Source organism: Anomaloglossus baeobatrachus, chromosome 1, assembly GCF_048569485.1.
Source record: "Anomaloglossus baeobatrachus isolate aAnoBae1 chromosome 1, aAnoBae1.hap1, whole genome shotgun sequence".
Classification (NCBI taxonomy): domain Eukaryota; kingdom Metazoa; phylum Chordata; class Amphibia; order Anura; family Aromobatidae; genus Anomaloglossus; species Anomaloglossus baeobatrachus.
The window spans coordinates 21974561-22262918 of record NC_134353.1 but is presented as its reverse complement, the minus strand read 5'-3'; the positions used below and the strand labels follow the sequence as shown (position 1 = coordinate 22262918).

The 288358-nt window shown below is 46.1% G+C and overlaps 1 protein-coding gene across 1 annotated transcript; it reads left to right on the top strand.

Moving 5' to 3' along the window:
- Positions 1-88745: 88745 nt before the first annotated feature.
- Positions 88746-218423, top strand: LOC142305824 (vomeronasal type-2 receptor 26-like). Its single transcript, XM_075346935.1, has 5 exons — positions 88746-88888; positions 90167-90458; positions 174868-175893; positions 209604-209751; positions 217516-218423. The coding sequence occupies exons 1-5, from the start codon at positions 88746-88748 to the stop codon at positions 218421-218423; spliced, it is 2517 nt and encodes an 838-aa protein (XP_075203050.1).
- Positions 218424-288358: the final 69935 nt, after the last annotated feature.

Below are 288358 nucleotides of genomic sequence, written 5' to 3'. Positions count from 1 at the left end.
TTGGTAACCCGATATTTATCCTGGTTACGTGTGCAGGGAGCCGACACTTCCCCGCTCGGCTCCGCCCCCTCCTGCACTCGGAATGTACACACACACACACTCTCACTCACCTGTCCCCAGTCATGCAGTCCCCGACACTGACGTCCTCAGCGCCACATGGCCCCGTTAGGCTCCACCCACTTCGCACTCCACCACCCGCACACATGGCCCCGCTAGGCTCCACCCACTTCGCACTCCGCCGCCCACACACATGGCCTCGCTAGGCTTCAACCACTTTGCACTCCGCCGCCCGCACACATGGCCCCGCTTAGCTCCACCCACTTTGCACTCCACCGCCCGCACACATAGCCCCGCTTAGCTCCACCCACCTCGCACTGCGCACACTTTACCCCACCTAGCTCCAACCACCTCGCACTCCAAACACATTACCCCGCTTAGCTCCACCCACCTCACACTCCGCACACATTATCCCGCTCGGCTTCCCTGCGTGATGGAGTCCCGCCATCCCGCTGTCAGCGCTGTCACTGTCCTCCATGGCCGCCGCTTCACATCTGCTCTCGCTGCGGAGCCGAGACTGTGACTAGCGGTGACGTCACAGGCTCTCACGATACTTGGCTGTGAAGTCTGCGGGCATAGAAGTGAGTGACAGCTCTGCGGTCAGCAGTGCAGGAGATCGTCACCGCAGGTAATGTACCTCCTCCTGACAGCAGCACTTGTCATGCCCTGCAGTGACCTGGGCTAATAGAAGAAAGAAGAATTCAGCTTCCGGAGTCCAGGCTTGACAAAGAACGCAGGCAGCGTTCGAAACGTGTAGCCTTACGCCGCATATAGGCTCCCTATTCTTGTCCTTGTCATCACATTAATTGTTACGTCCTTTAATGAAATTTTGCTGTTTTACTACTACTCCGGAAGCTGGATTCTTCTTTCTTCTATTAGACCCTTGCACTGCTAGAGTGTTATCCTTGCATGCCACACTTTGCCCCAGTTGAGCTGGATCACCTTTTTTCTTCTCAGTGACCTGGGCTGACCTATTGATGTTAGCTCAGGTCACTGATTGCTCTCCCAGCCAATATGGAACATTCTGTTCTTCATTGACTGGGACATTGTTTATCTTAGAGATCGTCATGGGAACCCCTTGGATTACACCAGACCTGGATTTGTTTTTCTTTCTAATAAATTGGTGAAAGAGGGAATGTGTTGAGGAGTGTTTTTTCAAATAAAAATTTTGTCGTTTATTTTTTTTTTTATTACCAACTGGGTTGGTGATGTCGGGTATCTGATAGACGCCTCACATCACCAATCCCAGGGCTTGATGCCAGGTGACATTACACATCTGGTATTAACCCCATATATTACCCCATTTGCCATCGCACCAGGGCACGGGATGAGCTGGGGCGAAGCACCAGGATTGGCGCATCTAATGGATGTGCCACTTCTGGGGCGGCTGCGGCCTGCTATTTTTAAGCTGGGGAGAGTCCAATAACCATGAACCTCCCTAGTCTGAGAATATCAGACCCCAGCTGTCCGCTTTACCTTGGCTGGTGATCCAATAGAGGGGGACCCCATGTGTTTTTTTTTTTTAATTATTTTATTTAATTTAAAATAACAGTGTGGGGTGCCCTCAGTTTTGGATTACCAACCAAGGTGAAGCTGCCAGCTATGGTCTGCAGGCTGCAGCCATCTGCTTTACCTTAGCTGGTTATCAAAAATAGGGGGAACCCCACGTCATTTTTTTTTTTTTAATTTATTTATTTTTTTGTAAATACAAGGCTAAGCACCCCTTAGTGCCACATGAAAGGTACCAAAGGGTGCAAAATTACAAAATGCAGGAGAATAGGACATTATCTGTCTTTCTGCCATTATAATGATAGAAAAGACTGATATGAAGTGTACAAGCACAGGAAAATCAACAGAGCACTCTACGCTGTGAAAAGCAGTAGAAAATGGCACTGGAGTGAACATGTGACTGCCTCATGTAGGTTGAAGCTATGGATCCTGGGTAAATTTATGTATTTTCCCTCCTTCAGTTTTTTTGCAGTACGCAAAAAAAACGGAAGGCACATGGATGACAATTGGATGACATACGGACCGTATACGGAAAGGAAACGGATGCCACATGGATACACCTGTGAAAAATAATGGACCATTTTTTGTGGACCGCAAAAACGGATCGGCCGTGTGAATGTAGCCTTATTGTTATCTGCCGTTTATAAAGAGCAGGCAGAAATAAGTGAATAGTGCCCCCCAGCGTCAGAAAATCTCCGGGGTTTCAGGGGTAGCTGAGACCCTGGAGATCATGATTCAGGCCGGTTTTTCCGATCCCCGCTCACGTGATCACCGGTATACACCATATACCAATGATCACGTTACGGTAAATGACAGCGCCGGTAAAAAATTATTTATCTCCCATCTGGCATGAATAAATATGTCAGATGGGAGATAAATCTCCTCCCCAGTCCCCTCCGGTCCCCCAGAGTCGCCAAAGTACCCCCCTCTGACCACTTCCCAGAAATCCAAGATGGCCGCGTACACAGCAGCACGCCGGCTGCATTCACCCTACTCCTCTGATTTCTGTCGCATGTGCCATGACACATGCAACAGAAAACTCTTCCCCAGGCCCTGCCAGGTCCCCCCCTATAACCCCACTGGTGTTCCCCGGTGTCCCACGGTACCTGTGCAGCGTTGATCCTCCGCGGCCCTCTCCTTCACAATAGACGCTGCCGCATGCACAGAGCGGCTGTCAGCTCAGCTTCCTGTGTTCAGACACAGTAAATGGTGGTAACCATGCATCTGTAAGCTACTGCAATGCCCTGCTCATGAGGTAAGGAACATAGTTGATCAGGAGAGCTATACTACATTTCCAAAAGGAGGTATTTGATTTTTTAGTTGCCCTGCTGAACGACTACCAAACATGAGAATCCGTTATACACCACAAGAAAACATGTCTAAATAGCGAGCTCTGTTGTTTAGTATTCATTCAGCAGGATAACTCGACTTAAAGGGGTATTCCATCTCCAAGATCCTATCCCCAATACTGTATTTAGTAGTTGGAATAGCAATAATAACAGCAAATACCAATATTTGGAAATGTGGAATAGCTCTCCCGATTAGGCATGCCCTTACCTCATGAGCAGGGCATTGCAGCTTTGGTAGCAACAGTTATGACATGGACTCTGCTGCTGTGGCTGTGGACCCGGGGAGACTGGGTGCAGATTCATTGCACCCACACTCCTCACATGGAGGGTCTGCACTCCCACAATATGGGGGATACGTTCCCTTAACGTGTCCCCCATTTTCATAGTCATCGTGGGACCCCCTTATTTTTTTTCCTTACAATAAATTGGTGAAAGAGGGAATGTTTGGGGGAGTGTTTTTTCAAATAATTTTTTTTGTCTATTTTTTTTGTTAGTACTGGCAGTTTGTGATGTCAGGTATCTGATAGATGCCATGACATCACAAACTGCTGGGCTTGATGTCAGGTGACCTCACAGCTAGTATCAACCCCATTTATTATCCCATTTGCCACCGCACCAGGGCACGGGATGAGCTGGGGTGAAGCGCCAGGATTGGCGCATCTAGTGGATGCACCACTTCTGGGGCGCCTGCGGCCTGCTATTTTTAGGCTGTGAAGTGCCAATAACTATGGACCTTCCTACCCTGAGAATACCAGACCACAGCTGTGTGCTTTACCTTGGCTGGTGATCCAATATTGGGGGGACCCTACTTTTTTTTTTGTAATTATTAATATTTATAAAATAGTTATAAAAAAAGAGCCTGGGGTGACCTCCACATTGGATCCCCAACCACGGTATAGCTGCCAGCTGTGGTTTTCAGGCTACAGCCATCTGCTTTACCCTAGCTGGCTATCAAAAATGGGGGGACCCAACGTTATTTTTTTTTTAACAATTTTTTTAAGTAAAAAAAAATAATGGCCCTCCCTTCATTTTGATTGCAAGATAAGGTAATACCAGGCAGATGGGGTGGCAACCCGTAGCTGTCTGCCTTCTCTGCGCTGAGAATCAAAAATACCGCGAAGCGCTATGTCATTTTTTTTAAAGGTTTATTTTCACAGCACTATGATGTCAGGCAATCAAAATACAGGGAAGCCCTTTTTGTTTTTAGTTATTTAAATAAATAATTAAAAAAATATATATGGGCTCCCGCTGCATTTTTTGTATTGCTAGCTAAGGGTAATCCGAGCAGCTACTGACTGCTAACCCCCACTGCTTGGTGTTACCTTCACTGGCAATGGAAAATCCAGGGAAGCATTTTTTATTTTTTTTGCCAAAAAACTACAAAAAAAATGATGTGAGCTTCGCTATATCTCTGTATGCTAGCCAGGTAGAGCAGGCAGCTACGGGCTGCCCCCAACCCCCAGCTGCCTATTTGTACCTGGCTGGGAACTAAAACTATAGGGAAGCCCTTTTTTTTCATTATTTCATGAATTTCATGAAATAATTAAAAAAAAAAAACCACGTGGGTTTTGCCACATTTTTGTGTCCAGCCGGGTACAACTAGGCAGCTGGGGATTGGAATCCACAGCACAGGTTAGCCCGAGGTTTCTGGGCGCCTCTGCTGCGAATTGCAGTCCGCAGCCGCCCCAGAAAATGGTGCATTCATAGAAGCGCCATCATCTGGCGCTGTATCCAACTCTTCCATCAGCCCTGGTGATGGTGGCTTGCTGGGTAATAAGGGTTAATACTAGTTTTGTTTTACTAGCTTGTATTAAGCCAGAGATTCTTAGTGTCAGGCAAGTTTGACCCTGCCATTAAGAATCTCCAATAAAGGGTTAAAAAAAAGACACCACACAGAGAAAAAATATTTTAATAGAAATAAATACACAGACACACTTAGAGACTCCATGTTTATTAATCTCTCTCACCCCTCCACAATCTTGGTCTTCTGTCTTCTTTCTCCTTTAACCCATGCTGCTCTGCTACATTAGGCTGCACAGGGGAGAAAGACGATGCTGCCTCGTGCAGAAATCACTCAGTGAGAGTGACCACGGGCTGCCGGCTGTGAGCGATGAGTCCACTGCTCACAGCCGGGTTTCCATAGCAACAGAGCTCCGATCACATGATTCCCGATGCTGCTATTCACCAGCTGTGACAGACAGTCCTCGCATGTGGGCTGACTCTGTAAAGAGCGCCCCATGCAGGACAGGGAGGCGTCCGTGTGCCAGAGCATGTCCCCAGTATACGGAGATACACAAACCATCACTGCATACTGGAGAGATGCACTGACAGGACCTATTACAGGACATGACATCTAGCCATGTGACCAGTCTGTAGCCAATGAGATAATAGACACGTGACTGGTCACATGGCTATTATTTTGACGTCACGATAGGTCCTGCATCACTGCTGGTTCCCGTAGAACGCAGCGATTACTAATGGAAAAGCTGTGGGAGACAGAGTGCAGGACGCATCGCGGGCACCGGTAAGTGTTATGGCAATGTTTATTAACTGTATGTGTACATTTATAATGTGTTTTATGTGTTTGTGATTGTCTCCCATTGTTTTAAATGGGGTTCGAGCGGTTCGTCGAACCGGTTCGCCGAATCAAACTCGAACGCGGCCTCCGTTCGATGAACCAAACTCGAGCCGAACCGCGGCCGGTTTGCTCATCTCTACTCTGGAGAAAAATAATCAATTACGGAAAACAGAACTCCGGCACACTACCCCAAATAAAGTAAGTACTCAAAATATGTCTTCAATCAGTTCATTTATTTATTTCAATAATTTGATAGAAACATTTTTTTGACCCATGTGAGACACTGAGCATGCAATATGTTTCTCAATACAGCATAAAATCTCCACTTACACCTCCCTCACAGTCCACCGGTCGGTCATGAACACCTTACTCCACCCTCTCTCAGCAGAGTAACCAGCCCTCCGTCCCTCAGTTTTGATCACACAAAAGATCATTTTCTCCCACACATGCCAAAGCAAAGAGATTGAACTTCACCATATCTAAACTGTTGGCCACGGAAATGCTACCTTTTCGCTTGGTAGATATAGACTGTTTCTAAAAACAGATAGTCGTCGCAGTTCCCAGTACCAGTTGCTCAGTCGGCATTACTTCTCTAATAAAGCCGTGATTGCGCTACACTCTAATGTCACATAAAAGTTATAGTCCTTACACGTGACTATTCAAACTTGAATTATACCAAGCACCATATCAATATGAGTATTTATTCAATATCACGAGGACAAAGAAAAGGGTACACTTGCTAATTAATAAAATTTATTTTTATTAATTGATTAAAATATTCCACTTCACATAATGAACATAAAAAACAAAGGATCCAGTATATGATCCTCAAGGACTCAGGTTAGCTTGAATAATTATTTGACAATTGCCACCACCATTTATAAACTGTGCATTCAATAATTATCACACAACAGTTATCAGTGAATTGATTGTGTAATTGAAGTGATAAATATATAATGCTGACCAAACATTCATCCTAACCATTACAAAAACCATACTGGATGGAAAAACATAGCCACGCACTAGTGACTCACCATTCAATTCCCATCTTGTTAAGCAAAACTAATAGCCATCTGTAGTTATATTAGTAATTAGAAGGATGTATGAAAGATTTGGTAAACAAATTATTCCTTAGTATCTGATTGTTAAATGCTATTCATTTATACTTGAGCTATAATAATATTCATTATCAATTAACATAATATAGCGTTGCTGGTAAACCAACTAATCACTATTTGTAACTATTTGTAATATCTCTTCGTGCAACCAATTGCTTATAAGTTAATCACAGTTAAATAAAGGGTAAGAATAGCCAGTAATGCCTACCACAATTCAGGACCGGGAACTGAACCTAGAGTGCCGAAAATCACAGGAATTATGCCGAACGCGCGTTTCCACCTTCTTCTTCAGGGGACATGAAGGGAATGTGAAAGGGTTTCCTTATATAGGGGGATGTAATCCACTAAGTATAAACACCTTCCCTAATGAAAGCTGCTCCACGTAGTGGCACATAGAACACCAAAGCAAGAGCTAATAGCTTATTCCTGTTCCCAGTCCATGGAACGCAGGCCTTTGGTCAGCGTCATGGCAAACAGTGCCACTGGTCTGACGTATGCGCGCATGCACACCACTGTGCCGTACTGCAGGAAAGAGCGCTCTGGCTATCTATGCGCACAGTGAATGTGAGCTGTGTTGTATTTAACAAGAATGGAAAGGGGACACTAACCTGCTACTGGTATCAAAATACAACATTACACAGTTATTAATTCATTATAAATTGTCAATGGTTAAATCCTTTGACTTTTTGTCATAATCATCAAGCAATGAACAGATCCTAGTTACCCTCAAAAATTGACCCTTCAGAAAAACTTTTATCACGGCCACAGAGTGGAGACTGTTCCACTCCAATAAATTGTTACTAACTTTTGGCTTTCTGTATATTGTGGTGATTAGCCTCTCCACTTCAACAGTTTGGATAAATAGATCAAAGAAGGAGAGCTCTGCAGCATTTATAGATGATTTTATTGGCAGGCCTATCTTGTTGCTATTAAGACACCCCACAAACTGGCTAAAGGTGTCTATCATTCCTGTCCATAAAATAAAAACATCATCTATAAAGATTAGCCACAAAGCTATCCCAGATGTATATTTCTCCATAACATCACTAAACACCATGGTTTCCTCCCACCAGCCCAGGAAGAGATTTGCATATGTAGGAGCACAAGGGCTCCCCATATCAGTTCCCCTGAGCTGGTGGAAGTACTTACCATCAAAAATAAATAAAATAATTGTGCTGCAGGACAAACTCAACCAAATCCAGAACAGATACATTATGTTTTTTGACATGTGTACCTCTGGCATTCAGATAGCATTTAATTGCTATACATCCTGCCTCATGAGGGATGGAAATGTATAAGACTTTATTGTTGAGAATGGCCTACAATGAATTAGAGCCTAATACTAAATCCTCTAGTCTCCCCAAGACTAGAGTTGATCGATGTTCGAGGTTGGCCAATTTCATGTTCGAGTGATTTTGGGGGGTGCTCGAGATCGAACTCGAGCTGTTTGCTAAAAGCTCGACAGTTTGAGTAAGGTTCGAGAATGGTTCGATCACCATAAACGTGGCTTTTCACAGTAAGGCTATGTGCACATGTTGCTATCTGCATGCGCCCTGCGTCCCCAGCACAATCCCTCTCCCTTTCCTACTCACCGATCACGGGCGCTTTGCTCCAATTCTGACACAAATCTGCGGCGTCTTTTCCTCTTTAGAAAATGGCTGCCGCTTCATTAGTAAATTAGTTATTCCGTGCTTTCCCCGACCACCGGCGCCTATGATTGGTTGCAGTCAGACACGTCCTCAAGCTGAGTGACAGCTGTCTCACTGCAACAAATCACAGCTGCCAGCGGGCGGGTCTATATCGTGCAGTAAAATAAATAATAAAAAAAAAAAATGCGGTTCCCCCATATATACCAGCCAGGATAAAGCCGCACGGCTGGAGGCTGGTATTGTCAGGATGGAGAGCGCCATGGTATGTGGAGCCATCCAGCCTAACAATATCACCCAGCAGCTGCTCGGAATATCCGCATGCATTAGATGCGACAGTCCTGGGGGACTCTACCCAGCTCATCCCAAAAAAAGGGCTTCCTTTTATTTTTGGTTCCCAGCCGGGTACAAATAGGCAGCTGGGGGTTGGGGGCAGCCGGTAAGTGCCTGCTGTACCTGGCTAGCATACAAAAACATGGTGAACCCCACATAATTTTTTGGCGGGGCAAAAAACTCCTGCATACAGTCCTGGATGGATTATGCTGAGCCTTGTAGTTCTGCAGCTGCTGTCTGTCTCTATTTAGGAGAGCAGACAGCTGCTGCAGAACGACAAGGCTCAGCATGCTCCATTCACTAGTGTATGCAGGAGAACAGACAGCAGCTGCAGAACTACAAGGCTCAGCATACTCCATCCAGGACTGTATGTAGGCGTTTTTTGCCCTCCAAAAAAATGACGTGGGCTTCGCCATGTTTTTGTATGCTAGCCAGGTACAGCAGGCACCTACGAGCTGCCTCCAACCCCCAGCTGCCTATTTGTACCCGGCTGAGAACCAAAAATATAGGGAAGCCCGTTTCTTTTAATTATTTCACTTATTTCTTGAAATAATTAAAAAACAAATGACGTAGGTTTAGCCATATTTTTATGTCCAGCCAGGTACAACTAGGCAGCTGGGGATTGGCATCTGCAGCACAGGTTAGCCCGAGGTTTCTGGGTGCCTCTGCTGCGAATTGCAATCCGCAGCCACCCCAGAAAAAGGCGCATTCATAGAAGCACCATCATCTGGCGCTGTATGCAACTCTTCCAACAGCCCTGGTGACGGTGGCTTGCTGGGTAATAAGGGTTAATACTGGCTTTGTTTTACTAGCTAGTATTAAGCCAGAGATTCTTAATGTCAGGCAAGTTTGACCCAGCCATTAAGAATCTCCAATAAAGGGTTAAAAAAAGACACCACACAGAGAAAAAATACTTTAATAGAAATAAATACACAGACACATTAGAGACTCCATGTTTATTACTCCCTCTTATCCCTCCACGATCCAGCTCTTCTGTCTTCTTTCTCCTTCAACACATGCAGCTCTGCTCCATCAGCAGCGCTGCATAGGTAGAAGGCGGTGCTATTCCCCGTGCAGTGTTCTAACTCCTTGAGTGAGAAGGAGCTGCTGCTTGTGAGCGGTGACGTCACCACTGACAGGCGCGTTGCTATAGCAACGGTGATCTCCGTTATTGACAGGCTGTGGCAGACGGTTTATAACGGAACAGGGAAACAGATTGGGAACCCGACCGCGTGCCAGAGCATGTCCCCGGTACACGGCGATAAACAATCAATCACCGCGTACTGGAGAGATGAACTTGCAGGTTCTACATGATGCGTCATAGTCATGTGACCAGTCTGTAGCCAATGAGATAACAGACACGTGACTTGTCACATGGTTATTTTGACGTCACGATAGGTCCTGTCATCACTGCTGGCAGTGCTGGTTACCGGGTGGACGCAGCGATCATCGGATGGAATAGCGACAGGAGACAGAGTGCAGGACGGATTGCGGGCACCGGTAAGTGTTATGGCAATGTTTATTAACTGTATGTGTACATTTATAATGTGTTTTTATGTGTTTGTGATTGCCTCCCATTGTTTCCTATGGGGTTCGAGCGGTTTGTCGAACCGGTTCACCGAACCGAACTCGACCGCAACCCTCGTTTGGCGAACCAAGCTTGAGCCAAACCGCGACCGGTTCGCTCATCTCTATTTATTATGTACTAATGCTTTTTGAATCATAAACTTGTCCCCAATTAGGTATATTATATGTAATAAAAAGTAATATATGGTAGCATCAAATAAGGTCTGGGTGACAAGTCTAAGAGCAGTTGGTATATAAAAGATTATGTGTCCCAATATTAGTATAATGTCCTTAAATGAGAAAAAATCCCTGTTTTTTTGTAATGCAATGTGTCCCATATTAAAAGGAGCTAAGTTCCTAAAGCAATGGCAGAGGTAGAAAGGTTGCAGGCATGTGGATTAAAGACTCACCCTATTGGTAAGGTAATATGGCATACAGTGGTTCTCCTGTGGTGAATGTGTACCGCCCACGCCACCACCACCGGCCACCACCGTCTGCCTCCTTGCCAGAGGTGATTGGGCTCCAACCCAGACACCTGGTGTAGACTATGGCAGGCCTGGACACAGGTCTGCCCTTGAACTTGACTCCACTTCACTCCACTGTCAAAGCTCAACTCTAACTGCTGTCTTTCCCGCCTCCGGGCCTGTGAAGTCCTCAGTGGGCGGAGTCAACCACCTGGCCCCTCCCCCTAGTGTGAACATCAAACTCGGGGGGAGGTGACAAGGGTTTTGTAGTTTGGCTGCTGTCACCTTACTAAGGGGGGGGTTGTTGTGTGTGCAAGGGCCTACCTGTGACAACCTGGCTAGTCCAGGCTGTCACATTCCCCCTTGGTTTAATGCAGACCATCAGCGGGCTCTCCGTCCACCATCGGATTATTTGTTGCTTTGCAACTGGAAAAGATTTAAAACAGGTTAAAAGTATAATAACTTTTGTATAAACTTCAAGGATATTTTAAAATCTTCCCTTACGGGAGGCACATTCTTAAACGTTACAAACATAACATTTTTATTAATGCGGGAACGGGACCAAGTTCTTCTGTTTGCCCACCCAAACAAACCTAGCCTTGATGCTGCCCCTAAGAAACGGGCAGCACCCCTTTTCCCCAGTCCAAGAATGGGCCCAGGTTTTGTATACGGGACGGGTGCAGGATTTCACACCTGTTTGTCTCTCAGAGGCTCCATGTCCAGGGGACCCCTGATCCGGAGGGTCGCCAATGGTTGCAGTGGTGACGGGACCTCGGCCATCACCTTCCCGCAGGCCCATCCTCTAATCTGTCTCTCCGGAGGTTGTGAAACGGGACAAGCCGGTCAAGGGAATATTTACAAACCCAATCGTTTTTGGGGTGGCCTGCAAGTTCTCAACCTTGTCTTTTTGTTAAAACGGGGCAAAAACAAAGTCCCAACGGGCAGTATGGTCCCAATGGAGACTGTGTTCAACTTTGCAGCCGGGATCCGCGGCCTTTACTCAGCATCTTCATTTTCTTCTGCTCTGGGGCATGGGATTTCATCCTTTGAGGCAGACACTACCTCATCCTCAAATAGCTCCAGAACACAGCAAGCGCTGCGGGAGAGGGCCATCCGGTATCCATTCCCGCCACACCGCGGGATGTAAGTAGCCTCCATGTCGACAGTACCAGTGGCCTCGTCTTCTGAGACTGGCTCCGTGTCGGCCTCTAAGCCAGTATCATCTGACTTCAGGCGGCTGATGGCGGGATTTCGTGGACCGGGTCCTATCTCCATCTTGGCTGGGGCTAACGCCCTCTCGGCAGAAGGTGGGTCATCGCCAGCTGTCGCACGGGGGGTCGCTACTGGTACTTCCAAGTCTGCCGCTCCTTCAGCCCATGCGGGGGCTCCGACTTTTTGCTGGCCGGCGGTCTCTCTAGCATCTGCGCCCTCGCGGAGCAGCATTGCGGACTCTGTTACCGATACCGGTGGCAGCAGGCTGAGCAGAGAAACAGCGGCAGCCGACATGGGCGATGGGGAAGGCCGTATAGGGGCCGGCGGCAGGCCGGGTCCCTCAGCCGCACCGGCGGTCCCTCAGGGACATAGGGACAGGGGTCACCTACCAGCTCCTCTAAGATGATCTCCACTCCATGCGCCCGCGCGACCGCAGCCAGCTCTTCCATTTCAGCTGTCTATTGCTCCAGCAAGAGACGCACTTGGGCTCGATTGCGGCAGCACAACAGTGTCATCTTCAGCCATGCCACTTTTCCAGGCGCGGGCTCCGGAAACTGTCTCTCCGGACGGGGCGGACATGTTGCACTATCGGGGTCCAGGAACACAATAGGTGGCAGAGTCCTGGAGTCCCTGCCCTTTATCCCTTCGTTCACATGGGGCAGAATCTTCACCCGCCCCCCTTGGTCTTTTCGGGGCACTCTGTTTGCTTTCTGCACCGCTCTGCTCTCGGGGCGGTGCTCTACTTTCGCGCCCTTTCTGCTTGGAGAAGACGGCTTGCTTAGGTGGGAAACTTCGCGCCACAGGAAGGTGACAAGATGGCTGATTCTGCAATTTTTCAACTGGGACTCTGCTGACGATATCTTCAAGGCGCACTTCCACAGGTAAGTGGATGGGTTCAATCCTGTTCGTGACGCCAGAAGAGTCGATGTGTACCACCCCGGGGATCGGCCGGCTGCCAAGCCGCTCAGATCCGTGCTCGTCGGTGGGTGGCTTGAGCTCCTCACGGACCCGGAGGTCACGTCGCTTTGAAAGGGGATTTGGCGCTACACATAGGGACTTCGGTGGGGAGGTCCACGGCCAGGGCCGCGATGTTTGGTAGGGGAGTTTAAGTTCATGACGCCACCCACGGGTTCTGGTGAATGGATGGACACCACCGCTGCCGTTGACTAGGCCTCCCGGGAACGGTGTTGTGTAGCTTGATGTTGACCCCTCCGTGGGTAGGTGAATGATGGTCCCGGGTGCCCGAGGGAGGTGCTGAGGTGAGGGGATGGTTACAAGCTGGGAGTCGGTGCGGTGCGGCGCGGTGCACAGCCCGAAGGCACTGTTGGACTTACTATGACAAATACGCTAGAGTCTCTGGTAAACCAAACAAATGGTAAATGGTGCCCACAGCCGGCTGCAGTTTTCCCCTTAGCAGGTTGGTGGTTTCCGCCTTTCTCCTGCACCTCACTATGTAGAAACCATGACTCTTATGCCTAAGCAACGGTAGTCTGCTCCCCGGCTTGGTATGTGCAAGGAGAGCCATTTTTGCCCGCAGACGCTGGCCCCTTTGGTCTCTATGCCTGGGCAGTGGCATTACCCCTATAGTTGGGCTGTTGTCTTCAGTCGGGTCTTAGGTGGGATAGGTCCTTAAGTCCAGTCCTCAATCAGTTAACTTGACTCAGCCCTGTTGGTTCTGGGCCTCGTACTGGGTCTGAGTACCCTTCTTTGTGCTCTGGTTTCCAATCAGTTTCCCGGTTCGGTACCAGCGGGCCACCGCCCGTCCCCGGTCCCTACGGTTCCACCAGCTGTAATCCCAGCTCCTGCAGGCGACCATTACCGTCTGCCTCCTTTCCAGAAGTGACTGGGCTCCAACCCAGACACCTGGTGTAGACTATGGCAGGCCTGGACACAGGTCTGCCCTTGAACTTGACTCCACTTCACTCAACTGTCAAAGCTCAACTCTAACTGCTGTCTTTCCCGCCTCCGGGCCTGTGAAGTCCTCGGTGGGTGTAGCCAACCACCTGGCTCCGCCCCCCTGGTATGAACATCAAACCCGGAGGGAGGTGACAAGGGTTTTGTAGTTTGGCTGCTGTCACCTTACTAGGGGGGGTGGTTGTTGTGTGTGCAAGGGCCTTCCTGTGACAATCTGGCTAGTCCAGGGCGTCACAAATGCCTAAGGATTCTGCTGATAACAAAGATAGAGTGATGAATCCCAGTAAAAGCAGTGACTCAGCTGTGTTGGATAAACCGTGGGACTTACCCTCATCCAGGACGTGCAGTGGTGATGTGGGTGAATGCTGGAAAGCTAATAGAGCTATTTATTGTGTTAAGTGTAGAGTTGAGCGCAGTTCACGGTTCGAGGTTCTCCAGTTCGCGGCTCGAGTGATTTTGGGGGCTGTTCTAGATCGAACTAGAACTCGAGCCTTTTGCTAAAGCTCGATAGTTCTAGATACGTTCGAGAACGGTTCTAGCAGCAAAAAGACAAGCTAATTACTAGCTGGCTTTCCGCTGTAATAGTGTAAGTCACTCTGTGACTCACACTATTATGAAATTTCAGCGTATAGTGTGCGGGAGCAGCACATTCAGATCACTGCTGTTTGGATAATGGCGATCGCCATTTTTTTTCTTTTTTCCTTGTCTTCCTTACCTAAGCGCGCGCGTGTAGTGGGGCGGGCCAGCATGTCAGCCAATCCCAGACACACACACAGTGGACTTTTAGCCAGAGAAGCAATGGCATGTGTGATAGGATGTCCATGTCACATGTCCATGCATTATAAAAACGGACATTTTCCTCCAGCACACCATTATCTGCCTTCTGCGTCTTGGTGTCAGTCACCGCTGGCGTAGCTCCTGTCTCCGATACTGCTGTGTACGCTCTATACACAGCGCTATACAGAATAGGGATTCTATTAGTCCTTTTAAGGGCTAATACCGGCAGGGTCAGAGCCATAGGTGACAGTCAGGTCCGTGAAAACAGATTTTAACAGCTACACAAGATGACAGCGTCTGTGTAGCTAAGGTCAGGGATTTCCTCGCTGCATTTCCCCATTAGGAGGGATAGAAAGGGAGGCTTCCTTTCCTCTATCCAGACCCACAACCCTGCCACTGTACCCTCCTGCCCTTTGCACACTCAAGCTCATTGTTACTAAGCCATTATACTAGCAAACACTGAGTAAACTTAGTGGCATCCTAAAAGTGGCTGTTGGACTTCCATTAGTGTCCCACTGGTGCAAATCTATGTGCAGCACCTCTGCATTGCACACTCAAACTCATTGTTACTAAGCCATTATAATAGCAAAAACTGCTGCAACTTAGTGCCATCCAAAAAGTGGCTGTTGTACTCCATTTGTGCCCCACAGGTGCCAAGCTATTTACAGCACCTCTGCATGACACCCTCCTGCTCTGTTTTTAAAAGCTATAATAATAGCAAAAAATGCTGCAACTTAGTGGCATACAAAAAGTGGCTGTTGTACTCCATTTGTGTCCCACTGGTGCCAAGCTATTTACAGCACCTCTGCATGACATCCTCCTGCTCTGTTTTTAAAAGCTATAATAATAGCTAAAAATGCTGCCATTTAGTGGCATCCAAAAAGTGGCTGTTGTACTCCATTTGTGCCCCACTGGTGCCAAGCTATTTGCAGCACCTCTGCATTACACCCTCCTGCTCATTTAGCTACTCTACTTTTATAGCAAATTGATGGAAATCCTTGCTGCATTTCATCATTAGGAGGAATAAAAAGTGAGGCTTCTCTTACTGTCCTGGTACCCACAGAACATGGCCACTGTACTCACCTGCCCACTTTTGCCACGCTATTTTATTTGCCCAAAGAGCTGACTCTTTTTCTACCATCATAAAATTGTCTGGAATACTAAGTTATTGTTCCTTTGCTGCCAAGCAAGGTACAACACATGTGCATTCTACACTCCTTTCCATTTGTGGAACGTAATTATTAACTTCAGGTAGTCCAGCCAATCTGTGACAAAGGTGCAGGCGTGGATATAATGTAGCCTGCATCCAATGGTGGTTCTCTCGATGTCTTACAGCTCAACAATAACATGTTTGCACTTACAAAACAAGTGACGACCTGCCAATCACACTCCCGCTTACGTGTAATGGGGTGGAAGTTCAGTGTGAAAAAGCATGTGTGACTGCTGTCCCCACAGTCACAGAGGATGAAGAGCATGCAGATGCACGTGATGGGGCAGGCGGTGGTTGCACAGCCCCGCTAGGCCACATTGTAGCACAGTGAAATTCTCATTGCGACATATGCTTCATTTTAAGTCTTGTATTTGGTGTGATCCCCAGTATGCAGCAAAACTACGCAACATGAAAAGTACTGTATGCAGTTGGGTTCATAAATGATTGTTTCACTTTCTGAAAACAAACAATAAGAACCATGCATTATATTGAAATAATAGAACAATCTATTCAGTTGCCTACTGCTTGGTAAGTCCTCTGTGTAGCAGCAGTAATTGTGTGTGTGTGTGTGTGTGTGTGTCTGTATGTGTGTGCGCGCGAAGAAAACTTACTAGTGGCGCATCACAAGAGCTTCCCAGTTATCTACCTAAACATAGACAAAACACATCACCCATCCTGAATACCCTTGTTAGATGAAGCCTCACAGATATGGCAGATGATAGCAGTGTGAATGCAAACCACACAGCTCTGCAACACAGTCATGCAAATCTTGTAAAGCAACATTCAATGCAAACGTGTCGCTGTCCCTCTATGATTTAAACTGTACGTGACAATTTGACAGTGCAGAGGCAGTAAGTGTGATTGTCTATATAGTCATCCTACTCAGAACAGATATGTGTTTTCATAATAAAACACAGTGTTGCATGCACGCATTACTGTCTGGGCACAGCCTACCGTACCCGGGTAATGTGATGTCCAGTTGCCATAAATACAGACTTTACGCTCCTATCATGGTTAACAGTATAGACAGCACCGGAAGAATGTTGGTCTGTGGCACAGGATGCTGCTCACTGGCGTTACGGTACTCCTCATCAAACTCCACAATGACTCCCCTCACAATTGAACGAAGTGTTTCCTAAGTTGCTCCTTCCTATGTGCCGATTTTCCCCAGCCGCAGCCTAACTCCACTGTTTCGCCAACTGAGCATACTCTGCCTGACTGTGTCATTGCTGAGGCAAAGTCTTAATTTGAGCTACAACGCATGCTCGTTTGGACTGTGCCTGAGTCATTCTGCGACCTGCGGCTCAACACACCTACACAGGGCCCTGGTGCTTGACTCACTCTCGGGAGGCCACTAAAACTAACTGCACCCAACATCAGCCCCAGGTGTCCCCTTACACTGCAGTGGCGGTCCCCACTGACCGCAATACTGAGAGTGGCATCACGAAAATACATATCAAGAAGCAACCTAAGTGTGACCAGACTCTTCCTCCACGTGGAGTCCCTGAAGGTAATGCACCAACACAACACCTGTGGGGCTTCACACTGACTGAGAAATGCCTCTTTGCACAGGTACTTGCACTCCATGCCGGGTCTAAGTCCTGTGTTGTGCCTAGACAGCATGCTGAAGCGGATAGTCTTTTTTTCAGAAACTGTATTTCATGCTACTGAGCATGCTCAGGCACTTACTGCATCAGAGGCTAGGTCGGGTAGTGAACTCTTTGGCCCTGCCCCTGATGTGGGGGGCCCATATAGACCACAGGGAATCAGGTGTCCTGACAATTTGGCCCGGCTACTCCCAACAGGCTTGCAGAGGGCCGCCCCTATGACTTGTCACCTCATTGTTGTTGGTCAGACGATGACTGTTGAGGTGTTTTGGTTGTGGAAGCCATGAGGTCATCATTCAAGTGGCGGTTCAAAATAGGATGCTAGTTATGCCACTCATGACGTGTCCCTCTGCTTTTGTCTCCAGGAGGTGCATTGTGGTCCACCCTGGTTTGGGACGGACCCAGGTTATAAAAGGGGCTGGAGCCAAGAAGAAGGTGCCCAGTCTTCTATTATGCTCCGAAAGAGCACACCTCCATGTGTTGAACCCATTGCGGCTTTGGGCCAGAGGTAGGCAGGGATAGGTCATCGATGCAGGCCGCCACCACAGTTGGTAACGCAGAACATTTAAGAACAGCTCCTGTCCTACCAGTCCTGCTAGTGCAGCCCAGTGGCATAAACAGGCCTGCTACTGCTGATGCGCCTGCTGTCCACAGGTGTGTCCCCTACGCGCACGGACTGCGAAACCAATGGCCCCTGTGTTGTTAACAGGGAGTTCCGGGGCTGGGTGGTCGTCTGGACCCTGTCACGCTAACAGGGCTCCAAGTCTCCAGATCCGAGTTGCGTCTAACTCAGTTCAGGCTACTATTTGTTTGAGAGTCAACCTGCTCTGTATCCTCCACCTAACCTTCCAGTTGCCAACCTCTTCTTTTCCATCTATGAGCACGGTGGACACCGAATGGCGTTTGGGATATCTACCTTTCCCTTTCTTTTCTTCTTAATATTTTTGATATAGCGGTAACATAGTATGTACCACCTTATCCAAATCTGCCAGTCCCACCATACCAGATGTTGTTTCTTCAGCAAATGTTAATGTTGCTTAACCACCAAACCCACGGACACAAACTTTTTTACCCTTTCCAATACACCTGTTCCCCTTTCCACCAGCATCTGTCCTTTTTCAACTCAGTTTGTATATGACCAAAAATACAACTCTGCAGAGACACTGTACTCAACGCCGTCTCAGCACAGCAGCCAGCCCTCGGTCCCTCAGATGTGGACAAGTAAGACCATTTCCTCCTATCGATGAAAATGCGTTGAGATTCACTCTGTGCAGCACTGGTGTTTAGTGGAAAAGCAGATGTAAGATTGCGTACCACCTTCTGCTGATACTCCTGCATACATGCGTCCCTTTCTATGGCAGGAATTATTTCGCAAAAGTTTGTGTTGTACCGGGGATCTAACAGTGTGGCAACCCAGTAGTCAGCATGACTTGTAATTCGTACAATCCGAGGGTCATGTATAGGTAGTGCAGCAAGAAGACGCTCATGTGTCTTGAGCATCCAGGAGGACAAAGTCCTTGGTGTGTTGGTGGCGGAGAGGTGAGAATCATGCCTCCTTCCTCTGCCCTCTCCCCACAACCTCGCACAACCAAAATGTGAGCAAGCTCTCACTAATCTGCTGAGTCTTCCATGCCCATCGCCAGTTCGTCCTCTATTTCTTCCTGGGCTCCTGCACCTTCCTCATCTGTTTTGCTGATACTATGCTCCCTTGATAATCCCTCTCCCCCACCGTACCATGACTGCTGACAAGGTGCCGCTGAACGTCTGGACCTTGTAGATCTTGTTATCCCTTCTGCATATGACTCCTCCAGTACTTCCTCCCTTCCTCTTGGACCAACACCTGACTCCGAATAATACTTACAATGTGTTCCATCATGTAGATGACCAGAATTGTCACGCCGAGAATGTTATCGCCAGTGTTAAACATCTGCGTCGATATTTGTAAACTGTGTGGAACAGTGCGTATGTCCTTGATCTGACACCACTCCAGCAGCGTGATCTGCACCACCTCTGGATCAAGTTAGCCCAGGGTATACGTCATAATAACGTATTGCAGCAGGGCTCTGCGGTGCTGCCACAGACGCTGCAACATGTGCAGATTCAAATTCCTGCGTGTCGGAACATCGCATTTCTGACGTTTAACCCCCAGACCTTAAGACCTCAGGAGTGATGAAAGTTGTTGAGCTACTGGGTGCGAACGATGGAAGTGAGCACATAGCAAGCGTGCCCGCTGTACAAGGCCATGTAGGCCGGGATGTTGTTTTAAAAATTGCCGGAGAATCAGATTAAACACGTGAGCCATACAAGTCACATGTGTCACATGGGCCTGACGAAGGCACACTGCCATGTTTGCATCATTGCCGCACACATCTGTTAAGTCACCACCGTAGTCCGCTACGTCAATTTGTACTCCTGTCGCAAGGTAACAACGTGTTCCTTTCGTGCATAGTGCTGATGATGGGAGAGGAGTCGACGCCAGCGGTGCAGGTGGACGCAGGTTATGCTCACCCATTGGGATGCGTTACCTTGACAGATGCAGAACCACAGGCTGAATGCAGGTAATGGGTATCTCACAGATCAAGTACCATCATTCAGCTACAACCAATGGGAAGACACAACACCCTTTTTTAGGCCCCTTGTGTCTGAAGACGAGAGTTGAGTGCGGTTCGCGGTTCGAGGTTCTCCAGTTCGGCTCGAGTGATTTTGGGGGCTGTTCTAGAAGCTTGATAGTTCTAGATACGTTCGAGAACAGTTCTAGCAGCAAAAAGACAAGCTAATTACTAGGTGGTTTTCCGCTGTAATAGTGTAAGTCACTCTGTGACTCACACTATTATGAAATTTCAGTGTATAGTGTGCGGGAACAGCGCATTCAGATCACTGCTGTATGGATAAGATCGCCATTTTTTTTTTTCCTTGTCTTCCTTCCCTAAGCGCGCGCGTGTAGTGGGGCGGGCCAGCATGTCTGCCAATCCCAGACACACACACAGCTAAGTGGACTTTTAGCCAGAGAAGCAATGGCATGTGTAATAGGATGTCCATGTCACATGTCCATGCATTATAAAAACGGACATTTTCCTCCAGCACGCCATTATCTGCCTTCTGCGTCTTGGTGTCAGTCACTGCTGGCGCAGCTCCTATCTCCGATACTGCTGTGTATGCTCTATACACAGCGCTGTACAGAATAGGGATAGAAGTTTCTATTAGTCCTTTTAAGGGCTAATACCGGCAGGGTCAGAGCCATAGGTGACAGTCAGGGCCGTGAAAACAGATTTTAACAGCTACACAAGATGACAGCGTCTGTGTAGCTAAGGTCAGGGATTTCCTCTCTGCATTTCCCCATTAGGAGGGATAGAAAGGGAGACTTCCTTTCCTGTACCCAGACCCACAACCCTGCCACTGTACCCTCCTGCCCTTTGCACACTCAAACTCATTGTTACTAAGCCATTATACTAGCAAAAACTGAGGAAACTTAGTGGCATCCTAAATGTGGCTGTTGGACTTCTGTATTGTCCCACTAGTGCAAAGATATTTGCAGCACGTCTGCCTGCATTGCACACTCAAACTCATTGTTACTAAGCCATTATACTAGCAAACACTGAGGAAACTTAGTGGCATCCTAAACGTGGCTGTTGGACTTCTGTATTGTCCCACTAGTGCAAAGATATTTGCAGCACGTCTGCCTGCATTGCACACTCAAACTCATTGTTACTAAGCCATTATACTAGCAAACTATGCTGCCAGTTTAAGGGCCGTAGTTGCATTGTCAGGGATAATTATTGTTGTTTATTCTGCTGTTAATAAAGCTAGACCACTGCTGAAATCTACACCACCTCTCAATTTTTACTACCACATTTTAAGTGCACAATCTTGTCGCAATCAAAATGAGTGGCAAAATGACAGATGCTGGTGGAAAGGGAAAGAGGCGTGTTAGAAAAGGAAAAAAGGGTTTATCAGTGGGGAAGGTGGCAAAGCTCCATTAACATCTGCTGAAGATAGACCATCTTCCAGCAAAAGTAAGATGTCTACTACTTACTGTGGACAATCCGATGTGCTCCCTTTTTTACAGACACGAACAACTGGAGCAAAGGTAGATGATGGCCACAAAAGGAAAATGCTTGAATGGATCTCAAGTGGTCCAACAAGTGCCCCCTCCGCCACCTCAGCTACCGCATCCAAAAAACACCAGTCCTCTGAGTTGTCAGCCCAATCACACGTGCATTCTCCCAGCTCTGAAGTCTCCATCCGCCCTGCACAGTATGGTGGAACTGAGATGGCTGAGTCTGCAGAGCTGTTCAGTCACACTATAGCCTGGGAATCAGAGGTCTGCTCCCAAGCTACAGTGAGTACAGAACAGGAAATGGTCTGCAGTGATGCCCAGAACCTTTGTGACTCTGATTCAGGCCGTGAGGACCAAGTTTCTGAGCATAATGTTGACCCTTATTCACAAACTGAAACACCTGTTGTAATTGACAATGAGGAACATACTGATGACGATGAGACGCAGATACCAGATTGGGATGATAACTTAAATATTCGGTCAGGGCAAGAAGAGGCTCGGTCTGAGGGTGAGGAGAGTGCAAACACAACAATTGATGAGGAAGTTCTAGATCCCACCTACTGTTAACCCACAGTCAGGCACTCGAGGAGGTCAACAGAGGCGGTGGAGGAGGATGCAACCGACAACGAAGTTACCTTGCGCCTTCCTGGACACAGTCGGAGCACTGGTAGCACATCTACAACTGCATCCTCAGCCACCACTCTGCCTCTGAGCACTAGTCGGGAGGGCTCAGCAGGTCGCATGCCCTCTAAGCCTTGCCTAGCCTGGTCCTTTTTTGATATAGCAAAAGATCGCGCAAATTATGTGATGTGTAAAATTTGTCGTGATTCTGTTAGTAGAGGGCAAAACCTCAGCAGTTTGACAACTTCTTCCATGAATCGTCACATGAATAAATATCATATGTCCCAGTGGGAAGCTCACCGTGCTGCAATGCGGCCTAGCGGAGCAAACCATCCACCGCCTGCCCCTTCCAGTGCATCCGCGCGCTCTTCATCTTCAAGGACTGTGGGGACAGCTGTCACACCTGATTTTCCATGCACAACTTCCACCACTGTAACCGCAACAGGCACTTTGCTTGGTAGGTCGTCAGTTGGTTTGGAAGGGGAAACAAGTACGTGTGTACAGCTCTCTCAGACATCGATAGCACCAACGTTGGATGAAGGCAACATCATGTCTCCGCCTGCACTTTCCTCACAAAGATGCATTTTTCCAGGGACACCCTACTCAACACCGTCTACACACAGCAGCCAGATCTCTGTCCCTCAGATGTGGACAAATAAAAGGCCATTTCCTGCGACCCATGACAAAGCTAAGAGGTTGACTTTATCCCTCTGTAAGCTCTTGGCTACCGAAATGCTGCCTTTCCGCCTGGTGAACACACAGGATTTTAGAGACCTTATGTCTGTCGCTGTGCCCCAGTACCAGATGCCCTGTCGCCACTACTTCTCGAAGAAAGGTGTGCCCGCGCTACACCAGCATGTCGCACACAACATCACCGCTTCCTTGAGAAACTCTGTGTGTCAATGGGTGCATTTCACCACCAATACTTGGACCAGTAAGCAGGGACAGGGACGTTACATGTCGCTGACTGGGCACTGGGTAACTATGGTGATAGATGGTGAAGGGTCTGCTGCACAAGTCTTGCCGTCCCCACGACTTGTGTGTCAATCCTCTGTCTGTCCAAGTTCTGCCACTGCTTCTGCCTCCTCCACCTCATCTGGGTCCTCCACCTCCGCCCCAAGCCTGCCTGGTCAGGCCACCAGCGGTCTCACTGCGCAGAAGAAATCACGCACCCCTCATTACTATGCTGGCAGCAGAGCGCAACGGCATCAGGTGGTCTTTAGCTTGACATGTCTGGAAATAGGAGTCACTAAGCGGCTGAGTTGTGGGCAGCTCTGGAGACTGAGTTTAATAAATGGTTGTCTCCACTCAACCTGCAGCCTGGTAAGGCCGTGTGCGACAATGCTGCAAACCTGGGTGCGGCCCTTCACCTGGGCAAGGTGACACACGTGCCTTGTATGGCTTACGTGTTGAACCTTGTTGTCCAGTAATTTTTGACACACTATCCCGGCCTAGATGGCCTTCTGACCAGGGCACGAAAACTGTCTGCTCAATTCCGCCGTTCAACCACCGCAGCTGAGCGACTTGCATCGCTCCAGAAGTCTTTCAGCCTGCCGGTTCATCGCCTGAAATGCGATGTGGCGACATGCTGGAATTCGACTCTCCACATGTTACAGTGACTGTGGCAGCACCGCCGAGCCCTGGTGCAATACGTCATGACGTATAGCCTGGGCCAACGAGATGCAGAGGTGGGGCAGATCACCCTGATGGAGTGGTCTCAGATCAAGGACCTATGCACCCTTCTGCACAGTTTCGACATGGCGATGAATATGTTTAGCGCTGACAATGCCATTATCAGCATGACAATTCCAGTCATTTACATGCTGGAGCACACGCTAAACACTATTCGGAGTCAGGGGTTGGGACAACAGGAAGGGGAGGAACTACAGGAGGATTCATATGCGCAAGACACAACAACATCACCAAGGTCCAGACGTTCATCATCACCAACGCGGCAGGCATGGGACCATGGGGGACAGGGATCAACAAGGGCGCATGGTAGCAGGCGAAATGTTGAGGAAGGTGCAGGAGAACATGAAGAAATGGAGGACGAACTGTCCATGAACATGGAAGACTCAGCGGATGAGGGAGACCTTGGTCAAATTTCAGTTGAAAGAGGTTGGGGGGAGATGTCAGAGGAAGAAAGAACGGTTAGCACCTCTATGCCACAAACACAGCGTGGACTTGGTCTGCATGGCTGCGCATGACACATGAGTGCCTTCTTGCTGCACTACCTCCAAAATGACCCTCGTATTGTCAAAATTAGAAGTGATAATGACTACTGGCTTGCCACACTATTAGATCCCCGGTACAAGTCCAAATTTTGTGACATAATTCCAGCCATAGAAAGGGACGCACGTATGCAGGAGTATCAGCAGAAGCTGTTACTCGATCTTAGCTCGGCTTTTCCACCAAACAACCGTGCAGGTGCAGGGAGTGAATCTTCCAGTTGTAACTTGACAAACATTGGACGGTCTCGTCATCTTCAACAGTCTACCCGTACCAGTAGCACCGTACCTGGTGCTGGTAACAGCAATTTTATTGAATCTTTTCATAATTTTTTTAGACCCTCCTTTGCAAGGCCACCAGAGACAACAAGTCTGACACATAGTCAATGGCTGGAGAGGATGATACAGGAGTATCTCCAAATGAACATCGATGCCATGACTTTGCAAATGGAGCCTTGCTCATTTTAGGCTTCAAATCTTGCAAAATGGCCAGAGCTCTCCAGTTACGCCTTGGAGATTTTGTCGTGTCCAGCTGCCAGCGTTGTCTCTGAACGTGTCTTTAGTACTGCTGGGTGTGTGCTGACAGATAAGCGCACGCGTCTGTCCAGTGACAATGTGGACAGACTAACGTTCATCAAAATGAACAAGTCATGGATCCACAAGGAATTTACTACCCCTGGGGAGAGTAAATGCTTGTGGATTTGGAATGTGCTTGATGCAAATCAAAACATCCTGTTTTCAACTAGGGCACAAGTGCTGCCACTGATATGGTGTCGGTGTGGCCAAATTTTTGGAAAAAAAGGGAGACTCCGCTTGGAGTAACCCTTGCTTGCTGTGTTTTTTAAAAGGAGCCAAGATGAACAAGTCATGGTTCAGCAAAGACTTTGCTACCTACCCCAGGGTCATCCTGGGAACGGTTAAGTATGGCGTATTTTTGAATGAGCTTGATGCAAATCTACCTGTGAAGTGTACAACTGGGGCACAAGTGCTGCCACTGAAGGGGTGTCTGTGTGGCCCAATTTTTGTAAAAAAGGGAGACTCTGTTTGGAGTAACCCTTGCTTGAAGTGTTTTTAAAAAGGAGCCAAGATGAACAAGTCATGGTTCAGCAAAGACCTTGCTACCTACCCCGGTGTCATCCTGGGGACAGTTAAGTATGGCGTATTTTTGAATGTGCTTGATGCAAATCTACCTGTGAAGTATACAACTGGGGCACAAGTGCTGCCACTGAATGGGTGGGTGTGTGTGGGGTTCAATTTTTGGAAAAAAGGGAGACTCCGCTTGGAGTAACCCTTGCTTACATTGTTTTTTAAAAGGAGCCAAGATGAACAAGTCATGGTTCAGCAAAGACTTTGCTACCTACCCCAGTGTCATCCTGGGGATGGTTAAGTATGGCGTATTTTTGAATGTGCTTGATGCAAATCTAGCTGTGAAGTGTACAACTGGGGCACAAGTGCTGCCACTGAATGGGTGGGTGTGTGTGGGGTCCAATTTTTGGAAAAAAAAGGAGACTCCGCTTGGAGTAACCCTTGCTTGCTGTGTTTTTTAAAAGGAGCCAAGAAGAACAGAGCTGGGATCAGCAAAGACTTTGCTACCTACCCCGGGGTCATCCTGGGGACGGTTAAGTATGGCGTATTTTTGAATGTGCTTGATGCAAATCTAGCTGTGAAGTGTACAACTAGGGCACAAGTGCTGCCACTGAAGGGGTGAGTGTCTGTGTGGCCCAATTTTTGGAAAAAAGGGAGACTCCGCTTGGAGTAACCCTTGCTTACATTGTTTTTAAAAATGATCCAAGATGCACAGAGCTGGAATCAGGAAAGACTTTATCTACCTACCCCGGGGTCATCCTGGGGACGGTTAAGTATGGCATATTTTGGAATGTGCTTGATGCAAATCTAGCTGTGAAGTGTACAACTGGGGCACAAGTGCTGCCACTGAAGGGTTGGGTGTGTGTGTGTGTGGCCCAATTTTTGGAAAAAAGTGAGAACTCCGCTTGGAGTAACCTTGTGGTGTTTTACATGATTTTAGAAGGGCGTGCCATGCCTATATCTGTGTCTCCTCCTCTTTTTCCTTGTCCTGCTCCTTTGTTTTCGCATGAGTATATGTCCTTGTCACTTTCCCATGTGTTTTTGTTGTGTTGTGAGTTGTTTGTCACCTTTTGGACACCTTTGAGGGTGTTTTCTAGGTGTTTTTATGTGTTTGTGATTGCCGGCCATTGTTTCCTATGCGGTTCGAGTTCGGTTCGTCGAATGTTCGCCGAACTGAACTCGAACGAGACCTCCGTTCGACAAACCGAACTCGAGCCGAACTCACGGCCGGTTTGCTCATCTCTACTGAAGACCACTGCCAGACATAGCTATAAACCTCTGGTTACTGTTACCCCCAGTTTAGTTTTATGAGTTTGTGTGCTTGTTACCTGACTACTTTTCCTGCTTGCTGTTTAGGTACCTCATTGGCCGATTTGCATTTCACCTCTGCTTGTTTTCTGATTAAGTCCTGTCCCTCCCATTCTGTTCCTCTTCTTCAATTAATGTTTTGACCCTGCATGACTACTATTCTCTGGAACTGTAGCCTTCCACAGGTATTGATCAACTTGGGCCCTGTGTCATTCAACATCACTGTATAGGGATTAAAGGGTTTCAGGGTTCTGGGGGTCCAGCTTGGTGAGTGGGTTCCCTCTAGCCTATCCTTTACAGCCCGTCTGAGTGTGTCAATCCAGGAAGGCGTTACACCGTGCCCTCGACAGAAGGACATGTAGGGCGGGATAGTGTTTTAAAAATTGCTGGAGATTCAATTACAAGGAAGGGTAGCCTGACCACACAGGGTTTGGGCTGAGGTGCAGGAACAACACGAGGTTGATGAGGCAGAAGCAGTGGAGGAACTTGTACATACAGAGGAAGGATGTAAACACACAACTCGTGGGGACGGAAAGACTTGTACAGCAGACACTTCTCCATCTATCACCATAGTTACCCAGTGCCCAGTCAGCGACATGTAACGCTCCTGTCCATGCTTACTGTTCCAAGTATCTGTGGTGAAATGCACCCTGTTACACACAGAGTTTCTCAAGGAAGCGGTGATGTTGTGAGCGACCTTCTGTGGTAGCCCTGGCACCAATTTCTTGGAGAAGGAGTGGCAAATGGCCATCGGCTCTTGGGGCACTGCAATGGGCATAAGTCTTGAAAATCCTCGGTGACCAAAGGGTGTAAAGGCAGCCTTTCTGTAGCTAACAAGTTTGAGATGCTGAAACTAAACCTCTTAGGCATGTCATGCACTTCGAAAATCATGTAAAAAACAGCGAGGGGACTCCAACCACAGTCTCTCTCGTTACCACTAATTGGGCCACAAACACCCCACTTGACTGGCATCAGTTGATGTCCCTTTTCAAAATGAAACAGATGCTTTGCATGAAGCACTCTCAAAAATCCGCGTGCCTTTCGCCTTCCCTGGATGACCCAGGGGAAGAAAAGTCCTCTGAGAGCCATGACTTGTTCATCTTGGTTCTTTTAGAAACACAGCGAGGGGACTCCAACCACAGTCTCCCTCATTGCCACTAATTGGGCCACACACACCCCACTTGACTGGCATCAGTTGACCCCCCTTTTGAAAAAGAAAAAGATGCTTTGCATGAAGCACTCTCAAAAATACGCGTGCCTTTCGCCTCCCGTGGCTGACCCAGGGGAAGAAAAGTCCTCTGAGAGCCATGTCCACATTGTTAGTGGACAGACACGTGTGCTTATCTGCCAGCAGACCCCCAGCAGCACTGAAGACAGGTTCCGAGAGAACGCTGGCTACAGGACACGACAAGATCCCCAAGGCGTACGTGGCAAGCTCAGGCAATTTATCCAGATTGGAAGCCTAAAATGAGCAGGGCTCAAGTTGCACAGTAATGGCATCGATGTTTCCTTGCATATACTCATGTATCTGTGTCTCCTCCTCTTTTTCCTTGTCCAGCTCTTTTGTTTTCACATGAGTATATGTCCTTGTCACTTTCCCATGTGTTTGTGTTGTGTTGTGAGTTGTTTGTTACCTGTTGGACACCTTTGAGGGTGTTTTCTAGGTGTTTTTATGTGTTTGTGATTGCCTGCCATTGTTTCCTATGCGGTTCGAGTTCGGTTCGCCGAACCGAACTCGAACGAGACGCCCGTTCGGCGAACCGAACTCGAGCCGAACCGTGACCGGTTCGCTCATCTCTAGTTAAATGTGCACTTCCTGGTTTAGCTAACGCATGCGCGGTGGTGATTTCAGTGCCTGGCTAAAATGTATGGTCTCTGCTCTGGTGTAGTTGATCCACACATGCGCAGTGTGTGATAAGCTGTAGATCGTGTTTTCACTGCTTTTACCAGTGCCAGGAAAGAGGGGACAGGAAGTGATGAGCACAGGGATCAAGGTGAAGTATTTTAGGTCATCTGCAAGAAGAGAAAAAAGATGTTAAATGATTTTTAGAATGGTAAACAACATATCATAAAAATAGCAGTAGATATGTGTATACATACATTAAGCTATATGTACACATGCAATTGATATAAGCATGGACATGTAATATTGTATTTTACATTGTAAAAAGGATCTCTAAAAATCAACAACGGTCAATTATGTTATTGCAATCACCTTCCAATAATACAAGGGAGCTATTCAACATATGATAAAGACACAATTAGAAAGTTTCATATTCCCTATTCAGTCTATTAGGTTCCATTGTTTTCAGTGTATGTATCCAATAGGATTCGCGTTCCCTGAGACGCTGAATCCTATCACCGCCCCTCCTGCTCATGGTCACCTGTTCTGTTACCTGAATTCTTAATTGTGAGATATTGTGTCCCTGTTGTAGAAAGTGCGCTGGAATTGGTAATAACGTCATCTTGCAGCGAATAGTAGATTTATGTTTGCTAATACGGTCTTGGATATGTTGGGTGGTCTCTCTAATATATGCGAGACCGCAGGGACATTTGATAAGATAGATGACGAAGGAGGAGTCACAAGTAAAGAAGTTAGGGATTTGGTAAACCTGTCCTGTTCGAGGGTCAGTGAATGTACTGCCCTTGGTCATATTGGAACACTAGTTACAGTGGAGACAAGGAAAATTGCCTTTTCGTGTTGTGCACAGAGTGCGTTGTTGCGGTGTCTTTTTACTAGAGCCTATGTCTGCCCGTATAAGATGGTCTCGCAAATTTTGTGACCGCTTGTGGCAAAAGAGTGGCGGCTTCTGAAATTCATTGATGTTGGGGTAGGCCATTTTTAATAAGGACCAATGCTTACTAATGGTACCTTTTAACTAATTGGTTAAACGGGTGATATGTGCTCACAAAAGGTAGTCATGATGTGTGCACTGACTGTTGTCTGGAAGGAGGTATTGAACTAGCTATGTTGGTGGGATAACCCCTGTCGATAAATTTCTATGTCATCTCCAAGTGTCGTTCCTTCCGTCTGTCGATGTCTGAAACAATTCTCTCTACACGCTAGTGTTGTGACCCGGGTAGTGAAGTTTTTATATGTCTCAGATGACTACTAGTGTAATGTAATAAACTATTTTTATCCGTAGGTTTTATGTAAAGATCAGTCCAAATTTTTCCTTCATTGGTAATGTGAACCATTGTATCAAGGAAGTTAATCTTTTTCTGATGGAAATTAAGTGTAAACGTAAGGCCTGGTAGTGAGTTATTGATGTCTGTAACAAAGACCTCTAGAGTAGTAACATTGCCTTCCCAAATTACAAAAATATCATCAATGAATCTCTTTCATAATTTCGCAAATTTAAAGACTGAATGGGTCCAAATGTAGGTGTGCTCAAAATACGCCATGAAAATGTTAGCATATGGGGGCGTTACATTTGAACCCATTGCTGTCTCCTTCCGCTGTAGAAAAAAATGTTCCTCAAGTAAGAAAAAAATCTTTTCCAATACTATATGCAAAAGGTCAAGACAAAAAGTTTTTTAATCGCTGGTAAGATGATCCTGTTTGTCAAAAAACCACTGGACGGCCTCTATACCATTTTGATGATCAATACTGGTATAGAGGCTATTCACGTCCATAGTCACAAGAAAGCTGCCAGGGGTAATGTGTGATAGTGACCTCAATAATGTAAGGAAATCACCAGTATCCTTCAAATAGGATGAATCTGTGGAATTAGAGGGGTAAGTATCCTTTCCAGCGTTATTGACAATTGTTGTGAATGTTAGTTATGTTTTGGCTGCTGGAAGGCTCCCTCTGGTGGCCAGGAAGGGTTTGGACAGAGACCAGGTGTGTTGTGCAGTGGGTGTTTCCTTTGCTAACTCTCTGCTTATTTAAGTCTTGGTCTGATTGCAGGCTGTTGCCGGATGTCAGTTGTTCTTTGTATCTCCAGCCTGCTTAATCCTGCTCTACATCACATCCACTCCAGATAAGTGCTTGCTCTTTATTTATTGTCTGGTTCTTTTGCTTATCTGGGTTTGTCATTTGTTGTGGTTGGTTTCAGTTTATTTCCTTCCAGGGATTTTCCCCCTCAGGGGATTGTTGAGGAACTCCCTGCAGTTCTGTGTGGAGTATTGCTCCTTTGGGTCCATGTGTTTGTGGCTTGTTGAATTACTTATAATTCTTGTTTTCTGTTCATTGGTATGACAAGGGCACCTGGTATAGGACGGAGTTCAGATTGTGCGATCTGAGGGCCTTTTTGTACTATCAGGAAGTTGGTATTTTGCAGGGTTTTTCTCTGGCTACCATCAGTCCCTTTCCTGTCCTTTCCTATTTTAGTCAATGGGGGCCTCACCTTTTGCTAATCCTGTCATCTACCTGTGTATTGTGTTTTTCCTATATCACCGCAGTCTTTGAATGTGGGGGGCTTGCTATTCTTGTCTATTTTCTGAGGCAGAGAGTTATTCATCTTTCCTACCTTTAAGATAGTTAGTTCTCCGGCTGGGTTCGCGGTGCACAGGATGTTAGTTCACCCCTCGGCTACTTCTAGTTGTGATGGTTAGTAAGGGGATGGCGGCCAGATTAGTTGCCAATGCTCTTGTCACCTTTTGCCAATGATTTGTGGTGATCTTCCATGGTTCCGGATCATAACAGTACATCCGGCCAAACAAATTTAAAGGGTACTCTTAAGAAGGAAAAAAAAAAAAAAGAAAAAAAAAAAGCTGCTGAGAATTTTTTTTTTTGTGTGTTTTTCCTCTTCTTCTTTGGGTTCTGTGGAAGATTTCTTTTGTCTAGCATGGAGGAATTGGGGGAGTGTGTTGCTCATCTTGATGCTAAGGTTCGTCGTATAGAGTCTTATCTTGCAGACTCCCCTTGCAGAGCCTAAAATTCCCGTTCCTGAATTTTTTTCGGGAGATAGGTCGAGATGTTTGAGCTTCAAAAATAATTGTAAATTATTTTTTGACCTGCGCCCTAAGTCCTCAGGGAATCCCGTACAGCAGGTTAAGATTGTCATCTCTTTGCTGCGTGGTGACCCTCAGGACAGGGCCTTCTCTTTAGCGTCTGATGATCCGATTCTCAATGATGTGGACTCCTTTTTTAAGGCCTTGGGATTATTATATGACGAACCCAATATTGTGGACCAAGCAGAAAAGGTCTTGTTGTCCTTAACTCAGGGTTTGGGTTCTGCAGAAACGTTTTGTCAGAAATTTCGTAAAAGGGCGGTCCTTACCAAATGGAATGATGATGCGCTTGCGGCTCTTTTTCGCAAGGGTATTGCGGATGCTATTAAGGATGTAATGGTAGGATTTCCCGTACCTTCTGGTCTTGATGCCTCTATGACCTTGGCCATTCAGATTGATAGGCGTTTACGTGAGCGCAGGAAGATACCTGCTGGTTTTGTGCCTGTGGAACAGCCTTTGGAGCCTATGGAGTGTGATAGGGTCCTTTCTAATGCTAGTCGGCAGGGGTTCAGATGGAAGAATAGACTGTGCTTCTATTGTGGAGACGCTTCTCATAACATCTCTGTCTGGCCTAAATGAGAAAGGAGATTGGCTACTTCTGTTACTGTGGGTTCTTTGCAACCAAAGTTTCTTTTGTCTGTCACATTGATTTGCTCATTGTCTTCCTTTTCTGCATTTGCCTTTGTGGATTCGGGGGCAGCGCTCAATTTGATGGATTTTGGGTTTGCTAGGGATTGTGGTTTTCCCATGGTTCCTTTGCAAACTCCTATTCCTTTAAGGGGCATTGATGCTACCCCTTTGGCAGAACATAAACCCCAATTTTGGACCCAGGTGCCTATGAGAGTTGCACCAGCACATCAGGAAACTTGTACATTTTTAGTATTGCATAATCTACAGGATAACTTGGTACTGGGATTTCCGTGGTTGCAGACCCGTAATCTGGTTCTTGACTGGAGATCCTTGTCGGTAGTTAGTTGGGGTTGTCAAGGTTTGCATCAGGACCTTTCCGTGTCGTCCATGTCTGCTCAGGCAGTTGATGTTCCGGCTTTCTTGTCTGATTTCCGTGATGTATTTAATGACCAGGAATCTGATTCTCTGCCCCCACACCGGGACTGTGACTGTGCCATTGAGTTGGTGCCCGGTTGTAAATTTCCCAAGGGGCGGATTTTCAACTTGTCTGTGCCCGAACATGATGCCATGCGGTCATACATCAGAGAATGATTGGAGAAGGGGCACATTCGGCCCTCATCTTCTCCTTTGGGTGCTGGCTTCTTCTTTGTTGCTAAGAAAGATGGTTCATTGAGGCCTTGTATTGATTACCGTCTTCTTAATAAAATTACAGTCAAATATCAGTACCCTTTGTTTCTGATGTCTGATCTGTTCTCTAGAGTGCAGAGTGCGAAATGGTTTACGAAACTGGATCTCAAGGGTGCGTATAAACTCATCCGTATTAAGGAGGGTGATGAATGGAAGACGGCTTTTAATACTCCTGAGGGGCATTTTGAGTACCTAGAGATGCCTTTTGGGCTCACTAATGCACCCTCCGTCTTCCAGGCCTTCATGAATGATATTTTTCGGGACCTTATTGGTAAATTTTTGATTGTGTATTTGGATGACATCTTGATTTTTTCTGATGATTGGGACTCTCATGTGGGACAAGTACGGGAGGTTTTTCAGATACTTAAGGATAATGCACTGTACGTTAAGGGGTCAAAGTGCCTCTTTGGGGTGCAAAGGATTTCCTTTTTGGGCTTCATCCTGTCTCCCTCCGCTATTGAGATGGACCCGGTTAAGGTTCACTCTATTTACGACTGGGTGCAACCGACTTCTCTAAAATCCCTGCAGTGATTTTTGGGGTTTGCTAATTTTTACCGTAAATTTATAGTCAATTTTTCTGCCATTGTCAAACCTCTAACAGATTTGACAAAGAAGGGAGCTGATGCTGAGCATTGGACCCCTGAGGCTATTGTGGCCTCCAGGAGCTTAAAAGGCGATTCACTTCTGCCCCAGTTCTGCAGCAACCTGATGTGTCTCGCCCATTTCAAGTTGAGATCGATGCCTCAGAGATCGGAGCAGGTGCTGTTCTGTCTCAACGAGACGCTACTTCGGGTAAACTTAAGCCCTGTTCCTTTTTCTCTCGGATGTTTGCTCCTTCTGAACGGAATTATGATGTGGGGAACCGGGAATTATTGGCTATGAAGTGGGCATTTGAAGAGTGGAGGCATTGGTTGGAGGGGGCTAGGCATCAAGTTGTTGTGCTTACGGACCACAAGAATCTCATCTATCTGGAATCGGCCAAGAGGTTGAATCCTCGGCAGGCCAGGTGGGCTTTGTTTTTTACCCGGTTTAATTTTGTGGTCTCTTTTTTGCCGGGCACCAAGAATGTTAAGGCCGATGCCCTTTCCAGGAGTTTCTGCGCTGACTCTTTGGAGGTTGTCGAACTGTCTACTATCCTGAATGATGGTGTAGTTTTCTCGGCTATTTCGCCTGATCTGCGGTTGGCACTGGCGGAATTTCAGGGGGATAAACCTGAGAGATGTCCTACAGGGAAACTGTTTGTCCCAGACCAATGGAGAGACCGAGTTGTCTCTGAGGTTCATTGCTCTGTTTTGGCGGGTCATCCTGGCATTTTTGGTACTCGGGATCTTGTGAGACGCTCTTTTTGGTAGCCTTCCCTGTCCCGATATGTCCGTCGTTTTGTGCAGTCGTGTGGAGTTTGTTCTAGGTCCAAGCCCTGTTGTTCACGTTCTAGTGGGCTATTATTGCCTTTGCCTGTACCTAAGAAACCTTGGACGCACATCTCTATGGATTTTATTTCAGAGCTTCCCGTCTCTCAGAAAATGACTGTGATTTGGGTGATCTGTGACAGATTCTCCAAGATGGTCCACTTGGTTCCCCTATCTAAGTTGCCGTATTCATCAAAGTTGGTGCCTTTGTTTTTGCAACATGTTGTCCGTTTGCATGGTATTCCCGAAAACATTGTTTCTGACAGAGGGGTGCAGTTTGTATCCAGGTTTTGGAGGATTTTTTGCTCCAAATTGGGTGTTCAGCTGTCTTTCTCCTCGGCATTTCATCCTCAGACCAACAGTCAGACTGAAAGGGCTAACCAGACCGTGGAGACCTATTTACGGTGTTTTGTTTCTGCGGATCAGGATGACTGGGTTTTGTTTTTGCCTTTGGCTGAATTTGCCCTTAACAATAGAGCTAGCTCTACCACGTTGGTATCCCCCTTTTTCTGCAATTTTGGGTATCACCCTAGGTTCCTCTCAGGGCAGCTTGAGGCGTCTGACTGTCCGGGGGTGGATTCGGTGGTCGACAGAATGCAGCAGATTTGGGGGCAGGTAGTGGATAAATTGTTTCAGTCCCAAGAAACTGCCCAAAAGTTTGCCAACCGGCGTCGGACTGTTGGTCCCCGGTTTAAAGTAGGGGACATGGTGTGGTTGTCCTCTAAAAATATTCCTATGAGAGTTCCGTCTCCTAAATTTAAGCCCAGATTTATTGGACCTTATAAGATTTCGGAGATTATTAATCCTGTATCTTTCCGTTTGACTCTGCCCGCGTCATTTAAGATTCACAATGTCTTCCATAAGTCCTTGTTGAAGAAACATGTGGAGCCGGCAGTTCCTGCAGCAGCGCCTCCTGACCCTGTTTTGGTACAAGGGGATCTGGAGTATGAGGTTGAAAAAATTCTGGATTCCCGTCGCAGTAGGCGTCAGCTTCAGTACCTTGTAAAATGGAAGGGTTATGGGCAGGAGGATAACTCTTGGGTTGTGGCTTCTCACATTCATGTGGACAGGTTGGTTCGCGCCTTCCATCATGCTCATCCCGATTGACCCGGTGGCGTGTGTGAGGGTTCGGTGACCCCTCCTCAAGGGGGGGGTACTGTTGTGAATGTTAGTTATGTCTTGGCTGCTGGGAGGCTCCCTCTGGTGGCCAGGAAGGGTTTGGACAGAGACCAGGTGGGTTGTGCAGTGGGTGTTTCCTTTCCTAACTCTCTGCTTATTTAAGTCCTGGTCTGATTGCAGGCTGTTGCCGGATGTCAGTTGTTCTTTGTATCTCCAGCCTGCTTAATCCTGCTCTACATCACATCCACTCCAGATAAGTTCTTGCTCTTTATTTATTGCCTGGTTCTTTTGCTTATCTGGGTTTGTCATTTGTTGTGGTTGGTTTCAGTTTATTTCCTTCCAGGGATTTTCCCCCTCAGTAGATTGTTGAGGAACTCCCTGTAGTTCTGTGTGGAGTATTGCTCCTTTGGGTCCATGTGTTTGTGGCTTGTTGAATTACTTATAATTCTTGTTTTCTGTTCATTGGTATGACAAGAGCACCTGGTATAGGACGGAGTTCAGATCGAGCAATCTGAGGGCCTTTTTGTACTATCAGGAAGTTGGTATTTTGCAGGGTTTTTCTCTGGCTACCATCAGTCCCTTTCCTGTCCTTTCCTATTTTAGTCAACGGGGGCCTCACCTTTTGTTAGTCCTGTCATCTACCTGTGTATTGTGTTTTTCCTATATCACCGCAGTCTTTGAATGTGGGGGGCTTGCTATTCTTGTCTATTTTCTGAGGCAGAGAGTTATTCATCTTGCCTACCTTTAGGATAGTTAGTTCTCCGGCTGGGTTCGCGGTGCACAGGATGTTAGTTCACCCCTCGGCTACTTCTAGTTGTGTTGGTTAGTAAGGGGATGGCGGCCAGTTTAGTTGCCAAGGCTCTTGTCACCTTTTTGCCAATGATTTGTGGTGATCTTCCATGGTTCCGGATCATAACAGACAATGGTGACAAAAGTGATTCTGTGGATGCCATTATTGGCCTACCAGATGGTTTTTGCAGGTTTCTATGGATCTTTGGCAATGTATAAAAAAACGGTATAACCAGATGTGTTTTGATCAAATATTCGGATAATTTTTGATCAATGGTGCCTCTATCCCTATGGTGGTCAATAGTGTTGAGTATCAAATCTCTAATACTGGGGGACGGGTCTCTTGGGATGGGCAAGTAGGTATAATTATCTTCCAATTGGCTAAGAATTGCTGTCCTGTAGTATGATTTATCCATGACAACTATAGCCCCGCATTTATCAGCCGGTTTTATAATGATCTTTTTATTTTCATTAAGACTCCGTAATGCCCTACTCTCCTCTGCATTAAGGTTGTGCTTCAAATGTATGGACCCTCTATCAATATCTAATAGAATTTTTTCAAGGTCGGTTTTCACCAGTGTTATATAGGTCTCAACTGGATGGTAATGCTTTGGGGGGTTGAAGGAACTCGGGATTAAAGATGAGTCACCCTCTGGAGGCTCGAGTTCGGTTTGGTTCGTTGAACGGAGGCTACATTAGAGTTCGGTTTGGCGAACTGTTCGACGAACCTCTCCAACTCCATTGAAACCAATAGGAGGCAATCACAAACACATAAAAACACATATAAAACACCTTCAAAGGTGTCCAAAAGGTGACAAACAACTCCCAAGACAACACAAACACATGGGAAAGTGACAAGGACAAATACTCCGGCAAAAACAAAACAGCTGAACGAGAAAAAAAAGGACGAGGCACAGATATAGGCATGGCATGCCCTTCTAAAATCATGTAAAACACAGCAAGCGGACTCCAAGCAGAGTCTCCCTTTTTTCCAAAAATTGGGCCCCACAGACACCACTTCAGTGGCAGCACTTGTGCCCCAGTTGCAAACTGGACAGGTTGATTTAAATCAAGCACATTCAAAAATACACCAGCCTTAACTGTCCCCAGGATGACACCGGGGTAGGTAGCAAAGTCTTTGCTGAACCATGACTTGTTCATCTTGGCTCATTTTTAAAAACACGGCAAGGGAACTCCAAGCGTAGTCTCCCTTTTATCCAAAAATTGGGCCCCACAGACACCACTTCAGTGGCAGCACTTGTGTACCGGTTGCATCAAGCACATTCAAAAATATGCCAGCCTTATCTGTCCCCAGGATGACACCGGGGTAGGTAGCAAAGTCTTTGCTGAACCATGACTTGTTCATCTTGGCACATTTTTAAAAACACCGCAAGGGGACTCCAAGCAGAGCTTCCCTTTTTTCAAAAAATTGGGCCACACAGACACCACTTCAGTGGCAGCACTTGTGCCCCAGTTGCAAACTGGACAAATTGATTTGCATCAAGCACATTCAAAAATGTGCCAGCCTTAACTGTCGCCAGGATGACACTGGGGTAGTAAAGTCCTTGCAGATCCATGACTTGTTCATCTTGATGAACGTTAGTCTGTCCACATTGTCACTGGACAGATGCGTGAGCTTATCTGTCAGCACACACCCAGCAGCAATGAAGACACGTTCAGAGACAACGTTATCTGTGGGACACGACAAGATCTCAAAGGCGTAAGTGGCGAACTCAGGCCATTTTTCAAGATTTGAAGCCCAAAATGAGTAAGGCTCCAGTTGCAAAGTCATGGCATCGATGTTTATTTGAAGATATTCCTGTATCATCCTTTCCAGCCATTGACTGTGTCAGACTTCTTGTCTCTTGTGGCCTTGCATTGGATGGTCTAAAAAAATTATGAAACGATTCCATAAAATTGCTAGTACCAACACCAGATATGGTGTTGCTGGTATGGGTTGACTGATAATGACGACACTCTGTGCACCACTGGCGTTTGGTGGAAAAGCCGAGCTAAGATTGAGTAACAGCTTCTGCTGATACTCCTGCATACGTGCGTCCCTTTCTATGGCTGGAATTATTTCACCAAATTTGGACTTCTACTTGGGATCTAATAGTGTGGCAACCCAGTAGTCATCATCACTTCTAATTTTGACTAACCGAGGGTCATATTGGAGGCAGTGCAGCAAGAAGACGCTCATGTGTCTTGCGCATCCATGCGGACCACGTCCTCACTGTGTTTGTGGCGTAGAGGTGATAACCGTGCTTTCTTTCGCTGACATCTCCCCACATTCTCGTTCAACTGAAATTTGACCAAGGTCTCCCTCATCTACTGAGTCTTCCATGTCCATCGAGAGTTAGTCCTCCATTTCTTCTCCTGCACCTTCCTCAACATTTTGGCTGCTGCCATGCGCCCTTGTTAATCCCTCTTCCCCACCGTCCCATGCCTTCCGCCTTGGTGATGATGAACGTCTAAACCTTGTAGATGTTGGTATCCCTTGCGCATATGAATCCTCCTGTACTTCCTCCCCTTCCTCTTGTCCCACCCTCTGACTCCGAATAGTGTTTAGCGTGTGCTTCAGCATGTAAATGACTGGAATTGTCATGCTGATAATGGCATTGTCAGCGCTAAACATATTCGTCGCCATGTCGAAACTGTGCAGAAGGGTGCATAGGTCCTTGATCTGAGACCACTCCATCAGCGTGATGGACCACTCCACCATTGCATCTCGTTGGCCCAGGCTATATGTCATAACGTATTGCACCAGGGCTCGGCGGTGCTGCTACAGTCGCTGCAACATGTGGAAAGTCAAATTCCAGCGTGTCGGCACATCGCATTTCGATGAAATGGCAGGCCGAAAGACTTCTGGAGCGATGCAAGTCAGTCAGCTGCGGCGGTTGAATGGCGGAAGTGAGCAGAGAGTGACCGTGCCCTGTGCAGAAGCCCTTCTAGGCCGGGATAGTGGGTTAAAAATTGCTGGACAACAAGGTTCAACACGTGAGCCATACAAGGCACATGTGTCACCTTGCCCGAAGGGCCGCACCCAAGTTTGCAGCATTGTCGCACACGGCCTTCCCTGGCTGCAGGTTGAGTGGAGACAACCATTTACGAAACTCGCTCACAAGAGCTGACCACAACTCCTCCGCTGTGTGACTCTTATTTCCAAGACATTTTAAGGTAAAGAACGCCTGATGCCGTTGAGCTCTGCTGCCAGAATAATAATGAGGTGTGCGGGATTCCTTGTGCGCAGTAACAACGCGGGTCGCCTGACCAGGAAGGCTTGGGGCGGAGGTGCAGGACCCAGACGAGGTTGAGGAGGCAGAAGCAGTGGAGGAACTTCGACATACAGAGGATTGACGCACAAGTCTTGGGGATGGCAAGACTTGTTCAGCAGACCCTTCTCCATCTATCACCATAGTTACCCAGTGCCCAGTCAGTGACATGTAACGTCCATGTCCATGCTTACTGGTCCAAGTATCGGTGGTGAAATGCACCCGTTCACACACAGAGTTTCTCAAGGAAGCGGTGATGTTGTGTGCGACAGGGATCTTATTTCTGCTCAGGGTGAACTGACCTCCCCCTCTTCTCCGCTTTGTACTTTGTACATTTTTTAAATGTTTTTATGCACGTTTTTGATACATTAATAAAGGTTGTGTTTTTTATTAGTATATATTGGAGTGCATCTGTTTCATGTGCAGTAGCTTTTCTCGTTTTCAGTCAGCAACATGTAACGCCCCTGTCCATGCTTACTGGTCCAAGAATCGGTGGTGAAATGCACCCGGTCACACACAGAGTTTCGCAAGGAAGCGGTGATGTTGTGTGCGACATGCTGGAAAAGCAGTGGCGAATGGGCTTCTAGTACTGGGGCACTGCGACGGACATAAGGTCTCTTAAATCCTCTGTGTCCACCAGGTGGAAAGGCAACATTTCGGTAGCCAAGAGCTTACAGAGGGATAAAGTCAACCTCTTAGCTTTGTCATGGCTAGGAGGAAATGGCCTTTTATTTGTCCACATCTGAGGGACAGAGATCTGGCTGCTATGTGGAGAAGGTGGTGAGTAGGGTGTCCCTGGAAAACTGCAGGTCTGTGAGGAAAGTGCAGGCGGAGACATGATGTTGCCTTCCTCCAAAGTTGGTGCTCTCGAGGTCTGAGAGAGCTCTACACCAGCGCTTGTTTCCCATTCCAAACCAACTGACGACCTACCAAGCAAACTGCCTCTTGTGGTTAAAGTGGTGGAAGGTCTGCGTGGAAAAACAGGTGTGACAGCTGTCCCCACAGTCATACAAGATGAAGAGCGCGCGGAGGAACTTTAAGAGGCAGACGGTGTTTTGCCTTTTCTGCTAGGCTGCATTGCAGCACGGTGAGCTTCCCACTGGGACTTATGCTTGTTATTCATGTGACGATTCATGGAAGAAGTTGTCAAACAGGTGAGTTTTTGGCCTCTACTTATAGATTGCGACCAATTTTACAGATCACATGATTTGGGAGATCCTTTGCAAGGTCAAAAAAGGACCAGGCTAGGCAAGGCTTAGAGGCCATGCGACCTGCAGAGCCACCCGACTTGTGCTCAGAGGCAGAGTTGTGGCTGAGGATGAATTTGTAGACGTGCTTCCAGTACTCCGACTGTGTCCAGGAAGGCGCAAAGTAACTTCGCCATCAGTTGCATCCTCCACCGCCCCTGGTGACCTCCTTGAGTGCATGACTGTGGGTTGACAGTAAGTGGGATCTAGAACTTCATCATCAATTGTTGTTTTTACGCTACCCTCGCCCTCAGACCTAAACTTGTCCTGCCCTGACTGAATATTTAAGTTGTCATCCCAATCAGGTATCTGCGTCTCATAGTCATCAGTATGTTCCTCATTGTCTCCACCAACAGTGTTACAGTTTGGGAATGAGGGTCTACATTATGCTCAGAAACTTGATAATCAGGGCCAGAATCTGAGTCACTAAGCTTCAGGGCATCACTGCAGACCATTTCTTGGTCTGTACTCACTGTAGCTTGGGAGTAGACCTCTGATTTCCAGGCTATAGTGTGACTGAACAGCTCTGCAGACTCAGCCATCTCTGTTACACCATACCCTGCAGGGTGGGTGGAGACTTGAGAGCTGGGAGAAAGCAAGTGCGATTGGGATGACAACTCAGAGGACTGTTGTTTTTTGGATGTTGAAGTTGAGGTGGAGGAGAGGGCACTTGTTGGAGCACTTGAGATCAATTCAAGCATGTTCTTTTTTTGTGCATCATCTACCTTTGTTACAGTTGTTCTGGTCCGTAAAAAAGGTAGCACATTGGATTGTCCACGGAAAGAAGTAGACATCTTAATTTTGCTGGAAGATGGCCTATCTTCAGCAGATGTTAATGTAGCTTTCCCACCTTCCCCATGGACACAATCTTTTTTTCCTTTTCCAACACGCCTGTTCCCCTTTCCACCAATATCTGTCCTTTTGACACTCATTTTGTTAGCAACAAGATTGGCCACTTAAAATGTGGATGCAAAAATTGAGAGTTGGTGTAGATTGCGAAGGTGGTCTAGCTTTATTCACAGCTGAACAACCAGCACTGACTATCACAGACAATTTTTGTATGCCCCTAACAGTGGCAGCACAGTTTGCAATTAGAATTGCGTATGAAAAATGGACAGGTGTGTACAATGCAGAGGTGGCCTAGCTTTATAGACAGCTGAAAAACCAACACTGACTATCACAGACAATTTTTGTATGCCTGTTATGATCCGGAACCATGGAAGACCACCATAAATCACTGGTAAAAGATGACGAGAGCATTGGCAACTAATCTGGCCGCCATCCCCTTACTAACCATCACAACTAGAAGTGGCTGAGGGGTGAACTAACATCCTGTGCACCGCGAACCCAGCCGGAGAACTAGCTATCCTAAAGGAAGGAAAGATGAATAACTTTCTGCCTCAAAAAATAGATAAAGAATAGCAAGCCCCCCACATTCAAAGACTACGGTGATATAGGAAAACACAATACACAGATGATAGGATTAGCAAAAGGTGAGGCCCTACTGACTAAATAGGACAGGACAGGAAAGGGACTGATGGTGGCCAGAGAAAAACCCTGCAAAAATCCAACAACCTGATAGTACATAAAAGCCCTCAGATCACTAGATCTGAACACCGTCCTATACCAGGCGCTCTTGTCATACCAATGAGCAGAAAGCAGGAATCATTACAAATTCAAGAAGCAAACACATGGACTTATAGGAGCAATACTTCAAACATAGATGCAGGGAGCTTCCCAACTGAGCAACACAGAGGGAAGATCCCTGCATGCAAATAAACTGAAAACAACCACAGCAAATGACAAACTTAGATAAGAGCAAAAAGCACCAAGCAACAAATAAAGAGCAAAGCAATTATCTGAGGTAGATGTGGTCTGGAGCAGGCTGAAGCAGGCTAGTGAACAAAGAACAACTGACATCCAGCATAGCCTGCTATCAGACCAGGGATTAAATAGACAGAGCGTTAGCAATGGAAACGCCCATTGCTCAACACACCTGGTCTCTGGCCAAACCATTCCTGGCCACAAGAGGGAGCCTCAAAGCAGCCAAAGCATAACTGCCATTCACAACAGTACCCCCCCCTTGAGGAGGGGTCACAGAACCCTCACCAACGCCACCGGGTCGCTCAGGATGAGCATGATGGAAGGTGCGAACCTACCTGTCCGCATGAATGTCAGAAGCCACAACCCAAGATTTATCCTCCTGCCCATAACCCTTCCATTTCACAAACTACTGAAGCTGTCGCCTACTGCGACGGGAATCCAGAATGTTTTCAACCTCATACTCCAGAACCCCTTGTACCAAAACAGGGTCAGGAGGCGCTGCTACAGGAACCGTTGGCTCCACATGTTTCTTCAACAAGGACTTATGGAAGACATTGTGAATCTTAAATGACACAGGCAGAGTCAAACGGAAAGATACAGGGTTGATAATCTCCGAAATCTTATAAGGTCCAATAAATCTGGGCTTAAATTTAGGAGATGGAACTCTCATAGGAATATTTTTAGAGGACAACCACACCATGTCCCCCACATTAAACCGGGGACCAACAGTCCGATGGCGATGGCAAACTTTGGGCAGTTTCTTGGGACTGAAACAATTTATCCACTACCTGTCCCCAAATCTGCTGCATTCTGTGTGCTACTGAATCCACCCCTGGACAGTCAGACGCCTCAAGCTGCCCCAAGAGGAACCTGGGGTGATACCCAAAATTGCAGAAAAAGGGGGACACTATTGTGATAGAGCTAGCTCTATTGTTAAGGGCAAATTTAGCCAAAGGCAAAAACGAAACCCAGTTATCCTGATCCGCAGGACCAAAACACCGTAAATAGGTCTCCAGTGTCTGGTTAGCCCTTGCAGTCTGACCGTTGGTCTGAGGATGAAACGCCGAGGAGAAAGACAGCTGAACACTAGTGATGAGCGAGTACTAAAAAGCTCGGGTGCTCGAAGCTCGGGCCGAGCCACCCAAGATACTCGTGTACTCGGCCCGAGCACCGAGCCCAATGTTATCCTATGGGAGTCCCGAGTATTTTTGTGAAATGACCACCGGCAGCATGTAGAAACCCTAAAAATGGCACAAAAGTCTCCGAAGAGTGCTCAAATGACATGGCAACAGCATGGGGAAGACCCCTTGAAGCATTTATCACTCAAAAGTCACAGCTGTGAACAATTTTGTCCGCGTTTTACGCCATTTTTACGGACTCACCAGAAAACCTTCCAAAATGACACCAAAATGATTTTTCATGGCGGAAATGTTAAGGGCACATACCCAATAGTGAGATAGAGCTAATGTATGTTACTTTTTGAGATCAATACATGAAAGATTTTACGTAAAACATTGTGTGGCACTCCGATGTCCCTGAGAAGAGACGTACATAAAGGCCTCTGAGTCTAATGTGCCCATTTTGAGGAACTGAGTCTTTGTAGTATTTTCCTTTGCCAGGGCAGTCCAAAATTGTGAGGTTCACCAATGCCCCTGCATACAGACGTGCATGATGGCCTGTAAACCTGAAGTGTCCATTGTCAGGAAGTGGGTGTATTATAGTATAGCCCTTAGGCAGGGCAGCCAAAAATTGGGAGGCTCCACGTTGTCCCTGGATAGAGACGTGCATGAGGGCCTGTAAACCTGAAGTGCCCATTGTAAGGAAGTGGGTCTATTGTAGTATAGCCCTTTGGCAGGGCCGCCAAAAATTGGGAGGCTCCACGTTGTCCCTGGATAGAGACGTGCATGAGGGCCTCAAAACATTAAGTGTCCATTGTCAGGAAGTGGATGTATTATAGTATAGCCCTTAGGCAGGGCAGCCAAAAATTGGGAGGCTCCACGTTGTCCCTGGATAGAGACGTGCATGAGGGCCTGTAAACCTGAAGTGCCCATTGGAAGGAAGTGGGTCTTTTGTAGTATAGCCCTTTGGCAGGGCAGCCAAAAATTGGGAGGCTCCACGTTGTCCCTGGATAGAGACGTGCATGAGGGCCTCAAAACATTAAGTGTCCATTGTCAGGAAGTGGGTGTATTATAGTATAGCCCTTAGGCAGGGCAGCCAAAAATTGGGAGGCTCCACGTTGTCCCTGGATAGAGACGTGCATGAGGGCCTGTAAACCTGAAGTGCCCATTGGAAGGAAGTGGGTCTTTTGTAGTATAGCCCTTTGGCAGGGCAGCCAAAAATTGGGAGGCTCCACGTTGTCCCTGGATAGAGACGTGCATGAGGGCCTCAAAACATTAAGTGTCCATTGTCAGGAAGTGGGTGTATTATAGTATAGCCCTTAGGCAGGGCAGCCAAAAATTGGGAGGCTCCACGTTGTCCCTGGATAGAGATGTGCATGAGGGCCTGTAAACCTGAAGTGCCTATTGGAAGGAAGTGGGTCTTTTGTAGTATAGCCCTTTGGCAGGGCAGCCAAAAATTGGGAGGCTCCACGTTGTCCCTGCATAGAGACGTGCATGAGGGCCTCAAAACATTGTTCCCATTGCAAAGGAGCGGGTCTCCTGTCGTTGTAATGTCCATTCTGCAAAGAATGGGCGAAAAAATTTACCACTGGGGGTATACCTGAAACAAAGGCCTAACTCTTGTAACGGTCATCATGGTGGCGCATGAGGAGAAGGAGGAGCAGTCCAGCGATTATCCAAAGTCCAGAAATGTGTACCCATGGGTGACTGGAGGTACATGGCAAATTCCCGTTACAAACTTTAAATTCTGCTCTCATTTGCTGGTGGTGTGGTGAAGTCTGGCCCAATCCAACCCTTGTTGATCTTGATCAGAGTCAGCCTGTCAGCATTTTCAGTTGACAGGCGGGTGCGTTTATCTGTAATGATTCCACCTGCGGCACTAAAAACACGCTCTGACAAAACGCTAGCAGCAGGGCAGGCCAGGACTTCCAAGGCGTAGAGAGCCAATTCATGCCACGTGTCCACCTTGGATACCCAATAATTGTAAGGCACAGAGGAATGTCGGAGTACAGTTGTTCGATCTGCAAGGTACTCCTTGAGCATCTGGGCAAACTTAGGATTTCTTGTGGCACTACCCCGCACCTCAGGGGCTGTGGTACGTGAGGGGCTGAGAAAACTGTCCCACATCTTAAAGACTGTTCCCCTACCTCTGGTGGATTGGACTTGTGCCTCTCTCGGCTGTACGCCTTGGTTGTCCACTGATTCCTGACCTATGCCGCTAGCGTTTTGTGAGGGGAATGCTTTGCCTACTTCCGTGACTATGGCCTTCCGGAACTGCTGCATTTTGGTTGACCTCTCCGCCTCGGGAATAAGAGACATAAAGTTATCCTTGTAGCGTGGGTCTAACAGTGTTACCAACCAGTAATGATTGTCGGCCAAGATGTTCTTAACGCGAGGGTCACGAGACAGGCAGCTTACCATAAAGTCAGCCATGTGCGCCAGACTCTTAACAGCCAGGACTTCAGTAGCCTGACCAACACGTTGACTGAACATGCTGTCCTCCTCCTCCTCCTCCTCCTCCTCATCTACCCTGTCCTCTGGCCAGCCACGCTGAACTGAGGATATGACTGGTGTGCATGTCATATCCTCAATTTGGCCGGAGATTTGCTCCATGTCTTCATCCTCCTCCTCATCATAGTCCTCCACTGCACGTTGTGATGAGACGAGGCTGGGCTGTGTGTTATCACCCACACCCACTACTGTTTCTGGCTGCAACTCATCGCGCTCCGCCTGCAATGCATCATGTTTGGTTTTGAGCAGAGACCGTTTTAGAAGGCAGAGTAGCGGTATGGTGACGCTAATAATGGCGTCATCACCACTCACCATCTTGGTGGAGTCCTCAAAGTTTTGGAGGATGGTACATAGGTCGGACATCCATCTCCACTCCTCAGGTGTTATGTGTGGAGTTTGACCCATTTCCCGACGGCTTAGGTGATGCAGGTACTCAACAACTGCCCTCTTCTGCTCACATATCCTGACCAACATGTGCAGAGTTGAATTCCAACGCGTGGGGACATCACACACCAGTCTGTGAGCCGGAAGATGCAAACTGCGCAAACTGCGCTGAAAGCCGGCAAGGCCGGCTGAAGCAGTAGGTGACTTTCGAAAATGTGCAGACAGGCGGCGAACTTTTACCAGCAGATCAGACAGCTCTGGGTATGACTTTAGAAACCGCTGAACCACGAGGTTGAGCACATGGGCCACGCATGGAACATGTGTCAGCTGGCCTCGCCTCAAAGCCGCCACCAGGTTCCGGCCATTGTCACACACGACCTTTCCTGGCTTTAGGTTCAGAGGTGTGAGCCAGTGATCTGCCTGCTGTTTCAGAGCTGTCCACAGCTTTTCTGCATTGTGGGGTTTGTCACCTATGCAGATTAGCTTCAGCACAGCCTGTTGCCGCTTCGCCGAGGCAGTGCTGCAGTGCTTCTAGCTTGGGACTGGTGTGGAGGGTACAGTGGATGAGGATGCGAAGGAGGAGGAGGAGGCTGAAGAGCATGACATTCCGGAGCTGTAGAGTGTGGGTGAAACACTGACTGAGGTAGGGCCTGCAAACCTTGGTGTGGGAAGGACGTGTTCCGTCCCTCGCTCAGACTGGGTCCCAGCTTCCACAATATTAACCCAGTGTGCCGTCAACGAGATGTAGCGGCCTTGCCCACAAGCACTTGTCCACGTGTCTGTGGTTAGGTGGACTTTGGGTGAAACAGCGTTGTTCAGGGCACGTGTGATGTTTTGTGACACGTGGTTATGCAACGCGGGGACGGCACACCGGGAGAAATAGTGGCGGCTGGGGACCGAGTAACGTGGGACAGCTGCCGCCATCAGGTCGCGGAATGCTTCTGTCTCCACCAGCCTAAAAGGCAACATTTCCAGCGCAAGCAGTCGCGACATGTTAGCATTTAGAACTGTGGCATGTGGGGTGTTGGCAGTGTATTTGCGCCTGCGTTCAAAGGTTTGCTGAATGGATAACTGAACGCTGCGCTGGGACAAGGACGTGCTAGATGATGGTGTTATTTCTGCGTAGGCAACTGCAGGTGCAGGACCGGAGGAGGCTTGTTCGTAGGCAGCATGGACAGGGGATTGGCTCGCATGCACAACCAGCGAAGACGTAGCAGTGACATCAGCAAGCACTGCTCCTCGACTCTGTTGTACTTCCCACAAAGTCGGGTGCTTGACTGACATGTGCCTGATCATGCTGGTGGTGGTCAGGCTGCTAGTTTTGGTACCCCTGCTGATGCTGGCACGGCAGGTGTTGCAAATGGCCTTTTTAGAATCATCTGGATCCAACTTAAAAAACTGCCAGACTCGGGAAGACCTAACATTTGTACAGGCACCTTGTGTCGTGTTGTTGTTCCGGGGAACGGTTGCCTGACTTCTGCCTGGAACCACCACCCTGCTTCTTACTGCCTGTTGGGATGCTACGCCTCCCTCCCCCTGTGCACTGCTGTCCTCGCTCTGCATATCCTCCTGCCAGGTTGGGTCAGTTACTGGATCATCCACCACGTCGTCTTCCTCTTCCGCACCCTGCTCCTTCTCCTGACTTCCTGACAATTGTGTCTCATCATCGTCCACCCCTTGTTGAGATACGTTGCCAACTTCGTGAGAACGTGGCTGCTCAAATATTTGGCCATCTGTACATACGATCTCCTCATGACCCACTTCAACATGAGCTGGCGACAGGCCAGAATGTGCGAATGGAAACGTGAACAGCTCTTCCGAGTGTCCAAGTGTGGGATCAGTAATGTCCGAAGACGTGTACTCAGCCTTGTGGTAGGAAGGAGGATCAGGTTCTGAAATGTGCGGTGCAGTATCACGGCTACTGACACTTGACCGTGTGGAAGACAGAGTGTTTGTGGTGGTGCCAATCTGACTGGAAGCATTATCCGCTATCCAACTAACAACCTGTTGACACTGGTCTTGGTTCAAGAGCGGTATACTGCTGCGGTCCCCAAGAATTTGGGACAGGACGTGCGAGCGACTAGATGTGGCCCTTTGTTGTGGCAAAATTAGAGCTTGCCCACGACCTCGGCCTCTGCCTGCACCACCATCACGTCCACTTCCTTGTTCCTTGCCAACGCCCTTGCGCATTTTGCAATGCTGTGCTGACGTGTATTCACTAGACTTAGTTATATCAAAGTTTGTGCAAATCGTGCACCTGTACGCTGCCACCGACAGGCACACACGTGCAGTTTTTAAATGCAAGCACGGACGCACTAAGAACCTAACACAGGTTTTAGGAGCAAAAATTAATGACGAGAACTCTGACACTATCAGCCACTGCTGACTGACGTGTATTATACACTACACTTGTGCGTTATATAATAGTTTGGTAAAAACGCACACAAGTGCACCTGTACGCTGCCACCGACAGGCACACACGTGCGGTTTTTAAATGCAAGCACGGACGCACTAAGAACCTAACACAGGTTTTAGGAGCAAAAATTAATGACGAGAACTCTGACACTATCAGCCACTGCTGACTGACGTGTATTATACACTACACTTGTGCGTTATATAATAGTTTGGTAAAAACGCACACAAGTGCACCTGTACGCTGCCACCGACAGGCACACACGTGCGGTTTTTAAATGCAAGCACGGACGCACTAAGAACCTAACACAGGTTTTAGGAGCAAAAATTAATGACGAGAACTCTGACACTATCAGCCACTGCTGACTGACGTGTATTATACACTACACTTGTGCGTTATATAATAGTTTGGTAAAAACGCACACAAGTGCACCTGTCCGCTGCCACCGACAGGCACACACGTGCGGTTTTTAAATGCAAGCACGGACGCACTAACAACCTAACAGGTTTTTAGGAGCGACAATTGCTGAGAAGTCTGACACTATCAGGACTGTTTTAGACTGTGTACACCAGCCCCAGATATGATGAAGGCTGGTATACGGTCACCACTAGGAATGGCTATATACCCTGCCTGCCTGCCTGCCTGCCTGTATACTGCTACAATAGTCCTGACAAGGACTCTTTTGGTCACTAGCCTGTATTCCAACCTGGCTATACCCTGCCTGTATACAGCAACAATAGTCCTGAGAAGGACTCTGCTACTGTACTCCGACCTGGCTATACCCTGCCTGCCTGTATACAACTAGAATAGTCCTGAGAAGGATTTTTGGTCACACTGTTTGCAGCCCTGCTACGGAAATAGCTATAAAGGGCCGCAAACCTTTCCCTGAAGCAGCGACCCTCTCCCTGCACTGACTGTCTGGATAGCTGTGAGCAGAGCACAGCGCGCCCGCCGGTATAAAGGCTCGGTCACGCTGTGCAGGCCGGCCAATCACTGCAATTCCACAACTAACAGGGCTGTGGCATTGCAGTGGTCTGCCAGCCAATCCCTGCATGAGGGCTGGCTCTCAAAAGAGCGCCAACATGCAGGGATGAAGACCACGAGTACAGCACGAGTATCGCGAGATTACTCGGTCCCCGCCGAGTAGACCGAGTACAGTGATACTCGTGCGAGTACCGAGTAGTAACAAGCATGCTCGCTCATCACTACTGAACACCCAATTTGGAACAAAAAATCCTCAAAAACCTGGAAACAAACTGCACCCCTCTGTCAGAAACAATGTTTTCGGGAATATCATGTAAACGAACAACAGGTTGGAAAAACAAAGGCACCAACTCTGATGAAGACGGCAACTTAGATAGGGGAACCAAGTGGACCATCTTGGAGAATCTATCACAGACCACCCAAATCACAGTCATTTTCTGAGAGACGGGAAGCTCTGAAAAAAAATCCATAGAGATGTGCGTCCAAGGTTTCTTAGGTACCGGCAAAGGCAATAAAAGCCCACTAGAACGTGAACATCAGGGCTTGGACCTAGAACAAACTCCACACGACTGCACAAAACGACGGACATCCCGGGACAGGGAAGGCCACCAAAAAGAGCGTCTCACAAGATCCCGAGTACCAAAAATGCCATGATGACATGCCAAAACAGAGCAATGAACCTCAGAAACAACTCTGTCTCTCCATTGGTCCAGGACAAACAGTTTCCCCGCAGGACATCTCTCAGGTTAATCCCCCTGAAATTCCCTCAGTGCCAACCGAAGAACAGGCGAAATGGCCAAGAAAACTACACCATCATTCAGGATAGTAGACGGTTCGACAACCTCCAAAGAGTCAGCACAGAAACTCCTGGAAAGGGCATCGGCCTTAACATTCTTGGTGCCTGGCAAAAAAGAGACCACAAAATTAAACTGGGTAAAAAACAAAGCCCACCTGGCCTGCCGAGGATTCAACCTCTTGGCAGATTCCAGATAGGTAAGATTCTTGTGGTCCGTAAGCACCACAACTTGATGTCTAGCCCCCTCCAACCAATGTCTCCACTCTTCAAATGCCCACTTCATAGCCAATAATTCCCGGTTCCCCACATCATAATTCCGTTCAGAAGGAGCAAACTTCCGAGAGAAAAAGGCACAGGGCTTAAGTTTACCTGAAGTAGCGTCTCGTTGATACAGAACAGCTCCAGCTCCGATCTCTGAGGCATCGATCTCAACCTGAAATGGGCGAGACATATCAGGTTGCTGCAGGACTGGGGCAGAAGTGAATCATGGTTAAGCTCCTGGAAGGCCACAATTGCCTCTGGGGTCCTATGCTCAGAATCAGCTCCTTTCTTGGTCAAATCTGTCAGAGGTTTGACAATGGCAAAAAAATTGGCTATAAATTTACGATAAAAATTAGCAAACCCCAAAAACTGCTGAAGGGATTTTAGAGAAGTTGGTTGCACCCAGTCGTAAATAGCCTGAACCTTAACCGGGTCCATTTCGATAGCGGAGGGAGACCAGATGAAGCCCAAAAAGGAAATCCCTTACACCCCAAAGAGGCACTTTGACCCCTTAACATACAGTGCATGATCCTTAAGTATCTGAAAAACAGCCCGTACTTGTCCCACATGAGAGTCCCAATCATCAGAAAAAATCAAGATGTCATCCAAATAGACAATCAAAAATTTACCAATAAGGTCCCGAAAAATATCATTCATGAAGGCCTGGAAGACGGAGGGTGCATTAGTGAGCCCAAAAGGCATCACTAGGTACTCAAAATGCCCCTCAGGAGTATTGAAAGCCGTCTTCCATTCATCACCCTCCTTAATACGGATGAGATTATATGCACCCTTGAGATTTAGTTTCGTAAACCATTTGGCACTCTTTACTCTAGAAAAAAGATCAGACATCAGAGGCAAAGGGTACTGATATTTGATGGTAATTTTATTAAGAAGACGGTAATCAATACAAGGCCTCAACGACCCATCTTTCTTAGCAACAAAGAAAAAGCCAGCACCCAAAGGAGAAGATGAGGGCCTAATGTGCCCCTTCTCCAATGATTCCCTGATGTATGACCGCATGGCATCATGTTCGGGCACAGACAAGTTGAAAATCCTCCCCTTGGGAAATTTACAACCCAGCACCAGCTCAATGGCACAGTCACAGTCCCGGTGTGGGGGCAGAGAATCAGATTCCTGGTCATTAAATACATCACGGAAATCAGACAAGAAGGCCAGAACATCAACTGCCTCAACAGACGTGGACGACACGGAAAGGTCCTGATTCACACCTTGACAACCCCAACTAACTACCGACAAGGATCTCCAGTCAAGAACTGGATTATCGGTCTGCAACCACGGAAATCCCAGTACCAAGGTATCCTGTAGATTATGCAATACTAAAAATGTACAAGTTTCCTGATGCGCTGGTGCAACTCTCATAGGCACCTGGGTCCAAAATTGGGGTTTATTTTCTGCCAAAGGGGTAGCATCAATGCCCCTTAAAGGAATAGGAGTTTGCAAAGGAACCATGGGGAAACCACAATCCCTAGCAAACCCAAAATCCATCAAACCGAGCGCTGCCCCTGAGTCCACAAAGGCAAATGCGGAAAATGAAGACAATGAGCAAATCAATGTGACAGACAAAAGAAACTTTGGTTGCAAAGAACTCACAGTAACAGAAGTAGCCAATCTCCTTTCACGTTTAGGGCTGACAGAGATATTATGAGAAGCGTCTCCACAATAGAAGCACAGTCTATTCTTCCATCTGAACCCCTGCCGACTAGCATTAGAGAGGACCCTATCACACTCCATAGGCTCCAAAGGCTGTTCCACAGGCACAAAGCCAGCAGGTATCTTCCTGAACTCACGCAACCGCCTAACAATCTGAATGGCCAAGGTCATAGAGGCATCAAGACCAGAAGGGACGGGGAAGCCCACCATTACATCCTTCACTGTATCAGCAATACCCTTGCGAAAAAGAGCCGCAAGCGCGTCATCATTCCATTTGGTAAGGACCGCCCACTTTCGAAACTTCTGACAAAAAGTTTCAGCAGAATCCAAACCCCGAGTTAAGGACAACAAGGCCTTTTCTGCTTGGTCCACAATATTGGGTTTGTCATATAATAAACTCAAGCCCTGAAAAAAGGAGTCCACATAACTGAGAATCACATCATCAGACGCTAAAGAGAAGGCCCAGTCCTGAGGGTCACCACGCAGTAAGGAGATGACAATCTTAACCTGCTGTACGGGATTCCCTGAGGACTTAGGGCGAAGGTCAAACAATAATTTACAATTATTTTTGAAACTCAAAAATCTCGACCTATCTCCCGAAAAAAATTCAGGAACAGGAATCTTAGGCTCTGCAAGGGGAGTCTGTGCAAGATGAGACTCATTATAATGAACCTTAGCAGCAAGATGAGCAACACGCTCACCCAATTCATCCATGCTACAAAAACGAAATCTTCCACGGAAACCAAAGAAGAAGAGGAAAAACACAAAGAAAAAAAATAATAATTCTCAGCAGACTTTATTTTTTTTATTTTTTTTTCCTTCTTAAGAGTACCCTTTAAATTTGGTGGCCGGATGTACTGTTAGGATCCGGAACCATGGAAGACCACCATAAATCACTGGTAAAAGGTGACAAGAGCATTGGCAACTAATCTGGCCGCCATCCCCTTACTAACGATCATAACTAGAAGTAGCCGAGGGGTGAACTAACATCCTGTGCACCGCGAGCCCAGCCGGAGAACTAGCTATCCTAAAGGAAGGACAGATGAATAACTTTCTGCCTCAGAAAATAGATAAAGTATAGCAAGCCCCCCACATTCAAAGACTGCGGTGATATAGGAAAACACAATACACAGATAGATGATAAAATTAGAAAAAGGTGAGGCCCTACTGACTAAATAGGACAGGACAGGAAAGGGACTGATGGTGGCCAGAGAAAAACCCTGCAAAAATCCAACAACCTGATAGTACATAAAAGCCCTCAGATCACTAGATCTGAACTCCGTCCTATACCAGGCGCTCTTGTCATACCAATGAACAGAAAGCAGGAATCATTACAAATTCAAGAAGTAAACACATGGACTTATAGGAGCAATACTGCAAACATAGCTGCAGGGAGCTTCCCAAGTGAGCAGCTGCATGCAAAGAAACTGAAAACAATCACAGCAAATGACAAACTCAGATAAGAGCAAAAAGCACCAAGCAACAAATAAAGAGCAAAGCACTTATCTGAGGTAGATGTGGTCTGGAGCAGGCTGAAGCAGGCTGGTGAACAAAGAACAACTGACATCCGGCATAGCCTGCTATCAGACCAGGGATTAAATAGGCAGAGCTTTAGCAATGGAAACGCCCATTGCTCAGCACACCTGGTCTCTGTCCAAACCATCCCTGGCCACAAGAGGGAGCCTCACAGCAGCCAAAGCATAACTGACATTCACAAGATATGCCCCTAAATGAGGCAGAGAAAAAGGAGAAGAAGGCAACCGCACATGAATCAAATGCACACCGATAGTATAAAATATATAATTTGCCTTTATTGTATATCAATATTTAAAACCATTTAAAACCAGAGATACAAAAGTGAACATGCAAACAAGAGGTGAGGTCGGTTCACCCTGGGCAACTAATAAAAATAACAGCATTACATAGGAGATGGTAAAGATAAATACATAAATAACCAAAATTTAGATGCTGTAAATGATGCCAAATAGAAATGCTGAAATGTACCCAATGTTTGATCTGGACCCACACAAGCAGCAACAACGTCTCTTAGATGAACGTCTGTAACATATTCCTATAGATATACAGTCATAAAGAGGGAAAGGGTTACCTACAAATGCATTGGATATAACGATTATATAGAAGGACAATCACAGGACATAAGAATAAATTCCTGATCTTAAATATCCTAAGCATGTACATAAACCATTGATGCTGCTATATGCCTCCCCCATCTCTTTGGTGTGGTAGGCACTTTCTTTGGAGCAGCACACTGTGCTATTTGACACAGGTTTTGTCTCAGCATTAATATATATAATTGCTGAGTTTACACTGTGTATTGTTACTGTACACATCTGACTGTGAGTTTTTGTCCTTCTATATAATCGTTATATCCAATGCATTTGTAGGTAACCCTTTCCCTCTTTATGACTGTATATCTTATAGGGATATGTTACAGACGTTCATCTAAGAGACGTTGTTGCTGCTTGTGTGGGTCCAGATCAAACATTGGGTACATTTCAGCATTTCTATTTGGCATCATTTACAGCATCTAAATTTTGGTTATTTATGTATTTATCTTTACCATCTCCTATGTAATGCTGTTATTTTTATTAGTTGCCCAGGGTGAACCGACCTCACCTCTTGTTTGCATGTTCACTTTTGTATCTCTGGTTTTAAATGGTTTTAAATATTGATATACAATAAAGGCAAATTATATATTTTATACTATCGGTGTGCATTTGATTCATGTGCGGTTGCCTTCTTCTCCTTTTTCTCATCATAATTTACCGCACCAGATAGCACCCCCTTGATACCCTAATTATATTAATATGTGGGTGCGCTCCTTTTGTTTTTCTTATTGATGCTCCTAAATGAGGCAGCACAGTTTGCAATTAGAATTGTGTATCAAAAATGGACAGGTGTGTACAATGCAGAGATGGTCTAGCTTTATAGACAGCTGAAGAACAAACACTGACTATCACAGACAAATTTTGTATGCCCCTAACAGTGGCAGCACAGTTTGCAATTAGAATTGCGTATCAAAAATGGACAGGTGTGTACAGTGCCCGGGTTCTATGGGTACCAAGACAGGAAAGGAAAACTAAGTTGCTATTCCAGACACTTTTAGGATGGCAGAAAAAGTGTCAGCTCTTTGGGAAATAAAATTGCGTGGAAAAAGTGGGCAGGTGGGTACAGTGCCCGGGTTCTGTGGGTCAGTGGACAGGAAAGGAATAGTAACTTAGTATTCCAGACACTTTTAGGATGGCAGCAAAAGTGTCAGCTCTTTGGGCAAATAAAATTGCGTGGCAAAAGTGGGCAGGTGGGTACAGTGGCCGTGTTCTGTGGGTACCAGGGCAGGAAAGGAGGCCTCACTTTCTATCCCTCCTAATAATAAAATGCAGCAAGGATTTCCCTGAGCTGAGGTACACAGACGCTGTTATCTAAAGCTATACACAGCGTTTGCACGGACCTGCCTAGCAGCTATGGCTATGAACGCCTTGAAATCAGCCCTGAAAAGGGCTGAAATAACCATCAGTCCCTAATCCTTAAAACGCTGTGTAGCTGGCCCTATGTCTATAGCGCACACAGCAGGATTGGCAGCAGCACACGCACAAAGGATATATTGGCAGCGACAGGGGAAATGGCCGTATTTTATAAGGCAAGGATACTGTATGTGACATTCACAGCCTATGACACATGTCCTTGCTTGTCTGGCAAAAATGCACTTATCTGTGTGTGTGTCTGTGATTGGCTGACACCCTGTCACGCCCCACTGCACGCGCGCTTAGGAAAAAAAAAAAAATGGCGATCGGCATCCTCTCAGCTGTGCACCACAGATCTAAACCGCGTCACCTTCGCACACTATACGCTGAAATTTGATAATAGCGTGAATCACAGTGACTAGCTAGACTTTTTGGTGATCGAACCGTTCTCGAATGTAACTTGAATTGTCGAGCTTTTAGCAAAAAGCGCGCGTTCGCATTCGATCTCGAGCACCCCCAAAAATCACTGGAACATGAAATTGGCGAACCTCGAACTTTGCTGAACTCTACTCGGGATCGTAAGGTCGAGAGATATTAAAGCAAATTTATGTGCTTTAGGTGATGGTAAAATATCATCTGAAGTCCCGTCCAGACCACTAAAGTGTGCTTTCAATCTCAATAATCTGTAAAATCTATTCAGCTCCTGATCTAACTGGAAAGAAAGCCATGGACCCCATAGGGGGGAGGGGCGACATGACCAGAGGGAAGGGAGGGAGTGAGGGGTTAATAAAGTTATAATGAGGGGCATTATGGGAAGGTATAGGGGATTGGTGGAAAGGATCCCTGTAGAGGAGGGGGGGGGGGGGGAGTATAAAAGCGATGAGGGAGGGTCTTACCTCCCCTTTTGGACTCCAGACGGCGACAGATTGAGAGACCCAGGACCAGGACCACAAGGACCAGCATGGCGGACCTCCAGGAGCTGGATCGGCTGATTAGAGCGGCGATGGCGGTGCACGGGGCCCAGGCAGTGCAATCCCACGTCAGAGCTGCCTGTGTGTCCCCGTCGGCACCTGCCCCTCGCTCCCCCTCTAGACGCGGGCGGCGTTCGAGGCCCCCGCTCAGGTACTCTCCGGGCGCAGGGGGGGCGAGGAGGCCCAGTGAGAGCCCCCCTCGGGACCCTCCGCGGCGGGGCGGGTGGCAGCAGCTTCCAGCGTCTGCCCCGGCCGCCGGGAGGAATCTCCGACGCGGCCGCGACGGCCGAGAAGGGGGCGTGGCCAGCCCGGGGCCTTCTTCCTGTCTCAGGCCTCGGGCTGGAGTGCAGAGCCCAGCGGCGTCTCCCGGCCGGGAGCGAGCCCGGCGATGGAATGAGGCCAGCGGTGGCCTGAATGGAGGCGGGCCCGGCCTGGGGCCTACTTCCGGTCCCAGGCCGCGGGCTCGAGTGAACAGGCTGGCGGCAGCCCGGGGACCGGGCCGTGCCCAGCGTGAACTGGAGGCACGGAGAGGGGGCGTGTCCAGCCTGGGGCCTGCTCTGGACGCCGGGCCCCCGGCGGCGGGGCACGTCCCGGCGGCTGCTTCTGACCAGGAGCGGGCCCGGCTTGTGATGGAGGCCAGCAGTACCCCCCGGGGACGTTGGGGGGGCCGGGCGCAGGCAGCAAGCAGGGGGACCGGTGTGGGCAGGCGCCACCCGGATACCTGCACGGCTGCGGAGGAGAGGAGGGACGGTGGGACCCCCGCAGGGCGCGCCAGGTCCCTCAGATCATCAGCTCTGCGCCCGGCGGACGCGGTCTCCCTCGGGGGGGGGAGGACCCAGCGGGAGGTCTCGGTCGGAGGCCCGGGGGGGGGGAGAACCGGCGGTGGGGAGCCCCCTGAGCTCGGGGAGAGGCTCCTCCAGGAAGAGGACTCGGTCGGCGGCGGCCCAGGGGACAGGACGGTCTTGTGGGCTGTCGCCGCAAAGAAAGCAGCAGACGCCCACCGCCAGTGCCCACGCGGCTGCCCAGGAGGGTGGCTGTGGTGGAGGGGGCGCATCGGCTGCGTCCTCTGGAGCTGGGACGGTGGAGGACGGCTACAGCGAAGAGGAAGAAGGAGCCTTCAGGTCGGGGGACGAATTAGAGGAGCCGATGGCGGACGACATCGCAGTATCGAATTCCGTCTCCGCGTCACGGTCGGGTGAGCTAGCCGTGGATTCGGCATTGCTTGCGGCGCGGGGTGCGGGTGCTGGGGAGGTGGCTGCGGGCACGGCAGCGCCAGAGGGGTCAGTTTTGCTTAGTCAGTTGCTGGGGTTGTTGCAGGGTTTAGCGCGAGCGCCGGCGGCGGCGGCGGCCTGGACAGGGTCGGCGGTGGATGGCGCGGCGGCGGCGAGCGGCGAGAAGGTGCCGGTGGGGGCGGGTGTAGGTAGCGGAGTAGTGGAGCCTGCAGGCGATAAAGCGGGAGAAAAGGAGAAGGAGAAGGAAGATGAGGTGGTGAGGCTGGATGATAGGGCTAAGAGCGAGTTGTATGTGTGCTTTGAGGGACCGCTAGGGGCGCACCTCAAAAAAGAGGTGAGGGAAAAAATTTGGAAAGGGGAGTATGTGGAGATATTTTCCCTGCTGCCCCTGGAAAAATTTAACTTAGACAAGGTGAAGCCGAGCGATTCCAAGAAGGAAAAGGAGGAGGAAGAAAAACGCCGTTATAGGCTCATTCCTCGTTCCTTTTCCAATTGGTTGCAGGCGTTCGCAATTTTGGCTAGCATGGTAGGGGAAAAGGAGCCGGAGCACTGCTCGGCTCTATTCGGCTATATGGATGCAATCGGGGAGGCGTATCGTACGTACGGGGGTTTGGCATGGCTGCGGTATGATGAGCAGTTTAGGCAGCGGAAGGCGTTGCGGCCCGGCATGCGGTGGGACCATAAGGACATTTCCTTATGGATGCGCTTGATGGCGGCCCCGACCTAGCCCTTTCGTGGCGGTGCCAGAGGCACGGGAGCCGGGCCCTCGGGGATCCAGAAAAAGGGATTGTGCTGGCAATTTGACGAAGGCCAGTGCAAATTTGGCGCAGCGTGTAGGTTCAAGCATGAGTGCTCCGGCTGCGGGGGGGGACATAGTTTGTCCAAATGCTTTAAGAAAGGGAGAGGCAAGGCTGGGGACGGGTCTGGAAAAAGGGAGGACGCCGGTGAAAATAGAGGCGATGGCGCCGTTTTTAAGTAGGTACCCGGACGGGGCAGCGGCGTCGCTTTTGCGGTTTGGTTTTTTGTACGGTTTTCGGATTCCGTCGGCGGTTGAGGCATTGCCTCCGGTTTGTCGCAACTTACGGTCGGCAAGGGACCACCCTATGGTTGTGGGTGAGAAGTTGGGTAAAGAGGTTGAGCTGGGCAGGATGGGGGGCCCATTTGAGATCCCTCCGTGCAGTAATTTGGTGGTGTCCCCGCTGGGGGTGGTGCCAAAGAAGGAGCCGAATAAATTTCGGCTCATTCATCATCTTTCATTTCCGGAGGGGTCGTCTGTGAATGACGGCATTGCGTCGGAATTGTCGGCGGTGTACTACGTCTCGTTCGACAAAGCGTTGGACTTGGTACGGGCGGCAGGATGCGGTGCATTGATGGCAAAGGCGGATGTAGAATCGGCGTTTCGTTTGTTGCCGGTGCATCCAGAGAGTCAGCACCTTCTGGGTTGCTGGTGGAACGGGAAGTTTTATGTTGATCGTTGTTTGCCCATGGGCTGCTCGATTTCTTGTTCATATTTTGAGGCTTTTAGCTCCTTTGTTGAGTGGGTGGTGCGGGACGTGTCCGGCTTGTCGTCCATTATTCATTATTTGGATGATTTTCTGTGTGTTGGTCCGGCGGGTTCCATGGTTTGCGCTGGTTTGTTGTTCGCCTTGCAGAGAGTGGCGGATCGGTTCGGGATCCCTTTGGCGCAGGAAAAAACGGAGGGGCCGGCGCCGGTTATGCGGTTCCTGGGGATTGAAATCGACTCGCTGGCCATGGAATGTAGGTTGCCAGAGGACAAGATTGTGGATTTGCGGAGTGCGGTTGCAGCAATGCTGGCAGCAAAAAAAGTGCGGCTTAAGGTGGTACAGTCTTTGCTTGGAAAGCTGAATTTTGCATGCAGGATTATGCCGATGGGGCGTGTTTTCGCCAGGAGGTTGGCGGCAGCTACGGCAGGCGTACGGTCATCGGCGCATTTTGTGCGGGTCACGCGGGAGATCAAGGCAGACTTGTTGGTTTGGGACGTCTTCTTGCGACATTTTAACGGCCGCACTTTGTGGTTGAAGAAGGTGGTGCCCAATGATGCTCTGGAACTATATACGGATGCGGCCGGGTCGGCGGGTTTCGGCGCCATTTTTCAGGGTCATTGGTGTGTGGGAAGGTGGCCTGAGGATTGGCGACAGGGTGGCCTTGTCAAAAATCTGGCCCTGCTCGAGTTGTTTCCAATAGTGGTGGCGGTGGAGTTGTGGGGGTCGCAATTTTCGGGACGTAAGGTGTGCTTCCATTGCGATAATCAGGCAGTTGTACATGCAATCAACAGCTTGTCAGCAAAATCTGGACCTGTAGTGGCATATTTGCGGCATTTGGTGCTCAAGTGTTTGTTGTGGAATATTCATGTGGTTGCAAAACATGTGCCGGAGGTGGATAACGGGGTGGCTGACGCTTTATCTCGTTTTCAGTTCCACAGGTTTCGGGAGTTACTGCCGGGGGCGGACGAGGTCGGAGCGGTGTGCCCAGAGGAATTGTGGAGCCTGGTGAGGCAGTGATTGCGGGTTTGATTAGGAATTCGGTGACTGAGGTGACTTGGTGCCGTTATGCTAAGGTGTGGGTTGAGTGGCAGGCAGTGCTGGGTGAGATGTTTGGTAACGGGCGAGCGGATTATTTACTGGCGCTCTTGGCATTGGTGAGTGAGGATTTTAGGGCTGGGAGGTCAGCGTCGGCGATTAGGGTGGCGGCCGTGGCCTTCTGGTTAAAGGTTAGGGGTGAGCAGGACGTTTCAAGGGACTTTCGGGTACGGCAAGCCTTGAAAGGTTTTCGGAAAGGGGTGAAGGTGCGGGACACTAGGCGGCCCATTTCGTTGGACTTGTTACGGCGTTTGGTGGATGGTTTGCAGGGCATTTGTGTCTCAGCGTATGAGACGGTGTTGTTTAAAACTGCTTTCGTGTTGGCTTTTTTCGGGGCTTTTCGGATAGGAGAATTGGTGAGCCCGTCAAGGGTGATTGGGGGTGGTTTGCTATTCGAGGATGTGTCGGTAGTGGGAAGGAGAGTGGAGTGTCGGCTTCGGCGGTCCAAGATGGACCAGATGGGTCGGGGCAGGTTGGTAGTGTTGTATGCGGTGCAAGGGGATGGCTTGTGCCCGGTGCAGGTGGTGAGTCAGTTTTGTGGTCTGCGGGGCGGTCTTCCGGGCCCGCTGCTACGTCACGAGGACGGGGCTTGGTTGTCTCGTTATCAGTTTGTGGCAGTGCTGAGGAGTTGTTTGCGCTGGGCGGGTGAGCGCCCAGAGGATTACGGGTCCCATTCGTTCAGGATTGGGGCGGCTACCGAGGCTTCTCGTTGGGGTCTTGGAGATGACATGGTGAGACGGATTGGTCGGTGGAAGTCCTCTCGTTTTCGTGGTTATGTGCGCCCGCAGTTATTATCTCGTTGAGGGCTCTGGTGGGGAGTTGTTTGTTCTGCCGTTAGGTTTTGTTGTTCTTTGTGGCAATCTGGAATGCTGGTGTTGTTGTTAAAATTGTTTCCTTTATTGTAGGAGTGTGTCTGATCTGGATCCTGGGGCACTCGTTCGTTTTTTGGGGGGCCCGTCGGGCCGACGCTCGCCCGAATGGTCGGCAGTTGGGTCTGGACAGGTCGCTGGCATCGGTCAAGTGGATTGGAGTGCGGGGCATGGAATGGAGCAGGGTCGTGCCGGAATTCGAGTACTATTGCAGGATGGACAGACCCCCGAACGTGTTGGTTTTGCACATGGGGGGTAATGACCTGGGTTCGCGGGCATCCCGCGATCTGATTCGGGACATTAAGATCGACCTACTGCGGTTATGGGCAAGGTATCCGGGCCTGATAGTGGTGTGGTCGGATATTGTGGCCAGATTATGGTGGAGGGGGGCCCGGTCGGTTGAGAAGATTAATCGCGCCCGGGCACAAGTGAACAGGGTGGTTGCGCGTTTCGTGCGGAGAAACGGCGGCGTGGTGGTGAGGCATGTGGACCTGGAATCGGCGAAGTGGCAGTTTCGGAGAGGTGATGGGGTTCATCTTAATGACATTGGTTCTGATTTATGGGCCCTGGGTTTGCGGGATGGTGTGGAGCAAGCCTTGGGCGTGTGGCGGGTCCAGGCCACGTAAGGTGTCACGTGTCCTGTCCTGTGGCGGGGGTAGGTCTGGTCCAGAAGCGGTTGGAAGGGATTTGTAGCTGGACCGAGAGGCACTGTCTTGGTATGGTGTCTCTGGGTTCCGGGAAATTGCAGGCACGGGGTTCTGCAAAGTTTGGGGGGTATTAATCCGTGGGGTGATTAATACCTCATCTCTGGGTCGGAGTGTTGCGGCCAGGGATATTGGTGTAGGAAAGGGTTTCTGGACCAGGCCTACATAGGGTTTCATGTACCGTTTATTATTATGTGTTACCTATTATTGTGTGTTTGGGGTCGCCCGTTGGACGGCGCCCCCTTTGTGGTAGTATGTTAATAATAGGTAATAAAGGCTGCTGTGGCCAATTTGTTTAACCAAGTCGCATGCAGTCGGTGTATTATTTTTAGGTTAAGTTTTAAGGGGGTATAGTAACCATCACGACCGGAAATCCTTCCTCAGTGGTCAAGAAAGCCATGGACCCCATAGGGGGGAGGGGCGACATGACCAGAGGGAAGGGAGGGAGTGAGGGGTTAATAAAGTTATAATGAGGGGCATTATGGGAAGGTATAGGGGATTGGTGGAAAGGATCCCTGTAGAGGAGGGGGGGGGGAGTATAAAAGCGATGAGGGAGGGTCTTACCTCCCCTTTTGGACTCCGGACGGCGACAGATTCCCGCCCACCCTCCCCTTTTTTGTGTTTGTGAGTTTGTTTAACTATGTTCAAAAAAAAAAAAAAAAAAACAAGAAGACAACAAGGAATTGTTATAAAAGGGATGTATGTTTTGTCGCAGCAGCGGGGGTAGGTCTGGTCCAGAAGCGGTTGGAAGGGATTTGTAGCTGGACCGAGAGGCACTGTCTTGGTATGGTGTCTCTGGGTTCCGGGAAATTGCAGGCACGGGGTTCTGCAAAGTTTGGGGGGTATTAATCCGTGGGGTGATTAATACCTCATCTCTGGGTCGGAGTGTTGCGGCCAGGGATATTGGTGTAGGAAAGGGTTTCTGGACCGGGCCTACATAGGGTTTCATGTACCGTTTATTATTATGTGTTACCTATTATTGTGTGTTTGGGGTCGCCCGTTGGACGGCGCCCCCTTTGTGGTAGTATGTTAATAATAGGTAATAAAGGCTGCTGTGGCCAATTTGTTTAACCAAGTCGCATGCAGTCGGTGTATTATTTTTAGGTTAAGTTTTAAGGGGGTATAGTAACCATCACGACCGGAAATCCTTCCTCAGTGGTCATGTGTTGAAGCTGGGTGTGGGACAGAATGAAAGTCCTTTTTTTAAAACCTGGATCTCTGTGGGATGTAAATGTTGGGAGTAGAGATGAGCCACCCCCAAATGGCTCGAGTTCAGTTTGTTTCATCAAACGTAGGTCGCGTTCGAGTTCGGTTTGGCGAGCCGTTCGACGAACCTCTCGTGCCCCATTGAAAGCAATAGCAGGAAAACACAAACACATAAAAACACATTATAAATGTACACATACAGTTAATAAACATTGCCATAACACTTACCTGTCCCCGCGATGCATCCAGCACTCTGTCTCCTGCCGCTTTTCCTTTTCCCAATAATCGCTGCGTCCTCCCAGTAACTAGCACTGATGATAGGACCAATCGTGACGTCAAAATAGCATGTGACCAGTCACGTGTCTATTATCTCATTCGCTACAGACTGGTCACATGGCTAGACATCATGCTAGGTCCTGTCATTGCACTCTCTGGTACGCGGTAATCGTTCCAGCATCTCCGTATACCGGCGAAATGCTCTGGCACATGGTCGACTCCCGTTCTGCTTCCCCGTTCCGTTATTCACCAGCTGCCACAGACGGTCAATAACGGAGCTCACCGTTGCTATAGCAAAGCGCCTGTCAGCGGTGACGTCATTGCTTACAGCCAGCAGCTTCTACTCACTCACAGAGTGAAAAGACTGCACAGGAACAGCAGCGTCTTTCTCCCATGCAGTGCTGTCTGATATAGCAGGGCTGCCTGTGTTGAAGGAGAAAGAATACAGAAGACCATGGATCGTGGAGGGATGAGAGGGAGTAATAAACATGGAGTCTCTAAGTGTGTCTGTGTATTTATTTCTATTAAAGCATTTTTTTTTCTGTGTGGTGTCTTTTTTTAACCCTTTATTGGAGATTCTTAATGGCTGGGTCAAACTTGCCTGACATTAAGAATCTCTGGCTTAATACTAGCTAGTAAAACAAAGCTAGTATTAACTCATTATTACCCAGCAAGCCACTCGGCTTCAGGGCTGCTGGAAGAGTTGGATACAGCGCCAGATGATGGCGCTTCTATGAAAGCGCCATTTTCTGGGGTGGCTGCGAATTGCAATTCGCAGCAGAAGGGCCCAGAAAGCTCAGTACTTGTGCTTCGGATTCCAATTTCCAGCTACCTAGTTGTACCTGGCTGAACACAAAAATATGGCGAAGCCCACGTCATTTGTTTTTTAATTATTTCATGAAATTAGTGAAATAATTTAAAAAAAATGGGTTTTCCTATATTTTTGGTTCCCAGCCGGGTACAAATAGGTAGCTGGGGGTTGGGGGCAGCCCGTAGGTGCCTTCTGTACCTGGCTAGCATACAAAAACATGGCGAAGCCCGCGTCATTTTTTTGGTGGGCAAAAAACTCCTGCATACAGTCCTGGATGGAGTATGCTGAGCCTTGTAGTTCTGCAGCTGCTGTCAGCTCTCCTGCATACACTAGTGAATGGAGCATGCTGAGCCTTGTCCTTCTGCAGTTGCTGTCTGCTCTCCTCCATAAAGACAGACAGCAGCTGCAGCACTACAAGGCTCAGCATACTCCATCCAGGACTGTATGCAGAAGGTTTTTGCCCCCTAAAAAAATGATGTGGGCTTCACCATGTTTTTCTATGCTAGCCAGGTAAAGCAGGCAGCTACGGGCTCCCCCCAATCCCCAGCTGCCTATTTGTACCCGGCTGAGAACCAAAAATATAGGGAAGCCCGTTTTTTAATTTTTTCACTTATTTCATGAAATAATTAAAAAATAAATGACGTGGGCGTCGCCATATTTTTGTGTCCAGCCAGGTTCAGCTAGGCAGGTGGGGATTGGAATCCACAGCACAGGTTGGCCTGAGCTGTCTGGGCCCCTCTGCTGCAAATTGCAGTCCGCAGCCACCCCAGAAAATGGCGCTTTCATAGAAGCGCCATCTTCTGAAGCTGTATCCAACTCTTCCAGCTGCCCTGGTGACGGGTGGCTCGCTGGGTAATAATGGGGTTGGGGATAGCTGTATATTATCAACTGGCCCTAAGCCCGAAATTCATGGTGTCACGCCAATATTTGAAATGGCCACCATGAATTTCTAGTACCGATAACAAAACCACAACACAGAAAAATATTTTTATTATAAATAAAACACAACACAATTAGTGACTCCATCTTTATTGACATAAAGAACCCACCTCCGCAGTAATCCTGGGTCAAGGGTCTCACGCCGTCCAATCCGGATCCAATATCATCTGATTGGTTTGCTGGAAGGCAAAGCGATCAGATGATGTGTCAGGTTCAAGGGTCTGAATCACATGACACAGCAGCTGATTGTATAAACGGCTTTTATACAATCAGCTGATGCATCAGTGCAAAAAAAAAAACTACACAATTCAGTGCAGACTCCTGTTCGACGGCATCAGCTGATAGTTTAGCTGGCCGGGCGGTAAGAAGCCAGTAAGAAGCCGGCCACACCGTTCGACTTATATTGTCTGCTGATTCCGTCAGGTGACCGCATCAGCTAATCACCGCCAGGTCTGAGAAAGAGAGAGAGAGAGAAAGAAGAGAGATAGAAGAGAGAGGAGAAAGAGAGAGGAGAGAGTAGAGAGAGGAGAAAGAGAGAGGAGAGAGAAGAGAGAGAGAAAGAAAGAGAGAGAGAAAGAAGAGAGAGAAAGGAGAGAAAGAAGAGAAAAAGGAGAGGGAGAAAGAAAGAGAAAGAAGAGAGGGAAAGAGAGAAAGAAGAGAGCGAGAAACAGAAAGAAGAGAGAAAAAGGAGAGAAGGAAGAGAGAGAAGAGAAAGGAGAGAGAGAAAGGAGAGAGAGAGAGGGAGAGTGAGAAAGGAGAGAGAGAAAGAAGAGAGAGAAAAAAGAGAGAGAAAGAGAAAAAGAAGAGAGAGAGAAAAGAGAGAGAGAGAGAAAGGAGAGAGAGAAAGAGAGGAGAGAGCAATGCAGCCTCATTCCGTGAACTGCTCCGATTTTAGAGGTGTATCCCGTGGCCCACAGCTGATGTCCGACTCCTCCTCTCAGTGCATAATTAAATTATAATTATAAATATATTATAAATATATTATAAACATAATTTAAAATTAAAATTAAAAAAAAAAAAGCTCTTTCGCAGGACTAGAACTCGCAACCTAATGCATTTTAGGTGAGCGCTCTATCCACTCAGCTACTGACTCTATTGATAAAGATAGGCAGTAATTTGAGAGAGAGAGGGTGTTTTTTTGTCTTTTATTCCAAATAAAGGATTTTTCGCTGTGTGTGTTTCTTTACTTTAACTTACAGGTTAATCATGGAAGGTATCTCGGGGAGACGTCTGGCATGATTAAACTCATTATTATACCGATTGCCACCGCACCAGGGCAATACGGGATGAGCTGGGTGGAGTCCCGGGACTGTTGCATCTAATGGATGCGGCAATTCTGGGCGGCTGCTGGGTGATATTGTTAGGGTGGTGGGCTCCCCATAATGGGGTGCTCTCCATCCTGACAATACCAGCCTCCAGCCGTGTGGCTTTATTCTGGCTGGTATCAAATATGGGGGAACCGCATTTTTTTTTTTATTTATTATTTATTTATTTTACTGCACGATATAGACCCGCCCACTGGCGGCTGTAATTGGTTGCAGTGAGACAGCTGTCACTCATCGTGGGGGCATGTATAACTGCAACCAATCATAGGCGCAGGTGGGTGGGGAAAGCACGGAATACCTGATTGAATAATGAAGCGGCAGCCATTTTCTTAAGAGGAAAAGACGCCACAGATTTCTGACAGCCGTGCAGCGAGACACCCGTGATCGGTGAGTAGGAAAGAGAGAGGGATTGTGCTGGGGACACAGGACGCATGCAGAACATAGCCTTACTGTAAAAAGCCACGTTTTTGTTGATCGAAGCGTTCTCGAACCTAACTCGAACTGTCGAGCTTTTAGCAAAAAGCTCGAGTTCGAGCTCGAGCTCAAACACCTCCCAAAATCACTCGAGCATGAAATTGGCGAACCTCGAACATCGGACATCGTTCAACTCTACTGTAGATCTGGACTTTGGCTTTGGGGTTAATCAATGTGTGGTTGGGGTATTGAGCAGCCTGCCTGCAGATATTCTCCTAGGAAATGATGTGGGAGATCTACAATGCCGATTTGTGGGTGCAGAAAACTGTTTGGGAGAAGGAGGACACAAATAGAAACTTGTCCTTCCAACCCTACCTCTGTACAAGGGGCTATCCACAGCTAAGCAATATGGACTTAAGTGAGATGGCCAGAGGTCTGTGTAGACTCCATGGCATGCTCACTTTTTCTGAAGGAGGGAGAGGTTGTGATTGTGGGATATGCTGTACTGTGTATCATGTGTAGGTTCCTATTTTACGCTTGGTTCACTGTCCATTATTTGTACTTATTGTGTGTACATTGTATTGTCTGTACGTAATTACCCCCTGTTGTGTTCCTGTCCCTAAAGGTGGTGTCACACACAGCGCAACGACAACGACGTCGCTGCTACGTCACCATTTTCTGTGACGTTGCAGCGACGTCCCGTCGCTGTCGCTGTGTGAGACATCCAGCAACGAGCTGGCCCCTGCTGTGAGGTCGCCGCTCGTTGCTGAATATCCAGCTTCATTTTTTGGTCGTCGCTCCCCCGCTGTGACGCACAGATCGCTGTGTGTGACAGCGAGAGAGTGACGAAATGAAGCGAGTAGGGAGCAGGAGCCGGCATCTGGCAGCTGCGGTAAGCTGTAACCAAGGTAAACATCGGGTAACCAAGGTGGTTACTCGATATTTACCTTCGTTACCAGCCTCCGCAGCTCTCTCGCTGCCAGCGCCGGCTCCTGCTCACTGCACATGTAGCTGCAGTACACATCTTGTAATTAACCCGATGTGTACTGTAGCTAGGAGAGCAAGGAGCCAGCGCTAAGCAGTGTGCGTGGCTCCCTGCTCTCTGCACTGTGACATGTAGCTGCCGTTCACATCGGGTTAATTAACCCGATGTGTACTGTAGCTAGGAGAGCAAGGAGCCAGCGCTCAGTGTGCGCGGCTCCCTGCTCTCTGCACATGTTGCTGCACAGCGACGCGTGTCGTTATGATCGCTGATTCGGCTGCTGTGTTTGACAGCTAAGCAGCGATCATAACAGCGACTTACAAGGTCGCTGCTACGTCACAGAAAATGGTGACGTAACAGCGACGTCGTTGTCGCTGTCGTTTAGTGTGACCCCAGCTTTAGTCTGAAGAAGGGGGCTTGGGATCCACCTACTGTAAACTTTCTGCTTACCTGGGGGAAGAAGCATTCTGTTTGAGAACTTCAAGAGTGAAGCAGGAAGATTGAACCTCTGAGGGAAAAGCTGCGGCTCCCAAAGAGACCTAGAAATGTATTGCTTATTGGATTATATTCATATTTCTAGGCTAATTTTACCCTCTGTATGGTGGATTATGTTATGGATCATTTGATTTGCTTGGAATAAATGCTCTTTGGATTGTACAGCCAACTCTCGCTCTGTTGATTGTGTGATATGGGAGAAGGACCCCGTTACAGTCGGACCCAACGGTGGCCTGTGGTGACTGAGAAAAAGGCTGAAATGGATGGAAAAGGCTGAAACAATATGGGCACAGCCAGTAAAAGGTGCCTGACATCATTTCTGGTCTCTTAGAATAACGTGCTCAGAGCAGCACGCGGCATTTACGTAGTCGCCAGAACAGCTCTCAAACCAAAGTAGAAGATTTAAAATTAATAAGAAACAGTTTGTAGTGCCTAATCACTGTAATAAAATGTCAAATCAAGCCCCAAACTCCAAAAAACCCACTTCATCTTATGTTCACACGTTTCGTTTTTTTACATTTTTCCTTGTTTTTCTGATTAGAAAGGGCTGTAACTTATCCATTATATTGGTGTCTGTCTCACACACCTTTTTTTTGGACATATTTGACAGGACTTTAAAAGGTCAGCTACAACATGCCCGTTGGGATGTTGGACTTGCCCTCCTCCTTTATCAATACCATCAGCTCCAGTGGCTCTCTATTCAAATGTAGAAAGGGCCACTGGCTGTCCTCAAGTCTCAGACTTCTTAGGGCCTTCAGATGGGCCCTGAACATACATTGGTGAGGGACGGCAGTCATTTGTAGTTTTCTGTGTCCCCTTTATCATTAGTGTGAAAGTTGGAATACGTACTTCATAACACTTTACAGTGCTATTGCCAATGTGGCCATTTGGGTGTTGGCCTTTCCTCCTCCTCTTCCACCAACACCACCGGCTCCAGTGGCCTTCTATTCAAATTCTATTCAAATGATTCACTAATGTCTGTTTTATGGACAACTGAACCGCACACTGGGACATCAAAGCTGATGTCATTGATAATGATTGCATATGGCCAAAAGCAGGTTGGGAGCAGTGTTAGGGTGAACTCTTAACCAGAGATAACTTGCTGCCTACTACCTGGCTTAATTGTTGTTGACCAAGTGCATGCGTAAAGAATTCACGCCAGACACAGTTGGATGGGAAATCTCTTCTTGATCACAGTAAAAATGGCAGCCAAAAAGAGCAGTATAAAGCATGTGTCCTCTCATATAGGCTAGAGGCGTACACAAGTTCTGATATGTCCATTTAATGGGATAGTTCATGGGCTAGCCAATGGGGAGATCCATGTTGCTGTTGATGGGCGGGTCTGACTTCAGTGAATGACTCCATGGTGTCATCTGATCTGTGGGTTGGTCTTCTTGCTTGGCTAGTGGGTCTTTTACTTATATGGTGGTCTTCGTACATCTGGACATTCCCTGTATTCCAAGCAAGGTGTGGAAAACAGGAAATGGCAGCCATCCTTAAATCTGTGTCATGTATATGATCTGAAACCTGAATTATGTAAGGCAAATCAACATATTTCTACAATTCCTCAACAGCAGGAGGCATCATTGCCTGCTTCCTGGACCACAGTTTGTGAAGCATGCAGCACCGTGGAAGTGGCATTTGTTTCACTCTGGAACTCAGGCTTTAGTCCACTAGCTAACACTGAATATTTAAAAAAAATTCAGTTTCCCCAGGGGGGAAAACTGAAAGTACTCCCAACAGCTTTTTTTTTAAAAAAAATTGGTAGGATTTGCTAAAGGGCATATCATGCCAAGGAGTTTAATACATTCACTTTCCCCAGGGGATAATGGTTCAAACACCAAGGAGCACTGAATCAGAAGGTACTACCAACAGCTTTTTTTTAAAAATTGGTAGGATAAGTAACAGGGCATAACATGCCAAAGAGCTAAAAAGAAGGGAATTTTGTTTACTTACCGTAAATTCCTTTTCTTCTAGCTCCTATTGGGAGACCCAGACAATTGGGTGTATAGCTTCTGCCTCCGGAGGCCACACAAAGTATTACACTGAAAAAGTGTAACCCCTCCCCTCTGCTATACACCCTCCCGTGGATCACGGGCTCCTCAGTTTTGGTGCAAAAGCAGGAAGGAGGAAACTTATAAATTGGTCTGGGGTAAATTCAATCCGAAGGATGTTCGGAGAACTGAAACCATAACCAAAGAACAATTCAACATGAACAACATGTGTACACAAAAGAACAACCAGCCCGAAGGGAACAGGGGCGGGTGCTGGGTCTCCCAATAGGAGCTAGAAGAAAAGGAATTTACGGTAAGTAAACAAAATTCCCTTCTTCTTTGTCGCTCCATTGGGAGACCCAGACAATTGGGACGTCCAAAAGCAGTCCCTGGGTGGGTAAAAGAATACCTCAATAAAAGAGAGCCGAAAACGACCCCTTCCTACAGGTGGGCAATCGCCGCCTGAAGGACTCGCCTACCTAGACTGGCATCTGCCAAAGCATAGGTATGCACTTGATAGTGTTTTGTGAAGGTGTGCAGACTAGACCAGTTAGCTGCCTGACACACCTGCTGAGCCTTAGCCCGGTGTCGCAATGCCCAGGACGCACCCATGGCTCTGGTAGAATGGGCTTTCAGCCACGAAGGAAGAGGAAGCCCCGAAGAACGGTAGGCTTCAAGAATCGGTTCCTTGATCCACCGAGCCAAAGTTGACTTGGAAGCCTGCGAACCCTTACACTGGCCAGCGACCAGGACAAAGAGCGCATCTGAACGGCGCAGGGGCGCCGTGCGAGACACGTAGAGCCGGAGTGCTCTCACTAGATCTAATGAATGCAAATCCTTTTCACACTGGTGAACTCGATGAGGGCAAAATGACGGTAAGGAGATATCCTGATTGAGATGAAAAGGAGACACCACCTTAGGGAGAAACTCCGGGAAAGGACGCAGAACCACCTTATCCTGGTGAAAAACCAGGAAAGGGGATTTGCATGACAGCGCTGCAAGCTCCGACACTCTTCGGAGTGAGGTAATTGCCACAAGAAATGCCAAGTTCTGCGAAAGACGTGATAAAGAGACCCCTCAGCGGCTCAAAAGGTGGTTTTTGAAGAGCCATTAGCACCCTGTTAAGGTCCCAGGGTTCCAGCGGACGCTTGTAGGGTGGAACTATGTGGCAAACTCCCTGCAGGAACGTGCGGACCTGCGGAAGCCTTGCCAGGCGCTTTTGAAAAAATACTGAGAGCGCCGATACTTGTCCCTTGAGAGAGCCGAGTGACAAACCCTTGTCCATTCCGGATTGAAGGAATGAAAGAAAAATGGGTAAGGCAAAAGGCCAGGGAGTAAAACCCTTATCAGAGCACCAGGACAAGAAGATCCGCCACGACCTGTAATAGATCTTGGCGGACATTGGTTTCCTGGCCTGTCTCATAGTGGCAATGACATCCTGAGATAAACCCGACGACGCTAGGAGCCAGGACTCAATGGCCACACAGTCAGGTTGAGGGCCGCAGAATTCAGATGGAAAAACGGCCCTTGTGACAGCAGGTCTGTGCGGTCTGGAAGCGCCCACGGCTGACCAACCGTGAGATGCCACAGATCCGGGTACCACGACCGCCTCGGCCAATCTGGAGCGACGAGAATGGCGCGACGACAGTCGGATCTGATCTTGCGTAACACTCTGGGCAACATCGCCAGAGGAGGAAACACATAAGGGAGTCGAAACTGCGACCAATCCTGAACTAACGCGTCCGCCGCCAGAGCTCTGTGATCTTGAGACCGTGCCATGAAGGCCGGGACCTTGTTGTTGTGCCGTGACGCCATGAGATCGACGTCCGGCGTTCCCCAGCGGCGACAGATCTCTCGAAACACGTCTGGGTGAAGAGACCATTCCCCCGCATTCATGCCCTGACGACTGAGAAAATCTGCTTCCCAGTTTTCTACGCCCGGGATGTGAACTGCAGAGATGGTGGAGGCTGTGGCTTCCGCCCACAGCAGAATCCGCCGGACTTCCTGGAAGGCTTGACGGCTGCGCGTGCCGCCCTGGTGGTTGATGTACGCGACCGCCGTGGCGTTGTCCGACTGTATGCGGATCTGCCTGCCCTCCAGCCACCGATGGAATGACTTTAGGGCTAGATACACTGCCCTTATCTCCAGAACATTGATCTGAAGGTAAGACTCTATTGGAGTCCAGGTTCCCTGAGCCCTGTGGTGGAGAAAAACCGCCCCCCACCCTGACAGGCTCGCGTCCGTCGTGACCACAGCCCAGGATGTGGGCAGGAAGGATTTTCCCTGCGATAGAGAAGTGGGAAGAAGCCACCACTGAAGAGAGGTTTTGGCTGCAAGGGAAAGAGAGACGTTCCTGTCGAGGGAAGTCGACCTCCTGTCCCATTTGCGGAGAATGTCCCATTGGAGTGGGCGCAGATGGAACTGCGCGAAGGGCACTGCCTCCATTGCTGCCACCATCTTCCCCAGGAAGTGCATGAGGCGCCTCAAGGGGTGTGACTGACCCCGAAGAAGAGATTGCACCCCTGTCTGCAGCGAAAACTGTTTGTCCAGCGGTAGCTTGACTACCGCTGAGTGAGTATGAAACTCCATCCCGAGGTAAGTCAGTGATTGGGTCGGTGTCAACTTGGACTTTGGGAAGTTGATGAGCCACCCGAACTGCTGGAGAGTCGCCAGAGCGACGGTCAGGCTGTGTTGACACGCCACCCGGGAGGGTGCCCTGACTAGGAGATCGTCTAAGTAAGGGATCACCGAGTGGCCCTGAGAGTGTAGGACCGCCACAACGGATGCCATGACCTTGGTGAAGACCCGTGGGGCTGTCGCCAGGCCGAAAGGCAGTGCCACGAACTGAAGGTGTTCGTCCCCGATGGCGAAACGCAGGAAGCGTTGATGTTCGGGTGCGATCGGCACATGGAGATAAGCATCCTTGATGTCGATTGATGCTAGGAAGTCTCCTTGTGACATCGAAGCGATGACCGAGCGGAGAGATTCCATCCGAAACCTTCTGGTGCTCACATGCCTGTTGAGCAGTTTGAGGTCCAGAACGGGACGGAATGATCCGTCCTTCTTTGGCACCACGAACAAGTTGGAGTAGAAGCCGTGACCATGTTCCTGAGGGGGAACGGGAATCACCACTCCTTCTGTCTTCAGAACGCCCACAGCCTGAAAAAGTGCGCCGGCCCGAGATGGGGGCGGAGATGTTCTGAAGAAACGAGTCGGAGGACGAGAGCTGAACTCTATCCTGTAACCGTGAGACAGAATGTCTCTCACCCATCGGTCTTGGACATGTGGCCACCAGGCGTCGCAAAAGCGGGAGAGCCTGCCACCGACCGTGGACGCGGTTCGGGGAGGCCGAAAGCCATGAGGAGGCCGCCTTGGAGGCAGTGCCTCCGGCGGTTTTTTGGGGGCGTGACTTAGACCGCCACGCATAGGAGTTCCTCTGGCCTTTCTCTGGCCTGTTGGATGAGGAGGATTGGGACTTGGCTGAGGGCCGAAAGTACCGAAACCTCGGTTGTATTTTCCATTGCTGAGGTCTCTTCGGTTTGGACTGGGGTAAGGACGAGTCCTTTCCCTTGGATTCCTTAATAATTTCATCCAATCGTTCGCCAAACAATCGGTCGCCAGAAAATGGCAAACCGGTTAAGAACTTCTTGGAAGCAGAGTCTGCCTTCCATTCGCGTAGCCACATGGCCCTGCGGACTGCCACCGAATTAGCGGATGCTACCGCTGTACGGCTAGCAGAGTCCAGGACAGCGTTCATGGCATAGGACGAAAAAGCCGACGCCTGAGAAGTCAAAGACGCAACTTGCGGAGCAGAGGTACGTGTGACCGCATTAATCTCAGACAGATAAGCTGAGATAGCTTGGAGTGCCCACACGGCTGCAAAGGCCGGGGCAAAAGACGCGCCTGTGGCTTCATAGATGGATTTCACCAGGAGCTCTATCTGCCTGTCAGTGGCATCCTTGAGCGATGAGCCATCTGCAACTGATACTACAGATCTAGCTGCCAGTCTAGAGACTGGAGGATCCACCTTGGGACATTGAGCCCAACCCTTAACTACGTCAGAGGGGAAGGGGTAACGTGTGTCATTAAGGCGCTTAGTAAAGCGCTTGTCCGGAAATGCTCTGTGCTTCTGGACAGCATCTCTGAAGTTAGAGTGATCGAAAAACGCACTCCGTGTACGTTTGGGAAACCTAAACTGGTGTTTCTCCTGCTGCGAAGCCGACTCCTCTATAGGTGGAGGTGGGGGAGAAAGATCTAGCACCTGGTTGATGGACGATATAAGATCATTTACTAAGGCGTCCCCCTCAGGTGTATCAAGATTGAGGGCAACGTCAGGGTCAGAGCCCTGAGCTGCGACGTCCGCCTCGTCCTCCAGAGAGTCCTCAAGCTGAGACCCCGAGCAGCGTGAGGAAGTCGGGGAAGATTCCCAGCGAGCCCGCTTAGCCGGCCTGGGACTGTGGTCCGTGCAGGAGTCCTCCACGTGAGACCTAGGGGCCACCCCGGGAGCACGCTGCGGCGCAGACCGAGAGGGGCCTGGAGGCGATGATCCAACAGTGCCCGGGGCCTGTCTAAGGACCGGTCTGGACTGCAAGGCTTCTAGTAGCTTGGCAGACCATTTGTCCATAGACTGAGCCATGGATTGTGAAAGCAACTCAGAGTTTCTCAGCAAAAACTGCAAACTCTGTCCCTGCCGCCTGGACAGTGGAAGCAGGAGGGTCTGCCTGAGCCGAGGGGCCCACTAGTGACCGAGGCTCCGGCTGAGCAAGTGCAACAGGGGTCGAGCATTGCTCACAGTGAGGGTAGGTGGAACCCGCAGGTAACATAGCCCCACAAGAGGTACAGGTTGCAAAAAAACCCTTTGCCTTAGCGCCCTTGTTCCTTGTGGACGACATGCTGTTGTCTCCTAGGAGACTGATCACTGAGGGTATATAGCCAAAAGTAAACAACCCGGCCGAACAGAGAAAATATATACATATATATATATATATATATACTCCGGCACCCTAGGGGGACCAGCACCGGGTGACCGGTGTGGCTTACCGACCGCCCAAAGCGGAGTGTGTGTCCACCAGATTCCCTGCCTTAGGTCTCCCAGAGCTGCAGAGCTCGTTCCTGAAAATCCTCCAACGGCAGAATGTGTGTAAAAATGGCTGCCGGAGCTCTCAGGGGAGGAGGGAGCCGTGGGCGGCGACTAGTAAAGTGCGGGAATCTGGGGCCCCACAGTGATCAGTGAGGGGGGGGGAGGAAACATAAAGTATGCTCCAGCCCTCACTGCCGACGTCAGGTCGACCGTCCCGCCCTTACACCTGACTGGCAGGCCCGAGGGCGGGAGTTATGGTACTAGGCCGCAATGAAGCCGGGGACTAAATTTAATACCGCGGCCGACAAACAGGCTCGGTCGGCGCGGAAGTCCCGGTCTTCACAAACCAGCAGCTGCTGCAGCGTCTGTGAAACAAGCGCTCCATGCACAGTCCCCATGGGGACACAGAGTACCTTTAGATGCAGGGCCCTGTCCCTGAGGATACATAGACTCCTGTCCGGTAGATTCCCACAGGGGTTGCGGAGGGAGCCCGGTCCCAGTAAATGGATGACCGGTCAGGATCCCACTTCTCCCAGAGCCTCTTTGGGATGGTGAAGGAAAACGGCATGTGGCTCCAGCCTCTGTACCCGCAATGGGTACCTCAACCTTAACAGCACCGCCGACGTAGTGGGGTGAGAAGGGAGCATGCCGGGGGCCCTGTGGGGGCCCTCTTTTCTTCCAACCGATAAAATCAGCAGCTGCTGCTGACTAAAATGGGAATGCATGAGTGGATGTGTGCCTCCTTCCACACAAAGCATAAAACTGAGGAGCCCGTGATCCACGGGAGGGTGTATAGGCAGAGGGGAGGGGTTACACTTTTTCAGTGTAATACTTTGTGTGGCCTCCGGAGGCAGAAGCTATACACCCAATTGTCTGGGTCTCCCAATGGAGCGACAAAGAAAATTCTGATTCCGGAGGGGTCCATGTGTAACATACCGTAGAGCACAGCATCAATAAAGAACACAAATAGAGACTGCATGACCAATTCTTCTAGACCGTGAAACCTCGACAGTGGTTGTGTCAGTGCATAATGTACAAAGGCTTGAAAAATATTGCCCTGGGTGATTGGGCCGAACAATTAAATCGCAGCAGCATAACAAGTTAGATTAGTCATGCGGTATGACTAGATGATAGAAGACAAAATAGTCTTGAATGAGAAACAATGGAACTTATTAGAAATTATGAAATACAAATTTTGGGGCTACACCTATTAATGAGTTTTGTTAACAGGCGGCCTGAGATACTCTGGGGCAATCCATGTATGGTTCATTTTGATCATCATCAAATTGTCTGCACTTTCCGTGGATAGTCTTGTGTGACTGTTACTATTGACCCTGCTGAGCTGAAAACACGTTCAGACAACACAATTGCAGCAGAGCAAGCTACAACTTCCAAAGCGTATAAGGCGAAGCCTGGCCAAGTGTTAAGCTTGGAAACCCAATAGTTAAAGGAAACTGTAGACTCTGAAAGCACGCTAAAATGGTCAACTACATAGTCCCTCACCATCTTACTTAAGTGTTCCCTCCTTGTCATAGTTCCCCCAACCGGTATCTGATTCGAAGTTGACGGTTTATGGAAAATGGACCAGTTTTGGTATAGTAGTTGCTCCTACTATGTGTAGCCCTCTGTTGTAATCCTGTTGTGTGAGATGACACACTACTGCTGACACTAGCATGATCTGATGGTAATTGTTTCATCAACTGCTCCACTACAGCCCTCTTTAATGTTTCCGTAGTACAATCCTTATCTGCCTCCACAAGTAGCAAAGCAAATCTGTCTTTGTAGCGTGGGTCAAGGAAGGTATAAACCAGTATTTGTTGTCTGCCAAAATGTGGACTAGCCGACAGACATGAGAAAGGCAGTGTGACATGAACTGTGCCAAGTGTCCCAGAGTCCGAACGTGAAACCTTTGTGTGTCACTGCTAAGAAAACATTCTTTCTCCCTTACCTCCTCATCTTCTCAATCTGTCTTTTCTCCTCCTGCTCCTCCTCAGGCCGTCCATGCTGGACAGCCCTGAAGCTTGGGTTGTCAATTTCTTGGTTACCAACTTCAAAGCATTGCTGTTCTTCATCATCCTCCTCATCCTCATCCACAAGATGCTAACCAAAGGTAGCCTGAGCCTGCTGGGAGAGGTTGTGCAGATTACTAACAACCATTGTGAAGTCTGGATCCACAGACACCTTGGATGCATTAACACTTTGGTCAGTCAGACCATCCAGAGAGTGTTTCTATAAACAAATCACTGGAATGGTAATGCTGGTAAGAGCATCATCAGTGCTCACAATGTTGGTACAGTAATCAAAATTCTCTAGGACCTTACAAATGTCTGCAATCCACACCCACTCTGCAGTACTTATGTTTGGCAGCTGTGTCTGATGGGCATCTTCCAAGTGGAATTGGGATACTGCCCTCTGCTGCTCATGGATCCTGGCCAACATATGATAGGTTGAATTCCATCTCGTAGAGAAGTCACATATTAGTCTGTGATGAGGCAAGTGTAAGCGCTGCTGCAGCACTGCCAGGCCAGCAAAAGAGGGAGATAACTTGCGGAAATGGGTGCTAATACGTCATACCTTTGTAAGTAGGTCTGGTATCCCAGGGTATTTTTTGAGAAAGTGCTTAACTACTAAATTTACAACGTGGGCCATACAAGGAACGTGTACAAGCTTTAAAGCCGCCACCAGATTATGACCATAATCTCACACTATCATCCCTGGACGGAGGTCCAACGATGCAAGTCACTCAAATGTCTGCTCAGTTATTGCTTTCAAAAGCTCAGGTGCCGTGTGTGGTTTTTCACCATTACAGATGAGCTTCAGTAGAGCGTGTTGCCGCTTATCTGAGGCAGTGCTGCAAAGATCTCAGCTGGGGAATGATGTTGATAGTTGGACACCGGCAGATGTTGAGTAGGATGCACAGGAGCCAGATGAAGAGTAGTAGGAGGAGTTAGATGTTTCTGTTTAGGAGGCTACTTAAACTGTGATTGAAGTGTGGCCCGCTATTCTGGGTGTGGATATTATATTGGATGTTGCCGGCTCAGACTCTTTACCAGTCGCCACCAGGTTCACCCAGTGTGCCGTCAGTGAGATGTAGCATCCCTGTCCCCTTCCGCTTGTCCATGTGTCTTTGGTTAAGTGGACCTTCCCTGTTATGGAATTGGTGAGAGCCCATTTGATGTTTACGGACACGTGATTGTGAAGCGCGGGAACAGCACAACAAGCAAAATAGTGGCGGCCAGGCACAGAGTACCGATGTTCTAACACCGCCAAAAGGTCGCGGAAAGAATTTTCCCACAAGCCAATACGGCAACATCTCAAGTGCTATTAATCGTGCAATGTGTGTAGTTATGGTTTCTGCCCTTGGGTGCATAACTGGGTATTTTCGCTTCTTTTCGAAGGTCTGTGGTATGGACAACAGAACGGAATGCTGGGACACCGAAGCGAATGTGGGCGATGATGATTGAGTGTGGCCAACATCAGGTTTGGAGAAGGAGGTATCAGCGCCACCTTCTTGCATACCAGTTTGGGAAGCAGGCAGGCCAGGAGAAGTGTCAGTGTTTTGAGTCTGGAAATCATGTTTTTTACCTAGAGCTGTCAACCACCTAGTGGTGTGCTTGGCTAACATATGGTTTGTCATGCTGGAGGTGCCCAAGCTGGAAGTATTTCTTCTTGTGCTAAGCTTGGTCTGACAGATTTGACAAATGGCAACTGTATGATACAAAGGACTCTTATAAAAAAAACTCCCACACAATTGCAGCATGGACCATTGGACTCTGAGATTGCACAGGTGGTGCACAGACCTTTGAACTCTAAGATGGCACAGGTGGTGCACGGACCTTTGGACTCTGAGATGGCACAGGTGGTGGTGTCATGTGCACAGTTGGTTGACCTCTGGCAGTTGTCGAAACTCTATCTCTTACAGCCTTTTTGCGCACTTTGGGCACGTGGTCCTCTGCACTGCTGCTCTTTTGTCACCCAGGGAATGGGTTTCTTGGTCTCGGGAAATATCTATATATGGGTATGTCACTTCTGGTGGCCGTTACCTGTTTCTGTAAATGGGGGGTATTTACAGGGGATAAAAGTTATTGTCATGTGACCCCACGTGCGGGTTTGGTGTTAGGGATCGGAACCGCCGCTGCTGAATATGGGTACTCCCAGAGCTGTGGGTAACTGCAGCAATAGTGTTGGGCCCTCCGCAGGTAGGGCAATGTCTGGGAGATGGGGTAGTGCAGCAATAATGGAGACCACACTGGGTTGACTTTAACAGTCTCTATTCACATGGATTCTCGGCTTGCCTGTTCCGGTAACAGGAGTATCAGTGCCAATGTAGTGAAACAGGTTGCTCTGTCCCCGGCACTCTTTTGTTAGTTGAGTTCCCATAGCTTGAAGCGTTTGGGGGCCTCGACTGTCCCTTTTGGGGTACAATCTTTTTTTTTCTCCGTACGGCGTGCAGTGCAGACCCTTTGGGGAGGTAAGTGTCTGAACCCCGATCCTAGTTTACTGCTGATGCTCCTGGATTATTTGGTTCGGTGAAGTCTGTGAAGGTGTCTACACCGTGCAGGTATTTATCAAATCATTTGAAACTTGACATTTGATCTAGGGCCCTGTGCCCCGTTTATGCTCCGGTCCCAGCGGTATCTCCTGTACCTGTGCTGGCGACCTCTCTCCCGTGCCCCTGGGGTCACCATTACACGGACCCAGTGCAGGTACGTCCGCACACTTCTCCGTGCGCTCTCAGAGTCTTGACTGCAGACTGACTAACTCCTCCCAGGAGGAGAGTGGAGAGTTAACTAGGATTCGATTCATGTTTAGGTGGTCAATGGCACGGTTACTCCAGGTCCAAGGGGATAGGTCCTGCATCCCCGAGAGTGTACAGTTCCTTGTAGTGCCCTGATATGTTAAGGGGCGCTACACTCTCGCAATCCATGCCACCTGTCCATGTTGGATCAATCACCTCATAATCGACCAGGTTTCATGTCTTTCTTCTGGGTGCTCAAAGATCTGTACATCACTGTACACCATGGCCCCACCTGCGTTGCTGGTGTTGCGCAGTGAGAGGCAAGAAAGGTCAAAGAGTCCCGTAAACAGTTCCACAGAGTAACCTACTTTGGGGTCATATGTTTCCTTAGAATACTGATGTTGTGAGGAAGGAGGACCAGGCTGAGGATTCGATGGCTTGGGCTACTCAAGTCTCTGTGTGGACCCTTGGGATTTTCTACTCGACAAGTAACTGGAGGAATTTTCTACTAGCCATCTCATTACCTGTTCGCACTGTTCAGGGCGCAAGAGTGGTTTCCCATGTGGAACAGAAAATTGGGATAGGAAGGTTGAGGTAGATAAAGCAGGAATCTTTTTCTCTGGCTTGGTCACACTGCTTGGGCGATCATCACTGTCACTTCCACCCCGTCCACGTCCCTTACTGCCTCTTTTTCCCATTGTTTGAGTTTGATCATTTGAAGGTGAACACTGTAACGTGACCTTTTGTACAGGCAGTGGAAAGACACTGATGCCGGGTTTGTAAACTTCTGGTAATAGTTTCCCACAATAGTTGTTTCTGTAAGTCTAAAAAACGCAAGGTACGTTTATTGAACAAAGTACCACTTGAAGGAGTCGACAAAGATATTGTAAATGTCTTTCAACCCTAAAAGAAAACAGGGTTTTACATCACTTTTATTTTAGTATTGTTTTTTGGCACTCAGACTGTGTTTTAGTAGCAGCAGGCCACTATCTAGGTTTTGTAAGATATGAAGCAAACACCAGGATGGTAGGTTGGTGCTATTACGGTATTTGGCTTCAGGAAGAAGTAAAACTATTGACACCAACTATTATTAAAATTTTGTAACATTGACACTGTGTTTTAGAATGAGCAGGACACTATGTAGGTTCTGTAAGATATGAAGACGCCACCACGAGGATGCTAGGTTGGTGCTATGAAGGTATTTGGCTTCAGGCAGACATAGAGCCACTGACACCAAGTATTAATTAAAAATTTGGTAAGACTGACACTGTGTTTTTCTAGCAGCAGGCCAGTATGTAGGTTCTGTAAGATATTAAGTCACCACCAGGATGCTATATATTATGGTATTTTGCTTCAGACAGAACTACAGGCCATGACAGTATTTTTTTTTTCGTTTTTAAACTTGCACTATTTTATTTTTAGCAGTAGGGTGCTATGGAGTTTATGTACGCTACGAAGGCAACACAAGGACGCAACTGTGCTGCTATGAATTGAGATGGTGGCTGACAGGCAGTACACTACACCTGAACCCGTTGTTTTGTCAATTTTGGGACCTTTTTTAGGAAGTTGCAATATTTATACCTAGTAGAAGAGACATAAGGGAAATAGAAGTGCTGGGTTGTTGATTTAATTAGTAGCAGATGTCAGGACAGCTTTAAATCTCTCCCTGCCTGTGAAAAAGCTCTCACTATATCAGACACTGCACTAACAGACCATATGCAGTATTACAAAGAGGATTTTTTTTCTGGTTTAAAGATGGATTGCTCTCACCTAACAAAGCACTGCACTAACACTGGCCCTATAGCTGGGTCTACATTCACAGATATGCAGCCTGGCAATTTATGTAGCTGCTAGCAGCTACTGACTACTGGATTCAGTCCTTAGAAGGACTATTTAGGAGTTTGCATCAGGAACGCTATCACTACAAGGCATTGCAGTGTCACTGGCACTATAGCTGGTTCTGCATTCACAGATTTGCAGCCTGGCGATTTATGGAGCTGCTAGCAGCTACTGGACACGGTCTTCAGCCCTTGCAAGGACTATTTATTAGTTGTATCTAAGAACGCTCTCCCGCTCACAATACAGTCTATCTACACCGCCAGATCCCTATGACTGTGTTGCGGGCGGGGGCTGCTGCCACTGTTGGGGCCGCTCGGATCCGGGATCGCTGCTGCGGCTCGAGTGGTGACCGGACCCGGCCTCGCACGGCCGTCCATCCTCCCAACCATCGGATGGAGATATTTACAGGGGGTTTGATGTGTCAGTGACTCCACCCGTGGGTTGCGGCGAGATGAGGTGACACCGCCTCTGCCTGGTGATGGGACGCCCGGGGCTGATGGAGTGGGGCAGCAAGATGGGATCCCCTCCACAGGTAGGGGAGGTGTAGTCCCAAGGCCCGGTATCGGTATACAGGAGTAATGGCTGCTGGAGGGGTCACGCCGGGTTGGACCGGGGATCAATGGTGTACTCACAGTTCAGTAATCACACACAAGTCTGGTGGTAAACCAAGTTGCCAGTGACCGGCCGCCTTTAGGTGGGTGTATTCGGGTCCCACACCCGGGTGTAGTAAACAGGGGTCCCTTCCTCCTGCACACTGTGTTTCTGTCTTCTCTGGGACAACTCCATATGGAACGGGGAAGTCCACTCCCGGTACCGTGTATGTTGGGAGCTGTGGCCCGCGAAATCTGACCCGTGGGATTCTGTGGGCTCTGACGGACACGCTATCCCCCACATTGGGCTTCCATTTCGCTCTTTGGGCTTCTATAGAACAAGGCCTGAAACCTCGTCCTCTGCTGGTTGATTAAAAAGGGGCATGCAACCTTCCTCGTCCTAGGGTCCAGCCACGTCGTCTGTGCACGGCCTCAGGACCGAATTCCCGCTGTCGGCAGCGGAGGGCTACAACCCTGCCCCGGTCCACTTTATGTCTCCCGCGACCGGATCTCCGTCGCCTGTGGCCCTGTTCACTGTCTGCCACCTAGCCAGTTAGTCCAGGGGCCCCTACCTCTGACTCCACTTCTCTGTCTGCACTTGACTACTTCCCTTTGGTGGTAACAAGGAGGGTGGACCACTTTTGTGACTACCTAGCTTTGCCAGGGTGTCATACTCCCCCTTGGTTGAATACAGCCCATCCTCCGGCTGTCCGGCCACTGACGTTTATTTTACTGCTTCTGCAATTAGAAAATGTAACAAACATAACATTGGAAAACTTTGGTAAAACTTTTCATCCCATAAGGGAGGCGCATCACGTAAACGTTGCAATATACAAATGAACATCACCTCCTTCTTCCCTTTCGCCTGCCACCCAAAACACCTGAACCCACTCTCGGTGCCACCGCTAGTCAAAGGTGTCACACCGTCCCGAGTTCCTGTAGGTGTCCAGAGTGTCTGGGTAAAATTCCCTTACCTGCCAGTCCACTCCAAGAGTTTCATGGTCCGGAACCCTTGGCCTGGAGGTTAGCCACCAGTTTTATTGATGAGAAAGCCACGGAGACACCATCACATGTTTCTCAACGCTGGCAGGAAACTAGCCAGGTCTTTCACCGGGAAGGAACAACCACGGGAAGGGCAGTCTCCAATCAAGGAGACCACCTATACCAAACACGGTATCCATCCACAGACAGCCGTTTCGGGGTATTTGCCCCTTATCAGTGTGGAGTAGGAATCTGGCTAGTGGGGGCAATGCCTAGTAAAAGACTACTTAAGCAAGCATTGTTGACCTTAGGGAGATCAACATATCCACTGCGGAGACACCATCACGTGTTTCTCAACGCAGTGATTCTAGAGCAAAGCCCCCTGGGAAGTATGCAAATGAGAAAGCCGCGGAGACACCATCACATGTTTCTCAACGCTGGCAGGAAACTAGCCAGGTCTTTCACCGGGAAGGAACAACCACGGGAAGGGCAGTCTCCAATCAAGGAGACCTCCTATCCTTGATTGGAGACTGTCCTTCCCGTGGTTGTTCCTTCCCGGTGAAAGACCTGGCTAGTTTCCTGCCAGCGTTGAGAAACATGTGATGGTGTCTCCGCGGCTTTCTCATTTGCATACTTCCCAGGGGGCTTTGCTCTAGAATCACTGTGATGGTGTCTCCGCAGTGGATATGTTGATCTCCCTAAGGTCAACAATGCTTGCTTAAGTATTCTTTTACTAGGCATTGCCCCCACTAGCCAGATTCCTACTCCACACTGATGAGGGGTAAATACCCCGAAATGGCTGTCTGTGGATGGTTACCATGTTTGGTATAGGTGGTCTCCTTGATTGGAGACTGCCCTTCCCGTGGTTGTTCCTTCCCGGTGAAAGACCTGGCTAGTTTCCTGCCAGCGTTGAGAAACATGTGATGGTGTCTCCGCGGCTTTCTCATTTGCATACTTCCCAGGGGGCTTTGCTCTAGAATCACTGCGTTGAGAAACACGTGATGGTGTCTCCGCAGTGGATATGTTGATCTCCCTAAGGTCAACAATGCTTGGTTAACCAGTTTTATTGATGACTGGGCCTCGGCCGACTCTACCGCAGGCCTTTCTTCCAACCAACATCTCCAGAGGCTTTACAGTCCTGGTGGTGGGGCAACAAGAAGGTAGACGGGGTTACTTACCAGGCCCAAGAAATTTTTTGAGTGGTTTCACCAGTCCTGAAGCCATGGTCCATGATTAACTTTAAACTGGAGGGAACATGTGAACTGTTTAAGGATAGCCAGAATCAGGTACCTACTCCTTTTCTATCACGCAATCAGGGGTGAGAGTGGAGGCCGGTACTATCTTTCCCACTACCAGGGTATACTGATCACCATCCCAGGCGTACCAGCTCCACTCCCCACCCTGGTGACAACATATATTTATTATTTATGGTCCCGCACTTCTCTTAGGGTGCTCTTCTTCCGGTGGGCTTGGGCAGCCACATCTGCCCTTTTCTTCTCCCGAGTGGCAACCTCTCTGCGGGATTGCCGTCGTTGTCGCTCCCAACATGGGGCATGGTTTCCATGTTCCCCTTCCCGCTAAGGAACCAGGCCCTCTGAGATGCCCTCGGTGCCGGCGACGCCGGCCTATCACATTGCCATGGGCACCATTGATCAGTGGTCTGCTCCGCCTCTCTGCAGGTACATTCCGGCTGCTCCACAGCCGGGACATGATATTTGGGAGCGGCTGGCGCCACAGCTAGGGTAACCTTCCGGTCGGGTGCCACCTCCGTTGTGGCCGGGCAGACTGACGGAGCCGACGTTATCACCGTTGCGGCCGGGCGGACTGCAGGAGCCGACGACATCACTGGTGCGGCCGGACTCAGGGCCGGGGAAGACGTCATCAGGGTTGCGCCCTGGCTCAGGGCCGGGACGGGTGCCGGATCGGTGGTACAAGCGAGGCCCAAGGTCCCTGATGTTGAGTCCTCCTCTGCAGACAAGACGGGTTCCGCTACCGCAGATTGGGATAGCGGGCCGATCGGGGCACTGGCCGCGGACACGGGTGGCAAGGGAGGTGACGTGGCGGATGGGGGCAGGCCGGACCCCTCAGTCAGGACGGCTGGTTCCTGGGGAACATAGGGGCATCGGTCACTGCTTACCCGCTCCTCTGAGGCCATCTCCATCTTGCGCGCCCGGATAGATGCAGGCCCTTCATCTCGGTCATCCACCTTGTCAGGATAAAGTGAGCCTGGGCCTGGATCCTTTGGCACATCTTCTCCTGTGCTCCTCAATCCAGTTGGCGGTTCCGGGAATGGAACTCTCCGCACGCTGGTTGCCGGACTGCTAAGACATCTTGCTGCATTGGTGTCCAGGAACGGATTTCTGCAGAGTCCTGGTGTCCCTACTCTTTATCCTCTCGGGCAACATGCCGCTCCGTCCTCTCCTCCCCCTTTGGTGTTTGACAGTAGTCTCGCAGGACCCACAGGCCTTTTCAACTTCCTGCTTTTGGGAGTCACCGGGTTCCACACGCGTTCTTAGGAGGCGGGTCTTCAACTTTGCGCTTTTTCCGGGGAAGAAGATGATGGTGTTGTTGTTTTTGGTGCCAAAGATGGCGGGCAAGTTGGCGGCAGTTAAAAATTTTTGCAACAGTTCACGGTCTACAGTTCGTAAGAAGGCGCACGTCATCCAAGTATATAGATGGGGTAGGAATCCTGTTCGTGACGCCAGGTTCGTGTTGTTGCGGGTGGGGGCCTCTGCCACGTCTTGGGCCGCTCAGATCCCGGATCGCTGCTGTGGCTCGAGTGGTGACCAGACCCGGCCTCACAACCGTCGGAAGGGGATAATTACATGGAGTTTGATGTGTCTGTGACGCCACCTGTGGGTTGCGGTGAGAGGTGGTGATAACGCCGCTGCCTGGTGATGGGACGCCTGGGGTTGATGGAGCGGGACAGCAAGATGGGATCCCCTCCACGGGTAGGGGAGGTGTAGTCCCGGGGCCCAGTTTCGGTACATGGGAGTAATGGCTGCTGGAGGGGGCACGCCGGGTTTAAGCGGGGATCAATGATGTACTCACAGTTCAGTAATCACACACAAGTCCAGTGGTAAACCATGTTGCCAGTGACGGGCTGCCTTTGGATGGGTGTATTCGGGTCCCACACCTGGGTGTAGTAAACAGGAATCCCTTCCTCCTGCACTTTGTGTTTCTGTCTTCTCTGGGACAACTTAGTATGGAACGGGGAAGTCCACTCCCGGTACTGTGTATGTTGGGAGCTGTGGCCTGCGAGATCTGACCCTCAGGATTTCTGTGGGTTCTGACGGACACCCTATCCCCCACGTTGGGCTTCCGTTTCGCTCTTTGGGCTTCTGGAAAACAAGGCCTGAAACCTCATCCTCTGCTGGTTGATTAACAAAGGGCATGCAACCTTCCTCGTCCTAGAGTCCAGGCATCCTGTCTGTGCACGGCCTCCGGACCGGATTCCCGCTGTCGGCATCAGCGGGGTACAACCCTGCCCCGGTCCACTTTTTAGGTCTCCCGTGACCGGATCTCCATTGCCTGTGGCTCTGTTCACTGTCTGCCACCTAGCCAAGTACTCCAGGGGCCCCTACCCCTGACATCACTTCTCTGCCTGCACTTAACTACTGTCAGCACTCAACTCTACAGCTGAACTAGACTCAGACCTTGACTTAACTCCTCAACTGAACTGTTGTGTTCCTGCCCCTGACACCTCAGGACCCCTAGTTGGGCATTCTCATCTACCTGATCCCACCCACTAGTTTGTCCTTATTATCATGAGGGGGTAGCTAGGTTTTTATGGCTGTGTGTTGTACCTGCGTGTGGGTTTTTGGTGGTAACAAGGAGGGTGGACTACTTTTGTGACTACCTGGTTTTGCCAGGGTGTCACAACTGCATGTTCACAAAATGGCTGCTGGCTTATATAGCTTCTATGACGCTGTGCGGTCAAGCCAATCACAGTAACACCACAACAAAGATGGCTGCGGCGTTACTGTGAGGAAAAGCAACATCATAAGTTTTCATTGGCTGGAAAACCGGCACCAGGAAGTCTGAAATGAAAATATCGGAGTGGATACAGTTTTATTCGTCAGCTAGCCAATACCTCGAATACACCATTATCTGTCGGATACCAAATATTGGCGACTACATTCGCTCATCACTATTCTTAACTTTAAAGTTTATTTAGTTCAACAAAATCTGTTTTACATGTGTGGTAGCAGGTACAGATCTGCATACATTCTCTTCATAACATTTCTGATATTGTTCAACATAGTCTCTCAAATTCAATTCTCTTCAAAACACATTGCCTTCTACTTTCAGTTCATCATCTAGGAAGGAACTTCATTACAAATGCAGGGATAGAAACTCTGTTCCTAAATTCCAATTCTGGTAACTTTAGCTCTTCTTGTGGAAGTGCTAGCCTTTGTGGATAAGAGGGGGGTAAGAGAGTCTCCATACAGTATCTCTAGGGAAGTGCAGTGTCCTACAATCCGACATTCCATCAATCCACCAGTCATGTCACTGGAATTCACACTCAAGGACTCTCCTCCTACTTTCATTGAACTCCGTTCAGTTGAATCTGGTGCTAGATTGCCGGACTGTTCTATTGCTGGACATGGCCACACATCAGTCCAGCAATGTGGCATGGGTTTATTCAGGTGAGTTCACTGAGGGCATTGTGAAATCCAGTAGTCACCCTGACTACCAGATTGTCAGACTGCTGTGCTGCTGTGTCCAGCAATCCGACAGTCCGGCAAAGCGGCAGTCACACTGAGTACCATGGCAACGTGGCTGTGAACTCTGGTGACCTGACTGATGTCACTGCTTCTCACAGTCAGATCCCTTGCTGCCATAAGTGTCTCCCAAGAGCAGTAGTTTCGTGGTTTCAGTCACTGCAGCTTTTGGATGTAGCATAGCTGGCATAATCATGGATATCTATCTTCCGGATTATGTTGGACCTTTGAGGGTGTATTAGGGGTTCATAAATTGGTGAAAGAGGATGTGTTATTATTATTATTTAAATTAAAGGATTTTTTGTGTTTATTTTTTTCTGTTTACAGGATTGGTAATGGAGGGGTCTTATAAACACCTCTCTATTCCCAATCTAGGGCTTCTTGGTAGCTGTGATTTTTGATAAATCACAGCTGACATCAAAGCCATATGTTAGCCCAATTGTCACCACATCGCAGCAATTGAGATGAGCTGGGTAAAACGACCACAATTTGCACATCTAATGAGCAGCTATTTTTTATTCTGGGAAGGGGTTTAATAACCATGAACCTTCCCAGCCTCAGAATATCAGTCTCGAGCTGTCAGCTTTATCTGCTCTGGTTATCAAAAATTGGCAGGAGCCCATGTTATTTTTTTATTATTTATATAAATAATTAAAAAAAAACATTATGGGAGAGCTTCTATTTTTGATAACCAGCCAAGATAAAGCATGGAGCTCGGGGCTGCAGCCTCCAGAGGTCTACTTTACCTGTGGTAGTTATCACAAATAGGCAAGGGACCGCACATCAAAGTGGCGTAATATCCTGACAACATTGTTCTTAGAAGGGATCTGTGTTTCAGAGATGCATACAGGCATGTTCCGCAGACTGTTTCTGTTACAATTTAGCACTTTTGCATCCATTTCTACATTTTTACAGCCCTGCCAGACATCATAGGAAGGTCCGCCGGGAAATTATTCGAGTTTCCAATTGACTTGCATTAGATTTGTTTTTCGTGACAAATACACGAATGGTTCGAAATATTTGAGACAAATAATCAGAACCCAAATATTTCACTATTAGCCCATCACTTTTCATAGCACCTTTAGAAATATATTTACTTAGAAAATTGGAGACATGTTCAATACCAAGTTCACCCAAAGTAGATAGATATACATATTTAAACATTTATGTATTTATTTTTTTATTTATTTATCTTTTTTACAGACAATACTATCTGCCAATAGCACTTTATCTGATTTTTCTCCTTGCCATCGAAAATGCAAACAAGAATCCTGACATTTTACCCAATATTACCCTGGGGTATCATGTTTACGACTCATGCGCAGATGGACGACTGGCAGTAAACGATGTTTTATATTTCCTGTCTGGACCGGGTAAGGTGATACCTAATTACTCTTGTATGGGCCATGACCGGCTGGTAGGCATCATTGGAGATCGTTACTCGTCCACCACTATTCCAGCAGCACAGATCCTTGGATTCTATGGATATCCTCAGGTACTGAATACTTTAGACATTGTTATTTAATACAATTCTTTATTGATGGCAGAGAATTTTCACCTCTGCTCAATACTCAAACTAGTATCTGGTTACTCGGGCGTCATGCTCAACTTCCCACTCCTCATGTTTTGCTGCTTTTTTCAGCCTCAAAACAAGCGGGAATTGGCTAGTAGCATAACTGACTAGCCAGCAACAACACGTCATCAGGTCTATATAAGATGAGGTCACACGACGCTTGGCCCCCTCAACCCTGAAAACAGTGTGGAGAGAGCAGCTGCAGGAGGGATAGGTTAGAATTAGAGGCATTAAGGCAGGGATTAATGCCTTACAAGGTAAACATAGAAAGGTTAAAGCTCACCAGTTAGTTGTTTAATTCAAAGCTGGATGGAGACTCCTAGACGGTGCTCGGTGGACAAGGGAGGCTGCAATTGTGAAGCCCGGGGCTGCGGCGGTCACATCAGAGACTTCAGGGACTTTGCTCCTCCAGGGACGCCGCAGGGACTTCATGTGTTAGGAATTTTCTGGCAACCGGTATGTGGGATTTATATACATGGGAATCGGTTTGCGATAAGGGTAGTGACCGCCACTGCAATTTAATGAGTTCCTGGGGCTGATGGTGTCTGCAGTCTGGTGGTATGGCCTCCCGAGAGTGAAGCCGGCCCTAGGGGCTCGGGTGTAAGTGTGTAGAACTATAGGTCGCAGAATAACGCAGAGTCCAGAATGTCTTTAAGCTTGTTTACTCACGTTCAGCTGGTTTTGTGAGGTAACCCGGGCGATACTAAGATAGACCAGAGAGAACCAGGTATCCTTCAGGCTGGTATAGGGGTGACTGTAAGCTCACCTTCCTAGCACTTCTTGTTTCAGATAACCCCTGACTTGAAGTATATGGGATTCATCCAGGGAAGTCGCAACTGCCTTTTCTCCCCTTTGTTTCCCGTTTGCTGGCTGCGTGGACCAAGTAGAGATGGCTCCTTGCCCTATCTCACTTATGGGCCCCCTCATTGCTGCGGATGCTGCGGTCTCTGTGTTGGTTGGTGAAGCACCTGGATTGCCCTCACCGACAGGTTTTAGCAGACCACTAAATGAATGTCTGGCTCTAGGGGCTTGTCCCCCGTGTGTACCTGGTCAACCAGAAGTCCCTGTACTCAACCACCTCGCTTCTTCCTGAGGTGTCTTTCAGGCTGACTGTGTGGCAACCAAACTCCCCTGCAAACAGCCACTACACTTGCAGGGTCTGACTAGTGTGTCCGCTCTCTTGCGTCTCCACTTCAGACTGGCTTCCTCCAGCTCCTCTTTCTAACTGCCTCTGCAACAACTAACTTCCAGCTTCTCCACTGCACCACTAGCTGAGATGTGAAGGCCATGCCCCCTCCTGGATCTGCCCAGGGGACCCCTCTAAGGTGTCTGTGAGACCTGGTCGCTGTGTGTCTGTGCGTACACACCCTACTCAGTCTTTAGGATTACCTGTTTGCACTCACCCAGCATGGGTGCAGTACTCAGTGGTGCCTGACAAGGTCAGGAGCGCCACACAATCAATCAAAACAGGGAGGAAATCCAGCACAGTAATGTCCATGAATTCAAAAATTTGAGGCAGATTAAAAAGTCATCTTTATTCCTTAATAATTAAAAAACATGGTGAGTATAAAAACTATGATTTACGCATTTCAGATGCTCAGTCCTTAGTCATAATGATAAGGAGAATACAGACAAAAGGAAATAAATAGCCTGTGAAAAGAGCTAAGAAAGGAAATGACACAATCAATACAAATTAGATATCCAAATTTGAGTAACGTTGACTATGCAGCAAAAAAAACCAACATTTTCTCTCCCCCTTTTTTTTCCCTTTCTTTTTCTTCTCTCTTATCTCCTTTTGTATCCAGGAAAGGAAAAAGCTTTGGCAGCAATATATCTCCTTCTGACCACACTAAAAAAATAAAAAAAAACCCACACACCACAATTGGTTATCATTAGTGATGAGCGAATGTATTCGCCACTATTCGGTATCCGACGGATAATGGGGTATCCGAGGTATCCGCTATCCGACGGCTAATATGGTATTTGCTCCGGTACTTTCCTTTTCATTTCTGCCTTCCTGGCGCCATTTTCCAGCCAATGAACACATCAGATGTTGCTTGCCCTCACAGTAACGCCGCAGTCATCTTTGTTGCAGTGTTACTATGATTGGCTTGGCCGCACGGCGCCATAGGGGCTATATGCGCCAGCGGCCATTATGGTCAGTCGGTCTCTCCCTCTTTCTTTCTTAAGCCAGCTTCACACTTGCGATTAACTCTCACGAGTGCAATGCGAGAAAATCTCGCATTATACTTGGACCCATGTTAATCAATGAGGCAGCTCCCATCTGCTATTTTTTTCTCAGTCCAAATCGGACTGAGAAAAAAATCGCAGCATTCTGCGTTTTGGTGAGTTTCTCGCACGAGTCTCTTCAATGCAAGTCTATGGGTGCGTGAAAAAAAAAGGATGTCACACGGACGGCACATACACCATCCTAGTGACATGCGTTTTTCTTAATACATTTTACACATGTAGCAGAGAACACTGTAATTGCTCCTGTACATAACAGTACATAAATAGCAGCTGCTGAGGGTAAAAACTGATTGCACACTGACAGCACACTGACAGCACACTGTTGAAATGTGAACAGAAATCGACCAACTTTCTAGCATGAGAATCGGACCGATTTTACACTCGCAAGTGTGATTCCAGCCTTACTCACCGATCTCAGGTGCTGCACGGCTCTCACACTGTGGCGGGTTCTCCAGCTTTTGAAATTCCGGCCGCACAATAATCCATCTCGTATTCCCTGATTTCCCCGCCCACCGGCGCCTATTATTGGTTGCAGTCAGACACTTCCCCATGCTAAGCGACAGCTGTCTTACTGCAACCAATCACAGCCGCCAGTGGGTTGGTCTGTATTGTGTAGTAAAATAAATAAATACATAAATAAATAAATAATGTAAAACCATGACGTGCGGTCCCCCCCAAATGATACCCAGCCGAGGTAAGCACACTGAAGCGGGCCGGTATTCTCAGGCTGTGTAGGGCGAGGGCCATGGTTATGGCCCCCCCTCTCACAGCCAAGAATATCAGCCCGCTGCTGCCTCGAGAATGTCGCATCTAACCCTCTTTCACCACTTTATTAACCCCCCAAATATCCAGGTCTGACATAATCCACACTAGGCGACGTCTGTGAGCGAGTGCTCAATGCAGCCTCATTCCGTGAACTGCTCCGATTTTAGAGGTGTGTCCTGCGGCTCACAGCTGATGTCCGGCTCCTCCACTCAGTGCATAATTATAATAAATTATAATTATAAATAAATAATAATTATAAATAATTTAAATTCTTTACTGGGACGGCCAGGACTCAAACTCGTGAACTAATTCTCCTTAGGCAGCAGCTCTACCCATTGAGCTGCTACTGCCTGTAATGAAAAGCATAGGAAGATTTGGTAATCTTGACCTCTGTATTGCAGCAGAGGAACCAGAAGCAGATTATTCAGCTACAAAGATGAGAGAGAGAGAGAAAGATGAGAGAGAGAGATGAGAGAGAGAGATGAGAGAGAGAGAAGATAGATGAGAGTGAGGATGAGAGAGTGAGGACGAGAGAGAGAGGACGAGAGAGAGAGGACGAGAGAGAGGACGAGAGAGAGATGACGAGAGAGAGGATGAGAGAGAGAGAGGATGAGAGAGAGAGGATGAGAAAGATATGAGAGAGAAAGATATGAGAGAGATGAGGGAGAGGATGAGAGAGGGAGAGGATGAGAGAGGGAGAGGATGAGAGAGGGAGAGGATGAGAGAGAGAGAGAAAGAAAGAAACAGCTACGACAGAATGGTGAATAAAAGCGGCAGAACACTGCTGAACCTGTGGCGGAGGTTGGGGTTATATATATATAGTGAATGGGTGCATCAGGGGGGACTCATTAGGCAGATTTACACTGAACTCCCACATGGGCAGCAGTGTGGTGGATTATGCAATAACAGACATGGACCCAGCAAAAATAAATGCCTTCATAGTCACCCCTAAAACTCACCTGTCAGACTACAACCAGACACTGCTGTTCATGAGATCCACGGACAAGCAACACACAGATAAGCCCGACCTGACCGGTCTCCACAACCGGCCACCATCCTACAAATGGCCTAAACAGTTATCCACTGAATACACCAACATGAGCAACAGAACTGAGATCCAAGAGCTACTTGTAAATTTCAACACAAGATGCTATACATCAAACCAACAAGGAGTCAACCGGGCAGTGAATGACTTTAACAACATCCTATATACCATGGCAGAGCTAGCAGGCGTCAGAAAGACAAACCCCAAGAAACCTACAAATAAACAAGGCTAAAAATGGTTCGACAAAGAATGCAACTCACTACGCAAATCCCTAAGGGAAAACACAGAGACCCCAACAACAGGGACCTAAGAGCGGCTCATGACACCCTACAGAGGCAATACAAGCGCATTCTCAAGGATAAAAAATAGAGGCACATCTCCCAAGAACTACAGAAACTTGAAGACTCCCTCCAGGATAACTCATTCTGGAAAACCTGGAGTCATATCGGACAAAGTCCAAGCATAGCACCCTCCACATCCAAAATGGCAACATCTGGCACAGCTACTTCAAAGGCCTCTACAAGAATATACCAGAAGAAAACCTATCCCCAGAACGGGAGCACCTAACCACTAAACTCAGGGAAATGGAGGAGACAATTAAAGACTTCAAAAATCCTCTGGACATACCAATCAGTGTGCTGGAAATAAAAGACAAAATCAAAGTTCCTGAAACTTCTGGAGAGCGGAATACGTGGCAGAACCTACGACGTGATCAAAAGCTCATACACTGAGAACTGATGCAACGTGAAGGTGAAGGGAAAGAGGACGGCCTTTTACCGGCAGAGCCGCGGGGTAAGACAGGGCTGCAGCCTGAACCCAACTCTATTCAATATCTACATAAATGGACTGGCCTCAGCCCTGGAATCCTCTCCTGCCCCAGATCTCAGCCTGCATGACCGAGAGGTATAGATCCTGCTGTACACAGATGACCTCCTGCTGCTTTCCCCATCCAAGAAAGGCCTCCAAGATAGCCTGGCTGTGCTAGAAACATTCAGCACCACCTGGGCTTTGCCCATCAACCAAAAGAAGACCAAGGTCATGGTGTTTCAGAAGAGGAATTATAACTAAACCTCCACTCCCTCCCTCACACTAAATGGTGCCGCGCTGGAGAAGACCAGCAGCTATACCTACCTCGGTCTGGAGCTAAGCCAAACCGGCAGCCTCAAGCAAGCAGCAGAGACCCTGAAAGGGAAAGCGTGCAGAACCTTTCATTCTATCAGAATACAATTGTACCACCTCAAACCACCGGTGAGAGTCTGGCTCAAGATATTCGACAGCATCATCACACCTATACTGCTGTATGGCAGCGAGGTATGGGGCCCAGTGACCAATCCAGACCAAAGTGGGATTCCAGTCCAACCAAAGTCTTCCATCTGGAGTTCTGCAAATATCTCCTCCAAGTCCATCGCAGCACCTCAAACATAGCCTGTCAGGCAGAGCTGGGCCGATTCCCCTTATGGTTATGTATACACAAAAGGGCGCTATCACACCAGGAGCACATACAGAACAGCAACCCCAGCTCCTACCATCAAAAAGCCCTGCTGAGCCAGAGCCCAGAGCAAGCCAGGAACCCCGGCAGCCAGTCCAGCCAAAGTCAGCAACACACCCAGACAAAAGACCAAATAAAAGAGATCTCAGAGAGCTGCAAGATGCAATACATAGAGGACTGGAAGAGTGAATTAGAGAACTCCCAGAAACTCACCATCTACCGGTCACTGCGGAGGGACTACACTCTGGCCCCATATCTGGAAAGGTTACGCCACCCCAAAGACAGGCAGACCCTGAGCCTGTACAGATTGAGTGCCCACAGCCTAAAGGTGGAAACAGGGCGGCACTGACAGACATACAAGCCATGGGAGAACAGACTGTGCCAGCTCTGCCTGCAGGGGGCTCTGGAGGATGAGGCGCATTTCCTGCTGCACTGTAACAAATACTCAGCAGTGAGGGCCTCCCACTTCCAGAAATTTACCACCCATACCCCGGACTTTCCATCCATGGACAAGGAGAAGAAATTCTGCATCCTATTGGGGGAAGAGGAATCAATGGTGAAGATCACCACCCAATATGTCTCCACTTGTCATAAGCTGAGGGGTACTTACGACCTCCAAATGGACTATCATTCCCCAAATTGTGGCCCCAACACCCCATCTCCACATCCCTAGCCCACTCCCCTGTCTCATTTCATTTCTTGCTTTGGCAATACTGATTGTATTTTGGTCCTGTTAATAAAGCCTATTTGATGTGATTTGATGAGTGAGAGAGGGAGAGGGAGAGAGGATGAGAGGGAGAGAGGATGAGAGAGAGAGAGAGGATGAGAGAGAGAGAGAGGATGAGAGAGAGAAAGAGGAGAGAGAGAGAGAGAGAGGATGAGAGAGAGAGGATGAGAGAGAGGATGAGAGAGAGAGGATGAGAGAGGGGGAATGAGATAGAGAGAGAGAGGATGAGATAGAGATGAGATAGAGAGAGGGATTATGAGAGAGAGGATGAGAGAGAGAGGATGAGATAGAGAGAGAGGATGAGAAAGAGAAGAGAGAGAGAGAGAAAGAGGAGAGTGAGAGATGAGTGAGAGATGAGAGAGATGAGAGAAAGAGATGAGAGAGAGATGAGGGAGAGAGAGCGAGATGAGAGAGAGAGAAATGAGAGATAGATTAGAGAGAGAGATGAGAGAGAGAGTGAAAGAGAGATGAGAGAGAGATAGATAATGGATAGATAAAAATGGATGGATGGATAGATAGATAGACATGCAGACCGATGTCATACACATATATAATGTTTCCCCCCTGCATATTCTAAGCTGGCACCCATTAGTGACTTTCATGTGGGTGCCTAACCTTGTATTTAGCCAAAAAAATAAAAAATAAAAAAATGCGACATGGGGTCCCCCCATTTTTGATAGCCAGCTAGGGTAAAGCAGATGACTGCTGCCTATAGACCACAGATGGCATCTTTACCTTGGTTGGGGATCCAATTTGGAGGGACCCCAGGCTCTTTTTTATAATTATTTATAAATAAATAATATAAAAAAAAAATGGGGTTCCCCCAAATTGGTTCACTAGTCAAGGTAAAGTGGACAGCTGTGGTCTGGTATTATAAGGGTGGGAAGGTCCATAGTTATTGACCCTTCCCAGCCTTAAAATAGCAGGCTGCAGCCACCCCAGAAGTGGCGAATCCATTATATGTGCCAATCCTTGCACTTGACCCCAGCTCATCCCATTGCCCTGATGCGGTGGCAAATGGGGTAATAAATGGGCTTGATATGCGGCGCCCCTGACCTGGTCAGGCACCACTGAGTACTGCACCCATTCTGGGACAGTGTTACCAGGTAATCCAAAGGGCCAGAATGAGGTGTGTACGCACAGACACATAGCAACCAGTTCCCCCACACCATTAGGTGGGACCCTTGGGTAGTCTCCGGAGGAGGCTAGCCTTCAATTCTTATCAATGGGTGTAGTGGAGGGGCTGGGAGCTAAAATGCAGAGGTTGTCAGGAAAGGAGTGGAGCGAGCCAGTCTGGTAGTGGAGCACGGCGGTTGCTACAGGATACGCGCGTGGCCACTAGTCAGACCCTGCGCGGTGTAGTGACAGTTGGTGAGGGAGAACAGTCACCTGGTAGTCAGAGTAAAGAGGTGCTCTGGTGACTAGGCATGTACGGGGAACAGGTCCCTAGAGCAGACTTCGGTGTTAACTACCTGCTAAACCTGCCGGAGAGGGGAACTACAGGTACCTCACCAACCATACAGAGTCCGAGCCTCAGCAGCAACGCAGGGACCCATAAGGAGACAGAGCTGTAAGCCATCTCACCTGGTCCACGCTGCTGGCAAACAGGCCAAATACAGGGGAGAAAAGGCAGTTGCGACTCCCTGGATAGACCCTCATGGTACTTCAAGTCAGGGGGTGATCCGAACACAGAAGTGCTAGGAAGGCGAGCAAACTGGTTACCCTCAGACTGGCCCAAAAGAGCCCCTGGTTCTTACCTGGTTAATCAAAGCATCGCCCGGGTCAGCTCACAGCAAGATCAAAGTGAGTAAAAAGCAGTTGAAAGACTTTTATACTCAGCCTGACTTATTCCGGGATCTGCTACTCTTCTCACCCGAGCTCCTGGGGCCTGCCTCACTCACGGGAGGCTATATCACCCGGCTACAGACCCCATCAGCTCCAGATGCTCGTAAAACCTGCAGCGGCGGTCATCCGCATCCCTGACCGCAAATCGTGAGTGGGGTCACGACACATATACAAAACTGACAGTACCTGTTACCATACTAAAGAAGCCCTGTGGCGTCCCCGAAGGATCATCACCCCTGGGGTGACTCAGCTTCTCTTTTGGTGTCACGAACAGGATGCTGGACTAGACCCGTTCAGACAGGTGACAGTGTGCCTTGGCGGTCCGACTGAAAAATTTGAACTGCCGCCATTTTCTTTGCCACCGTTGAAAAGTGCATCATCAAAAAAGCTGCACCGCGTGCAGAAAAAGTAACCGCCCAAGGAGAGGAGTGACAGTCCCAGAATTCCAGGAGTGCTCTGACCCCACGAGAGGAGGAGGTGACCTGCAGAGGAACTCTGAGAGAAGATGGACACCGTGAGTACTACTACCCCCAGCCAGGGCACCACAGCCTAAGCGATGCCTGGCCCCAGCGCAGTGAGCGCAGCAGCGCCTAGCTCCAGTGTGGTAGCCGCAGCCGCACCAGCCGAAATCTCCCCAATCATGCCGATCTCCTTACCGTACATCCCAGGAGACAGAGTTTTTCCGGGACCTGCTACTCTTCTCACCCGAGCCCCTGGGGCCTGCCTCATTCACGGGAGGCTATATCACCCAGCTGCAGACCCCATGAGCCCCATATGCTCGTAAAACCTGCAGCGGCAGTCATCCACATCCCTGACCGCAAACCGTGAGTGGCGTCATGACACATATACAAAACTGACAGTACCTGTTGCCATACTAAAGAAGCCGTGTGGCGTCCCCGAATAGGATCATCACCCCTGGGGCGAGACAGATACCAAATGTGTAATCTCACCTGACATCAAGCCCAGCAGTTGGTGATGTCACGGTGTCTATCAGATACCCGACATCACCAACTGTTAGCAATAAAAGTAGAAAAAAATAGACGACAAAAAAAGAAAAATATTTGACAAAATACTCCCCAAAACATTCCCTCTTTCACCAATTTTTTGTAAAGAAAAACTAAATTTCCTGTAATCCATTTTGGAAGTCCCACAATGACTCTTGACCTTCTAGAATATGGGGGGCACGCTTAGGGAACGTGTCCCCCATTTTCTAAAGTGCAGACCCTCCATGTGATGTGTATGGGTGCAAAGAATCTGCACCCGCACTCCCCGGGTCACAGCAGCAGAGTGCGTGCAGCTCCACAGCCGTTCTCAGTGAACACAGGAAGCTGAGCTGAGCTGACAGCCGCGCTGTGTGCATGTGAATACTGTGTATTGTGAAGGAGGATGGACACGGGGGATCAGCGCTGCAAAAAGGTAAAAACAGTGGGGGATCACCGGAAGACACCAGGTGGGGACTTAGCTTTTCCCGGGGAGTAGTTTTCTGTCGCATGTGTCATGGCAGAAATCAGAGGAAGAGGGAGAATGCAGGCAGCGCGTTAGTGTGCGTCACCTTGGATGAATCGGGAGGGGGCAGAAATGAAGTGACTCACCTTCTACAGGCTGTGCCCATACTGTTGCTGCCTTTTCCCATCCATTATAGCATTTTCCTCAGTCACCGCAGGTCACCCATGGGTCCAACATAACATTATTCAAGTTTCCCATAGACTTGCATTGGGCGTCGGATATTCGCGAATACTCGAATAGCTGCGAGGTATTCGGTGGATATTCGGCAGAGCGAATAATAGGGTATTCGATCATCCCTAGTTATCATTGACTGGTTCTTTTAAGTGTGGCAGAAGAGAATGCGGTCTGTGTCCTTTCATGACCAATGAGAATTTTGTTTTGTCCACAACAACAAATAAGATTTTAAAAAATGTTGTGTTTTTGAATTGCAGTGATTTTTTTTTAATTTACATTATTACTTGCGGGGAATGCCATCTTCAGTATGCTGGCTGTACCAGCCGTCCGTTACGTACCCATATTGCTGAACATCTTTGATATCCGTAACCCCAATGCTAGAAATCTTTCTGTAGCCTCATATCATTTTTTGCAGGTCCACCATGGTGATGTAAAAAAATGTAAGGTACATGCTTTGAAACATACTAATCTAATAATATGGGGGGAGATCTCTTACAGATGTTACATCAACAAGAAGCTTTTACTATTTTGTGCATTAATATTAGACATCCCAGAGGCTTAAACAAACAAATTGATCTCTGGTACATTTATTTGAGTTGAAGGAGATAAGAGACAAGAAAAAGAAAGGAAAAAAAAAAAAAAGGGAGATTTTTTTTTTTTTTGCTGCATAGTCAATGTTATGCAAATTTGAGTATCTAATTGTATTGATTGTGTCATTTACCTTCGTAGCATTTTTCACAGGCTATTTATTTCCTTTTGCTTGTCTTCTCCTTATGATTATGACTAAGGACTGAGCGTCTGAAACGCGTAAATCATAGGAGTTTTTATATTCACCATGTTTTTCAATTATTAAGGAATAAAGATGTCTTTTTAATCTTCCTCAATTTTTTTTTGATCTATGGACATTTTCGTGCTGGATTTACTCTCTATTAATGCCTTACAGTCCTTGCTGCTGCATGCTAAAGCCAAAAGTCTCTTGTCAGAGTTACATATTTTTTACTCGCTATTAATCCCACTGCAGCATTCAGTGTATGGATAGCTGCTGGAGGAGGGAAAGGCTAGGATTACAGGCTTATAGGCTGTTGTAATGGGTGCGCACTAGTGATCAGCGATCCCACAGAAACAGCACAGGAAAAAAAAATTGGGAACTTGGAGCTGAACTTAAACATGAACCACGAACCCTATAGAAGTCAATGGGGATGAGACGTTTGGGGCTGCAAAATGGCCACAGTAAGTGCTAGGGGACTGACAAATAAAACTAAATTGTGGTAAGAGTAGGATAGTTATGCATATCTTGTTTCCCGGTGTTTCCTGTAGAATAATGCTGCAGTCAGACTCTTTTCTGGGCCGCTAATTATGGTTCATGAATATTCACTGCTTCCCCATCCACCCTCTTTGATTGGTTACAGTCGGTTTGCTGTATAGTAGTGTAAAAAGAAAGAAATATTTTTTTTAAAATGACGTATGATTGCCAGAACGGGTAAAACTACAGCGTCAGGTGGCAGCCCCCACCTGTGAGCTTTACGGTTCATGGATAACAAAATAGAAGGGAAAAAAAGCCTTAAGGTCCCCCAATTTTTGATATCCAGCCACAATAAAGCAGACATGTGAGGGCTGATATTATCATAATGGGAAGCTCCATGGTTATTGTCCCTCCCAGCCTAAAAACATCAGTCTGCAGTTGCCAAGAATTTTTGCATCCATTAGATGTGACAATGACATGCTTTATCCAGCTCATCCCGATTGCCCTGGTGTGGTATCAATAGGGGTAATATAAGGGGTTAATGACAGCCGTGATTTAACAGCAGCCATCAAGCCCTAGATTAGTAATGTGACGTGTCTATGAAACCCCCATTACTAACCCAGCACATAAATAAAAAACAAATACTGAAAACATATTTTATTTGAAATGTAATAAAAAAAACCTCTTTCACTCCTTTATTAAACTGAAAAACAGCCTTGTAGATCTTACGTAATCCATATGACATTCCATGATGATCACAGTACTGCTACATTCAGAGCCTGGAGAGAGAGAAAACATGCCCGCTCTCTGCAGGCTCTAAGAATCACTGACTGCTGACGGGGATCTGACTCTGAGCAGGTGACATTACTCAGTAGGTCACATCCGAGCTCCCCTGCTCCTTGCAGTAAAAATGCTGCTTGATTAAAGGAATTTTTTTAGGTTTTATTTCTTTTCAAAGAATAAAATAGGTTTAAGTCAGCTCATTAGTCCTTTAAAGCGGGCTTTACACGTTACGATATATCTAACGAGATGTCGGCGGGGTCACGTCGTAAGTGATGCACATCCAGCATCGTTAGTGATATCGTAGCGTGTGACAGCTATGAACGAGCAGAAATACTCACCTTCTTGTTCATCGTTGACACGTCGCTCATTTTCTAAAAATCGAACGCCCGGTTGTTCATTTTTCCCGAGGCAGCACACATCGCTCCGTGTGAGACAACGGGAACGATGAACTGCATCTTACCTGCGGCCACCGGCAATGCGGAAGAAAGGAGGTGGGCGGGATGTTTACGTCCCACTCATCTCCGCCCCTCCACTTCTATTGGTTGGTCGCTGTGTGACATCGCTGTGACGCCGAACGTCCCTCCCCCTTCAGGAAGTGGATGTTCGCTACTCACAGCGAGGCCATTTGGAAGGTAAGTACGTGTGACGGGGGGTTACAGGATTGTGTGACACGGCCAAGAAATTGCCCGTGCTGCACAAACGATGGGGGCGGGTACGATCGCAAATGCGATTGCACGACATATTGAAATGTGTAGAGCAGGCTTTAGAAGAGTAGCCGTCACGGATTCAGTGAGACTCCAGCACAAGTACTATAAGGAAAATTCTCCAGCGTCCGCTCTTCTAAAATCGATTTTATTCCAAAATTCTTTTAAAAAGATGTACAATCACTGGTGCATGAAGGATAAAAACAAATTCATGTCACAATCATCCCCAAGATGCCTGAAGTCTGTGTACACACAGACATGTTTCGGACATGCGTCATTCCTCGATGTGTGTAACTAAACAACTGATCCAGGCATCTTATAATCAAATAGCAACACCTGCACCTGCACCAGGAATAAAGGCAGGGAATCGATTCCACCCACCACAAACTGCCACTGACACATAGAATTACAATTTTACTCTTATCGCCCCTCAGGTATTGTCAAACAATTAATATTAAAACAATTAACTAAGCATAGTCAATTATAGACATAATTCATATCATATCTGATATTCATACCATTGGGTGATTTTGTATTAAGCAAATTAATCCACCATGTTTCTCGGCCCAACAACAGCCTCCTGAGATTTCCACCTCTCCTTGCGGGGTTAACTTTTTCTATACCCTGAATGGAACAGGGTATAGAAGGTCTCAGTTATGTAATTATATCAATTTGGTTGACAGTGGTCATGAAACCAAACAACAGTAAACATCATCAATCCCCATAGGGGAATAACATATATTGGATTTAAATGGAATGGTCTCACCCATCTATGAAGTGTAGTCAGCAATGTTCAGGTGCAGTTCTGGTGGTCCATACAGGAGCACCTTAGGCCTCAGGGTCCCTCCTATACAGCACAGGATCTCACCCTATTCACCCAAAGACTTCTGTCCTGACAAGGAAAGACCACAGCACTCCCTGTAACCTGACCTGACCTTCACTAATCCTCTGTGTCTCTTCCCAACATGTTTCCTTCTTTACCAAGATTCATCAGGGGAATATTCACAGGGCCACAGACAAACACATTCCATCTGTCATCTGGCAGTAATTCTGAAAAATGAGAAACCTCACTAACAAGTAGAGATGAGCGAACCAGCCGTGGTTCGGCTCGAGTTCGGTTCGTCGAACGGAGGTCTCGTTCGAGTTCAGTTCGGCGAACGTTCGATGAACCGAACTCGAACCAATAGGATATAATGGGAGGCAATCACAAACACATAAAAACGCATTATAAATGTACACATACAGTTAATAAACATTGCCATAACACTTACCGGTCCCTGCGATCCCTCCTGCACTCTGTCTTTTGCCGCTATTCCATCCGATGATCGCTGAATCCTTCCGGTGACCAGCACTGCCAGCAGTGATGCAAGACCTATCGTGACGTCAAAATAGCCATGTGACCAGTCACGTGGCTATTATCTCTTTGGCTACAGACTGGTCACATGACTATGACGCGTCATGTAGGACCTGTCATTGCACTCTCTGGTACACGGTGCACATTTGTGTATCACCGTGTACCGGCGACATGCTCTAGCACACGGTCGACTCCCCATTCCGTTAGGGACCGGCTGACACAGCTGGTCATTAACGGAGATCACCGTTGCCATAGCAACGCAGTTAGCGGTGACGTCACCACTAACCGCGGCTCCGGGAATCACATGATCGGAGCCCTGTTGCTATGGTAACGCGTCTGTAACCGCCAGCAGCACTGATCTCTTACAGAGTGAAGGCTGCACGCTTCTTCCCGTGCAGCCTTCACGGAGTGAAGGCTGCACGGGAAGCAGCGTCTTCCCTCATGCAGCAGTGATGGAGCAGAGCTGCATTTGTTGAACGAGAAAGACAGAAGACCATGGATCTTGGAGGGCTTACAGGGGGTAATAAAGATGGAGTCTCTAATGTGTCTGTGTATTTATTTCTATTAAAGTATTTTTTCTCTGTGTGGTGTCTTTTTTTTAACCCTTTATTGGAGATTCTTAATGGCCGGGTCAAACGTGCCTGACATTAAGAATCTCTGGCTTAATACTGGCTAGTAAAACAAAGCCAGTATTAACTCATGATTACCCAACAAGCCACCCGGCTCCAGGGCTGTTGGAAGAGTTGGATACAGCGCCAGATGATGGCGCTTCTATGAGAGCGCCATTTTCTGGGGCGGCTGCGGACTGCAATTCGCAGCAGAGGCGCCCAGAAACCTCGGGCTAACCTGTGCTGCGTATTCCAATCCCCCGCTGCCTAGTTGTACCTGGCTGGACACAAAAATGGGGCGAAGCCCACGTCATTTGTTTTTTAATTATTTCATGAAATAAGTGAAATAATTAAAAAAAACGGGCTTCCCTATATTTTTGGTTCCCAGCCGGGTACAAATAGGCAACTGGGGGTTGGAGGCAGCCCGTGGCTGCCTGCTGTACCTGGCTAGCATACAAAAATATGGCGAAGCCCACGTCATTTTTTTGGTGGGCAAAAAGTTTCTGCATACAGTCCTGAATGGAGTATGCTGAGCCTTGTAGTTCTGCAGCTGCTGTCTGCTCTTCTCCAGACAGACAGCAGCTGCAGAACTACAAGGCTCAGCATACTCCATCCAGGACTGTATGAAGAAGTTTTTTGCCCCCTGAAAAAATTATGTGGGCTTCGCCATATTTTTGTATGCTAGCCAGGTACAGCAGGCAGGTACGGCTGCCCCCAACCCCCAGTTGCCTATTTGTACCCGGCTGGGAACCAAAAATAAAGGGAAGCCCTTTTTTTATTATTTCATGAATTTCATGAAATAATTAGAAAACAAATGACGTAGGCTTCGCCCCATTTTTGTGTCCAGCCAGGTACAACTAGGCAGCTGGGGATTGGAATCCGCAGCACAGGTTGGCCTGAGCTTTCTTGGCCCCACTGCTGCGAATTGCAGTCTGCAACTGCCTCAGAAAATGGCACTTTCATAGAAGCGCCGTCTTCTGGCGCTGTATCCAACTCTTCCAGCACCTGCTATACCTGGCTAGCATACAAAAATATGGCGAAGCTCACGTCCTTTTTTTGTAGTGTTTTGGCAAAAAAAGTAAAAAAATGCTTTCCTGGATTTTCCATTGCCAGTGAAGGTAACACCAAGCAGTGGGGGTTAGCAGCCAGTAGCTGCTTGGATTACCCTTAGCTAGCAATACAAAAAATGCAGCGGGAGCCCATATAAATTTTTTTTAATTATTTATTTAAATAACTAACAACAAAATTAGCTTCCCTGTATTTTGACTGCTGGACATCGCAGTGCTGTAAAAATAAATCTTTAAAAAAAATGACGTAGCGCTCCGCGGTATTTTTGATTCTCAGCGCAGATAAAGCAGACAGCTAGGGGTTGCCACCCCAATCTGCCTGCTGTTACCTTGGTTGGCAATCAAAATACAGGGAAGCTCATTAATTTTTTCTATTTAAAAAATAGTTAAAAAAAAAATGACGTTGGCTCCCCCCCATTTTTGATAGCCAGCTAGGGTAAAGCAGATGGCTGTAGCCTGAAAACCACAGCTGGCAGCTTTACCGTGGTTGGGGATCCAATGTGGAGGTCCCCCCAGGCTCTTTTTTTATAATTATTTTATAAATATTAATAATTACACAAAAAAAGTAGGGTCCCCCCCAAATTGGATCACCAGCCAAGGTAAAGCGGACAGCTGTGGTCTGGTGGGAAGGTCCATAGTTATTGGGCCTTCACAGCCTAAAAATAGCAGGCCGCAGGCACCCCAGACGTGGCGCATCCACTAGATGCGCCAATCCTGGTGCTTCACCCCATTTCATCCCGTGCCCTGGTGCAGTGGCAAACGGGGTAATAAATCGGGTTGATACTAGCTGTAAAGTCACCTGAGATCAAGCCCAGCAGTTTGTGATGTCATGACGTCTATTAGATACCCAACATCATAAACTGTCAGTACTAACAAAAAAAAATCGACAAAAGAAATTTATTTGAAAAAACAGTCCCCAAAACATTTCCTCTTTCACCAATTTATTGTAAGAAAAAAAATAAAGGGGTCCCACGATGACTCTGGACCGTCTAGAATATGGGGGGGAGACACTCAGGGAACGTATCCCCCATCTTCTATAAATGCAGACCCTTCATGTGAGGAGTGTGGGTGCAATGAATCTGCACTCACTCTCCCCGGGTCCACAGCAGCAGAGTCCATGTCGTAATGGTTGCTACCAAAGCTGCAATGCCCTGCTCATGAGGTAAGGGCATGCCTAATCAGGAGAACTATTCTACATTTCCAAATATTGGTATTTGCTGATATTATTGCTATTCCACCTACTATATATTGGGGATAGGATCTTGGAGATGGAATACCCCTTTAAGTCCAGTTATCCAGCTGAATGAATACTAAACAACAGAGCTCGCTATTTAGATGTGTTTTCTTGAGGCGTATAACGGACTCTCATGTTTGGTAGTCGTTCAGCAGGGAAACTATAAAAGCAAATCCCTCCATTTGGAAATGTAGTATATAGCTCTCCTGATCAATTATGTTCCTTACCTCATGAGCAGGGCATTGCAGTAATAATAATAATTTATTCATTTATATAGCGTTATTAATTCCATAGCGCTGTATGTCTTTGCACTGTGGGAGGAAACCGGAGTACCTGGAGGAAACCCATGCAAACACGGGGAGAACATACAAACTCCTTGCAGATGGTGCCCTTGGTGAGAATTGAACCCAGGACCTCAGCGCTGCAAGACTGCAGTGCTAACCACTGAGCCACCGTTCCGCCCATTTAGTTTACAGATGCATAACCACCACTCACTGTGTCTGAACACAGGAAGCTGAGCTGACACCGCTCTGTGCATGCGGCAGCGTCTATTGTGAAGGAGAGGGCTGTGGGGGGATCAACGCTGCACAGGTACCGTGGGACACCGGGGAACACCAGTGGGGTTATAGGGGGTGACCTGGCAGGGCCTGGGGAGGAGTTTTCTGTCACATGTGTCATGGCACATGCGACAGAAATCAGAGGAGTAGGGTGAATGCGGCCGGCGCGCTGCTGTGCGCGCGGCCATCTTGGATTTCTGGGAGGGCATCAGGGGGGGCACTTTGGCGACACCGGGGGACCGGAGGGGACCGGGGAGGAGATTTATCATGTTTGTTCATGCCAGATGGGAGATAAATAATTTTTTACCGGCGCTGTCATTTAAGGTAACGTGATCATCGGTATGCGGTGTATACCTGTGATCACGTGAGCGGGGACCGGAAAAACCGTCCTGAATCATGATCTCCAGGGTCTCAGCTAGCCCTGAAACCCCGGAGATTTTCTGACGCCGGGGGGCGTTATTCACTTATTTCTGCCTGCTGTTTATAAACGGCAGATCAGAATAAGGCTACATTCACACGACCGATCCATTTTTGTGGTCTGCAAAAAACAGTCCGTTTTTTTTCACGGGTGCATCCGTGTGGCATCCGTTTCCATTCCGTAGACGATCCATATGTCATCTGTTTGTCATCCGTGTGCCTTCCGTTTTTTTTGTGTACTGCAAAAAAACTGAAGGAGGGTAAATGCATAAATTTACCCAGGATCCTTAGCTTCAACCTACATGAGGCGGTCACATGTTCACTCCAGTGCCATTTTCTACTGCTTTTCACAGCGTAGAGCGCTTTGGTGATTTTCCTGTGCTTGTACACTTCATATAAGTCTTTTCTGTCATTATAATGGCAGAAAGACACATAATGTCCCACTCTCCTGGATTTTGTAATTTTGCACCCTTTGGTGCCTTTCATGTGGCACTAAGGGGTGCTTAGCTTTGTATTTAGCCAAAAAATGAAAAAAAAAATGACGTAGGGTTCCCCCTATTTTTGTAACCAGCTAGGGTAAAGCAGACGGCTGCAGCCTGCAGACCACAGCTGGCAACCTCACCTTGGCTGGTAATCCAAAACTGAGGGCACCCCACGCTGTTATTTTAAATTAAATAAATAATAAAAAAAAAAACACGTAGGGGTCCCCCTAAAATTGGATCACCAGCCAGGGTAAAGCAGACAGCTGGGGTCTGATATTCTCAGACTAGGGAGGTCCATGGTTATTGGACTCTCCCCAGCCTAAAAATTGCAGGCTGCAGCCGCCCCAGAAGTGGCGCATCCATTAGATGTGCCAATCCTGGTGCTTCGCCCCAGCTAATCCCGTGCCCTGGTGCGGTGGCAAACGGGGTAATATATGGGGTTAATACCAGATGTGTAATGTCACCTGGCATCAAGCCCTGGGGTTGGTGAGGTCAGGCGTCTATCAGATACCCGACATCACCAACCCTGTCAGTAATAAAAAAAAATAGACGACAAACACATTTTTATTTGAAAAAACACTCCCCAATACATTCCCTTTTTAACTAATTTATTAGAAAGAAAAACAAATCCAGGTCTGGTGTAATCCAATGGGGTTGCCATGACGATCCACACTGTCCCAGTCAATGAAGAGCAGGATGTTCCCCACTGGCTGGGAGAGCAGTGCAGTGACCTGAGCTAACATCAATGGGTCAGCCCAGGTCACTGCAGGGGATGACAAGTGCTGCTGTCAGCGAGGTACATTACCTGCGCTGATCTCCTGCACTGCTGACAGCACCTGTCACTGGGTACAATGACCGCCGCCTTCACAGCCAAGTATCGCCAGAGGCCCATGACGTCACCGCTAGTCAGTCTTGGGTCGGAAGCGAGAGAAGGTGATGTGACAAGCGGCGGCCATGGAGGACAGTGACAGCGCTGAGGTCGGGACTTCATCACCGCAGGTAAGCCGAGCGGGACCATGTGTGCAGAGTGCCAGGAGGACATCAGTGTCGTGGACTGCATGGCTGGACACGTGTGTGTGTGTGTGTGTGTGTGTGTGTGTGTGTGTGAGTGTGTGTGTACATGCCGCGTGCAGGAGGGGGCGGAGTGAGCTGAGCGGGGAAGTGTGGGCTTCCTGCACGTAACTAGGATAAACACCGGGTTACTAACCAAAGCGCTTTGCTTGGATACCCGATGTTTATCTTGGTTACCAGCTTCTGGCAGGCTGCCAGCGATGGCTCCTGCACACTGTAGCTGTAAAAATCCCTGCTTTTTGCTGCTAGAACTATTCTCGAATGTATCTAGAACTATCGAGCTTTAGCAAAAAGCTCGAGTTCTAGTTCGATCTAGAACAGCCTCCAAAATCACTCGAGCCGTGAACTGGAGAACCTCGAACCGCGAACTACGCTCAACTCTACTAACACGTTCCCATCCCCTTATATAGCCTCATCTACTAGATTACCAACAACACATGTGAATGAGCGCTCACCTGACCACAAAATTTGCCTGTAGTGTTTGATATGCTGAAATGGGCCATATGTGCACCGCCATCATGTCCACATGTCTCATAGTGTGTGACACGCACGCTGGAACGTAGATTGTGTATGGAAATAGACTGATGAAGTTGATCCTCCATTGACCGATGCATGTGTATAATGGTGACTACATAGGCCAGAGAAAATCGATCCTATATCTGTCTCACGCAGGCGCACTATAATACTCGCTGTGCGCATCAATATGATGACCGCATCCCACATAGGCGATTATTGTTATATATATATATATTTATATATATATATATATATATATATATATATACACTGTATTTTTCGGACTATAAGACGCACCGGACTATAAGACGCACCCTGGTTTTAGAGGAGGAAAATAGGAAAATAAAACGTTAAGCAAAAAAATGTGGTCATGACACACTGTTATGGGGCGATGATCTGCTGCTGACACGGTTATAGGGGTAATGTCCCCAAATTCTCTACTAAGGTACCGCATCCTGGTAATGATCCTCCTGCCTTGTATATGATCTTGCTATAAACCTCCATCCTGCTCATATACCCCCATCCTGCTTATATACCAGCATCCTGCTCATATTCCCCCATCCTATTCATATACCCCATCCTGTTCATATACCCCCATCCTGTTCATATACCCCCCATCCTGTTCATATACCCCCCATCCATCCTGCTCATATACCCCCATCCTGTTTATATACCCCCATCCTGTTAATATACCCCTATCCTGTTCATATACCCCCATCCTGTTCATATACATCCCATCCCTCCTGCTCATATACTCCCATCCTGTTCATATACCCCCATCCTGTTCATATACCCCCATCCTGTTCATATACCCCCATCCTGTTCATATACCCCCATCCTGTTCATACAGTCAGGGCCAGAAAAATTTGGACAGTGACACAAGTTTTGTTATTTTAGCTGTTTACAAAAACATGTTCAGAAATACAATTCTATATATAATATGGGCTGAAAGTGCACACTCCCAGCTGCAATATGAGAGTTTTCACATCCAAATCGGAGAAAGGGTTTAGGAATCATAGCTCTGTAATGCATAGCCACCTCTTTTTCAAGGGACCAAAAGTAATTGGACAAGGGACTCTAAGGGCTGCAATTAACTCTGAAGGCGTCTCCCTCGTTAACCTGTAATCAATGAAGTAGTTAAAAGGTCTGGGGTTGATTACAGGTGTGTGGTTTTGCATTTGGAAGCTGTTGCTGTGACCAGACAACATGCGGTCTAAGGAGCTCTCAATTGAGGTGAAGCAGAACATCCTGAGGCTGAAAAAAAAGAAAAAATCAATCAGAGAGATAGCAGACATGCTTGGAGTAGCAAAATCAACAGTCGGGTACATTCTGAGAAAAAAGGAATTGACTGGTGAGCTTGGGAACTCAAAAAGGCCTGGGCGTCCACGGATGACAACAGTGGTGGATGATCGCCGCATACTTACTTTGGTGAAGAAGAACCCATTCACAACATCAACTGAAGTCCAGAACACTCTCAGTAAAGTAGGTGTATCTGTCTCTAAGTCAACAGTAAAGAGAAGACTCCATGAAAGTAAATACAAAGGGTTCACATCTAGATGCAAACCATTCATTAATTCCAAAAATAGACAGGCCAGAGTTAAATTTGCTGAAAAACACCTCATGAAGCCAGCTCAGTTCTGGAAAAGTATTCTATGGACAGATGAGACAAAGATCAACCTGTACCAGAATGATGGGAAGAAAAAAGTTTGGATAAGAAAGGGAACGGCACATGATCCAAGGCACACCACATCCTCTGTAAAACATGGTGGAGGCAACGTGATGGCATGGGCATGCATGACTTTCAATGGCACTGGGTCACTTGTGTTTATTGATGACATAACAGCAGACAAGAGTAGCCGGATGAATTCTGAAGTGTACCGGGATATACTTTCAGCCCAGATTCAGCCAAATGCCGCAAAGTTGATCGGACGGCGCTTCATAGTACAGATGGACAATGACCCCAAGCATACAGCCATAGCTACCCAGGAGTTCATGAGTGCAAAAAAGTGGAACATTCTGCAATGGCCAAGTCAATCACCAGATCTTAACCCAATTGAGCATGCATTTCACTTGCTCAAATCCAGACTTAAGACGGAAAGACCCACAAACAAGCAAGACCTGAAGGCTGCGGCTGTAAAGGCCTGGCAAAGCATTAAGAAGGAGGAAACCCAGCGTTTGGTGATGTCCATGGGTTCCAGACTTAAGGCAGTGATTGCCTCCAAAGGATTCGCAACAAAATATTGAAAATAAAAATATTTTCTTTGGGTTTGGTTTATTTGTCCAATTACTTTTGACCTCCTAAAATGTGGAGTGTTTGTAAAGAAATGTGACAATTCCTACAATTTCTATCAGATATTTTTGTTCAAACCTTCAAATTAAATGTTACAATCTGCACTTGAATTCTGTTGTAGAGGTTTCATTTCAAATCCAATGTGGTGGCATGCAGAGCCCAACTCGCGAAAATTGTGTCACTGTCCAAATATTTCTGGACCTAACTGTATACCCCCCATCCATCCTGCTCATATACTCCCATCCTACTATATGCCCCCATCGTGCTCATATACCATCCTGATATATGGCCTGTATCCTATAGCACAGAGAAAAAAAAAAACGTTTATACTCACCTTTTCCTCACTCCCTGCAGCCGATCATCTTCCTCTCTGCATCACTGACCTGTGTGTGTGTGTGTGTGGGTGGAGCCGTTCCCCTGCAGCACACAATGTCTTCCTGTCTGTGCCGATCAGCTGACCGGCACAGATCCCCTGACCGGCACAGACAGGAAGACATCGCGTGGTGCAGGGGGACGGCTCCACACATGGTTATGGGTGAGTGTACTGATTCACTGCACCCCGCGCTGATGATGACGAGCGGGGGGCAGTGAATACAGCCGCACATGATCACTCCAAGCTGTAATTGCCAGGGGTGATCATGTGGACCGGCTCTTTACTATGCGCGCGTCCCCGCTCGTCCTCCCGCCCACCTGTCAGCGCCGGCTTCTGCGCTGAGAGATGGGCGTGCATATGTAATGAGCGGGCACACGTGATCACAGCAGGCTGCTATAGCCTGCTCGTGCCCCCGATGACCCGCTTCACCGCAGCACCTCATTCCCCGCAGCCACAGTCAGACCATAAGACGCACTCCCAACTTTCCCCCAACATTTGGGGGGAAAAAAAGTGCGTCTTATGGTCCGAAAAATATGGTATATATTGCTTATGGTTTATTAAATGGTGTAGTGTGATTATATATGTCACACACTTATGGGTGATTTACACAGTATTAAAATTCTTATTTTGTTGACTTTTCTTATAGTTGAGTCATTTCCACAGTAGGCACAGTCTGCCAGGTCAACTGGGGTCTCCTTGTGACTTAGCATGCATTTGTTTCTCTCTATGGTAGCCATTGTTATCAGTACTTGAGTTTGGCATGATTCAATGTCAGTATTTTTCTCCTTTTTGATGTTATATTTTCCTGAAAAACACTTATAATTAGCTTTAGCTCCTAGAATTTTCATCACAACCACCAGAAACAATTTTATCAGTACTGCAATTACCAATATACAAAAGCTCTTTGGATCCAATGTATTATCCGGTATTATTCGAGTTATTCGTCCACCCACACCTTTGAGCAAATTTAATGGATTTAACCTTAAGAGCCATGAAGGAAAATGTAGATCATCCAATCCATTAGCCTTTTTATACTCTGCTTCATTTTTTCTGCTTGGACTATGTCATGTGTAACCAGCATGAGTCCTTCAGGGTTAATAAAATGACAACATGGAGGTCCTACCACCTGACAAAAGCCTCCACCAGATGCAATGAGATAGTCAAGCACCATTGAATGTTGATTAGTTTTAACAATGAGCTGTTTTGTATAAGCTAATTCTATGTTTAATGCATCAAATAGGAGATCAGTTACATTATCAAAAATGTCTCCCAACTCTTGAATCATTTCTCATTATTCGAAACATTAGTCCCAGTGAGCCTGTTATAGGTAAAGGTGCAGACGTTTATTTTGCTTTTCGCTTAGTTCTAGAGTCTGCATCTTTCACCATTTTGGATCCATTAATTCACTCTCTGGAATGGGGGCAACAAAATAAGCATAGTTTTTGCTGCAATAGGCGCATGTGAACAAATCCAACAATTTAAGAGATTTCGAGCTTTTACTATTTAATCATGATACATCACAAACTTATCCCATTGCTTGGATATCCCACCCCACTGCTGATCCTTCTGTTCAATTACTTATTTCTGTTGTATTACTGCTTTCTCCCATGGTTTAAGTACATTTTCACCTTTTGTTACTAAAGGGAAAGTATAATATACAAATAGAATCGATACACAATGCTTCAATAATATCATTCTTTCAGTCTTTGTGGAACTTCTTGCAGTGGGAAGCATGGACTTTTACTGAGGTTGGTGTAGTAAGTTGGACTTGGTGTGGATCCAAGCTTTTCCTCACATGTTTCCGGATTGTCACCCAGTCCCCCAGACTTTAGAGAGTGTGTGCCTACCAGATTGGAAAGATCTGGAATGGAACTGAAAACACTTGTTTAGTACACTATTTAAGCAATCATTTATAAAAATTGCACATGCCTGATTGCTGTATCCTACTGAATCTGAAGTATGTTTTCTTAGAAAAAAAAAAAGCACTAAAGGCCACTTTACGCGCTGCGATATCTGTACCGATATCGCTAGCGTGAGTACCTGCCCCCATCGGTTGTGCGACACGGGCAAATCGCTGCCCGTTGCGCACAACATCGCCCAGACCCGTCACACTACTTACCTGCCCTGCGACGTCGCTGTGATCGGCGAAACGCCTCCTTTCTAAGAGGGCAGTTCGTTCAGTGTCACAGCGACGTCACAGCTGCGTCATTGAACCGCCGTCCAATAGAAGCGGAGGGGCGGAGATGAGCAGGACGAACATCCCGCCCACCTCCTTCCTTCCGCATTGCGGGCGGGAGGCAGGTAAGGAGAGGTTCCTCGTTCCTGTGGTGTCACATGTACTGATGTGTGCTGCCGAAGGAACGAGGAACAACTTCGTTACTGCTGCAGCAACGATATTAGAGAATGGACCCCCATGTCACCGATGAATGATTTTGTACATTTTTGCAACGATGCAAAATCGCTCACAGGTGTCACACGCAACGACATCGCTAAAGCGACCGGATGTGCGTCACAAATTCCTTGATCCCAACGAGATCGCTTGAGTGATGTCACTGCGTGTAAAGCGGCCTTTGGTCTATAACTTGCCAGTTTCCACTTTTTATCTTTTGTAAATATTTTCTACATACTATTTCCATCATGTGCTTTTCAGCAATAATGTACCATTTTCTGCACTGGATTGTCTCTGACCAAATTTGGAAAGAAATTCATAGAACACACACAAACTTGCATAAAACCTGCTCCTGGTATACCTCTATAATCAATCTGCAGTCTCTGAAATGGGTAGAGCCAATGCGGGGTATGTCTCTACAGACTCTTTACAGTTTTTCTTCTTACATTATTTTGGGCATGTGTATTACAAGTCTGGGTGAATCTGGCCATCCGGTACTAATCCCTGGTTTCACCCGTACTTTGTCTTTTAAGACACACACTGATATCTATTTTTCACAGAGAAATCCTTGTTAATCCATGGGTTACCTGGACTACCAATGAGAAGAGAGCTTATGGCACAGAAAGCTCACCGCCCTCTATCCACAGAACTTCCTAAGTCAGCTGGTTTCCCGCATCTTACACTCCACTCCTTGTTGAATTGCTTTTACCTGTAGGGATTAAAGAACACAAGGAGTGGCAGGTGTCATGGATGTGACAGGTGCCACCAAGGTGGTCCATACAGGGAAAGGTGGAAAACTTTCAACTCTAGGCCTGTTGATTGTGTCTCTGTTGACTGCAACTGTGCAAGCATCTCCTTTGGCTTCATTGTCATCAGCTCAGGCCTAGATTTTATGTTCATTGTACCTGGCTTATTTACCAACAGGAAAGCAACACAGGAGAGCCTCCATCCAGGCTCATATGCATTCCATAGTTTTTCATTTGACATTCGAAAAAAAATCTACAACCTACATATTTGACCATCTTACCCAGTTCTGTCCTACCCATTCAGAGAGGGCCTTCTCACTGTGTCCTGTACCGATATAGGAGAGGAGGGCGTGGTCTAAATTTTAAATAACTCATGTTGTGTAAACTGTAGCATATCAAGTGCAGAATTAATCAACATCTTATACCTTCTGAAAAACTAAGAAATATGCATTTGATCATTCTAATAAATTTATCTCTGACCATAATATAATTAGTGGACATTTGTACTTTATATGATTAAACAAACTGAACAAATAACATATTCCTATTCTAGTTAGCAGACATTTTTCATAGTAACTGTTGCAGGGGAAGGGCTACTATACTACTGGAGTATATAATGGATGACCTCCTTTCTAGTGATAAGCGAGCATGCTTGCCATTACTCGGTGCTTGCACAAGTATCTCAGTGCTTGGTATACTTGGCGAGCTCCGAGTACCTGCGAGATGCTCAGGCAGATTCTCAGCTTCCCCTCCCTGCATGTTGATGCTCTTTACAGAGTCCGCCCACATACAGGGATTGGCTGTCATACACTGTACTGCCACAGTTGGTTGTGGCATTACAGTGATTGGCTGGTCGCACAGCGTCATCAGTTCTATATGACACCTGACGGCGCTGTGCTCGGCAGTGTAATCCACAGTCAGCTAGTGTGGGAGGAGGTGCTGCTGAGCCAGGGACAGATTTGGTGGGACCTGTCTGCATACTCCCATCTGATCACTCCAGGAGCCGAAAGAAAGAGGAAGAGAGAGAGAGATTTCTTTAATATTCATATTCACTTGTCTGCAGACTCCCGTCCGATCGCTACAGGACCTGTAGGTAATCAGCTGATGCGGTCACCTGACTGCATTAGCTGATTACTGATGGCTCTTGGAGAGATCGGACGGGAGTCTGCAGACAAGTAAGTATAGTTTATTATTTTCTACTGATGCATCAGCTGATTGTATAAACAGCTTTTAAAGAATCAGCTTATGTGTCATGGGATTCAGGTCCTTTAACTTGACACATCATCTGATCGCATTACCTTCCTTCTGGCAAACCGATCAGATAATATTGGATCCGGATTTGGATATCGCGGGACCCTCGACCCAGGGCTACAGTGGAGGGGGGAGGGTTCTTTAGTTCAATAAAGTTTGAGTCACTAATTGTGTTGTTTTATTTCTAATAAAAATATTTTTCTCTGTGTTGTGATTTTTTTATCTTTACTAGAAATTCATGGTGACCATGTCTAATATTGGTGTGACACCTTGAATTTCAGGCTTAAGGCGAGCTGATAATACACAACTGGCCATAACCCCATTATTACCCAGCGACCCACCCGGAACCGGGGCTGCTGGAATAGTTGGGTACAGCGCCAATAGATGGCGCTTCTATGAAACCGCCATTTTCTGGGGTGGCTGCGGACTGTAATTCGTAGCAGGGGGGCCCAGAAAGCTTGGGCCAACATGTACTGCGGATTCCAGTGCCCAGCTGCCTAGTTGTACCTGGCTGAACACAAAAATTGGGCGAAGCCCACATATTTTTATTTTTAATCATTTTATGAAATTCATGAAATAATTAAAAAAGGGCTTCCCTATATGTTTGGTTCCCAGCTGGGTACAAACAGGCAGCTGGGGATTGGGGGCAGCCTGTAGCTGCCTGCTGTACCTGGCTACCATACAAAAATATGGCAAAGCCAATGTCATTTTTTTTTTTCTTACTTTTGTGGAAAAAAACTTAAAAAAGGCTTCCCTGGATTTTCCATTGCCAGTGAAGGTAACACCAAGCAGTTGGGGTTAGCAGCTTGGGTTACCCTTAGCAATAGAAAATGCAGCGGTAGCGCACGCAATTTTTTTTACCCCTAACCCTTGGGTTAGAGTTATGTGTTTAGGTTTTTATTTTTTTTATTTTTTAGTGATTTAAAAAAAAAAAATTGACATAGGCTTTACCATATTATTGTATGCCAGCCAGGTACAGCACGAAGCTACGGGCTGCCCCCAACCCCCAGCTGCCTATTTGTACCCAGCTGGAAATGGAAAATATAGGGAATCCCTTTTTTTAATTATTTAATGAATTTCATTAAATAATTAAAAAAAAACTATGTGTGCTTCGCCCAATTTTTGTGTCCAGCAACTAGGCAGCTGAGGACATGAATCCGCAGTACAGGGTGGCCCAAACTTTCTCGGTCCCCCCGCTGCAAAATGCAATCTGCAGCCACCCTAGAAAATGGCGCTTTCATAGAAGGGCCATCTTCTGGTACTGAACCAACTCCTCAGTGGACCTGGTGCCGGGTTGCTCGCTGAATAATAATGGAGTTGGGGCTAGCTATGTATTATCAGATGGCCCTAAGCCCGAAATTCATGGTGTCACGTCAATATTAGACATGGCCACCATGAATTTCTAGTAAAGATAAAAAAATCACAACACAGAGAAAAATATTTTTATTGGAAATAAAACACAATTAGTGACTCCATCTTTATTGAACTAAAGAACCCTCCCCCCTCCGCCATAGTCATGGGTCGAGGGTAGAGATGAGCGGTGTTCGAAGTGAACCATTCGCCAATTTCAAATTCGAGTTGTTTTGGGCGGTGTTCGAGTCGTTCGACGAACTCGAACGATTTGCTTCATGTTCGACCGTTCGAGTTACCGTTCGATAACGGTTCGATCAATAAAAGTGTAGCTAGTTACTATCTGGCTTTTCACTCTAATACTGTTAGTCATTGTTACTAATGATATTATAAAAATTCAGCCTAAAGTGTGCGGGGGGATGGGGTTTAGATCAGTGCTGCTGAGTGCTGAAAGAATGGCGATCGCCTTTTTTTTTTTTAGTCAGTGACGTACCTCACCTGTCAAGAAAGCTAAACAACCTCTGCATTCTACACCACCTCTCCATTTCTGCTACGCAATTTTAACTGCAAAAAGTTCAGGCAATTCTTTGGGGCACAGTATGAGTGTCTGTGATAGTCAGTGACGTACCTCAGCTGTAAAGAAAGCTACACCACCTCTGCATTCTACACCATCTCTCCATTTCTGCTACACTATTTTTAACTGCAGGTAGTCCAGCCAATCTATGAGGAAGCTGCAGGCATAGATATTATGTTGCCTTCATCCAAAGGTGGTGCTCTCGATGTCTGAGAGCGCTCAACACCAGCAGCTGTTTCCACTTCCAAAACAACTGACGACCTGCCAGTCACACTGTCTGTTGTGGCTAAAGAGGTGGAAGGTCTGCGTCCAAAAACATGTGTGACTGCTGTACCCACAGTCACAGAGGATGAAGAGCATGCAGATGCACTTGATGGGGCAGACGGTGGTGCCCCGCCCCGCTAGGCTGCATTGTAGCACAGTGACCTTCCCACTGCAATGCTTCATTTAAAGTTGTGTACAGGGTGGGCTCCCCAATATACAGCAAAGCCATGCACCAGGAAAAGGACTCTAGGCAGTTGGGTTAATAAATGATTGTTTACCTTTACCAAAACAAACAATAACAACCATGCATAAAACAGAAAGAATAGAACAATCTATTCACATGTCCAAAAGCCTTCACCCCTATGCTGCACCACTCGTAATGGCGATTTATACCCCCTTCTCACCAACCTTTGCCTAACAAAGGGACTGTCTAAACAGTCGCCTAATACCTGGTAATCCCTCGGCATAGCAGGAGTAATTGTGTGTGTGTGTGTGTGTGTGCGTGCGATCATGACCTACCAGTGGTGCAGCGCAAAACCTTGCAACTTATCTACCTAAACATAGACAAACCATTAATCCCCCTGAATACCCTTGTTTGCTGAAGCCTCACAGATAAAGCAGATGATAAAAGTGGTAAGGCAAACCACACAGCTCAGCAACACAGTCCTGGAAATCTTGTAAAGCAACAGTCAATGCAAACATGTATCGCTGTCCCTCTAGGATTTTAACTGTAACTGACAAACTGACAGAGCAGAGGCAGCAAGTATTATTGTCTATATAGTTGGCCTAAGCAGAACTGGTATGTGTTTTGTTACCAAACAACGTGTTGCGTGCACACAGTCCTGGATGGCCCAGCCTACCATACACGGGTACTGTGGTGTCCAGCTGCCATAAATACAGACTTGACGATCCTCTCACGGTAATCAGTATAGCCAACAACTGAAGAATAGTGGTCTCCGGCACAGGATGCTGCTCACACGCGTTACGGTCCTCCTCACCAAACTCCAACATGAGTCTTCCACAATCCACCTATGTGTTTCTGCGGTTGCTCCTTACTGATAGGCACACCTTTCGCTTTTCCGTCAGCTCACATACAGAACCTCCTCTGGTCTCCAAGTCCACAGCCGAAGACCGTTTTTCTGTTGCTATAGTGACCAAACAGTCAAAGGCATATGCAAAACAGCGGCCCCTTGTGGGTAGTCAGCAAAAATGTATACAATGAACGACAAATAAGCATCTTGCATTCACAGTGGATGAAGGTCATCAATACACCCTCACCATATCACTTCATATCCATGTGACGGTTCATGGATGAAGTATTCAAGCTAGTAAATTTTTGGCCTCTACTTACAGATTGGTGACGAATCTTACAGATGACATGAGTTGGGTGATCCTTTACAATGTCAAAAAAGGCCCAGGCTAGGCAAGGCTTACAGCCCATGAGACATGCAGAGTGTTATGCTCACCAAGGAGCGGCGAGGGTCCGCAGGTGGACCCACTGGACCGTGCACCGGACTCCCCTGAGAAGGCGACCAGCAGCAAACCCCTATACAGGGACTGTGCGGTTCCTCCTCAAAGGGCCTAGATGCACGGCAGCCAGGAACCAGTAGTAGGAGTCTCTGTAAGGCAAGGTGTAGCACAGGTGTGACATCCGCAGCCTGTAGAGCACGGTTATGGCACCGGAGAGGTTCACAGCAGGTGGTGTCCACAGTATGTACGGCACTGATGACGTCCACGGCAGGTATGGCACGGTGGCGTCCACTGTAGGTATGACCGGTGACATCCACAGCGGAAATGGTACAGATGGCACTACGGTGAGACAGAGGATTAGCAACAGGTAGAAGATGCACGGATACAAACAATAGTTCTCAAGGGCCTGGACACTAGTAATGCACTAGCAGGAGCATTGCTCGGGCGCCTACTGCCAGGGTAGGCGAACTTTAATACACATATGGTAACAGGTGACCTCTGAGGTCACTGCCAGATAATGGAGCGCTACCACTTTAATCAAGGGGCGTGGCCTCGCGCGCAGCCTAGAATCACTCACTGCAGATCTGTGTGTGGCCGGGCGACAGGAAGAGGCTGCAGCAGCCCCTGGAGCAGGACGCCCGACCCGGGAGTGAGCAGGACGCACAGCAGGAGCCGGACGGACCAGGAGCAGAGCCTGCAGAGCCATGGAACTGGTAAGAGGAGGGACGTCGCTGCCGGAGGCTGGGACCGGGAGTGCATGTGGGGGCCATGCTGGGGCTGGGCAGATGTGAGGGAGAGCTCCCCCCTCGGGATCTGGCGGGACCAGGCACTACAGTAGCCCCCCTGAAGCCCCCTTCTCCGCAGGAAGCTCCGGAGGAGACGAGGAGCATCAATGTTCTCCGCAGGTACCCACGTCCTTTCCTCAGGACCGAACCCCTTCCAGTCCACTAGATAGTAGGTTTTACCTCGGACCTCCTTAGCTGCAAGGATAATTTTTACCTCGTAGACGTCGTCATCACAGACAGGAGGAGGTGAAGTACCAGGATCACTGTGGAAACGGCTCAGGACTAGAGTTGAGCGCGGTTCGCGGTTCGAGGTTCTCCAGTTCTAGGCTCGAGTGATTTTGGGGCCTGTTCTAGATCGAACTAGAACTCGAGCTTTTTGCAAAAGCTCGATAGTTCTAGAAACGTTCGAGAACGGTTCTAGCAGCAAAAAACCAGCTAATTCCTAGCTGGCTTTCCGCTGTAATAGTGTAAGTCACTCTGTGACTCACACTATTATGACATTTCAGTGTATAGTGTGCGTGATCAGCGCCTTCAGATCACTGCTGTTTGTATAATGGCGATCGCCATTTTTTTTTTTTTTTCCTTGTCTTCCTTCCCTAAGCGCGCGCGTCTTGTGGGGCGGGCCAGCATGTCAGCCAATCCCAGACACACACACAGCTAAGTGGACTTTTAGCCAGAGAAGCAACGGCATGTGTGATAGGATGTCCATGTCACATGTCCCTGCATTATAAAAACGAGTATCTGCCCGTCCGGACACCATTATCTCTTCTGCGTCCTTAGTGTCAGACATCACTGGCAGCACGTCTGCCTGCATTGCACACTCAAACTCTTTTTTAACTAAGCCATTATACTAGCAAACAGTCAGTGTACCTAGTGGCATCCTAAACGTGGCTATTGTACTTTTGTCTAGTCACACTAGTGGAAAGATATTTGCAGCACGTCTGCCTGCATTGCACACTCAAACTCTTTTTAACTAAGCCATTATACTAGCAAACAGTCAGTGTACCTAGTGGCATCCTAAACGTGGCTATTGTACTTTTGTCTAGTCACACTAGTGCAAAGATATTTGCAGCACGTCTGCCTGCATTGCACACTCAAACTCTTTTTAACTAAGCCATTATACTAGCAAACAGTCAGTGTACCTAGTGGCATCCTAAACGTGGCTATTGGACTTTTGTGTAGTCACACTAGTGGAAAGATATTTGCAGCACGTCTGCCTGCATTGCACACTCAAACTCTTTTTAACTAAGCCATTATACTAGCAAACAGTCAGTGTACCTAGTGGCATCCTAAACGTGGCTATTGTACTTTTGTCTAGTCACACTAGTGCAAAGATATTTGCAGCACGTCTGCCTGCATTGCACACTCAAACTCTTTTTAACTAAGCCATTATACTAGCAAACAGTCAGTGTACCTAGTGGCATCCTAAACGTGGCTATTGTACTTTTGTCTAGTCACACTAGTGCAAAGATATTTGCAGCACGTCTGCCTGCATTGCACACTCAAACTCTTTTTAACTAAGCCATTATACTAGCAAACAGTCAGTGTACCTAGTGGCATCCTAAACGTGGCTATTGTACTTTTGTCTAGTCACACTAGTGGAAAGATATTTGCAGCACGTCTGCCTGCATTGCACACTCAAACTCTTTTTAACTAAGCCATTATACTAGCAAACAGTCAGTGTACCTAGTGGCATCCTAAACGTGGCTATTGGACTTTTGTGTAGTCACACTAGTGGAAAGATATTTGCAGCACGTCTGCCTGCATTGCACACTCAAACTCTTTTTAACTAAGCCATTATACTAGCAAACAGTCAGTGTACCTAGTGGCATCCTAAACGTGGCTATTGTACTTTTGTCTAGTCACACTAGTGGAAAGATATTTGCAGCACGTCTGCCTGCATTGCACACTCAAACTCTTTTTAACTAAGCCATTATACTAGCAAACAGTCAGTGTACCTAGTGGCATCCTAAACGTGGCTATTGGACTTTTGTGTAGTCACACTAGTGGAAAGATATTTGCAGCACGTCTGCCTGCATTGCACACTCAAACTCTTTTTAACTAAGCCATTATACTAGCAAACAGTCAGTGTACCTAGTGGCATCCTAAACGTGGCTATTGTACTTTTGTCTAGTCACACTAGTGGAAAGATATTTGCAGCACGTCTGCCTGCATTGCACACTCAAACTCTTTTTAACTAAGCCATTATACTAGCAAACAGTCAGTGTACCTAGTGGCATCCTAAACGTGGCTATTGGACTTTTGTGTAGTCACACTAGTGGAAAGATATTTGCAGCACGTCTGCCTGCATTGCACACTCAAACTCTTTTTAACTAAGCCATTATACTAGCAAACAGTCAGTGTACCTAGTGGCATCCTAAACGTGGCTATTGGACTTTTGTGTAGTCACACTAGTGGAAAGATATTTGCAGCACGTCTGCCTGCATTGCACACTCAAACTCTTTTTAACTAAGCCATTATACTAGCAAACAGTCAGTGTACCTAGTGGCATCCTAAACGTGGCTATTGGACTTTTGTGTAGTCACACTAGTGGAAAGATATTTGCAGCACGTCTGCCTGCATTGCACACTCAAACTCATTGTTACTAATACATTATAATACCAAAAATTGAGTAAACTTAGTGGCATACAAGAAGTGGCTGTTGTACTCCATTAATGCCCCACTGGTGCAAATCTATGTGCAGCACCTCTGCATGACACCCTCCTGCTCTGTTTTTAATAGGCTATAATGATAGCAAAAAATACTGCCATTTAGTGGCATCATAGAACTGGCTGTTGTATTCCATTAGTGCCCCACTGGTGCCAAGCTATTTCTAGCACCTCTGCATGACACCCTCCTGCTCTGTTTTTAATAAGCTATAATTATAGCAAAAAATACTGCCACTTTGTGGTATACAAAAAATGCCTTTAGGACTCCTTTATTGTGCCACTTGTGCCAAGCAATTTCAAGCACCTCTGCATTCTACACTCATGCCCATTTTGCTATGCTAATTTTATAGCAAACTCAGGGAATTCCTTGCTGCATTTGATCATTACGAGGGATAGAAAGTGAAGCTTCTTTTACTGTCCTGGTACCCACAGAACACGGCCACTGTACCCATCTGTCCACTTTTGCCACGCTATTTAATTTGCACAAAGAGCTGACTCTTTTTCTGCCTTCCTAAAATTGTCTGTAATACTAAGTTAGTGTTCCTTTGCTGCCAAGCAAGGTACAACACATGTGCATTCTACACTCCTTTCCATTTCTGGAATGCAATTATTAACTGCAGGTAATCCAGGCAATCTGTGACGAAGGTGCAGGTGTGGATATAATGTAGCCTGCATCCAATGATGGTTCTCTCGATGTCTGACAGCTCAACAATACCTTCTGTTTCCACTTCCAAAACAAGTGATGACCTGCCAATCACACTCCCTGTTGCGGGTTAAGGAGTGGAAGTTCAGTGTGAAAAACCATGTGTGACTGCTGTCCCCACAGTCACAGAGGATGAAGAGCTCGCAGATGCACTTGATGGGGCAGGCGGTGGTTGCACAGGCACGCTAGTCCGCATTGTAGCACAGTGAAATTCACATTGCGACTTATGCTTCATTTTAAGTCGTGTACAGGGTGGGCTCCCCAGTATGCAGCAAAACCAGGCAAAAGGAAAAGGACTCTAGCCAGTTGGGTTGATAAATGATTGTTTAACTTTACCAAAACAAACAATAAGAACCATGCATACAATTAAAATAATTGAACAATCTATTCTGTTGCCTACTACCTGCTAATCCCTCTGTGTAGCAGTAATTGTGTGTTTGTGCGTGTGTGTGTGTGTGTGCGTGCGAACACGACTTACCAGTGGCGCATCACAAGAGCTTCCAAGTTATCTACCTAAACATAGACAAAACACATTACCCCCCCTGAATACCCTTGTTAGCTGAAGCCTCACAGATAATGCAGATGATAACAGTGTGAATGCAAACCACACAGCTCTGCAACACAGTCATGGAAATCTTGAAAAGCAACAGTCAATGCAAACATGTGTTGCTGTCCCTCTATGATTTAAACTGTACGTGACAATTTGACAGTGCAGAGGCAGCAAGTCTTATTGTCTATATAGTCGGCCTACCCAGAACAGATATGTGTTTTGCTAATAAAACAAAGTGTTTTGTGCCCGCATTATTGTCTGGGCACAGCCTACCGTACCCGGGTACTGTGATGTCCAGTTGCCAGAAATACAGACTTTACGCTCCTCTCACGGTAAACAGTATAGACAGCACTGTAAGAATGTTGGTCTGTGGCACAGGATGCTGCTCACTGACGTTACAGTGCTCATCATCAAAGTACAACACAACTCCCCTCACAATTGAACAAAGTGTTTCCGCGGTGGCTCCTTGCTGTAACACACACCTTTAGCTTTTCATTCTGTTCATAGACAGCATCTCCAAGTCCACCCCCGAAGAGCAATTTTCTATTGCTATAGTGACCAAAGGCAGATCCAAAAAAACAGCAGCCCCTTGTGTGTAGTCTGCAACAATGCATGCAATGAACGGCAAATAAGCATATTGCGTTGACAGTTGCTAAAGCTGAGCAATACACCTTCACGCTGTCAATTCATATCCATGTGATACTTCATGGAGGAAGTACTCAAAAGTGTGAGTTTTTGCCTTCTACTTACAGATTGTTGACAAATCTTACAGATTCCATGACTGGGTGATCCTTTGCGATGTCCAAAAATTCACAGGCTAGGAAAGGCTTACAGCCCATGCGACCTGCATAGCCAACACGACATCTGCTCAGAGTCAAAGTTGTGGTCCAGGATTCAGTTGTTGACGTGCTTCCAGTACTTTGTCTCTGGCCAGGAAGACGCAACGTAACCTCGTCGTCAGTAGCATCCTCCTCCACCTCCTCTGCTGACCTCATCGACTGGCTGACTTTGGTTTGACAGTAAGTGTTGTCTCCAACCTCATCAATAACCCTGTGTGTTTTCATTCCCCTCGTCCTGAGTCCTCCGAAACAACCTCTTCCTGCCCTGACCGAATAGTAAAGTTGTCCTTCCAATCAGGTATCTGTGCTCCTCATCATGTTCCCCATTGTCTCCACCAGGAGGATTTACTATTTGGAAATGAGGGTGTAGATTAGGCTCAGCACCTTCTTCATCAGGGCCTGGATCCCAGTCACAAAGCTTCAGGCTATCTGCGCAGATCATTTCCCCTGTCTCATGGAACTCGCTACCTCAACACGTTAGATTATCTGCTACACACGCAAGCTTCAAACTGAATCTGAAAACTCATCTGTTCAGAAATGACTATAACCTTCAATGACACCACACCATACGTACTTGACGCTCAACCTAAACAACTCCTACTGTCTCCTCCCAAAAATCCTTTAGAATGTAATCCCGCAAGGGCAGGGCCCTCTTCCCTCTGTACCAGTCTGTCTATAGTTACTTGTATATGTATTCTGTATGTAACCCCCTTCTCATGTACAGCACCATGGAATCAATGGTGCTCTATAAATCAATAATGATAAAAATAATAATAACTTCCTTGTCTGTACTCATTGCAGCTTTGGAGCAGACCTCTGATTCCCAGGCTATAGTGCGACTGAACAGCTATGCAAACTCAACCATCTCTGTCATCCCATACTCAGCAGGGCTGGTGGAAACCTGAGAGCTGTTAGGAAGCAAGTGCGATTGGATTGACACCACAGAGGAATGGAGTATTTGGGATCTTGAAATTGGGGTGGAGGAGAGGCCACTTTATGGAGCAATTCAGATCCATTGAAGCAGCTGCTGATTTGGCCTCATCTACATTTGTTAGCGATGGTCGTGTCCATGAAAAAAGGGATCATATCAGATTATCCATGGGAAGAAGTACACCTGTTCTTTTGGATGTTATTTGTTGTTACAAAACGGTGACGCCTTAAACGCAAGCAGGCTGCTGCGGTTTCAGTTGCGCCCAGGCATCAGCTGCCATTTAGGCCTGTGCCTCGGGTTGTCCAGCTGGCTGCTTTCTCCTCCACGTGTAAGTGTGGAGAGGCAGCTAGTGCGCATGCGTGTGACGAATTACCCCAGCTGCAGCCTAACTCCAGTGTTTCGCCTAGTGAGTATGCTCAGCCTGACTGTGCCATTCCTGAGGCTAAGTCTTCATTTCGGGCTACAGCGCATGCTCCCACACTTAGTGCGAAAAGCCTCTTTGCACAGGTACTTGCACTCCGTGACGGGTCTAAGTCCTGTGTTGTGCATAGACACCATGCTAAAGCTGATAGTCTTTTTTCAGAGACTGTATTTCATGCAACTGACTATGGTCAGGCACTTACTGCATCAGAAACTAGGTCCGGTAATGAACTCTTTGGCCCTGCCCGTGATGTGGGGGGCCCATTTAGACCACAGGGCATCAGGTGTCCTGACGATGTGGCCAGGCCACTCCCAAATGGCTTGCAGAGGCCCGCCCCTATGACTTGTCACCTCATTATTGATGGTCAGACGATGACTGGTGAGGTGTTTGGGTCATGACAGCCATGAGGTCATCATTGAAGTTGCGGTTCCAAATAGGACGCTAGTTATGCCACTCATGACGTGTCACTCTGCTTTTGTCTCCAGGAGGTGCATTGTGGTCCACCCTGGTTTAGGGCGGACCCAGGTTATAGAAGGTGCTGGAGACAACAAGGAGGTGCGCAGTCTTCTATTATGCTCCGAAAGAGCACACCTCCATGTGTTGAACCCATTGTGGCTTTAGGCCAGAGGTAGGCAGGGATAGGGCGTTGATGCAGGCCGCCACCACAGTTGGTAACGCAGAACGGTTAAGACCAGCTCCTGTCCTACAAGTCCTGCTTGTGCAGCCCAGTGGCATTAACAGGCCTGCTGCTGCTGATGCGCCTGCTGTTCACAGGTGTGGCCCCAATGCACACGGTCAGCATACTGAATGGCCCCTGTGATGTTAACAGGGAGTTCCTGGGCTGGGTGGGCGTGTGGACCCTGTGACGCTAACAGGGCTCCCAGTCTCAAGATCCGAGTGGCGTCTAACTTGGTTCAGGCTACTATTAGTTTCATAGCCACACAGCTCTGTATCCTCCACCGAACCTTCCAGTTGCCAACCTCTCCTTTTCCATCTGGGAGCACGGTGGACACTGACTGCTGATGGGGATATATACCTTTCTCTTTCTTTTCTTATTAATTTTCGTTATATAGCGGTAACATAGTATATACCACCTTATCCAAATCTGCCAGTCCCACCGTAACAGATGGTGTTTCTTCATCAAATGTTACTTTTGCTTAACCACCAAACCCACGGACCAAAACTTTTTTCCCCTTTCCAACACACCTGTTCCCCTTTTCTCCCGCATCTGTCCTTTTTCAACTCATTTTGTATATGACCAAAAGTGCAACTCTGCAGGGACACCGTACTCAATGGCATCTCAGCACAACAGCCACCCCTCGGTCCCTCAGATGTGGACAAGTAAAAGACCATTTCCTCCTATCCATGACAAACCGTTGAGATTCACTCTGTGCAGCACTGGTGTTTAGTGGAAAAGCAGATCGAAGATTGCGTAACACCTTCTGAAGATACTCCTGTACACGTGCGTCCCTTTATATGGCAGGAATTATTTCGCCAAATTTTGTCTTGTACTGGGGATCTAACAGTGTGGCAACCCAGTAGTTAGCATTACTTCGAATTCGTACAATCCGAGGGTCATGTTGTAGGTAGTGCAGCAAGAAGACGCTCATGTGTCTTGTGCATCCAGGAGGACCAAGTCCTTGGTGTGTTGGTGGCAGAGAGGTGAGAATCGTGCCTCCTTCCTCTGCCCTCTCCCCCCAACCTCGCACAACCGAAATGTGAGCAAGCTCTCACTCATCTGCTGAGTCTTCCATGCCCATTGCAAGTTCGTCCTCCATTTCTTCATGGCTCCTGCACCTTCCTCAACAATTTTTGCTGATACTATGCGCCCTTGTTAATCCCTATCCCCCACCATAACTGCTGCCTAGGTGCCGCTTACCGTATGGACCTTGTAGATCTTATTATCCCTTCTGCATATGACTCCTCCTGTACTTCCTCACCTTCCTCTTGGACCAATACCTGACTCCCAATAATGCTTACAGTGTGCTCCATCATGTAGGTGACCAGAATTGTCACGCTGAGAATGGCATTGCCAGTGCTAAACATCTTCATCGACATTTGGAAACTGTGTAGAAGGGTGCATAGGTCCTTGATCTGACACCACTCCAGCAGCGTGATCTGCACCACCTCTGGATCAAGTTAGCCCAGGGTATACGTCATACCGTATTTCAGCAGGGCTCTGCGGTGCTGCCACACACGCTGCAACATGTGCAGATTCCAATTCCTGCGTGTCGGAACATCGCATTTCCGCCGTTTAACTGCCAGACCCTAAGACTTCCGGAGCGATGAAAGTTGTTGAGCTGCTGGGTGCGAAGGATGAAAGTGACCACATAGCAGCGTGCCTGCTGCACAAGGCCATGTAGGCCGGGATGGTATTTTAAAAATTGCTGGAGAATCAGATTCAACACGTGAGCCATACAAGGCCCGTGTGTCACATTGCCATGACGAAGGGCCGCAGAAAGGTTTGCATCATTGCCGCACACGGCTTTTAAGTCACCAACGTAGTCCACTCAATCAATTTGTACTCTGGTCCCAATGGGAAGACACCACACCCTTTTTTAGGCCCCTCCTGTCTGCAGACCACTGCCAGACAAAGCTATGAACCTCTTGTTACTGTTACCCCCAGTTCAGTTTTATGAGTTTGTGTGCTTGTTACCTGACTACGTTTTCTGCTTGCTGTTTATGTACCTCGTTGGCCGATCCGCATTTCACCTCTGCTTGTTTTCTGATTAAGTCCTGGCCATCCCATTCTGTTCCTCTTCCTCAATTAATGTTTTTGAACCTGCATGACTACTATTCTCTGGAGCTGCAGCCTTCCACAGGTATTGATCAACGTGGGCCCTGTGTAATTCCAAATCACTGTATAGGGGTTAAAGGGTTTCAGGGTTCTGGGTGTCCAGCTTGGTGAGTGGCTTGCCTCTAGCCTATCCTTTACAGCCCATCTGAGTGTGTCGATCCAGGCAGGCGTTACACCGTGCCCTCTGCAGAAGGCCATGTAGGCAGGGATAGTGTTTTAAAAATTGCTGGACAACCAGGTTCAACACGTGAGCCATACAAGGCACGTGTGTCACATTGCCCTGAAGAAGGGTTGCAGACTGGTTGGCATCATTGTCGCACCCGACCTTCCCTGACTGCTGGTTGACTGTAGACAACCATTGATGAAACTCGGTCTCACTCTCCAGAGCTAACTGTCCACAATTCCTCAGCGGTGTCTCACATTTCCCCTACATTTGAAAGTAAACATTTGACCGCATGATGGCCTTGAGCTCTGCTGCCAGCATAGTAAGGAGGTGTGTGGGATTCCTTGGGCGCAGTTACAAGGAAGGGTGGCCTGACCACACAGGGTTTGGGCCGAGGTGGAGGACCCACACGAGGTTGAGGAGGCAGAAGCAGTGGAGGAACTTGTACATACAGAGGAAGGATTGACACACAAGTCGTGGGGACGGCAAGACTTGTACAGCAAACCCTTCTCCATCTCTCACCATAGTTACCCAGTGCCCAGTCAGCAACATGTAACTCCCCTGTCCATGCTTACTGGTCCAAGTATCTGTGTTGAAATGCACCCTGTCACACACAGAGTTTCTCAAGGAATCGGTGAGGTTGTGTGGGACCTACTGTGGTAGCGCGGGCACGCCTTTCTTGGAGAAGGAGTGACGACTGGCCATCGGCTCTTGGGGCACTGCAATGGGCATAAGGTCTCGAAAATCCTCGGTCTCAAAAGGGTGTAAAGGCAGCCTTTCTGTTGCCAACAAGTTGCAGATGATGAAACTCAACCTCTTAGGCATGTTATGCCCTTCGAAAATCATGTAAAACATAGCGAGGGGACTCCAACCACAGTCTCCCTCGTTTCCACTAATTGGGCCACACACACCCCACTTGACTGGCATCAGTTGACCCCCATTTTCAAGATGAAAAAGATGCTTTGCATGAAGCACTCTCAAAAATACGCGTGCCTTTGCCGTCTCCTGGCTGAGCCAGGGGAAGAAAACTCCTCTGAGAGCCATGAGTTGTTCATCTTGGTTCTTTTAGAAACACAGCGAGGGGACTCCAACCACAGTCTCCCTCGTTTCCACTAATTGGGCCACACACACCCCACTTGACTGGCATCAGTTGACCCCCATTTTCAAGATGAAAAAGATGCTTTGCATGAAGCACTCTCAAAAATACGCGTGCCTTTCCCGTCCCCTGGCTGAGCCAGGGGAAGAAAACTCCTCTGAGGGCCATGACTTGTTCATCTTGGTTCTTTTAGAAACACAGCGAGGGGACTCCAACCACAGTCTCCCTCGTTTCCACTAATTGGGCCACACACACCCCACTTGACTGGCATCAGTTGACCCCCATTTTCAAGATGAAAAAGATGCTTTGCATGAAGCACTCTCAAAAATACGCGTGCCTTTGCCGTCCCCTGGCTGACCCAGGGGAAGAAAAGTCCTCTGAGAGCCATGACTTGTTCATCTTGGTTCTTTTAGAAACACAGCGAGGGGACTCCAACCACAGTCTCCCTCGTTTCCACTAATTGGGCCACACACACCCCACTTGACTGGCATCAGTTGACCCCCATTTTCAAGATGAAAAAGATGCTTTGCATGAAGCACTCTCAAAAATACGCGTGCCTTTCCCGTCCCCTGGCTGACCCAGAGGAAGAAAAGTCCTCTGAGAGCCATGACTTGTTCATCTTGGTTCTTTTAGAAACACAGCGAGGGGACTCCAACCACAGTCTCCCTCGTTTCCACTAATTGGGCCACACACACCCCACTTGACTGGCATCAGTTGACCCCCATTTTCAAGATGAAAAAGATGCTTTGCATGAAGCACTCTCAAAAATACGCGTGCCTTTGCCGTCCCCTGGCTGAGCCAGGGGAAGAAAAGTCCTCTGATAGCCATGTCCACATTGTCAGTGGACAGACGCGTGTGCTTATCTGCCAGCAGACCCCCAGCAGCACTGAAGACAGGTTCCGAGAGAACGCTGGCTGCAGGACACGACAAGATCCCCAAGGCATACGTGGCGAGCTCAGGCAATTTATCCAGATTGGAAGCCTAAAACGAGCAGGGCTCAAGTTGCACAATAATGGAATCGATGTTTCCTTGCATATACTCATATATCTGTGTGTCCTCCTCTTTTTCCTTGTCCAGCTGTTTTTTTTTCGCATGAGTATATGTCCTTGTCACTTTCCCATGTGTTTGTGTTGTGTTGTGAGTTGTTTGTCACCTTTTGGACACCTTTGAGGGTGTTTTCTAGGTGTTTTTATGTGTTTGTGATTGCCTGCCATTGTTTCCTATGCAGTTCAAGTTCGGTTCTTCGAACGTTCGACGAGCCGAACTCGAACGGGACCTCCGTTCGGCGAACCGACCTCGAGCCGAACCGGGACCGGTTCGCTCATCTCTATTCAGGACCACCGGCTTGAGGAGGGACACATGGAAGGAGTTCGGAATGTGAAGTGTAGACGGCAGCTTCAACTTGTAGGACACCTCATTGATCCATTGGAGCACTTCAAAGGGACAAATAAAGTGGGGACCCAGCTTGTAATACGGCATCTTCAGGCGGATGTATTTGGTTGAGAGCCAGACTTTATCTCCGGGTTGAAAGAAAGGAGCATCCAGACGTTTCTTGTCTGCGTGTTTCTTCATGCGGACAGAGGAAAGTTCCAGAGCCGACTTGGTCTCAGCCCAGATGGCAGAGAAGGACCTCATGAGGTCATCAGCTGCAGGGTTGCCTGAAGAACATGTCACAGGACACGGCACTTTGGGTCGCTGTCCATAAACCACCTGGAACGGAAATTTAGCAGAGGACTCACTTTCATGATTGTTGTAGGAGAACTCGGCCCATGGAAGCAGTTTGACCCAGTTGCTGTGATGTTCGTCCACGAAGCGGCGAAGATAGTTAGTCAGGACTTGATTAATATGTTCCACTTGCCCATTAGACTGAGGGTGTTAGGCAGAAGAAAAATCCAATTCCACATCCATCATCTTGCAGACTGCTCTCCAAAACCGAGCGGTGAACTGGACCCCTCTGTCGGACACGATATGGAGAGGCAAGCCGTGAAGCCGGAAAATGTGTTAAATGAATAGTTCAGCAAGACCTGGAGCGGACGGTAACCCGGTGAGTGGTGTGAAGTGGGCCATCTTGGAGAACCTATCCACCACCACCCAGATGACTGTGCAGCCAGACGATTTTGGCAGGTCTGTGATGAAATTCATGCCGATATGTTGCCATGGAGTGGATGGTATGGGTAAAGGAAGCAAAGGGCCGGCTCGAAGAGTCTTCGGGACCTTGTTCCGGGCACAGGAGGAACAGGATGAGACGAAGTCCTGGATGTCTTGTCATAGCCCTGGCCACCAGTAATACCGGGATATCAGTTGCAGAGATTTCCTTTGACCCACGTGACCTGCTATGCTGGAAGAGTGTCCCCACCGGAGTACACATTCTCTATCGAACTCAGCAACAAACGTTTTACCGGGAGGAAGGTGGTGCATGTCTACTGGTGCCGCTGTTGGGGATGAGAATTGAGTAGCCAGAAATACTTAATTCAGTCATTTCATAGACTCAGGTATATAGTTTAGTAAGATGTAAACCAACACACATATCTATGCATGTCTTTGTTCTCTTTTACTCCTTTACTAATACGTTTATATAGGTATATTGCATATTCAGTATATTCTCCCTTAAAACTATATATATATATATATAAATATATATATATTTATATATATATATCTCAGCACATGTATTCTCAAAGATGGCTGCCGTACCCTGTTTGCACCCGAGACAGATGGTCAAAAGAAATTCGTGGAGTCTGGACTGTCCAATCAAAGAGAGGATATGCAGATCCTATACGTCATGAAGCCCCGACCTACGATACTTGATTGGACTAAAACTTTTGTTTACACCCCTTTTACTTCGTGGTCTAGCTGTCCAAGAATAAAGATTTCAGTCTTGCCTCAGCTTTTGTCGTGAGAGGAAGAGTCATAATTGATTCAATTATTATTCTTTTTCGACGCGCACACACGATATTTTAATTAGAAACAGCGGTCAGATCAAAAAAAGGGATCACTTGTGTCCCGCGTCCCTAACAGTTGGAGGCACTGCTGAGATCACCGTAAAAAAGATTGGCCGAATCTCTCTCTCGGATCCAGGAGGTAGTTTCCAATACCCACAGACTGCCGACTGAGCTGATTACTGAAAAATCGCAGGTACGTGTCATATGTAATGTATATGATGATTAACCTGCGATTCGACGGTCTGTGGTGAATGGTTTGATCTCTGACCTGAGAGCCGGGTTGACGTTGTATACCCTAACGTGGCTATCTTTTGCCGGTGGTCTAGAACAAAGGAAAACAAACTGCACACCCATAGGTGTCGAGTAAGGGTTAAAAGGATCTGACCATCTGTCTTTATTGCTGAGTTGTGAACGGGTTTTTAGTTCTCAGAGTTGATTGTCTGTGGTTGTTGGAAAAGAGGGGGGGTCAGTCCCCCACTGGCTGCTTAAATAGGGACAGACCGGGGGTCTTGAAACTGCGCAGCTCTACGTCCCTGCATTTCTTTACTGAGGACAAAGAAAGCAAAGGAGGGGGGGAGCAGGAGCCCACAGACGCAGCTACATTCCTTCGCTGAGAACAAAAGAAAGCAGGAAGAAAGGAAGAAGGGGGGTCATGCGCCCAGCAGAGAGGCAGAGGGAGAGGAAAAGGAGCCTAGGGATGCAGCTGCTGTCTTTGTTCTGTGAAAAAGAATGGGGGTCAGCTACCCACTGCCCTTACATTGAGAAAGCAGGAAGGAGGGGGAAAGAAAGGAGGGGTCGATTACCTACTGCTGTAGTATATGTGTGTATATGTATATGCATATATATATATATATATATATATATATATATACATATATATATGTATGTGTATATATATAAATGTATGTGTATATATATATATATATATATATATATATATATATATATAAATATATATATATATGTATATATATACATATATCAACTAGCTGGCTTATGCGTTTTTCAGTATATTTACAATTGTTTGTTTTTGAACAGAAGTATGAGAACTAGCGATTCCCCTGTGTTGCGGATGACACATCCACTGTTTATTAAATATGAGATATTAATTATTAAAATGTTGAATAGATAATAAACGAGGAGGGAAGGGTTCAGTTAACTTAAAGTGGAATTAGCGTGTTCCCCTGCGTTTTAGACGCGAGTCCCTGTCCATGTATTGGACGAGGAGGGAAAGGATCTCATTTTAGTTAAGTTAAAGGTGTCGGAATTAGCGTATTCTCCTGCGTTTTAGACGCGCGTCACTGTTTGCGTTCGATATGCAAACGAGGCGAGAAAGAATTCCGGTTGGAGCTGGCCGGTCCAATTAGAGCACTTTGTATACTCTCTGTTCAAGAGGAAATGTGTTTTTTTTTTTAGTATGAGCTGAGAACGCTGTCACCCTAGTTACAAAAAAAAGGCGGGAAACAGTATACAAAAAGATTGTGAGGATTTGTGTAAAGTAGTTGGACTACCACTAGATGGCAGGCTGCAGCCCATGTAGGGAAGACCATATTATTTCCAGTGAGAGTATACTGGAGGACAAAGACCCCATTCACTGTGTATTGCTGTTTGTAGAATCACTAAATGTCTTTCTCTAGCTGTGCCTCATTGTTCTTCTCTAGAAGTCATTATATCTGGTATTAATCAAGTCTCTCTTTTTATGTTGTAATGCAAATTGGTTTACAGGCACTAAAAGTAACACCCCTGGTTTACTACATAGTTTCCACCTAGCTTCAGCCACTCCCAGTACACCCAGGGAGTCACAACATGGATGCTACACCCGGAAGTCAGGTGCCTGGAACTTCCTCTGGCAGCCGTCTTGCTACACCCACTGATGGCAGTACACCTCATAAGCCACACCCCTTATAATGGCTCTTTGTTCAAAGCTCTCTACCCATCCCCGGTGGGAGGTGTTCTCTGGTATATATAACTAACACATTTGAATAAGTATAAAACAGTATATTTGTTTACTCAGCTATCACATAAATGCAAGTCAAAGATAAGTAAGTGAAACTTTTACAGAATTGATGAATAGAAAGATATCTGTTCACATAAAATCAATTGGTATTTTAGAAGTCCTGCAGCATTATATCATAAAATAAAATACAGGAAGTTAAATATATATCTTTGTACTGTGTTAGTTAATTTAAAACAAAAATTGTAAACGACTTACCCCCACTGATGTCAAAATGTATCAAATCCATTTGTAAAAAGAAATAAGGAAAAATGTATAATGCATCCAATGTAGATGTGGGAAATGGATGTGTTCACTGCTACGTCTTTGTTCTAACAAAGGATGAGTTTTTTTTTTTCTTCTTCCTCTCTCGCTTTTAAGAGATAAGGATGGAATGTGTCTTTCCCCAATAGTGATGTAAGTTTGGTTTAACCCTTAGGGGTACTTTGCACACAGAGATAAATCTGCGGCAGATCTGTGGTTGCAGTGAAATTGTGGACAATCAGTGCCAGGTTTGTGGCTGTGTACAAATGGAATAATATGTCCACAATTTCACTGCAACCACAGATCTGCCAAAGATTTATCTGTGTGTGCAAAGTAGCCCTTAGAGTTCAGGATTTCCCATTTTTAGTTTACTTCTTATACCTGAATAGGGAATATTAGATTTCATGGGATGTGCGATTTAATTTCTGTGTTGTTTTGTTTTTTAATGGCGATTTATTTGAACAATATATTTTTATTTTGTGACTCTATCACCTTTTCTGTTTTTACGATTATTTCTAAACAATTTATATATTTTTGCAGGTTAGTCGCCCAGTCACAGCTGTCATTTAATCATGTCTCAGTTATTTCTATTATGAAAGGTTTTTCTTTTCTTTATGGATACAGTGTTTATCGTAAGGTTTTAACCCCTTCAGCCCCCAGCCTGTTTTCACCTTAAAGACCCGGCCATTTTTTGCAATTCTGACCAGTGTCACTTTGACAGGTTATAACTATGGAACACTTCAACGGATCCTGGCGATTCTGAGATTGTTTTTTCGTGACATATTGTACTTCATGTCAGTGGTAAATTTAGGCCGATATGTTTTGCGTTTATTTGTGAAAATTTCGGAAATTTAGCGAAAATTTTGAAAATTTTGCAATTTTCAAAATTTGAAATTTTATGCCCATAAATCTGAGAGATATGTCACACAAAACAGTTACTAAATAACATTTCCCACATGTCTACTTTACACCAGCGCAATTTTTGAAAAAAAAAAAATTTCCGTTAGGAAATTAGAAGGGTTCAAAGTTCATCACCAATTTCTCATTTTTCCAACAAAATTTACAAAAAAAAATTGTTTAGGTACCACATCACATTTGGAGTGATTTGAGAAACCTAGGCGACAGAAAATACCCAAAAGTGACCCAATTCTAAAATCTGCACCCCTCACTCTGCTCAAAACCACATCCAAGAAGTTTATTAACCCTTTAGGAGCTTCACAGCAACCAAAGCAATGTAGACGAAAAAATGAAAATTTTACTTTTTTAACACAAAAATGTTACTTTAGCCATAAAAATTAGTATTTTCACAAGGGTATCAGGAAAAATGCATCATAAAATGTATCGTGCATTTTCTCCTGAGTACGCAGATACCCCATATGTGGTGGTAATCAAATGTTTGGGCACACAGCAGGACTCGGAAGGCAAGGAGCGCCATTTGAATTTTTGAGTGCAAAATTAGCTGCACTCATTAGCGGACGCCATGTCGGGTTTGAAGACTCCCCGAGGTGCCTAAACAATGGAGCTCCCCCACAAATGACCCCATTTTGGAAACTAGAGCCCTCAAATATTTTTTCTAGATGTTTGATGTGCACTTTGAACCCCTGGGGGCTTCACAGAAGTTTATAACGTTGAGCCGTGAAAAGAAAAAAAAAAATTTTTACCACAAAACTGTTGCTTCAACCAGGTAGCTTTTTTTATCACAAGGGTATCAGGAAAAAATGCACCATAAAATTTATGGTGCATTTTCTCCTGAGTACGCAGATACCCCATATGTGGTGGAAATCAAATGTTTGGGCGCACGGCAGGACTCGGAAGGCAAGGAGCGCCATTTCACAGCAAAATTGGTTGGAATTATTAGCGGACGCCATGTTTCATTTGGAGACCCCCCTGAAGTGCCTAAACAATGGAGCTACCCCACAATTGACCCCATTTTGGAAACTAGACCCCTCATGGAATTTATCTAGCTGTTTAGTGAGCACTTTGAACCCCTGGAGGCTTCACAAACGTTTGTAATGTTCAGCCGTGAAAATATTTTATTCTTTTTTTTACCACAAAATTGTTTTTTCAAACAGGTAGCTTTTTTTCCACAAGGGTATCGAAAAAAAATGCACCATAAAATGTATTGTGCAATTTCTCCTGAGTACGACGATACCTCATATGTGGTGGAAATCAATTGTTTGGGCGTACGGCGGGGCTCAGAAGAGAAGGAGCGCCATTTCACAGTAAAATTGATTGGAATTATTAGCAGACGCCATGTTTCATTTGGAGACCCCCTGAGGTGCCTAAACAATGGAGCTCCCCCACATGTGATCCCATTTTGGAAACTAGACCCCCCCATACAAAAAAAATTAGTTTGGCGAAATAAAAAATACAGACATCAGTAAAAAAAAAAAAAAAAAAGAGCGCCTGCCACTAAGACCAGTGCCAAACGTGAGAGCAATGCACGAGTCTCGCATCGCATCATCCACTGCAGTCTGGAAGCGAGCAACTGCGCTGGATAATGCGATGCGAGAGGGCGGGGTGGCAGATGAGAAAAGGGCGCAGCGGATGGAAGATGGGAAAGGGCGCAGCGGATGGAGGAGCAGCAGAGGATGGGAAAGGGCGCAGCGGATGGATGATGGGAAATGGCGCAGCGGATGGATGGGAAATGACGTAGCGGATGGAGGAGCGGCAGAGGATGGGAAAGGGCGCAGCGGATGGATGATGGGAAATGGCGCAGCGGATGGAGGAGCGGCAGAGGATGGGAAAGGGCGCAGCGGATGGATGATGGGAAATGGCGCAGCGGATGGATGGGAAATGGCGCAGCGGATGGAGGAGCGGCAGAGGATGGGAAAGGGCGCAGCGGATGGATGATGGGAAATGGCGCAGCGGATGGATGGGAAATGGCGCAGCGGATGGATGGGAAATGGCGCAGTGGATGGAGGAGCGGCAGAGGATGGGGGGGGTGAGATGGGGATACCTACCTTACAGGATTGATCTAGGCAGCAGGATCACAGCAGACAGAAGAGGCAGCAGATGAAGGAGGCAACAGATCGAGGAGGGTGAGAGGGGGCAGTAGATGGAAAATGGGAGAGAGCAGGCAGCAGATCGGGCAGGGGGGCAGAGTCTGATGCGAGAGAGAGATGGCACATGTAGGGGAAGGGAGGGGGGCTTGCAGCACATGTAGGGGGAGGGAGGGGGGCTTGCAGCACATGTAGGGGGAGGGAGGGGGGCTTGCAGCACATGTAGGGGGAGGGAGGGGGGCTTGCAGCACATGTAGGGGGAGGGAGGGGGGCTTGCAGCACATGTAGGGGGAGGGTGGCTTGCAGCACATGTGCTGCAAGCCAGCCACCCTCCCCCCACATGTGCTGCAAGCCAGCCACCCTCCCCCCACATGTGCTGCAAGCCAGCCACCCTCCCCCCACATGTGCTGCAAGCCAGCCACCCTCCCCCCACGTGGGGGGAGGGTGGCTTGCAGCACATGGAGGGATAGGTGGTGTGGCGATGGAGAAGGGGCAGCCGATGAAGGAGGCGGCGGCCGCCGCCGATCGGGGGCAGCAGCCGCCGCCGATCGGGGGCAGCAGCGGCTGAAAAAGGTGGGTGCGACGGCGGCGGGGACAGTGGCGAGCATGGCGGCGGGGACGGAGGTGGATCGGGAGCGGCTGCGGGGACAGCGGTGGAGCGAGAGCATGGCGGCGGAGACAGCGGTGCAGCGGGAGCATGGCGGCGGGGACGGCGGTGGATCGGGAGCGGCGGCGGGGAAGGCAGTGGAGCGGGAGCATGGCGGCGGAGACAGCGGTGCAGCGGGAGCATGGCGGCAGGGACGGCCGTGGATCGGGAGCGGCGGCGGGGACAGCGGTGCAGCGGGAGCATGGCGGCGGAGACAGCGGTGCAGCGGGAGCATGGCGGCGGGGACGGCGGTGGATCGGGAGCGGCGGCGGGGACAGCGGTGGAGCGGGAGCATGGCGGCGGAGACAGCGGTGCAGCGGGAGCATGGCGGCGGGGACGGCGGTGGATCGGGAGCGGCGGCGGGGACAGCGGTGGAGCGGGAGCATGGCGGCGGAGACAGCGGTGCAGCGGGAGCATGGCGGCGGGGACGGCGGTGGATCGGGAGCGGCGGCGGGGACAGCGGTGCAGCGGGAGCATGGCGGCGGAGACAGTGGTGCAGCGGGAGCATGGCGGCGGGGACGGCGGTGGATCGGGAGTGGCGGCGGGGACAGCGGTGGAGCGGGAGCATGGCGGCGGGGACGGCAGTGCAGCGGGAGCATGGCGGCGGGGACAGCGGTGAAGCGGCAGCAGCGGCGGGGCGATCGGAGACAGTGGCGGTGAAGCGGGAGCAGCAGCGGGGAGAGCGGTGAAGCGGGAGCAGCGGCGGGGCGATCGGGGACAGGGGCGGGCGGCGGGGCGATCGGGGACAGGGGCGGGCGGCGGGGGACAACAACTTACCGCTCTCCTCGGCTTCTAGGGACGATCACAGGCCGCAGATCCACATTGATTGGAGAGAGCGGTCACAAGACTGGTCTCTCCAATCAGAGCTGGGGGCGGGTGAAGCATCGATCACCCAGCTCCAGCCAATGGCCAGTGCTACAGCAGCACTGATCAGGGCTGGATTTCAATGTTCCAGCCATTTTCAATGGCTGGAACATTACAGTGGCTGTAATTGGCTGAGCGGCGTTCGTCAGCCAATCACAGCCTCTGTAGGTTCGGGGAGGAGGCACCACCCCTCCTGAGGTCAGGCAGAGGTCCCCTCCTTCCCGAATCTACCGTTTAAGTAAATAAATTTCACTCCCCGGGGCTCCGGGACCGCGATTTCGCCATGACGTACTGAGTACGTCATGGGTCGTTTAGCACCATGTCACCATGACGTACTCAGTACGTCCAAGGTCGTTAAGGGGTTAAAATTCCACAGCAATGTATATTGTTGTAAGATATAGGTTATTTTCAGTGTTTGTTCATTTTTAGTTTTAGTATGTAGCTAATTTATTACCTGCTGTTTTATTTTTCTTTTAGGGAATACCAGTATAAAAAACTCTGAATTTTGCCACATTGGTAAATAAACAATTAAACAAGGGGGGACAAGGTAATAATTATATTCTCCAGTCTCTTCGGGGGCGCAGCAGGCAAATTAGATAGGTTTTGAAGCTGACCCTTCCCCTGCAGGTTATGTTTATTTGTTTATTTATTAGTATTTTCAGTCATGTTAAGTATAGATGACCTCTAACTGTATTATGGCCAGTTAAAGTTATAAGAATGATCTAATGTATATTTTTTTAGTTTTTGTTTTTATAGATAGAACAAGATGGTGGTCAATTCTGCACTGGATATGCTGCGGTTTGCACAACATGAGGTAGTCTAAATTCGACCACTCCCTCCCCTCCTATTGATACAGGAGGCAGTGACGTATTAAATGCCCTCTCTAGATGGGTAGAACAGGAGTGTGTAAGAGTTTTTAGAGGTGTTTGTAGGTTGTAGATTTTTTCCTGTTGTCAAATGAGCTAGGTATGCTGAAGAGAAAGTCTAGATCTGAACTGATGGAATTGGATGGAGATCCCCGAACAGGTGCAGCTGACAAAGAAGCAGTGAACGGGCCTAGAGTTGAGAGTCTTTCACCAATACCGACCATGCCTCGGTGACACCTGTCACATCGTTAGTGACTTCTGTTACTCCTTGTGTTCTTAAATCCCTACAGGAACAAGCAAATCAACAAGGAATGGAGTGTGACATGCAGGGAGCCAGCTGACTGAGGAAGGTCTGTGGACAAAGGGTGGTAAGCTTTCTCTGCCATGAGAGCTCTTCTTAATGATGGCCCAGGTAACATCTGTGAAAGCTAGACAGATTAATGCCAAGGTGGGGGGTATAATATAGTGTATTTAAAACTGTCACTATATATAAATATATTAAATACACCCCAACTCCAATAAATAGGCTATTCATATAAATATTAAACCGACAAGAAAAAACAGCCAAAAAACAATAAAAATATATATATATTCCTTTATTAATAATATAATTAAAACAACAGTTTATATGCAAGGTTAATGATGACAGGAGGAACCCACAACACAGAACAATTGTATAAAATATAAATAAGAAATGTAATATATGATTCATTTAATGAAATGTATTTACATTTGTTTGCTTCCACATTGCACTTTTATATAGTCCAATTTTGACTAAGCATTGTGGATTTACCCCAGGTGGTTACGTTGATGCCCCTTGCATGTGACCTCACATGGAATTGTCTGCCATAGTATTATCAACTATAGTGCACTTTTCACTATTATACACTTTATTATTACTGTTGTGCACTTTATGTATAATTTATAGCATTTGCTTTTTATATATGTATATTTATTTATTCTGTGGCAGTTTTCCATTTGTGCTCACCTGCTTTGGGCTCTTGCTACCATCTGGTTGGCCTTTTCATGTAATTACATTTCTTATTTATATTTTATACAATTGAACTGTGTTGTGGGTTCCTCCTGTCATCATTAACCTTGCATATAAACTGTTGTTTTAATTATATTGTTAATAAAGGAATATATATATTTTTATTGGTTTTTGGCTGTTTATTCTTGTCGGTTTAACATCTGTGAAAGACAATTGTCAGTGTGTGCTTTGGTGATGCCAGGGTTGAGTACCCAGGTGGGCAGATTCACCCAGTCTTGTAAGACATGTGCGTAAAACGAAGTGAGGAGGAGAATTGTAAAGAATCCGTAGAAACACCCTGCACCTGCTCTACACATTTTTTAGAGACTGCAGACTGATTATTGATGTATATCATGAGCACGTTGTATGCAAGTCTGTGCGTGTTGTTTAGATTTCTCTCCAGGTTTGGTCAGAGGCATTCCAGTGCAGAAAACGACACTATTGTTGAGAAGCACATAAAGGTGGTATGTAAAAAAAAAAAAAAATGTGTTTACAAAAAGTGTATATTTTATAGAAAAGTGGAAACTAGTAAATCGTGTATAAAATGTATATGTTTTGTTTTCTTTTTGTAATAAACAGGTCTTTATGTAAGATGTTTTTTGGTTTAACACAGGCATGTACAATTATTATATAATTGACTGAATAGTGTGATAAACGGGTGTATTTTCCAATTCCAGATCTTAAATCAGAGCTATTAGCATACGGTCTGCAGTCAGGAGACTGATTGATCCTAAACGACAAGCGAGAAAGAGTCATGAGTCAACACTAGAGGAGCCGATCCAACCGCAGAAAAATCTATAGATCCACGCCTCGCATTGCAGAAGGGTTGATCCACCAGAGCTGCACTGAGCGTTCTGCTCATACTTATCCTTTTCAGAAAACCCTGTACAGTTTCAGACCATTATTGCCAGAACAGTTAGAAGAGAGGGCTTAGAGAACCTTGGGACATGGGAAAGTCCAACTACAAAGGGTGGGGACTCGCCTAGGAGTCCTTGGTCTCAAACCGGTGAAGAAAACCCCTTTCCCCTTTCCGCCCATGCCTCACCGTTCAGATAGGCAGGTTTTTCAACAGATCTTTCTGCCTCTCTTCCTAAGGGAACACAGAACCCTTAGAATTCAGAAATGGCAGAAGTAAGTCTTTAAAGCGGACTGTTGGGGATGAGAATTGAGTACCCAGAAATACTTAATTCAGTCATTTCATAGACTCAGGTATATAGTTTAGTAAGATGTAAACTAACACACATATCTATGCATGACTTTGTTCTCTTTTACTCTTTTACTAATACGTTTATATAGGTATATTGCATATTCAGTATATTCTCCCTTAAAACTATATATATATATGTGTATATATATATATATATATATGTATATATATATATATATATATATATATATATATATATGAGCACATGTATTCTCAAGGATGGCAGCCGTATCCTGTTTGCACCCGAGACAGATGGACAAAAGAAATTCCTGGAGTCTGGACTGTCCAATCAAAGAGAGGATATGCAGATCCTATACATCATGAAGCCCCGACCTACGATAATTGATTGGACTAAAAGATTTGTTTACACCCCTTTTACTTTTTGCTAAAGCTCGATAGTTCTAGATACGTTCGAGAACGGTTCTAGCAGCAATAAGAGAAGCTAATTACTAGCTGGCTTTCCGCTGTAATAGTGTAAGTCACTCTGTAACTCATTCTTACTAAGCCATTATACTAGCAAACACTGAGGAAACTTAGTGGCATCCTAAACGTGGCTGTTGGACTTCTGTATTGTCCCACTAGTGCAAAGATATTTGCAGCACGTCTGCCTGCATTGCACACTCAAACTCATTTGTTACTAAGCCATTGTACTAGCAAACACTGAGGAAACTTAGTGGCATCCTAAACGTGGCTGTTGGACTTCTGTATTGTCCCACTAGTGCAAAGATATTTGCAGCATGTCTGCCTGCATTGCACACTCAAACTCATTGTTACTAAGCCATTATACTAGCAAACACTGAGGAAACTTAGTGGCATCCTAAAAGTTGGACTTTCATTAGTGCCCCACTGGTGCCAAGCTATTTCTAGCACCTCTGCATGACACCCTCCTGCTTTGTTTTTAATAAGCTATAATGATAGCAAAAAATGCTGCCATTTAGTGGCATACAAGAAGTGGCTGTTGTACTCCATTAGTGCCCCACTGGTGCCAAGCTATTTCTAGCACCTCTGCATGACACCCTCCTGCTCTGTTTTTAATAAGCTATAATAATAGCAAAAAATGCTGCCATTTAGTGGCATCCTAAAAGTGGCTGTTGGACTTCATTATTGTCCCACTAGTGCAAAGATATTTGCTGCACGTCTGCCTGCATTGCACACTCAAACTCATTGTTACTAAGCCATTATAATACCAAACACTGAGTAAACTTAGTGGCATCCTAAAAGTGGCTGTTGGACTTCATTAGTGTCCCACTGGTGCAAAGCTATTTCTAGCACCTCTGCATGACACGCTCTTGCTCTGTTTTTAATAAGCTATAATGATAGCAAAAAAATGCTGCCATTTAGTGGCATACAAGAAGTGGCTGTTGTACTCCATTAGTGCCCCACTGGTGCCAAGCTATTTCTAGCACCTTTGCATGACACCTTCCTGCTCTGTTTTTAATAAGCTATAATAATAGCAAAAAATGCTGCCATTTAGTGGCATACAAGAACTGGCTGTTGTATTCCATTATTGTCCCACTGGTGCAAAGCTATTTCTAGCACCTCTGCAAGACACGCTCCTGCTCTGTTTTTAATAAGCTATAATGATAGCAAAAAATGCTGCCATTTAGTGGCATACAAGAACTGGCTGTTGTATTCCATTATAGTCCCACTGGTGCCAAGCTATTTCTAGCACCTTTGCATGACACCCTCCTGCTCTGTTTTTAATAAGCTATAATAATAGCAAAAAATGCTGCCATTTAGTGTCATACAAGAACTGGCTGTTGTATTCCATTATTGTCCCACTGGTGCCAAGCTATTTCTAGCACCTCTGCATGACACCCTCCTGCTCTGTTTTTAATAAGCTATAATAATAGCAAAAAATGCTGCCATTTAGTGGCATACAATAACTGGCTGTTGTATTCCATTATTGTCCCACTGGTGCCAAGCTATTTCTAGCACATCTGCATGACACCCTCCTGCTCTGTTTTTAATAAGCTATAATAATAGCAAAAAATGCTGCCATTTAGTGGCATACAAGAAGTGACTGTTGGACTTCTATTAGTGTCCCACTGGTGCAAATCTATTTGCAGCACCTCTGCATGACACCCTCATGCACTTTTGCTATGCTAATGTTATAGCAAACTCAGGGAATTCCTTGCTGCATTTGATCATTCGGAGGGATAGAAAGTGAGGCTTCCTTTACTGTCCTGGTACCTACAGAACACGGCCACTGTACCCACCTGTCCACTTTTGCTACGCTATTTAATTTGCCCAAAGAGCTGACTCTTTTTCTGCCTTCCTAAAATTGTCTGTAATACTAAGTTAGTGTTCCTTTGCTGCCAAGCAAGGTACAACACATGTGCATTCTATACTCCTTTCCATTTCTGGAATGCAATTATTAAACGCAGGTAGTCCAGTCAATCTGTGACGAAGGTGCAGGCGTGGATATAATGTAGCCTGCATCCAATGTTGGTTTTCTCGATGTCTGACAGCTCAACAATACCATCTGTTTCCACTTCCAAAACAAGTGATGACCTGCCAATCACACTCCCTGTTGCATGTAAAGGGGTGGAAGTTCAGTGTGAAAAACCATGTGAGACTGCTGTCCCCACAGTCACAGAGGATGAAGAGCACGCAGATACACTTGATGGGGCAGGCGGTGGTTGCACAGGCACGCTAGGCCGCATTGTAGCACAGTGAAATTCACATTGCGACTTATGCTTCATTTTAAGTCGAGTACAGGGTGGGCTCCCCAGTATGCAGCAAAACCAGGCAACAGGAAAAGGACTCTAGTCAGTTGGGTTGATAAATGATTGTTTAACTTTACCAAAACAAACAATAAGAACCATGCATACAATTTAAATAATTGAACAATCTATTCTGTTGCCTACTACCTGCTAATCCCTCTGCGTAGCAGTAATTGTGGGTTTGTGCGTGTGTGTGTGTGTGTGTGTGTGCGTGCAAACACGACTTACCAGTGGCGCATCACAAGAGCTTCCCAGTTACCTACGTAAACATAGACAAAACACATTACCCCCCCTGAATACCCTTGTTAGCTGAAGCCTCACAGATAAGGCAGATGATAGCAGTGTGAATGCAAACCACACAGCTCTGCAACACAGTCATGGAAATCTTGAAAATCAACAGTCAATGCAAACATGTGTCGCTGTCCCTCTATGACTTAAACTGTACGTGACAATTTGACAGTGCAGAGGCAGCAAGTCTTATTGTCTATAAATAGTCAGCCTACCCAAAACAGATATGTGTTTTGCTAATAAAACAAAGTGTTGCGTGCCCGCATTATTGTCTGGGCACAGCCTACTGTACCCGGGTACTGTGATGTCCAGTTGCCAGAAATACAGACTTTACGCTCCTCTCACGGTAAGCAGTATAGACAGCACTGTAAGAATGTTGGTCTGTGGCACAGGATGCTGCTCACTGGCGTTTCGGTACTCCTCACCAAACTCCAAAATGACTCCCCTCACAATTGAACGAAGTGTTTCCGTGGTGGCTCTTTGCTGTAACACACACCTTTAGCTTTTCCTTCTATTCATAGACAGCATCTCCAAGTCCACACCCGAAGAGCAATTTCTCCTCCACGTCTAAGTGTGGAGAGGCAGCTAGTGCGCATGCGTGTGCCGATTTACCCCAGCCGCAGCCTAACTACAGTCTTTCGCCTAGTGAGTATGCTCAGCCTGACTGTGCCATTCCTGAGGCTAAGTCTTCATTTTGGGATACAGCGCATGCTCCCACACTTAGTGCGAAAAGCCTCTTTGCACAGGTACTTGCATTCCGTGCCGGGTCTAAGTCCTGTTTTGTGCCTAGACACCATGCTAAAGCTGATAGTCTTTTTTCAGAAGTATTTCATGCTTCTGAGCATGCTCAGGCACTTACTGCATCAGAGACTAGGTCCGGTAATGAACTCTTTGGCCCTGCCCCTGATGTGGGGGGCCCATATAGACCACAGGGCATCAGGTGTCCTGACGATGTGGCCAGGCCACTCCCAAATGGCTTGCAGAGGCCCGCTCCTATGACTTGTCACCTCATTATTGATGGTCAGACGATGACTGGTGAGGTGTTTGTGTCGTGGCAGTCATGAGGTCATTATTGAAGTTGCGGTTCCAAATAGGACGCTAGTTATGCCACTCATGACGTGTCACTCTGCTTTTGTCTCCAGGAGGTGCATTGTGGTCCACCCTGGTTTGGGGCGGACCCAGGTTATAAAACGGGCTGGAGCCAACAAGGAGGTGCTCAGTCTTCTATTATGCTCCGAAAGAGCACACCTCCATGTGTTGAACCCATTGCGGCTTTAGGACAGAGGTAGGCAGGGATAGGGCGTCGATGCAGGCCGCCACCACAGTTGGTAACGCAGAACGGTTAAGACCAGCTCCTGTCCTACCAGTCCTGCTTGTGCAGCCCAGTGGCATTAACAGGCCTGCTGCTGCTGATGCGCCTGCTGTCCACAGGTGTGGCCCCAATGCACACGGTCAGCGTACTGAATGGCCCCTGTGATGTTAACAGGGAGTTCCTGGGCTGGGTGGGCGTGTGGACCCTGTGACGCTAACAGGGCTCCCAGTCTCCAGATCTGAGTGGCGTCTAACTCGGTTCAGGCTACTATTAGTTTCATAGCCACACAGCTCTGTATCCTCCACCGAACCTTCCAGTTGCCAACCTATCCTTTTCCATCTGGGAGCACGGTGGACATTGACTGCTGATGGGGATATATACCTTTCTCTTTCTTTTCTTATTAATTTTCGTTATATAGCGGTAACATAGTATATACCACCTTATCCAAATCTGCCAGTCCCACCCTAACAGATGGTGTTTCTTCAGCAAATGTTACTTTTGCTTAACCAACAAACCCACGGACAAAAACTTTTTTCCCCTTTCCAACACACCTGTTCCCCTTTCCACCAGCATCTGTCCTTTTTCAACTCATTTTGTATTTGACCAAAAGTGCAACTCTGCAGGGACACCGTACTCAATGCCATCTTAGCACAGCAGCCAGCCCTCGATCCCTTAGATGTAGACAAGTAAAAGACCATTTCCTCCTATCCATGACAAAGCGTTGAGATTCACTCTGTGCAGCACTGGTGTTTACTGGAAAAGCAGATCTAAGATTACGTACCACCTTCTGCAGATACTCCTGTATACGTGCGTCCCTTTCTATGGCAGGAATTATTTCACCAAATTTTGTCTTGTACCGGGATCTAACAATGTGGCAACCCAGTAGTTAGCATTACTTCGAATTCGTACAATCCGAGGGTCATGTTGTAGGTAGTGCAGCAAGAAGGCGCTCATGTGTCTTGTGCATCCAGGAGGACCAAGTCCTTGGTGTGTTGGTGGCAGAGAGGTGAGAATCGTGCCTCCTTCTTCTGCCCTCTCCCCACAACCTCGCACAACCGAAATATGAGCAAGCTCTCACTCATCTGCTGAGTCTTCCATGCCCATCGCCAGTTCAACTTCCATTTCTTCATGGGCTCCTGCACCTTCCTCAACACTTTTTGCTGATACTATGCGCCCTTGTTAATCCCTCTCCCCCACCATGACTGCCGCCTAGGTGCCGCTGACCATCTGAACCTCGTAGATCTTGTTATCCCTTATGCATATGACTCCTCCTGTACTTCCTCCCCTTCCTCTTGTCCCAACACCTGACTCCGAATAATGCTTATAGTGTGCTCCATCATGTAGATGACCAGAATTGTCATGCTGAGAATGGCATTGCCAGTTCTAAACATCTTCGTCGACATTTGTAAACTGTGTAGAAGGGTGCATAGGTCCTTGATCTGACACCACTCCAGCAGCGTGATCTGCACCACCTCTGGATCAAGTTAGGCCAGGCTATATGTCATAACGTATTGCAGCAGGGTTCGGCGGTGCTGCCACAAACGCTGCAACATGTGCAGATTCAAATTCCTGCGTGTCGGCACATCACATTTCAGGCGTTTAACCACCAGACCTAAAGACTTCTGGAGCGACGAAAGTTGTTGAGCTGCTGTGTGCGAACGATGGAAGTGAGCACATAGCGAGCGTGCCCGCTGCACAAGGCCATGTAGGCTGGGATGGTGTTTTAAAAATTGCTGGAGAATTAGATTCAACACGTGAGCCACACAAGGCACGTGTGTCACATTGTCACGGCGAAGGGCCGCACCCATGTTTGCATAATTGTCACACTCGACCTTCTCTGGCTGCTGGTTGAGTGGAGACAACCATTGATGAAACTTGGTCTCCAGAGCTAACCGTCCACAACTTCTCAGCGGTGTGACTCCCATTTCCCATACATTTCAAAGTAAACATTTGACCGCATGATGGCATTGAGCTCTGCTGCCAGCATAGTAAGGAGGAGCTGTGTGGTTTTCCTTGTGCACAGTTACAAGGAAGGGTGCCCTGACCACACAGGGTTTGGGCCAAGGTGAAGGACCCACATGAGGTTGAGGAGGCAGAAGCAGTGTATTAACTTCTACATACAGAGGAAGGATTTATACAACTTGTGGGGACAGCAAGACTTGTACAGCAGACCCTTCTCCATCTCTCCCCATAGTAACCCATTGCCTAGTCAGCGACATGTAACGCCCCTGTCCATGCTTACTAGGCCAAGTATCTGTGGTGAAATGCACCCTGTCACACAGTTTCTCAAAGAAGCGGTGATGTTTTCCCAGGCGCCTTTGTTCGAGAAGGAATGGCGCCTGGGCATCGGCTCTTGGGTCACTGCGATGGGCTTAAGGTCTCTAAAATCCTCGGTTAAAAAGGTTGGAAAGGAAGCATTTTGGTAGCCAACAGTTTGCAGATGCTGAAAGTCAAGCTCTAAGCCATGTCATGCCCTTCTAAAAGCATGTAAAACACAGCAAGGGGACTCCAACCACAGTCTCCCTCGTTTCCACTAATTGGACCACATACACCCCACTTGACTGGCATCAGTTGACCCCCATTTTCAAGATGAAAAAGATGCTTTGCGTGAAGCACTCTCAAAAATACGCGTGCCTTTCGCCTCCCCTGGATGACCCAGGGGAAGAAAAGTCCTCTGAGAGCCATGACTTGTTCATCTTGGTTCTTTTTTCAAAAGTGAGGGGACTCCAACCACAGTTTCCCTCGTTTCCACTAATTGGGCCACACACACCCCACTTGACTGGTATCAGTTGACCCCCATTTTCAAGATGAAAAAGATGCTTTGCATGAAGCACTCTCAAAAATATGCGTGCCTTTCGCCTCCCCTGGCTGAGCCAGGGGAAGAAAAGTCCTCTGAGAGCCATGACTTGTTCATCTTGGTGAACGTTAGTCTGTCCACATTGTCAGTGGACAGATGCATGTGCTTAGCTGTCAGCACACCCCCAGCAGCACTGAGGACACGTTCCGAGAGAACGCTGGCTGCGGGACACAACAAGATCCCCAAGGCGTACGTGGTGAGCTCAGGCAATTTATCCAGATTGGAAGCCTAAAATGAGCAGGGCTCAAGTTGCACAGTAATGGCATCGACGTTCCCTTGCATATACCCATATGTGTGTCTCCTCCTCTTTTTCCTTGTCCAGCTCCTTTGTTTTCACATGAGTATATGTCCTTGTCACTTTCCCATGTGTTTGAGTTGTGTTGTGACTTGTTTGTCACCTTTTGGACACCTTTGAGGGTGTTTTCTAGGTGTTTTTATGTGTTTGTGATTGCCTGCCATTGTTTCCTATGCAGTTCGAGTTCGGTTCGTCGAACGTTCGCCGAACTGAACTCGAACGAGACCTCTGTTCGACGAACCGAACTCGAGCTGAACCACGGCCGGTTCGCTCATCTCTAGCAATAACCCTTCCAGCAGGTATCGCCACTCTTCCAGGGCCAGCTTAATTGCCAGCAACTCACGGCCTCCAATTGAGTAGTTTCGTTCCGCAGGGGAGAAAGCCTTAGAAAAGAAGCCACAGGTTACTGTCTTACCCTCAGACGTTTTCTGTGTAAGAACGGCAACGGCTCCGGATAAGGAGGCATCTACCTCAAGGATAAACGGCTTGTTAGTGTCAGGTCTGTGTAAGGCTGGAGCAGAAGTGAAGGCTTGCTTAAGGGACAGGAAAGATTCTTCAGCTTCCGGGGTCCATTTCTTTGGGTTCTCCCCTTTGCGAGTGAGAGAGGATATGGGGTGTACCAGAGATGAGAAATGTGGAATGAATTGCCGCTAATAGTTGGCGAATCCCAGGAATCGCTGGATAGCTTTCAACCCTTCCGGACGGGGCCAATTCAGTACGGCTGATAACTTGTCAGGATCCATCTTCAGACCGGTATCAGAGACTATATGGCCAAGGAAGGGTAACAAGGTCTGCTCAAACAGGCATTTCTCAAGTTTGGCGTAAAGGCGATTCTCCCTCAATCTCCGCAGGACAAGACGGACATGTCTTCGATGGGTATGCAAGTCCAGAGAGAAGATAAGGATTTCGTCTAAATACACAACCACATTTGTGTAGAGAAGATCACGGAAGACGTCGTTCACAAACTCCTGGAAGACCGCCGGAGCGTTACTGAGTCCGAAGGGCATCACTCGATATTCATTGTGCCCATCCCGAGTGTTGAACGCAGTCTTCCATTCATCCCCCGACCGAATGCGGACCAGATTGTACGCACCCCGGAGATCTAACTTGGAGAAGATCTTGGCACCTCGAAAGCGATCAAACAGTTCCGGTATAAGGGATAGCGGGTATCTGTTCTTCACTGTGATCTTATTCAATCCGCAGTAGTCAATGCAAGGCCGTAGACCCCCATCCTTTTTCCCCACAAAGAAGAAGCCCGCTCTGGCAGGAGAGGAGGATTTTTGGATGAAGCCTCGGGCTAAATTCTCCTTTATGTAGTCAGACATGGCTTGGGTCTCTTCTCGCGACAGAGGGTAGATGCGCCCACGAGGAGGGGTTGTCCCGGGTCGATGGGACAATCGTAGGGTCTGTGTGGCGGCAACGTCTCAACCTCCTTCTTGTCAAAGACATCGGCATAGGACCAATAAGCGGGGGATAACCCGGGAAGGGTGACCGGTTCGACTGGTATGTACGGAGGATGCACTGGTTTCAAGCAGTTACTGTGGCAAGACGCACCCCATTGCAGGATGTCTCCAGAATCCCAGTCCAGTACTGGCTTGTGTGACTGAAGCCAGGGTATTCCCAGTAGTAGAGCATGCGCCATGCCAGGGAGTACGTGGAAGGCGATTGTCTCAGAGTGCAGCAATCCCACTTGCATTTCACAGTTCTCCGTGATGTACCGGATGGGTTCGGAAAGTGGTTTTCCATCCACCGAAAAGAGACTGATGTGAGTAGCAAGACGTCGGACGGGAATCCGATGTAGATCCAACACAGACTGTTGGATAAAGTTCCCGGCAGATCCTGAATCCAAGAACACATGCTCTGACAACCGGATGGAACCGCAGGACAGGGATACGGGTACTTGGAGAAAAGGAGAGGACTTGGCGTGACCTAGGGTGGCTTCTGCAATGGACCCTATGCTCGGTAGTTTCCCGGCTTTACTGGACAGTCTAGAATCAGATGCTTGGCACTTCCACAGTAGAAGCACTCTCCTGACGCTCTCCGATTCTTCTGCAGCATTTTGGCCTCTGTGACGCGGTCAACCTCCATGGGCTCGTGCAGTAGACCTGGAGGAAGGAGGTGACATTGGTCGTTGGAAGGAGGGCGCAAGACGCAGGGTTCTTCTTGCCCGGGTGACTTCTCTGGCACGCTCTTGGAAGCAGAGATCAATACGGGTAGCCAGAGAGATCAGATCTTCCAGGGTGGTAGGTACATCCCGGCTGGCCAGTTTGTCCTTGATTTTTCCGGATAATCCTTCCCAGAAGGCAGCTACCAAAGCGTCATTGTTCCACTTGAGTTCGGAGGACAGAGTGCAAAACTCGATTGCATACTATCCCACGGTTAGATTCCCTTGGCGGATTCTAATGAGCGAAGAGGCAGTAGACGAGAGACGGCCTGACTCATCGAACACCTTACGGAAGGTATTCAAAAAGACGGACAGGACTTGAATAGTCGGGTCATTCTTCTCCCAGAGCGGATTCATCCAAGCTAGAGCCCGACCAGTCAGATGAGACATTTTAAACGCTATCTTCGAGCGATCAGTCGCTCGCTGCAGAGGCGACAGCTCAAAGTGCATGGAGCACTGGTTTAGGAATCCGCAACACAAGCTGGGATCACCTCCATACATGGGTGGGGAGACCAGGCGGGAAGGAGACATGCATGTCAACAATCCCGCAGAGTCGGGGGTTGTTGAGGAGGTCGGATTCTGCAGGGCGTATAGACATGAATCCACGGACGCCATGTATTCGGCCATGCTTCTCTGAGCCTCATGCTGGTGGGAGAGTTCCTTCTGTAGTTCAACAAGTTGGGAGCCGTCAGAGGATCCGGAAGTTTGCATGAATGCCAGATGGAATTCCACGGACTTCATGTGAGCCACTAATCTTGCTTGCGTCTCGCGTTGGTGAGAGAGCTCCTGTTTCAAGTCAGTCCGGGGGTTAGCCTTGATCCCGGCTGAGTCCATGGCCTGAGCAAACTGTTACGCTCACCGAGGAGCGGCGAGCGTCCGGAGGTGGACCCACTAGACTGTGCACCGGACTCCCCTGAGAAGACGACCAGCAGCGAACCCCTATACAGGGACTGTGTGGTGCCTCCTCAAAGGGCCTAGATGCACGGCAGCCAGGGACTGGTAGTAGGAGTCTCTGTAAGGCCAGATGTAGCACGGGTGTGACGTCCGCAGCCGGTAGAGCACGGTTATGGCACCGGAGACGTTCACAGCAGGTGGTGTCCACAGTATGACGTCCACGGCAGGTATGGCACGGTGACGTCCACTGTAGGTATGACCGGTGATGTCCACAGCGGGAATGGTACAGATGGCACTACGGTGAGACAGAGGATTAGCAACAGGTAGAAGATGCACGGATACAAACAATAGTTCTCAAGGGCCTGGACACTAGTAATGCACTAGTAGGAGCGTTGCTTGGGCACCTACTGCCAGGGGAGGCGAACTTAAATACCCATATGGTAACAGGTGACCTCTGAGGTCACTGCCAGATAATGGAGCGCTACCACTTTAAAGTGGGCGTGGCCTCACGTGCAGCCTAGAATCCCTCACTGCAGATCTGTGTGTGGCCGTGAGACAGGAAGAGGCTGCAGCAGCCCCTGGAGCAGGACGCCTGACCTGGGAGTGAGCAGAACGCACAGCAGGAGCCAGACCAGGAGCAGAGCCTGCAGAGCCATGGGACCGGTAAGAGGAGGGACGTCGCTGCCGAAGGCTGGGATCGGGAGTGCACATGGGGGCTATGCTGGGGCTGGGCAGATGTGAGGGAGAGCACCCCCCTCGGGATCTGGTGGGACCAGGTGCTACACAGAGCCATCACGACGTCTGCTCAGAGGCAGAGTTGTGGCTGACGATGCACTTGTTGACATTCTTCCAGTACTCCATCTCTGTCCATGAAGACGCAACCTAACCTCGTCGTCAGTAGCATCCTCCTTCACCTCCTCTGCTGACCTCATCGACCGGCTGACTGTGGGTTCACAGTAAGTGGGGTCACCAACCTCATCATTACCTTGTGTGTTCTCACTCCCCTCGTCCTGACTCCTCAGAGCCAACCTCTTCCTGCCCTGACCGAATAGTAAAGTTGTCGTTACAATCAGGTATCTGAGTCTCATCAGCGTGTTCCCCATTTTCTCCCCCAAGAGGAGTTACAGTTTGGGAATGAGGGTCTACATTATGCAGAACCTTCTTCATCTGGGCCTGGATCCAACTCACAAAGCTTCTGGGCATCAGTTCAGATCATTTCCTTGTCTGGACTCACTGCAGCTTTGGAGCAGACCTCTGATTCCCAGGCTATAGTGTGACTGAACATCTCTGTTACCCCATACTCAGCAGGGTGGGTGGAGACTTCAGAGCTGGTAGGAATCAAGTGCGATTAAGGTGACACCTCAGAGGAATGGAGTATTTTGGATATTAAAGTTGAGGTGGAGAGGCCACTTGATGCAGCATTTGCGATCCATTCAAAGACCTGTTTTTTGGTGCCTCATCTACATTTGGTAGCGATGGTCGTGTCCGCAACAAAGGGATCATATCAGATTATCCACGGGAAGAAGTTGACATCTTATTTTGGCTTGAAGTTGGTGTTATGACTTGGTGCCGCCTTAGCCACAAGCAGCTTGCTGCAGTTCCATTTGCGCCCAGGCGTCAGCTGCCATTTTTTGCCTTGCCTCGGGTCATCCAGCTGGCTGCTTCCTCTTCCACGTCTAAGTGTGGAGAGGCGGCTAGTGCGCGTGCGTGTGCTGATATACCCCAGCCATAGCCTTAAGCTGGTGTCACACTAAACGACAGCGACAACGACGTCGATGTTACGTCACCATTTTCGGTGACGTAACAGCGACCTTGTAAGTCGCTGTTATGATCGCTGCTTAGCTGTCAAACACAGCAGAAGCAGCGATCATAAGGTCGCTGTGCTACATGTTCAGAGAGCAGGGAGCCGCGCTTAGCGCTGGCTCCTTGCTCTCCTGCAGCACACATCGGGTTAATTAACCCGATGTGTGCTGCAGCTACATGTCACAGTTCAGAGAGCAGGGAGCCGCGCTTAGCGCTGGCTCCTTGCTCTCCTGCAGCACACATCGGGTTAATTAACCCGATGTGTGCTGCAGCCACATGTCACAGTGCAGGAGCCAGCGCTGGCAGCAAGAGCGAAGGCTGGTAACCAGCGTAAACATCGGGTAACCAGGGAAAGGTCTTCCCTTGGTTACCCGATGTTTACGCTGGTTACAGCTTACCGCAGCTGCCAGTGCCGGCTCCTGATCGCTTCATTTCGTCGCTCTCTCGCTGTCACACACAGCGATGTGTGTGTCACAGCGGGAGAGTGACGACCAAAAAATGAAGCTGGACATTCAGCAACGACCGGCGACCTCACAGCAGGGGCCAGGTCGTTGCTGGATGTCACACACAGCGACAGCGACGGGACGTCGCTGCAACGTCACAGAAAATGGTGACGTAGCAGCGACGTCGTTGTCGTCGTCGTTATGTGTGACACCAGCTTTAGCCTAGTGTTTTGACTAGTGAGCATGCTCAGCCTGACTGTGAAATTCCTGAGGCAAAGTACTCAGTTCAAGTTAATGAGCATGCTCCCACACTTAGTGCGAAAAGCCTCTTTACACAGGTACTTGGACTCCATGCTGTGTCTAAGTCCTGCGTTGTGCCTACTGAGCATGAAAAAGCTGATAGTCTGTTTTCTGAGACTGTTGTTCAGGCTACTGAGCATGCTCAGGCACTTAATGCATCAGAGGCTAGTTCCGGTAAAGACCTCACTGGGAATGTCCGTGAGGTGGCAGGCCCTGATAGGACCGAGGGCATTAGGTGTCCTGATCATGTGGTCACTCCAGACTGGCTTGCAGAGCCCCGCCCTTATGACTTGGCACCTCATCATTGTTCGTCAGACTGTGACTGGTGAGGTGTTTGGGGTGTGGCTGCCATAAGATCATCAGTGAAGTGGCGGTTCCGGATAGTCCGCTGGTTATTTTATTGATGCTGTGGCACTCTGCTATTGACTCCTGGAGGTGCATTGTGATCCACCTTGGGTTGGGGCGGACCCATGTTATCAAAGGGGCTGAAGACAATATGGAGGTGCGCAATCTTCTATTATGCTCATACAGAGCACACCTCCATGTGTTGAACCCATTGCAGCTTTAGGACAGAGATAGGCAGAGATAGGGCATCGGTGCTGGATGCCTCCACACTTGGTAACGCGGCACGGTTATGGCCAGCTGCTGTCCTACCAGTCCTGCTAGTGCAGCCCAGTGGCATTAACTGGGCTGCTGCTGCATCTGCTGTCCACAAGTATGCCCAGTACGCACATGGACAGCGTACCCAATTGCCCCTGTATTGTTAACAGGGAGTTCCTGGGCTGGGTGTTTGGACCCTGTGACGCTAACAGGGTTCACAGTCTCCTGATCCGAGTATTCAGGCTACTATTAGTTCCAGAGCCACCCAACTCTGTATCCTCCGCCTAACCTTAGGGTTGCCAGCATCTCCTTTTCCATCTGGGAGCACGGTGGACCCCAACTAGCGATTGGGATATATACCACCTTATCCTAATCTGCCAGTCCCCCCGTAACAGATGGTGTTTCTTCAGCAGATGTTACTGTTACCCCACGGACACAAACTTTTTTCCCCTTTCCAACACACCGGTTCCCCTTTCCACCAGCATCTGTCCTTTTTCCAATCATTTTGTAGATGACCAAATTTGCAACTCGGCAGGAACAACCTACTCAACGCCGTCTCAGCACAGCATTCAGCCCTCGGTCCCTCAGATGTGGACAAGTGCTGGAGAGGGGGAAACAAAGGCACAATAGGGTTTTACCCGGTAATAACCGTGTGAAGATATAAATAGGTACACTCACCTGGTGAGGTTGTGCCAGTCACAACCCCTTATTGAGCATGTGAGTGTCCGCGTGGTTCAAGCAGCGGCCCCGTAGAGACGTAGTGAAAAAGTTTTTTTTTTTTTCTCACTATGTGGACAAGTAAAAGACCATTTCTTCCTAGCCAAGACATAGTTACATAATTACTTAGGTTGAAAAAAGACCTAGGTCCATCTAGTTCAACCTTCCTCTACCAGTTCTACATTTGGTCACTAAGTCATTTATAACCAACAATGTTTTGTGTACTGAGGAAATCATCCAGCCCTTTTTTAAAAGCTGTTATAGTATCTGCCATTACTACCTCTTGTGGTAGTGTATTCCACAGTCTGACTGCTCTAACTGTAAATAAGATATGTTAGATATAGTAGAATACAGGAATTCATAATATACATCATGAGGATTTACAAAGTGACTAAGATCACCATATAGTACATTATTGAAAAAGATCTGACTTAGGAATTTATAAATTATTAATAAAGGCTGAAATGCACACAGTTTTTGAGAAAATACAAAAAGTATTTATTATTATGCGTGACACATAAAGGACCTACACAGACAATGATGGTTTAAAATCAACACAGCAGAAAAGATGGGCGGTGTGACAGAGGATGGAGCTAATAGTATATTTGCAAATTGCAGGTAAATATGAGCTCTATAAGTACAGCTGTTAATATTAGCAATAGGAAGATAGAAAAATCACTGCAGATCATTGCAGATCATTGCAGATCATTGCAGCTAGGCAAAATGCAAAATGCAAAATTCAAAATGCAAATACCCACTTAAATATACAGTAGATTTTAACCAGAGCCGCTGCAGTCAATATAGAAAGGGTTAAAGACAAAATAGTCCAGCTAGCTACAGCAGCAGTGAGAAATAAATATTATCAAGCAGGTCTATCAATATATGCCCAATGATAATAGTAAATCGGCACTGAACATTGTTGAAAAAGTAATCAAGTCATATAATAAATAGTGATGAGCGAGTACTAAAAAGCTCGGGTGCTCGAGGCTCGGGTCGAGCATCCCAAGATACTCGTGTACTCGGCCCGAGCAACGAGCCCAATGTTATCCTATTGGAGACCCGAGTATTTTTCTGAAATGACCCCCCGGCAGCATGTAGAAACCCCAAAAATGTCACAAAAGTCTCAGAAGAGTGCTCAAATGACATGGCAACAGCATGGGGAAGACCCCTTGAAGCATTTATCACTCAAAAGTCACAGCTGTGAACAATTTTGTCCGCGTTTTACGCCATTTTTACGGACTCACCAGAAAACCTTCCAAAATGACACCAAAATGAATTTTCATGGCGGAAATGTTAAGGGCACATACCCAATAGTGAGATAGAGCTGGTGTATGTTACTTTTTGAGATTAATACATGAAAGATTTTACGTAAAACATTGTGTGGCACTCCGATGTCCAAAACGCACGTTTTGTGCTTTTTACTAGCGATGTCGGTCATTTTTTTTTTCATACTATCTCCCGTCGGTCGGTCTCGCTCTGTCGGTCTCTCTCTGTCTTGTCTGTCCCCCTCTCACAGTCTGTCGGTTAGTTCCCCCCCTCTCTCTTACTTACCGTTCCCCGATCACTGCCGCGGCGCTGCACGGCTGTTCACTAAACTCCGGCGGCTTTTCCTCTTTTGAAAAAGCCAGCCGCTCATTAAACAATCTCGTATTCCCTACTTTCCTGCTTTTCGGCGCCTATGATTGGTTGCAGTGAGACACGCCCCCACGCTGAGTGACAGGTGTCTCACTGCACCCAAACACAGCAGCCGGTGGGCGTGTCTATACTGTGCAGTGAAATAAATAATTAAATAATTAAAAAAAACGGCGTGCGGTCCCCCCAATTTTAATACCAGCCAGATAAAGCCATACGGCTGAAGGCTGGTATTCTCAGGATGGGGAGCTCCACGTTATGGGGAGCCCCCCACCCTAACAATATCAGTCAGCAGCCGCCCAGAATTGCCGCATACATTATATGCGACAGTTCTGGGACTGTACCCGGCTCTTCCCGACTTGCCCTTGTGCATTGGCAAATCGGGGTAATAAGGAGTTATTGGCAGCCCATAGCTGCCACTAAATCCTAGATTAATCATGTCAGGCGTCTCCCCGAGATACCTTCCATGATTAATCTGTAAATTACAGTTAAAAAACACACACACCCGAAAAATCCTTTATTAGAAATAAAAAACACTAACAAAGTCCCTCATCACCAATTTATTAACCTCGACAAACCCTCCATGTCCGGCGTAATCCACGGACCTCCAGCGTCGCGTCCAGCTGTGCTGCATGAAGGTGACAGGAGCTGCAGAATACACCGCCGCTCCGGTCAGCTTCACGCAGCTAATGAGATGAGTATAGCGATCAGCTGAGCTGTCACTGAGGTTACCTGGATCCAGCGGTGGCCGCGGGTAACCTCAGTGACAGCTCAGCTGATTGCGCTACTCACCGCCGCTCCGGTCAGCTCCATGCAGCAACTGATGTGAGTATAGCGATCATCTGCTGTCACTGAGGTTAATCGCGGCCACCGCTGGATCCAGCGGTGGCCGTGAGTTACCTGACTGACAGCAGCTGATCGCGCTACTCACCTCAGTTGCTGTGTGAAGCTGACAGAAGCGGCGGTGTATTCTGCAGCTCCTGTCACCTGAATGTAGCAGAGCTGGACGCGACGCTGGAGGACTGTGGAGTACGCCGGACATGGAGGGTTTGTCGGGGTTAATAAATTGGTGATGAGTGACTTTGTTATTGTTTTTTATTTCTAATAAATGATTTTTCAGGTGTGTGTGTTTTTTAACTGTAATTTACAGATTAATCATGGAAGGTGTCTTATAGACGCCGGACATGATTAATCTAGGATTTAGTGGCAGCTATGGGCTGCCATTAACTCCTTATTACCCCGATTTGCCAACGCACTAGGGTAAATCGGGAAGAGCCGGGTACAGTCCCAGAACTGTCGCATCTAATGTATGCGGCAATTCTGGGCGGCTGCTGACTGATATTGTTAGGCTGGGGGGCTCCCCATAACGTGGAGCTCCCCATCCTGAGAATACCAGCCTTCAGCTGTATGGCTTTATCTGGCTGGTATTAAAATTGGGGGGACCGCACGCCGTTTTGTTTAATTATTTATTTATTTATTTTACTGCACAGTATAGACACGCCCACCGGCTGCTGTGATTGGGTGCAGTGAGACACCTGTCACTCAGCGTGGGGGCGTGTCTCACTGCAACCAATCATAGGCGCCTGTGGGTGTGGAAAGCAGGGAATATGAGATGGCTGTGTACAGAGCACAGCGCGCCCGCCGGTATAAAGGCTCGGTCACGCTGTGCAGGCCAGCCAATCACTGCAATTCCACAACTAACAGGGCTGTGGCATTGCAGTGGTCTGCCAGCCAATCCCTGCATGAGGGCTGGCTCTCAAAAGAGCGCCAACATGCAGGGATGAAGACCACGAGTACAGCACGAGTATCGCGAAATTACTCGGTACCCGCCGAGTAGCCCGAATACAGTGATACTCGTGCGAGTACCGAGTAGTAACAAGCATACTCGCTCATCACTAGTAATAAAGACTGCCACATAGAACTCAGTGTTAATAATATGGATCATAGTTACATAGTTACATATAGTTACATAGTTACTAAGGTTGAAAAAAGACCTAGGTCCATCTAGTTCAACCTTCCTCCACCAGTTCTACAAAGTCATTTATAACCAACAATGTTGTGTGTACTGAGGAAATCATCCAGCCCTTTTTTGAAAGCTATTATAGTATCTGCCATTACTACCTCTTGTGGTCGGCATTCCACAGTCTGACTGCTCTAACTGTAAAGAACCCTTTCCTATTTAGCTGTTGGAATCGCTTTTCTTCCACTCTCAGTGAATGCCCCCTGGTCCTTAGTATTGTCTTTGGAAGAAATAAGTCATGTGCCAGTCCTTTATATTGACCACACATGTATTTATACATATAAATGCGATCTCCTCTGAGACGTCTTTTTTCTAAGCTAAATATATCTAACTTTTTCAATCTGCCATCATATGGGAGGCCTTCCATTCCTTGTAGTAGTCTAGTTGCCTGCCTTTGAACCTACTCTTACTTCTGAACGTCTTTTTTAAAATGTGGAGCCCAAAACTGGATCCCATATTCCAGATGTGGCCTTACAAGTGATTTATAGAGGGGTAACAATATGTTGGGATCACAGGATCTAATCTCTCTTTTTATACACCTTAGAATCTTGTTTGCTTTAGCAGCTGCTGCCTGACATTAAATGCTGCTGCTCAGCTTATTTGTAATGAGAATACCCAAGTCCTTCTGCTGTTCTGTAGTCCCGAGTTTACTTCCATTTAATGTACACACAGCTATAGGATTACTTCGTCCTAGGTGCATTACTTTACATTTATCAACATTAAATCTCATTTGCCAAGTATCTGCCCATTCTGACACCTTGTCCAGATCTTTTTGTAATATTGTACTATCAAGGTCAGTTTTTAATATCCTACATAGTTTGGTGTCATCAGCAAAGACTGACACTTTACTATCAATCCCATTCACAAGGTCATTAATAAAGATATTAAAAAGAATCGGTCCTAGCACAGATCCCTGCGGCCCCCACTGCTGACTATAGCCCATTTAGAGAATGTATCATTTATGACTTCTCTTTGTTTCCTATCTTTTAGTCAATTCCTTACCAAGTTGCATATAGTTTCCCCTAGTCCTTGCTTCTGGAGCTTTAGTATAAGGCTATTATGTGGTACAGTATCAAATGCCTTTGCAAAGTCCAAATAAATCACATCAGCTGCATTACCAATATCCAGGTTTGCACTTACCCCCTCATAGAACCCCAACAGATTGGTTAGACACGACTTATCTTTCATGAATCCATGCTGTTTGTCAGTTATCATATTATTTTCTGCAATATATTTTTGAATGTCATCCCTTAAAATGCCCTCAAAAACTTTGCATACTACTGATGTCAGGCGTACTGGACAGTAGTTGCCTTGATCTACCATCTTACCTTTCTTAAATATCGGTACCACATCAGCAATCCTCCAATCCTGAGGCACCAACCCTGTTACAAGCGAGTCTAAAAAGATGAGATACAGCGGTCTGTTGATTACGGAGCTCAATTCCCTCAATATTCGTGGATGAATGCCATCTGGCCCTGGGGATTTGTCAATGTTTAATTTACTCAGACAAAGGCGTGCTTCATCTTGTGTTAAATTAATTATGTCGGGTGGTGAACTTTGATTTTTCACTTGTTGAATGATCCCTGGTACAGTCAGTTCTTTGGTGAACACAGATGAGAAATGCCTATTTAATATCTCAGTTTTTTGTTTGTCCTCTATAACTAATATGTTATTATATTTTAAGGAGCCTATACTATCCTTTGTTTTCCTTTTGGCATTAATGTATTTATAAAAGATTTTGGGATTTATTTTAATTTCATTGGCGATTTTTGTTTCAGTAGCTAGTTTTGCTTGTTTGATTACTTATTTACATTTCTGTTATGATCTGGAACCATGGAAGACCACCATAAATCATTGGTAAAAGGTGACAAGAGCATTGGCAACTAATCTGGCCGCCATCCCCTTACTAACCATCACAACTAGAAGTAGCTCAGGGGCGACCTAATATCCTATGCACCGCGAACCCAGCCGGAGAACTAGCTATCCTAAAAGGAAGGAAAGATGAATAACTTTCAAGCCTCAGAAAATAGATAAAGAATAGCAAGCCCCCCACATTCAAAGACTGCGGTGATATAGGAAAACACAATACACAGATAGATGATAGGATTAGCAAAGGTGAGGCCCCCACTGACTAAAATACGAAAGGACAGGAAAGGGGCTGATGGTGGCCAGAGAAAACCCTACAAAATCCAAAATTCCTGATAGTGCAAAAAGGCCCTCAGATTGCACGATCTGCACTCCGTCCTATACCAGGCGCACTTGTCATACCAATGAGCAGAAAACAGGAATCATTACAAATTAAAAAAAAAACACAAACACGTGGACTATAGGAGTAATAACTGCAGGGAGTTTCCCAGCAAGCAACTGAGAGGGAAGATCCCTGCAGGCAACAAACTGAAAACAACCACAGCAAATGACAAACTCAGATAAGAGCAAAAGAACCAAACAACAGATAAGATTGGAATCGGATTTTAAAATAAAGATAACAGGGACCCACCGATTATGGTCTTCTGTGAATCCACTCATCTCTCATCAAGAGTCCATTCAATGCCGGTGCGCAAAATGCAAGTTGCAAACTCCCATGCTTCTCAACCAGGGTAATTGTCTATGAGGTTTAGTCATGCTCTTTTTATAAACCTTTGCTTTGACTAAAGGTAGGGGACCAATATAAAAAGACAAAAACAGAAAGAAAAACAATATAAAAATTATATATATATATATATATATATATATATATATATATATATATATATATATATATATATATATATGCTGTGTATATATACAGTACAGACCAAAAGTTTGGACACACCTTCTCATCTCTAGAACAACTGTTAAGAGTAGACTTTGTGCAGCAGGCCTTCATGGTACAATAGCTGCTAGGAAACCACTGCTAAGGACAGGCAACAAGCAGAAGAAACTTGTTTGGGCTAAAGAACACAAGGAATGGACATTAGACCAGTGGAAATCTGTGCTTTGGTCTGAGTCCAAATTTGAGATCTTTGGATCCAACCACCGTGTCTTTGTAGAAAAGGTTAACAGATGGACTCTACATGCCTGGTTCCCACCGTGAAGCATGGAGGAGGAGGTGTGATGGTGTGGGGGTGCTTTTCTGGGGACACTGTTTGGGATTTATTCAAAATTAAAGGCATACTGGACCAGCATGGCTACCACAGCATCTTGCATCGGGATGCTATTCTATCCGGTTTGCGTTTAGTTGGACCATCATTTTTTTTTCAACACTACAATGACCCCAAACACACCTCCAGACTGTGTAAGGGCTATTTGACTAAGAAGGAGAGTGATTGAGTGCTACGCCAGATGACCTGGCCTCCACAGTCACTAGACCTGAACCCAATCGAGATGGTTTGGGGTGAGCTGGACCGCAGAGTGAAGGCAAAAGGGCCAACAAGTGCTAAGCATTCCTGGGAACTCCTTCAAGACTATTGGAAGACCATTTCTGGTGTCTACCTCTTGAAGCTCATGAAGAGAATGCCAAGAGTGTGCAAAACAGTAATCAAAGCAAAAGGTGACTAATTTCGAAGAACCTAGAATATAAGACATATTTTCAGTTGTTTCACACTTTTTTGTAAAGTATTTCATTCCACATGTGTTAATTCATAGTTTTGATGCCGTCAATGTGAATCTACAATTTTCAGACTCATGAAAATAAAGAAAACTCGTTGAATGAAAAGGTGTGTCCAAACTTTTGGTCTGTACTGTATATTATATATATATATATATATATATATATATATAAACCAAATATATAAAGCTGAGTGTATGTATGTGTGTGTGTGTATATCCGCTAAAGGAATCTGCACCATCGCATTTACAATCACAGAATTTTGCACAGACACACCATGTGACTCATGGTGACCCATTAAAGTCTATGCAGCTGTGAGCTATAGGTTATTAATAGGGATGATCACATACCTCAAATATTCAGCTTCGCGAATAGTTTCCGAATACCTCGCCGCTATTCGACTGTTCGATGCGCAATGTAAGTCTATGGGAAGCCTGAATAGAATCGTATAGTTGTTATTCGTGTTTCCCATAGACTTACATTGCGCATCGAATATTCACGAATCGTCGAATAGTGGCGAGGTATTCGGAAAATATTCACGAAGCCGAATAATCAAAGTATTTGATCATCCCTAGTTATTAATAGCAGCTGAGAGTGGTTGCTTATGGAACTAAATTGGTAATATAAGAAGCTTATGTGTGAGGTAATAAGATGTCGATGGGGAGATGGATAGAGAGACAGAAAGAGACAGACAGACATAGACACAGACAGAATAAGAGGCAGACCGGGAGGGAAAGAAACAGGCAGACAGGGAAAGAGACAGACAGACAGAGAAAGAAACACGCAAAAAGACAGAGACAGGGAAAGAGACAAAACAGGGAAAGAGACAAAAACATGAAAAGAAACTGAGACAAGGAAAAAGACAGGAAAAGAGACAGAGACCGGGAAAGAGACAGACGGAGAAAGAGACAGACGGAGAAAGAGACAGACGGGGAAAGAGACAAACGGGGAAAGAGACAAACGGGGAAAGAGACAGGCACGTAAAGAGACTGACAGACATTGATAGAGACAGACACACACATGAATAGAGACAGACACACAGACAGACATGGAAAAGAGACAGACATGGAAAGAGAGACAGAGAGACAGACAGAGACAGAGTGAAACAGACAGAGACAGACAGACAGAGATAAACACACACACAGATAGACACACAGAGACAGAAACACAGACAGACCAGTGACTATGTAAGGGGAATACATGGAATAGCAGAAACTGCTGTGTGAATACTGACTTGAAAAATCCAATAGCTATATGTAAAGTGAAAATGTGAAAAATGGAATCTGCATTACTGCCATGAACATATGAATCAAGAGAAATTTAGCTACTGAATTGATCAATGCAATAGAGCCCCAACACTACGCCAAAGTATTTCTCTACGTTGGGGTCCCTAGCTTGTGTGTGTCCTCTCATGCAGTTAAAAAACTTACCGTGTATGGGAGGCTGAGACCCCGGCTATATATGCGTATGATATGGATTGGCAATAGGTGTGGTTGGGGAGGGTTCACAAACGAAAAACAACTAACAAATAAGGAATAACGTTTGGAACACCATTCTAAGTCTGAACTGGGTGCAAAAACCTAAAAAAACATCACTATGGGGAGATAAGGTATGCACACCAGTGACTATGTAAAAGGAATACATGGAATAGCAGAAACTGCTGTGTGAATACTGACTTGAAAAATCCAATAGCTATATGTAAAGTGAAAATGTGAAAAATGGAATCTGCATTACTGCCATGAACATATGAATCAAGAGAAATTTAGCTACTGAATTGATCAATGCAATAGAGCCCCAACACTACGCCAAAGTATTTCTCTACATTGGGGTCCCTAGCTTGTGTGTGTCCTCTCATGCAGTTAAAAAAACTTACCGTGTATGGGAAGCTGAGACCCAGGCTGTCACGCTCCCCGTGTCCCAGCACCACTCCTTACCCACTGATCCAATCCATGTGTCCACCAGTCATGGCTGCCGCTCCCGCTCCTGCTCCCCTGAGTCCTGCTCCTGGTCTCAGGAGTCTGACTTTGAGTATTGGCCTCAGGATTCTGTATAGGACCGGGCCGCGCCCACTCTCCTGGTCTTATAGGCCCAGCACACCTGCAGCAGGAAATGACATGAGGCTGTGCTGGGTATATAAGACTTGCCTTTCCATAGGGGCGTTGCCTGATCAACGTGTCCTTTAGCTTGTCTTTAGAGCTAGATGCTCAGGTCCCCTTGTGCTCTCTCCTGTGACTGTTTGTCTTTTGCTATCGGGTACCTGTGCCTGTTTCCTGCACTATCCCATAGAACTCTGTGATCCTGCTGACCCGGTTACAACCGTCCCGGCCACGCCAGTGCTCCGGCTTCCGTGTACTCTGCCACCTGGTGGCGTACTCGGTCCAGTGGATCCACCTCCTGGGCCCACCAGTCCTCCCGGTCCTGACAGATTGATCAGGCCATGGATCCCGCTGGAGCACAAACATCCGAGCTGGCCGAACTACGCCAGGAACTGGTGCAACAGCGTGACACCTTACACCGCATACTAAAGTTCCTGACGTCTGTGGACCACCGGTTGTACACATTACAGACTGCCGCCTCGTCTCGGTCCACGCAGCAAACGGTGTCCGGATCTGAACCTGCTGTCTCCGCAGCCTCGCAACTTCGCCTCGCTGCTCCGCCTCACTATGCTGGGGACCCCAAGAACTGCCGGGGATTTTTGAATCAGTGCTCCCTGCATTTCAAGTTACTTCCTCATTTGTTTGTCTCAGACCAGGCTAAAGTGGCATTCCTGATGTCACACTTGGAAGGCGAAGCTCTAGCCTGGATTAACCCCCTGTGGGAGAATGAGGATCCCATGACTACTAACATCCGGGAATTCTTGCACGCTTTCCGGAGTACATTCGATGAACCCGGACGTACCACCACAGTGACTTCTTCGCTCCTCCGGCTACGCCAAGGGACCCTGACCGTCGGCCAATACGCCATCCAGTTCCGCACGCTCGCCTCTGAGCTGGGCTGGAACAATGAGGCCTTGACGGCGGCCTTTTGGGAAGGACTCTCTGGCCGCGTCAAGGACGAGCTTGCTGGCCGTGACGTTCCACGCACCTTGGACGCCTTAATATCTTTAGCCACCCGGATTGACCTCCGTTTCCAGGAGCGAACCAAAGAGGTGTTCCGGGAGAAGCTACCACCCCGTCACGCCTTGTCCCCGCAGAGGTCTACCGCTCCTTTGCCCCTGCCTTCCTGTGACATGTTCCCGGAACCCATGCAAATAGACCGCCTGAGCCAAGCCGAGCAACGCCGCGCAGAGCGACTCGCCCGGGGCCTCTGTTTCTATTGCGGAAGCGGTTCTCATCTGCTCCGCTCTTGCCCGGAGAGACCAGGTAGACCCCAAGTCCAAGGGATGGTGGGAACCGCCACCCTTGGTACCGGAATTCCTTCAGTCCCGGTCACACAGATGGTCCAGGTCACGACCGAGAAGACCCAGTTCACGGTGGAGGCTCACATTGATTCGGGAGCAGCGGCTAATTTCATCCGACAAGCTACCGTGGATCATTATCAGATACCGGTCATTCCACTTGCAAAACCCCTCTGGTTCGCCTCCGTGGACGGAAAACAATTATACGAACCTGTCCGGTACACCACCGAATCCGTGAGACTTTGTATTGGTGCCCAGCATACTGAGACTATTGCGTTCTACGTCATCCCGAGAATGTCTCCTGCGCTCCTGCTGGGTTTGCCCTGGCTGCGACTACATGACCCTGACATCAGTTGGCGCTCTGGCGCAATCTCTCGCTGGAGTCCCTCGTGCCATGATACCTGCCTACAGCCTGTTCCTCGGTCCCTGTCACCTGACCCTATCATGGCACATGATGAGGAGAATTTGACACAGTCCAGCGTTTTACCACAGCCCCTGGTACCTGACCCTATCATGGCACAAGAACAGGGGCTTATGACGCAGTCCTGCGTTGTACCACAGCTCCTGGCACCTGTGCCTGTGGTGCCACCAGAACCGGAAGTGACGACGCTCTCCAGTGTCGTTCCACCGTCCCTGACGATTGAGACTCTGATGCCTACGGCTGCCGGGGATGAGTCCCTGTCCTGTGTCCGGTCCGAGACGCCCGGGCCGGTTGTCCTCGCTGCCAGTCCTGTTTCTGACGGTCCTCCTCTCCCCGTTGCCCCCGTTGCCTCTGCTGGGAGATTGGCTAAGCGCCGTGCAGCTAAGAAGGCGGTGCGGGGTCAGCGGTCCTTCCCCGCCTTTGCGTTGGGTCCCGGCCCGGTGTCTCGATCCGGGGTGCCCCTGGGGTTCTGTGCTCGGAGGGGGGGGCTTAGAGGGGGGGGGTACTGTCACGCTCCCCGTGTCCCAGCACCACTCCTTACCCACTGATCCAATCCATGTGTCCACCAGTCATGGCTGCCGCTCCCGCTCCTGCTCCCCTGAGTCCTGCTCCTGGTCTCAGGAGTCTGACTTTGAGTATTGGCCTCAGGATTCTGTATAGGACCGGGCCGCGCCCACTCTCCTGGTCTTATAGGCCCAGCACACCTGCAGCAGGAAATGACATGAGGCTGTGCTGGGTATATAAGACTTGCCTTTCCATAGGGGCGTTGCCTGATCAACGTGTCCTTTAGCTTGTCTTTAGAGCTAGATGCTCAGGTCCCCTTGTGCTCTCTCCTGTGACTGTTTGTCTTTTGCTATCGGGTACCTGTGCCTGTTTCCTGCACTATCCCATAGAACTCTGTGATCCTGCTGACCCGGTTACAACCGTCCCGGCCACGCCAGTGCTCCGGCTTCCGTGTACTCTGCCACCTGGTGGCGTACTCGGTCCAGTGGATCCACCTCCTGGGCCCACCAGTCCTCCCGGTCCTGACACAGGCTATATATGCGTATGATATGGATTGGCAATAGGTATGGTTGGGGAGGGTTCACAAACGAAAAACAACTAACAAATAAGGAATAACGTTTGGAACACCATTCTAAGTCTGAACTGGGTGCAAAAACCTAAAAAAACATCACTATGGGGAGATAAGGTATGCACACCAGTGACTATGTAAGGGGAATACATGAAATAGCAGAAACTGCTGTGTGAATACTGACTTGAAAAATCCAGTTGTTGTTTTTCGTTTGTGAACCCTCCCCAACCACACCTATTGCCAATCCATATCATACGCATAAATAGCCTGGGTCTCAGCTTCCCATACATGGTAAGTTTTTTAACTGCATGAGAGGACGCACACAAGCTAGGGACCCCAACGTGGAGAAATACTTTGGCGTAGTGTTGGGGCTCTATTGCATTGGTCAATTCAGTAGCTAAATTTCTCTTGATTCATATGTTCATGGCAGTAATGCAGGTTCCATTTTTCACATTTTCACTTTACATATAGCTATTGAATTTTTCATGTCAGTATTCACACAGCAGTTTCTGCTATTCCATGTATTCCCCTTCCATAGTCACTGGTGTGCATACCTTATCTCCCCATAGTGATGTTTTTTTAGGTTTGTGCACCCAGTTCAGACTTAGAATGGTGTTCCAAACGTTATTCCTATTTGTTAGAAACACAGACAGAGACTGACAGACAGAGGCTGGGAGAGAGACAGAGAGAAAGTTACTATCCTGGGCAACGCCCAGGTACTACAGCTAGTATGTGTGTATATATGTATATATATATATATATATATATATATATATATATATATATATATATATATATATATACACAGTGCTGGCCAAAAGTGTTGGCACCCCTGCAATTCTGTCAGATAATACTCTGCTTCTTCCTGAAAATGACTGCAATCACACATTTTTTGGTATTATCTTCATTTATTTTGCTTGCAATGAAAAACCACAAAAAAGAATGGACTAAAAATCAAATCATCGATCATTTCACATAAAACTCCAAAAATGGCCAGGACAAAAGTATTGGCACCCTCAGCCTAATACTTGGCTGCACAACCTTTAGCCAAAATAACTACAAACAACCGCTTCCGGTAACCATCAATGAGTTTCTTACAATGCTCTGCTGGAATCAACATAGAGTTTACAGGAAAAAAAGAGGCATTCAAAGAAAAGAACACGGTCCCTACAGTCAAACATAGTGGAGGTTCCCTGATGTTTTGGGGTTGCTTTGCTGCCTCTGGCACTGGACTGCTTGACCGTGTGCATGGCATTATGAAGTCTGAAGACTACCAACAAATTTTGCAGCATAATGTAGGGCCCAGTGTGAGAAAGCTGGGTCTTCCTCAGAGGTCATGCGTCTTCCAGCAGGACAATGACCCAAAACACACTTTAAAAAGCACTAGAAAATGGTTTGAGAGAAAGCACTGGAGACTACTAAAGTGGCCAGCAATGAGTCCAGACCTGAATCCCATAGAACACCTGTGGAGAGATCTCAAAATGGCAGTTTGGAGAAGGCACCCTTCAAATCTCAAGGATCTAGAGCAGTTTGCCAAAGAAGAATGGTCTAAAATTCCAGCAGAGCATTGTAAGAAACTCATTGATGGTTACCGGAAGCAGTTGTTCGCAGTTATTTTGGCTAAAGGTTGTGCAACCAAGTATTAGGCTGAGGGTGCCAATACTTTTGTCCGGGCCATTTTTGGAGTTTTATGTGAAATGATCAATGATTTGATTTTTGAGTCAGTATTTTTTGTGGTTTTTCATTGCAAGCAAAATAAATGAAGATAATAATACCAAAGAATGCGTGATTGCAATCATTTTCAAGAAGAAACTGAGTATTATTCGACAGAATTGCAGGGGTGCCAATACTTTTGGCCAGCACTGTATATATATATATATATATATATATATATATATATATATATATATATATTATTCATTTGTATAGCGCTATTAATTCCATAGTGCTTTACATACATTAACAATACTATCCCCATTGAGGCTCACAATCTAGAGTACCTATTAGTATGTGTTTGGAGTGTTGGAGGAACCCAAAGTACCCGGAGGAAACCCACACAAATACGTGAAGAACATACAAACTCCTAGCAAATGTTGTTCGTGGTGGTATTGGAACCCAGGACCACACTGCTGCAAGACTGCAGTGTTAACCACTGAGTCACACAAGATTTGGAGTCAGAGGATAAGGGTGTTTTTTAAAATGTATCCACAACTGGGATCAGAGTGTCTCCTGTGCGTCTGTTGCAGGCGTTATTGCCATTCCTCCTGCACATTATGCACATTTTGGCTTGATTCCCACTTTCATGCATTAAGTGTGACAAGGGGGTGAATATTTTCACAAGCCATGCAGATAAAGTTAAAAACAATGACTGAACAGCAATATATTAGTTTATTTTTCCATCCTTTGCTCTGCATTAGAGCATGACTACTCGTGTCTCAGTGCAGTATGCATGATCATGTCACCACATTGCTTCCTTTCTGTGGAGCTTTAGACAACATGCTGCAGAGACTAGAGCACAATGTAAATGGGTCGGGGTTAGTAAATTTCCTTTTTTATTATTTTTTTCTTTAATTATTGAGTGCATTGTACTCTTTGGGCTGATCACATGTGTAAGAGCTCTTTGTGGGGCTATTATATTGAGAGTGAGCCATTATTCTAAGTGGAAGAGTGTGTGTGAAACATTATATTGTACAAAGGACATTATACTGAGAAAACGGCTGTGTGGGGCCATTATACTGTGTGAAGGGCTGTGTGGGGCCATTATACTGTGTGAAGGCCTGTGTGGGGCCATTATACTGTGTGAAGGGCTGTGTGGGGCCATTATACTGTGTGAAGGGCTGTGTGGGGTCATTATACTGTGTGAAGGGCTGTGTGGGGCCATTATACTGTGTGAAGGGCTGTGTGGGGCCATTATACTGTGTGAAGGGCTGTGTGAGAGCCATTATACTGTGTGAAGGGCTGTGTGGGGTCATTATACTGTGTGGAGGGCTGTGTGGGGCCATTATACTGTGTGAAGGGCTGTGTAGGGGCCATTATACTGTGTGAAGGGCTGTGTGGGGCCATTATACTGTGTGAAGGGCTGTGTGGGGCCATTATACTGTGTGAAGGGCTGTGTGGGGCCATTATACTGTGTGAAGGGCTGTGTGAGAGCCATTATACTGTGTGAAGGGTTGTGTGAGAGCCATTATACTGCTTGTAGGGTTGTGTAGGGGCTACCTAAGCAAATCAATGAATTAGGTACATTTGATACCCAGTGTGCGTTACTGCCAGAAACCTCCTCCGGTCAGGAGCTGACGTACATTTCTGGAGTAAGTTATGGCAGTTTAGTGAGGTTATTTATGATGAATTTGATGAGGGAACGTGACCATGTCCTGTGTTGCCCACGTCCCACCCATGCTTTACCGTTATTGGGTGCAAATATATTGCACATTTTTAAGGTATTTCCGCAGCACCTTAGTAAATTGCCGCCAAAATGTTTTTTATGTTTTTCAGATCAGTTATGGATCCATTGACAACTCATTATCTGATGGACGCCTCTATCCACATGTTTTCCGAACAGTCCAAAATCACCACATCCATAATATGGCAATCACCAAACTGTTGCAGCATTTTGGCTGGACATGGGTTGGGATTTTAGTATCAGATGATGAGACTGGAGAGAATGAGCTGCAGATACTAACAAAATACATGAGAGACCATGGCATCTGTGCCGCATTCATCATAAAACTTAAAGCTAATGATATTTTTGAGAATATTTTGCAGATTTTGAAACATCCAGAAGTCAAGATCCTTATAATGTGTGGGATCTACTCTTTACAAATTAGTTTTGTATCTGACTTTAGCTTACTTTTTATTGACAAAACTTTCATCTTTCCACCATCCTGGATCTCTAATTACGTCCTTATGAAGGACGACGTTCCGCTATATAATGGAAGTCTAGTGGTGGAGATTTCATCCCAGCCTTTTCCAGGTGTAGAAGACTTTGTGAAAAACCACAGGAAACTTCCCGTTAGATTCCAAGATAACAATTTCTGGAGACACTTAGATTTGCTAACAGCAGATGCAGATAAAGATTCCTACATTGCATTCAATCTGACATATGATGATAATAATTCTCTTGAGTATATAATGCCCAATATGATGAATTACGTCTCATCAGGGGTCCCTCCGAGACTGTATTACGCAGTAGAAGTCCTGGCTAAAGCTCTACATGAAATGTTATTATTTATAAAAGACAAATTTCAAGAAAATTCCACAACCGGATTTCTACAATACACACGGAAGTTACAGCGCTACATACAAATGACGAAGAATCCACCGGATCCAATGACCCCTACATATTACTTTAATGAACACGGTGAAGCCGCGCATCCATATAAGATAATAAACTGGATCTTTACATATAATAACAGTCATAGGGTTATACAAAAGATTGACGTAGGACATTATACACCGTGGGCGGTCAGTGGTCAAGAGCTGTACATGAATAACCAGTCTGTAACATGGAAATCAGGGGAGGTAAGAAACATTATATATTATCGGCGGCACGGTGGCTCAGTGGTTAGCACTGCGGCCTTGCAGCGCTGGGGTCCTGGGTTCAAATCCTACTAAGGACATCATCTGCAAGGAGTTTGTATGTTCTCCCCGTGTTTGCGTGGGTTTACTCCGGGTTCTCCGGTTTCCTCCCACACTCCAAAGACATACAGATAGGGACTCTAGATTGTGAGCCCCAATGGGGACAGTATTGCCAATGTTATGTAAAGCGCTGTGGAATTAATAGCGCTATATAAATGAATAAAATTATTATTATTATTATTATTATTATATATGTGAGGATATAAAGTCTCTGTCTGCCCTTACACATCATAATGAATTCTATAGGTAAACTAATAGATTTCCCATCTACATGTAGAAGCTCGTGAGTTCCTCTGTAATTCATTACCTGGACATCTGTTTTATTCTCTGACAGAATAGAAACTGAAATACAAAATAAACGTCATCAAGAAAAAAACATAGAAAATAATAATAAAAAACCACAAAGGAGAATGTGGGAACTTAAGTAATGAGGATAATTGAAATAATAAAACGTTGTCTAGGTCTTAGTCTTGCTTATGATTCCATCGTGGGGATGAACTTGATTCTCAACCACAAATGCTAACCATTATAAAAATCAATGTGAAGGAGACTAAAAAGATAAAATAATAGGGCACTAACGTTACAAACGTTTGTGGAATAAAATCAGATGTGCTCACCTGATACAGATGTGAAATTGTCAAACCTGCTATTGAAGGTGTGTAGGATACGGATGCAGCACCACGAGGAGTAAGCATCAAAGATTCATATAGAAGTGGACTCCCGCGCTGTCGTGAGAAGATGGTCAGCAGTATCGATAAAACGTGATTTTACTACGCATTTCAGAGATCACTTCTCCTTCCTCAGATAAATCAAACATGTACATAAAACTATGTAAAAAAGTAAGAAAAAGTAAAATAAAATGTCTAAGAAAAGTAAAGAAATGCATAAAACTGCGCACACAAATTACAAAAAACATTTTGCATTAAAAAAAAACTAAACAAAGAAAAGTATAAATAATTGACAACCCCATGTCTGGAACAAGTCAATTTAAAAAACTGTCATATTATGTATTCCGTACAGCAAATGTGCCGTCCCCGCGTCAGCAGCCGGGCTGCTCAGATCCGGATCCACGGTGGCTCAAGGGGCGTCCGGACTCGAGAGTCGTGCGGCCATTCCAATTAAGGGGGAGCTATTTACAGGGGATAGAGTATTGAGAGTTTGTGATGCCACCCATGGTGTGTGGTAAGCTGGAGTACCACCGCTGCAGCTGGGAGTACCCGGTGGCGATGGAGTGGGCAGCCAGGTGTTTAACCCCTTCACGGGACTCAGTGATGGTCACAGGGATGTGCAATTGGGGAGGTAAGGGTCACGTGTGTACTCACTCAATCCAATAATGCTGATACTGACAACTTTAGTAAACCAAAGTTCTGGACACCGATGCCGCTGAGGGGGAGCACGTTTGGGTCCCGTTTCTGCTGGTGTTGCCTGTTGATCTGTGACCTTTCCCTTGGCACATTGTTCTCTTTCTAGTTGGCCCCTGTAGCTTTAAACTAGTCGGGTCTCGGTCCCCAGTGTGGCTAACTGAGGGAGCTTGCTCTCAGGGTTCATGCTTGGGATTTCCTGGACAGTATGTGTGGAAAGTCCTATCCCCCTCATTGCGGATCTTGACGGCTCCGTTCTCATTATGTAAATTAATAAGGAATAACGTTTGGAACACCATTCTAAGTCTAAACTGGGTGCAAAAACCTAAAAAAACCTAAAAAAACTAAAAAAACCTAAAAAAACATCACTATGGGGAGATAAGGTATGCACACCAGTGACTATGTAAGGGGAATACATGAAATAGCAGTAACTGCTGTGTGAATACTGACTTGAAAAATCCAATAGCTATATGTAAGAGTGAAAATGTGAAAAATGGAATCTGCATTACTGCCATGAACATATGAATCAAGAGAAATTTAGCTACTGAATTGATCAATGCAATAGAGCCCCAACACTACGCCAAAGTATTTCTCTACGTTGGGGTCCCTAGCTTGTGTGTGTCCTCTCATGCAGTTAAAAAACCTACCGTGTATGGGAAGCTGAGACCCAGGCTATTTATGCGTATGATATGGATTGGCAATAGGTGTGGTTGGTGTGCATACCTCATTATGTAAATTGTCAGGATGCCTGAAGCTACTCCTTGACCTAGGGTCCACGTTCACCGTAGTGCCCTGGTCCCAGCCCGGTGATGGTACAAGGCAGCCGGCTGTCCTCCACGACAATTCCGTGCCCCTTGTCCAGCTCCCACCAGGCCCAGATCAATATCTGCCACCTAGTAACTCCAAGGAGCCCAGCTCCTGACCTCCTCTCTCCTTCACGTCCAACACTACACTGGCCTACTCCTGACACTCCTGACCTCCCCTTAACCAACCCCCACATGGGCGACCCTATTCCAGTCAGGCCATCCACTGGTTTGTCTGGTGGGTGTGGTGCAGAGTGTTCCTAGGATTGATTAGCTGGCTTTGGCAACACCTTTGTTAGGGACCTGTAACCAAGGAGGAGGTGGATATTGCACAGAAGAGCAGATTGTGCAATACCCTGTGACGATCTGATAGGCCAGGGCGTCACACAAACACAGTAAAAAATAATACAAACACACCAATAATGGTGCTTTTTCATCCCAGTGACACACAGATAATTGAATAAAAAGCAATTAAAGAATAATAATTAAAACACCAAAACCAATCCCTAATATACAGTAGCTCATTTGGAAAAAATAAGAAAGTTACAGTTCTCAGAATATGGTGAAGCAAAAACAATAGACTTTTTGTAAAATATTGTTTAAGCGTAAAAAAGTAGCAAATCAGAATAAAACTATATAAGTTTGGTATTGCTGTAATAGAACTGACCTGAAGAATAAATCAGTACATTGCACAGCACAGTGAACCATACAAAAACAACAAAAAATAAGCAAATTGCTGTTTTTCTATTCTGCATTTGAAAAATCTGAATAAAAAGCGAACAAAAAATGTTACATAGCCCAAAATAGTACGAACAATATCTCCAACTCGTAGCGCACAAAATAAGACCTCATACAGCTCTGTTTGCAAAAAAAGTTACAGCTCGAAGAATATTTTGACACAAAACATTTTTTTGCAAAAAACCCCAAAAGCTTTACTGAGTGATAGTAAAAAAAAATATAAATCTGTTATTGATGTAATTGCATCGAAACAAAGAATAAAGCCGTCTTCTCACTTCTACAGCATGGTGAGCCCCACAAAGAAAAATATAATAGCTATTCTTACACTGCTGTCTATTTGTTCATTCTACCTCCCATAATAAGGGGATAAAGCTTGGTCCCCATTTTTGTTGTGTTCTCCGCTGAGCACTTACATCAGTGTTTCTGTGTAAATTCCTAAAACAGACAAATTCAGACAAAACACCCAATGGAGCCAATTTGGACTCCATCTGATCTTTGTCCTGGCAGTTGCCATTTATTTTCGGTGTCTTTTTAGCGCACAAGTTTAATTGACCACAATTCTGTGCACACCTAAAAAAGATGGACACCAGTGAAATAGACGCCAATCAGGGTGCAAAGTGTCTCCTTCTGCCTCATTACAGTGAGTTGTTTCTTCAGTGGTTTTATATTTTTGGGTTTAAGATGGAAATCCTTGTACAGTAAGTGCTCAGGGTAGAAAACAAGAATGCAATTCCAACCTTATACTGAAAGTGATCAAAAAATGTTATGTTCCCCAAAATGTTACCAATAAAACCCCTCAATCTTATCACACACAAAACCAGCCCCTCTCAGGTCCGCCATCAGTCACTGGGAATGTCGCCAAAAGCCAAATAGCGCTCTTTTCTGCTCAGCTCTGATGAGTGGCCAAGCAGTAGTTTCTAACAACATAGAGGGCATCACTGCATTCGGGGGGAATTGTGCAATAAATTGTGGGGTCCAGTGTCAACTTTTAATCCTTGTGCTCCTGACAAATCTGCAGCTGATACATTAAACAAATTATATTTTACCAATATAAATTTACGTTTTCACATTTCAGATTTTATAAAATTATCTGAGGCACCTGTGAGCTCAAAATACTCATTACACTCCTAGATGAATTCCTTAAGTAGAGAAGTGTCCATTATGTGGCCTATTTTGTTGGTTTCTGCTGATCTGGCACCTCAGGGGCTCGGCTAATGGAGATAACAATCTATAATGGAATCTGTGTTCTAAAAGCCAAGAAGCGCTCCATCCGATCCCCGCCTTGTGCTCAAACAGCAGTGTACCACCACATATGAGGTGCTGCCACGATCAGGAAAACTTGCATAACAAATTGTCCTGTCCATTTTCTCCTATTACCCCTTGTGTGAATTCAAACTTTGAGGCTGAAATTCAATTTTTGTTTTTTGTATTCACAGCCCAATTTTATACAATTTTCTGTAGTTTGTTGGTTAAAACTGCTTAACAAACCAATAGATGAATATTAATGGGGTTTAGTTTTACGAATCGGTTAACACGGGGTGTTTCACCTATTTTTTGCACCTCATTGGCCCTGCAAATGCTACACATCTATGATTAAGGACCCACTATTCTTATGGTCTGAAATGCATAAGATTTTAAATATCTTAAAATGGAGTTATAAAAAAAACCTTTTTTTGGGTTACACCATCATCTACAATTAACCCACTGGGACAGCCCATTCTGGATTCCGTGCACTGAACCTTGACTTGACAGATGACTTGGAACGGTTGGCTTTTTTTTTCTTTTTTCATCTTTTTTGGTATTGGTAGCTTACAATATATAGGCCCTTTAAAGTCCATTTAATTCTGAATAAGTCCCCAAAGAAATAGGTTTTATACATTTCTTGAAAACATGACAATTTGTTGCTGAGCTTTTAACCCTTCTAATATCCTAACAAAATAAAATGACATTTGAAAAATGATGCAGATGTAAAATAGACATATGGGAAATGTTACTTATTAGTTATTTTGTACAGCATGATTGACATCACGTGACCGGGTAGCAGACATTCAAAAGGGCAGCGCGGGCTCTCAACACCGCTCTCACTCCTCCTGGAAGAAGCAGTATCATACCGCGAAATGGCTGTCGGAGGTTCCCCTCTGGTCCGGCTCCCCTGCACCACCGTTGTTTTAGGTAAGCGCTCTTAATAGGTTGTAATCCATTCTTGGATATGGGCTACTTTACTGCTAGTTAGCACACTATTTTTACTATAATTAGCCCATCCTCACTCTAATGATCCTGCTACCTATGAGCTATTACCTGCACTCCATTTTGTATTGCAGCTCTGTAGGTTTACTGGGTTTTTCTAGTAAAATCCTCACTATATGGGCCACTTTACTGCTAGTCAGCATACTATTTTTACCATATATGGCCCATTCCTACCCTAATGGTTCTGCTACCTATGAGCCATTCCTTTCACTCTACGTTGTTTTGCAATTTTACTGGGCTTTCCCAGTAAAGACTCTACTATACTGACTATTTACAGCCCTTACAATTGTGGTCCACGGGACCCAGGTATTTATTCCCTAATCTTGTGCTTTAAACCTCATATATTCTTTTCTTACTATTTATTGACAAATTAAATAAATTTTCTATTTTGCACTATAACTCCTCGTGCTCTTGTTTGTTCATATGTTTTTGGAGTGTGCTGTCTCGTGGCCACGTGGGAGGGTTAATTTATACTCTACACCGGTATGGCCTATATGAGACCCTAAGCTATAACCATGAGGCTTCTTGTCTGGATACGGAGCATGATTAACTGGTAAGATAAAAAAAAACATGAACGTTTGAAAATGGAGAAATTTTCCTCAAAATTCTTATATTTCCACAAATAAACACGAAAAATATCAACCTACACTGGAGATCAAAATTAGAGAACAATGTCTGATCACTTGCTTTTTCAGGAATAATGTAATCTCTATTGATGACCATGCTCCGGTTTTGTGTAAGATAGGCACCATGCCACAAGAACAAGGATTTACAAAAGATCCAAAGTTTAATCAACATAAAACCTTTATTTTGCCCAAAACGTGATGCTGATAATTAGAGAACAGCAATGACTGTAGCACAGAGAGATGATCAGTAAATGTTCTACAGGTAACAACAGTCACCAATCAGTAGACGTGGACTGGCCATCACTGTGAATGACTTCAGCACATCTGCAGCCACACGACATCATTAGTCTCTCACACTGCTCTGGTGGGATTTTGGTCCACTCTTCTTCCAGTCTCTCCCACAGTTCTTTGACTGTTTCCCAGAGGTTTTCTATGGGGTTTAGATCAGGACTCTGGGCTGTGGCCATTTCATTGTTTCAATGTTTTGTGTTTCAAAGAACTGCTTTACCCATTTTCCTGTGTGAGAAGGGTCATTGTCCTGCATGAAAATTTCTGGCTGATTGAGTGATGGACACAAGTAAGGAACCATGTGTTGTAAAGAAGGTTCTGATCCATACTTGCATTTACTCTGACATGAAGCTGTATGAGAGATCCAACTCCTGCTGCAGAAAACATTCCCCAAACAATGACAGTTCCTCAAATGCCTGTCACTGACTTCTTAACACACTTTAGATTCAGTCTTTCCCCAGTTTGTCGACTAACACAATGATTCCCATCAGACCCAAAAAAATTAACCTTGCTTTCATCACTAAAATGAACTGTGGCCTCTTCTCCTCTGTCCACACAACATCCTCCTCACCAAAGCTGAGTCTAGACTTGTGATTCTTTCTTCTAATGAGAGGCTTGGTCACTGCAGAGTGGGATTTCAGTCTAATGATCTTAAACGTTTTGACACTGTATGACGAGACAAACCCTTACCCTGTTCAGTGCTGAACTGGCGAGCAATTCCAACTTCAGTGTTGAAATGATTACCCATTGAGATTCTCTGCATTATCCTCTTCTCTCTTACATTTGTCTTTTGAGGGCGACCTGCCTTCTTGGGGGGACTTGAAAAAATTTGTGATGCTGTAAAGATGCAGTATTCTCAAACTCACAGACTTGGAACAACCAACTTCTCTTGCTATACCTGATAGGGTCAACTCTTTGACCTTCATTTGGACAACCTGCTGCAGGAGGGTTTCAGTCATTTTGGAAAGGCAAAATCAGTGCAAACTGGAAAGTTGGGCTGCCAGTTACATATGGTTTGGCAGATATTTAAGGAAATTAGCACCAGGTGCCAGATTAACACCAATAACTTGCAGTATCTGAAAATGTTCTCTAATTTTGATCTCCAGTGTAAATTTACCAATAATAAAGTATTATTTGTCCCAAAAAAAAAATGTCCAAACCACTGGGATCTGTAGAAGCATTTCAGAGTTATCACCACACAAAGTGACACTGATCAGAATTCAGAAATGTGGCCTCATCATTAAAGTCACAATTAACTCCATCAATAAGTGGCTGAAAATGTCAGGTGTGGGCATAAAATGGGAATCTTCACAAGACTTCAAAATATTATGGGCCCCTGAAAACGGCGACTCAAGCGAAATTCACCATTTAATTAAAAAATATGCATGTTTGGTATCTCTGAAATCAAATTGACCCTGAGAATCATTTTACCAGGTCATTTTATGTATAATAAAAGATGTACAAATAAAAGGAAAAAATGGTAAAATTGCATTTTTTTTCTCAATCTTGTCACATTTTGATTTATTTTGCTCCCTTTCCAGTGCATCACTTAATAACATGAAGGGTCTCTTTCAAAAGTGTAACTCATTCTGCAAAAAACAAGCCCTCATAGGTCTATGTTAAGGAAAAAATAAAAAGTTATGGTTGAAAGATGAAAAACAAAAGATCAAAAATGTAAAATCGAACTTTCATGAAGGGGTTAATAGTAGTTAAAAATCTCAGATTACATTACGACAATCAAAACTACAATGAAATGTTTTTCACAGTTTTTGTCACTGCATATAAATAGTGAACTTTTTGTGTGTTAAAGGAAGGGCCAGAAAAATGTATTTCAAAAATAGCAAAAATGTAAATTATTAATGTTTTATATTTATGAAAAATACACTACAGTTCTAAAGTTTAGATCACCCAGACAATATTGTCTTTTCCATGAAAAATCATACTTTTATTTATAAATGAGTTGCATAGTTAATTGAAAATATCGTCCAGGCATTGACGAGGTTAATGATTTGGAGACATAATGATTTTTACTAGAAATAATAATCTTCTCTTCAGACTTTGCTTTCGGCACAGAATGCTCCTTTGCAGCAATTCCAGCTTTGCAGACGTTGGCATTCGAGCTGGTATTTTGCGGAGGTAATCTGGGGATATTTCTCCCCATGCTTACCCCCTCCCACATGTTGGATTGGCTTGATGGGCACTTTTTGCACCATATGGTCAAACTGCTCCCACAACAGCTCCATAGGGTTGGGATCTGGTGACTGGGCTGGCCACTCCATTACACACAGAATACCACACCACACCACATACTCATATATATATACATATATACATATATAAATATATATATATATATATATATATATATATATATATATATATATATATATATATACATATATATATATATATATATTTATAAAATATATATATATATATATAAATATAAATATATATATATATATATATATATATATATATATATATATATAATATATATATATATATATATATATATATATATATATATATATATATATATATATATAAATATAAATATATATATAGAAATATATATATATATATATATATATATATATATATATATATATATATATATATATATATATATATTTATTTAATATATTTATATTCCCTGCAGCCAGGGAAGTCGCACCCGGCCTTCCCTGGCTGTAGGTTGAGTGGAGACAACCATTGATGACACTCGGTCTCACTCCCCAGAGCTTACCGTCCACAACTCCTCAGCGTTGTGACTCACATTTCCCAGACATTTCAAAGTAAAGAGTCGACCGTCTGATGCCGTTTAGCTCTGCTGCCAGCATAGTAAGGAGGTGTGTGGGATTCCTTGTGCGCAGTAACAATGCGGGTGGCCTGACCACACAGGGTTTGGGTGGAGGTGTAGGACCCAGACGAGGTTGAGGAGGCAGAAGCAGTGTAGGAACTTCTACATACAGAGGAAGGATTGACACACAACTCATTGGGACGGCAAGACTTGTACAGCAGACCCTTCTCCATCTCTCCCCATAGTAACCCAGTGCCCAGTCAGCGACATGTAATGCCCCTGTCCATGGTGACAGGGCTAAGTATCTGTGGTGAAATGCACCGTGTCACACACAGAGTTTTTCAAAGAAGCGGTGATGTTTGTGCGACATGCTGGTGTAGCGCGGGCACGCCTTTGTTAGAGAAGGAGTGGCGACTGGTAATCGGCTATTGGGGCACTGGGCATAAGGTCTCGAAAATCCTCTGTAAAAAAGGTTGGAAAGGCAGCATTTCTGTACCAACCATTTGCAGATGCTGAAAGTCAACCTCTTCGGCATGTCATGCCCTTCGAAAATAATGTAAAACAGCGAGAGGACTCTAACCACAGTCTCCCTCATTTCCAAAAATTGGGCCCCACACACACCACTTGACTAGCATCAGTTGTCCCCCAGTTGCAATCTTACAAAGATGCTTTGCATGAAGCACTCTCAAAAATACACCTGCCTTTCACCTCCCCAGGATGACCCAGGGGAAGAAAAGACCTCTGTGATCCATGACTTGTTCATCTTGGTTCCTTTTTTCAAAAGCGAGGGGACTCCAACCACAGTCTCCCTCATTTCCAAAAATTGGGCCCCACACACACCACTTGACTGGCATCAGTTGTCCCCCAGTTGCAATCCTACAAAGATGCTTTGCATGAAGCACTCTCAAAAATACACTTGCCTTTCGCCTCCCCAGGATGACCAAGAGGAAGAAAAGTCCTCTGTGATCCATGACTTGATCATCTTGGTTCCTTTTTTCAAAAGTGAAGGGACTCCAACCACAGTCTCCCTCGTTTCCAAAAATTGGGCCCCACACACCACTTGACTGGCATCAGTTGTCCCCCAGTTGCAATCTTAAAAAGATGCTTTGCATGAAGCACTCTCAAAAATGCACCTGCCTTTCACCTCCCCTGGATGACACAGGGGTAGAAAAGTCTTTGTGGATCCATGACTTGTTCCTCTTGATGATTGTTAGTCTGTCCACATTGTCCGTGACAGAGAACAATAGAGAAGGGGTTTATGCCACGCTGTTCATCAGGAAGGAGAACAGAGAGATAATCAATGTTCCTTTTTTTGTAGCTTGTGTCTACGCGTTTCAGGAGCTCTGCTCCCTTCATACATACAGCACAAAAACAACATATCTGCAGTTGATCCAAGGATCCCAGCATAAATACAACACAGAAAAAAGAAAAAAATGTCAAGCCACGCCCCCAAATAAAAAAATTGGCGGGTTGGAATGATGCATATAGCAGCAAAAACATTTTCATGTATAAAAAGCAGAAGAATCAGGGACAAACAATTGGTAACAGTATAAAAACATGCTGTAAAATGTTTGAGCAAAAGTATTTTACACAATTAAAAAAGGAAGAAATCTAAAAATAAGGACTTTGTGATGAATTAAAACATTGTATGTGTTTTACTTTATTCAGGAACCAGCAACTTTGTAGGGTTAACATGTGAAGGTAGGGACTCTAATTGTATGTGCCACTGGGGAATTACAGGGAGTGTTTGCAAAAATCACCTCCATCGTAAATCATTAGGAAATAGGGAAGAGATTTAAAAAACTTTTATCAGTAAATCTTTAGTTAAAAATCACTCAAGGATTCACCCTCAGTAAAAAGTAAAAATAAGTAATGAAAAAACGGGAATTTGCATCAAATGGGCGACAGAGTCCAAGTGTAAAACTTGGCTCAGTGAACCTCATCTGAGCCAGGGGTGAACCGAGTTCAAATTCCATTGATGGTACCGTGTGGAAGCGAGTGCCAGAGCACAGGACCTAGGCTTGTCTCTGTGGAGACACAAGCTACAATAAAGGAACATTGATCATCTCTCTGTCCTCCTTCCTGATGAACAGCGCGGCATAATCCCCTTCTCTATTGTTCTCTGTTATCAACCATGGGGGCTGCAGCAGATTTCATCCTAACAACATAAGCTTTCATAGGAGTTGTGACTGTCACAACTCCTTGAGGTGAGTGCATTCCTTTTATTTTACCGGATGTATACCGGGTAAGACCCTATTGCGCTTTTTCTCTCCACAGTTTTACCTCACATTGTCAGTGGACAGACGCGTGCGCTTATCGGTCAGCACACACCCAGCAGCACTGAATACACATTCCGAGAGAGCGCTGGCTGCGGGACATGACAAGATCCCCAAGGCGTAAGTGGCGAGCTCAGACTATTTATCTTGATTGGAAGCCTAGAATGAGCAAGGCTCATGTTGCACAGTTATGGCATCGATGTTCACTTGCATATACTCATATATCTGTGTCTCCACCTCTTTTTCCTCGTCCGGCTGTTTATTTTTTGCATGAGTATTTGTCCTTGTCACTTTCCCATGTTTTTTTGTTGTCTTGGGAATTGTTTGTCACCTTTTGGATACCTTTGAGGGTGGTGTTACGGGGGGCTGTCTGATAACCTAAAGGAGTATCAGACAGTCAGGGTCCACCGTGCAAAGACTCTGCTGCAGACTATGGCAGAGTGCAATACCTCTGTTAACTCACAGAATGATATAATAAGTAAGTAAAGCAATTCCTCCCTTACTTGGAGGGTGTGTGGAATGATCTCTGTTAATAATCACAGAGACAAAGGCAATGTGTGCGAAATGGCACCTACCTAGGTCCGCTCTTCTAGTGGTGCAAAAGAGACGAACAGCAGCGTAAGCCGCACAAAGCTCCTACCTGCGTTCGCTCCACTAGTGTGCGAGGACACGAACCACTAGATATGGCACCTGCCTAGGTCCGCTCTTCTAGTGGTGCAAAAGAGACGAACAGCAGCGTAAGCCGCACAAAGCTCCTACCTCTGTTCGCTCCCCTAGTGTGCGAGGATACGAACAACTGCCAGACGCAGTATAAGGAACGTTACCCTAGCGGCAACGTCCACCTACGAGTCGAACCACAAGGCCCAGCCAGACCATGTGCCTCAGGCACCTGCCTATGTCCGCTCCCCTAAGAGGTAAGGATACGGACAGCAGCCGAAGCTGTAAGGTATAAGAACGCTACCCTGCCAGTAGCGCTCACCTAGCATAGACAGAGGAATGCCTAGAGGAACGCGCACAGAGCGTCTACTCTTATGCATGAACCAAGAGGACTGAGCGCCATGCGGCGTGTGTCAGGGTCTTATATAGACTCTGTGCCTCATCCAAGATGGAGGACACCAGAGCCAATCCGCTGCCAGAACGACAGGAGTGACGTCATGCTGGCCTATCACCGAGCAAGGCATCACAAGTAGAGTTGAGCGCGGTTCGTGGTTCGTGGTTCTCCAGTTCTAGGCTCGAGTGATTTTGGGGCATGTTCTAGATCGAACTAGAACTCGAGCATTTTGCAAAAGCTCGATAGTTCTAGAAACGTTCGAGAACGGTTCTAGCAGCCAAAAAACAGCTAAATCATAGCTTGGTTTCTGCTGTAATAGTGTAAGTCACTCTGTGAATCAAACTATTATGACATTTCAGTGTATAGTGTGCGTGAACAGCGCCTTCAGATCACTGCTGTTTCTATAATGGCGATCGCCATTTTTTTTTTTTTTTCTTGTCTTCCTTCCCTAAGCGCGCGCGTCTTGTGGGGCGGGCCAGCATGTCAGCCAATCACAGACACACACACAGCTAAGTGGACTTTGAGCCAGAGAAGCAACGGCATGTGTGATAGGATCTGCATGTCACATGTCCCTGCATTATAAAACCGGACATTTTCTTCACGGACGCCATTATCTGCCTTCTGCGTCTTTGGTGTCAGACATCACTGTCGCAGCTCCGTCATCCTGAGTCCTATAGCCGATACAGCTGTATGCGCTGCATACACAGCGCTGGACAGCATAGGGATAGCACTTTCTAGCAGTCCTTTTAAGGGCTCAAACCGGCAGGGTCAGAGTTAAGGTGACAGGTCCTGAAAACAGCGCCAGCGTCTGTGTAGCCAAGGTCAGGGATTTCCTCCCTGCATTTCACCATTAGGAGGGAATAGAAAGGCAGGCTTCCATTCCTCTACCCAGAGCACCACAATCCTGCCACTGTACCCTCTTGTCCTCTGCATACTCCAACTCATTATAACTAAGCCATTATACTAGCAAACACTCAGTGTACCTAGTGGCATCCTATCTGTGGCTATTGGACTTTGCTTTAGTCCCACTAGTGCCAAGACATTTGCAGAGCGCATCTGCCTGCATTGCACACTCCAACTAATTATAATGAAGCCATTATACTAGCAAACACTCAGTGTACCTAGTGGCATCCTATACGTGGCTATTGGACTTTGCTATAGTCCCACTAGTGCCAAGACATTTGCAGAGCGCATCTGCCTGCGTTGCACACTCCAACTAATTATAACTAAGCCATTATACTAGCAGACACTCAGTGTACCTAGTGGCATCCTATACGTGGCTATTGGACTTTGCTATAGTCCCACTAGTGCCAAGACATTTGCAGAGCGCATCTGCCTGCGTTGCACACTCCAACTAATTATAACTAAGCCATTATACTAGCAAACACTCAGTGTACCTAGTGGCATCCTATACGTGGCTATTGGACTTTGCTATAGTCCCACTAGTGCCAAGACATTTGCAGCACGTCTGCCTGCGTTGCACACTCCAACTAATTATAACTAAGCCATTATACTAGCAAACACTCAGTGTACCTAGTGGCATCCTATACGTGGCTATTGGACTTTGCTATAGTCCCACTAGTGCCAAGACATTTGCAGAGCGCATCTGCCTGCGTTGCACACTCCAACTAATTATAACTAAGCCATTATACTAGCAAACACTCAGTGTACCTAGTGGCATCCTATACGTGGCTATTGGACTTTGCTATAGTCCCACTAGTGCCAAGACATTTGCAGAGCGCATCTGCCTGCGTTGCACACTCCAACTAATTATAACTAAGCCATTATACTAGCAAACACTCAGTGTACCTAGTGGAATCCTATACGTGGCTTTTGGACTTTGCTATAGTCCCACTAGTGCCAAGACATTTGCAGAGCGCATCTGCCTGCATTGCACACTCCAACTAATTATAACTAAGCCATTATACTAGCAAACACTCAGTGTACCTAGTGGCATCCTATACGTGGCTATTGGACTTTGCTATAGTCCCACTAGTGCCAAGACATTTGCAGCACGTCTGCCTGTGTTGCACACTCCAACTAATTATAACTAAGCCATTATACTAGCAAACACTCAGTGTACCTAGTGGAATCCTATACGTGGCTTTTGGACTTTGCTATAGTCCCACTAGTGCCAAGACATTTGCAGAGCGCATCTGCCTGCGTTGCACACTCCAACTAATTATAACTAAGCCATTATACTAGCAAACACTCAGTGTACCTAGTGGCATCCTATACGTGGCTATTGGACTTTGCTATAGTCCCACTAGTGCCAAGACATTTGCAGCACCTCTGCCTGCGTTGCACACTCCAACTAATTATAACTAAGCCATTATACTAGCAAACACTCAGTGTACCTAGTGGCATCCTATACGTGGCTATTGGACTTTGCTATAGTCCCACTAGTGCCAAGACATTTGCAGAGCGCATCTGCCTGCGTTGCACACTCCAACTAATTATAACTAAGCCATTATACTAGCAAACACTCAGTGTACCTAGTGGCATCCTATACGTGGCTATTGGACTTTGCTATAGTCCCACTAGTGCCAAGACATTTGCAGCACGTCTGCCTGCGTTGCACACTCCAACTAATTATAACTAAGCCATTATACTAGCAAACACTCAGTGTACCTAGTGGCATCCTATACGTGGCTATTGGACTTTGCTATAGTCCCACTAGTGCCAAGACATTTGCAGAGTGCATCTGCCTGCGTTGCACACTCCAACTAATTATAACTAAGCCATTATACTAGCAAACACTCAGTGTACCTAGTGGCATCCTATACGTGGCTATTGGACTTTGCTATAGTCCCACTAGTGCCAAGACATTTGCAGAGCGCATCTGCCTGCGTTGCACACTCCAACTAATTATAACTAAGCCATTATACTAGCAAACACTCAGTGTACCTAGTGGCATCCTATACGTGGCTATTGGACTTTGCTATAGTCCCACTAGTGCCAAGACATTTGCAGAGCGCATCTGCCTGCGTTGCACACTCCAACTAATTATAACTAAGCCATTATACTAGCAAACACTCAGTGTACCTAGTGGCATCCTATACGTGGCTATTGGACTTTGCTATAGTCCCACTAGTGCCAAGACATTTGCAGCACGTCTGCCTGCGTTGCACACTCCAACTAATTATAACTAAGCCATTATACTAGCAAACACTCAGTGTACCTAGTGGCATCCTATACGTGGCTATTGGACTTTGCTATAGTCCCACTAGTGCCAAGACATTTGCAGCACGTCTGCCTGCGTTGCACACTCCAACTAATTATAACTATGCCATTATACTAGCAAACACTCAGTGTACCTAGTGGAATCCTATACGTGGCTATTGGACTTTGCTATAGTCCCACTAGTGCCAAGACATTTGCAGAGCGCATCTGCCTGCGTTGCACACTCCAACTAATTATAACTAAGCCATTATACTAGCAAACACTCAGTGTACCTAGTGGCATCCTATACGTGGCTATTGGACTTTGCTATAGTCCCACTAGTGCCAAGACATTTGCAGAGCGCATCTGCCTGCCTTGCACACTCCAACTAATTATAACTAAGCCATTATACTAGCAAACACTCAGTGTACCTAGTGGCATCCTATACGTGGCTATTGGACTTTGCTATAGTCCCACTAGTGCCAAGACATTTGCAGAGCGCATCTGCCTGCGTTGCACACTCCAACTAATTATAACTAAGCCATTATACTAGCAAACACTCAGTGTACCTAGTGGCATCCTATACGTGGCTATTGGACTTTGCTATAGTCCCACTAGTGCCAAGACATTTGCAGAGCGCATCTGCCTGCGTTGCACACTCCAACTAATTATAACTAAGCCATTATACTAGCAAACACTCAGTGTACCTAGTGGCATCCTATACGTGGCTATTGGACTTTGCTATAGTCCCACTAGTGCCAAGACATTTGCAGCACGTCTGCCTGCGTTGCACACTCCAACTAATTATAACTAAGCCATTATACTAGCAAACACTCAGTGTACCTAGTGGCATCCTATACGTGGCTATTGGACTTTGCTATAGTCCCACTAGTGCCAAGACATTTGCAGCACGTCTGCCTGCGTTGCACACTCCAACTAATTATAACTAAGCCATTATACTAGCAAACACTCAGTGTACCTAGTGGCATCCTATACGTGGCTATTGGACTTTGCTATAGTCCCACTAGTGCCAAGACATTTGCAGCACGTCTGCCTGCGTTGCACACTCCAACTAATTATAACTAAGCCATTATACTAGCAAACACTCAGTGTACCTAGTGGCATCCTATACGTGGCTATTGGACTTTGCTATAGTCCCACTAGTGCCAAGACATTTGCAGAGCGCATCTGCCTGCGTTGCACACTCCAACTAATTATAACTAAGCCATTATACTAGCAAACACTCAGTGTACCTAGTGGCATCCTATACGTGGCTATTGGACTTTGCTATAGTCCCACTAGTGCCAAGACATTTGCAGCACGTCTGCCTGCGTTGCACACACCAACTAATTATAACTAAGCCATTATACTAGCAAACACTCAGTGTACCTAGTGGCATCCTATACGTGGCTATTGGACTTTGCTATAGTCCCACTAGTGCCAAGACATTTGCAGAGCGCATCTGCCTGCGTTGCACACTCCAACTAATTATAACTAAGCCATTATACTAGCAAACACTCAGTGTACCTAGTGGCATCCTATACGTGGCTATTGGACTTTGCTATAGTCCCACTAGTGCCAAGACATTTGCAGCACGTCTGCCTGCGTTGCACACTCCAACTAATTATAACTAAGCCATTATACTAGCAAACACTCAGTGTACCTAGTGGCATCCTATACGTGGCTATTGGACTTTGCTATAGTCCCACTAGTGCCAAGACATTTGCAGAGCGCATCTGCCTGCGTTGCACACTCCAACTAATTATAACTAAGTTGCATTGTCAGGGATATTTATTCTTTATTATTCTGCTGTTAATAAAGCTAGACCACCACTGCAATCTTCACCACCTCTCAATTTTTACTACCACATTTTCAGTCCACAATCTTGTCGCAATCAACATGAGTGGCAAAATGACAGATGCTGGTGGAAAGGGGAAGAGGCGTGGTGGAAAAGGCAAAAAAGGTTTTGTCCGTGGGGAAGGTGGCAAAGCTCCATTATCATCTGCTGAAGATAGACCATCTACCAGCAAAAGTAAGATGTCTACTACTTACCGTGGACAATCCGATGTGCTCCCTTTTTTACGGACACGAACAACAGGAAGAAAGGTAGATGATGGGCAAAAAAGGAAAATGCTTGAATGGATCTCAAGTGGTCCAAAAAGTGCCCTCTCAGCCACTTCAAGTACCGCATCCAAAAAACACCAGTCCTCTGAGTTGTCATCCCAATCACACTTGATTTCTCCTAGCTCTGAAGTCTCCATCAGCCCTGCACAGTATGGTGGAACTGAGATGGCTGAGTCTGCAGAGCTGTTCAGTCACACTATAGCCTGGGAATCAGAGGTCTGCTCCCAAGCTACAGTGAGTACAGAACAGGAAATGGTCTGCAGTGATGCCCAGAACCTTTGTGACTCTGATTCAGGCCGTGAGGACCAAGTTTCTGAGCATAATGTTGACCCTTTGTCACAAACTGTAACACCTGTGGTTATAGACAATGAGGAACATACTGATGAAGATGAGACGCAGATACCCGATTGGGATGACAACTTAAATATTCGGTCAGGGCAAGAAGAGGCTTGGTCTGAGGGGGAGGGTAGTGAAAACACAACAATTGATGATGACGTTCTAGATCCCACCTACTGTCAACCCCCAGTCAGGCACTCGAGGAGGTCAACAGAGGCGGTGGAGGAGGATGCAACCGACGACGAAGTTTCCTTGCGCCTTCCTGGACAGAGTCGGAGCACTGGTAGCACGTCTACAACTGCATCCTCAGCCACCACTCTGCCTATGAGCATTATTCGGGGTGTATCAACAGGTCGCATGGCCTCTAAGCCTTGCCTAGCCTGGTCCTTTTTTGACATCGAAAAAGATCGCCCAAATCATGTGATATGTAACATTTGTCATGATTCTCTTAGTAGAGGTCAAAACCTCAGCAGTTTGACAACTTCTTCCATGAATCGTCACATGAATAAATATCATAAGTCCCGGTGGGAAGCTCACCGTGCTGCAATGCGGCCTAGCGGAGCGAACCATCCACCGCCCGCCCCTTCCAGTGCATCCGCGCGCTCTTCATCTTCTAGGACTGTGGGGACAGCTGTCACACCTGTTTTTCCACGCAAAACTTCCACCACTGTAACCGCAACAGGCAGTTTGCTTGTAAGGTCATCAGTTGGTTTGGAAGGGGAAACAAGTGAGTGTGTACAGCTCTCTCAGACATCGATAGCACCAACGTTGAATCAAGGCAACATCATGTCTCCGCCTGCACTTTCCTCACAAACCTGCATTTTTCCAGGTACACCCTACTCAACACCGTCTACACACAGCAGCCAGATCTCTGTCCCTCAGATGTGGTCAAATAAAAGGCCACTTCCTCCGACCCATGACAAAGCTAAGAGGTTGACTCTATCCCTCTGTAAGCTGTTGGCTACCGAAATGCTGCCTTTCCGCCTAGTGGACACACAGGATTTTAGAGACCTTATGTCTGTCGCTGTGCCCCAGTACCAGATGCCTAGTCGCCACTACTTCTCTAAGAAAGGTGTGCCCGCGCTACACCAGCATGTCGCACACAACATCACCGCTTCCTTGAGAAACTCTGTGTGTGAACGGGTGCATTTCACCACCGATACTTGGACCAGTAAGCATGGACAGGGACGTTACATGTCGCTGACTGGGCACTGGGTAACTATGGTGATAGATGGTGAAGGGTCTGCTGCACAAGTCTTGCCGTCCCCACGACTTGTGTGTCAATCCTATGTCTGTCCAAGTTCCGCCACAGCTTCTGCATCCTCCACCTCATCTGCATCCTCCACCTCCGCCCCAAGCCTGCCTGGTCAGGCCACCAGCGTTCTCACTGCGCAGAAGGAATCACGCACCCCTCATTACTATGCTGGCAGCAGAGCGCAACGGCATCAGGCGGTCTTTAGCTTGACATGTCTTGGGAATAAGAGTCACACAGCTGAGGAGTTGTGGTCAGCTCTGCGGTCCGAGTTTAATAAATGGTTGTCTCCACTCAACCTGCAGCCTGGTAAGGCCGTGTGCGACAATGCTGCAAACCTGGGTGCGGCACTTCGCCTGGGCAAGGTGACACACGTACCTTGTATGGCTCACGTGTTGAACCTTGTCGTCCAGCAATTTTTAACACACTATCCCGGCCTAGATGGCCTTCTGAACAGGGCACGAAAACTGTCAGCTCACTTCCGCCGTTCAAGCGCCGCAGCAGAGCGACTTGCATCGCTCCAGAAGTCTTTCGGCCTGCCAGTTCATCGCCTGAAATGCGATGTGGCGACACGCTGGAATTCAACTCTCCACATGTTACAGCGACTGTGGCAGCACCGCAGAGCCCTGGTGCAATACGTCATGACGTATAGCCTGGGCCAACGAGATGCAGAGGTGGGACAGATCACCCTGATGGAGTGGTCTCAGATCAAGGACCTATGCACCCTTCTGCACAGTTTCGACATGGCGACGAATATGTTTAGCTCTGACAATGCCATTATCAGCATGACGATTCCAGTCATTTACATGCTGGAGCACATGCTAAACACTATTCGGAGTCAGGGGGTGGGACAACATGAAGGGGAGGAACTACAGGAGGATTCATATGCGCAAGGGACAACAACATCACCAAGGTCCAGACGTTCATCATAACCAACGCAGCAGGCATGGGACCATGGGGGACAGGGATCGACAAGGGCGCATAGTAGCAGGCGAAATGTTGAGCAAGGTGCAGGAGAACATGAAGAAATGGAGGACGAACTGTCCATGGACATGGAAGACTCAGCGGATGAGGGAGACCTTGGTCAAATTTCAGTTGAAAGAGGTTGGGGGGAGATGTCAGAGGAAGAAAGAACGGGTAGCACCTCTATGCCACAAACACAGCGTGGACTTGGTCCGCATGGCTGCGCAAGACACATGAGTGCCTTTTTGTTGCACTACCTCCAACATGACAGTCGTATTGTCAAAATTAGAAGTGATGATGACTACTGGATTGCCACACTATTAGATCCCCGGTACAAGTCTAAATTTTGTGACATAATTCCAGCCATAGAAAGGGACGCACGTATGCAGGAGTATCAGCAGAAGCTGTTACTCGATCTTAGCTCGGCTTTTCCACCAAACAACCGTGCAGGTGCAGGGAGGGAATCTCCCAGTTGTAACTTGACAAACATGGGACGGTCTCGTCATCTTCAACAGTCTACCCGTACCAGTAGGACCGTATCTGGTGCCGGTAACAGCAATTTTATGGAATCTTTTCATAATTTTTTTAGACCCTCTTTTGCAAGGCCACCAGAGACAACAAGTCTGACACATAGTCAACGGCTGGAGAGGATGATACAGGAGTATCTCCAAATGAACATCGATGCCATGACTGTGCAACTGGAGCCTTGCTCCTTTTGGGCTTCAAACCTAGAAAAATGGCCAGAGCTCGCAACTTACGCCTTGGAGATTTTGTCGTGTCCAGCTGCCAGCGTTGTCTCTGAACGTGTATTCAGTGCTGCTGGGTGTGTGCTGACAGATAAGCGCACGCGTCTGTCCAGTGACAATGTGGACAGACTGACGTTCATCAAAATGAACAAGTCATGGATCCAGAAGGAATTTACTACCCCTGTGTCATCCTGGGGAGAGTAAATGCTTGTTGATTTGGAATGTGCTTGATGCAAATCAAAACATCCTGTTTGCAACTGGGGCACAAGTGCTGCCACTGATAAGGTGTCTGTGTGGGGCCCAATTTTTGGAAAAAAGGGAGACTCCGCTTGGAGTAACCCTTGCTTACATTGTTTTTAAAAGAAGCCAAGATGAACAGAGCTGGGATCAGGAAAGACTTTGCTACCTACCCCGGTGTCATGCTGGGGACAGTTAATTATGGCATATTTTTGAATGTGCTTGATGCAAATGTAGCTGTGAAGTGTACAACTAGGGCACAAGTGCTGCCACTGAATGGGTGGGTGTGTGTGGGGCACAATTTTTGGAAAAAAAGGGAGACTCCGCTTGGAGTAACCTTTGCTTACATTGTTTTTAAAAGAAGCCAAGATGAACATGTCATGGGTCAGCAAAGACTTTATCTACCTACCCCGGTGTCATCCTGGGGACGGATAAGAATGGCGTATTTTGGAATGTGCTTGATGCAAATCTAGCTGTGAAGTGTACAACTAGGGCACAAGTGCTGCCACTGAATGGGTGGGTGTGTGTGGGGCCCAATTTTTGGAAAAAAAGGGAGACTCCGCTTGGAGTAACCCTTGCTTGCTGTGTTTTTAAAAGAAGCCAAGATGAACAGAGCTGGGATCAGGAAAGACTTTGCTACCTACCCCGGTGTCATCCTGGGGACGGATAAGAATGGCGTATTTTTGAATGTGCTGGCTGCAAATCTAGCTGTGAATTGTACAACTGGGGCCCAACTGCTGCCACTGAATGGGTGGGTGGGTGTGGGGCCCAATTTTTGGAAAAAAAGGGAGACTATGCTTGGAGTCACCTTGCGGTGTTTTACATGATTTTAGAATGGCGTGCCATGCCTATATCTGTGTGTCCTCCTCTTTTTCCTTGTCCAGCTGTTTTGTTTTCGCATGAGTATATGTCCTTGTCACTTTCCAATGTGTTTGAGTTGTTTGTCACCTTTTGGACACCTTTGAGGGTGTTTTCTAGGTGTTTTACTGTGTTTGTGATTGCCTGCCATTGTTTCCTATTGGCTCGAGTTCGGTTCGTCGAACGTTCGACGAGCCGAACTCGAACGGGAGGTCCGTTCGGCGAACCGACCTCGAGCCGAACCGGGACCGGTTCGCTCATCTCTAATCACAAGCACATGACCAGCGACCAATCGGCATAGAAGGTGTCAGAGACATGTGACCTCGTGTCAGCGATGATGTCACCCGCACATGTGCAATGGCTCCAAGATAGGACTTAGTCTCCGGCGCTCGCACATGTGCAGTAGCAAGAAATCTGGACTTAGTCTCCAGCGCTCGCACATGTGCAGTAGCAAGAAATCTGGACTTAGTCTCCAGCGCTCGCACATGTGCAGTAGTAAGAAATCTGGACTTAGTCTCCAGTGCTCGCAGCAACCGTAACAGTACCTCCCCCTCAAGGGCCCCCCTCCCAGCGACGCAGGTAATCGGCAACTAAGTCGGGAGCATGGACAGCCTCCTCAGGCTCCCAAGAGCGATGTTCCGGGCCGTAACCCTCCCAATCTATCAAGAAGAACCTGCGCCCTCTAACCATCTTAGAACCAACTATGGCTCGTACCTCATAGCTAGAGCGAGAGGAATCAGAGGCAGGAGAGTGCACTTCACGAGCGTGAGTTAAAATAGCCGGCTTTAGCAGTGAGACATGGAATTTGTCATGAATCTTAAGATGGACGGGTAACTTCAATTGGTAGACTACAGGATTTACCCGTCGAAGAACCTCATAAGGACCCAGGAAGCGAGGAGCAAATTTGACAGAGCTCACTCTAAGTCTCACATGTTTTGCAGAGAGCCACACAAAGTCCCCTGGAGAAAAGACAGGAGCCGGGCGACGAAACCGATCGGACACCGTCTTCATACGGTCCTTAGCTGCTTGGATCGACTCTTGAGTCCGATCCCAAACCTCTCTGGCATTAGTTGCCCAGTCGGCCACAAGAGGATTAGGTGCAGCAGCGGGAAACGGTACCGGTACCCTAAGGTGTTGCCCATTATTGAGTACGAACGGTGTCTGCCCAGTGGCCTCAGCCAGCGAATTGTTAAGGGCAAATTCTGCCCAGGGTAGGAGGAAGGACCAGTTATCGTGGTTCTCAGCAACAAAGTGTCGAAGGTATATAATCATAGATTGATTGGTACGCTCAACCAAACCATTGGTCTCCGGATGGTATGCCGAAGAGAGATTCAACTCAATTTGCAGAAGGCTACAAAGATCTCGCCAGAAACGGGAAGTAAATTGCGGGCCTCTATCACAAATGATACGATCTGGCATCCCGTGAAGCCTAAAGACATGCTTGAGGAATAGTTTGGCTAGTACCCTGGAAGATGGGATTCTCGATAACGGTACGAGATGAACCATCCGGGAGAAATGGTCCGTAATGACCCACACAAATCTATGTCCCTGTGAACATGGAAGATCACCCACAAAGTCCATGCCTACCACCTCCCATGGTCTATCTGGCACTGGTAAAGGATGCAAGAGTCCAGCCGGTCTCTGCCGTAATGGACGGTTGCGAGCACACGAGTAGCAGGAACCGACATATCTCTTGACGTGGCTGGCTAAGTGTGGCCACCAATACCACCTCTCCAGTAACTCTCGTGTCCGCCTAATACCAAAATGCCCACCCACCTTTGAGGTGTGGGCCCATTACAGTATATCATTCTGTCGATCAGGCGGAACAAAGGTCTTGCCCGGTGGGATTTGGTCTAACGTCACAGGGGAGAGCGTATGAAAAACCCTGGAGGGAAGGATAAGACGAGGTTCGTCAATCTCCTCCTGGGTAGAAAGCATAGAGCGAGACAGGGCGTCTGCCTTGTTATTCTTACTCCCAGACAGATAGTTGATGGAGAAGTGAAAGCGGGAGAAAAACAAGGACCAGCGGGCTTGGCGAGGATTCAGACGCTGAGCGGTTTGTAAGTACGTCAGATTCTTATGGTCTGTATAGACCTGGAAAGGATGTTTTGCTCCTTCCAGCAAGTGACGCCACTCCTCCAAGGCTAATCTCAAGGCGAGCAGTTCCCTATCCCCAATGGTATAGTTTCTCTCTGCTGGTGAAAAGGTTTTCGCAAAGAAGAAACACGGCCTTTTTCTACCTGCACCGTTCTTTTGATACAAGACCGCACCAGCACCCACTGAAGAGGCATCAACCTCTAAGAGGAAGGGCTTACTCTCATCGGGTCTTTGAAGAACGGGAGCAGTTGAAAAGTGTCTTTTTACTGCCTCAAAAGCCTGAGATGTCTTAGTAGACCAGGCTTTGGGATTAGCACCTTTCTTAGTCAAGGCCACCAAAGGGGCCACCAAAGTAGAAAAATGGGGTATGAACTGCCTGTAATAATTTATGAATCCTAAGAAGCGTTGCACCGCCTTCAAGGAATGAGGTTCGGACCATTGCAGGACAGCAGAGAGCTTCGCAGGATCCATAGCCAGGCCCTCTTGTGAGATAATGTAACCCAAAAAAGGCAATGAGGACTGCTTGAATACACATTTCTCGAGTTTAGCAAACAATGAGTGCTCCCTTAAACGGGAAAGGACACGAATGACATCCTGACGATGAGTCTCCAGATCAGGAGAAAAAATCAGGATGTCGTCCAGATACACCACTACTGAGGATAACAGTAAATCCCTGAACACATCGTTTACGAAGTCCTGAAATACTGCGGGTGCATTACATAACCCAAAAGGCATGACGAGGTATTCATAGTGACCGTCTCGGGTGTTAAAAGCGGTCTTCCATTCGTCACCCTTTCGAATTCGTACCAAGTTATACGCACCCCGCAGATCCAACTTTGTAAAAACTTGAGCTCCTCTCAATCTGTCAAAGAGCTCCGAAATTAAAGGTAATGGGTATTTGTTCTTTATTGTGATTGCGTTGAGACCCCTGTAATCTATGCAGGGACGCAAATCACCCTCTTTCTTCCGAACAAAGAAAAACCCAGCTCCCGCGGGAGAGACAGACTTACGAATGAACCCCTTCTCTAAACTCTCTCTTATATAGGTCGACATGGCCTCCGACTCAGGTATCGACAGGGGGTAAACCCTGCCTTTAGGTGGAACCGAACCTGGGATAAGGTCTATGGCACAGTCATACGGCCTATGGGGTGGAAGAACCTCAGCACCCTGTTTGGAGAACACGTCAGCGAAATCCAGATAGGGTGTAGGTATGGGAGAGAGATCAGTAGATGCAACCGCAATGACCTTAGGTGGTAAGGGAAGACATCGGGACTGACATTTCGAACCCCAACTAATAATGCTGTCAGACTCCCAGTCAATGTGAGGAGCATGAGTCCGAAGCCATGGGAGACCCAGAAGGATGTCGTCTATACCCTCAGGCAAAACAAGAAAAGAAATCTCCTCTATGTGACCCTGAGACAGGGAAAGGCGCAAGGGAACTGTCCTCAATGTAATGGAGTCAGACAACATAGTTCCATTAACAACACGGACAGGAATAGGCGCCTCTAACATGATAGAGGGAATATTGTGTCCCTTTACAAATCCTGAGGACACAAAAGTCCCGTCAGCTCCGGAATCCACAAAAGCCATAATAGGCCATGTATTCTCAGATAACGAGAGCTGACCTGGGATACAACACTTAGAGGGTGCAGAAGACGTCTCTAGTAACCCCCCTCTAATGGTTACTAGGCCAGGGAGTTTCCCTGACGACTAGGACACTTGTTGGCATAGTGCCCAGCCTGACGACATACGTAACATATAGGAGGACCAGACTTGCGTAGTCTGGAAGACGTATGACCTAACTCCATAGGAGTGGGAGATGTTTCAGATGCTGAGGAAGATGGTAGTGGACCCTCAACAACTGGAATAGCCCGATGCTTAGGGCGTGAGGAAGAGACCTCGAGTCTACGTTCCTTATGGCGTACATCGATCCTCATTGCTACTGTGATCAAGTCCTCCAGAGAAGCAGGGACCTCACGAGTAGCAAGAGCATCCTTGACATAGCCTGCCAACCCTCTCCAGAAGATAGGAATCAACACCTTCTCTGGCCAATCTAGTTCTGCCACCAGAGTTCTAAAAGCAATGGCATAAGAACTAGTGGATAACGAACCCTGAGATAGATCTAACAGTCTCAGGGCCGCATCATGGGTAACCTGCGGACCCATGAATACCGCCTTAAGAGCATCAAGAAAGTCTTGATGTCTCAGAGTAACCACATCAGAGCGCTCCCATAGGGGAGTCGCCCATTCTAAGGCTTTGTCCTGAAGTAAGGAGATGATAAAGCTTACTCTGGACCTCTCCGTATAGAAGCGAGAAGAGTTGACCTCTAGGTGTATCTGACACTGACTAATGAAACCACGACATGATCTGGCATCGCCAGAATATCTGTTTGGCAGAGCAAGTCGAGGATCATGTGCAGATGTCACCATGGTCTGAGGTTTATCCTCTATACTCTTGAGCCGTGACTCAAGTACTTGTATGTAACGGTGTAACTGCTGATATTCTGCCATAACTGCCAGACCCTTGGCTCAGTCCTAATGTTACGGGGGGCTGTCTGATAACCTAAAGGAGTATCAGACAGTCAGGGTCCACCGTTCAAAGACTCTGCTGCAGACTAAGGCAGAGTGCAATACCTCTGTTAACTCACAGAAGGATATAATAAGTAAGTAAAGCAATTCCTCCCTTACTTGGAGGGTGTGTGGAATGATCTCTGTTAATAATCACAGAGACAAAGGCAATGTGTGCGAAATGGCACCTACCTAGGTCCGCTCTTCTAGTGGTGCAAAAGAGACGAACAGCAGCGTAAGCCGCACAAAGCTCCTACCTGCGTTCGCTCCACTAGTGTGCGAGGACATGAACCACTAGATATGGCACCTGCCTAGGTCCGCTCTTCTAGTGGTGCAAAAGAGACGAACAGCAGCGTAAGCCGCACAAAGCTCCTACCTCTGTTCGCTCCCCTAGTGTGCGAGGATACGAACAACTGCCAGACGCAGTATAAGGAACGTTACCCTAGCGGCAACGTCCACCTACGAGTCGAACCACAAGGCCCAGCCAGACCATGTGCCTCAGGCACCTGCCTATGTCCGCTCCCCTAAGAGGTAAGGATACGGACAGCAGCCGAAGCTGTAAGGTATAAGAACGCTACCCTGCCGGTAGCGCTCACCTAGCATAGACAGAGGAATGCCTAGAGGAACGCGCACATTGCGTCTACTCTTATGCATGAACCAAGAGGACTGAGCGCCATGCGGCGTGTGTCAGGGTCTTATATAGACTCTGTGCCTCATCCAAGATGGAGGACACCAGAGCCAATCCGCTGCCAGAACGACAGGAGTGACGTCATGCTGGCCTATCACCGAGCAAGGCGTCACAAGCACATGACCAGCGACCAATCGGCATAGAAGGTGTCAGAGACATGTGACCTCGTGTCAGCGATGATGTCACCCGCACATGTGCAATGGCTCCAAGATAGGACTTAGTCTCCGGCGCTCGCACATGTGCAGTAGCAAGAAATCTGGACTTAGTCTCCAGCGCTCGCACATGTGCAGTAGCAAGAAATCTGGACTTAGTCTCCAGTGCTCGCAGCAACCGTAACAGGTGGTTTCTAGGTATTTTTATGTGTTTGTGATTGCCTCCCATTGTTTTCAATGGGGTTCGAGAGGTTCGTCGAATGGTTCGCCGAACTGAACTCGAACGCGGCCTCCGTTCGACGAACTGAACCGAACTCGAGCCTCTAGAGGTTTGCTCATCTCTATTAATCATGTGACAAATAGTTGCAAGGCAGATTTATGTATGAGATAGCCAAGAGGAATGTCTATAATATGAAGGTTGCCTTACACTCAGAGCTGTAGTAGATGATAAGATTTGGAGCCTGAAAGTCAAAAATTGAAAACATTGTTACCGTTTTGCTTGTGTGGTAGATCCACTCACTCAGCTGCAGTTTGAGGTAGACAGAAATGTTTTTCCATTTAAGTTTGAACTGGTTTCTTAACTCCATAAACCAGCCATCACAAAACAAAAGAACCTTACCATCATAAAAGAAAACAAAATAGTATAAACACTAGAGATGAGCGATGTTCGAGGTTCAAGGTTCGCCAATTTCATATTCGAGTGATTTGGGAGGTGCTCGAGATCGAACTCGAGTTTTTTGCTAAAAGCTCGACAGTTCGAGTTATGTTCAAGACCGGTTCTATCACCATAAACGTGGCTTTTCACAGTAAGGCTATTTGCACATGTTGCTATTTGCATGCGTCCTGCGTCCCCAGCACAATCCCTCTCCCTTTCCTACTCATCAATCACGTGCGTCTCGCTCCACGGCTGTCACAAATCTGCGGCGTCTTTTCCTCTTTAGAAAATGGCTGCCGCTTCATTAGTCAATTAGTTATTCCGTGCTTTTCCCGCCCACCGGCACTTATGATTGGTTGCAGTCAGACACGTCCCCAAGCTAAGTGACAGCTGTCTCACTGCAACCAATCACAGCCGCCGGTGGGCGGGTCAATATCGTACAGTAAAATAAATAAATAAATTAAAAAAAAAAATGCTGTTTCCCCCATATTTGATACCAGCCAGGATAAAGCCGCACGGCTGGAGGCTGGCATTGTCAGGATGGAGAAGCTCCATGTTATCGGGAGCCCGCCACCCTAACAATATCACCCAGCAGCTGCCTGGAATAGCCGCATCCATTAGGTGCGACAGTCCTGGGACTCTACTTAGCTCATTCCAAATTGCCCTGGTGCGGTGGCAATTGGGGTAATAATGAGTTTAATCGTGCCAGGCGTCTCCCTGAGATACCTTTCATGATTAAACTGAAAGTTAAAGTAAAGGAACACACACCGCGAAAAATGCACTGATGCACTGAGGGGAGGAGCCGGACATCAACTATGAGCTCTCTCTCTCTTGCTATCTCTCTCCTTTCTCTCTCCTTTCTCTCTCTCCTTTCTTTCTCTCCTTTCTCTTCTTTCTCCTATTTCTCTTCTCTCTCTTCTTCTCTCTCTTCTTTCTCTCTCTCTCCTTTTGCTCTCTCCTATCTCTCTCACCTTTCTTTCTCTCCTCTCTCTCCCTCTCTCTCTCCTTTCTTTCTCTCCTTTCTTTCTCTCCTTTCTTTCTCTCCTTTCTTTCTCTTCTTTCTTTCTCTTCTTTCTCCTCTTTCTCTCTCTCTCTTCTTTCTCTCTCTCTTTTCTTTCTCTCGCTCTCTTTCTCAGACCTGGCGATGATCAGCTGATGCAGTCACCTGATGGAATCAACTGACACTATAAGTCGAGCGGTGAGGCCAGCTTTTTAACGCCCGGCCGGCTAAACTATCAGCTCATGCCGTCGGACAGGAGTCTGCACTGAAGTCTGTAGTTTGTTTTGTTTTTTTTGCACTGATGCATCAGCTGATTGTATAAAAGCTGTTTATACAATCAGCTGCTGTGTCATGTAATTCAGGACCTTGAACCTGACACATCATCTGATCGCTTTGCCTTCCAGAAAACCAATCAGATGATACTGGATCCGGATTGGACGACGCGGGACCCTTGACCCAGGATTACTGCGGAGGGGGGTTCTTTATTTCAATAAAGATGGAGTCACTAATTGTGTTGTGTTTTATTTATAATAAAAATATTTTTCTGTGTGTTGTGGTTCTTTTTATCGGTACTAGAAATTCATGGTGGCCATGTCTAATATTGGCGTGCTACCATGAATTTCATGCTTAGGGCCAGTTGATAATATACAGCTAGCCCTAACCCCATTATTACCCAGTGAGCCACCCGTCACCAGGGCAGCATGAAGAGTTGGATACAGCACCAAAAGATGGCGCTTCTATGAAAGCGCCATTTTCTGGGGTGGCTGCGACTGCAATTCACAGCAGAGGGGCCCAGAAAGCTCAGGCCAACCTGTGCTGTGGATTCCAATCCCCAGCTGCCTAGTTCTACCTGGCTGGACACAAAAATATGGCGAAGCCCACGTCATTTGTTTTTTAATTATTTCATGAAATTCATGAAATAGTTAATAGAAAAAAGGGCTTCCCTATATTTTTGGTTCCCAGCCGGGTACAAATAGGCAGCTGGGGGTTGGGGGAAACCCATAGCTGCCTGCTGTAGCTGGCTAGCATACAAAAATATGGCGAAGCCCAAATAATTTTTTTTTGGGGGGTGGGAGTCCTGCAGACAGTCCTGGATGGAGTATGCTGAGCCTTGTAGTTCTGCAGCTGCTGTCTGTCTGTATGGAGGAGAGCAGACAGAATCTGCAGAACTACAAGGCTCAGCATGCTCCATTCACTAGTGTATGCAGGAGAGCAGTCAGCAGCTGCAGAACTACAAGTCTCAGCATACTCCATCCAGGACTGTATGCAGGAGTTTTTTGCCCACCAAAAAAATGACGTAGGCTTCGCCATATTTTTGTATGCTAGCCAGGTACAGCAGGCAGCTACGGGCTGCCCACAACCCCCAGCTTCCTATTTATACCCGGCTGGGAACTAAAAATATAGGGAAGCCCTTTTTTTTTTAATTATTTCACTTATTTCATGAAATAATTAAAAAACAATTGACGTGGGCTTCGCCATATTTTGGTGTCCAGCCAGGTAGAACTAGGCAGCTGGGGATTGGAATCCGCAGCACAGGTTAGCCCGAGGTTTATGGGTGCCTCTGCTGCGAATTGCAATCCACAGTCACCCCAGAAAATGGCGCTTTCATAGAAGCACCATCATCTGGCACTGTATCCAACTCTTCCAACAACCCTGGAGCCGGATGGCTTGCTGGGTAATTATGAGTTAATACTAGCTTTGTTTTACTAGCTAGTATTAAGCCAGAGATTCTTAATGTCAGGCAAGTTTGACCCGACCATTAAGAATCCCCAATAAAGGGCTAAAAAAGGCACCACACAGAGAAAAAATACTTTAATCGAAATAAATACACAGACACATTAGAGACTCCATGTTTATTACTCCCTCTCATCCCTCCATGATTCTGCTATTCTGTCTTCTTTCTCCTTCAACCCATGCAGCTCTGCTACATCAGCAGCACTGCATGTGAGGAAGGACGCTGCTTCCTGTGCAGCCTTTTCACTACGTGAGTGAGAAGGAGCTGCTGCCTGTAAGCGGTGACGTCACCACTGACAGGCGTGTTGCTATAGCAACGGTGATCTCCGTTATTGACCGGCTGTGAACGGGGAAGCAGACCGGAAACCCGACCGGGTGCCAGAGCATGTCGCCGGTACACGGAGATACACAAACGATCACCGCATACTGGAGAGATGCACTGACAAGTCCTAGCATGACGTGTCATTGTCATGTGACCAGTCTGTAGCCAATGAGATAACAGACACGTGACTGGTCACATGCTATTTTGACGTCACGATAGGTCCTATCATCAGTGCTGGTTACCGGGAGGACGCAGCGATCATCGGATGGAACAGCGACAGGAGACAGAATGCAGGACGAATCGCGTGGACCGGTAAGTGTTATGGCAATGTTTATTTACTGTATGTGTACATTTATAATGTGTTTTTATGTGTTTGTGATTGCCTCCCATTGTTTTCAATGGGGTTCGAGAGGTTTGTTGAACGGCTCGCCGAGCCGAACTCGAACGCGGCCTCCGTTCAACGAACCGAGTTGAACTCGAGCCTCTAGAGGTTCGCTCATCTCTAATAAACACAGCCATTCGCACTGTGTGTTCCACCCACTAATGTTTGGGGTTCTACTTTGTTCAGTCATAGCCACAGAGAGGAGGAACTGCTTCCTCCAAACACATAGAACTCTGAGTGTTTCCAGAGGCCTGGCTTTTACCTCCTGGACCACACCCTGAGGTGGAGATATGGTGAACAGGCATCCCACCCATCTCTTTAACTGTTCACAAAAAAACAGCCCTGTTAAAAGCCACTTAACTCTCTCAGTACATAGTAGTTTGGAGCATTACATCTGTATTCACATCACTGAATTTAATAATTTTAGCGACACATACTTCCCATCTTCTACTTTACTTGTCACTGTATACCAGGATAGTTCATATACTGTATATGTATATATATATATATATATATACCAGGATGGGCCCAGGATATGGAAATATATGGTAGGATGGGGGACATATACCAGGATGGGCCCATGATGAGACCTCTATACCAGGATGGGGCCAAGCATGGAGGACACATATACTGTACCAGGATTGTGAACATATATACCAGGATGGGCTCAGGATAGGGACATATATAGTGGGATGGAGGAATATACCAGGATGGGCCCATTATGGAGACCTATATACCAGGATGGGACCAAGAATGGGGGACAAATATACCAGGATGGTGGACATATATACCAGGATGGGCCCAGGATAGGGACATATATAGTAGGAAGGGGGACATATACCAGGATGGATGACAGCTGTACCAAAATGGGGCAGATATACCAGGATGGAAAACATATACAAGGTTGGGCCCATGATGATGATGGAAACCTATATACCAAGATGGGACCAAGCATGGGGGACACATATACCAGGATGGTGGATATATATACCAGGATGGGCCTAGGACGGAGACATAAATATCAAGATGGGCCTAGGATGAGGGACATATATACCAGGATGGATAACAGGTGTATAGAAAAAATTCCAGCACCAAGTCCATAGGAAATCTTCATTAAAAATTCATCTTTTATTTATCAAAACTTATAAAAATCCATGTTAGCAATTGCCCCAACAGAGGACGCGTTTCGAACGACAAAGTTCTTAATCCGTCTCTAGAGACGGATTAAGAACTTTGTCGTTCGAAACGCGTCCTCTGTTGGGGCAATTGCTAACATGGATTTTTATAAGTTTTGATAAATAAAAGATGAATTTTTAATGAAGATTTCCTATGGACTTGGTGCTGGAATTTTTTCTATACACATGAAATGAGTTCTGCTACCTTCCTTTCCGTGCACAGTCCTGGATAAGCAATCTCTGGCAGCAAGCAGGTGAGCGGGACAAAGTGAAGTTGTGTTTGTCAGGATGGATAACAGCTATACTAGGCAAAGAGACATATATACCAGGCATGAGGGGGAACATATACACCAGAATGGGGACATAATACCAGGATGGTATATATGTAGAAAGCAGGGCGCACTGAATGCCAATAATACAAAAATATATGGTGAATTTGAAAGGTGAACAAGGGATTGAATCCAGCTCGTCACTTCAGATTATTCAGGCAAGATGACTTCTTTCATTTTCAATAAAATATAACTTTTAATATAGTTGCTTTATAGGTTATCCACAATACACATTGTCAGCAAGCAGCTACACGTATAGAGGTCAGTAACTGACAACGCGTTTCAGCGCACAATGTGCCTTCATCATTAGTCCCTCATAATATGTGATCCTGTACAATAATGTCTGTATGCTTTTTGCATCCTCCCCGGCCCAGGAGCTGCGGTGTGATCAGACCATGTCCTGTACGGTCAGACACAGCCATTACACAGTACACAGCAGGGACACATATATGAGATTATCCAACTGTGGAACTTATTATTATTCCACATCTATTAATTTAAAAGACCTTTGTTTCTGTAAAACCCCTTTAAATGTCTACATGTTTTTGACATATTCTTTCTAACTTTTCAGCAAAGTTTAACCCTATTTCTAAAAATTTCTTTATTCATTTTTCATTCCAGTTAAGTTTATCATCTTTTTTTCAGATCCCAGTATCCCGATGCTCAGATCAATGCTTACCTGGAAGCTGGAAAAAGGCGAGAGAGACAATCCATACCTGCTGCTATGACTGCATCCCATGTCCAGAAGGAGAGATATCCAATATCACCGGTATGTACAGTAAGAGGATTGTAAGTGGCATCCGTCACCCGCATAAGAAACTGACTCAGACTCAGCATCATCCACATCCATATGCTGCAGAGCCGGACGTCACCAAGGATCGGTGTGCATGATTTCAGCACTAGCACTGTGTGGAGCGGTGACTGCCACCGGCACTGCAGAGCGATTGCACGGGGAAGATACCTTCACATTCTACCTTCTGTAAGATGCATACAGTGTGTCAACCCATATCCTGTCCACCATCATTAACTTGAGAACAGCGGCAGCTATAGGCAAATATGTGGTGTCTAGGTATAGTAAAGTATCTATGCGGTACGCAATGAAACCACCTATAGCGCCACCTGGTGGAAAACAACGGAGTTAGCATTTTTATCTTGAAAACGGAACGAGATAGAGAAAAAAAGTGAATTACAAAGGGGCAGGGCATCATCAATTCAATACTAATCCACACCTTGCATACAGAAATGCTATGATATGAAACCCATGACCCCCAAAACATTGAATGCTGGTCACGCATATGGCGCTCATTTAACTTTGATGCTCAAAGTGGCCACATGCAATGCACATCTGGACTCTGCACAGCATACTGTATCTTGCTGCAATGCACATATGGACTCTGGACAGCATACTGTATCTTGCTGCAATGCACATCTGGACTCTGCACAGCATACTGTATCTTGCTGCAATGCACATATGGACTCTGGACAGCATACTGTATCTTGCTGCAATGCACATCTGGACTCTGCACAGCATACTGTATCTTGCTGCAATGCACATCTGGACTCTGCACAGCATACTGTATCTTGCTGCAATGCACATCTGGACTCTGCACAGCATACTGTATCTTGCTGCAATGCACACCTGGACTCTGGACAGCATACTGTATCTTGCTGCACGTTGTGCAATATGGTAGGTAACACATTTGCACAAGCATCTGTGATACGTCGTCGTAGGTCCTGCAATGTTGGTGGAGGGGTCGCATACACCGACTGTTTGATGTGACCTCACAGAAAGAAGTCTAAAGAGGTCAGGTCAGGTGAGCGTAGAGGCCATGCAGCCACTATACCTAATGACTTGTAGGAAGGTCTCCATGAGGTATCGCTTCACGTCCGCAGCCTTGTGAGTTTTACACGTTCTAATCATAGCATTTCTGTTTGCAAGGTGTCGATTCGTGTTGAATTGATGATGCCCTGACGTCGACCCCCGTATGATAGGAAGGGAGAGAGTAGGGTGCATATGAATTCCCATCTTTTTTCTCAACACAAAAATAAATGTATGTACTTTGTTTGTGGCATGTGTTTATTAAAGTAAATGATTTTAAGGCAATGTGAGTTATGGTATTTGATGAGTGGATTCTACCTTAACATTTAAAATCAGTGTTCAGTTCACTGCACCCACAGTTCATAGCTACCCATGTTTGCTGCACAATCCCAACAAATGAGCGTGCAGCAGGTCCAATAGTGTTGTAGTCCAGTCCAGCACAAGACGTAGATCAAGACACTACCAACCGCATTATACAAACATAACATACAACTTGTGCAGCTACAAACTCCAGCAAATTTCAAGCAAGAATTTCCATCAACTGAAAAGCAAACTGAGCAAACTGAATTTATACAAATTGAACTTTTTCTTAATATTTCGGATTTTGCTGAATCTCGTAAATTTAACAACTTACAACTTCCTGCACTTGATATAGCACAACCAATCCAAACTATCATATCCAGTTTAAAAGCAGAGGCAGGGAATGTAGCAGCCATTATGTGTTGTATCTGAATAGACAGAAGATGTCACAGCTCCCAGCTTATTAATTAATAGGAAGAGAAAGCCATGAAACACTAAAGAAACTGTACAGATCGTGTGAGACAGCCCAGGAGGAGACTGGTGAGGAGAAGAGAAGAAACAGATATAAGTGATAGGAGGAGACGTACAGGAGAGCCACTGCTGCTGCTTTCCTGACCAATGTGGGGAAAGCGCTGCTGCTTCAATTTCATTTCACTTTCTTTGCATTCATGTTTACATAAGCCTCAATATTACAAAAAATAATTGCGCCCTATGACTGGCTCTCAAAGTCTGCATGTCTCAAACAGTGCTATTCTTTTGCACACCTTTTATTTTGCTGTACCCACACACAACACCAGTAAATTGTCCTGTTGTCATTGTTATTTTTTTTTTTTGTTCTTTTTAGGAAGCAGAGAACTGTGCTAAAAATGTAACAGAGAAGTAAAAAAAATAAAATATTTAAAGGAAATATGTCCCTGCCATGCTAGGTATGGGGAAGTACCCAGCGAGTGGTGAAAGGGAAGGGAGACCCTGTGTCTAGGGAAAAGGGAGATGGTGACCCCTGACCAAGACAACTGCTGGGCCCTGGGTCCCGATGTGAAGCCCCGCAGGTGCTGCTGTGTTGATGTTGGTGCATTACCTTCAGGGACTCCACATGGATGGAACAGTCTGGTCACAGGTAGGGAACCTTCTTTTAGGATTTTCGTGACTCCACTCTCGGTATTGCGGTCAGGGTGACCGCCACTGCAGATTAAGGGGTGCCTGGGGGTGAAGGTGGGTGCAGTCAGTTGTAGTGGCCTCCCGAGAGTGAGGCAAGCCCCAGGGCCCTGTGTAAGTGTGTGGAACCACAAGGCGCAGAATGACTCAAACACAGAAGCAGAATGTCTTTCAGGGGTTTTACTGACATTATGTGGCAGGGTCAGTAACCCGGGCGTAGCTGGGATGAACCAGGCGGGAACCAGGTATCCTGCTGGCTGGCTGATGAGGGTAACTACCAACTCACCTTCCTTAGCCCTTTGTGTTTTGTGGTGACCCCAACTTGAACTCCCTACGGGGTCCCAGGGAAGTTGCTGCTCCCTGTTCTCCCCTTGTTCGACCCGTTTGCTTGTAACCTGGACCAGGTCACTCCGGCTGCTTGCCTCCTGTGAGCTATGGGCCCCCTCTTTGTTACGTGGCTGTGGACTCTGTGGTGGTGTGGCGTGGGTTTGAAGTGCCTCCACCGGCAGGTTTGGCAGAAGAAAGGTAATCTATCTCTGCAATGGGACCTGTTACCCTTGCGGGCCTGGTAACTCCCTGGTAGTCCCCTTACTCTGCCACTCCATTGCTCTCTCTAGCCTTGGGTGGATTTCAGGTGGCACTACCAGGTGACCGATCTCCCCCGTCGGTAGTCACTTCACGGACGCTGTTAGACTGCAACAGCTCCAGGGTCTGCTCTTTACGTCTTCTCTCCCTGAGCTGCACACTAAACTGCCTCACTTGTGGGTCCTGCACGTCTGCTCTCTCTGAGCTCCACTTCCAGACTCTTCACTCCTCTCTACTTCCTTCCCCACTGTGCCTGCCTATGCCACCTAGCAACCAGGCTCTCTACCACACCCCTTGAATGGACATGGAGGCCACGCCCCCTCCTGGAATCTCTCAGGAGTCCCTTTAAAGGTCAATATGTGAGACCTGATTACTATGCGCCTGTGTAGTCACACCTTGGTCAGCCTTCTGGATTACCTGTATTGTACTGCCCCCAGCATGGGTGCAGTACTCAGTGGTGCCTGACCAGGTCAGGGGTGCCAGACCATCACACCATAGATACAGTCATATGAAAAAGTTTGGGCACCCCTATTAATGTTAACCTTTTTTCTTTATAACAATTTGGGTTTCTGCAACAGCCATTTCAGTTTCATATATCTAATAACTGATGGACTGAGTAATATTTCTGAATTTAAATGAGGTTTATTGTACTAACAGAAAATGTGCAATCTGCATTTAAACTAAATTTGACAGGTGCATAAGTATGGGCACCTCAACATAAAAGTGACATTAATATTTTGTAGATCCTCCTTTTGCAAAAATCACAGCCTCTGAGCGCTTTCTGTAGCTTTTAATGAGTTCCTGGATCCTGGATGAAGGTATTTTTGACCATTCCTGTTTACAAAATAATTCCAGTCCAGTTAAGTTTGATGGTCGCCGAGCATGGACAGCCGCTTCACATCATCCCACAGATGTTCAATGATATTCAGGTCTGGGGACTGGGATGGCCATTCCAGAACATTGTAATTGTTCCTCTGCATGAATGCCTGAGTAGATTTGGAGCGGTGTTTTGGATCATTGTCTTGCTGAAATATCCATCCCCTGCATAACTTCAACTTCATCACTGATTATTGCACATTATTGTCAAGAATCTGCTGATACTGAGTTGAATCCATGTGACCCTCAACTTTAACAAGATTCCCGGTGCAGGCATTGGCCACACAGCCCCAAAGCATGATGGAACCTCCACCAATTACTAATTACTAATTACCAATACTGTGGGTAGCAAGTGCTTTTCTTGGAATGCCGTGTTTTTTGCCTCCATGCATAACACCTTTTTGTATGACCAAACAACTCAATCTTTGTTTCATCAGTCTACAGGATCTTCGTCCAAAATGTTACTGGCTTGTCCAAATGTGCTTTTGCATACCTCAGGCGACTCTGTTTGTGACGTGCTTGCAGAAAAGGCTTCTTTCGCATCACTCTCCCATACAGCTTCTCCTTGTCCAAAGTGCGCTATATTGTTGACCGATGCACAGTAACACCATCTGCAGCAAGATGATGCTGCAGGTCTTTTGAGGTGGTCTGTGGCCTTTCTGATATTTCCCTTGGCCTGCCACTTCTGGGTTTAACAAGAACTGTACCTGTGTTCTTCCATTTCCTTACTATGTTCCTCACAGTGGAAACTGACAGGTTAAATCTCTGAGACAACTTTTTGTACCTTCCCCTGAACAACTATGTTGAATAATGTTTGTTTTCAGATCATTTGAGAGTTGTTTTGAGGAGCCCATGATGCCACTCTTTATAGGAGATTCAAATAGGAGAACTACTTGCAAGTCTCCACCTTAAATACCTTTTCTCATGATTGGATACACCTGCCTATGAAGTTCAAAGCTCAATGAGGTTACAAAACCAATTTAGTGCTTCAGTAATTCAGTAAATAGTAGTTAGGCGTGTTCAAAACAAGAAATTGATAAAGGTGCCCATACTTATGAACCTGTCAACTATAGTTTAAATGCAGATTTCACATTATCTGTTAATGCAATAAACCTCATTTCAATTCAGAAATATGAATGAGTCCATCATTTATTAGATATATGAAACTGAAATAGCAAAAACCCAAATTGTTATAAAGAAAAAAGGTTAACATTAATAGGGGTGCCCAAACTTTTTCATATGACTGTAGGTTCTGAACCTTTCCATCGAGCCGGATACCTGACCCTAGGCTGACCCTGATCTGGGCCCTAGGTAGGGAATGGATGAGATGAGTGCTTAGTCAACCGCCCTAAGCTCTAAAGAAGACACAGGAGAGTGAGCAAATAACTTATCTCCAGATGACTCAGGGAGTGGAACTGCAGAAACAACAAAGTTTCTCCAGATGTATATGAGCCAACTGCTTGTACTGAAGATTTGTTAAGGGTATAAGAGCTATCACCAGCACTGAGTAATAGGAAGTAAAGGTATATAAAGACAAAAAGGGACGTGCTGATGAAAAGCAGCTGAAATGATGAGGAACTCCACAAGGTCCTAAAGGGAAAGGGATGAAAACCCAGCAGAAATAATAGAAGGTCAGGGAGAAGTTTGCAAAGCCAAACGCAATGACCTCCTATAGCCGGACACAACAGGACTCTCTATTACCCGTGACAGTCACCAGTAATTCCAGTGATGCGTCACCTAATGGCCTGTGTTCAGGCAGGGTAATAAAAACCTGCTGACAGATTTGTTGTATAACTGTCTGCCTCACAAAGCGTGCATGTCACAAAAAGTACTACTCATTTTTTGCATGTGTTTCTACCAATGTAGGTTATAAATACAAAGAATGGGCAGTAGATGCTAATAGAGTCAACTATTTCACAACAAGCAGCTTTAAAGAATGGCAGTGCTAAATAGTCCATGAGATGATTGTCCATAGCTCTCACAGTATATGGGAGCATTAGTACACAAAGATTCCTATAAACCTCACAGTGTATGAGCAGGTAAAATAGATGAAGGGTTTAAAGATAATTACCATAGGGACAGCCTGGCGTGCATTTTTCTGCTGTGTCTTCCTCAGAAGGGCGTGACTGAGGGTATAAGTGGCAGGTCTTTTAAATATAAGGAAGCCAATCAGATGTCTTCCACCACATGCCCCGCCGAGTGTAGCACTCTCATGCGCAGTCGCACTCATGCAGGAGGAGGTTCAGCGTCCATTGTACAGGAGACACTCCCCAAGTGATGCCCCTGGGACACGTCACTGAAAAGGGAGCAAAGATGTCTCCTGAACACCAAATAGTGCATCACAACAGCAGCATGATGTGGGGCACATGCGAGCGCACAGCTAAGCGCTGCAATAACGTGGACATAGTATTTGAGCTCTCTCCTGCTCATAGAGCTTAGTGACTGAGGGTGTAAGTTACACATCTCCTGCTCATAACTATATACCGCTCATACATATGTATAATACATATTAAGGCAGCACAATAGAATAAATAGAATAAAATGCATTAGTATATTAAATGTAAACATAATAATTCATGGAGATGCATCTTATATCAATAAAGAAACACGTATATAATGTTTGTAGACAATAAATAAGATGTATATATAAAAATGTATTTATAATGAGTAATTAGTACAATATGCATCTCCAAAAAAGGTGAAATACAAAATATTGCAAAAAATACGTGAAAAACACATTTTATATTACAAGGGACACATGAAGGACATATTATATAAAGAGGTTAGTATATGAAAAAATAAATAGACAATGTGTAAGTGCGTGTGGATTAATAATTTGTGTGAAAAACTAATGAATATAAAATATCAAATATCAGTGCTTGGGTACACAGAGGCACACATACATGGGAATACACTGCAGTTGAAGACCTGAGGCTGCATAAAATCACAAAGAATGAGACATATTGATAATTCCTCTCTTATTTCTGCATGACCCAAAGACATGTGCCCCAACTACCCCCCTCTAGCTGGGTTTCACCCCATTAATACCCCCTCAGCCAAAACAACTAAAATGCAGAGAGATCCTTTTTATAAGCCTCTGTGACTGCTCCTCACAGTTTCGTATGAAGCTTATTACACATGGTGTGGAGCAGCCAGCTGCCTTCTCAGCGGTGCAGCACCAATGCTTCCTGCTTTCTGATTGGTGAGGTATCACACTGCAACCTCTAGTGATGGCTGCTCCACCAATCAGAGAGCAGGAAGTGGATATTGCAACCTCTAATAATTGCTTTCAACTTTCTAATTGGTGGAACAGCAATCACTATAGGGTGAGAGCAGAGAGCAGTAAGAACACAGGATCTTCTTCTGCAGCACGGGGCGCACAAAGGAGGATCCACTGGACTGTTGAGCAGAAGGCGAACTCCGCCCACGAAAACACGTACTGTCGCTGCCTGGTACTGACCAGCATCAGATAGAAAAAGCACGCTGCAGTGGCAGTGCACTCACATAGGGCTCTAAGCAGGAGTTTTAAAGGGCCAGAAGCCCATACTGCAGTTTAGTGCAGCCAGTCTGGTGGGTATATGCCCATTTTGCCAGATTCCCAGACTGGGCATATTTATCGCTGAAGCCCAGAATTTTTTTTTTTCAATTAATGGATAAACCATTAATTTAATTATAATGGACATACAATGTGGATTAAGTCATTCAAATAAAGATTATTTGAATTTGAGATACAGACAGATACTGTAGATTGACATTTTTACCATAATAAATTTAATATATTATGCACTATTCCTACAGACAATGAGAACTGCATGAAATGCCAAAGTGACGAATGGCCAAATGAGAAGAAAGATCGGTGTTTGCCCAAAATAATGGAATTCATCTCTTATCAGAATGACACCATTGCTTCTGTATTTTCCGGTGTCTCTGTCTTCGGATGTCTTGTGACCGGCTTCATATTTGGAATCTTTATTTCCTACCGGGACACTCCTATTGTTAGAGCCAATAACCAGAACCTGAGTTACCTTCTCCTGGTCTCCATCTTCCTCAGCTTCCTCTCTGTCTTCTTGTTTCTTGGCCGTCCCACTGATGTAACTTGTAGACTACGTGAAACCAGTTTTGGAATTTTCTTCTCAGTAGCCATCTCTTCACTTCTCGCCAAGACTGTCATGGTTTGTGTTGCGTTTAAGTCCACTAAACCTGGAAGTTCCTGGAGAAAATGGCTCAGTGTGAAACTGCCCTATACCATAGTATCATTGTGTTCGTCCCTTCAAGTTGTACTCTGTGTTATCTGGTTGTCTATTTCTTCCCCATATCAAGATCGGGACACTGAGTCTTATCCTGGGAAGATCATTATTCAGTGTAATGAAGGCTCAGATATCTGGTTTTACTCCATGTTGGGTTATCTGGGTCTCCTGGCTGCTGTGAGCTTTGTTCTGGCTTTCATGGTGAGGACATTACCGGACAGCTTCAATGAGGCCAAGTACATCACCTTCAGCATGCTGGTGTTCATAAGTGTCTGGATTTCCATGATTCCCGCTTATCTTAGCACCCGAGGGAAGAACATGGTGGCTGTGGAGATATTTGCAGTGATGGCTTCAAGTGCTGGACTCTTAGGTTGTGTATTTTTCCCAAAATGTTTTATTATTTTGTTTCAATCTGAAATGAATAGAAAAACTGAGCTGCTCGGAAAAAGAAAGGACTGATAGTAAGATACTAGCCACCTCTGACAATAATCCCTGATTCTTTACATTACACCCCATGTTACATTAAAATATAATAGCAAACAACAGAAGAACAAAGTATATGGCCAAAATATAGAAACTTTTATTAATGCATATTAAATAATCATTAAAAATAATAAAGCATAAAAGCTCCCTGAGGAAGACATTGTATGAAACGTACGTTGGAGTAGCAGGATCCTACAGACCTCTTTGTAAGTGATATTCTCATTTAGCCTTTATCTTTGCACTATCCCCTCCTTATTTAGGTTATACTGCAATGATCTGCGATTATATGCTTATCTTCAATATTTGCATTTGATTATCCTAGCACTTGGCATTTTTCCTTTTACAAAAGGTTAATGCATTAGTCACACTCTTCATTTTTCCATTGTATTTGGTTTACCTCATTAGCCATGCCCAGACTAATTTAACATACTTTGTAAACAGCACTTTGCACTTTGTATATATACTCCTGGGCTTGTCTTATACTAGTCAGTCTATATCTTATTTAATTCACGCGGGATATATAGCACTTAGTACATTTTATTTTTTGGGTCAGTGCAATATCTATAATTTGCGATTTTTTGCACATATATTCTGACTTCAGAGGGGATTAGTGCAATTTTTATATTACAAATAATTTATTGGCATAATACGATATAATTTAATATTTATTGGCTGCTTTTATACTGCTACTATATTAATATACCAATTTCATTATCTTGATATTATTGGATAATTTTCCTTTTTTGTCACTTGACACTTTGAGATATTGTTATCATTTATCAATTTTTATTTAATTTTGAATGGTATATTATTATATATGGTACATTATTAATGGTATATTAATTGTAGTCATTTTGGTCTGTCCGATCCTTTTACCTGTTATACCACAATTTTATGCTTTATTAATTTTTAATGATAATTTAATATGCATTAATAAAAATGTCTATATTTTGGCCATATACTTTGTTCTTGTGTTGTTGTTTGCTATTAATTAGTTCATTTGATTACTAAAGGGTATTTCTTGTTGATTAAAATATAATAGTCTATAATAGTCATTATATGAAAGAAACATGTAAATATAGGATTCATGTTACATTATCTCCAGTAATTCATACATTTATCAGGACATCACATTTTATATCACAGTTTGTGCAATGTAAAAATTGCTATTTTGATTTTGAAAATAGTTGGTGACAAATTAGGGGAATTTGGAGAGGGCAGATTCGGGGTTTGACAATTGTTTACAAAGTGACAGATTTAGAGAAATTGAAAGAAACTGACGAGAGAGGCCAAATTTCTCACACATATCTGAGTAAGATAGCAGCGCACCCTTGTTACATAGATCTGCGATTGGGACAGGGTTTTTGTCTACCCAAGAAGCTAAGTTTAATCCTGGATATGTGATTCAATAGCCCTAAGAGATATAGTGGGGAGAAGGGCCGGGGACATTAACTGACCTCAGGATTCCCATAGGCCTTTTATAGCCGTCATGGGGAGAGGACCTTTTGAGGTGGTGGGGGCTAGGATTAGGGAGTCAATGAAACTTTTTGGGGTGCTACAGTTGCCATGGGTAGGCTCGATTTGTAACCATCTATGATCTGAGTTGTTCCTCCATCAGTCCCGGGCAGCTTCCAAGATAGCTGCTTTGTGGTATGCTACAATGTTGGGGATTCCCATACCACCCCCATTGTAAGGGAAGTATAGTGAGCCGAGGGGTATGAAAATGTAGCATCTGCTCAAAAGTTGATTAAAATTACCAGCTGAAGATGAAGAAAAATAAGCCATCACTGAGTCCTAGATCCTGAAAAAGGAGAACGCTCCAGGTCTCAGAAAATGGCTCCAAATTGGTGAATTTGTTTGGATAAACTTCTGAATTTCTTTTTAATCCCTTAGAGAAAAGTATATATGTTTGGTATTTATGAACTTGTACTAACATAAGGCATCATATGTACACATCAGTTTTACCATATAGTAAACATGGTGAATAAAATACCCCAAAAAATATCGTACGATTGACTTTTGCAATTTCACCACACTTGGATTTGATTTCCCGTTTTCCAGTACACTATATGGTAAAAGTCTCCCCATTGTGTCTATTAGTGAAATTGTATAGGGCAGCGTTTGTGATCCTCACTTCTCAATTCTTGTGAAGCAAATTATGGATCCCTTGACAACAAGCAGAGACAAATTTAATTACATTTTTAATAATGCAGCTGGGGACACAGTGGCAGGTCCAGCATATTTATCCACTGATATGGACACTATTTTTATTGCATTGGAGAAGGATAAAACTAAATCCGTAAAACTTTGGTGGGACTCAACATCGCTTATGTCATATATAGAAAATCTATAATCCCCAGAGGAATAATAATAATAACAATAATAATAGTCTTTATTTCTATAGCGCCAACATATTCCGCAGCGCTTTACAATTCAGGAGGATCATATACAAACAAGTAACAGTTATAGAAAATACAATATTTAGAGGAGAAAAAAAAAAGAAAAAACACAACCCTGCTCATGACAGCTTACAATCTACAATAGCTGGGGGTGAGGGGCAAGCTACAAGTGCTTATTTACAATGACAATCCAGCCATCTCACGGAAATGGGGGCTAGATAATGGCTTCCTGGACCAGTGGGCCAGAGGCTTGAGATGCCTTTGGGTGCCATGGAGTTTGATGTGGAGTTATGTTGTGAGAAGTTGTAGAGGGACTATGTGAATTGAATTTGATTAGGGAGTGTGATAGGCCGGCCTAAAAAGATGCGTCTTTAGGGTGCGTCTGAAGCTTAGTAAGTTGTGATTTGTCCTAACTTCTTGGGGTAGAGCGATCCAGAGGGTTGGAGCAGCTCGGAAGAAGTCTTGGATTCGGGAGTGGGAGGTTCGAATTAGTGGGGATGTTAGTCGAAAGTCGTTTGCAGAGTGTAGAGAACGGGTGGGGTGATAGACAGAGAGGAGGGTGGAGATGTAGGGGGGTGCCGCACTGTGGAGAGCTTTGTGGGTGAGAACAAGCAGTTTGAATTGGATCCTATGATATATGGGCAGGCAGTGCAATGACTGGCACAGAGCAGAGGATTAAGGATTGTAAAAATAATCCTACGTTTTCAACCTTTCCTATGTCCTTCTTTACAGATTAGAACGCCTTACTAAGTGCATGTTCCATCAAACTCATCGATCTCATTGTCAAACATGAAAACTCTGAAGCAGATGCCCTTAAAATTAAAATTGAACAAATTGAAAAAGATCTTGCGGCATAAAAAGACAATACTCCATATATTTCTCCAATTTGGATAAAATGAATAAAGAGACTCAGTGATTTGGACAATAAGGTTGCAGGAAAAAAAAACATCTAAATTCAGTAGAGATCTGAAAAATTATCAATCAGACTCACTTTACACTTGGAGAAATAACCGCAAATCTATTTTAAAATCAAATGATTCAAGTATCTCGTCTAATACGAGATGAACCTCAAGAGTTTGCTTTGCAGATTTGCAGATCTATCATCATCATAGTATCATAGTATCATAGTTTTTAAGGTTGAAGGGAGACTCTAAGTCCATCTAGTTCAACCCGTAGCCTAACATGTTGATCCAGAGGAAGGCAAAAAAAACCCAATGTGACAAACAAGTTCCAATGGGGAAAACATTTCCTTCCTGACTCCACATCCGGCAATCAGACTAGTTCCCTGGATCAATACCCTGTCATAAAATCTAATATACATAACTGGTAATATTATATTTTTCAAGAAAGGCATCGAGGCTCTGCTTAAATGTTAGTAGTGAATCACTCATTACAACATCATGCGGCAGAGAGTTCCACAGTCTCACTGCTCGTACAGTAAAGAATCCTCGTCTGTGATTATGATTAAACCTTCTTTCCTCAAGACGTAGCGGATGCCCCCGTGTTCCAGTCGCAGGCCTAGGTGTAAAAAGATCTTTGGAAAGGTCTCTGTACTGTCCCCTCATATATTTATACATTGTGATTAGATCCCCCCTAAGCCTTCGTTTTTCCAAACTAAATAACCCCAAGTTTGATAACCTGTCTTGGTATTGCAGCCCACCCATTCCTCTAATAATCTTGGTCGCTCTTCTCTGCACCCTCTCCAGTTCAGCTATGTCCTTCTTATATATCGGTGACCAGAATTGTACACAGTATTCTAAGTGCGGTCGCACTAGTGACTTGTACAGAGGTAGAACTATATTTTTTTCATGAACACTTATACCTCTTTTAATACATCCCATTATTTTATTAGCCCTGGCAGCAGTTGCCTGACACTGTCCACTAAAGTGAAGTTTACCATCCACCCATACACCCAAGTCTTTTTCTGTGTCTGTTTTACCCAGTGTTCTACAATTAAGTACATAATCATAAATGTTATTTCCTCTACCCAAGTGCATGACCTTACATTTATCTACATTAAACTTCAATTGCCACTTCTCAGCCCAATCCTCCAATTTACATAAATCTCCCTGTAATATAAAATTATCCTCCTCTGTATTGATTACCCTGCAGAGTTTAGTATCATCTGCAAATATTGAAATTCTACTCCGCATGCCCCCAACAAGGTCATTTATAAATATGTTGAAAAGAAGCGGGCCCAATACTGACCCCTGTGGTACCCCACTATGAACTGAGACCCAGTCCGAGTACGTACCATTAATAACCACCCTTTGTTTCCTATCACTGAGCCAGTTTTTAACCCAGTTACACATATTTTCCCCTATCCCCATTATTCTCATTTTATGTACCAACCTTTTGTGTGGCACCGTATCAAAAGCTTTTGAAAAGTCCATATACACAACATCCACTGCATTTCCCTGGTCCAGGCTTGAACTTACCTCTTCATAGAAGCTGATCAAATTAGTTTGACAGGATCGATCCCTCATAAACCCATGTTGATACTCTGTCATAAGGTTATTTTTCTTGAGATACTCCAGTATAGCATCTCTCAAGAAACCCTCAAGGATTTTACCAACCGTAGAGGTTAAACTTACCGGCCTATAATTTCCCGGTTCAGTTTTTGTCCCCTTTTTGAATATTGGCACCACATTTGCTATGCGCCAGTCCTGCGGTACCGACCCTGTTATTAAGGAATCTGAGAAGATTAAAAATAATGGTCTATCTATCACAGAACTCAATTTCTGTAGTACTCTGGGGTGTATGCCATCCGGGCCCGGAGATTTGTCAACCTTAGTGATTTCGAGGCGGCGGCGTACTTCCTGCTGGGTTAAGCAGGTAATATTCAAGGGTGAATTTATGGTATCACTGGTCATGTCATCTGCCATGGCATTTTCTTGTATAAAAACCGTAGAAAAAAAGTCATTCAGCAGGTTGGCTTTACCCTCATCCCCTTCCACCATTTCACCAAGACTATTTTTAAGGGGGCCAACACTATCGCTTTTCAGTTTTTTACTGTTAATGTAGTTAAAGAATATTTTAGGATTATTTTTACTTTCTCTCGCAATGAGTCTCCCTGTCTCAAACTTAGCTAACTTAATTTGCTTTTTACATATTTTATTTAATTTTCTATAATTATATAATGCCTCATCACTACCTACCCTCTTTAATTCTTTTAAGGCTTTCTGTTTTTCTTTTATTGCTTCCCTTACAGCTCTATTTAGCCATAGGGGTTTCTTCCTATTTCTAGCATGTTTGTTCCCATAGGGTATATTTTCTGCACAAGCCCTATTCAGGATGCTCATAAAAGTCTCCCATTTGCTTTGTGTACTTTTATTACTTAGTACATCATCCCAGTTTATTGCACTAAGATCATCTCTCAACCGTTTAAAATTTGCTTTCCTGAAGTTTAGTGTCCTTGTAGCCCCTCTACTAGACATCTTACTAAAGAATACATGAAAACTTATTATTTTGTGATCACTATTCCCCAAGTAACCCCTAACTTGTATATTTGATATGCGGTCTGGCCTATTGGTTAGTACAAGGTCTAGTAGTGCTCCCCCTCTTGTGGGGCCCTGTACCATTTGTGAAAGGTAATTATCTTTCATTGTTATCAAAAATCTATTTCCTTTGCTGGATCTGCAAGTTTCTGTTCCCCAATTTATATCAGGATAGTTAAAGTCCCCCATAATAATTACCTCTCCGAGACTCGCTGCTTTATCAATTTGCTTTATGAGGAGATTCTCTACCTCTTCCATAATATTCGGCGTCTTATAACACACCCCTATCAGTATTTTATTATTCATTCCCCCCCCTTATCTCCACCCATAGGGACTCTACATTCTCAGTACCCTCACATATGTTGTCACGCAGGATGGGTTTTAAGGATGATTTTACATATAGACACACACCTCCCCCTCACTTATTTGTACGGTCATTCCTGAATAGGCTATAACCCTGTAAATTAACAGCCCAGTCATAGCTCTCATCCAGCCATGTCTCTGATATCCCCTCTATATCATAATTTTCTTCCAACAATATTAATTCTAATTCCTCCACCTTATTTGTGAGGCTTCGGGCATTAGTGTACATGCACGTTACGTCTGACTCTGTACCTGTATTCCTGCTTACTGTATTAACTGTCCTAACCCTTCCCCCCGTACCACCACCAATTTCATTACTTGTGCCCTGGTCACTATCTGCACTACATTCCCCTTCTATAAAGTGAATACCCTCGCCCCCCATTCCTAGTTTAAACACTCCTCCAACCTTCTAGCCATTTTCTGCCCCAGCAGAGCTGCACCTTCCCCATTAAGATGCAGCCCATCCCTAGCATAGAATCTGTAGCCAACTGAAAAGTCGGCCCAATTCTCCAGGAACCCAAAACCCTCTTTCCTACACCAATTCCTGAGCCACCTGTTAACCTCCCTGATCTCTCTTTGCCTCTCTGGTGTGGCTCGTGGCACAGGTAGTATTTCCGAAAATACCACCTTTGAGGTCCATGCTTTAAGCTTACAACCTAATTCCCTGAAATCATCTTTAAGGACCTTCCACCTACCTCTAACTTTGTCATTTGTGCCAATGTGTACAATGACCGCTGGGTCCTCCCCAGCCCCTCCCAGTAATCTGTCAACCCGATCAGCGATGTGCCAAACTCGAGCGCCAGGAAGACAACACACTGTTCGGCGATCCCTGTCTTTGTGACAGATTGCCCTATCTGTCCCCCTAATAATTGAGTCCCCCACTACCAGTACCTGTCTTGCCTGCCGTGCACTCCTATTCCCCCCCTTACTGGAGCAGACACTCCTCTGGCATTCAGAGGTCATGCCTTGCTGCAGCAATGCTACCCCTGTAGTGACATCCCCCTCATCTGCCAAGTTTGCAAACCTATTGGGGTGTGTCAGTTCAGGACTAGCCTTCCTAGCACTTTTCCCTTTACCCCCCTTTCTAACTGTCACCCAGCTACCTACCTCACCGTCCTGCCGCTCCCTACTACGATCCTCCCCCACATCTGACCCAGCAAGCTGCTGCTCAGTGAGCAGCACACTCCTTTCCATATTGCTAATGCATCTCAGAGTTGCCAGCTGCTCATTTAGATCCAGTATCTGGGCTTCCAAATGTGCAACTTGCGCACATCTCGAACAACAGTATGCACCCTCGAACGGCTTTTCAAGGACTGCATACATGAGACAAGATGTACACTGGATCACATTAGCAATAGTGGAGCACATTTTCTAATGGGGATAGCACTAAACAAATGTTAAGTAATTAAACAACTAAATACAAACAATTCTACTCACACTTACTTTTGCTCACACTTTGCTCACTCACGCTCACAATGAAGAAGACAGGCTAAAATTCGCGCGCCTAGTGGCGCGCGGTTTTCAGAAGTCTTCCTTCCGGCTGTAACGGCCAAAACCCGGTTCTCCTTGAGCTCGCGGTGACTCTTCACTTATCCCAGAAGGCACTGGGAATATGCAAATTATCCTCGCAAGACTCCTTCCCTGGCTTTCAGAAGTCTTCCTTCCGGCTGTAACGGCCAAAACCCGGTCCTCCTTGAGCTCGCGGTGACTCTTCACTTATCCCAGAAGGCACTGGGAATATGCAAATTATCCTTGCAAGACTCCTTCCCTGGCTTTGATCTGTTGTCTCCACTAATTCTGCCCCCTATAGTGCGGGGAATACTAGAGAAGATTCTGCAGAAGAATGTTATACACCGCGAGCATAAGCAAGAAAAACTAAAAATAAGAAAAGGATAACATACAAACATAAGATTTATGGATCACTGCTAAAAATTTTCTCTAACCTTGTTCAGGGGGTAGTCTGTCTCCCTTCTTGGGACCTTTTTCCTCATTCTGTCTCGCCTAATTGGCTTTTAACATGTATGTCAATCTATGAACTGTTTATCACGTGACTATTAATATAATTGTGTAACAATAAAAATTGTATACTGCTTTTTATAACAATTGTGGTACAGTTGTCTTACTTGCAAACATGGTTAACACCCCCCTTTTTTCACTGGTTATTATATGTATTTTTGGTATACAACTAACAATATGAGGTCCGCTATACTTAATTTTTGCTTTCTTAATATTTAACACTCTGTTAGATGTGAATTAATTGGCCAAGAATCTTACATTAAAAGGCCATTATGCTAATGAAGATAAATCTAAAATCATAACGGGAGAAACTCACGAAAATTTGGAAATTATTCCAACCCGATCTTTTCAAGAACTTTTGTGCCTTGTTGATCTCAGACTCTTGGACTCAGAAACATCAACACATGACTCTTCTTCTGTACCAACATTCAGAGCTAAGAACCCCTTTTCCTATCCCATTCAGTCTAGACCCTCTGTTCTAGGTATTTTTCAAGATGCAATAGAAAAAAGAACTAATAGAATTGGATAGAACCTTCACCCTACAAAAAAGTAATCTCTCAAAAAAAGGAACATATATGTCTAAAAAATGTACAGAATAATAAAGAGCTTACAATTAGACAGGCGGACAAGTGGGGTGGAGTTGTGGTGTTAGATTCTGCCCTGTATAACAGCTTAAATGTAATAATCCTTAATGATTCTGATACCTATATTAAATTATCTAGTGATCCTACTTTTCTATATAAAAAAAGATTGGAATTCCTGCTACAGGATGGTTTACAAGAAGGCATTATTTCTACAAATGTTTATGACTATTTACTGAACGATACACCTGTTGTGCCAATTTATCACTCCTTCTCCAAACTCCATAAGAGTATTTTCCCGCCCCCATTTCGCCCCATTTTCTCTGGTATGGGATAACTTAATGAAAGGTTTGGAGAGTGGGTGGGCTCATTTTTACAACCTCTTGTAAAAAATCTGCCAGGATACATAAGAGACAACAAAACTGTTATTACTGATTTATCTTGGAGCAATGATATGGCATGGCTCACATGCGACATTGTAGCTTTATACCCATCCATTCCATATCACATAGCCCTAGAATCCTTGGAATATTTTTTAAATAAATATTCATCCTTACACTCCCAACCTTATATCATTTCTTATTTCTGCAACTCAATTTTTACTAACACATAACTATTTCAGTTTCAATAAACAATTTTATTTCCAGAAACGTGATGTCAGTATAGGGGGTAAATTCTCATCCTCCCTAGCTAACTTGGTGGTGGCAGTTTTTAATCAAAAACATCTTTTCAATCATGACTATTTTTCATACTAATATAGCCTGTTTTGGACGTTACATCGATGATATGATTTTTATTTGGAAAGGCAGAAAAAAAGAGGCACAGAACTTTATTACATATCTCAATGACAATAACTTTAATCTTTCTTTCACTCATAACTTTCAGAAACATACCGTTAATTTTCTGGACATCACCTTAACTGGTTCTAATACACATATACAATGTACTCCGTTTCGCAAAAGTGCGGACAATAATTCTACTTTGGAAGTGTCTTCTTCATGCCACCCCAAACTTGTGATTCACAACATTCCATAAAGGAGAATTTTTGCGCATTAATTGTAATTGTTCCACAAACATGTCCTTTCAAAATGAAATAAAAGCAACCTCCAAAAGACTCCACTATAGAGGATACCCGGATTAGAATCTGGAAAGAGCTAAAAATATTGCAGAAAATACAGATAGAAGACTATTGCTTAGTAATTAAACGCATATCTAACATTTGCAATAATATTTTTTCTACACAATATTCAGAATATAAAGCGATAACTAAAATTATTAATAAGCATATTCCGATTTTACAGCAGGATAATATTCTTTCCCAAATTCTCTCCCAAAATCAGATTAAATGTGATGCCAAAATAGCAATGTCTCTTTCCAACATGCTTTCCCCGAGCGCATTTCTTAGTGATAATAATAATAAATCAAACAACTGGTTGTCATGTAAGGGTTTCTATGGTTGTGGGCACAGAGTAAGAGTAAGGAGTTCAAATCATGTACAACAGGGGTTAGCTTATGGGTCTTGTAAATGCAAAATGGTACCCTAAGCCAACTTTGCTTTCCAAAATTCAAATATTGCTACTTATGTTCCAAGCCATCCCATTTGTCCAAACAGAACTATTTGACTACATATGGGGTATCACTGCGCTCATATGAAAGTTGTAACAAACTGTGTTGTGTACTTTTTGGTAGTACTGCTAGATGGGTGGCGGGGTGCTGTGGTAGTCATGGCAGTTACAGCCTTCAGGGCACAGCACAGTTCTAGGTCCCTTCTTTGCAACGCAGCCGCCTGTCTAGTAAAGGGGAAGGGTTGCTGGAACTTGTGGTGTGGGGCACTCAATTTATGGCTGGAGGCCAGGACTGTTTCTCGTTTTTTGTGGGTAACTTCCCAGCTGCTGTCTGCAGCAGGCTCCAGTGTCCCCAAACACCACACACTGACATTCTCTTCTGAACACAAATATTTGTTTACTTGTAACATCTAACCAGCGGTGGGAACATCACTTTCTAGTTATATGGAACATAATCCTTAATAAATACCATCCTTTGGACATACAGTACGCTCCGACTTTCCTCTTCGATCGTTGTCATTAGCGACTGGAGCCACTTTAAATTTGTACATTTTGCAAATTAAACGACTGCTTCCCTGGTACTCAGGCTCCCATTGGGGTCCCTAAGTTTCTAATCCTCCCCTTCAGCCCTATTGCTCATGTCAAAATCAACAGTCTTTCCGGTCAGTCATGTCCCAATCTTCTCTCAAGAGCCCTGTGACTTTCTGCTGACTCAGGCGGTTTGTTAGGTATCCTCCAGGGAATAGCCACCATCCAGGCCACACTGCACATCAGGCACCAGTGTTCCACCCAGAAGGTCTTACCAAATTAAAGTTATGGGGTTTTCTTTCTCCACCATGTCTCTCACAGATGCAGTCTGTTCCTCTCCCACAGGGACTCTCCTCATACTAACCGCTCTTTTTCAAACTAAGCCCCTCCCCTTCACTAACTCTCTCTAGCCCAGGAGTACCAGGGAAGCAGCTTACACATTGTGGCCACCTAGTGGCTGTTTAAACACATTACACCATAACATAAACTTAAGACATTACATGTTATACAAAGTAGTCATGCAAGTGTGGGGTGGCCGAGACTTACACCCCCTTACAGCACTCTTGTAAAGTGAGAAATTTGGTGCTGAAGCAAAAAAATGAAACATTTTCAAAATAACAACCTAAGGTTATTAAATTTTGTGAAGTACCTGTGGGTTCTAAATGCTTACTATACCCCTGAATAAAATTCTTGGGGGTCTAGTTTTACAATATGAAGCAACTTTTGAGGAGTTTCTGCTTTTTGGGTACCATAGGGGCCCAGCCAATGCGATATGCTGCCAGCAATCTATTTCAGCCAAATTTGCTTAGCAAAATTCAAATATTGCACCTTCTGTTCTGAGCCCTCCCGATTTACCAAACAGAACTTTTGACTACATGTAGGGAATTGCCGTGGTCATAAAAAATTGATAAACTTTTTGTACCATTTTTGGATGTTACCTCTTGTAAAAGTGCAAAATTTGGTGATAAAACATTTTCAATTTGACGACCTTATGTTATCAAATTCTGTGACATAACTGTGGGTTCAAAATGCTCATTATGCCCCTGATAAAAATACTTGGAGTCTAGTTTCCAAAATAGATTCAATTTTGGGAGGCTTTTGCTGTTTAGGCATCTTAGGGGCGCTACAAATGCAAACTGGTGCCCACAATTTATTTCAGCTAAGTTTGCTCTCCAAAACTCAAATAATGCTCAGTTTTAAACCAGTTTGTCCAAACAGAACTTTTTTACTTCATGTGGGGAATCTCCGCGCTCACAACAATGTGGATAACAACTTGCGTGGTCCAGTTTTTCACACCTCTTGTAAAAGTCAGAAATTTGGTGCTAAAGAAACATTTTTGCAAAAATGATTAAAACTTTTAATATGATGACTTTATATAATCAAATTCTGTAAAGTATCTATGGATTCAAAATGCTCACTGTACCCCTGTATAAAATTCTTGATGTGTCTCATTTCCAAAACGGGGTAACTTGTGGGGGTTTCTGCTGTTCAGGTACCTTACGGGCCCTGCAAATTTGACATTGTGCCCTCAATATAATTCAGCCAAATTTGCATTAGAAAATTCAAAGGGTGCTTTTTCCATTCTGAGCCCTCCCATTTATCCAAACAAAGTTTTATGACCACATGTAAGGTATCAGTGCACTCAGAACAAGCTGGGTGACATATTTTGGGGTCTATTTTGTCATACAATTTTTTGTAAAAGTGTATAAATTTGAACTTAAGCAACATTTTTAGGTAAAATTTTAATTTTTAATTACAATTTGCATTGTTCCTGCAAAACACCTGAGCGGGTAATAAACTTCTTGGATGTGGTTTTGAACACTTTGAGGGGTGCAGTTTTTAAAATGGTGTCACTTTTGGGTATTTTCTGCCACATCAACCTCTCAAGGTCACTTCAAATGTCATGTGGTCCCTGAAAAAAAAAAATGGTATTGTAGATTTAGTTTAAAAGAAAATGAGAAATTGCTGATAACCTTTTAACACTTCTCAATTCCTAACCAAATAAAATTATGTTTTAAGCATTGCCCTGATGTAAAGTAATATGTGGGAATGGTATTTATTAATTATTTTGTGTGACATAACTCTCTGGTTTAAGAGCATAAAAGTTAAAAGTTTGAAATTTTCAAAGTTTTTGCCAAATTTCAGATTTTTTCAACCAAATAAAAGCACTTTTTTTCCCCTAAATTGATAACTATCATGAATTATAATATGTCATAAAACAATCTCAAAGTGACTGAGATCCATTGAAACATTCCAGAGATATTTTACTGCCCCGCGGGCTCGGCGGTGACGCGACCGCCGAGCCACTCGGATCCGTGCTCGTATGGTGGATAGTGGCTCGAGCCTCCCACGGACTCGGGGGTCACATCGCTCTGCAAGCGGGGGCTGGCGCTACACGCAAGGACTTGACGGGGAGTTCACCGTTGTGGTGAATAGATGGACACCACCGCTGCCGTTAACTAGGCCTCCCGGGGACGGTGTTGCGCAGCTGGGTGTTGACCCCGTGGGTAGAAGAGTGATGGTCCCGGGGGCCCAAGGGAGGTGCTGAGGCGTGGGAGCGGGTGTATGCTGAAGCGGTGCAGCGCGGTGCGCGGCCCGAAGGCACTGGTGTACTCACTATGACACAATACACTGGAGTCTCTGGTAAACCAAATAGGATGATGAAAGGGGCCCGCAGCCGGCTGCAGCTTCTCCCTGAACGGGTTGGTGGTTATCGCCTTTCTCCTGCACCTGTTATAGAATGTTTGACTCCTATGCCTAAGCAACGGTAGTCCACTCCCCGGCTTGCTGGTTGTCGGAAGAGCCCTGTTTGCCCGCAGACACTGGCCCCTTGGGTCTCTATGCCTTGGCGGTGGCTTTACCCTGTATGGTTGGGCTGTTGTCTTCTAACGGGTCTTGTGTGGGATAGGTCCTAAATTCCAGTCCTCAATCAGTTGATTTGACTGGGCCCCGTCAGTTCGGTGCTTTGTACTGGGTCTGAGTAGCCCTCCTGATGCTCCGGTTTCCAATCGGTTTCCCGGTTCGGTACCGGCGGGCCACCGCCTGACCCCTGTCCCTACGGTTACACCGGCTGTAATCTCAGCTCCTACAGGCGGCCACCACAGTCTGCCTCCTTGCCAGGGCATCACATTCCCCTTTGGTTTAATGCAGACCATCCACGGGCTGCCCGTCCATCACCGGTTTATTTTTGTTTTTCTGAAAGATAAAAAACGGGAACACAGTACAAGTATACTAACAGTTGTACAAACTTAAAATTTTAACTTTTTCAGATCTTCCCTTACGGAAGGCACATACTTGAATGTTACTAATACAAAAACATTTTTATTAATATGGGAAACGAGACCGGGTCCTTCAATCACCCACCCAAACAACCTGAACCTTGATGCTGCCCCTAAGAAGTGGGCAGCACCCCTTTTCCCCAATCCAGGAATGGGCCCAGGTGTTTTCCAACGGGACGGGTGCAGGTTTCACAATTGCCTGTCTTTGCAGAGGCCCCACGTCCAAGGGGATCCCTGACTCGGAGGATGGCCACTGGTTGTAGTGGTGGCGGGCCTCGGCCATCTACTTCCCACTGGCTCATCCTCCAGTCTGCCTCCCCAGAGGCTGTGAAACCGGAAGGCCGGTTAAGGGGGGATTTATTTACAAGCCCAATAGTTCTTGGGTGGCCTGCCAGTTCTCGGCCTTGTCTTTATGAAAACGGGGGCAAACACAAAGTCCCAACGGGGACGGGCAGTATGGTCCCAACATGGACCGTTCACTTAGGCAACAGGGTTCCACTGCCTTTAATCTTGGTCTTCATCTTCGTAATCAGCCTCAACGGTCACTCCAAGGCTGTACGGTGGGGGAGGGGACTGGGAGTGCTCCGGGACATCCTGGCACACCCTCCTTTTCACACTGAGGGCAAACCATCCCCTCTCCCCGCAATGTCGGTTGTAGGTCACCAGGTCCCCTTGAACCAGATTTCGATCCGGATGACCCAACAGGAGGTGGGAGTTAACGTCCCATCGGGAAACAAACACTTCGGCCTCCAGGCCCGGTTCGAAGATGAACCCCCATCCACGCTGGGGGTCAAACCGGCGGACTTGGACTTGGAAGGTTGGGCCCCGCACCTGGTAAGTAGTACTCCGCAGATTGTCTTTCTCCCGGATTGTGCGGGCCAGGATCTCCGCTTTCCTCCTTTCACAGGCCTCGATCTCTCGGCCCAGTTGGTTTGGCCGCCACTCCCAATGTGGGGCGTCTGCATGCCCGGGGTCTCTACGGGTGGGGGTCTGACCCAGCTGGAGTTCCCCGGTGGTGGCCACGACCATCACCCTCTGGGGGGGAACCCCGCTGCGCAGTGGCCGGCTCTGCTTCCTTTCAGCGGCCTCTCCTCAGAACCTCAGCCGAGGCCCTAGACCCGGTAGCGGCCTGCTTCACCTTCTGGGCCTTCTTCCAAGTAGCGCTCTCCTCCTTGGCCGGGCAGACTGCCGGGGTCGGGGCTTAGCTGGGCGTCGCCTTCTCTGGGACTGGTGGGATCACGTCCGGGACGGGCACCTTCCAGGGTAGCGGGGTTGGTGCGGGCCGGGCATGCGGCCGTCCGCGAGCCGCGTCTACAGGCGGGTCCTCATGGGCAGTTAAGACGGGTTCCACCACCGGTGTCGGGGGAGGTGGACCAAGCGGGAGGGCAGCTGCAGCTGGAACGGGCTGTGGAGGATGCAACAGGGAAAGCGGGGGCAGACCGGGTCCCTCAGCCGCAGCGACCGGTTCCTCCAGGACATAGGGGCATGGGTCGCCCACCCGCTCCTCCAAATTTGTCTCCATATCACAAGCCCGCACAGCCGAAGCTATCTCCCCTATCTCGGTTGCCCATTGCTCCATCAGGTACCTCACCTGCACTTGTAGGCGGCAACACATAAGAGTCATCCGGGCTTCCACCCACGCCGCTGTTCCGGGCGCGGGTTTCGGGTATTTGGGCTTCTCAAACGGGGCGGACATGTTGTTACTTGCTTGTCCAGGAACCAGACGGGTGGCAGAGTCCTGGAGTCCCTGCCTTTTATCTCCTCAGTCACATGAGGCTGGATCTTCACCTGCCCCCCTTGGTCTTTTTCGGGCACTCTTCTTGCTCTCTGCACTGCTCTGCTCAGGGAAGATGGCTCGGGCGGGAACTTTTCATGCCCAAGATGGTGGATTCTGCAATTTTTCAGCGGGATGCTGCTAACAACAATTTCCAAGGCACACTTCCACAGGTAAGTGTATGGTTCTATCCTGTTCGTGACACCAGAAGAGTCGACGTGTACCACCACGCGAGCTCGGCTGCGACCACCGTCTGCCTCCTTTCCAGAGGTGACTGGGCTCTGATCCAGCCACCTGAGTAGACTCTTGGCAGGCCTGGTCACAGGTATGCCCTTGAACTCATCCTCCCTCCTTCACTGTCAAGGCTACTCCTCACACTGCTCTAGAACTTCTCTCTGAACTGGTGTCTTTCCCGCCTCCAGGCCTGTGAAGTCCTTGGTGGGCAGAGCCAACCGCCTGGCTCCGCCCCCCCCCCGGGTGTGGACATCAAACCTGGAGGGTGGTGACAAGGGTTTCTTGGTTGGCTGAGGTCACCTACTTGGTGAGGGGGGGTGTGATGTGTGCGTGACTACCTGGGACGACCTGACTAGTCCAGGGCATCACAATATTACATTATAAATTGAAACTTCTCAGATTTCCTCCTAGAACATAAAATATCCATGTTTGACTTGTAAATGACAAAAATGAAGAGAAAACAGGAGAACTAGGAGGGAAGCAATACAACTTTATTGTAGCTACAGCAGGATCATTTAAATATGGTATATATCCCCATGTTATTATATTAATTGGGTGTGGCTATCTCCTGCCTTTCAATATCAGTGTTACTAAACCACACAATGACAATTATCTGGGTTGAGGGAGAGTTAATATGTGAATTTACAATATTTAGTAGAATCCTAAGAGGAAACAGTTCTCCTTGCGGAGACTGACAAACCAATCTGGCTGTCAGTGGTGAGGAGTCTTATAGCTGCAATGCTCCTCTGGGAAATATTCAAATTGTCTCTTCAGGGAGGAAGGAGACGAACTCCAGAGTTTTTTAGAGAACAGTTTTCGCCATAGACCCCACTATAGCTTCTCATACAGCCAGATCAGATCTCATACTTTGTACTGACGAGGGACAATCATCCTGAAACACTGTGTCTGCAAGTTGAGGTTCTGATCTGGCATAAATCCAAGGCCATATGAAAAGGCTTGTTAAAGAGCCACTTTTGCCTTCCTCCCTGAAGAAACAATTTCAATATTTAGTAGTCATTCCTTGCTTAGCAGCTGAAGTTTTCATTTAATCTCAGTTTTAAACAAAATTAGAAAACATTAGAAAACAACCAGATATCTGAGCCTTCATTACACTGAATTATGATCATCCCAAGATAAGACTCAGTGTCCCGATCTTGGAATGGGGAAGAAATAGACAACTAGATAACACAGATTGCAATTTGAAGGAATGAACACAACAACACTATGGTATAAGGCACTTTTGTATTTAGTCATTTTCTCCAGGGACTTCCAGGTTTGATAGATTTAAAAGCAACACAAACCATGACAGTATTGGCGAGAAGTGAAGATGATGGCTACTGAGAAGAAAATTCCACAACCGGTTTCACGTAATCTACAAGTTACATCAATGGCACAACAAGAAGACAGAGAGGAAGCTGAGGAAGATGGAGACCAGGAGAAGGTAACTCAGGTTCTGGTTATTGGCCCTAACAATAGGAGCGTCCCGGTAGGAAATAAAGATTCCAAATATGAAGCCGGTCACAAGACATCCAAAGACAGAGACACCGGAAAATACAGAAGCAATGGTGTCATTCTGGAAAGAGCTTAATTCTATTACTTTGGGCAAACATTGGTCTCTCTTCTCATTTGGCCATTCATCACTTTGGCATTTCATGCAGTTATTGCTATCTGTAGGACAATATTAAAGGAATAGGGATGTAAATGAAATTCATGCACTTTGGTACACTCCTAAACTTTCAAGCTTCAGAAACCTAAAAGACTCAAGAGAAGTGAAAGAAGCTATTACCTTTGTGAGACACTTTATGCTCAAAAGATACCCTGCAAGTGAAAATCTTTGAGAATCTAGAAAGATCATAACACTTCAGCATCAAGAAATCTTAGCAAAAATTCAGAACTCAAATTTCTCAGAAAACAAATAAAATTCAATATTGCAACTGAAAAAAAGGATCTCAATACAATGCAATTTATATCACAAATGGCGGATGGTCATATACAGACACATAACATTGAGGTTCCCACATATTTTGATACACAGCCAAGTTAACTCACACAGCTGGGGGCTTCAACCTGTAGCTGTATGCTTTATCTGTGCTGGGTATCAAAATACGAGGGACCCTTCAACATATTTTCCAATTAATTATTTTACACTTTACTTCGGGGACCCAGAAAGCTACTGTTGGGGCAACCAATCATACATGCAGCATGCCAGCAGGCTGACTGTAACCAGTCACAGGCGTTGTCACAAAGGGCGGGTGGCGGACCAGTAAATATTTATAAGCTATGAGTGGACCAGGAAGCAGTGGGACAACCACACAGAGACTCGGTAAGTATAACTGTTCTGTTTTAATCCTCCCTTTGTTTCCTTTTGCAGCCCCTTATGCCTTTCTAACACTATTTTGCAGCACACAAGTTTGAGTTCCCATAGAATTACATGGGACTTGGCATCAGGGCTCAAGTTCACGTTCCCAAACCGGACTTTTTTCTTAATTGCCAGGTCATTTTTTACCATAAAATGTACATCATAAATCTTGTTCCCAAGAAAACATCTCAGACTTGTGTTTTATTTTCACAACTTCCTCACATCTGACATTTTTTTTCTCAGTTGTAGAGCATGCTGTGTAATAAAGTAATAATATCATTCAAAACTACATCTCATCTCACAAAAAATAAGCCCTCCACATGTCTATGTGAACAGAAAAATATAAAACGTTACAGCTCTCGGAAGAAGAGGAGAAAAAAACAAAAACACTAACAAAAATTGTCTGCATCATGAAAGGGTTAATCGATGCAAAAAAACAAATCCATGAGAGATATCCCTTTCTACTCTGAATGTCTCAAAGCTCATCACAAGTTTGTACTATCAGACTCTTCTGTCTCTCTGAGACTTGAAGTTATTGTTCAATATCCATAAATTTTATGTTCAATACGTTTTACAAAAATGTTTGCCTACAGGTGGATCTTTTCTTTTTTCCTTTAACCCCTTCCCAATCTTGCATGTACCAGTACATCCTGGCAATTGCAAGGTCACAGGAGATGTCCCCTGGCGATTGCCGCCTGGTACTCTGCTTTTGTGACAGCTGAGCCCCAACTACCACAGCTAGGGATGGTTCCTGAGCACTTAGAGGATTGTGGGAGGGATGGTGCTCCCTCTCCACTCTGATCGGTGCTCCTACAAAGTAATTGAGATAACCTAATCGTCACCTTCATGAACGGAGGTTGTCATGATGAACTCTGGATCATCCAGCTATGGCAATCTTCAAGGATCATGCCTGCATCATGATCAATAAAGCTTCTAAGTGCAGCTCTTACAGCTGCACTGTACTGCAATGATCGAGCTTTGTAATACTGTGTTGCTGCGATATAGGTAGCAAAAGGTAATGTCACATATAGAGACTAAGTAAAAAAAAAAAGGAAAAGTTTAAAAAAAAAAAAAAAACAAAACAAAAAAACTGAAAAACAAATTTCTTCCAATAAATATGTAAAAAAGTACACATATTTGGTATCAAGTGTCTGTAGTAATCTGATCTATAAAACTGACACTTTTGTGAACACCGTAAAAAATATAAAAATAATAATATGTAGCGAAAAACATGTATTTTCCTCATACAGCTGACAAAAAAGTTGGATAAAAAGAAATCAAACCTCAAATATAAATAAAAATGGTACCACTGAAAACATCATCTTATCCCCCCAAAAATAAACGACTATACAGCTCAGTCAGCGAAAAAATAAAAAAACTTATAGCTCCCAGAATACAGCAATTCAAAAACTGTTTTGCTTTATATAAATTAGTTTTTATGGTGTAAAAGTGGCAAAACATATAAAAAATATGATAAAAATGTGGTATCGATGTAATGGTACTGATCTGAAGAATAAAGCCATCTTAACACTTAACACAACATATGTGAGGGTACTGAGAATGTAGAGTCCCTATGGGTGGAGATAAGGGGGGGGAGAATGAATAATAAAATACTGATAGGGGTGTGTTATAAGACGCCGAATATTATGGAAGAGGTAGAGAATCTCCTCATAAAGCAAATTGATAAAGCAGCGAGTCTCGGAGAGGTAATTATTATGGGGGACTTTAACTATCCTGATATAAATTGGGGAACAGAAACTTGCAGTTCCAGCAAAGGAAATAGATTTTTGATAACAATGAAAGATAATTACCTTTCACAAATGGTACAGGACCCCACAAGAGGGGGAGCACTACTAGACCTTGTACTAACCAATAGGCCAGACCGCATATCAAATATACAAGTTGGGGGTTACTTGGGGAATAGTGATCACAAAATAATAAGTTTTCATGTATTCTTTCGTAAGATGTCTAGTAGAGGGGCTACAAGGACACTAAACTTCAGGAAAGCAAATTTTAAACGGTTGAGAGATGATCTTAGTGCAATAAACTGGGATGATGTACTAAGTACTAAAAGTACACAAAGAAAATGGGAGACTTTTATGAGCATCCTGAATAGGGCTTGTGCAGAAAATATACCCTATGGGAACAAACATGCTAGAAATAGGAGGAAACCCCTATGGCTAAATAGAGCTGTAAGGGAAGCAATAAAAGAAAAACAGAAAGCCTTAAAAGAATTAAAGAGGGTAGGTAGTGATGAGGCATTATATAATTATAGAAAATTAAATAAAATATGTAAAAAGCAAATTAAGTTAGCTAAGTTTGAGACAGAGAGACTCATTGCGAGAGAAAGTAAAAATAATCCTAAAATATTCTTTAACTACATAAACAGTAAAAAACTGAAAAGCGATAGTGTTGGCCCCCTTAAAAATAGTCTTGGTGAAATGGTGGAAGGGGATGAGGGTAAAGCCAACCTGCTGAATGACTTTTTTTCTACGGTTTTTATACAAGAAAATGCCATGGCAGATGACATGACCAGTGATACCATAAATTCACCCTTGAATATTACCTGCTTAACCCAGCAGGAAGTACGCCGCCGCCTCGAAATCACTAAGGTTGACAAATCTCCGGGCCCGGATGGCATACACCCCAGAGTACTACAGGAATTGAGTTCTGTGATAGATAGACCATTATTTTTAATCTTCTCAGATTCCTTAATAACAGGGTCGGTACCGCAGGACTGGCGCATAGCAAATGTGGTGCCAATATTCAAAAAGGGGACAAAAACTGAGCCGGGAAATTATAGGCCGGTAAGTTTAACCTCTACGGTTGGTAAAATCCTTGAGGGTTTCTTGAGAGATGCTATACTGGAGTATCTCAAGAAAAATAACTTTATGACAGAGTATCAACATGGGTTTATGAGGGATCGATCCTGTCAAACTAATTTGATCAGCTTCTATGAAGAGGTAAGTTCAAGCCTGGACCAGGGAAATGCAGTGGATGTTGTGTATATGGACTTTTCAAAAGCTTTTGATACGGTGCCACACAAAAGGTTGGTACATAAAATGAGAATAATGGGGATAGGGGAAAATATGTGTAACTGGGTTAAAAACTGGCTCAGTGATAGGAAACAAAGGGTGGTTATTAACGGTACGTACTCGGACTGGGTCTCAGTTCATAGTGGGGTACCACAGGGGTCAGTATTGGGCCCGCTTCTTTTCAACATATTTATAAATGACCTTGTTGGGGGCATGCGGAGTAGAATTTCAATATTTGCAGATGATACTAAACTCTGCAGAGTAATCAATACAGAGGAGGATAATTTTATATTACAGGGAGATTTATGTAAATTGGAGGATTGGGCTGAGAAGTGGCAATTGAAGTTTAATGTAGATAAATGTAAGGTCATGCACTTGGGTAGAGGAAATAACATTTATGATTATGTACTTAATTGTAGAACACTGGGTAAAACAGACACAGAAAAAGACTTGGGTGTATGGGTGGATGGTAAACTTCACTTTAGTGGACAGTGTCAGGCAGCTGCTGCCAGGGCTAATAAAATAATGGGATGTATAAAAAGAGGTATAAGTGTTCATGAAAAAAATATAGTTCTACCTCTGTACAAGTCACTAGTGCGACCGCACTTAGAATACTGTGTACAATTCTGGTCACCGATATATAAGAAGGACATAGCTGAACTGGAGAGGGTGCAGAGAAGAGCCACCAAGATTATTAGAGGAATGGGTGGGCTGCAATACCAAGACAGGTTATTAAACTTGGGGTTATTTAGTTTGGAAAAACGAAGGCTTAGGGGGGATCTAATCACAATGTATAAATATATGAGGGGACAGTACAGAGACCTTTCCAAAGATCTTTTTACACCTAGGCCTGCGACTGGAACACGGGGGCATCCGCTACGTCTTGAGGAAAGAAGGTTTAAGCATAATCACAGACGAGGATTCTTTACTGTACGAGCAGTGAGACTATGGAACTCTCTGCCGCATGATGTTGTAATGAGTGATTCACTACTAACATTTAAGCAGAGCCTGGATACCTTTCTTGAAAAATTTAATATTACCAGTTATGTATATTAGATTTTATGACAGGGTATTGATCCAGGGAACTAGTCTGATTGCCGGATGTGGAGTCAGGAAGGAAATTTTTTCCCCATTGGAACTTGTTTGCCACATTGGGTTTTTTTTGCCTTCCTCTGGATCAACATGTTAGGCTACGGGTTGAACTAGATGGACTTAGAGTCTCCTTTCAACCGTAAAAACTATGATACTATGATACTATGAACACAAGGTGAACGTCAAAGAAAAAAAAAAGTATAATTCCTTAAATGCTGTTTCTTATGGATTCTGCCTCACATAAAGCAGAATGAAAAGCGGAAAAAAAAAAAAAATTATGTACCCTACAAAAATACCAATAAAAATTCATACTCATCCAGCAAAAACAAGCACTTACATTCTGCTGACAGAAAAATAAAAACTATGGCCTTCAAAAGTTTGTAATGCTAAAAAGTTTTGTTTTGTAAAAAAGCAGTTTTTACTAAGTCAGTTGTCAAACCTAAAAAAAATAAATATTATATAAACCTGGTGTTACTGTAATTGTGCTGACCTGAAGAATAAAGCCACCTAATTACCTATATCGAGTGGTGAATGGCATATAAAAATTATTAATAAAACAAATTCTTTAACTGCTGTTAATCTATTTATGCTGCCTCCCAAACATTGCAGTAAGGTACTACTCACATTATCCTGTGCTCTAAGCTAAGAACTTACACCAGAGACTACCTATAAATATACCAATAGAATATTTACTGAAATGAAGCAGAAGGAGTCACTATCAACTCCCCGTATGGCCTGTCGTCCAGTGGTGTCTATCTGTTGACGTGTCTTTAGACATGCACAAATGTGAGTTCAACAAAAAGTTCTGTTCATTTTTTAAAAAGGTGGACATTACTGAACGGAGTTCTGTGCCCAAATTGCCTCCAAATATAATTCAACATTATCTACAAAAATAAAAGTTCAGACTAAGATCCATCCTCTGTTAAGATAAATATTGGGATGTTCCATGTTACTATTAGCAGAAAGGCTCTGGAAAAGCAGATGCCTAAAAAAAATAAATTGAGCATAATCTGCGCTCCCAAAATTTAAATGCCCTCCTTCCTTCTGAGCCCCACAATATGCATAAACCACAAGTCACGTTCATATGTTTTTCATTATTGTAGTGAGGAAGCAATCCAAATTTATGGGTGTGTGTCTCCAGAAGCACAAGCTGGGCACAATGTATGGGCACTACAATGTTCTAGGCATACCAAGGCCTTATTTGCAATTTTGAATTCTTTAACATTCAGTGCGTTTGACTTAGTGGGTGTTTTTCAGGGACTAAATATTCACTTCATTAGTAGATGAATTCCCACAGGGATGTAATTTCCAAAATGTAGTCACTTGAGGGGTTTTCTGCTGTTCTGGTACTTAATAAAGGCTCTACAAATGGAGTTCAAACTATTCTAGGACATTGTACCCGCAAACAACTGCAACTCAATATGATCTCAAATATGGCATTGATTCCCTTCCTCACTTTGCCTCAAAGTAGTTTTTGACCACATTGGTAAGACCAGGTAACTTGCACCGGGCACCTGCTACAGGTGCTCGGTGTAAAGTCACATCCCTAATTCACTCCGTAGTGTCTGTGCTAGATCCACTGGGAGTTTGGGGAGGTCTGATACCACATGGGACCTCTATTTCAGCCCTTCAGTTTTTGTACAGCAATTGTAAAATGGCGCGACTTGTAACCAATCATAGGCTCACCCAGACAAAAAGTAACCACCAATATCTTTGCAACAAAACGTTTAAACAAAAGGCTGAAAAATGCAGGACTATTAAAAATGAGAGTTTATTCTAAAGTTTTTCTCCAACATTTTTTCAAATATTTTTTAGAAAAAGTTTTTTATATAATTGTTTTAAGCTCTACGGGCACGCCTGCGAGTGTGTAAAATACCAGAAACACATATTTATGTATATATACTTTTTATTGTGAACTATAGTTGGTAGCAGCTGGCTGGGGCTCCAAGATTATTCTTCTATTAGTTTTTTGTTTTGTTTTTTAAAATAAAGATGTATATTGATCAATGTGCTAATATTTATTCATTCAAATTTATTAAATTGGTTTTATGACTGTCCATCAAAGGTAAATAAAAATTAAAATTTTGAAATCTGTCCTTCGGTCTAGTAATTCTACCATTACCTTCTTGACCATTAGTATTCAGAACCTGAGGTGGCGCAGATTTTTACAATGTACATATATAAAATTTTCATTATATATGTACATTATTCCCTTGGCAAATTAAGGGTGTTTACCATAAATCTAGCTGCCAATTAGTGTTATTGCAGGTCCTTCGCGCTGGTTACTATTTATATAAATATATAATTCCAGTTTTTATAATAGTGTACCTTTTGGGTACTTTCTGCCACCTCGGCTTCTCAAAGTCACTTCAAATGTGATGTGGTCCCTAAAGAAAAAAAAAAAAAAAGGGTTTGGAACGTTTGTTGGAAAAAGTAGAAATTGTTGATGAACTTTGACCCCTTCTAACTTCATAACAAAAAAAACAAAAAAAAGATGTTTCAGAAATTGTGCTGATGAAAAGTAACGCTAGGGAAATGTTATTTATGGACAATTTTGTGGGACTAAACTCTCTGGTTTAGGGGCAGAAAAATTAAAATTTTGAAACTTTCAAAACTATTTATAATTATCACATTTCCGATATTTTCACAAATAAACACGAACAAATCCTCCGAAATGTACCACTAGCAAGAAGTGCAATATTTCATTAAAAAAAACAAACAATCTCAGAATCCCTGGGATCAGTTGAAGCTCCAGAGTAGTTACATCATAAAGTGACATTGGTCAGAAAAGAAAAAATTGGTCTTATCAGGCAGGTGAAAAGAGGCTTGGGGTTAAGGGATTAATTTTGTAGCAATGAGGATTGATCTTTATTCTAAGTTTTTACACTGTCCTCTACATGCAGACCCCCAGTTGGGCATTTGATACATATAATTAGGTCCACTATGTTAGTTGTGGTTCAGCTGTAAGTAAGTTCAAAGCAGGAAAATTAATGTGAGATGTACGAGGAAGCCCGGCGGGTTTCCATGCCGGACACCATTAGCCTGCTTACTGAGCGTGCAGCATTTGTGAATTCCTCTCTTGAAGTTGACCAAGAAAAAAAGCATAGGACATTAGGAAAGTCATAAAGAAATCCAAGGTTTCCACTAAGCGACTAAAGGTCTCTCTCACAGTAGCTAAAGTAAATGTTATGAAACCCCCATCTGGGAGACACTGAATAACAATGTTATGCATGGCAGAACTGCAAGAATAAAGCTACCGAACTCCAAAATATCATTGCCGCCCATCTGTAATCTGCTAAAGAGCTGCTGGATGAGCTATAATGGTATTATTGGAACAATGTTTTTAGATGGATGAGAACTTAATACAGCTTTTTAGTGATGACCAATATAGCTTTTTAATGAGCTGAAATATAAGTGAATAGCTTCCCCCAACTGGTGAAAATTCTTCAGCTGTTGGCTGTACACTACAGCTGACACCCTCCTACATCAGTTACAGTGTGTATTGGCACTCACCATGGCTATTTAACCCTATAGATGCTGTATCAATAGTGACTACAATAATTAGATGGTTAACATAGTATTGGGGATCCTCTTTAACTCCATCGGCATCCTGAGATATTGATGGTGGGTCCTGATGGTTGCCATGGCAATTCACAGGCAAACAATGGCTTTAGAATCTGCCATAGTGATCTGTTCAGACTTTGACAACATATAGGTGGAAAAAAATGCTTTTCTATCATGCTGCTTTGCATTAATTCCTGACAAGCAACTGAAGGGTTAATAATCTACCTGACAGCAGTTATGGATTTGGTGAGGGGCACTAATTTTAAAATGGTCTCATTTGGGAGGGTTTTTCCCTGGTCACTTCAAAGCGGAATAAGTATCTAAAATAAGTATTGTAAATTTTCTTTAAAAAAAAATATGAAAAATTGCCGGTACATTTTTAGGGCAGGCGTATACTGCATTTTTCTATACACATTTGGTGCAGGTTATTATTCATTTTCTTGCCCAAATCTGCTTGTCTATCTTTATGCCAGTGAAGCCAATGACAATTCTGAGGTGCTGTGCGCACATTGCTTCTTTTTTCCTTGCAGTTTGGGGTACAGGAAAAAGACGCAGCATGTCAATTGTTGGTGCATTTTTTCCTGCATTTTTCAGCCCTTCCAGCCAATGATTTCAATAAAAAAAAGCATGGCACAAAAATTGGATAAAAAAACCACATGCTTCTTTTTGCCCTTTCCTGCCACAAGGTGCGTTTTTTGGTACAGAAAATGTCGGCCCCTAATCTTCAGCATGCGTACATAGCCTTAAACTGACAAACAAACATTAAAGAACATTTTACAAATGGTGCTGATGTAAAGCAGGCATGATGTTATTTATTACCTTTTTGTGTGGTTTGGCTATCTGGATTAAAGGGATCAATCCAAGTTTGAATATTGCGCAATTCTCATATTATCACATTTCTGATATTTTTATAAATAAACGCAAAACATATCGACCGACATTTACCATAAACGTAAAGTATAGCATGTCATGAAAAATCAATCTCAAAATCCCTTTGATATTTGAAAGCATTCCAGAGTTCTTGCTCCATATGAGGGATACAAAGCACACGAGCCGTTCTACAGGGGAATGGCTGCAGAACAATAATGTTAGCCTTTTAGCAGATTTAGAGTCCGCGGCTTGTGTGTGGAGCTCAGCGGACCAGACAAAATTAGAATTTACCTGTTTGCACAGATTTTCACAGATTTCAATGTCCCTTATTCTGTTTTGAGGGTCTTTTGCGCAAGCCGATGCTTGCGATGCCAAGCGTGATAGTACCCGCCCCCGTCGCAGCAGCCATATCTTGTGATTGCTGCCGTAGCGAACATTATTGCTACGGCAGCTTCATATGCACTCACCTGCCCTGCGACGTCGCTCTGTTTGGCGACCCGCCTCCTTCCTAAGGGGGCGGGTCGTGTGGCGTCACAGTGACGTCACACGGCAGGCGGCCAATAGAAGTGGAGGGGCAGAGATGAGCGGGATGTAAACATCCCGCCCACCTCTGTCCTTCCGCATAGCCGGCATGAGCCGTGGTGACGCAGGTAAGCTGATGTTCCCCGCTCCTGCGGCTTCTCATACAGCGATGTGTGCTGCCGCAGGAACAACATCGTACCGTTACTGCCGCGCAATTATGAAAATGTCGGACACTACACCGATGATACGATTACGCAGCTGCGATGTCTTAGTGCAAAGTACCCCTTAGAGCCTAATATGTAACACATAAGATAAATTGTTATACTCACCCTCTGTTAACCTTTCTGCCCCCACTGCTTCTCGCAGCCCCCTTGCCATATCATTTCCTGATCCCCTACCACTTCTGACACTCTTATGGTCTTTTTATGGTGCGCAGGAGGGTTCTGCGCAGGTGCACAGAATGATAGCGGCGAAACATTTTGATGTCCCATTATGGTTGCAATAGATGGCGGTTAATTGCTTTCCCTTTACAGGATTCACACGGAAACCAGTTATACAATAATCTTTTTTGCAAAATTAAATTCCACTTGAATTTAATCTCTACTTGTGTGTGCACAGGGGAAGAGCTTCATGCTTTATAAAACATGCAATGCATTTTTTCTCTTTAACATCATGAAGAGCAATTTCCAAAATCCAGAAATTTAGACACAACTGTCTACCTCACAAATTGTATGCATTGTATGTATATATCATATAATATCTGAAGACAACTGCATTCAATAAAATAAGCACTAAACAATTAAAAAAATTAATAAAAAGTGATAATTTTTGGACTAGCTATAAGATTTAAAGTAGCCTAAACAATCTGACACTGCATTTTGTGTGTAAATAGTAATCTCTGGTAACCAGCAGCCCATCTGTTCATTTACACCAAATCTTTCCACAAAATTTGGTGATATCGCCAAATTTGTATTTCAAATGACCGGCTCATCTCGAGTTACAACGTTTTCTAAAAGTCGCTGCATTTTGTCATCACTGTGTCTTTTTAAGTGATCTTATGAAGACCAGAAATTTGTTGTGCAATTTATGTAACATTTTGGAAAAAAAGTTGTAAGAAGGCTTAAGGCAAAAACCAAACCATTTTTGATTTTGCACAAAATTCATGAACCACGAGCAAAATTTTAAAAAATGTGGCTTGAATAATATTATTATCACTACACAAAAAGTCCAGTCTGCACTTGTGTTTTGCCCCAAACTGCAAGTCTGAGTTCAGTATAAAATACTAATCCCTTTGGCTGGGCTCTGGATATGGGGAGATAAAAGGGAGAGTGCGGGCACAGATCTCAGGTGTAGATGTTAGTGTTTAATTTCACATATATAAAAATTCATTGCTCACCTTTCTCAGGTCTTTATAAGGCTTATAAAAAGACTTCAATAATTCTTGTATAAATCTGATTTTCAGCTTGGCCATGAACTATCAAACATCACACAGAGCGGGTCTGTCAAGAGCAATCAGTACCATAGAGAAATCCCTGCTTGTTGGCTGAGAGCTCCCAGAATTGTTTCCAAATCCTCATTCTTTCAGAATTTTTATTGAATTCAAGGCATAAAAGAATGTCCGTCTGTTGGTCCACATCACAACGCATTTCGGCTACAATATCAAACAAGTAGCCTTCCTCAGGTTACATTACAAGCATAACCGAAGTTTTTATAGACAAAAGATTAGTTTACTCAAGTTTCTTTCTTAATTGATTAATTAATTGAGTAAACACAAACCAGGCTTTGATTGGTATTTCACACTCAAGGGTGGGTTCTTCTACATTTTACATATAAAAAAAAATATTGTCACTTGTTTATAAATCTAATATATAAAGCTGAATATATGTGTGTGTGTGTGTGTGTGTGTGTGTGTGTGTGTGTGTGTGTGTGTGTGTGTGTGTGTCCGGGATTGGCATCTGCACCGTCGCAGCAACAGCCACAACATTTTTCACACTCACACTTCTGGACCCCGAGAGCGTCATAGGCTATGTTTTAAGGGGAAATTTTAACCTCACTCTTTACAGTTATTCACCAAAAAACCTGCCTCCATTAAAGAGAATGGAGCTGGGAGCCACAGTGCAGCCAGAACTTCAGAAGAATGCGCAGCCACGCCCTTAAATGGAATGTTGGAGTGTCGCAATGCAGCTAGGGAAAGAGACAGACACAGACAGGGAAAGAGGCAGACACAGGCAGGGAAAGAAAAAGCTATAGACAGGGTAAGAGACAGACACAAAGAGACAGACACAGACAAAGAGACAGACTGACAGGGAAAGAGAGACAGGGAAAGAGAGGGAAAGAGATTGACAGGTTAAAAGAGAGACAAAGACAGGTAAAGAGATAGACAAAGAGACAGACACAGGGAAAGACACAGAGGGAAAGAGGGAAAGAGACAGACAGGGAAAGAGAGGGAAAGAGACAGACAGGGAAAGAGAGGGAAAGAGACAGACAGGGAAAGGGACAGAGAGACAGAGACAGACAGGGAAATAGATTGAGACAGACGGAGAAAGAGACAGAGACAGTCAGAGACAGACAGGAAAAAAGACAGACAGACAAAGAGATAGAGAAACAGAGAGATATACAGAGGGGGAGACAGACAGAGAATGGGAGAGAAACAGAGAGACAGTTACTATCCCGGGCAGCGCCGGGTGCTGGACCTCGAAAGTGTCATAGGCTATGTTGTGAGGTGAAATTTTAACCCCGCACGTTCCAATTTACCAATCAATTTTGCCCCTATCTACATAATGGGGAAAAAGTGAAACGAAAAGTGTATCCGCACCGTCGCATTTCCAATCACAAAATTTTGCACAGACACCTCATGTGACCCAGGGAACGTCATAGAATATGTTTTGACAGGAAAATGTAACCCCGTGCTTTACAGTTACTCTCCAAAAAACATGCCTCCATTAAAGTAAATGGAGCCTGGAACTACAGGTTATTAGTAGAAGCTGTGATTGGTTGCTATAGGAAAAAAAGACATTCATAGTATAAGAAGCTTATATGTGAGGTAATAAAATGTCAGTGGGTAGACAGATAGAGAGAGACAGACAGAGACAGACAGAGAAACAGACAGAGACAAATGGTGAAAGAGACAGACAGAAAAAGACCTGGAAAGAGACAGACCTGGAAAGAGACAGACCTGGAAAGAGACAGACCTGGAAAGAGACAGACCTGGAAAGAGACAGACCTGGAAAGAGACAGACCTGGAAAGAGACAGACCTGGAAAGAGACAGACCTGGAAAGAGACAGACCTGGAAAGAGACAGACCTGGAAAGAGACAGACGGAGCACATTACTTGGCCAATTTAGTTAAATGTGTGTGGAATATCTGTGGTGTTGAAATAAATGTTGTGAAATGCTTCTATTAGCTTAGTTTTTGCCTTTTAATAATTACATTTCTATCTATTTGTTTTGTTGTTTTTGTGTGCAGAATAAATTTTTGTTAATACATTCTATTTTGTTAACAGCAGTTATTAACCTGGGCGAAGCCGGGTAGTACAGCTAGTAATATATATTGTTACTATATTATAAAAGGGGTAATTTTAAATTTCCTAGTGATCATTAACACACTTAATAAATTATTAAAATTCATATTATTTCTTAAAAGATAATAAAAACGGGGGTTAGTAAAACAAAAAATTTGTTTTTATTTGTCGAAGTGCGGGATCAAACCACTCCTAAAAGCTGCTTCTCTTGTTCTCTAGGAGCCACTTGCTCAAATGTGTGCTATTGGAGTTGTTGATTATAGACAAGCAATTAGAGGACAATAAACTAGTATTTCCTAAGGGAAACAACTGATTTAGTGGAAGCTCCCATGAAATGGACATTTTAAATGTATTCTAATTTATCATTTAAGCCATCTGGATGTAAGCAATGAAGTTTGTACATCCAGAATGCTTCTTTTCTATTAGGTAATTGTACCCTAATTATTGCAGTAACTGGTATGTGCTCCACCAGATTCAGGTAGATATTTTTTTTCCCATGTTTAAAGACAAGGTGGCACAATAGGCTATGTGTAAGTAGCCCAATCTTTGATTTGTACCTAGTTCCGTTTAGACGTGTTCGGACCATTTCAGTGGTCCGACCAACATATTGTGATTGACAGTTACAGGTGATCATATAAATTACATAATCTGTTGTACAAGTGAGATAGTCAGTGATAGGTCATTTTTTTTCTCCTCTACTATTGGATTTTATAGATTTGTGGTCATGTGTTAACATTTTACAGCAATGACACTTCCTTTGTCCACCTTTATAAACTCCTGATTTAGTATTTCCTATAATAGTCTTAATAGATTCACTATGAGTGGAAATAATTCTCCGAAGGCGACTTGGTGCCACTAGATTTCAGATCGTTTTCCCTCTTCTGAATGTGATTTTTGGTATTTTGGGTAATATTCCTCTAAGTATAGGATCTGGTTGCAATATATACCAATATTTAATATTTTTATGATTCATATATTACTATCATTATATGTAGTAATAAAATTATACCGCCATTTATTTTTTGTATCTTTTTGTTTGAGTTGGAATTTTTCAGAATCGTTCTCCTTTGAGGAGGGAATTTTATATTTCTCTTGCATTTTTTCTAGGTATTCATCCTGAGGTTTTTTTCAAGTTTATTTGGTATGCTTCCTAGATCAGTTTTCGGGTATTTTTTCCCCTCAAATCTTTGTAGTAGTATTTTTTATTGAGTTTTATAATCAGATTGTTCAGTATTATTTTTCCTAATTTGCAAAAACTGACTATATGGGATATTCTTCTTCCATTTATGATAATGGGCACTACAGAAATCTAAATATCCATTCACATCTAATGGTTTAAAGTTAGTCTTAGTTATTATCTTGTTATCCTTATGGCTTATTTCTAAGTCCATGAATATATTTTTTTCACAATTAATATTAGAAGTGAAATGAAAATAAAAAACATAAAAGAATAAAAATATATAAAATATGTTTTTGAGTTGGGGAAAGTCTCCTATGTACATTCAATGAACACAATTATATTTCTATGATTCAGCTGAAGAAAGAGAAAAGAAGAGGAAGATAGAAAGAAATAGGAAAGAATGGATATGAAGAAAAGTGAAAAAAAGAAGGAAAAGAATAAAAGAAAAGAAAAAGATTGACATAAAACTGCTTTTTAATAAGAAAAAAAATAACTCTTTTGCATGACTTTGATGTATTGATGTTTATGGGCAGCTGTTCATGCACTGAGGCCTTATGTTATGGGTTTGGTGAATCGTATGCATGTTAATTTGGTATAAATATTTACCCTTTATTTTCAGTTCTTTACTTCACTCTTACATATAGTCACTGTCATTTTTATACATTTATTTAATTTACTTTTTTGACTCAAAACTTTGGGTGTTATTGCTTATATAATACAATTTTCTTTTACATTGGAGTTGATCTTTTTTATGTAATATATTTATTTTTATTCTTTATTTTAATTGTAGGCACATTTATTAATTATGTACATTATATTTAATAGTTGATATATATATATATATATATATATATATATATCAATTTTATTCATGCTTTTGCACTGAATAATAGGGTGCTATTCTATTATCCATGTGGATATTACTTCATTCACTGTTTCATATACTAATATATATATATATATATATATATATATATATATATATATATATATCTTCTTCCTCTAGATCTGCATTTGAATGGTGCATCGTGTCTATTTTATTATTTTATTTTTAATCATTTAGTTCTCCATCTGTTTTGTTTGTTCTTTATATTCTGAATAGTGGATACTGTCCCATTTTTCAGTGAACTTATATTTGCATATCTTTCAGAACTAATATCTTTGTGGTGCGGAGTTGATCTGCAACGATACTGCTGCATTTATTTCCATCTAATATGTAGGGCATATTCCCTCTACATATCCTTAACACTTTTGTTGATGAGTGCTTGCCCTATTACCCCGCCTCTGGCACCATGACATCGGATCCCAGTGCTTTGTCCTTCCCCACTCATATCCTGATGCATTGGATGTGGCGTGAGAAGCCGCTTTGTGCTTCCGGTCAGTGGGAGATGCTGCCAGGACAGCGCTAGTGACACCAGTATAGTGAACTCTATGTAAGGTTGGCCCCGGCTCCCTGAGCTTACCCCCTTTGTGTGATGAAGCTAAACGCGACGCGCACATCGGGGTCTGCGGTTGGAGACTGTGGTATTGATTCTATTTCAATTATGTCTTATTATTAAATAATCAAAATATACTTCTCAGCACATCCACGAGAGATAGATGCGCTGCTTTCCTTAGTAAGGGGATGTGTGACGCCCTGGACTAGCCAGGTAGTCCAGACATAACACCACACACACCCCCTCCCCTGGATAGTTCACACCAGTCAGACAAAAACCCTTGTTGCCTCCCTCCAGGGTCTGATGTCCACACCAGGTGGGGTGGAGCCAGGCGGTTGGCCCAACCCACCAAGGAGTTCACAGGCCTGGAGGCGGGAAAAGCAGTTTAGTTCAGTGGAGTTTGAGTTTGGAGGTGAAAGTGAGAGTACAGAAACTGTCAGTGTCTGGGTAGGGGCCCAGACACAAACAGCAAGGTTGGCAGATGGTGGTGGCCGTCTGCAGGAGTTAGTGGATCTCTGCAGAACCGTAGGACCGGGGTCGGGCGGCGGCCCGCCGGTACCGAACCGGGGAGTGGAGTGAAGCTAAGAACACAGGCAGGGCCATCGGACCCCGACCAGGCTTGGAGCCGCCGACAACGGTCAAATCTGAGTGTGACCGGAACCACAGGGGTTTCCCAACAACCAAGACCCGACAGAAGGCAACAGTCCACACCGTAAGGATATACAGCCACCGCCATTGGCTAGAGATCCAAGGGCCAGCGCCTGCGGGCAAAACTGGCTCTTTCGGTACCTATATGCCAGGGAGCGGACTATCGGTGGGCAACCACAGTAGTCAGAAAATTCTAAACAGGTGCAGGGAAAGACAGCCACCATCAGCCGTCCGGGCAGAGCACCAACACTGCAGCTGGCTGTGGGACCCGTCCATCCAGCCATTTGGTTTACCAGAGACTCTGTCATTGACTGCCTGAGTGAGTACACCAGTGTCATCCGGCACGGCGCCATGCTGTCCCTGCAACCCTGCACCCCAGCCATCCAGCCTCCCCGTTACACCACCGGGCCCCAGGATCACCAACCCCTACCCACGGAGGGGACAACATCCTAGCTGCTCCCTACCATCTCTCCCGGGATTCCCGTCACCAGCAGCGGTGGTGCCCAAAATCACCACGACCCGTGGGTGGCGTCATGAACTATCTCCCCAAAACAACCACCCCCTTTTCACTCGTGGGCGAGGAGCGCTGCTCGAGTCCCCGAGTCTGGCCCACCGCTCGAGCCACCGAGCAGCAGCAGCGGACCCGAGCGTAGCGAGCGCGGCCCCTCCACCCGCGACAGATGCACGGAAAAAAGCAGCTGCTCTAACTGCAGAGTACAAATGCCAAAATAGAGCTATGCAGAAATCCCAAAATAGAGTAAAATATTCATGTACTGATGCAAAATAAAAGCATGACGTACACGCTAGTGCACAAGCTCATACAAACCGTCATACGTTTCACACTGACAGGTCATACTATAATAAAAGATAAAGCAGCTTTATTTATGTTAATTTAATATTTATGCAGTCAATAAATCATACGCATGATAATTAGGACACCAATTCAAACAAAATAAAAATAAACCTTTTAGTTTGCAAATCATATAATCATGATAGAACATTAAAGAAAGAATAATAATAAATTAACGCTACGTCCTATTTTCAGGTCACTTAACGAGCAAGGATGTAATAGTATGTCCTAGCAATCATAGGGCCACAGGGGGCTGTGCACTCCCGATCATGGCTGAGGACTCCGGCTTACCCCACAGCTGAGCCTCTGCCCTCACAGCCAGGGACAGTGCCTGCACTATCTCTGGCTGTTTAACCCCCTAATTGCCAAGATCAATACCAATCATGGCACTTAAAGGATGGGAAGAGGGATCTTGCTCCTTCTCCCCTCTGATTGGGACCACCACAATGTAACCTCGAGAACCCAATCGTTGTCCTGGTGACCAGAGGTCATCATGACAACCTCCAGGTGACCAGACTATGGAGAGCCTGTGTGATCATGCTTTCTCAGTGCAGCTCTGACAGTTGCAATGTCCTGCAGTGATCAAGCACTGCAGAAAATTGCAGCTGCAATGACAGCACTGTGGGGTGATGTCCCATAAAAGGACTAAGTGAAAAAGTAAAAAGCTAAATAAAGTAAAAATAGTAAAAAAAAAAAATTTGAAAATAAAGAACAAAAATAAAACAAAAATATTCTAATAAATAGTTATATTTGTGTAAAAAAATAAAATAAAAAAAGTACACATTTGGTTTTACCGGGTCCGTAACAACCCGACATATAAAACTGTCACACCAGTAAACCCCTTCAGTGAACACCGTAAAAACATAACTAAAAAACGTAGCAAAAACTATGTCGTTTCATTATACAGCTGACAAAAAAAGTGGAAAAAAAGACGCAATCAAAAAGTCATATATAGATTTAAAAGAAAAAATAAATATATAGTACCGATGGAAACATCACCTTATCAAGCAAAAAACAAGCCACCATACAGCTCCATCAGCGAGAAATAAAAAAAAAAAAAACTACTGCTCTCAGAATATAGCAATGCAAAATTTATTTTTTTTCTAATAAAATACTTGTTATGGTGTAAAAATGTCACACTGGGTGTGGGGAGAGACACCAGCAAGTGGACTCCAGGGAATAAGGGAGGCTGTAACACAAAGAGAGGGGGGTAACCAGGGGCTCCTGACCCTGACACTGGGGGGCCCTGCGCTTACCCTCAAACCTCACGTACCTATAATGGCTAGGAGGTGTGACCCGCCAACGCGCCCCTGTCTTCAAGCCAGACCCTAGGACTAAATCCCACCAAACATAAGAGAAACAAACACAAAAATAACCAGCAAAAGGGGAAAAAAGGAAAAAACAACAACTTATCTTTAAGGGGGAATCTTCAGAAAATACAGCTATAGTAATCTGAAGCAACATACACACCAGAGCAAGTAACTTCTCCAAGTGAAGAGTATAACCCACACTGGAGGAGTGAGAGGCCCAACCTTATAAAGGCCCTTAATTACCAGTTGGAGGAAAAGCTCCTCCAACCTGGCAAGGTACAGAGATAAACCTTAATCCAGCTCTTAAAGGGACACCATCCATGAATGTCTGGACAATTGCAGGACCGTTCTGCACCTGGTCGCAGTAGCAGTACCTGAAGGTCCAGACACATCCGTGACAAAAAGCGTAAAAAATACCCAAATCATTAATGTGGGATTACTGTAATGGTACTGACCTGAAGTATAAAATGTTCTTATCACTTTTGCGGCACGGTGAATGGTGTAAAAATCAAAAACAAAACAAAATCTATTCTTAAGTTACTGTTTCTTCCTGGCCCTGCCTCATAAAAAAATGAAATAGAAAGTGATCAAAAACTATTAGTTGGCCAAAAATGGTACCAGTGAAAACTCCAACTCATCCCACAAAAAACATACCCTTACATGACTACATCAGAAGAAAAATAAAAAACTACAGCCTTCAAAACTGGTAATGTAAAAAAACCTTTATTTCATAAACCAGGTATCGCTGTAATTGTACTAACCTGAGGAATAATGCCGCCTAATCACTTATATCTCTAGGTAAACAGCGTAAAAAATAAATAAATAAAGCTAATTCCTTGCCTAATATTGACTTATTTATTCTGCCTGTACAAGATCACAGTACGGCACGACTCTCATTTATCCTGCGCTCTATGCTGAGCGCTTCCACCAAGATTACATGTAAGGCTATGTACCCAAGTTCAGGAATAGCAATGTTTTTGACTCAGCGTATGTTTGCTGCCTCCAAACTGCTGAGTTGTGCGGTATAAGCACAGTGGATGGATTTATAGAAATCCCATGCTTACTGTGCATGTACTAACCGCAGCAAAAACTGACCTGCGAAGCGGCTTCCTTAGATGCAGAATGTCAATTTATGCTGCAGAGAAGCCGGTGTCCTTGGCTGGGAATACAGAGCAAAATTACACAGCCCCTAAAACTCTATCTGATCTATCTATCCACTTATTTGCTCCACTACCCTCCCTCCCCCCAGATCCCAGTTTAAAAACTCCTTTATCCGTCTGACCATTTTTCCCCCAGCACAGCTGCACCCTCCCACTGAGGTGCAGCCCATCCCTACTGTAGAGCCTGTAGCTGACTGAGAAGTCGGCCCAGTTCTCCATGAACCCAAACCCCTCCTGCCTGCACCAATTTCTAAGCCACGTATTTATGTTCCTAAGTTCCCGCTGTTTTTCTAGTCAAGCTCCTGGCACCGGTAGTATTTCTGAATACACCACCTTGGAGGACCTTTTCTCCTAGCTCCCTGTAATCATTTTTAAGGACCTTCCACAACTTTGTCATTAGTACCAATGTGAAGCATGACCATTAAATTTTCTCTAGCCCTAACTAGCAATCTGTCTATCCTATCCATAATATGCCAAACCCGAGCACCCGGCAGACAACACACTGTTTGGCATTCATGGTCTCGGCGACAGATGACCCTGTCTGTCTGCCTAATTTTAGAGTCCCCTACCACTAACATCTGTCTGGCCTTTGCTGCACTCCTGTTTCCCTCTTTCCTACAGCAGTCATTTTCTTGGTTGCAAGGAGCGAAATCCTGCTGTAGTGATCCTAGTCCTGGCCCTTCATTCCTAATATCAGCCAAACAGGCATATTTACTAGATTGTGCCAGATCAGGTCTAGGCTCCCTGACACTTTTCCCCCTACCTGTACTTCTAACTGTTACCCAGCTACCTACCTCTGGGTCCTGATCTTCCCCATCTCCATCCTCCTCCATAGCATGGGCCCCAGCCAGAGAAAGCTCAGTGAGCTCTAAACTCCTCTCCAGGTTTGAATTGTTCCTGAGTGTTGCAAGCTGCTTATTTCGATCAGTTACCTAGGCTTTCAAACATGTAACATGCTGGCATCAAGTGTAGACATATCCTTCCCCCGAACGGCTAATTAAGGAATGCATATATCTAAAAAAACACACACCTGGTAGCATTGTACATGGAGCCCCTATCAAATGTGGATAAATAGTACAGAAAGCGCCGTATTTGCCATTAGGCACTTGAGGACACGTGCCTGGGGCAGCGCCTTCCAGGGGGGCGGTGCCAGGACCAAAACTTAAAAATTTTTTTTAAATCTTCCTCCCTCCTCCAAACTCTTTATTAAATCCGGCGTCTTTTTGGAGGAGGGAGGGGGCGCCGCAGTCATTTATAGTCGCGTCTATAACACGCGAATATAAATGAAACTGTGAGCGCTCCGGCACTTCCGGGGTCACAGAGCTGCAATCAGCTCTCCGCCCCGACGTGCTGCCGTGCGCTCACTGTGCAAAGGTCACAGCAGCGCGAGGCAGCGCCGCGCAGAGGAGGACGGGAGATAGAGCCGCCGCCGAGGAAGATGTGAGATCCCGCCACCGCCACCGCGGAGAACGGGAGATGGAGCCGCCGCAGAGGACCGAAGATACAGCCTGGAGCAGGTAAGCACTTTACAGCTGAAGACCGCGCCGAACAAGCAACCCGGGGGGGCGCGCAACATGGAGGATGAGGGGGATGAAGCATGATGTGGGGGCGCGCAACATGGAGGATGAGGGGGATGAAGCATGATGTGAGGGCGCAACATAGATGGTGGGTGGATGAAGCATGATGTGGGGGCACAACATGGAGGATGGGGGGATGAAGCATGATGTGGGGGTGCAACATAGATGGTGGGGGGATGAAGCATGATGTGGGGGCACAACATGGAGGATGGGGGGATGAAGCATGATGTGGGGGTGCAACATAGATGGTGGGGGGATGAAGCATGATGTGGGGGCGCAACATGGAGGATGGGGGGATGAAGCATGATGTGTGGGTGCAACATGGAGGATGGAGGGATGAAGCATGATGTGGGGGCGCAAAATAGATGGTGGGGGGGATGAAGCATGATGTGGGGGCGCAACATGGAGGATAAGGAGATGAAGCATGATGTAGGGGCGCAACATGGAGGATGGGGGGATGAAGCATGATGTGGGGGCGCAACATGCAGGATGAGGGGGATGAAGCATGATGTGGGGGCGCAACATGGAGGATGGGGGGGATGAAGCATGATGTGGGGGCGCAACCTGGAGGATGGGGGGAGGAAGCATGATGTGGGGGCACAACATGGGGGATGTGGGGAGGAAGCATGATGTATCATAGTTCATAGTATCATAGTATCATAGTTTTTAAGGTTGAAGGGAGACTCTAAGTCCATCTAGTTCAACCCATAGCCTAACATGTTGATCCAGAGGAAGGCAAAAAAAAACCGAATGTGACAAACAAGTTCCAATGGGGAAAAAATGTCCTTCCTGACTCCACATCCGGCAATCAGACTAGTTCCCTGGATCAACACCCTGTCATAAAATCTAATATACATAACTGGTAATATTATATTTTTCAAGAAAGGCGTTCAGGCTCTGCTTAAATGTTAGTAGTGACTCACTCATTACAACATCATGCGGCAGAGAGTTCCATAGTCTCACTACTCGTACAGTAAAGAATCCTCGTCTGTGATTATGATTAAACCTTCTTTCCTCAAGACGTAGCGGATGCCCCCGTGTTCCAGTCACAGGCCTAGGTGTAAGAAGATCTTTGGAAAGGTCTCTGTACTGTCCCCTCATATATTTATACATTGTGATTAGATCCCCCCTAAGCCTTCATTTTTCCTGTCTTGGTATTGCAGCCCACCCATTCCTCTAATAATCTTGGTCGCTCTTCTCTGCACCCTCTCCAGTTCAGCTATGTCCTTCTTATATATCGGTGACCAGAATTGTACACAGTATATAAGTGCGGTCGCACTAGTGACTTGTACAGAGGTAGAACTATATTTTTTTCATGAACACTTATAACTCTTTTAATACATCCCATTATTTTATTAGCCCTGGCAGCAGCTGCCTGACACTGTCCACTAAAGTGAAGTTTACCATCCACCCATACACCCAAGTCTTTTTCTGTGCCTGTTTTACCCAGTGTTCTACAATTAAGTACATAATCATACATTTTATTTCCTCTACCCAAGTGCATGACCTTACATTTATCTACATTAAACTTCAATTGCCACTTCTCAGCCCAATCCTCCAATTTACATAAATCTCCCTGTAATATAAAATTATCCTCCTCTGTATTGATTACCCTGCAGAGTTTAGTATCATCTGCAATGATCATGTGGGGTCGCAACATGGAGGATGGGGAAATGAAGCATGATGTGGGGTCGCAACATGGAGGATGGGGGGGATGAAGCATGATGTGGGGGCGCAACATGGAGCATGGGGGGATGAAGCATGATGTGGGGGCGCAACATGGAGGATGGGGGGATGAAACATGATGTGGGGGTGCAACATGGAGGATGGGGGGGATGAAGCATGATGTGGGGGCGCAACATGGAGGATGGAGCATGATGGGGGTGTGCAGCATGGGGGAGGGAGCAGGATGGGAAAATGGGGGGGAGGGAAAATAAGGGTGGTGGGCAGTATAGCGAATGGGAGTTGCAGTATTAAAAATGGGGAGGCATGCTATGGAGAATGGGTTGGCATGGGGGGTGCTCGGTATGGAAGGGGAACTATGGGGGGGCTTGGTATGGAGGGGCTTGATATGGAGAAGGGGCAGCATGGGGAGCGCTCAGTTAGGAGTAGAGATGAGCGAACCGGTCGTGGTTCGGCTCGAGTTCGGTTCGCTGAACGGAGGTCTCGTTCGAGTTCGGTTCGGCGAACCAGTTTGGCGAACCACTCGAACCGCATAGGAAACAATGGCAGGCAATCACAAACACATACAAACACCCAGAAAACACCCTCAAAGTGTCCAAAAGGTGACAAACAACTCACAACACAACACAAACATGGGAAAGTTAGAAGGACATATACTCATGCGAAAACAAAAAAGCAGGACAAGGAAAAAGAGGGGGAGACACAGATATAGGCATGGCATGCCCTTCTAAAATCATGTAGAACACTGCAAGGTTACTCCAAGCGGAGTCTCCCTTTTTTCCAAAAATTGGGCAACACACACACCCACCCCTTCAGTGGCAGCAGTTGTGCCCTAGTTGTACACTTCACAGCTAGATTTACATCAAGCACATTCAAAAATACGCCATACTTAACTGTCCCCAGGATGAACCCAGGGTAGGTAGCAAAGTCTTTGCTGAATCATGACTTGTTCATCTTGGCTCCTTTTAAAAAACACTGTAAGCAAGGGTTACTCCAAGCAGAGTCTCCTTTTTTTCCAAAAATTGGGCCACACACATACCCACCCCTTCAGTGGCAGCACTTGTGCCTCAGTTGTACACTTCACAGCTAGATTTGCATCAAGCACATTCCAAATCCACAAGCATTTACTCTCCCCAGGATGACACAGGGGTAGTAAATTCCTTGTGGATCCATGACTTGTTCATTTTGATGAACCTTAGTCTGTCCACATTCTCACTGGACAGACGCGTGCGCTTATCTGTCAGCACACACCCAGCAGCACTGAAGACACGTTCTGAGACAACACTGGCAGCTGGACACGACATAATCTCCAAGGTGTAAGTGGAGAGATCTGGCCATTTTTCAAGATTTGAAGCCCAAAATTAGCAAGGCTCCATTTGCAAAGTCATGGCATCGATGTTCATTTGGAGATACTCCTGTATCATCCTCTACAGCCGTTGACTATGTGTCAGACTTGTTGTCTCTGGTGGCCTTGCAAAGATAGTCTAAAAAAATTATGAAAAGATTCAATAAAATTGCTGTTACCAGCACCAGATACGGTGCTGCTGGTACCGGTAGACAGTTGAAGATGACGAGACCATCCCATGTTTGTCAAGTTACAACTGGGAGATTTACTCCCTGCGCCACGGTTGTTTGGTGGAAAAGCCGAGCTAAGATCGAGTACCACTTCTGCTGATACTCCTGCATACATGTGTCCCTTTTTATGGCTGGAATTATGTCACAAAATTTGGACTTGTACCGGGGATCTAATAGTGTGGCAAGCCAGTAGTCATCATCACTTCTAATTTTGACAATACGAGGGTCATGTTGGAGGAGGTGCAGCAAGAAGGCGCTCATGTGTCTTGCGCAGCCATGCGGAACAAGTCCACGCTGTGTTTGTGGCATAGAGGTACTAACCGTTCTTTCTTCCTCTGACATCTCCCCCCAACCTCTTTCAACTGAAATTTGACCAAGGTCTCCCTCATCCGCTGAGTCTTCCATGTCCATAAACAGTTCGTCCTCCATTTCTTCATGTTCTCCTGCACCTTCCTCAACATTTCGCCTGCTATCATGCGCCCTTGTTGATCCCTGTCTCCCATGATCCCATGCCTGCCACGTTGGTGATGATGAACGTCTGGACCTTGGTGATGTTGTTGTCTCTTGCGCATATGAATACTCCTGTAGTTCCTCCTGTTGTCTCACCCTCTGACTCCGAATAGTTTAGCGTGTGCTCCAGCATGTAAATGACTGGAATTGTCATGCTGATAATGGCATTGTCAGCACTAAACATATTCGTCGCCATGTCGAAACTGTGCAGAAGGGTGCATAGGTCCTTGATCTGAGACCACTCCATCAGGGTGATCTGCCCCACCTCTGCATCTCGTTGGCCCAGGCTATACGTCATGACGTATTGCACCAGGGCTCGGCGGTGCTGCCACAGTCGCTGTAACATGTGGAGAGTCGAATTCCAGCGTGTCGGCACATCGCATTTCAGGCGATGAACCGGCAGGCCGAAAGACTTCTGGAGCGATGCAAGTCGCTCACCAGCGGTGGTTGAACGGCGGAAGTGAGCAGACAGTTTTCGTGCCCTGTGCAAAAGGCCATCTAGGCCGGGATAGTGTGTTAAAAATTGCTGGAAAACAAGGTTCAACACGTGAGCCATACAAAGTACGTGTGTCAACTTGCCCAGGCGAAGGGCCGCACCCAGGTTTGCAGCATTGTCGCACACGGCCTTACCAGGCTGCAGGTTGAGTGGAGACAACTATTTATTAAACTTAGTCTCCAGAGCTGACCACAACTCCTCAGCTGTGTGACTCTTATTTACAAGACATTTCAAGCTAAAGACCGCCTGATGCCTTTGCGCTCTACTGCCAGCATAGTAATGAGGGGTGCGTGATTCCTTCTGCGCAGTTAGAATGCTGGTGCCTTACCAGGCAGGCTTGTGGCGGAGGTGGAGGACTCAGACAAGGTGGAGGAGGCAGAAGCAGTGGCGGAACTTGGACAGACAGAGGATTGACACACAAGTCATGGGGACGGCAAGACTTGTGCAGCAGACCCTTCACCATCTATCACCATAGTTACCCAGTGCCCAGTTAGCGACATGTAACGTCCCTGTCCATGCTTACTGGTCCAAGTATCGGTGGTGAAATGCACCTGTTGACACACAGAGTTTCTCAAGGAAGCGGTGATGTTGTATGCGACATGCTGGTGTAGCGCAGGCACACCTTTCTTAGAGAAGTAGTGGCGACTGGGCATCTGGTACTGGGGCACAGCGACAGACATAAGGTCTCTAAAATAATGTGTGTCCACCAGGCGGAAAGGCAGCATTTCGGTAGCCAAGAGCTTACAGAGGGATAAAGTCAACCTCTTAGCTTTGTCATGGGTTGCAGGAAATGGCCTTTTATTTGTCCACATCTGTTGGGCCAAACGCACACTAATCGCACCACCCCTGGCATCCACATTAAGCATGTCGATGCCCCTAACTTTAAGTCCCCTTGCATCAGAATTATGACATAATTTAAAATGTCTAGGCAAGGTTTTAAGGGTAGACGTGTCCTCAACTGTTGCAGATGCCAGAAATCCCAACACATGCTCCCTGACTCGTATTTTGAATTGCCGGGTAGTGAGCCCGACATAATATTTACCACAAGGGCAAGTTGCGTAATACACAACTGCACAACTAGTGCATGTAATGCACTGCTTAATAGGAAAAGTTCTTAAATTAGACGAGTCACAAAAAGAGTCAGAGCGCAATATGTTGGGACAGGCTACGCATCTGCCGCAGGGGACACACCCACCCTGGACCGCCGGTATAAGCTGGCCAAACATAGTCTGGGCAGCAGGTGGTCTATACTGGGAACGAACGAGGTGGTCGTATAAATTTTTGGATCTCCGAATACCAAAATGGGGCCTGTCGGGAAGAATCTTACGGAGAGTAGGGTCAGCTCTCAAGATGGACCACGATTTAGATACACAGTCCCTCATGGCAGGAAACTGAGCATGGTACTGAGTGACAAATCTTACCACTTCATCGCCATGAGGTTTTCTTTTAGGATACAGCAACTGATCACGCGCAATATGTTTTGCACGGTGATAAGCATGTTTAATTGATCTGTTGCTATAGCCACGTTCTCTAAACATCATCTTATGTTTAGTAGCTTGAACTTCGAAATCCTCATTAGTTGAGCACACCCTATGTATCCTCAAAAACTGTCCCACAGGAACCGCATTGAGCATATAGGCAGGATGGGAAGATGAGGCATGTAGACATGAATTGGCAGCCGTTGGTTTACGGAAAAGATCCGTCTGTATAAATCCTGAAGCATCACGCTTCAGGACCACATCGAGAAAGTCAATCTTGTCATGGGAAAATAAATAAGTCAAATGAATATTACGCTCATTCTTATTAATAACAGAAAAAAACTCCTGTAATAAATTAGGGGGCCCCTGCCAGATCAAAAAGATGTCGTCAATGTACCGTGCCCAAAAAGGGACACGATCCATTGACGACAACTGATCCGACAGGAGGAGGTCCCTCTCCCACAGCCCCAGGAACAAGTTGGCATACGACGGCGCGAAAGCCGCGCCCATCGCTGTACCCTGGAGCTGTAAGTAGAAGGACCCCTTAAAAAGAAAAAAATTATGTGTTAAAGAAAATTCAAGAAGAGCCATGACAAGATTGACGATCTCTGATGTAATATTAGACATATTAATAAAATACCGAACGGCTGCCAATCCATCAGCATGACGTATATTGGTGTACAATGATTCAACATCCGCACAAACCAATAAACTCTCATCACCCAAATGCATTCCATCAACACGCTTCAATAAATCCCCTGTATCCTTCAAAAAGGAGGGGAGAGTCTGGACAATAGGCTGGAGAATGGATTCTATCCATTTATTGACGTTCTCAAGGAAACCGTTACATCCAGAAATAATAGGTCTCCCGGGAGGAATAGAACTATTCTTATGTATCTTTGGTAATAGATACATAGTCGCCACAGATGGTTCATTTACCTGTAGTGCTGAAGCTAGATCAGAGGCGAAAACACCGTCGTCCGATGCCCTTTTTAGTATGTTCTTAAGTAAGGCAGAAAAGCTAGACAAAGGATTGTATGTTAATTTTTTGTAGCAAGCTGAATCGGATAGTTGGGGAAACGCCTCCTTCTCATACATATCCGATGGCCAGACGACGATGTTGCCACCCTTATCGGCCGGCTTCAGCACTACATTAGATAGATGTTTCAGTTCATATAGGCGAGATCGCTCCTCCCGGGAGAGATTATCCTCCCTAGATGTAACATGTGTAGCGATCTCCTTGAAGGTCTCAGACACAATCTGAACAAATAGCTCAATATTAGAGCAAGATGCAAAAGATGGAAACTTTTTGGAGCGTGGTTTAATAGAAGAAGGAATCTTACCTTCTACACCAATTGAGCTCTCAGCAGATAACTCCTCTAGGATCCTTATAGCCTCCTGTTCTTGTGCTGAGGGAAACATAGAGTTCAAATGATCATCAAAAAAGTACTTCTTGAAGATTAAAGAACGGGCAAAGATGTGAAGATCCTTAGTGGCCAAGAACGGATCGAACTTGGCCACAGGGGAGAATGACAACCCCCTCTCCAATAAGGATACATCTGCTGAGGTCAATAGGTGAGGGCTTAAATTAATTACCTTGTTGGAACCCCCATGTTGTTTAGGGGGACGTGAAGGTGCCTGGTAATATCGAGAATATCCAGCTCCACGTCCACCACCTCCAAAATGAGCTCCAGATCGTGTCTGAGACATAGATGATAAATCTGATTGGTCACTGGTGGAGTTCACAGAGGAAAAGGAAGAGGATCTGATCATACTATTATGCGTGGAAGAAGGTCTTCAAAAAAATATACCATATTAGTGGCAAAATCCCATTGGTCACGATTGAATTTTTTTAACTGGTTATCCTGGATCTTTTTAACAGCTGAATCCAATTTAGCATCCAATGCCCTTTCAAAGTTTTTGAACTTATCCTCTGTGCATTTACTCCTCAATATAGCTTGTTCACTCTCCAGCTCCTTGTCCAGTTTAGAAATTAGATCAGTATTATACTTAATCAACAAATGCATTAGGGTAGATGAACAAAGATGACACGCCTCTTCCCATTTTTCAATAAATTCATCGTCCTCGACAATGAAAGTAGGAGTCACTCGGACCCGGAGTCCACGTGGTATAATTTGTTTAGAGGTATACCTCTCTAATAATGCTCTACTCCACCATAAGCGTGTGCGCTTAAGCAGCTGAAATTGGATATTAGAAAATAGTTCCTCAGTTTGTTGATCACCACTCATATTAGTGCAATCTTAAATGCCGCCATACACCTGCTCCATTTTATTGAGCCAAGGAGTTTCCTTAGCTCTAAAATCCATGTTCATAATCACAAGGCCTGTGCAAAACACAGCAAAGAAGGACAACAATGAGTCAGGTGAAAAATTCATAGTTATATATATATCATTATGATAAGCATGGATTAAATGAATAATCACTGGACATTCGCTAGGCAATACAAGGAAAAGAGAAGAGGAGGCGAACAAAGTCCATATATTTTTATGCAAAAGTGTCTATTATGACAATATTTGTATGAACGATAATTCATTTAGGAGCAGCAGATGAAAGCATATAATAAAACTCAGTGGTGAACAATAGTCAAAACCTGCAGAGTATCACGCCCATACTAATCAATAAGACAAAAACACAGCATAGGGACTAATATGCATACATGAACATCCAGACAGTAGCAAAATAGTATTAAACATCCAAAGGATTATTGCAGAACCACCAATGTGGGGCACAAAGAGCTTTTAATATAAAATATAATATATAATACCCGATACAAGCTCATATAAATGCAAAGATTATATTGCCGGCCACATATAGTGAAAAAGCAAGATACATTGTATATCAGATATATTAATTTATCAGCAAACGACATAAGCCAGAATTATATTGCAAAATCAGTACAGTATGATCGTATGTTTGTTTATTACAAAAGTCACTGCCTGGGGAAGAATAAACAATGTACTAGCAGTACAATTGGTGATGGAAAAAACATATAAGGCATATGATGTTGTCCTTAGCAGAAAATTCATATATATCCCTCATGCACTGAACAGCTGAGCGGTAGCAGGGGGCCCAATAAGGACTTACCCAAAAATTAGTCCTTACAAAGATAGTGAAATAATTTAAGTGAAGACATAGCAATAATCATACCAGGGCAGCTGATCAGACACGTGGCAGGAACGCTGCAGGAGACAGCCCGACGGCCGTTTCGAAAACCTTCGTCACGGGACAGTGATAAGGTAAGAAAGCACCTGATTTATAACATGTGTGGCAACCAATCAGGGGCGAACCGCGTGGTGACGTTCACGCTGCCATGACGATGCGAAACGTCGAGCGGCGGCCGCGTCAGAGACACGTGACCAAGGAAACCCCAGGCCACATGACACATGAAGACGCGACAGGCCGGTCAGCGGTCCACAGCCATGAGAGCATGAACGTGCAGCAGCCATCCCGGATTCGGTGCCAACAGACATGCAAGGTAGCAGTCACATGGACACCAATGATAATATATGATAAAGTTTCAAAAGTTGTACACACTTTAAACATATAAAGAAACAACAAGAACTGCATGTGAAATAATACAAAATCAAAGGACAGCAAAATGTCACATCCATATATTAGAGTTACACCATACATCAAATACATAAATGCAATCAATACATTTAAATAAAATTATAATTCAATATGAGACATAAGATACAGCTTTAGTGATATCTTCATAAAACGAAATACCCATGATGCCATAAACATTCGTCAGATGATATTAACATAATTTCCTATCCAAAGCATCAAAGAATGGTCATGGTCATTAATTAGAAGGACGCATCCAGATGGTAGTTTGCAGATCACTACAAAAATCACATGCAGAAAAAACATAAGAAAAAAGAACCTAAGAAGAAAAAGATTAAAAAATAATTAAAACCAGTACCTTCAAACTAAAAACATCACAAATAAGAGGAAAAACTATTATTTTCATTGAGGCCGATGGACATGTCGTGTTGAGAGTCCATATCCATCTGGCCTCAAGTTGGGCCAAACGCACACTAATCGCACCACCCCTGGCATCCACATTAAGCATGTCGATGCCCCTAACTTTAAGTCCCCTTGCATCAGAATTATGACATAATTTAAAATGTCTAGGCAAGGTTTTAAGGGTAGACGTGTCCTCAACTGTTGCAGATGCCAGAATTCCCAACACATGCTCCCTGACTCGTATTTTGAATTGCCAAGTTGTGAGCCCGACATAAATTTTACCACAAAGGCAAGTTGCGTAATACACAACTGCACAACTAGTGCATGTAATGCGCTGTTTAATAGGAAAAGTTCTTAAATTAGAGGAGTCACAAAAAGAGTCAGAGCGCAATATGTTGTGACAGGCTACGCATCTGCCGCAGGGGACACACCCACCCTGGACCGCCGGTATAAGCTGGCCAAACATAGTCTGGGCAGCAGGTGGTCTATACTGGGAACGAACGAGGTGGTCGTATAAATTTTTGGATCTCCGAATACCAAAATGGGGCCTGTCGGGAAGAATCTTACGGAGAGTAGGGTCAGCTCTCAAGATGGACCACGATTTAGATACACAGTCCCTCATGGCAGGAAACTGAGCATGGTACTGAGTGACAAATCTGACCACTTCATCGCAATGAGGTTTTCTTTTAGGATACAGCAACTGATCACGCGCAATATGTTTTGCACGGTGATAAGCATGTTTAATTGATCTGTTGCTATAGCCACGTTCTCTAAACATCATCTTAAGTTTAGTAGCTTGAACTTCGAAATCCTCATTAGTTGAGCACACCCTACGTATCCTCAAAAACTGTCCCACAGGAACCGCATTGAGCATATAGGCAGGATGGGAAGATGAGGCATGTAGAAATGAATTGGCAGCCGTTGGTTCACGGAAAAGATCCGTCTGTATAAATCCTGAAGCATCACGCTTCAGGACCACATCGAGAAAGTCAATCTTGTCATGGGAAAATAAATAAGTCAAATGAATATTACGCTCATTCTTATTAATAACAGAAAAAAACTCCTGTAATAAATTAGGGGGCCCCTGCCAGATCAAAAAGATGTCGTCAATGTACCGTGCCCAAAAAGGGACACGATCCATTGACGACAACTGATCCGACAGGAGGAGGTCCCTCTCCCACAGCCCCAGGAACAAGTTGGCATACGACGGCGCGAAAGCCGCGCCCATCGCTGTACCCTCGAGCTGTAAGTAGAAGGACCCCTTAAAAAGAAAAAAATTATGTGTTAAAGAAAATTCAAGAAGAGCCATGACAAGATTGACGATCTCTGATGTAAGATTAGACATATTAATAAAATACCGAACAGCTGTCAATCCATCAGCATGACGTATATTGGTGTACAATGATTCAACATGAGCACAAACCAATAAACTCTCATCACCCAAATGCATTCCATCAACACGCTTCAATAAATCCCCTGTATCCTTCAAAAAGGAGGGGAGAGTCTGGACAATAGGCTGGAGAATGGATTCTATCCATTTATTGACGTTCTCAAGGAAACCGTTACATCCAGAAATAATAGGTCTCCCGGGAGGAATAGAACTATTCTTATGTATCTTTGGTAATAGATACATAGTCGCCACAGATGGTTCATTTACCTGTAGTGCTGAAGCTAGATAAGAGGTGACAACACCATCGTTCAATGCCCTTTTTAGTATGTTCTTAAGTAAGGCAGAAAAGCTAGACAAAGGATTGTATGTTAATTTTTTGTAGCAAGCCGAATCGGATAGTTGGCGAAACGCCTCCTTCTCATACATATCCGATGGCCAGACGACGATGTTGCCACCCTTATCGGCCGGCTTCAGCACTACATTAGATAGATGTTTCAGTTCATATAGGCGAGATCGCTCCTCCCGGGAGAGATTATCCTCCCTAGATGTAACATGTGTAGCGATCTCCTTGAAGTTCTCAGACACAATCTGAGCAAATAGCTCAATATTAGAGCAAGATGCAAAAGATGGAAACTTTTTGGAGCGTGGTTTAATAGAAGAAGGAATCTTACCTTCTACACCAATTGAGCTCTCAGCAGATAACTCCTCTAGGATCCTTATAGCCTCCTGTTCTTGTGCTGAGGGAAACATAGAGTTCAAATGATCATCAAAAAAGTACTTCTTGAAGATTAAAGAACGGGCAAAGATGTGAAGATCCTTAGTGGCCAAGAACGGATCGAACTTGGCCACAGGGGAGAATGACAACCCCCTCTTCAATAAGGATACATCTGCTGAGGTCAATAGGTGAGGGCTTAAATTAATTACCTTGTTGGAACCCCCATGTTGTTTAGGGGGACGTGAAGGTGCCTGGTAATATCGAGAATATCCAGCTCCACGTCCACCACCTCCAAAATGAGCTCCAGATCGTGTCTGAGACATAGATGATAAATCTGATTGGTCACTGGTGGAGTTCACAGAGGAAAAGGAAGAGGATCTGATCATACTATTATGCGTGGAAGAAGGTCTTCGCCAAAAATATACCATATTAGTGGCAAAATCCCGTTGGTCACGATTGAATTCTTTTAACTGGTTATCCTGGATCTTTTTAACAGCCGAATCCAATTTAGCATCCAATGCCCTTTCAAAGTTTTTGAACTTATCCTCTGTGGATTTACTCCTCAATATAGCTTGTTCACTCTCCAGCTCCTTGTCCAGTTTAGAAAGATGATCAGTATTATACTTAATCAACAAATGCATTAGGGTAAATGAACAAAGATGACACGCCTCTTCCCATTTTTTAATAAATTCATCATCCTCGACAATGAAAGTAGGAGTCACTCGGACCCGGAGTCCACGTGGTATAATTTGTTTAGAGGTATACCTCTCTAATAATGCTCTACTCCACCATAAGCGTGTGCGCTTAAGCAGATGAAATTGGATATTAGAAAATAGTTCCTCAGTTTGTTGATCACCACTCATATTAGTGCAATCTGAAATGTCGCCATACACCTGCTCCATTTGATTGAGCCAAGTAGTTTCCTTAGCTCTAAAATCCATGTTCATAATCACAAGGCCTGTGCAAAACACAGCAAAGAAGGACAACAATGAGTTGACGCGGCCGCCGCTCGGCGTTTCGCATCGTCATGGCAGCGTGAACGTCACCTCGCGGTCCGCCCCTGATTGGTTGCCACACATGATATAAACTAGGTGCTTTCTTACCTTTTCACTGCCCCGTGACGAAGGTTTTCGAAACGGCTGTCGGGCTGTCTCCTGCAGCTTTCCTGCCACGTGTCTGATCAGCTGCCCTGGTATGATTATTGTTATGTCTTCGCTTAAATTATTTCACTATCTTTGTAAGGGCTAATTTTTGGGTAAGTCCTTATTGGGCCCCCTGCTACCGCTCAGCTGTTCAGTGCATGAGGGATATATATGAATTTTCTGCTAAGGACAACATCATATGCCTTATATGTTTTTTCCATCACCAATTCTACTGCTAGTACATTGTTTATTCTTCCCCAGGCAGTGACTTTTGTAATAAACAAACATACGATCATACTGTACTGATTTTGCAATATAATTCTGGCTTATGTCGTTTGCTGATAAATTAATATATCTGATATCCAATGTATCTTGCTTTTTCACTATATGTGGCCGGCAATATAATCTTTGCATTTATATGAGCTTGTATCGGGTATTATATATTATATTTTATATTAAAAGCTCTTTGTGCCCCACATTGGTGGTTCTGCAATAATCCTTTGGATGTTTAATACTATTTTGCTACTGTCTGGACGTTCATGTATGCATATTAGTCCCTATGCTGTGTTTTTGTCTTATTGATTAGTATGGGCGTGATACTCTGCAGGTTTTGACTACTGTTCACCACTGAGTTTTATTATATGCTTTCATCTGCTGCTCCTAAATGAATTATCGTTCATACAAATATTGTCATAATAAACACTTTTGCATAAAAATATATGGACATTGTTCGCCTCCTCTTCTCTTTTCCTTGTATTGCCTAGCGAATGTCCAGTGATTATTCATTTAATCCATGCTTATCATAATGATATATATATAACTATGAATTTTTCACCTGACTCATTGTAGTCCTAGAAGATGAAGAGTGCGCGGATGCACTGGAAGGGGCAGGCGGTGGATGGTCCGCTCCGCTAGGCCTCATTGCAGCACGGTGAGCTTCCCACTGGGACATATGATATTTATTCATGTGACGATTCATGGAAGAAGTTGTCAAACTGCTGAGGTTTTGCCCTCTACTAACAGAATCATGACAAATTTTACAGATCACATAATTTCGGCGATCTTTTGCTATGTCAAAAAAGGACCAGGCTAGGCAAGGCTTAGAGGGCATGTGACCTGCTGATCCACCCCGACTAGTGCTCAGAGGCAGAGTGGTGGCTGAGGATGCAGTTGTAGATGTGCTACCAGTACTCCGACTCTGTCCAGGAAGGCGCAAGGTAACTTCATCGTCAGTTGCATCCTCCTCCACCGCCTCTGTTGACCTCCTCGAGTTCCTGACTGTGGGTTGACAGTAGGTGGGATCTAGAACTTCCTCATTAATTGTTGTGTTTGCTCTCCCCTCACTCTCAGACCGAGCCTCTTCTTGTCCTGACCGAATATTTAAGTTGTCATCCCAATCTGGTATCTGCGTCTCATCATCATCAGTATGTTCATCATTGTCTATAACAACAGGTGTTACAGTTTGTGAAAAAGGGTTAACATTATGCTCATAAACTTGGTCCTCATGGCCTGAATCAGAGTCACAAAGGTTCTGGGCATCACTGCAGACCATTTCCTGGTCTGTACTCACTGTAGCTTGGGAGCAGACCTCTGATTCCCAGGCTATGTGTGACTGAACAGCTCTGCAGACTCAGCCATCTCAGTTAAACTATACTGTGCAGGGCGGATGGATACTTGAGAGCTAGGAGAAAGCAAGTGTGATTGGCATGACAACTCAGAGGACTGGTGTTTTTTGGATGCGGTAGTTGAGGTGGCGGAAAGGGCACTAGTTTGACCACTTGAGATCCATTCAAGCATTTTCTTTTTTTGGCCATCATCTACCTTTGTTCTAGTGTTTTGTGTACGTAAAAAAGGGAGCACATTGGATTGTCCACGGTAAGTAGTAGACATCTTACTTTTACTTTTGCTGGAAGAAGGTCTATCTTCAGCAGATGCTAATGTAGCTTTGCCACCTTCCCCACGGACAAACCCTTTTTTTCCTTTTCCAACACGCCTCTTCCCTTTCCACCAGCATCTGTCATTTTGCCACTCATTTTGATTGCGACAAGATTGTGCACTTAAAATGTGGTAGTAAAAATTGAGAGGTGGTGTAGATTGCAGCGGTGGTCTAGCTTTATTAACAGCAGAATAAACAACAATAACTATCCCTGACAATGCAACTACGGCCCTTAAACTGGCAGCATAGTTTGCTAGTATAATGGCTTAGTAACAATGAGTTTGAGTGTGCAATGCAGAGGTGCTGCAAATAGATTTGCACTAGTGGGACACTAATGGAAGTACAACAGCCACTTTTAGGATGCCACTAAGTTTACTCAGAGTTTGCTAGTATAATGGCTTAGTAACAATGAGTTTGAGTGTGCAAAGGGCAGGAGGGTACAGTGGCAGGGTTGTGGGTCTGTGTAGAGGAAAGGAAGCCTGCCTTTCTATCCCTCCTAATGGGGAAATGCAGCGAGGAAATCCCTGACCTTAGCTACACAGATGCTGTCATCTTGTGTAGCTGTTAAAATCTGTTTTCACGGACCTGACTGTCACCTATGGCTCTGACCCTGCTGGTATTAGCCCTTACAAGGGCTAAAAGAAACTTCTATCCCTATTCTGTATAGCGCTGTGTTTAGAGCGTACACAGCAGTATCGGAGACAGGAGCTGCACCTGCGGTGACTGACACCCAGACGCAGAAGAGATAATGGCGACCGGACGGGCAGATGTCCGTATTTATAATGCAGGGACATGTGACATGGACATCCTATCACACATGCCGTTGCTTCTCTGGCTAAAAGTCCACTTAGCTGTGTGTGTGTCTGGGATTGGCTGACATGCTGGCCCGCCCCACTACACACGCGCGCTTAGGGAAGGGAGACAAGGGAAAAAAAAAATGGCGATCGCCATTATCCCAGCAGCAGTGATCTGAACGCGCTGTCCCCGCACACTATACGCTGAAATGTCATAATAGTGTGAGTCACAGAGTGACTTACACTATTACAGCGGAAAGCCAGCTAGTAATTAGCTGGTCTTTTTGCTGCTAGAACCGTTCTCGAACGCAACTAGAACTATCAAGCTTTAGCAAAAAGCTCGAGTTCTAGTTCGATCTAGAACAGCCCCCAAAATCACTTGAACCGCGAACTGGAGAACCACGAACCGCGAACCGCGCTCGACTCTAGTTAGTAGCCTGGGAGGCCTCTGTATAGAATGTACAGAATGTGAAGCATATGGCTCATTATAGAGTGGGGACATCATGAGGGGGACAGTGAAGTGGGGGCTGCATGAAGAGGTGGGGACAGCAGAGGTCATAGTTCATAAGTGAGGAAGGTCTGCAGGGTATAATTCATTGGTGAGGACAGTGGGGGTTTTCATTTGAGGGGGCAGTGTAGTGGAAATGTTATAGGAGAGAATGTGGAGGCTGTACACTATAAGTGACACGGTGTGAGGTCATTTTTTGTGACGTGAGCTCAGTCATGGGCAATTATTTATTCTTGGGCACAGCCTTGGGCATACTTACGGTGGTTACTCTTTAGTGAGGAAAATTATGAGTCTGTCACCAGGTTTTCACTACCTAATTTGAGAGCAGCATAATGTAGGGGCAGAGATCCTGATTACAGTGTTGTCACTTACTGGCTGCTTAGTGTTGTTTTGATAAAATCATTGTTTAATCATCAGTAGTTATCATTACAGGACTACTTGGCGTGCTGCAGGTAGTCCAGCATATTCATGAGCTCTGTATAACTGTGAGATCTGCAGCAGAGAAAATAACAGAAAACAGCTCAGTAAGTGACACATTGCTGGAATCAGGGGCTCTGTCTCTACGTTATGCTGCTCTCAGATGGGGGAGCAAAAACCTGGTGACACATTCCTTATACAGGCACCATTGCAGTGTGTGCTGCAGCAGACCAGACAAGAGGGAAGTCTTGGGAGACGCAGGACAATGTGTTGCTAAGAACGATGACATTTTACTTTTACTCCGAAAATGCCAATTAATCTGCAGACACATTTATACAGGGGATGTCGCTCTGGCATGTACAGTTTTAACTTAATATTTTATTATATACATGCAGACGGTTATGTGCACCCTGTTGCGGCCGGTGTCTTGGTGCAGATGTGCACCCTCCTATTTGCATATTAAAGACAGTCCCTCGTCCTTAGGTGATAGTCAGTGCTGCCTAAAGTCACTTAGCATTTCTGCACGTGCCCTGACACTGGAAGAGCAGAGTAGCACTCAAAGTGTCAGTGTGGGTGCGCACACAATGTGACTGCAGTATCCGCGTGGGTGCGCACACAATGTGACTGCAGTGTCAGTGTGGGTGCGCATGCAATGTGACTGCAGTGTCAGTGTGGGTGCGCATGCAATGTGACTGTAGTGTCAGTGTGGGTGCGCATGCAATGTGACTGCAGTATCCGCGTGGGTGCGCACGCATTGTGGCTGCAGTGTCCTTGTGGATGCGCACGCAATGGGACTGCAGTGCCAGTGTGGGTGCGCATGAAATGTGACTGCAGTGTCAGTGTGGGTGCGCATGCAATGTGACTGCAGTGTCAGTGTAGGTGCCCATGCAATGTGACTGCAGTGTCCGCGTGGGTGCGCATGCAATCTGACTGCAGTGTCCGCGTGGGTGCACACGCAATGTGACTGCAGTGTCCGCATGGGTGCACATCCAATGTGACTGCAGTGTCAGTGTGGGTGCGCATGCAATGTGACTGCTGTGTCTGCATGGGTGCGCATGCAATATGACTGCAGTGTCTCTGCGTGGGTGCACATGCAATGTGACTGCAGGTACATTCTGACACCTGGTTGCTGCCTGTATTTGACTGCAGATTCAATCAGGAGGAAGGTTGTTGAAGTGAGCAGACAGCACATCACAGCGTCGTGTCCCCCTCCTCACTGTGCTCCTCCTGTGTTGTGTGCACACCCGCACTGACGCTTGGAGTGTGCCGCTGTGCTCCTCCTGTGTTGTGTGCACACCCGCACTGACGCTTGGAGTGTGCCGCAGTGTTGGGTGCGGTGCAGTCAGGAGATTTGGTGTTACGGTGCTCACTCTCACCAATGGATCACTATTAATCAAGACAAAGGCCTGGCTAGTATTTTCCTATATTCGGTGGTATCGGTGCACCAGGCTTAGGCCATGCAGAAATGTCCTAATTTTCATACCAAATAAATGTGGCTTTTCAGTGAATATTAAAGGGAACCTGTTACACCCTTTTTCAATTCTAAACTGCCCCCCATTTGTTGTTAGTGACGCAACGTAAGTGATGCACATTTTCTGACTAACAAGACGATGGAGCAGTTTAATATTAAAGGTCGGGACCAGTTCCTTTTAAGCTGAACTATATGGGTGGGATTATTTCTCCACAGATCATGTCCCCCATATAAATATTTCCGCAGTCTAGGTGTCATTTTGGGGTGACAGATTCCCTTTCAGTCAGCTTAAAAATCATATCACCTGACGAATGAAAGTTTTGCTCGTGCATCGGGTGATGGACACTGCTTAGATAAATCAGTTTCCCATCTTTGGCTGCAGTGTTAATGCTGCTAAAAGGGTTTTTCTCACATTGGAAACTTACCTCCTATCCTTGGGATGGGGAATACCTTTCCAATCGCTGGGGGTCCAACTACCGTGGCCCCAAGTGTTTCCGAGAACCAGAACATGCAGACAGAATGGATGTCGGGAGTAAAATTTCATAGTCCTGTCTCCTGGGCTGTGCACTTAAGAGGTCTTTTGAGCAATTGGTGGGGGTCTCAAGTCCCACCCCATGATGCCCCTTCTCCTTACTGAGCCCACCTCTGCCCTACTAATCTCCTCAGAATTAATAAACGTAAACATAAAAGCTCTCCTCCAAAAGTTAAGTGTACTGCCTGGGACTAATCAGTATTGTGGTTCTTATATGGTCCACAGTCTAATGATGGCTGTTAACAACTATCAGCATCTCCTTACCATTGTTATGGACATACTGGGAGTTGTACGTTAATGCAATACATATATGTATATGGGTCTAACCTGACACTGCACTTGATTGCTGTATGAAGTTGGCAATGTATTCATGTACTGATAGTGGTTTTAATGATGTATTATTGTCTTTAGGGTGGGTTTGGTGATGTATTATTGTATTTAGGGTGGTTTTAGTGATGTATTACTGTATTGACAGTAGTTCTGTTAATGTATTACTGTACTAACTGTGGTTTTGGTTATGTATTCTTGTATTTAGTGTGGTTTTAGTTATGTATTACTGTACTGATGGTGGTTCTGGTGATAGTCATGTGGCTGTTGTAATCTTTACCTTATCAGTCTTGATCCTAAAACATAGCGTCAGTGTGCTGGACTAAAAATACGGCTATCTGCATGTCTGTCAGCTGAATAAGTAATAGACTAATGTGGCGCCCTGGACTAGTCAGGTCGTCACAGGTAACACACACACACACACAACCCCCACTAGACAGTTACATTAGCCAAACAAAAACCCTTGTTGCCTCCCTCCAGGGTCTGATCTCCACAGCAGGTGGGGCAGAGACAAGTGGTTGGTCCTGACCACTAAGGAGTTCACAGTCCTGGAGGCGGGAAAAGAGTCAGTTTAGTCTGAGAGGTTAAAGTGAGAGGAGTAAAGTGGCGAGTGTCTGGGTTTGTGGCCCAGGCACTGACAACAAGGTTGACAGATGGTGGTGGCCATCTGCAGGAGTGGTGGAGCAACGCAGAACCGTAGGACCGGGGTCGGGCGGTGGCCCGCCGGTACCGACCGGGGAGCAAAGTGAAGCCAGCACACACAGGCAGGGCCATCGCACCCCGACTAGGCTTGGAGTCGCCGTCAACAGTCAAATTCGAGTGTGACAGGAACCCCAGGGGTTTCCTAACAGCCAAAGACCCATTAGAAGGCAACCGTCCGCACCGTGAGGGTATACAGCTACTGTCTAAGGCTAGAAACCCAAGGACCAGCGCCTGCGGGCAAACGGGCTCCTCCGGCATCCATACACCGGGGAGCAGACTACCGTTGGGGATCCATCTTAGTCAAACATTACACTAAGGTGCAGGGAAAGACAGCCGCCATCACCTGTCCAGAGAGAGACACTGCAGCCGGCTGCGGGACCCGTCCATCCAGCCGTTTGGTTTACCAGAGACTTTGTGCATTCATTCCTGAGTGAGTACACCAGTGCCATCCGGCACCACGCCGCGCTATCCCTGCAACCCTGCACCTCACCTACTCTGCCTCCCCATCACACCACCAGGCCCCGGGACCACTAATCACTACCCACGGAGGGGGAAAACAACATCCCAGCTGCTCCCTACCATCGCTCCCGGGATCCCCGTCACCAGCAGCGGTGGTGCCCATCTTCACCACAACCCATGGGTGGCGTTATGAACTAAATCCCCAAACCAAAACACCCCTTTCACTTACAGGCGAGGAGCGCCGCTCAAGTCCCCGGATCCAGCCCACCGCTTGAGCCACCGAGCTGCAGCAGCAGCAGCACCGGACCCGAGCGTTAGCAAGCGCAGTGCCCTGCCTCCCGCCAGAACTTGGCATCACGAACAGGATTGAACCCATCCACTTACCTGTGGACATGCACCTTGAAGCTGCAGTCAGCGTAGTCCCATTGAAAAATTTGAAGCACCGCCATCTTGGGCGCGAAAGTCTCCTGCTCGAGCGTCTTCCCCGAGCAGGGAATGCGCGAGGTGAAGCCCCGCCCCCAAAAAGCGGAAGTGCTGAAAAGAACCAAGGGGGAGCGGGTGAAAGCCTGCCTGATGTAGCCGAGGCTATAAAAGCGGGGACGCCAGGACTCTGCAAAGATTTGGTTCCTGGAATATTGCTGCGCAAGATGTCCCATCCGTCCGGCACCGCTGAAACCCCAGAGCCCACGCCAGGAACAGCGGCGTGGGTAGAGGTCCGGACCGCGCCGATGTGCAGCCGCCTGCAGGCCCAAGTGAAGTTCCTTTTGGATGAATGGTGGCCGACATGGCAGAAGTGGCGGCAGCCGTGCGGAGACGCGAGGTGGAGACTGAGTTGGAGGAGCGGGTAGGTGACCCAAGACCCTGTGTCCCCGAGGGACCGGTTGCTGCGGCTGAGGGGCCCGGACTACGCCCGCTCACCCTGCCGCCTCCCCCGCTTCCCATGTCAGCTGCTGCTACCCCGCCACTAGGCCTGCTACACCCACCACCGGTAGCGGAGTTCCGGCCATCCGCCCTGGAGGACCAGCCTGCAAGGGATGTCCGCAGACGAACCGCACCACTGCCGTGGAAGATCCAGCGGGAGGTGCCCGTCCACAATGAAGAGCCGCCGGCACCGGAAGTGGCCGCACCCGAGACCATCCCGGCCCCGGCAGTCCGCCCGGCTGTGGAAGAATCGTCCGCCGCGGGCCCGTAGGCCCAACTGGTGAGGCCAGCTGTCCCTGAATCCTATGCCTCGGCTGAGGCTGCGCCGGGCCGCCACTGCAGAGCCACAGTTCAGGCCACATAACCACAGGACCCCCACGAGAGAGCACCTGTCGTGGCCGGTATGGGTGCGGTCCAGCGGGGCCCGACCCGAGCGCAGGGGTCTGCCAACGCCCCTTATTGGGACAGGGAGCCAAGCCAGATGGGCCAGGAAATCGCTGAAAGAGCGCGACAGAGAGCCGAAGTGGTGGCCCGCACCATCCGTGAAAAAGACCACCTCCGCCATGCCACATTCCGGGTACGGGGCCCGGTGTATGTAGGACAGGTCTGAAGATTTGATCCCCACCGAGGGCATGGTTTTATCTATGATCCGGGCCTGGAGGCCGAGGTGTTCGTGGCTCGCCGTGACGTGCATGCCCAATTGCCGACGGGCCACCCAGGCCGAGACCTGCTGCCAGGTGACCTTGTATCCTATACTCGACACTGCAGGGTGAGGGGCTGGTTTGCCCTCGATGTGAAGGTGAGAGAAGGCAGCAGTTTACAGGTCGAGCCCCAGCCCCCTCCTCCACTGTACCATCCGGATGTCGAGGTCCTGGAAGATGTCGATCTGAAGTGAAGGCAGCGGTTCACCGTTGCAACTTGTTGTCCCCGTTAGGACCTCCAGTACCGTTGTTTAAATGAAAAATGAATCAACCGTAAAATCACCTGATTATTAGAGTTGAGCACGGTTCGTGGTTCGAGGTTCTCCAGTTCGCGGCTCGAGTGATTTTGGGGGCTGTTCTAGATCGAACTAGAACTCGAGCTTTTTGCTAAAGCTCGATAGTTCTAGATACGTTCGAGAACGGTTCTAGCAGCAAAAAGACCAGCTAATTACTAGCTGGCTTTCCGCTGTAATAGTGTAAGTCACTCTGTGACTCACACTATTATGAAATTTCAGTGTATAGTGTGCGGGAACAGCGCATTCAGATCACTGCTGTATGGATAATGGCGATCGCCATTTTTTTTTTCCTTGTCTTCCTTCCCTAAGCGCGCGCGTGTAGTGGGGCAGGCCAGCATGTCAGCCAATCCCAGACACACACACAGCTAAGTGGAGTTTTAGCCAGAGAAGCAACGGCATGTGTGATAGGATGTCCCTGTCACATGTCCCTGCATTATAAAACCGGACATTTTCCTCCAGCACGCCATTATCTGCCTTCTGCGTCCTTGGTGTCAGTCACCGCTGGCGCAGCTCCTATCTCCGATACTGCTGTGTATGCTCTATACACAGCGATGTACAGAATAGGGATAGAAGTTTCTATCAGTCCTTTTAAGGGCTAATACCGGCAGGGTCAGAGCCATAGGTGACAGTCAGGTCCGTGAAAACAGAGTTTAACAGCTACACAAGATGACAGCGTCTGTGTAGCTAAGGTCAGGGATTTCCCCGCTGCATTTCCCCATTAGGAGGGATAGAAAGGGAGGCTTCCTTTCCTCTACACTGACCCACAACCCTGCCACTGTACCATCCTGCCCTTTGCACACTCAAGCTCATAGTTACTAAGCCATTATACTAGCAAACACTGAGTGAACTTAGTGGCATCCTAAAAGTGGCTGCTGGACTTCTGTATTGTCCCACTAGTGCAAAGATATTTGCAGCACGTCTGCCTGCATTGCACACTCAAACTCATTGTTACTAAGCCATTATACTAGCAAACACTGAGTGAACTTAGTGGCATCCTAAACGTGGCTGTTGGACTTCTGTAATGTCCCACTAGTGCAAAGATATTTGCAGCATGTCTGCCTGCATTGCACACTCAAACTCATTGTTACTAAGCTATTATACTAGCAAACACTGAGTGAACTTAGTGGCATCCTAAACGTGGCTGTTGGACTTCTGTATTGTCCTACTTGTGCAAAGATATTTGCAGCACGTCTGCCTGCATTGCACACTGAAACTCATTGTTACTAAGCCATTATACTAGCAAACACTGATTGAACTTAGTGGCATCCTAAACGTGGCTGTTGGACTTCTGTATTGTCCCACTAGTGCAAAGATATTTGCAGCACGTCTGCCTGCATTGCACACTCAAACTCATTGTTACTAAGCCATTATACTAGCAAACACTGAGTGAACTTAGTGGCATCCTAAACGTGGCTGTTGGACTTCTGTAATGTCCCACTAGTGCAAAGATATTTGCAGCATGTCTGCCTGCATTGCACACTCAAACTCATTGTTACTAAGCTATTATACTAGCAAACACTGAGTGAACTTAGTGGCATCCTAAACGTGGCTGTTGGACTTCTGTATTGTCCTACTTGTGCAAAGATATTTGCAGCACGTCTGCCTGCATTGCACACTGAAACTCATTGTTACTAAGCCATTATACTAGCAAACACTGATTGAACTTAGTGGCATCCTAAACGTGGCTGTTGGACTTCTGTATTGTCCCACTAGTGCAAAGATATTTGCAGCACGTCTGCCTGCATTGCACACTCAAACTCATTGTTACTAAGCCATTATACTAGCAAACACTGAGTGAACTTAGTGGCATCCTAAACGTGGCTGTTGGACTTCTGTAATGTCCCACTAGTGCAAAGATATTTGCAGCATGTCTGCCTGCATTGCACACTCAAACTCATTGTTACTAAGCTATTATACTAGCAAACACTGAGTGAACTTAGTGGCATCCTAAACGTGGCTGTTGGACTTCTGTATTGTCCTACTTGTGCAAAGATATTTGCAGCACGTCTGCCTGCATTGCACACTGAAACTCATTGTTACTAAGCCATTATACTAGCAAACACTGATTGAACTTAGTGGCATCCTAAACGTGGCTGTTGGACTTCTGTATTGTCCCACTAGTGCAAAGATATTTGCAGCACGTCTGCCTGCATTGCACACTCAAACTCATTGTTACTAAGCCATTATACTAGCAAACACTGAGTGAACTTAGTGCCATCCTAAACGTGGCTGTTGGACTTCGTTATTGTCCCACTAGTGCAAAGATATTTGCAGCACGTCTGCCTGCATTGCACACTCAAACTCATTGTTACTAAGCCATTATACTAGCAAACACTGAGTGAACTTAGTGGCATCCTAAACATGGCTGTTGGACTTCTGTATTGTCCCACTAGTTTAAAGATATTTGCAGCACGTCTGCCTGCATTGCACACTCAAACTCATTGTTACTAAGCCATTATACTAGCAAACACTGAGTGAACTTAGTGGCATCCTAAACGTGGCTGTTGGACTTCTGTATTGTCCCACTAGTGCAAAGATATTTGCAGCACGTCTGCATTGAACATCCAAGCTCATTGTTACAAAGCTATTATACTAGCAATTTATGCTGCCAGTTTAAGGGCCGTAGTTGCATTGTCAGGGATAATTATTGTTAATTGTTCTGCTGTTAATAAATCTAGACCACAGCTGCAATCTACACCACCTCTCAATTTTTACTACCACATTTTAAGTGCACAATCTTGTCGCAATCAAAATGAGTGGCAAAATGACAGATGCTGGTGGAAAGGGAAGAGGCGTGTTGGAAAAGGAAAAAAAGGGTTTGTCCGTGGGGAAGGTGGCAAAGCTCCATTAACATCTGCTGAAGATAGACCATCTGCCAGCAAAAGTAAGATGTCTACTACTTACCGTGGACAATCCGATGTGCTCCCTTTTTTACGGACATGAACAAGTGGAAGAAAAGTAGATGATGGCCAAAAAAGGAAAATGCTTGAATGGATCTCAAGTGGTCAAACAAGTGCCCTTTCCGCCACCTCAACGACCGCATCCAAAAAACACCAGTCCTCTGAGTTGTCATCCCATTCAAACTTGCTTTCTCCCAGCTCTGAAGTCTCCATCCGCCCTGCACAGTATAGTGGAACTGAGGTGGCTGAGTCTGCAGAGCTGTTCAGTCACACTATAGCCTGGGAATCAGAGGTTTGCTCCCAAGACACAGTGAGTACAGACCAGGAAATGGTCTGCAGTGATGCCCAGAACCTTTGTGACTCTGATTCAGGCCGTGAGGACCAAGTTTCTGAGCATAATGTTGACCCTTTTTCACAAACTGTAACACCTGTTGTTATAGACAATGAAGAACATACTGATGACGATGAGACGCAGATACCAAATTGTGATGATAACTTAAATATTCGTTCAGGGCAAGAAGAGGCTCAATCTGAGGGTGAGGGGAGTGCAAACACAACAATTGATGAGGAAGTTCTAGATCCCACCTACTGTCAACCCACAGTCAGGCACTCGAGGAGGTCAGCAGAGGCGGTGGAGGAGGATGCAACCGACGATGAAGTTACCTTGCGCCTTCCTGGACAGAGTCGGAGCACTGGTAGCACGTCTACAACTGCATCATCAGCCACCACTCTGCCTCTGAGCACTAGTCGGGGGGGCTCAGCAGGTCGCATGCCCTCTAAGCCTTGCCTAGCCTGGTCCTTTTTTGACATAGAAAAAGATCGCCCAAATTATGTGATCTGTAAAATTTGTCGTGATTCTGTTAGTAGAGGGCAAAACCTTAGCAGTTTGACAACTTCTTCCATGAATCGTCACATGAATAAATATCATATGTCCCAGTGGGAAGCTCACCGTGCTGCAATGCGGCCTAGCGGAGCAAACCATCCACCGCCTGCCCCTTCCAGTGCATCCGCGCGCTCTTCATCTTCTAGGACTGTGGGGACAGCTGTCACACCTGGTTTTCCACGCACAACTTTCACAACTGTAACCGCAACAGGCAGTTTGCTTGGTAGGTCGTCAGTTGGTTTGGAAGGGGAAACAAGTACGTGTGTACAGCTCTCTCAGACATCGATAGCACCAACGTTGGATGAAGGCAACATCATGTCTACGCCTGCACTTTCCTCACAAAGCTGCATTTTTCCAGGGACACCCTACTCAACACCGTCTCCACACAGCAGCCAGATCTCTGTCCCTCAGATGTGGACAAATAAAAGGCCATTTCCTGCGACCCATGACAAAGCTAAGAGGTTGACTTTATCCCTCTGTAAGCTCTTGGCTACCGAAATGCTGCCTTTCCGGCTGGTGGACACACAGGATATTAGAGACCTTATGTCTGTCGCTGTGCCCCAGTACCAGATGCCCAGTCGCCACTACTTCTCTAAGAAAGGTATGCCCGCGCTACACCAGCATGTCGCACACAACATCACCGCTTCCTTGAAAAACTCTGTGTGTGAACGGGTGCATTTCACCACCGATACTTGGACCAGTAAGCATGGAAAGGGACGTTACATGTCGCTGACTGGGCACTGGGTAACTATGGTGATAGATGGTGAAGGATCTGCTGCAAAAGTCTTGCCGTCCCCACGACTTGTGTGTCAATCCTCTGTCTGTCCAAGTTCCGCCACTGCTTCTGCCTCCTTCACCTCATCTGTGTCCTCCACCTCCGCCCCAAGCCTGCCTGGTCAGGCCAACAGCGTTCTCACTGCGCAGAAGGAATCACGCACCCCTCATTACTATGCTGGCAGCAGAGCGCAAAGGCATCAGGCGGTCTTTAGCTTGACATGTCTTGGGAATAGGAGTCACACAGCGGCTGAGTTGTGGTCAGCTCTGCGGTCCGAGTTTAATAAATGGTTGTCTCCACTCAACCTGCAGCCTGGTAAGGCCGTGTGCGACAATGCTGCAAACCTGGGTGCGGCCCTTCGCCTGGGCAAGGTGACACACGTGCCTTGTATGGCTCACGTGTTGAACCTTGTTTTCCAGCAATTTTTAACACACTATCCCAGCCTAGATGGCCTTCTGACCAGGGCACGAAAACTGTCTGCTCACTTCCGCCGTTCAACCGCCGCAGCTGAGCGACTTGCATCGCTCCAGAAGTCTTTCGGCCTGCCGGTTCATCGCCTGAAATGCGATGTGGCGACACGCTGGAATTCGACTCTCCACATGTTACAGCGACTGTGGAAGCACCGCCGAGCCCTGGTGCAAAACGTCATGACGTATAGCCTGGGCCAACGAGATGCAGAGGTGGAGCAGATCACCCTGATGGAGTGGTCTCAGATCAAGGACCTATGCACCTTCTGCACAGTTTCGACATGGCGACGAACATGTTTTGCGCTGACAATGCCATTCAGCATGACAATTCCAATCATTTACATGGTAGAGCATACGCTAAACACTATTTGGAGTCAGGGGGTGAGACAACAGGAAGGGGAGGAACTCCAGGAGGATTCATATGCGCAACTCACAACAACATCACCAAGGTCCAGACGTTCATCATCACCAACGCGGCAGCCATGGGACCATGGGGGACAGGGATCAACAAGGGCGCATGGTAGCAGGCGAAATGTTGAGGAAGGTGCAGGAGAACATGAAGAAATGGAGGACGAACTGTCCATGGACATGGAAGACTCAGCGGATGAGGGAGACCTTTGTCAAATTTCAGTTGAAAGAGGTTGGGGGGAGATGTCAGAGGAAGAAAGAACGGTTAGCACCTCTATGCCACAAACACAGCGTGGACTTGGTCCGCATGGCTGCGCAAGACACATGAGTGCCTTCTTGCTGCACTACCTCCAACATGACCCTCGTATTGTCAAAATTAGAAGTGATAATGACTACTGGCTTGCCACACTATTAGATCCCCGGTACAAGTCCAAATTTTGTGACATAATTCCAGCCATAGAAAGGGTCACACGTATGCAGGAGTATCAGCAGAAGCTGTTACTCGATCTTAGCTCGGCTTTTCCACCAAACAACCGTGCAGGTGCAGGGAGTGAATCTCCCAGTTGTAACTTGACAAACATGGGACGGTCTCGTCATCTTCAACAGTCTACCCGTACAAGTAGGACTGTGCTGGTGCTGGTAACAGCAATTTTATTGAATCTTTTCATAATTTTTTTAGACCCTCCTTTGCAAGGCCACCAGAGACAACAAGTCTGACACATAGTCAACGGCTGGAGAGGATGATACAGGAGTATCTCCAAATGAACATCGATGCCATGACTTTGCAAATAGAGCCTTGCTCATTTTGGGCTTCAAATCTTGAAAAATGTCCAGAGCTCTCCACTTACGCTTTGGAGATTTTGTCGTGTCCAGCTGCCAGCGTTGTCTCTGAACGTGTCTTCAGTGCTGCTGGGTGTGTGCTGACAGATAAGCACACGCGTCTGTCCAGTGACAATGTGGACAGACTAACGTTCATCAAAATGAACAAGTCATGGATCAACAAGGAATTTATTACCCCTGTGTCATCCTGGGGAGAGTAAATGCTTGTGTATTTTGAATGTGCTTAATGCAAATCTAGCTGTGAAGTGTACAACTAGGGCACAAGTGCTGACACTGAAGGGGTGTCTGTGTGGCCCAATTTTTGGAAAAAAGGGAGTCTCTTCTTGGCGCAACCCTTGCTTACATTGTTTTTAAAAATGATCCAAGATGCACAGCGCTGGGATCAGGAAAGACTTTGCTACCTACCCCGGTGTCATCCGGGGGGACGGTTAAGTATGGCGTATTTTTGAATGTGCTTTATGCAAATCTAGCTGTGAAGTGTACAACTAGGGCACAAGTGCTGCCACTGTATGGGTGGGTGTGTGTGGGGCACAATTTTTGGAAAAAGGGAGACTCCGTTTGGAGTCACCTTGCGGTGTTTTACATGATTTTAGAAGGGCGTGCCATGCCTATATCTGTGTCTCCTCCTCTTTTTCCTTGTCCAGCTCTTTTTTTTTCGCATGAGTATATGTCCTTGTCACTTTTTTATGTGTTTGTGTTGTGTTGTGAGTTGTTTGTCACCTTTTGGACACCTTTGAGGGTGTTTTCTAGGTGTTTTTATGTGTTTGTGATTGCCTGCCATTGTTTCGTATGCAGTTCGAGTTCGGTTCGTCGAATGTACAACGAACCGAACTCGAACGGGACCTCCGTTCGGTGAACCGAACTCGAGCCGAACCGGGACCGGTTCGCTCATCTCTACTGATTACCATCCGAGAAGAGAACCGTCCCCGTTGGGACTGGAGTTGGCCCTGTTGTTAGGTCTGCCCCATTCCCACTTGAGAAACTGCTCATGGACAGGGCCGAGAACTGGCAGGCCACCCATGAACTTGTGGGCTTGTAACTAGTTGTTGTGGGATGGATTCCGTTGCCGCCTCCGGAGAGGCAGATTGGAGGAAGGGCCCGCAGCAGAGCAGGCTGGGGCCTAGCCACCACCTGGACTGATGGCCATCCTTCGGGGGTCAGGGGTCCCCCTGGACGTGGTATCCCCTGAAGTGTCGGGTGCGAGACACCGTACCCGTTCCCGCTCAGGCAGCCTGAACCTGGACTGGAGTCAAGGGGTGCTGCCCATTTCTTAGGGGCAGCATCAGGGCTCGGTTGCTTGGGTGGGAGAGTGGAAGCCGTCTGTTACGGTTGCTGTGGCACTGGAGACTATGTTCGGATTTCTTGATACTGCACATGTGCAAGCAATGGAGACTAAGTCCTATCTTGGAGCCATTAGACATGTGCGGGTGACATCATCACTGACACGAGGTCACATGTCTCTGACACCTTCTAAGCTGATTGGCCGCTGGTCATGTGCTTGTGACACGTGGTCACATGTCTCTGACACCTTCTATGCCGATTGGTCGCTGGTCATGTGCTTGTGACGCTTTGCACGGTGATAGGCCAGCGAGACATAAGCCAGGGAAGGAGTCTTGAGAGGATAAATTGCATATTCCCAGTGTCTTCTGGGATAAGTGAAGAGTCACCGCGAGCTCAAGGAGAACCGGGTTTTGGCCTTTACAGCCGGAAGGAAGACTTCTGAAAACCAACTTCTGAATTTTAGCCTGTCTTCTTCATTGTGAGCGTGAGTGAGCAAAGTGTGAGCAAAAGTAAGTGTGAGTAGAATTGTTTGTATTTAGTTGTTTAATTGCTTAACATTTGTTTAGTGCTATCCCCATTAGAAAATGTGCTCCACTATTGCTAATGCGATCCAGTGTACATCTTGTCTCATGTATGCAGTCCTTGAAAAGCCGTTCGAGGGTGCATACTGTTGTTCGAGATGTGCGCAAGTTGCACATTTGGAAGCCCAGATACTGGATCTAAATGAGCAGCTGGCAACTCTGAGATGCATTAGCAATATGGAAAGGAGTTTGTTGCTCACTGAGCAGCAGCTTGCTGGGACAGATGTGGTGGAGGATCGTAGTAGGGAGCGACAGGACGGTGAGGTAGGTAGCTGGGTGCCAGTTAGAAAGGGGTGTAAAGGGAAAAGTGCTAGGAAGGCTAGTCCTGAACTGACACACCCCAATAGGTTTGCAAACTTGGCAGATGAGGGGGAT

Excerpts from the sequence above, each read along its gene's own strand:
- LOC142305824 (XM_075346935.1), top strand. The coding sequence starts at position 88,746 with ATGTCACTGGAATTCACACTCAAGGACTCTCCTCCTACTTTCATTGAA. Across the intron at positions 88,889-90,166 it reads TGTGGCATGGGTTTATTCAG|ACAATACTATCTGCCAATAG; the intron begins GTGAGTTCACTG and ends TCTTTTTTACAG. Across the intron at positions 175,894-209,603 it reads TAACATGGAAATCAGGGGAG|TTAAGTTTATCATCTTTTTT; the intron begins GTAAGAAACATT and ends TTTTCATTCCAG.